At 38.6% G+C, this 288,358-nt stretch overlaps 3 protein-coding genes and 2 long non-coding RNA genes across 8 annotated transcripts; 2 read left to right on the forward strand and 3 right to left on the reverse strand.

Moving 5' to 3' along the window:
- The first annotated feature begins 14,788 nt into the window (after positions 1–14,788).
- Positions 14,789–145,011, forward strand: opn7b (opsin 7, group member b). 2 transcript variants are annotated; one of them, XM_042492694.2, is made up of 6 exons: positions 14,789–15,270; positions 123,643–123,730; positions 123,817–123,979; positions 124,916–125,043; positions 136,728–137,062; positions 137,727–145,011. In XM_042492694.2, the coding sequence occupies exons 2-6, from the start codon at positions 123,643–123,645 to the stop codon at positions 138,225–138,227; spliced, it is 1,215 nt and encodes a 404-aa protein (XP_042348628.2). In that variant the 5' UTR covers positions 14,789–15,270; the 3' UTR covers positions 138,228–145,011. The 2 variants fall into 2 exon arrangements, with proteins under 2 accessions (XP_042348628.2, XP_087938210.1); XM_088082084.1 differs by lacking the exon at positions 14,789–15,270 and adding an exon at positions 65,083–65,375.
- A 2,388-nt stretch (positions 145,012–147,399) lies between these two features.
- On the reverse strand, positions 147,400–212,421 carry LOC121946570 (uncharacterized). Its single transcript, XR_015777482.1, has 8 exons — positions 211,840–212,421; positions 206,962–207,020; positions 206,696–206,838; positions 205,524–205,573; positions 204,108–204,163; positions 186,896–186,952; positions 184,883–185,298; positions 147,400–147,917 (listed from the first exon to the last, which is right to left on the reverse strand). It is a non-coding gene; the product is annotated as an uncharacterized LOC121946570 (long non-coding RNA).
- Positions 212,422–226,654: 14,233 nt separating this feature from the next.
- Positions 226,655–231,827, reverse strand: spata2 (spermatogenesis associated 2). Of its 2 annotated transcripts, none has more exons than XM_042492499.2 (3): positions 231,714–231,827; positions 229,792–230,635; positions 226,655–228,887 (listed from the first exon to the last, which is right to left on the reverse strand). In XM_042492499.2, the coding sequence occupies exons 2-3, from the start codon at positions 230,140–230,142 to the stop codon at positions 227,535–227,537; spliced, it is 1,704 nt and encodes a 567-aa protein (XP_042348433.2). In that variant the 5' UTR covers positions 230,143–230,635; positions 231,714–231,827; the 3' UTR covers positions 226,655–227,534. The 2 variants fall into 2 exon arrangements, with proteins under 2 accessions (XP_042348433.2, XP_087938211.1); XM_088082085.1 differs by lacking the exon at positions 231,714–231,827 and adding an exon at positions 231,621–231,684.
- Positions 231,828–233,598: 1,771 nt separating this feature from the next.
- On the forward strand, positions 233,599–240,482 carry rnf114 (ring finger protein 114). The gene is made up of 6 exons (XM_042492495.2): positions 233,599–233,790; positions 234,363–234,513; positions 235,074–235,180; positions 237,881–237,995; positions 238,116–238,223; positions 238,633–240,482. Exons 1-6 carry the CDS (start codon positions 233,654–233,656, stop codon positions 238,696–238,698), a joined length of 684 nt encoding a protein of 227 aa, XP_042348429.1. The 5' UTR covers positions 233,599–233,653; the 3' UTR covers positions 238,699–240,482.
- Positions 240,483–248,741: 8,259 nt separating this feature from the next.
- Positions 248,742–277,651, reverse strand: LOC148188713 (uncharacterized). Of its 2 annotated transcripts, none has more exons than XR_015777338.1 (7): positions 277,514–277,651; positions 276,286–276,368; positions 269,817–269,897; positions 262,736–262,798; positions 256,272–256,422; positions 253,509–253,552; positions 248,742–248,779 (listed from the first exon to the last, which is right to left on the reverse strand). It is a non-coding gene; the product is annotated as an uncharacterized LOC148188713 (long non-coding RNA). The 2 variants fall into 2 exon arrangements; XR_015777337.1 differs by lacking the exon at positions 248,742–248,779 and adding an exon at positions 252,506–252,962.
- Between the last annotated feature and the right edge of the window lie 10,707 nt (positions 277,652–288,358).

Consider the following 288,358-nt stretch of genomic DNA (forward strand, 5'->3'; position numbering starts at 1 on the left):
AATAGGAACTGAAATCACCTGAATAAGTCTCTCTTCATAAGTCTAAATATGTCAAAGTCTGTCAAACAAAAATTGGATGTGATCCATAAAAGCACTTAAAGTATTGAGAGAGAAAAAGAAATATCAAAACATTAAAAGTCTATTATATAATAAGTAACTATGAGTTGAGAGAAAAAAAAAACCTCAATGCTGCCTTCATACAATTCCACCACCTCGTGAACGTTTTATATTCATGACTTTCTTGACAGAAGGTATTTAGAGCACTTCAATATTTCGATGTGAGCTTCAGTCATTATGCCACTGGGGTTCCTACTCATTTCATGAGCAGCATGTGCTAATTAGTCCATAGATTGTGGAGTGGCAGATTATAATGTCCAGGAAGCTAGACCAGTCCTCAGAGCAATTAGAATACATAAAAAGGTTAATGTGTGGTCATGCTGGGGACAGTATCCTGTAACCTACAGGCAAGGCTTGTGTGTCCAACCCTAAGGGACATCGGACAGACGTATCCTTGAAACGTCTCATGGGATCTCATTAGTCATATTGATAAGGAGGCAACAGAGCTGAACTCAAGAAGGAAATCATATCATGCTGTCCAAGTCAGTGGAGTAATTATTGTTGGCAGTGGCTCCATACTGTATCTCACCATGAGTGGACTGTAATGAATGCTTTGCCTCTTTGGAAGGCATGAAAGATTTTTTTTTTAAATTGCACTTCGGATAATTTTTTAAAAAAAAAAAACAGTTAGTGAGATTGCTAACACTGTTTTCAAGGTTATCTAGAGTTAAATAAAGAACATGTCATTGCCTGAATGGTAACCAATCTGCAAGTAGTGTACAGCTGACTTTAAATGCATGCAGAGGCCAGTTCTTTAAGTATTATTTTTGTTTTTCTTAAGCATGCGGTGCAAAATGCTAAATATGTGCAACGAATTGTCCAGAATTGGTGGGTTGATTTTTGTAATAAGAATGTATGACCAGTAGGGGGAGTCTCAATCCACAGTATTATTCCATGAAAATTAATAATCCCACATGGCAGTGGATGACAAGGCTACAGTATTTACTTTTTATTTCCCAGTTGTATTCAATGTAACTCCTCCACTGTGCATTATCATATGAAATTCCACTGGTTGAAATGCATGTAATAATGGAAAAAGGGAACTTTAATTATTTATACCCATTTTAGGTCCTGTTGAGATCAACATCTCTCTTTTACAAGAGACCTGGCAAAGAAAGCATCATAAAATAAATAAGTGAATAAATAAAAGAAATAATTATACATTTTAGTGCTTTTCACAACACTCAAAGACCCTTAACAGAAACAAAACAATGTCATTTAAATACTGTAAAGAAAAAATAAAAGTAAATAAATAAAATACCACTACTAATAACCACCACTAAACCACACATCGAACACATTTGTACCACATTTTGAACGCACTGGCTTAAAAGAGCTCCAAGAGAGGGGAGAGTGGTGTTGGTTTGGACAGGGGGACGGTTGAGACAATCCCTTTTTATCAAGTTAGAAAGCAACTATGTCTGTACATTTCAACGTGCCCATACTCAGCAACTAACTGTTCACTTTCAACCTCAAAGTGGAACCCTTCTGACTTTGTTTTTTTCATTTGTTGTTGTTTTCTTAACAAACTCAATAGCCTACATAGCACTATAAAAGTGTAGCTATAGTAACCACATCGGGCTGATAGGTGAAGCTGAAATGAAGAAATTCCATATCTCAGTAATTTTTAGAAAGGAAAAAAAAGTTATACTTCTCACAAAGAATTGTGTTAACAAGTGGCACTGTAAATATAAAGTGTTCAAATTTAGGAGGCTTTTTTTTAATCTAAATGATATTTTTTTACTTCACCTATGATTTGTGTACTATACCATATCACTTTTTACAAACTGTATGTCCACACTCTCATACTAAGTATTTCATTTCCTCTCATTTGTCATTTGTTGTTTCTGTTTAAACACAGACCAATCAGTGCCAAGAGCCCTCAGCAGTATAGATCTGTTATCATGTTTTGGGAATACATGCTGTTTTTCTAACTTTTCCAGTCCCCGAGATCTAAATTATGATGTATCCACTTTCCTTCAGTTGAGCCAAGTCTTCTAAATGTGGATGCAAGAGTGTCACAAATGTAGATTTCATAGCCTGTGTAAAAACATAAAGTGTTTTTTTAGAGATTAGATGGAAGATTAAAAAGCACGCAGTGAGCGAATCCAGCCAGATCCCCTGCCAAACCGCAATGTGTTGGTTGCATAAACGAGAAAATGTAAATACTGCCCTGGTTTGCACAGGTGGTAAATTAATATTTCATGCTGAGAGCTTCAGATTATATACATGTACTTGTATATGCATGCAAATTTCCATGTGTGATGGATTTTACAGTTAAAATCAGGTGTGTGTACTCCAGCAGGAGATTATACTGATTGAGATTCCTTGTATTATAGATAGAAGTAACTCCTCTGTGAAATCAGAAGCAATTGATCACATGAAAGAAACATTTTCAGACTCTCTGTCCTCTGTGGCCCATTGGCACAGTCATTCCACTTATTCCTTGTTGTCTTACATGAATTCACTGCAGTAGTACTGCACTTAACCCTGATAAATATTTGTATTGATGTAGACTGAGGAAAGAAAAACACTGTCCATGTCCCAGCTTTCTGTTCACTGCGGGTGTCGAGCAGAAGGGCTGTGAGGGTCAGCAGAGAACTACAACACATTAATGTACTCTACAGCTACAAAAGCACATGTACAGACTCACAGTGTGGCAGCATGACCTGCAAACATCCAGTCAAAAAATTAAGTTTAAAGTGTTTTTTTTTTTAGTTTTTTTTATGGTCTTCGAAAAAGTAAACAGATAAAAAGGCAGACATCTATATGGCCGATATCTCCAACACTCACAAACTTAAACCAAAATAATCTAGACTTACAAATTGCTCTACAAGTTAGAAGAAACAAGAACTTGCGGTTAGGCATCAAGGTAGAAACATCTTGGTCATACTGAATTGACATTTGCTTCACTTCATTCAGTCTCCATGAATCTCTGACAAATCAGAGATTTGGGCACCGATTAATAGGTCTGAACATCACACTTTAACTGAATGATATTGGTATACATCTATACTTTGTAGGCATTAAACCATCCTATTAGTATTCAAATGACGGTGAGGAACATAGAGGCTACTTAAGTAAATGCATATCTGAGTGGTCGGTCTATATCCGAACAAGCCCTGAGCTGAACTCACCACGTCCACAGACAGATGCAGGGTGTTGTTTGCTTCGTCTAATTTAAGTCCAATAGGTTGCCATGGGAACTGACTTCAGGTCAGTGATACATTTTTTGCGTGGGATACTGTCGACAGCCACTTCCTCTTGAGGCAGCGGCAAGATTTCAGCACAATGTCTTGTTTGGAGAGTTGTTTGAAACTCTTTTGCTGATGGTAACCTGAAGCTGTCTTAAATAAAAAGAAAGTTGGTGCCAGTGAATTTCATTTAAAAAAAAAAAAAGATAATTCTAATAGAGAAGCTATCCGCCTGGTGCCCTTTGTGTTTAAATTGTTGTCACAATGGTGGTAATTCAATTTGTCTGAAGCCTATGTCTGCCTAGAGTATTTTAAATGTATTTATATAGTCTCCCATACTGATACCTGTTGATGGATCAGTCACCACAAACTCATATTGTGCAGCCAAACTTTGTTTGAATCCACAGGGCTCTACTGAAAATCCCGGCAAAGATCCCAAAGTTTCATAATATACCAAATATATTGAACAAAATTATAAACAATACATTGTTGTTTTTTCTCCCATTTTCATTAGATGAAATTAAAGATATAAGACTTTCTACATATATGCAAAAGGTTTAGTTCTCTAAAATGTTGTTCTTAGATTTGTTTAAATTTTCAAGAGGTGTTGCAAGATATCAAGATGCTTATTAAACAGCACACTCATTATAAAGGTGTGCCTTGGACTGGTCACAATAAAAGGACACTCTAAAATGTGCAGTTTGATCGCACAATACAATGCTCCAGTTGTTGGAGTTTTAAGGGAGTGTGCCATTGGCATGCTGATGCAAGAAGGTCCATCAGTGCTGTTTGTCTGTGAACTGAATCGTGATTTCACTATCATAAGCTGTCTCCAATATTGTTCCAGAAACGACAGTTTAAATTTTTGAGGTTTTTTTTTTCAGTACTTGAGTTTGGCCTTGGTCTCAAAACCACTGTTTCAAGGGCTCGGTCTCCTCTCGAACTCAAATGCATTTTTTACTTGGTTCAGTCTTAGACAGAGTGGACTCTAGATTTTATTCCAAGACTATTTCCAGATCACAACTGCGAGGATATCACTAAAATGCACATGCAAGAAAAGAGTGTTGAGTCGAGATGGTCATTTCAGCTCATTAGTGTTTGTTTTCTTTGTGTGTTTTTATGGGAATGTGAATCTTTTATATCAGTCTGAGGAATGCCTATGGTTTTTGCATTATTCTAGTCTTGACTTAGTCTCGATACATTCTGATCTTGGTCATGACTTGGTGTGGCTTTAGGTGGTCTTGACTACAACACTGATTTTTGTTCAGTGTGACAGGAAACGTGGGTAAAATTATGTACTGGACATCTTGAACATCTTCACTTGATGAAATAGTACAGCCATATAAATCTCAGACTCTTGGATTTGAATGTTTCTCGAGATAAAGGTAATAAAGAATATATCCTGCCATGCAGCGTAGTGCTACTTAAAACAGAAAGCTGGATATGAAAGTGTTCATGATGTCATTTTGTATTCAGATATCTGAAGCAGTTTTATTAAATGATTAAATTAGACATGGCTGGTACTGAATAAACTGGAGGAGTGTTTATATAAAGACATGACAAAAAACTAGCAAAAGACTAGCAGCTATTTAGAGTCATAAACTGCTTTACAGTAAAACCTCTCACTTTTAGAGCCAAAATGTCAAATCGTGCTTCTGTGATTCACAAAAGTTATAAAGCACTAATGCAAGGGATTTCAAATAACAACTTAGTCATCAACATTAAAATATAATAAAATAAAAGTTTTTTCTTTCTCTTAGTATGCAGAATAATAGAACTGCAGCCTCAAAGAGCAGACAAATAGCAGACCGGTCAAGTTCAGACTCTGTCTCATAGGAAAGGACAGAATTATGCATATTTTTGGGTTGGGTGCTTGGCAGAAGGGATTTAGTCAGTGGAAGATGAAGTATCCCAAAATCCATACTTGAGTAAAAGTACCGATATTATACCAGAAAATGACTTGGGTAAAAGTTAAAGTAACATTTAGAATATTACTTGAGTAAAAGTCTTAACATATCTGATATTTACTGTACTCAAGTATCAAATGTAATTTCATGACATCAAATGAACTTAAAAAGAAACTATTTTGTAATTATTCAACTTGTCTTCTGAGATTAAGTCAACTTTAAAATTTAAGATAGCCCTGTAATTTTTACACTAATGTAAATGCTGGAAATAGAAAAGCAAGCAGTCAAAATTTTTAAATTTAAGAAGTTTATTTTTACTGTACTCAAGTATCAGATGTAATTTCATGACATCAAATGAACTTAAAAAGAAACTATTTTCTAATTATTTAACTTGTCTTCTCTGCTGGAAATAGGAAAGCAAGCAGTCAAAATTTTTAGATTTAAGAAGTTTATTTTTGCAAAATGCATACCACCTTAATAATGGCACCTACACTACACGTGAACAAAAACAAGGTCTTTTTTAAGGGATTTAAGGAACAAAATCCTATTTTTCCTAATACGTAGTAAGTAACTTAAACACTTCTTGGGGAAATGTAGTGAATTAAGGTGACAGTTGACAGAAATATAAAAACTCAAGTACAGATACTCCCAAACTGTAACAAGTATTGTAACAAAGTATTATTACTCTTTTACATTACATCACTGGATTTAATGGTACTGCAACGTAGGCTTTGTGGGGCTAAGACACACTTTTGCCACAGTTTATTTCCAGATGAATGTGTTGGTTACAAGTGTAAGTACCTAGTATATAATCACAGCTATAGATGCTGAGATTTATTTTGTAGCAGAGGATTGCTGAGTGAAAGCCCCGAGAGGATCTGCAGGGGGGCTTGCTGCACAGCCAGGAAGCTGGGATGACCAAAGCAAAACCCCTGTGTTGCTTGATTGCCAGTGGAGCCCTGGAGATTTGGAGCCAGAGATGTGGATTTAAACACAGACAGAGTCTTACAGTAGCCTAAGGGTACAGATTGTATAGCATAAAAGAGCCCCATTACAACACTAAATTGAAAAAACTAGACATGTGCTGGCTAACAGCAGTTTGATGCTTTAGCTACATTTACTGCTTAGGGGACACTGACTGTCACTGCTCATGGATTTTAATTGAAAACATCAAATAATGTAGCATTTTTCCACATAAATTAACATTGTATTATGTATACATGAAATGCTTTTTGAAACTACATATTCAACCTTCAGGGTACATGATCATGAGGTCTGACAAATTAAACGCAGAGGGTCTCTCTCACTGCCTGTATTTTGCAGAAAGATTCATGCTTGGTAAACCTACATAATTTCTCCAGCTGATTAAATCTTCCATTAATCTATTAGTTAACACTTCAGAAAACATTTAAGATACTGCATATGAACAGAAATCTATCTGTTGGCTTCACACTAGAAAAAACACTCTTCAGTGCTGTTTCATTTTGGCATGAATGTAGTGTGAAAAACAGAGATCTGTTTTATGCCCCTTGTTGATGTTGAAATTTGGTCTGTCTTGAGTTTTAATGACACCCAAACCATCCTTCGTGCTTTTATTTCTTCCAGATTGGATTGCCACAATGGTCTTTTAACAGGTATAAATCAGAGGTCAGTTTAATTACTCCAAAGGGTGCAAAATGCAGCAGCAAGACTTTTAACTGGAATCCACAAAAAGGGAACATATTACTCCAATTTTAATGAATGTACACTGGCTGTCCATCTCTTTTAGGATTGATTTTAAGATTTTACTTATTACTTTTAAAGCCCTTCATGGCCTATTCCCTGAATTTATATCTGAACTGCTGTCCCCATACCATCCAGCCTGCAACCTGAGATCCTCAGGCAGAAACCTGTTGACTGTTCCTACCTCTCGCTTAAAGACTAAAGGCGACTGAGCGTTTGCAGTTAGGGCTCCTCAGCTGTGGAATGATCTGCCTGAGGATCTCTGTCTTGCAACATCACTTTCTTCTTTTAAATCACTTTTTAAAATGCATTTTTTTTTAAAATGCATTTTTTTTTAAAAGGCGTTCCTTTAGTCTCTTTTAAACAGATTGTTTTATTAATTATATTGTATTGTATTATACGATACCTGAAATTGCACTTAAGTCTTGCATTGCACTGTTTTGATTTTATTTTCAACCACTGATTTTAAAACATTTTTCTTCTGTTTGTTGTGCTTATGTTTTTTTCTCTTTTGTGTGATTTAAAAATGTTCCTGTGTGTGTTTTGTGATTTTAAGTGTACATAACTTTGTACATTGATTTTGATAAGTGCTCTTTATATAAACTTTGTTATTATTATTTATTATCATATCACACAACACTAAGGTTGCTGGCCTACCACTGCCTCGATCGGTTAATTTGTTTGTGTTTCTGTGTGACTATGATGTTTTAGAGGTTTGTTCGGAGATCCAAAGTCACGCAATAACATGAACAAACCAACCGATCGAGGCAGCAGTAGACCAGCGACTCTAATGTTCTGCAGAGTAAAATTGCTGTTTTTTTGAATGGAGTCTGGTGGCTTTGAAAACAATATAGATGAATATGCAGGCATCAAATTCCTGTCTGTAAGGGCTGTCTACTGTAAGGTAAAGTGGTGAAAATATTCTAAATATAGTGTACATTATATTGATTTTTTTTTTGCTTTTAAGTTGCTACAGTTTTGCTGCTCCCCTCCGTTTAGCAGCAGTACATAGCTTAGCTTCCGAGGCAATACTCCCTCCAGCTTCTCCAAACTGGCAGTGTGCAAACTGACATTTTAGTGTATGTAATATACTGACTACCCCATGCAACAGCTTCAAAAAATCTGAACTATTCCTTTAAAAAGTGGCTAAAATTACCTTTCAAAGTTACAAGATCATTTAGTACCAGAAGCATGTTTAGCATCAACAAGAGGGAAAGTAAAATAATGAAAATGAAAAGAGAGCTTGCTAAAATGAATTAATGACTGACTGGCAGTCTGTCCCACAACTCATTAGCTGTCCCCCAATTGGCTTTGGGAGATTTCTCCAACTCTCACTTCTCATTTGTTTTCTATTGTTCATGCTACGCGGCTATTCGTGCTGAGCCAACCTGACTAACATCATTTAGCTAACAGACAACCCTCAACACACTGCCAAAGTTCTTTTGGCTGGAACTTGTATTTATGAATTTATGTTCAATTAGACTGTGTGCAAATAAAGAAACAATTTATTTGGTCCACATGGCTCACTTAACATAAAAAAGTTCTGCACTGAACCAAATGTTTAGTTGTGTATGAGACAAAAAGGTTACATTTACTGCTGCACACATGTACCATGTTATTGTGAGAGAGGGCTCTCACACACGCTGTGAGGAGACTGCTGAGTGAGACAATAATTTCCCTGGGCTTGAAGGTGACACGATCGTGACATGTGAATGTGTCTTGTCACTTTTCCAATACATCTTACAGGCTGTAATGTGTGTAACTGTGAGTGTGTTTGCACATGTGTTCATGTGTGTGGGCATGTGTGTCCACTAGATAAACTGATGTACACTGGAGAGAAAGAACATGGAGTGGATGTGAGTGGGTTAAATTGACTACTCAGCAGAAAGAGCCATAAAGTCAATAGTGGCAATGCGAGCAATCAATACCACACAGTACAGACCGATGATTAACGTTTTGGTGGTAATTAGACGATAGGATTAAGAGGCTTACGGCTGCTTACCACACTGACATGTCATTGAACGTCCGTCTATATGGAACATCAATAGGAGAACTGGGCGTATTGTGTAGGCCTACTGGATTGAAACACATATACCTCACCTCGAATCGCTTATGCTATCCATAACGACTGTCATATAGAAAGGGAACCGCTATGCTTGAGTAAAGCTAAAATATCCTGGATATAGGTGCTGCCATCTTGCCCAGATGAAGTCATTCAGAGCAGGAGTCTGCGCAGTAGCAATACCCGTGGTTGGGTCTTAAAACAGCCATCCAACCAATCACGAACAGCTCCAGCACATAGATTGGTTGTCACAGCTGTCAATCATCCCCTTTTTATAAAACTGAATAACTCATTAAAACCGAATTAAGACCTTATTGCTAAAACGATCACTTGAACAAACATCAGGGTAATGACAACTAATTTCAGTGACAGAAACCATCTTTAGGAATAATTTATTTGACATGTACATTGAGTTTTTTAGTTTGGCCTATGTCCCATTCACTAAGGGGCAGGCTTTATGACCTATACTGGAGCAAGACACCAGGGGGCGATCAAGATTGAAATGTTACACTTCAGAGACACTGTCTTGTTGTCCATCTTAACAGACAGTCTATAGGTGGGACAAATGCACATGTTCTAAATATTGGGTGGGGGTCCCCTCTGGACCAAAGTGGTGGACTTACACCAACATTGCCATTCCTGCAAACCCTATCCTATCTTCCAGCCAGCTTAAGAATCAACATTTAGAGCCATGTTAACAAAAAAGTTTTAGAGGTCGAGTGTGGAGAATTTGATGGCTTTTATTGGGGAAGTGACCAAGAGGCCTCCCTGGCTGCTGTCCAAGGTGCTGATCTGACTTTGAGTCCAAGGCCACATTCAGCAGCACCTTTTACTGTCACCTTACTATCTGTTAGTTAATCATAGACTGCACCTGTTTTCTATGAACAATTTCTGTGAAATTAATCAGGGTGTTGCAGAGTAATTTGTCTCTCTTTGTACTAGAGTTTGTAGACTTTCTTTGTTCATTACTGCATGCTTTTCTGGTCTCTGCACTTAAGTCTGATTTCTGCAATGTGATTAAAAAAATACAGAATAGCTAGAGGCAAGAAAAAAACTTTCTTTGTGCCTTAAGATATTGTTACTGTTGCACTTTGTGCTCCTTTATGAAAAAACACAAATCTATTTTTTTTTTTTTTTTTGGCCACAGCTTATATATACCCATAAGTTATATTTACATCTATATAGATATATTTGAAAATTGATATTTTCCTCTATGTTTTGGCCTCATGCCAAAACACAAGAAGAGTTTTACTTCACTAAATGAAGATTTTTCCAAATGCCTTCTAAGGTTCAGACTTTTCAAAACTGCATGTGTATCCTTGTGGACATGCAAAACAGAGCATTTGGGAAACAACATCATCTCCTCAGTTCACATATGCCCATTGTTGCTTTATGTGATAAGCGTGTGTCAGGAACAATATTAACTGTGGTAGATGACTGGTTTGGTTAAGTTTTGTTTGCACTGCTACATCTAATGACTACTTCACATCTCAAAAGCCCAGTGAGTAGGATTTATTGGCATCTGTTGGTGAGGTTGCAAAACAGAAATCTCTCCTGTGTGCCAAGCATGTAGAAGAATTACACTGGCCGACATGAAACGTGAATGGCCAAATCTGTTGTTTGTTCTGGGCTACTTTAGATACAAGACTGCGTGGAAGAGGATTGGCTCTGTACGTAGATATAAAAATCTTATTATAAAGAACAAAACAACAAGGTTTTTTTATTTTCTGGTGATCATAAACTAATGAAAACCCAGTAATGATTAATATATTCCTGTCTTTATATCACTTTAAAGCCTACACACTGGACTTGTTAAGACACATTAGCTTTCTAAAACTAGCCATGGTTCATTTTATCTGGTCAGTCGCTGTTTATTCGTTTCTCCACAGGAAAAGAGCAGCGGCACCATTAACCTATTATGCAATGCTCACTTTGAATGGCAGAATGTTATAGAAACAGACCTTATTGTGCCTCTTATATGCCAAGGAGTGAGGTCTGCTTAATTAATTACGCATCAGAAATGCTCAAACGACATCTTTGTTTGATGTTGTGTTGTGTTGTGTGTGTTGTTAAACCACAGAGTACTTAAAGCAATTTTGCTTTTCTTTTCTTTGCCTTTTACTTGTAGGAAAAAAAAAATAAAATTGAGAGGAAAATGGGGTGACGTGCTGAATCTTGTGGCTTAACAAACAGCTCTTTCTAACATCCATCACCAAGTCGGGTTTTTAAATTTTCCATTTGTATCATTTGTATAATCTGGCACTTCATTCGATTTTAAAGTACAAAAACAGATACCTGGGAGAAATCAATTTCTTTTTATTTTGTGGATTAGAAAATGGTCGGTGGGCCACCTGGCACCCTACTGAGGACCAGATTTGGCCCAGGGGCAGTAAGTTGAGTATGCCTGCTTTAGACTCCAATAAACACACCTCATTAATTAATGTGACTGACTGATTCAGCTACAAGTATTGTGCAAAGTAACAACTGTTGAGTGAGTAATTTCATCCAAGCAGCCTTATTTTAAACTCTCACACTGATATATTTTAAGTCAGTTTAATCAATTACTGGTATGGCATGCTGTGCTTTAGAGTTTGCTTCTTGTATAAGGAACCATTTGCTGTTTTTTTTTTCCCATGTCCATTATTTCTAGTATGTAGTTATAGGCTCAGTGGTGAGACACATAGAGACAGATAACAAAGAGACTGAGTCATTAAATATCTGCTTTAATCAAATATCACTCACTCAAATAGAAATTAATAACAATATTGATCATTAATTGAGATAGAGATGCAATATTTATTGAAAAGAATATGGTGTTTTCATGAAATTTATATGAAAGTTAGACACATTCTCCACCCGCAGCATCATAGTGGTTAGAAACAATAGAGCCTAAATGACAGAATGAATGACAGCCTTTATCTTTAAAGACCAGCATCCACCAACTGATTGGTTGAAAGAAGATGATACTTGACTGATCAAATTAAATGGCAGAGATGATGGAAATATACAAATAAAGATAGAAAACAACAGAAGTGGGAAGGAAAGGGTAGGAATAAAACAACAAAGAAATTGAAAAATTGAAAATTGCTCATAAAGCACAAATGTGCTCATAGGATTTGTGCTGCTCCACACCTCACAACATACAGTATTCATGAGTCCAGGTCACAGACCTCAGGAACACCCATGCATGCCGATCATGGATGAATCATCTCATCACGCCTGGATTACTGCACAGCTTCTTTATTTACCTAAACCAGAAATCTATTGATAGACTCCTGTAAGTACCCTTGGAAAACCTACTTTTGTTGTGGAGCCCTTCCTGAGCTGTCTTTTATTTCCTTCAAAAAGTGTTTTGTTGTTTGTTGGTTTTTAATTACTATCCCTACCTTTTCTCACACTGTTAAGGTTTTTAGTACACCAAATTATTTTTTAAAACCTGAGGATTTTCTGACTCGGCTATTACATTTTGTTGCCTTGTTAGGTACTTCATAACATGGATTTTGAAATGTGCTTTCTATATATAGATTATTATTATTATTATTATTATTATTATTATTATTATTATTATTATTATTATTATTATTATTATTATTATCTAATCATGAGCCTATGTATGGTTATAGGAGACAAGAGTGGAACTGAGGTGGAAGGTGGATGGCTGTTTTTCTGTCGTATTTGCAACAATATGAGTATTTACACAAAAACAATCACCTACCTAATACTAACATATCTCTGTTCGAAATTCCTGTCATGGCACAAGGTGACTCATCCATGGCTTGCTGACCCTTTGGCATACAGTCTGCTGATTTTTATGTATGAAAATAAAAGCATAGCATGAAATATGTCATTTCCAGAGTGTTGACTTTGTTTTGAACAGACATTACTGCTATTGTCAACCAGAACATGTGCAACAAACCATGACAGTATGATCAACAGTTTGGGATCAAGGGAGGGCATGTCCAATAACAGTAAATGTCTTACAACAGATACATTAGCATAGTAATGGTAAAGAAACATAACCAGAACATATAAGGCATATGAATAATGTAAGCAGGAAGAAAACATTCATCAGTTCTCTTTTTTGAAATCCAGCTACAACCTAATCTCCAATTTACAGTGGTATTCCTTAGATCATGACACGTAAGACATTGATTAGGCAGCAGTTTTATCCATGATTGGCATGCATAGCCCTTCTTAAGGTCAGGGCCCTCTATCTGTGTCTATTAGCTGCAGCACATAAATAAAGCAGCCCAATTTCAGCACCTTCCTGTGCATGGCCAATACTTGTAATCACGCATACAAACACATTTACAGCAAATGTTAAACTTTCATGACCCCTGACACAGTGTTTCACAATACAAGGGATTGTACATCGACCTTCTCTCCCAGAACATGAAGTGGGACGTGTGTGTAAATACAGTATGTAGCATTACTGGAATATAAATAAATTAAGAGAGATGTGCATTCTTGCCTTTTCCCCCGAACATTGTCCCAGCTGAATATTTTAAATGTGCTCTGAAGCATCTAGAGAGGTAAAATAACCTTGGAAATTGCATCATCAACAGACTGGCCTTACCTAATGCAATAACAAAGTGCTATGGTGTGCATCGCAGCAGAATTGTTTGAGTCAGTAGAAGGCAGAGGTGGTGAAGAGAAGAATATGAAGAGTGACAGAATGAGGAATAAAGACAAACAAAATGAGACTGAAAGACAGCAACAGAGCAAGAGAGAAGCTCTGAGGGCCACAGCGTCGCATGCCGTCATGGTCATAATTATAGCTGACGTGATTGAGAAAAAGCTTTTCTTTCTCCGAACAACAAATCAGGGATCCACTTCTGCAGCTATTGTATTATTTTACTGTAATGTAACGTACACAGAAGTGCACATCATTAGTAACCTCATTATCCTGTCACTAAAAACAGCCATTTTAGACTGGATTAAGCTCATGGCCCTCTGTTTTTTATACTGTTTGTTACCATATTACAATAACACATGAAACACCCCCTGCTGGACAAAAAATGTTTTACTTTAGAAAGTATTACACTGCTTTTTGGTCTAGAAAGCACTCATTTAATCTTTAAAAATGCATTACATATTATAAATTCACCATGTTTTTCAATGTAAAGCCTTGCTCTGAAAAGCAAATAGTAACTACACCTGTCAAATAAATAAAAGGTGGCACTGTGAAAAAGTGCAATATTTCTTTCTGAAATATAATAGAGTAAAAATAGCCTATTAAAGGCCATTACAAGGTATGGCTATGTGTAACATGACTGTACTTCAGCAAAGTCAAGGTGCATCAACCTTTAGTATTTAAGTTTTTCACTGCTGAAAAGCTGGCCTTTTCATAAAACTAGACACTAGAGAGATTTAGACCTATCAAATATTCTTGTACCTTCTGTGAAATAGAGGAAAAAAACAATTTGCTATTTCTTTTTTTATCACTGTTTGTAAACAAGAATATTTTGGGCAGATGTCTGACTTTATATAAGAAAAAAAAAACGGACAAGAAATTCCCTTGCACGGAAAATACATTTTCAAACTTCTGTTTTTATATTAGACTTGTACTTTCCTGTCTTTACTTTATTTTTTTTATCAGTCTACATGGAAGCGCTGGCACGATCAGTTCTTTGTGTGTATAACGTTATTGAATGTGCATGTTTGTTAAATAAAGTCTATGGTATCACGTGACCGACCTGAACGGTGTCGTTCCAGTTTCGGCCACTGTGTAAATTTTTCATAAACACCTGGCGCACTTCCTGTGGGCGTAAACCCGCCGGATTTGAATTCAGAAATGAGCGGGGAGATCCGGGAAAAAATCTGTGTGAGATGAGGCGCGTTTTGCAACACTTTATTTACACTATTTAGGTGAAGGTAAAAAATAACCACACTTTATTTATACATACAATCCGCAATATTATGAAACAACGCTGGTTGGAAATCTACATAGCATCCCGGAAAGGCACCGACCGACGAGAACGCGGAGTTGGGGATTTTATGCTAAAGCTGTGACTTCTCTGTTTACTGAGGAATTTCTACCTTCGGTGATGTGTGTGGAAACATCCAGCGTCATTCGTACTGAAACATTTTGAAACGTTAAGGCGCGCAGTGGGACAGAGAGGCCCGTGGACTGGTTATAGGCCTACCGGAACAGAGGCGGAGTGGACTGGGATATTACGCTTTGAGAGTGAACGAGTGAGAAGTTGAGCCTGGAGGAGAGTGTGGAGGACCTCAAAATGCAGAAGACTCTTTTTTGACTTTCAGACAGGTGAGTACAACGACACACTTCTTCACTGGTGTATGTAAGAATGCCAACAACCGCCGCCGTGTGTGTTTGTGGCTGCAGCTGTTTGATGTGTGTGGCTTCGTGATGCCTGCTGCACCCGCCGTGGTGCGTCGCTAGACTTTTTATTTATGTTGGGACATTTTAGTACAGTTGTCTGAATTGTGTCCTCCTGTCTGGTTTATTTGAACAAGGTTACACCAAGGAAGGTGGTTGTATAGTTATATTTCATTATAAGTTGTATGCACAGGTTGCAAAGTGCTATATTGCTGGTTTGGGTATGTTGTTGATGTTCCACTAGTTTACTGGCATCTAATGCAATTTAAGTGACATAATCCTTTGAATCCTGGAATGACAACAGTTTTCTTGTGCAGTGTTCAGACACCTTTCATATGCAGCTTTTACATGCATTGATCCTTTGAAACCTGAGAAATTTGGTTTGGTTTCCTTTGAAAACATGGCTGAAAAGGCACTGAGCAAAATCGTCCACAAATTACAAGACATTAGGAAAAGATAAAAAGAAAATGAAACTTCATAGACTTAGGGACTGTTCCTTATTTATGAGACAGATGGGGGGGTGTCTCATACTCTCAGATCCCTAATCCTGAAAGTGGGTTTGAAATGCATGTTTCTTTACATATCTCCAAATTGTATCATTTATCATAGCCATATGTTGTGAAATATGGTTGTTTATGGTGGAGGGAGGGTCCTATTTTCCCCCAGTCACTCTGAGAGGCTTAAGGAAGAAAATTTGTAGCTCCAGGGAGAGTCATGATATTTTAAAAAAAAAAAAGGGCACACCCCAGCCAACCCCCCACTCTGACAAATACAGTCAAACAGACCCTGTCTGGCTTTGAATAAGTTGGGCTTCTGCCAATTTTGCATTCACTGATTGTTTAATAACTTGTTGATGTGATTTGAGAATGATCCTGTGCTGCCAGGTGCTTCTGAGAAATTCAGTTCCTTCATCTTAGTTTTTGTTTTGTTTTAAAGCTGTATTGTAAAATGAGTAATTGGCTTTAATGGCCTTTAAAATAAATAAATAAATAAATAAAATAAAGATATGACTGTTTAAGTCATGTTTTTTGTGCATACATTAATATTTTTAGTGTTCAACATTACCTGTATCAGAGTATAAGCTTTGTAGTGCAGCTGTATACATTTTTGTATGCTAAGAGTAGACATAAGAAACATTTGTAATTTATATATCTATTTGTAAACCCCTCAGACTGATGCATGGTATTTGGACATATCTGCTCTCCACAGAAGATACACACATTGCATATATATTTTCTAAGTATAAACCCGTGTTATTTGTATAGTGTTAAGTGAAAGGAGACTGCTATTTGATTTGAACATAAATCTGTTGTCAAATTTGTTGATACATCTAGTAATTAATAGTGGTCTGTTTTATTACGCCATGGTAGAAAAGTACAGCAAGCCTGTTCAAACTTTACATTGTCCTTAAATTTTGAGATGACCTGTCTGACTTGTCTTCTAAAATACTCCGCTGTTAAAATGAGTACTTGGTGTCAGAGTGAGTTTAAGTGGTCCCACAACTGCAGCTGGCCTTAATCTCGTTTACAGAAACAGTGTATAAATGGGATGTTTTTTGTTTGTATTTTATATGTATGTTTTGGAAATATATAATCAAAATGAAGCAGATAAAATAAAAAAAATAAACATAATTAAAAGCATTTGATGCATTTATTGACATAGGTCTCTGGTACTAAGCAAGCACGTGCAAAGTAGAGTGCCCTGGTGACTAATTCACATTTATTTGGATGCTGTAAATGTTGTCATATTTGACAAGAAAATCACCCTGTGCCACTGGATTGCCAGTGACACTCCTAGCTATGCCTTTCCCCGTACTTTGTTGCGCAGATGTGGCTGCAAACCTTTGCTGGCTGCGGTGTTCATGTTACTAAAACCTTGCCAAGAGGCCTCACTGGCTGCTGTCCATGGTGCTGATCTGACTTTGAGTCAAAGGCCACATTCAGCTGCACCTTCTACTATTTTAACCCACAGCTGGGGATTGAGAAGAATGTGACTTTACTTGTCTTGCAGAGTTCTTTTGGTAATTTTGGCCCTCCGGCACTAGTATTTGTAGATTTTCTCTGCCCATTATAAAAACTAATGAAAGAGCATCTTATTCTTATCTGACCTTTGCACTTAGGTTCTGCAATGTGATTAAAAGATACAGAGTGGGTACAGGCAAAGAAAAACCTTACCTTATGCCTCGAGAAATTCACCACTTTGCACCTTTTGAATCTCCATAAAAATAGGGCTCAAAATCTTTTGGTGGTGGTCACGCAAAAATGTTTGTGTTTGATGAGTGTGTTCTCTGCAGAAGAGGACCTGCTCTGTATGTAGATATAAATGGTGTATTCTGAGGTAATACACAACATTTCTTATCTTCTGGTGATTTTGAACTAATGAAAAGATGGTAAGAAATATTATATACTGTTTCTGCCAGTTGATGTCCCTAAATCCCACACACTGAACCCATCCTTGCGCTCTTTATTGGCCTAGCTCTACAGAGCTAAATGAGAGATGATATAGAATGGAACAGAATATGTCTTTATCGCCTCCATGGTCGAAATTTGTCTTTGGCACAGGACACAGGAGACAGCATGATGAAAAGCAGATGAGCAGTTTGCAAAACAAACACATAAAAGAGGTCATTAGAAACACTTTGTAGTTAATAGTGGTGTCTGTCTGTGCTTTTAGACTTATAAGTCACTTTGTTGATTTAATAATATTAATGCAAACTGGGATGAGGGATTTTTTAAATACATTTTTTAGTTGCCAGAGGGACTCTGTAGTCCCTCCTGGAGCTCAAGAGCTCAAACTGGCTGAAGAGAATATGGAAGCTATCTGTGAAGATACTGCTCCCTTTCTTCCCCATCTCTTCTGTAAAGAGTTGGGTGAAGGGCTTTTGTGGCTTGCAAACTATTTTGCTGGCCATTGACATAGTCGTAGAGAGTTTAGCTTCAGTTTTGATTATCCGCATGAATCCAATTGGGGCCCCTGGGGTCAGGCCGGGCTGGGCTGTAATTTCTCACTATTCCCGGGGTTTGTATCTGGTTGGGTTCTTGCCAAATTAATGTTTATATATTTAATTTATATATATATATATATATATATATATAGAGAGAGAGAGAGAGAGATAGATTTTTTTTTGAATGGCATTTTGGCAGGACATTTGGAGAACTGAGAGAGAGAGTGAGAGAGAAGGAAAATGAGAGAAAGAGAAGGGGGGGGTTACTAGTCAAATCGGTTGTAGGTAGATGTGCATAACATGCAGCAGAGAGTGGAAAAAATCTGCACGCTGCATCACCATCGCCATGAGTCCTAGACGCACTGAGGGACACAGCCTGTCATGCAAGAGATGACAGACTAACAGAAGGAAGAGAAGAAGTGGTTCAAGGAAACACGCCAGCTCTTGGCTTGTAATACACGCTAAATAAATAAAATAAATTAAAATAAAATATTAAAATGTTTTTATGGTATAATATTTGAAATATGATATACTATAGGCCTATTTTTACAGCACAAATTTGTGTTTTTAATCAGGCTTCGGCCTAAAAGTGCTACCATGGGTCGAGCTCAGGTTGGGCTTAAACAGAAACTGTGTATTTTGTATAGGGTTGGGCCTGATTTTTTTGGGGGGCCCGATTAGAGCTCTACTCTGGAGTGCAATTGAGAGCAAAATGTATTTTAGCTTCTCAAAATGGCCTACTTTTGACCTAAGTCAATATCAGTCTAAGCAGATGTCTAGATGCTATATTTTGAGTGTTTTCACTGCTTCACCTTGCTGTCAGACAACCCGTTTTTTTTGTGCTACATTTTCTCAGCCATATAACTTCTATATTCCTTCGCAAAGGTAAAACTGTGCTGTGCACAGCACTATGCCGCCAGTCAGCTGTTTAGATCAAACTCTAAAAACAAAGTAAAGGGCTGTCTGACGGCAAGGTGAGGTGGTGATATTATTATATTGGAAATATAGTGTCCATTTAGACTTATAGAATTTTTTTTTGCAGTAGGCATTTTTTTAAGTGGCTAAAATGTATTTTACTGTCAACCTCAAATCTACAGCAGTGTAATGCTGAGCTCATGGGATGCTTGTCCCATCTGTTTCTGCAAACAGGGAGTGCATCGACCACCGTTCACTGTATGTAGAAGACTGACTACACAGCAACACTTCAAAAAACCTGAACTCTCCCTTTAAGAAGACAAGAGTCGCTGTGAACGTCTCTTGAAAATATAGTCTGTATTTCTCAGAGAAGCTCACAGTTGCAACATGTTGGCCATTAAGTGAAACTGGCTCTGTTTATAGATCTTGTTTTGTACAAATAATTTATTCTTTAGTGTTGACCCCATTATAGTAATTTAATGATGTGTGATTTGACTGCGGCAAAGAACATATATTGACACCTACAGAACGACACCTTCACACAAGGCTTGATGTTTTCTGCTCTGTTTCTTTTTTCTCATGTTGTCCTTACTGGAGGCATTTTCTGAGTCTGTGTCACAAGATCACCGCTGTAAACATGCATTAGTTTCTCCACAGACAATCAATTATACACATGATGTTATGTATCAAAATGTACAGATTTCAGCAATGGTAAACATGTTTATGTGACATGAATTCGCTTGGGAAGGGGCTGTGGGTCACGCAAAGGGCTTTTCAACCGTTAAATAATGAAGCCTCGCTCTGGCTTTGTTTGACGAGAGCCTTTATTGGAAAAAACTGTAGCAGTTTTCTGTAGCGTAATGAGCTGTACAATTGTGTCAGAAATATTGCAGCATCCATTATCACGGTCCAAGTGTTCTTCAGGCAGACAGTAGGAAGACATCTTTGCAAGTTCATTGCAATTACTTCATATATGTGGATCTGGGAAGTAATATTTCACTACTTTTCCAAAGGTGCAAGGAAGGGGTTCAGTCAGGACAGATGATTGGGCGGACCATTAAAAGCTGAAATTGAACTGTGTAAAATGGTCATGAAGTCATTTCTTTTGCTTGAATGGACTGAACAGTGGATCGATTCTATCGAAGCTTGTTAATGCTCGCTCAAACTAGCCCAGTCTTTTCTGGACAGCTGGGATCAATATGTATCTGCATCTGGATGACATCATCTTTTTCTTTCTCACGCTCATGAACGGGTAGCTGGATATAAAATTGTAATGCAAGCACTTACATCATTTTATTAAATGGAACTGAGAATGTACTGCGCACAGCATGGATATTACTGCTCCTACAGTCACAGTCCTCACTCCTCCACTTCTAGGATTGCTTTTCTTTATCTTGCACTCACACAAATAAATAAAAGGAGCTTTTAGAAAGTGTGAGCACTGGCCTGTCTGGAGTGGAGAGCAAGATTTATGACTTGGTTGAAGTTTTTAAATTGGTAATACACTCAATTTAAAACAAAGTGTCCTAAAGGAAGGGTTTTAGATAGGATGTAGAATTTATAACTAACTGAGACTCTTACTTTCAGTAATTTAGCAGAATTTGATGTAGTGTGTTGCTGCAGGAAGGGACACATGGCTTGCAGTGTCACATAACTAAATCCATCCTGTCAAACACAGCCCCCTTTCTGCTCAAGGTCATCTTGATTTGTATAATATGTACTTCACCGTTGAAGGGTTATGGTCTCACTTCAAGGCAAGAATTATGAGAAAGCGCGTGCTCCGGTAGCTAACCAGGTAGAGCTCATACCAATAATGCTGTGTTCACATAGAATCAGACAGATGATAAATGGCAAATCATATAAATCTAACAGTACATGACCAGTCAAAGTTAATTTTTTCAACTTTTAGCTGTCTTCTGTGGTGAAATTTACAACTGGATGTAGTTCCTTTCAAAAAATGGTTGATCTAGACAATTACTGGACGTTACTTAAATAATTACATAAAATAATAAAAACAAAAGAATTGTATTTAATATATTTTATTCTGTTCTTTGTGAACAATCCACTGTCACCATTGCATCATCATATCACCATGTCATCATGCATGATTCACTTTTTGCCATCCTGTCAGACTTTTATTTTTCTGGTCTTGACCAGGAGGTTTTTCCTTTTATCTACTGACTGTCTGATTCCATGTGAATTCATAACTGGACTTGTAAGCTTGCTGCATTTTTCATATTCATATTCCCTTCCTTTATCAGATTTCCTTTTTTTTATGTAGATGTGTGGAAAGCAAATTCAAACATGAGAGCGACATCATCCCATTCTTTTTTTAGTACATGACAGATGTGCCCTGAGATAAACAGAGATCAACTTTTGGAACACAGTAGCGCGTTCTGCATGTCACGGTACTCACAGTAAGACAACCAATTAAGCTGCAGCGACATGCAACCAGCAGGGTAGGGTGGACACGACTTTAGGTGAATTGATTGTCTATAGTGGATGTGCACTGTTAAACACAACCTGCCACACGCTCTTGCAGGTTAGCGAACAGTAGGCACAGAGAAGTGCCCGACCTTACGTCTCCAGGCTGTTAAAGATGTGTCACATTTCTTGCCCCTAAGGCTGAGTCCTTGCTGCTGTGACTCAGATTCGAGACAAGGCCCAGATGTTTGCTGCATCTTGTCCCTTCTATTTCCTCTAGCTTTCCAAGTCTCTCTTTCTCTCAGACTGTCAAATAAAGCAAAAACTACCAAAAATTATCTTAAAAAATAATTATAAAAGACTTTTGTCCCAAATGAGGAAGCATAGCTAGAATTATAGTTATCATTGCAGCACAGCAGCTTTGTTGGAGACCAAAACTGCACAAAAACATACCAACTATAATACAAATGATGCATGAAGACAGCTTGAATGCATTCTTGCATATCTAAGAGTGCTGTAAATCACCAGCAGATTCATCCCATTATGGCGGATATGAGAGTGTACCACAGCATTTATCACAGTGGAGTCGAAGTGCTTTGCCTTTGCCATCTCTTTCTTAAATTAGCTATAATGAGTCTGTTAGACTCTCTTCCATTGTGAAATTTCTTGTCAACAGATGCTGTGTCTAAACTGTTTCACACAAAGGTCTACAATGACCAAGCACAGCAGTTTGAAGCTAAACTGTTTTCCACAGCAAGGCCTCTTTGAATGAAATGAAAAGGATCACTTATAAAGGCTGTTATAGCTTTAGACCCAAATGTGATGTCAGATTATCCTCCGCAGGATTTATTTTATCTGAAAGTTGTCACACCCATAGAGAAATCAGTTGGGCTGTTTACTATCCCCATTCTGGATCGATGAGGAGGGGCAAGGAGAGCATGGGTGGGGGGTATTGTGTCATTTACTCTACAGGGACTTGCCCTTGAACATAAACACCCCTTGCATTTCTACAGAACAGCAGCCCATAAAGCAGCAGTGGAATCATAATTGACTATGAGTGCAGGGTGCTGGCTGGCTTAAGTACCGTGAAGCATGACATGACTTACAATGAGCTTCAAGTCAGGTGCACAGAAAGTCAGGTGGTTACATCCCCCACACTCTACGTGAGATATCACGTTTTGCGCAGTCTTGCAAAGAAATTTGTGAACGGCACCAATGTAAATACACCACCTGGGAAAAACTCATGTGAAATAAGTTGTTGCTGTTGCATCCCAGTCTCAGCGAGAGAGACCATATAGGATTTAAAGTAATTTAAACAATATGTTATCAAAAACTAAGACAAAAGCAACATAATTGGTGAATATGTAGCCTGCAAGTTGGTGGTGATTACAGTCTTGAATGTATGTTTGGTGTTGTGAAGTTAAAAAAAAGGAAAATTAAATCAGAAAGGTAGATGAGGATGGTGAGACAGAGAGACCCAGAGATAGAGTGAAGAGCCCTAAATAACTAAGAATAACAGCCAAAATACCTTGGACATGGTGCGGCGTGACACGTCAGCTGCAGCATGCCCGCAGCAGAGCACGACCATTGTGATCAACCAAAGATGCTTCACTAAACATAGAAATTGCGCTTGCACGGGTCCTAATCCTCAACTCTGTTTTTACACAGCTGGTCTATTTTTCCCCCTCTGCTCACAGCTCTGTGGGCTTCCAACAGGTAAAAAATACATAAAAGTGATTAAAAAACATTTTTGCATCCTGTTTTTAAAATGATCCAGTTTCTTACTTCAGGACGAGATGGGAGAGTTTATAAGCTTTAATCCCCCCCTTAACCAGCTCTCTTACGTAGTCTGTGTTGCAGGTAAAAAACCTTGCTTCGCTCTGTCTGTGATGTCTGGCATCCGTGCCCCATGTATTTCGACTGTCAGCCTGCTCATGTACAAAAAATCAAGTCAGGGGTTAATGAGGATATTTACTGATATTGTCTCATATTGATTACAGGCTCCTGAATTGAACTGAATTGAAATCAGATCCTGGCGTGCTTTTTTAAGTCAGCAAATATCATTATTGTCCAAGAATCCATTGAGTATCTTATGGTGATGAAACTTGTTAGACCCATTACACACTGTCACATGTGCACACATGTCTAGGCTTCTCAGGATTTTCTGTACATCCAATCAGTGGGGACAAGCCTATATCTTTAGTTTGGCTTAGACATCCAGCTGATGTGAGTGTGTGTGGGTCATAGGTCGCACATGTGTGTGAATAACGTAACCTTATACAGTGGCTGGTGTTGTTACAAAAATGTGCATATAATAATTTGTATGATAGCTAACAAATTATCACCCCACGAACAACAATATGTACCTTTTGTGACCCATCCACCTTCCCCAACCTGACTCACGTGATTGCAGCCTTTCCAATTCTGTGGGTTGTATACCAATTAACTTCCCATGATTATGTAAGTTTTTTTATTTTTCATACAGCCTGGTATGAAAGTTGATCAGAGCCGTCTGGGTAGCCTAACAATAAGTTTAACCAACTCATATTTCTATTGTCGACTGACGACAATAGCCGCATTAAATCGTATAGTCCACCAATCTCTACTTTTGTGAGTTGTGAGATAGTCACCCAGTCTAATGAATATGTATGCAAAAGGCTTTGTGTGCATTAATGCATCACCTCATACATATTTGAACTGGCTGCTGAGATTCATGGCTGCAACGGGTTTGGACTCACTAAATGTTTTAATCAGTCGGCTTAAAGTGGTTTGACTGTACCTGATGGATGTCTCAGACGTATGGTGTGTTCACAGTGGGTGTGGACAGTTGCCCTCCTTCACATGTTCTGCATGAGGTGCATGTTAGAGGGTGTGAGGAAAAATCGATTGTCGTTTGAAAATTCCTGTGGCCAGTGGCCAGCCCCTCCACCTGGGCTTCCCTTGGACAGCCCCCTCTGCAGTCTGGACAGATGAGTGGGCAGGACACAACATGACAGCAGGAAGGCAGAACAAACAGAAAGATGGATACTTGCAGCTGCTTTCAACTCAAAGAATGTTTGACTAATATGCAGGGCTTTGAATGAAAAAACTCTCATGCTGGAAGCAGACAAAGTAGAGGAAAGACCCTTAAATAAAAAGAAAGACAGTGTGTACCAAGAGTTCTGAGAAGTCAATTCCTGGAAAATTTTCAGTAACATTTATTGTGTTCTCTTCTAATGTTAGCACTTTGTCTGGCTTCAGAACTAGTAACTCACACACTGAGCAATGGGTTCATTGTTCATTGCGCCTCATTACACATTTAAATACTTCATAAATATGTTCACATTAAATTCTTGAATGCTGATACTTGGAACTGGTAGGACACACAAACACTTGCAGCTATGACAAAGAGAGTTGCCCAACAAGTGGTGAGCCAACTTGATTCAGCTTCAGTAAAGAATCATGACATATGTGGCAGGTATAAAAATTTGAACCAATGTGTATAAAATGGAAAAAGATGGATAATCCACAGAAAAAAAATCAAAAAGCAGAAGGAAGCAAGACGGGATATGTGATCTGACCATTTTTAATGAGGTAAGCTGAAGTTGCAGTATGTGGCAGTATGCTCTCAGTATTAATTAGTGTCAGTGATGAACAGCTTCCTCTGCTGTGGCCCCCTGCAGCATCCAGCCTGTCTGAGTTAGCGCTGGGACAGGGCGAGTTGGTGTGTGGCCTCATGCTACCCCTGGGACACCATGTAACATCTGCTCCCCCCAGCTGTTGCACTCGCACTAACACATGTACAGTGCAAAATCTGGCAGTGTTGGATTTGCAGCTGTGTAAATGTGTCTGTGTGCAGAGTTAAGCTAATTTGCAAAGCAAATTGGACTTTCTTTACAGAAAATATCAGACATTGACTTCTCTGTGCCACTATCTGACTGAAATGTTCTCAGAGGTGGGCCACAAGGTCAGAATAAAACCTGGTGTATGCAAGATTAAAAATTGTTCATAGGCCGCAGCTGCAGGACAAGAAAAAGCAAACAGCTGAACAGAAGAGTGTGATCAATGAGTCTGAAGCAGTGTTTAAAAGGAGCGAGCACCTTTGGCAAAATATCACTCGTATGATTTCTTCAGAGTATCACATTATTGTGTAATTCCACTGTTTGACCATCACAAACACAGGCTTTAAAGCCTGTTGCCCCTTGTAGGGGTTTGTTTTTGTGATTTACCAGCATGCTGCTTTTGTCCTCCGTTCTGTGTGGTGGTGTTTCTCTGAGGGTGGGACTCTGCACTGCACATCAGGTATAAAAAGTTTTGTTGGGGCAATAGATACAATCAGCCAGCTCATAGATCTGCTCTACTCACTAAGACTTTGCTCTGTTCTGCCCGTGTTTTTGTCTTCATCTTTAATGTTGGCTGGTTTGATCCACTGACCACGGAGATGGGAATGACAGCGAATGTTAGCTGTAATTTTACACACAGCAGCTGAACGATTTTGGCTTTATGTGCCGGTGGGCAACTTTCGTAGGAGTGAACAAGGTCTTGTCTCCAGTGTCTCTTTATACATGCATAGGTCAAACCATCTGTCAAGGCATTGAAACAACCCAGGATACGCATATGACTATGTCTGTTTTTCAAAATAAGGTATTAAAACAGTATAGATACACGTTAAAAATAAGATCCTGCTAAATTGTGAGTTAAATGACTCTTCTTTGATGTTGGATTGATGTTGAACATTGGTTGATCCTGAAGTAACCCAAAAAACTGAAGAAGTTGATACTGACTGGTAAAGCAAAAGAAAAATTAAAATGGAAAACATGGAATCTAGAAAAAATGAAAAGTGATTTTCATGGCACGCTACATTTAAGGGAAATTTTAAGGTATTTATACTACAATCGACTTCACTTCCCACTTATAATAGTCTATAATCACGCCTTTGCCACCTACCAAAAAAAACTCTAGCATTACAACAATAACAAATACCCCACGTCTTTTACTTAACACCTTGTCGTCACCTCTTACATGCCCACATGGCAGGCTGCCAAAACCAAAACCATGCTGACGTTTATCTGCACTTCAGCCACTTATAGTCCCCATAGTGCCATGTACTGTACGTGTCATATGGATAAAGCACATGATGGCCACACGTGAGAAGTGTCCCCTCATTTATGTTACTGAAGGGCTTTCTGCATCATGTGCAAGACGGAAATAGTCCCTCTTTAAATGAACCATGAACAGTGCCTGGCTTACTGGAGGTCTGCAGATAGAGAGGCGTCCTAATGATGCACTGCACATATGCATGTCTGCGCGGATTGTAAAGAGCTCACATCAAGGTCATTATCTTTCTTACTTAATTGTCTGTTGGAATTTAAAAGGGACTGTGAGCTTGTGTCAAAGACCATAACAGTAATGGATCAGTGCTGAAAGGGTAAGACGTCAAATAAATCACCCAGAACAGTTTTGTCACCGCACACTTACATAGTGCACACTCTCCTCTAGCTGGGACCTGAGTGGGAAACATCCCGTGTGTGTGTGTGTGTTGCAAAGCCTGATAAGAGTTGCTTCGACGTGTCCTCTGGATGTCACAATACCCTGAGGGAGAAGGTGTCACAGAGGAGGATATCAGGCAGAACAAGGACTGCTCTGCTTTGTGATTCCTCTCTCCTCTCTGTGGCTTCAGCTCCTCACCGCTCTATTTTATTTCTGTGCTCTACTACCAGCATTATACAGTCATTCCATTAACTTGGAGTATTTTTCATCCCAGTCATGTTTTGGGCTGACTGATGCATGCCACTGGTGATAAAATACCTCCAGCTGAACTTAACTTTTTGCCCTTACCTTGAGAACCAACATGTTTAAAATGTTGAGCCGTGCTGGTGGTTGATCTACCTGTTTGGCGTGCTATTTGCTTCTAGGTGTGAATGTGTAGGTGAACACTGTCTAGATCTACAAGGGTCTACCCCACATCTTACCTAATGTCAGCTGGGCTTGGCTTCAGTGCCCACGGTACTGTGAAGATAAGCTTTTATAGATGATGGATAGATGAATGTGTGTATGTAATATCTAGGCTATTTGATGGATTGCCATGAAGTTTGGTAAAGACATTAATGGTAGAAGGATGAATGCTACTGATTTTGTGTGTGACTTTCCTCTCTGTGCCCCTCTTCATGGTTACTTCCAGGATAATGTCGACATTAGGGGCCGGCCGAAATTGTTTTTTTTTTAGTGTCGATACTGATGCAGATTATTAATAGTTAAAGAGGCAGATAACCGATATTTGGAAATGATATGAATTTACAATAAAAATGAAAATCTCTCTGTCAATTTGTTTTAATGCCTTTAGCAAATGCTTAATCAAAACTGAAATGTATAACACCATCAACCACATCATATAAATCCAATCACTGGTCCACATACATCAATTGTGCACCAAAATAAGCCTAAATACAGTACCTTCAACTGGTTTAGGACTTTAAAAAAACTCCTTCAACTCCATCAGCTGTTGCTGCACAGCTAGCACAGTATTCATCATTATCCACTTACAGCAGCAGTGGTAAGCACACCCAGACTTTGTGGGAAGTCTCGTCAGTTAAAAATAGTAATCCAGTAATGAAAGCCAAGTTGAAATAGTCAGGATAAGAGCTGGTTAGCTAAAAGAAAAAGGTTCCATAAGGTTTCATGTTTGTCGAGAAACTTGAATAATAGATAGAGATAGAAAGATAGATAAATAAATACTTTATTAATCCCAACAGCGAAGTGATTGTGTCCAGCAGCTCATTTGCATAAAAACCACATAAAACATGCACACAGTCACATAAAAAAAAATTAAAAATAAACAAAAAATAGTACAGTTGTTTGGGTGATAAATTTGTGTCCCAGCAATATAAAATGGATGGTAGAGATGGATTTACAACCTGTTTAATGTCCCATCCATTATGAGCTGTAATCATCTTATAATACATCTTATATAATTAAAATCACTAATGCCACGATTTTTCAAAGTGAATATGTAAATTAAAATACAATAATCAATTTCCTACTCACTAAAAACATGACTGAAATTAACAGTAAAACCAGTTCTTTTAAAATGTATTGTTGCGTCCTCTTTCCACCAAATGACAGAAAAGAATCGATAGTTGTAAGGACTTGGAGGGTGAAGAAGTTTCGATAATGGTATCAATATCTATAAATATTAATGATCCCCATCCCTACTGAGGAGTTCATTTTTACAGAGGGGCCACAGAACTCCTCCCTCCATCAGCTACCGCCACACAATGCTCTGAGAAACACTGAAACACATTGCCTATTTCTTGCCCCAAGAGATTTTAGAAACATATTTTAGTGTGCTGTGTAACTGTAAAATGAGAATGTTGGTCTGTCTGCTGGGCGGTGCTTGGTACTCACATTAAACTGTATTCAACATGTCGGCCTAGTCACAAACTTTCTCATTTTACAGCTAAAGAATAAGCTAAATTGAGAACTAACTGATCAAAAAACAAATCAACATTTCAGACACATTTCAGATGACACCGTAAAATTAATAATATTTGATAGCTAGCCCTATTCATACTACTGCTTACACACACATACTGTAAACACACAGTTTTATCTTTTGCCTCCAACAAATCTGAATGTCTCACATCAGAATGCTGATGTTCTCTTTCTCTCCCTATTGGGCCTCAATCCACAGTGGGATGCTGTTGACTCTCTAATGTGGATGACAACACAGGGGGCTATTTTTAGTTACTCGCAGCCTTGTCAGGGGCCTGGGCCAGAAGGAGAACGAGCCTCATCTCATAATGACTTCTGTTATGTTTTTTTTCCTCATTGTATTTCTCTCTGTTGGGGTTTTGATTATGTAACTCTGTTCACAGGGAGATGTGACTTATAGTGACGGTCACATGCAGGAATACTAACAAGAATGTACACACTGTATACACACACACACACACACACACACACACACACACACACACACACACACACACACACACACAAAATGTGCTGAGAATTTGAGGTGGCTGTCTTGTTTGCTGTGGTCAGATTTAGATGTCCTCTGAGTGAGTCCCTCAGCATTGCCATATTTAAACAAGTATACTATCTATTATATCTTATACTACTATCTATCTATTACTATACCAATGTGTCCTTGGGTTACATATTTTACTTGACATGAAGATTTTATTTTTTGTTCTGTTCCTGTAAGCTTATAATTATGTTGCCCTACTATCTCCTGTAGCACATAATAATCTTATGAACATTACACTATTAATGCAAATAACATAATTACATTTATATGTTTGAAAGTATGAAATTATAAATTATAATTATAAGGTCAGTTTTAAACCAAATTACTGTGCTATCTAATGTGCTATGGTGCAGATTGATCCCTGCTAGTAAGTCTGGGATCAGAGTCAAATTATTAAAGATGAAATCATTTTAAAAATGAGACGATGATGTGAATGGTGTGGTCATGAAAAAGGTGAGTTTGGGGGAAAGTGAGGCAAGGAAAGATAGACAATAAGGATAAATTGAGAGGTGCATGCTCTAATAAGCAAGCCTAACATGCAAACCTACACATAGTCATGGCTTATTTTCCAAAGAGGTCACCTTCCCAAGCAGGACACGCTCAACACAACTCCGACATCACTGTTCTCTTCTTAACTTTGCACGTAATATTTACTCTACATAGTACAGTGACTTTCATGTCTAATAGCACTCTGATCTCATATTCGATTTGTAGCTATATATTTCAAACACTACATAATTCCTGTTCAAGTGCAAATTTATCTTTTTACCAAAAAAAACCCCAAACAAAACACAAAAAAACATTTGCAAAGTATGATAAGACACATTTGTTTTATGAAACTCCATTCATCTGTCAGTGTTCATCAGCCTCTACAGTCATTACTTTAATAAATTCAACAACCTGGATAGTGAAGGCACTTTGTATGTAGTCAGGCATCATTAGTAGGAGGTGAATTGATTTTTTTTTGTGCAGGTCAAAGCACTGGAAAAAAAATCTAAAAAAAAAAACGGTTTGTTTCAAGGGGTAGCAACTTAGGATGTTTTTTTCAGTCTTGATCCTGGTCCCTGACAATATGTATTTGCTCATAGAGTCTGATCCAATACTTACTTTATATCTGTCTAAAGCAAATATTATATTATCTAAAGCTGCTTTTCCACCAAGCAAGTTGGTTCAGTTAAGTTCAGTTCGGTACAAGTGTGGATTGTGAAATGTGGTGGATGGTACCTTTGGAAACGTTCCTTATCAACCCCATTTTTCATCACCACTCTGCTAAGCATTTTTAAACATGATCATTCTGACCCCTCCATCTGTTTTTATTGTCTCTCTTGGATAGCATACACTTTTAGTAATGACTTATTCTTCAAGTGTTTAAAAAGTGTATATTAATTGCAAGCTAATTGTGTAAACTTCATATGCATAGAGATAGCTATACATGGAGAGAAACTCTTACTCCAGCCAGCTCTGTTTTATTCTGAAAATGTTGCCATGCAGCCCCGTGCTGTGAACGAGAAACAGGTTGCAGACATCGCTCTGTATCACTGGTGAACAAGGAAATACAGCAGGTGCTGCTGGACAGAGCAGCGATTGACAGCCTCACCCATGTAAGAGTGCTGTCTGCAGTAGAAACGCTAAACAGATCTAGGGTCCAGATATTTGTTCATAGCTGTTGGTATTTGTTTAAAATGTACCATATCGAGCGCTTTTGATGGAAATGTGTGTGAACAACTGCCGAGCTCACACAACAACCTTAAAATGAGGCACACAGTATACGTCACCGGTGTGTAACAGCAGCCTCACTGAACGCGTTTCATGCTTGTGGTGTTCACACATGCAGCATTGTTGTAATGTTGCTGCCGCTGTGTCGCCGCAGCTGTGTCATCGCCGCTGTGTCGCTGCTGCATGCTGTTATGAGTCCTTTATTTCCACATTTGTAAGCACAAAGCTCCTGCATTGCTGACAACACGGTCCTGTAAATGTTTTAATAAAATGTCTTGTATCAGTAACTAATGGGATTCTGTCCATAGAGACGTTGTCAGAGGGCTTTTATTGTGAAATGAAAGCAAGGCACTTGGTGTAAAACATACATCTTTGTATTTCCTCATTTCTGTGATAGAGACTTCTAAATTGCAGTAAAAGGAGGTGTAGAGTCAATTTAATCATCAAAACACCATTTTCACTTTCTATTTCTGCTGAGGAATGCGCATGGGATGCGAAAAAAAATCGTGGACATACAGCTGAGACGCACTTGACAAGCGCTGCTCAGGTGGCCAGTTTGAATGCTAAGTTGTTAACCTGGGTGCTGCAAAAAAACCCAACAAAACAACAGTGCTGACGCGTGCTGTGTGAAATTGGCCTGAGACCTGAAATCATTGCAGAAGAACATGACACAATGAGATAGGGTAATTAAAGAGTGCATCCTTTTAGAGCTATTTCAACTTCGACTAGCAGGCTGTAAACAACCAATGTAAAGTGTAAAGTTTTTGGCACTTTTGGCTTAATTTTTCAGACCTGGAGTCTGTTGCTTCATTCAGTCTTTCAGCTTTTTTCCTAATTTTTCTTTCACCATATTTTCTTAACCGCTCTAGGCAATACAAATCTTTTTATTTCAGTCAAAGTGAGCATATGAATCTTCGATAATAAAAAAGTAAAAGAAAAATAGAATAAATGTAAAGGGCAGCATGATAACATGGCCACATAGAATCTTTGTCCTTAAACAGATCGATAAATTACTCAAATGGCTTTCTGCCTCTTTTTTCTTCTGTGTATTTGTTCATAATCTTGTGCTTCTTTGGAGCTGTATCATGGAACAAGAACATGCACGAATATTAATTCGTGGCCCTAGGGTCCTCAAAGGAAAAATAATGAATCAAACTGTTAGTTTTATGTTTCTCAGGCATCACAAGGAATTCTTTCATTTTACATCTTGTTCAAAAGGAAATCATGCTGGCTTTTTCAGCCATTCATTTGCGCCCTCATCATTCAAAGTAGCAAAAGGGAATAATAAATGCCATGCTAAAATTCTCTGCAATTTACACGTAGACTTGTAGTAAATGAATCATCAGTGGTTGCTATTGATGGTGCTGATCAGAAGAGAACACAAACCCTTTGTAAACTCTTTATATAAATCTCTGTTATCTCTCCAGGGTGAAAGAGCCATAATGGCCCCTTTTTTATGTTTCACTCTAATAACAGTTAAAATTTCGAGCCATGCACATGTACCACAGAGTACAGAACATTCACACACTAACACACACATACTTTATAATAAGCATGAACATACAAGCACACATGGAAAAATACACACGCACATCTAAACGCACATTCCCCTCCGGTTGCCAGTGATGAAAGAAGTCCTGAGATTTCTGACCAGGACTAAGAGTGAAACTTGTACGCTTTCATGTTTAGTCTCACGGTGAGGGCTGAAGGAAAGGCAATGCAATGTGTTTTGGAAGCACTGAGCATATGACTGGATAAATGAGACCTGGATTATACTGCATGAGTTGTGTGATAGACTGCTAATCTGTGATGTAATTTTGATATAGTTGATATAATTTTGTGGTTAATAAATGTGGTCCCTTTTTACGTCAAGTAATCATCAATATTTGCTGTTTTTTGATTCTTTGTAGTGTAAGAAAGCATGAATAACTGAAATATAAATGGTCGTTTTGCGGGTAAGCTACTTCTTTAAGTAGAACTATTTCATTTTTTTCATTTTAACTGTAGTTGTAGTATTTAAGTAGTACTGGTACAAAATATAAATACTGCACTGTGCTGTAAAAGTCCTGCATTCAAAATTTTACTGGAATTAAGTTTTGTGAGTAAAATTCATCAAAAATTAAATTACAAAACAAAGAAAATGTCTTCTGTCAGAGCCTTATGTTATTGGATTATTATTGGATTAAATTATCATTATTATTATTTTTAAGCATAATTTTGATGTTGTGGCTCACTTAAGCAATGCTTATTTAAGCTATTTTATATGCTGTTTCTTATAAGTCTTTGTGATATATCAGTGTAGTAAATTATACACTATTTCCACTAAAATGTAGTAAGTATTATAAAGTGGCATAAAAATACCTCAAAATTGATCTTATGTACAGTGCATGTACATTACATTAGGAAATGTTCTTAATTTTTATTTATCCACAACTGGTCTTGGCCATTAAATCTTGATACAAATCCATTCAAAACCACAGAAAGATATTTATATATTTGTAATTGCAGTGTTATTAAAATCCATCCTTGGAACATAACTCTACCCAACAGTATGTCATATGATTCACTCCATTTGGATTAAACAAACACCCTGTCCCATCGCAAAACCCACCAAGCACACTAGTAGATCTTCAACTAATGATTCCTTTTGTTATTGATTAATCTACAGATTACTTACTCAATAAATCATTTAATATATAGCCAGAAACTGTCAAAAAATCCCTCCACAATCTCCCAGAGTGCTAAATTTGACTTCACATTGCATCCTCTTTTTCAAAATACTTGTTTAATCTGAACAAACACAAAAAATCTCTTTACCTAAACAACATATCAAAAGCCTAGAATGAATTTCCAAGGGATTCTGTTGATAGACTAATTGATTTATTGACCAATTACATCTGTACACCATTTGTCTCTCTGAACTTGTTGTGCTTCCATAGTGTACGTCTATTCACATCTCTTCAGAAAATAAGAGATATTTGAAAGTCACTTGTAATGGGATATAATTAAGTCCAAAGGTCAACAGATTGATTTGACAGATAATTGAGTTGCCATTTGTGTGCTTTGTCCTGAAGTGCAGTAGATCATTACATTGTAATCACCTTCTTTGTTTAAAATCCCACGGATCCGACTTTGACAGACTTGTTAGGACACATTTACAGAACTTAATTTCCTTGGATGTCTGCTTCATTTAATGTAACCAGTGGAAGCAAATGCAGACTGGGTGACTGCCCATGCATTCGACAGCCTCGTGTCAATATACTGAATGCATGTTTCTGTTAATTCTATACTAAGCATCATCACCATTTATCATTCTGTATAACCCCGCCCCTGCCACACTGGCATACAATAGCACATGGCTGTCTTCGATAGACAGATAGGTCAGCGTGTATTTTAGATGTGACAGTTTGTCAATACGGATTTTGCCAAGTTGGTTTTCAATTCAAGTTATCCGTCAGGGGCCGGGTCACATATCCTGCCTCCAGGATACATATTTAGCAAAATGGGGAGATGTTGAGATAGCCAGATATTTCTGCACCTCATCTGTCTCCAAACCCACAGAGGGGAAAATGCTGCCTGAGTTATAAAACTTTGCAGAATGAGGAAAGTTTGAGAAGACAGAACATGATGAAATGCTCAGCACACAGTTTTACAGGCACACAAATACAAACCCAGCATAATACAGCCATAAGTAAGCAGTGATGAGAGTTTATGTCATCAGCATTATCAAACACGAGATTAACTTTACTCATCAGTAGTGCATTGAAGTCATTAGGCCAAATGCACATCACTGCCATTCATGAATAAAGCAGTCATCATGTGTTCCCTATGTTTGAGGAATTAGACTATTAGCTGCCTGATGTGCCATCTGGCATATTTTTGTACATCAATTCTCATACAGTGTATCATGTTATTAGCCTAATGCCGTCATTTTTTAACTACATCAGTCAGACAGTAGACTGTAGTATAATGAATTAGAAAAAAAAACTGTATTCTTACATAAAGTTGGTTTTAAAGGGTACTTAAAGTAAAAAAAAAGATCAAAATTGATCAAAAATGCGGATGGTGTTTTTTCTTAATTCCATTTGGTCTTCAATTGTCAGAACTTGTCAATCTATTTGTTACATGGAATTATACAAGGTACCACTCCAGTGTAATGTGATCCCATTACCTTTAATTTGTACTCTGTAATTTTGTCCTTTTTTGCTTCTTCTTACATTGTTGGCTGTTGCTTCATAATTGTCCATGTTTCCTGATGGTCATAGTAATCCATGGTTTCTTGTTGTGAAATGATGGGTCAGTACCGACCCAACTGCAGTGTGCTTAGCGCCAGTGCAGGAAAAGTGATTGAGAGAGGGAGGAGAAGGTGGTGAATGTAGAACTGGGGGTGGGGGGATGGGTATGTAGACATGGGTGGACAGGACATGGTAAAACTGCTCGTCTCGAGGAGCTGCAGCATTCATGAGCACAAAAACTGTAAACTCTCCTTTACGTCACTTGGTATTTTCACTGTTGAACTCAAACTCTCTTCTGATCTGCCTCTTGTCCGCTCTCACGGCTTTTGCATTTATGTTCTCTTTCACTCTACAACACACTTCATACGCAAACACACACTACGCACTGGCTCTCCACCTACATTGTCCCATGATGACAAAGGTGAGTTGAATTTCCGAAAAGATGCTGACCACTACAGTTCCTGGTAACATTGTCCTGTTGCGATAAATACAGCTTTGAAAATCGTCTTGTATGAAAAAGAGCTGCTTATTACACCAGGTTTCTCTAAATAAGTAAGCAAAGGGATAAAATGTAGTCATTGCATTGCAAAAAAATACCATATTTTCTAAACGAAAAAAACTGTAAAAGAGATGGATGTGGTCATTCCTATTAAAAAAAAACCTAACTCATATTCCAGGTCCACTTTTGCTTATCAAATACAACAAAAGCTTAAAAGAAAATATATCTAAATCTTGCATTAAACCTATCAAACTTCATGGAGTCAGTTCATGTATTTATTGTAGTTTGATCATGCCTGTTTTTGAATGTGATTACATCTGCATTTTTATTGGCCACAGAGAGTTTTGACAGTGAGGAATAGATTTCAATCTCCTGTGTAATAGGACTCCATTTGAATCCTGCAGTGTGCATGCGTCATTGTCGAACTGCCAGCATGAATCTGATACCCCTGCCCATTTACCTTGTATTGGGTGTCAGCCATCTTTTTTCAACCGCTAAATAAAATGTCTATTTTAATGGCTGCAACCAAAGCACATCTCTATCTCACACACTCACAGATGCACTCATTTCCACACACACTCTGAAGAGGATGCAGAACCAATTTACAAGCTGACAAAACATTCTTTGAATACATTACTCATTCAATGCAGCCATCAAGCCTATTTATATCATATTTATCACAGTAACAGCCACAAAACCTGACCCAATCAACACATTGCACTGTATAATGCATTTTAAATCCATCACTGAGTGAAGCAAAAAAAAAAGTGAAAGTAAACACTTGTGCACACACATGCAAAAACACTTGACCTGTATCCTTTAAGCTATTTGACTATTTGGCAGTGCAGCACCAGCTTGGTGTAACAGGAGGTAAGTGATTGAGGCAGTTGAGATGGAGCTTATTGCAACTTATTCTCCAGAGCACTTTAAAGCTCCTACATGTTGATTTAAGTCCCACAATCCATCTGTGTGCTATAGCATGCCTGCTGTATTGGCATTAAAGGTCATCACATCCTCGGGGTGTCCTTGTTACAGAGCTCTCACTACGTCTGTGACATCAATCAGCCATAATCATAAGTCCAGTACATATAGAATAATATACTGTAGTGCTCGTGTGCACACATTTTCATGTACACAGTCACAGAGTTGGTGTGGTGGTATAGGTGCCTTTTCTATAATGTAGCTGGTTGGATCATAATGGAAAATGTGCCATAATTAGATAGAGTCCTCTGTGAAAGGTTCTGTGAGCTGCAAGAGGATTGGGGCACAATTCAAGCATGCCTTTTCTGTATGTCGCTTTCAGCAGCCTCACAGCAATTAGCCACCGAGCAGCGTCTGCCTGGCAGAATTCATCTAGAGATGCATGCAGATGCATGCGATACGCATGCAAACTGTGGAGTGTGGAGTTATGGGGATTGGGGAAGGAAAAAGCTGATGAAATATGTCCTTGTCACACATGTGTTTCCCAGCTGATGTGGTATATGGTTTCATGATTGATTCAGTTTCTTCTCTCAGTAAAGGCCTCTCAAAGACTGCTAAAAATGCATCACACCTTTTGGGCCACCACCACTGCATGATTACAGATGTTGTTCTGCCTTCACTTCTGAAATTAAATCTGCAACTCATTAAACATGAGGAACGCAGAGTGGAAGTAAATAACGTTAAAAATAATACTGTTTCATTATCTTCATCAAGTGACTGTATTTCATTAAACTGGACAGGGCTACATCATACACACACTTTAATTACCACTTTACTTTTCTCAACAATTCTTAGCTGACATTCAGTTAACGCTTTACCCTTCCTCCATCAGCTTTATCCACTTCTGTACCTTGCTTTGACTCTCCAGTAAACCATGTAAACACTGTTTTTTTGATTAAATACTATATACTAAAGATATATATATATATATATATATATATATATATATATATATATATATACTATATACTAAATACTATAATAAATAAGAAAAAGAGTATAAGAATATTAAGTAAATTGTGATGATACAGATGCAAAAGCTCTTTTATATGCACAAATGTAAAAGTATATTTATATATATATATATATATATATATATATTTTTTTTTTTTTTTTCTCACTATTTTATTTGGGAGCATCCTGTAGCTCACCAGGTAGAGCAGGTGCCAATGTACAAAGACAATGTTCTTGCCGAGGCGGCCGAGGGTTCATTTCATGGCCCTTTGCTGAATGTCAACCCCCTATCCTTCCCTTTTATGTGATTCCAAATAAAGGCCAAAAAGCCCCAAAAAATAAGCTTAAAAAAAAAAGTAGCAAAGATGTTTTGAATTTGTCATCAGAAAAGTCTATCAGCCAACAGTAGGAAAAAAAACAAAAAACAAAACAAGCATAGAAACCAAGCCTGCGCACAGTTTAATTCTTACATGTATTTTGTGAAAACCTGAGTATGAGTATCACTTCAAAGAATTGTCCGTATGAGTGCAAAAAATGAATGCAACAGAACCAAATAAAAATTCTCATTTAGCCTATTCCATGCATACATCTTCACATTACCCACACTGCACCTCAACTGTTGACAGTTTGGCCGAAGATTTGGGTGTGTGATGCTAATAGTGGCTAATATAGCCTCAAGCTGCTCGCTCCAACCAAAGGTGACTCAAAGAAGAAGAAAAATTCTTTACTGTCACATGTACATTTGTACAGCGAAATTGTCCTTATCGTATTTCAGAATTTAATGTGCAAATTCCCATATAAATGAAATGATTTGCATTGCATTAAGATAAAAATACTACATATGTACTGTATATAAAATGATTTATGATTTTCAATAAGACAATTATATACTGTTACAACTTTGTGGTCAAGGGTATGAAAATTCTCTTAATCAACATGGCTGTTGTACAATAAAGAATATTCTCTGTTTAATTGTGAGGACTGATGCACTGTTAAAGAATCCCTGAAGATTAATCTATTTATTACTTGATTCATGCCACGAGGCAGACGGTGAAGTTAAATAATGAAAGTTACATCACAAATTATTAAACGTCCAATAGTGAAAGCACAAGAGGATGGATCACTGCATTTGTTATGTTGATTGTGTGATAATGACACCTTTAATCTTAGCATTACTTTTATACAAGTGACTGTATTAGTATTATATGATATTGTATATTTTAAGGTCAGTGATTAAGTAACAACAGGCCATCTGCAGTTTAGAACCTGTTGGGTCGGATCACATGATCACATCTCATTTATCTGCCACTGCCACAAAGATCACCACAGCTAATGATGGCATTAAATACAAAATGACAAGCAGTATGAGGCAAGACTCTGTGGTATTGCTTGGTCTTTTCCAGTTTTCATGTGATTGACAAATAACATAATCAAAATGACAGTAATGAATAAGCAGTAATAATGTCTGCTGATTCTTCTTCACACTGACAGCTGTTAGAATACTCTGTCATGCACAGATGAGTAGAGATGCTGCAGACCCATTTTGCACAATTGAGTTACAAGCTGGACAGTGCATAAGAAAAAAAACTACAATAAGTGAAGGTTACCGTTTTAATCATCTAGTATGTTTAATGTAAAAAAAAACCCAACTGTGTCTGAGATTATGCGACATGTCTAAGGGGACGTCTTCAAAATGCAACAGTCAAATAATCAGAGATATTCAATGACAATGATAAAAAAAAAGTAGTAAAATCCATATTGGGGAATGAACAAATGTTTCACATCTTGTTTCGTGAATTACTTGAATATTTCATTGATTGTCAAAAGTGTTGGCAATTAATTTCCTAAACAGACTGATTGTTTTGGCATTGACATGTTTGCACTTAGCAAATATATGGTGATAAGCCTGATGCTCCTGACAGCACTGTCAGCTTAGGTGGCAATCAAATTGGTGAGTGGTAGCCAGAGCAGTAATGGAGAAATGCATTTTAAGTGCTGTCAGATATTGCCTTGAAAGAAGCGAGAGGTCTTTCTCCACACAGATGGCACACTCTGAATGTCCTTATGCTGTTTACAGATGAATATTTAGATACATTTCTTATCAAGTTGGAGTTGTTTACTCTTCTGTACCTTTAGCTCAGTAGTTAATAAATCTAAACTGCCTTTGCCAGATGACAGGTGATTTTCTTTGAGCCGTTGTTCATTTTATTGGACAAATCATGCACGAAGAACAATGTGGAATTCTAAGTGCTTCAATAATTGAGTATTGCACTCAGTGTGAGTGGGCAACATCGTGGTGAGGGCCAGGAACTCTCCAGGGGAGGTCAGACTGGTCTGTGACCTTTTCATTGAGTGGGAAGGCTGGAGAGTTTGGGGAGCACATTTATCAAATGCCTTACCCTGACCCACCGTCAGCTGGCTCACCAAACACACACACACACACACACACACACACACACACACACACACACACACACACACACACACACTTGCACTCCCAACAACATAATGATCAAGCACATCTGAAATAAATAAAGATCCATCAGTGAGCTCATTCAGAAAAGGAGGGAGAGCCAGCCCTTTGCAAAATCTTGTTCTGCGTAGTACTTTATAGTCTTTTAGGGGTCATGATAATTCATCTTGAGTCAATAAAATAAAGGAAAAGCCAATACATCATGCTGACCAATCAAATACATTCAAGCCCACATTTCTGTCGTCGAGTTGTTTACCTCGCAATTGTGGTGAAAAAAGATACAGTTAAAGAATATATTTTTGAGACAACTCTTCTGCAAACTATTGTGCAGTGTTTTGGCTTTGAATAAGCCTTCAAAAACATGGATATATTACTCCAACTGGTCTTCCACATGACCATATTTCTCAGTGCAGTGCTATTTCTGGACTGGACACCGGGCACCGGAACAGAATGCATTCAGTGTGATACTGCGATAAAAATGTTTATCTCTCTTTCTGCTATGCAACCAATCATGTAACAAGAAAAGTGACTGATATTAAGATGTAAACAGTGATAATGTAGCTCTCACCAAACATTAGGTGATCCCATTACATGTGTAGAGAAAACATTTGGTAAGTGGGAAAGGATTTGTTTTGTTTCATCCCTCTGATAAAGCAAACTCCAAAACAACCATAGCCTGACTCCCCACTTTATCTTGAAGTGAAAAGTGTAATATTCAAACACTTTCCCCAAACCAGTTAACAAATTACTAACAAGTGTCTTTAAGTTTCTAATCTTAAATTGTGATAAGTGGCTTAAAATGACGCTGATGCATGTTGGATTTGTTGAATAAATTGCCCTGTCTCTTCTTTAAATTCTTGTAAGAACTTTATGTGTAAGGTGTAAGGCTACAGCTTCCATTGTCTGAACAGTGACTGTTGTTCTGTGGGAGCTTTTGTCTGTTGTAACATGCTGCTGTAGTCAGAGTGTTGTGCTGTTCCAAGGGCAGTGATACAACTAAAACTTATTTGAGCTTTCCTTTTGTAGACCTCGGGTGTTTTTTTTTGTTTGTTTTTTTTTAATTTTTTTTTTAGCATTTTCTAAAACATTTAAGGATTCAAGTGAATCTTAAAAATGACCTAGCAAAGGACTCTTAAAAATATTTTTTCAAATTGGTAGTTTTGTGTTGTTTAACTCTTTCTCTTATGTGAAAGCTGTCATTGAACTCTGGTATGTGCAAAAAAAAGAGTAAAAAAAAAACAAAACAGATGGCTTTTTAAAATGAACTCTGGTGCAGGTTGAGTTCTTTGTGACAACAGAGAACAGAAATATACACATAAGAGGCATTAAAGTGAATTACCTGCTGCTTATCACTGGAATTTGATTCTACCATTTGATTTTCCCATGAAGAGCCCGATGATACAATCAGCAAAACTGTCCAAACTATGAGTTACCAGTTAGTATGTATGACTTAATGTTTACTCATGTTGGTGCATTTGTATAAAGCCAGTGAAATTATGAACCAGACCATATCTACATGGCAACAATGACTAGGTTTACATGCACAAAATAGTTAAATATATATAATAGTTTTATGCCCTAAAAAAAAAGATATTTTGACTTAGCAGTTTACATAGCTAATGAAAATGACTATTCCACTGGTATCTGTGTTTACTTGCAGTCATACATACTCTGATTTACTTGTACTTACATGTAGTTTATTATGTCAAAATATAGGAAAGTGGAATGGCTGGAGCCGCTTATTGTTTTGCTTTTTTGCTTCGAAATAGGAAGTTTTTCACACTTGCCTATCGGTGGCAGACTTGTTGGACAATGCAAACTCAGCGTCCCTGTTTCATTCCTTCAACCACCATCTTGAAAAGGTTGGTGTTCCAGTATTTGTGAATATCCTAAAACCTGTTGATATCCTAGTCCTTCATAATTTTTAAAAGCAGGTGTGTTTCTTCTTCCGACCAGAAATGTAGGCTGTTTGTGCAACTTACCCGCAGAACCAACCATAAACAGAAAAGCACAGGCCTGCAGTAAAAACTCCAATTAAGATGCATGTTCTGAATTGGCTAAACACATAATACTGGCATGTCCCACATGTCTTAATCGGGAAATGCTAGGTTCGGAAAAAAGCCTAATTCTGAACATTTAAAGACAATATGCTGTTTACATGACCTGCATCAAATTCAAAATATTGTCATATTCCGAATAATGATATTGATGCATTTAACTGTACCCAGTGTGTCTTTCTTTCTGTTTACTGGACCAAATAAATCAAACAGCAGGTGTGAAAGTACCCAAAAATAGTCCCACTTATGTGTTCCTGAAATGGAAATTACCACCATTACACTGCATCGAGTGCACACGGATTCATTGAACCAACCTCTAACTCCACTTAGACGTAGGGGAGAGAAAGAGGTAGAATTGATTAACCTTTCCTCAAATCAGTTGGATTGCTAAACTGTGGTGCTGCGTGTCATTTAACAAGGAGGATGGCGCCACAGCCCACTGATCCATTGACATCTGGCCTGAAGCCAAGATCAGGAAGTGTTCCTGGGAGAGCAACTTTGCCTCCAGTGAGATAGAGGTCACAGATGGCATGCAGTGTCCATAGCACTCTCACCCTTCTGATAGCTATGGCTGAGAGGAGGTGAGCTACGAGGGGGAACAGTTCTCGAGTCAAAAGGTTACAGAAAAATCATCTCTTATGGGATGTCTGACACAACCTTTCTTTTTAAAATTGGTGTCTCATTTCACAACAAAGTCTTCACACTAAATGCTCCAAATCAATAAACTGTCTACTCTTTTATAAAACAAGAGAATACCACCCTAACTGTGACACAGTCAGAGAAAGCATGCTTCATGCTTTTGTTCGGTAAGATTGGTAAGATTTTTCACACCAAACTCGATTTAAGATTTCAGTCAATTTTTTTCCCTCTTAAAAACAAACAACAAATCACAAAGAAATTACTCAAAACAAGTTTTGCTTTGATTTTAGCAATAAAAATTAACAAAGGCAAAATGAACAATGTAGAGGGCTTCAAGGCAGTATTGCATATTGCACAGTTTTGCGGTTAAGAATGGTCAATTCTGAATTCATACAATCATTGTTCAACATCAGTTCCATGTTAAAAATGAATGGTATTTGTAGTGTTTAAATTAGTGGACCATAGTGGAGTAAAACAACATTCTTTTCAGCTCTCTAACGATCTTTTTACATGTACATTTGTATGAATGAGGTAGGGCAACTCCAGCAAAAATACTTGTGGCTTGGTAGCACATACCTGGCGTCGTAAGTGTTCAGTATGTAGATAAACCCAGGCCTTCCCACTCTGTATCTGGGCACCGTGCATCTCAGAGTGAGACACATTTCTCCCACTTGGCTGCACGCCCCTGTTGTAGAGGGTGAAATAAATCTGTTGTGCTGCTGCCTTTAGTTGCAGCAGCCTTTAAACAAACTTTGCAGCGGACTGTGGTTTGTTTGTGATCTAACGCTGTAAAACCGAGCCAGTTCCGAATGATTGACGAGACTGTGCCTTTTTTAGAATGTGCTCCTCATTCTCATTAATGCTTACTATCATGGTGTCATGTTTGTGTATCTCTCATGTAATATTGTAAAATCTGGATACAGCTGTGGAGGTGGGGTTTTGTTAATTTCTCTGAGAGTTGATCAGTGGCACATGAAGCAAAGAAAGCTCTTTTTCCGGGTTTAGAAATGTTTAAAATACCTGGATCTACTGGCCCATAGAGCATGCATAGTAGTGATTAACGACAGCCGCACGCCGCAGAGTGGGTCGAGCACGGCTGAGCGGTTAACTCCCACCGGTGGAGTGACCGACTTCTGGATTAGCGCCTCTGCTAGTTTGAATGGCGGTCTAAAGAATGTAAAATTTTGCAGCTCTTTTAGGTTTTCCAAATGTTATCAAACTGGATGGTTTACATCTAGATAGGGATAGAAGATGTTTCGTGAGGGTTTTGATGCTCACAAAAAAATTATTTATTGATTTACAGATCTTTATTTCCCCATGCTAGTCAAAGGGGAAAAGTCTGTCTGGGCCAGTGTCATCACATGACCGACTCAAACGGTGTAATTCCACTTTCAGCCATTATGTAAATTTTGCATCAATGCATGCCACACTTCCTGGGGGCTTGGTATCTCTAGGAGGGAAGTATGGGGGGAAGACAAGAAAATCTAGATTTGCATTTTTAAAAATAATCCTAAACCACAAATTTGAAATAATAGATAAAATCAATTTATTGACTAGCCCTAATTAGTAGTAAGGTTGGGTGCCATTCACAGTTGAACTGGTGCTAATAATTAAGGGTAGCTTTTTTTTGGTAGTCTACCCTTTCTGTAATAAAAAAAAAGTGTCATTTTTGAACAAGATGTAGGGGTGATACAGGCTCGCTCTCTCCCGCTCTCTACTTCAGTCAACAAGTGATTCTGCTCCTCTGCTCTTTTCTAGTCACACCTAGAGCTAATCTTTCTCTGTCTATCTGGTTTTGTGTGTGTGTGTGTGTGTGTGTGTGTGTGTGTGTGTGTGTGTGTGTGTGTGTGTGTGTGTGTATGTATGTTTTGGCTAATGGCTGGCCTCCCTGCTTTAGGGTGCACTTCTGCGCTTCCATCTGCTGTCTGAACCTGTCGTTCTTACCCAAATATGCTCTTATGTAAAATAATTTGTAATTTGGCACCAGTTAATTCAATGTAAATCAGTATTCAGTAGTACCAAACTAATTCAGTGTGTACACTTAAAAGTAACGGGTTTGGTATCCAACCATAGTAAGCTGGACTGGAGGAATATCTAGTGTTTTTGAATATGTGTTTCAGGAACAGTATGGATGACCTTGAAATCATGGCACCCTGGAACTGAGAGCAGTATATGGTCCTTCATAATTTGCATCATGTAGAAAATACTGATTTAGTTGCAGCTATTTGCCTTAAAAGAAGGAACAGATCATTCTCCACACAGACGGCACATTTGGAATTTTCTTATGCTGTTCATAGATGAATATTTAGATAGCTTTATTATAAAGTTGGGGTTGTTTACTCTTCTATACCTTTAGTTTAGCACTTAATGAATTTTAACCGCTTTTGCCAAATGACAGTTGATTTTCTTCAAGCCATTGCTCATATTGGACAAACCATGCACGAAGAACAATGTGGAATTCTAAGTGCATCAATAAATGATTATTGCACTCAGTGTGAGTGAGCAATATAGTCCTCATTATAGTGGTATATGGCCAGAGATTCTCCAGGGGAGGTCAGGCTGATCTGTGACCTTTTCTCTGACACCTCACCATGTGCACACTGGGCATGGATAGAACGATAACAGAGAAACACTTCTTTTTTAAAGTATAACAGCAGGAATTTTGTTTTCTGGGGAGGAAAGTATTTTATTTTTCATATAATGTTAGTTCATCGAATAGATGTGTTTCTTAGCCAGACTCATTGATGGTTAATCTGCCCTACACTCCAGCCCATGAGGCTAATAGAGGGAAAAAGCCACTCATAAATTGTCTTGGCTTTCTCTGATCCAACTCCTCCAAATTAAATGACAAAATACAACTTTAGTCTATGTTTCTTGAAATGATGGACACTGATCTGACACTATTATCGACCGCAAGTAATCACCACATATATGGTTAAGGTTTGGTTAGGTTCAGGCACTAAAAGAACTTGACTAGGGTTAGGAGAAGATCATGGTTTTGGTTAAAATAATGACTTGGTTAGGGTGGGGAAACCTTGTTATTTCATTAAAATTTCTGTTCAGTTAAGGTTAGGGGACATTTTTTTGTTTTGGAACAGCATTTACCTTTTGTTTACAGTTATTAAATATCTGTGGTCATGCTTAACATAAAAATACCTCACTTGTTTGGAAACAGTAACGGAACTGCGGTCTCCCATTTTGTGGTCCAAGTTTTTGTTGACCCACTGATCCACCACAGCCTCCTTGCTCTGCCAACTTTGTCGAATTCCTTTTCTCTACCACTAGACAAGAGTCATAAATACTATAATTGCCACAGGGCTGTGTCACTTAAATGTAAATATATATGTTTCTTTTTTTTTTAGAAATTTGCCAAAACGACTGTTGCTCTCGGTTCTCTTGGGAGCACAGGCCATACATGCTGTAGGGATCAGAAACCTGATTTTTTTCGTCAGTGAGAGAACAAAAATGGTCTAAATATTTTTTAAAGTTATTAATAGTCAATCTTATACTATTGTCCCAATATCAATATTGAGATTTTTGGTCAAAAATATTGTAATAATTGGTTTTATTCATATCATTTAGCCGTAGTTTGAATATACTCTGTTCATTGTTATTATTATTAGAGTCGTAATCATTATCTGATTAATCAGTCAATTGAAAGAAAATCAGCAACTTTTTAAATATTGATTAATTATCAGTCACTTTCAGGCAAAAATGCCAGACATTTTATTCACAAATGAGAGAATTCACTGCTTTTCTCTATCTATCTACTGTTTTCTGATGTTTTGTAGGCCAAACACTTGCTGTAGGTTTAGTTTGTGAGTATACACCTAATATAGGCTGTTGCTAACAACAGTGGTCAAAACGACATTTTAAAAATGAATGTAATGTTAAATAATACACCAAACATCTGCCACTGTTTCTACCTCCCGTTGCAACTTAAAGGCAAGACAACTATGTCCCCTATTCTGTGATTGTACCTCATACACTGAACATTTCTACATGCCCACTGTTAGTTTGATCCTTGGTCTTTAATTTAGAAGCTGGCAGGGCTCCTGGCTGGTTGGGCTTCTGTAGTATTGGACAGTGAGGGTATTACTGGGATATAAAGATAGATTAAAATGAGGATGACTTTGAGTAATGCCAGCTCAGTAACTGATGATCATTGCAGCTTTTACTTTCTTCTTTTTGGCTTTTTTCTCCGCTTCACTTACTCTGTTTTGAACTTTACCAGTGTTATTCATCCCTCATTTACTGCAGGGCAAAACAATATTTATCTCTGTTCTTGTTCATTTTCTCTCAATATTTCGGTTCAGAGTGAGAAAGATGGTGGTGCAGAAATAGAAAGTTGGGGTGGGAGCTTGGAGGCTAGGTCACACACAACCAAAGGGATTTTCTGGAAACTAACAAAATCTTGCAAGTGAAACATTATATTAATAAAAATATGTGGACTGGCAAAATAGTGTGTGTGGACAGCTTCTCCCTTTGCAATAAACTTAGCCTTAAGATTTGCTGGATTCAGGTACAAGAGTCTGGGTACAGACCCTTGAATCTGCCCACTCCACAGCTGATTGATTCTGGTCTGACATTGTGGCATCAAACACCACATTCTAATGATTAACCAATCAGATGCTATTGTGGCTGTTATAAATCCACAAGTCTTCTCAATATCACCCCAACATCGTAGTTTGTTAACTTAGCTCTGCTCCACCCTTAAAAGCCCTGCAAAACAAGTAATGTCTGTAATGTAATAAAACTGCCCATCAGTGTGGAATTAAAATGACGCTAAATAGTCTGCTCACTTTTAGTGCACTGGTACTTTGCCTAACATGCAAGAGCGAAGGCCCAGGAAGCTGTTTAACTTAAGTGTAATCTATCAGTTAGTGACAGCATCCACTTAACTGCCAGCTGACAAAATTAACAGCAATGTCGGCCTACACAGCAAAAACCATGGTGGCTTTCAACTGATAAATAACTACCTGCATTGACAGTGATGTCATTTTATTTAATCCTGAATAGCATTTATTGGTCCTCTCTGTGATCAGTCTCACTTGACTTGTTAATGTTTGTATGGGCCATCTTGTCGGTCCTGTATATGCCGCTCTTGCTGCTGAAATTAAGTGGAGGAACCCGGCATATTTACTGGTTATGACAACTGTCAAATTGCGTGCAGACTCAGCCTAAAAGGCGCACCACAGATGTGAGCCAGTGTGCTAATGATGCAGACCCATTTGGGCTGATTTTTTGGTTTCTAGTGATTAGTTTGGTAAATTTGTATTTCCTCTCCCCCACAAAAATCATAGATAGGGTTGATGCAATGTCAGACTGAAGATTTAAACAGAGTGAAAGAAGATGACTATTCTGTCTGATAGGCAATAAAAATTCTTAAGAAGAAAAAAAAACTGCTGCATAGTTAGGGTAGTTAGGGTCTCTGAGTTTGCTGCCTTGCGCAAGGGCACCTTAGCAGTGACAAGGAGGTGAACTGGTACCTCCTCAGCTACCACATTGCTGAGTCCATCAGTCAGTAAACAAATGTGTAAAGTAGACTTACTGACTGTGAATGACAATTGGTGTAGGCTTGCTTATATTGTCAACTGATTGTTAGAATCATAAATCCCATTCAAAGTAGGGACTTAATATTGTCATAAAGGATATGAGACATGACCATCAACCCCACCCCCAATTGGTTTCTTGTTCTATTTTCATGTTATCATACTTTGTGATGGCATCTCCTGCCTTGTGCATTTTGCAAAGACACGTGTCTGTTGGGTTCTGCTCTGTATAGCACGATTCTGTGCTGCGGCATAGATTCATTGGGGAGTGCAGACTGGAGCAGAGCCTGTTCTGTCAATGTGTGTAACCAACTCTGTACCAGATGGTTCTATTACATCATATGATTAACTGTAAGTTTTCAAGATCGATGTGAAGAGGACGTACAGTACATGTAGGGAAAGTAAGTATGTGATATTTAATTGTTGGGAAACTGATTAAATTTTAAAGGTTCAGATAGTGATATTAAGAACATGGGATTGATAGAAAAGCAGTGACAGCCATAAAAACAGCAGCGTTGTATTGAAAAGGAGCCCCCATACCCTTTGGAAATGATGAATTGGCCCGTTCTGGGGCTAATTCATGTCACAGAGACCACAGACAAGGAAGTAATGGAAACGATAAAGAGTGGAAAGAGATTCTGCGCCTACATGAGCTTTGAAAGTGTGGATAATAAAGCTGGAATGTGTGGAATCCTTAACTGTTTATTTTATCTGAGATGACTCAATCAGGAATTAGCACTCATGATTATCAGTTATATGTAAAATTCCCCAGCATAGTTTCTCTTCAAAGTAATTGCTGAAAGATCAGCAAATTTTAGCCTAATCAAGTCTAAAATTATTTTATTACAGAGAACCACAATGGCAGAAACAACTTCGTCTTGAGTAAAGTTTGCTAACATGTTGATCATGTCTCTCACACTTCATTATGCGTAACTTTAAGCCTCAATTTTTGTGAGTTCTAAAAAATCTCCCCTGTCAAGTTGACAGAAATTTTAAATTGGCTATAGAGACAAAAAACATTTTTTTTTGTATTAGGCTGTCAACATGTTTTTTTTCTGCTGTGAATAAGTAATGTAATAGAGAATCTCAGTAATGAGTCATAACACCCAGAAATTCATTAGCATTTTAGCACCTCGGGCTCCCTTGTCTGAATGTCATGTTTTTTTTTGTTTTGTTTTTTTATTGGCTTTTTGTTTAGAAGCCTGAAATAAGGTCTGGGATTAACACCAGCTTAAAGAGACTTTCATGTTTTGTTCTACAACACAAAATATGTCAGTAAATACCCCACTTGCAACCTCTGAAGCTTTTATGTGTCTTATAAAAAATGCAGTTGCTAACAAGTGACTAAATGAGGCTACATATTAGCCTAGCAATAGCTTTTTTCTTCTTGTGATTGTGTTTAGGCTTCAAAAATCATGAAATTAGTGTTCATTTGTGAAGATTATCTTGCTGAGCAAAATGTGTAAGTATTATAAACATTTGTTTGCCACAGATCTTATTTCTTGATAATGTTTCAAAACCTAATGGAAAAATCCCACAGGCTTTCTGACGAGGGAACCAGAGTGACATTAGCTTCTGGGTTGGCCTACAGAAAACAGTCATCCCTGGGGCACTCTATCTGGGTGTCTATAGTCTTGCCTCTGGAACCAGCCTCAAGTGGCCATTAGAGGAACTGCAGCGATTTGCACTCGCGCATTGGCTTCATTTTCAGCCCTACAGGTTGCCGCTTGCTTTTAAAAGTTACGTCATGCAGGACACACAAAGGCTACTTATAGCCCCATCCCTATCCCAAATAATAAGGACTAGAACTGGCAGAACAGGACAAACTGAAGGATACAGATTTGTTAAAACCAGGCTTGGCTGCAGCTATCAAGGCAGGACCAAAGATTTTCACCATATGGTCTGTTTTATACTTACAGTCAAGTCCTCTAGAGAGGATGATGGATGACAAATATTTATGTAGAGGACTATGTAAGTAGTGAACTAAGATATTATGGCATTGAAAGCACGGACTGTAGAAAGCAAGCTGAGGAACGACAAAGGGAGATTGTGGTTTGGGGTCTGAAGCCAGGAAGCTGATAAAAGTGCAGTCCTGCATTTATCTAACATTGGACCACAGACGAATAGAGATGCACAGCATCAGGATCAGGTTCGGCTAGGTAATTGGTAAAATTGGCCAAACCATTCGAAAGCTGGATTCTTTGAAACCTGAGGGAAAGCTAACAAGTTGACAGTCAGTAAAAGAGCTAATTCACTGGGAGAGGAGAAAGAAAGCTTTCCAGCTCATTTAAAGGAGAGGAACTATCTGAGATTCTGGACAAAAGTAGTGGAGGTGAGCTGTGTAGGACACAGAGACTAAGGATGAGCTAGGGGATGGAGGAGGTGTTGGAAGGATCCATCAAAGCTGACAGGGAAGCTTTGGAAGAGTTGGCTGATTGAGAAATAGCAGCATGAGACCAGAGAGACAAAGGGACTAGCTTGGGAGACAAATTCTGTGAGGCAGAGGAAAAGAGATAGAGAGTGACTGAGAGCAGAAAAGCTACATAATGAGAAAACAGAGTGATTAAATGTCTGGTGGAGTGTAAAAATCTGAGAAGAAGAGGCTCTGAGATTGGTGACAGTCACAGTAATTCATACACCTTTGCAGGTTATCGTGACACACATTCTGACACCATAGACATGATATCAGCATCATAGGTTTGAGATAAACTTGATTCTTCTCTCCCGCTTTGTTCACATTGTTCTGAGATAGATTCTTTACGCTCGGCTGAGGTGGGGAAGTTGCTGCATCAATAAAAAACAAATCTAACTAACTGCCATGGAAACAGACTTGAATAAATGCGAATAAACCTTGACATTCATGATGTATGTGACTTAGACAATACTTGTCACTGAAAAAAGGAAAAAGGCAGCACAAAAAAAAAGTTCTGATAAATCATCATTAAGACATGATGTAAACATCAATGCACTGTTTCTATCATGATTACATCATCTTGTTGCGCCCTCTACTTCTGCAATGATTTAATGGTCCCTAACTACAGAATTAGCCCCACCAACTGTTTATCTTAAACCCTACAACATGAACTCATCCCTACGTGTCACATTTTACCACTTGGGCAGAAGCCCCTGTTTTTACTAAAATGATGCCTGTGGCAGCTATTAGAGTTGCATCTTTATGGGGAAGATGTAGGCAGTTAGATTTAGCATTAAGAGGGGGTTTCTGGTTAAGTTTAGGCAACAAAAGTACTTGGTTATGGTAAGGAAAAGATTTTGGATGTGGCCAAACCACCTGCTTTTGAGTGCCACAAACACATCCGGAAAGGCAACAGTGTGTATCTTAAAAAGTGCTGGCTTTTGCTCCTAATATCACAAACTTGATGACATGTCCCCCTTGAGTCCCCACTCGACTAACTTGATGCCACACAAGCAAGGAAAGTAGCAATTACCTCAGCAGCAAGCAGCATTTCATTGTTGTCTAAAAATATGCTTACAGTCCATTGTTTGTCAGTTGCAGCCAAATCTATACATTGACGAGTATACATATTGACCTCCATCACAACATGCTTCTCTATAAGCCAGGACAAGCAGCATCACACTATAAAAAGCTCAATAGGAATGTTGCTGTTGTGCTGTACCTGCAGTTGTATTTGCTGCCAAAGTTTCACTTCAAGTGGAACCTGATAACCTGCAGTACTAACAGAACTTTTAAGCTGCTAAATTGGGGAAAAAAATACAATTACTCGAATGAGTCAAATCATTCTGCAAGATGAGCCAGATTAAATTTATAAACATCATCTGTAAATACACCCTCTGAGAATTGCTCTGGAGGCTCATTGATAAAGTATGGATGGAAGATCTTTTAAGATGACATATGGATTGAGTTACCGTGATGATGAGAACAGTCAAACATTCCCTAAAACTTTAAATTATTTTTGGCACTTAAATACACTTAGGGACAGCAGAAGATAAAGAAGTATAGTATGGTAATTTTGAATGAAGGAGTAAACATGGTAAGTGGAAGGTCCAGGTTTAATTAACAAGTGACATGAGACATGAGACATGAGACGCTGCCACAAGGGTAGAGGGGGGAGGAATAATAAGTAGAGCAAGCAAGCAGCAGAGGACATAATGCAGTTTTCTCTGCCTGAGGGGAAAGACGAGCCAGGAAAAAAATTACATGTGCAGCAGGCGTGAAAAATGAAACATAGTCAATACAACATGGGAGAGGGTCAAATGAAAAGAAATAAAGATAATAAGAAATGATTAAAGTCGTCCAGCTGCAAAACTGTGATTTATCACCTACCTGGCTGCCTCCTGACACACAGGCTGCTATACAGCTACAGAGAATGTTCTGTACAAATAAAATACAAAATAATGCGAATATCTTTGTTACTCCGTGGCCGAACTTTGTATTATGTTCTTTCTCCTCAGTTTCATCCTGTGGTTTTTCTTGTACTATTACAGACTCAGGGCCTTTTCACACCTACCTTATTTGATCTAAATGTCTGGACTTTACAGTTTGATCTGTTTGATTCTTGGGTGAAAATAATATTTTGGGCAATCTGAACTTTCAGACCACTTACATGAGGTTTTGGCAGGTTATTTTCAGATTATAATAGTAATGTAGCATCTCAATGTGTGGCAATTTCCAGGCCTGGAAAGGTTTGGGTAAATTAAATATACTTAGAAAGTCTTGGGAGGTCATGGAATTTTGTGTCACAATTACCTGTATAATAGAGTTTATGTGGTTCAGTTAAGATTGACTATGAAAAATCTATATTGGTAAAACAACACTTTTTATGTTTGGGAAGATCAGTCACATCACTTGACATAACGTTGTTCTCCGTAGGAATAACGTCTGACTGTGGCCTGAGTTGCCCCTTGGTCTTAAGTTTGCGCAATGACAGGAAATGTCGACTCAATAATGTTTGGCTTTACTTGGACTTGTATAAGGCATGACTTGAGAAAGACTATATTTAAAATATTCAGCTCTTTGCAAGAAACATCTCCTGGATGCACTGGGACGCATCCTCAGTGATTTATCCTGGGGTCATCTGGTGTTTCGGGTCTCACAACATCATCAAATGCAAAGCTTGTTTCAGATCTCAGTTTGGACTTTCAGATGTGAAAAGGCCCCATATTAAAAGCTTGAGGCTTAAGGCTCACACCTCCCCAGTCTTTGGGTCACCCCTTGGGATTTTTTGGAGGAAGGTGTAAAGATGATTTACATTATCTAAACTTGAGCCAACAGCAATTTGAATGAAGTTTTAAAGGTCAAAAGTGTGGATATAGTTAACAAGGGTTGGGCATGGTCTACTAAATTGGCATATGATGATTTCCATTATTAAACACCGTGATGGACGATGATATAGTTGTTGGGGGTGGGAGGTTGATTAAAGGCATCGTTAATCAACTACTGAAACCCAATTTACAAACTTTATGCATTACAGAAGCACAGTTGTCAGGACTGAAATAATGGGCATTTCCAGAACCGGACCCTACCTAGTCCCACTCCATTTGTTGTCTCCTTCACAGCCAGATGAAGCACCCTTCATCAAGGTCTCTGCGGTGGAAAAAGGAACTGTTGTTCTTCAAATATATTTGTATCACTTTTATTTGATCTGTAGGCTGTGTGCCGCTTCTGACCTGGATTTTGGTAAACTATATCTTCCTTTTGCCATTAAAATAAATCATGAATCAATGAATAAATAAATAAGTTAAAATATAAACAAACAAATAAATAAATAATACATAAATAGGAATATAACTTATTCCTGAGATTAATTGGTGACATTTCCTTTCCTTCTCTTTTTTAAATATCTTCTAATTTTTCACTCTGATGTTTACAAGTTGCTCAGTTTTTGTGACAGACATTAATATACTGATTTTTATAGAGAAGGTTGTGTTTTATCCTAAATGCAGTGTAGTATTTAAGATGCCATTGTCAGTATGACAGTGTTCAATGTTTATCTTAGTTTGAGCAGTTTACATTTCTTAGGGTAGTTGTCCGGAACTTCATTGGTACGGGGCATCTTCATGACAAACACAATATGGCATTGCACGTGGCCAATAAGTCAACACTGATGCAGGCTCGCTGTTGGGAGTTTATTAACCCACTTGCATTCCATGTTAGTTGGTTTGGGATGGCACTTGATGTGGCGGACCATCCACATGAACATGGAAATGTTGTGGAAGTGCATAGGGAGAGGTTGTAGGGGGATGGTTTTGGAAAGGCCTAAGGACAGAGTGCGGAAGCGTGTGCCTGTATGTGTGTTTTAGAGAAGTGTCAGAGAGAGGGAAAGGTGGAAGGTGGACTATAGCACACAAGTTATTAATAACTTGCACTGAGCGCTGCTTTGTAAAATTTATATATCAGTAAATTAAAAAAAAAAACAGGCAGTCAGGCAAGTAAATGTGAGGAAATATTCATCAGTGATGATGGCAGCAGCAAACTTTGTTACTAAAAAAGAGAACACTACCACTTCGCTCATTTGTCAGCTTACAGTTCACCAAGTCGATGAATCACACTTCTGGCTTTTTAAGTGTGCAATTAATACCATTAGAGCCACTGCTAACCCATACCTGGTGTTGATGCAGACAGCGGAGGCTTTCAAATCATGATGCTAGACTCAGGGGTGACTGAAAGCCTTTGGTGATGGACAATGGCATCATCCTTCGGCCAAACCCTTGACCTATCCACTGTTTCAATGTTACAATACATTAAACATTCTTCATAACTCTATATGGCCCTGGGGCTTGCATGGATGATGGGATTTATGTGTAAAGAGACAGCACGCACTTTATGGATTTGTCTGTCATAGCACATATAAGATAGTGCCCTGCCAAGCAAGTATGTGTGCATGCATGAAGACAATATTTATATAGGCCTATATGTGAGGGAAAATGATAAAACACAAATAGCTAATCAGAGAGACCTCCCTTGTAGTATTTGTGATGCAGGCTCATGGATGTACATGAATTAATTGTTAGTAAGTGTTTTTATGTGTTTATGCCAGAGGCAAAGGCATTTTTTCTTGACTGTACTGCTTGTTTACCACAGCCCAAGGTCACTGTTATCACTTTGTTGCCTTGTAAAACTCAATTAGTCATTAATCACTTCATTTCAGTTGACTGAGCAGATAAGTGTTTCTGTGGGATTTGATGCAAACTGGAACTCAACACTGCCATGACTAAGGAGTGTGGCATGTGGAAGGAATCAAGTGTTGATTTCTAGTTGATGCTATGACATTTGTTTTTACATATGTTCATGTTCTCAATCAGTCCTACTGACTTTGGCAATCCCCTCAGTTTTCCTGCAGTGCCATCAGCAGGTCAAATTGATCTTACCAAGAAAAATAGCTCAACATCTCCATGATGGATTGGCATAAAATGTTGTATATACATTCATGATGCCCAGATGATCTTTCATGGTTTGGTAATTGTTGCAGACAGTGTGCACACACCCGTACGGGAATCTGCAGCTGGGGCAGCACACAGAGCATGCTGGAGCTGATTGTCATGTTCACCATTGCACTGAGTAAACTGCCTGTTAAAGCTGCTTTAAAGCCCAGTCTCTTCTTGATTTTGCCATCACCTTGTTCTCCTGATAAAATCAAGTTTTCTGCACTAGTATGCCCATTAGCCTATTTTGCCATTGTGACTTGGAGTTTTATAGGTTTCTGCTTTCCTGCTATTGGCTTGTTCTCTCAATATGTTTACTTGTTGTTGGCCTGTGTAAAACCCGCTGCCTACCTGTTATTCCCTGCCTCAGGCCTTTGCATTAGTTTGACTGCCTGTTACCAGCTGTTCCTATTTTTAAGACCATTGTCACAAGTAAACTGCATAAGCCTCCATGCAGAAGCTGCTGTCTGTCAGATGAAAGTAAGGAATGTAAGAGTGAATAAAAACATCAACAGCGACTCCAACTGTGCTGTGTAACTGCTGAAAGGTAAACATGGTGAACCAGTTGATTGTGTATCTTACGCACTGTACTGTCTATGTTAGACAGCAAACACAACTTGAGAATGAAGTAGGAGCACTTTATAATGACAGATTTGCAGAGCTATATTCCACTATATTTCATAACTTGTTTTTTTGGAGCCAGAAGTGACCATATAGGGACGAGATGATGGCGTTGTGAAGGAACGAGGGGTGGATCTGACTCACAGAGTGTAGAAAGGCCTCACAGACAGCCTGTCAGTCAAGCGTCCCTGCTCTAAAATTTGCGTAACTTTAATCCTTGATAAAATGTAAATGGATGAATTATAAAAAATCCAACTCCAGTACAGTTTTCATGAAAATTGAAAGTAGCTATAGAGACCAAAATTGTTTTGTTTTTTTTTTATATCGGGCTGTAAACATGTTCATTTCTGCTGCGAAGTTAGGCATTTTAATATGGGGCTGTTTAGGAGCCAGCCTCAATTTTTTCGCACGTAAGTATTGGCTTCACTTTTTAGCCTCGGAGGTTGCCAGTGGTTGGGGACATCGGCTGATGTGATATGAGCACACATGTAGCTTTGCAGTAAAGTATCCAGGCTTCTTTCCTTCCTTTTTTAAAATTCTGTTAACCATTATACCAAGTTTTACTGAACAGAGCTTGAATGCATTGTTATGTAACTCAATGCAACCTGCGTTAGCTGTTAGTTGCTGCCACCGGCTGCTCACATTAACTAGCTCTGCTCCTGCTGAATTAAATTTGAATTGGTTGTTCACAATGTGGCATGATGAGAGAAACAATAGGGTGCGCCCCTTGATGTGTTGATAGTGAGTTTACAGCATCTTTTCTTCTCGAAGATGTCCCAGGGAAGATCTCACGATGGGATGCTGGCTGCTACGAGCAATTTCATTATAGAACAGTAAGCTCAGAGAGCCAGTTTGCCTAAAAGTCATTGTATTGTTCCTCTACCTGCTTATTAGTTTAAGTTTGTGGCCTTAATGATAGAGTCCTGCTTTTTAGCCTGCGCTAAAATTGATATAACACTTCAGAAAAATGTTGGCCACTGCCATCAGTGAATGCCCTCTTATTGCCCATAGGCCGGTGACAGTCAACAAGGCAAATATGTGCTGATACCCATGTTCAGCTGATAAATCGGTGCGCTCTAAATAAATATGTTTAGGTCTTTTGACTGGTGAACTGAAGGTGTATGAAAAACCAGTAGCATCAAGTGTTACATTTTCTAGTGTTACTTTGCAGCTAGTTACATGATAGATTGATTAATGTTTAGTCAATGAGTGCACTAAATGAATAAATATTGAATATAGATTTTTATACCACTCTAAAAAGTCTGCACATAGTTATTTTAATCATACTGTTTGTACACACATGGCCAAATTATCAATGTTAAATGATAATTTAAAAGAGCTTTGATCAGTGGGTGTGCATAAATGCATTAATTGTTTATGTTCTCACAAGTATCACTGTGACAACCATTTGAAGTCACATGGGCTATTAGTAACCTCCTCATGACAACATCATATGAAGTGCACCTGCAGGTGTCCCACTCAATACCTGCTGTAGCAGCTACAAGAGAGAAACGAGGATGATTGATTAGTCGCAGTCCAACGTGTACCAACATGTGACGCTCCCTCTCTCTGTTCCTAACAAAACAGTTCTCACTCCCTCTATTCCTGTGAGTCCTTTCTGTTTTTGCTTTTATAGAATACAACACACAGAGTCCTGACCCATCTGTCAAGAAAGCTTGCTTTCAAAAGCAGACAATGTGCAGGGCTGAGGGAAACAATGAAAAAGACTGGGAACAAGGAATGTGATACATGTGCAATTGGTGGATGAATGCATTTGCTTTTAACTGTTGTATTTTACTGTGTATGTATTGGGTTTTTTATACTGCAGACACTGAAGTCCAAGTCAAATTTCCCACTGGGACAATAAAGTCTATCTAAATTAACATCCACGATCGAGGTGATGGTTGTTGTGTTTATTTAAAGATCTATGAATGCAGACAGAGCCCTGTGTGGTGCCCTTATAGATGTTTGAGTTGACTGTTCCCCTGCTGAGACAACCATAAAGGTCCTGTACAAAGGTATACAGACATAAATAGCTAGTGATATCATACAGACATAAATACAGTAGCTAGTAATATGATACAGCCTAAAATAGCTAACAGTGTTTTTTAAAACCTTGCAATGTAAAGCCACTCAGCTGTCATGATGTTACTTACACCACAGCTACACCCAGTGTAAAAAAAATAGGCTTCTATGGAACTAAACTAAGTCAACAAAAATGAGTGGATAGAAAGTGCAGAGATGTGGTGGTTAGCTTCATAGTTTTCTGTCCCAACTCCACTCTGTTTGCTCTTTAATAACCTTGCACATAGGGTTGGGAGATACAACTGTAAAATCTTATCATGATACTTTAAGGCTAGGCATCGCAAAGACTGGGAACAGGCAAGGAAAACAAGAGGTAATGGCCAGTGGAGTGAAAGTGAGTAATGCTCCTGATGCCATTGGACTGAATTGACAACTGCCAAAACGTGTTGCTTATCGGTACACAGTACCTTGTGGGAAGACTTGCTTATTGTCTAAAATTGTTTTTGTATTCAAAGTTTACCTTCCATTCTGAATTTCTACTATTATAGCCTATAAAACATATGAATTTGTAAAGTATATTAACTCCTTCAAAGCATATATCTATTTAACCTAAAATACAAATTCAGTTAACGAAAGGATTTTTTTTTAGTTAGATTTCTTGTGAACTTGTTTCATATTCACCTGCAGTACCCATCACCTTGTTAGACAAGTGTAAGTTGGCTGGCCCAGGGTCAAAGTTTATGGTTGTCATGTTTCTGGGTCATAATTCTTTCCACACAAACCCACACCTGTTGTCCCTCTTCTTGCCAGTGGCGGCACAACAGGTTTCATGACATCCAGGAATGATGGAGATGTGAATTCATTGAAGCACTGATTGAAGTATTAATGTTAGTACCACTGATGGTTTCAGTGTAGTGAGTCCCCCCGGACCCACAGGTAGTCATTTCAGTGGGTCCCAGAGAAAGTGAGTGGGTCCCAAATAAAATTGAAGAGATGAGATGGATTGCAGTAGAAACTCACATGGACACATATACACACAAATCTTTCCACTGAGTGCTAACATTTAGAAGTAAGTCACTGCCTAATGGAAAGCTTGAAGTCTCTGTGGAGAAAAGGCTGAGTCATTCACCACTAAAATTAGTTTAGTGTTTAAAGATTCATGTTTATTTCCAGACTTCTTGACTCCTCATCTAGTCTTTCACACATTTTACCAAATCAGAACATCAATAAATACTTTAAATAGAACCTTATTTAAATTAGATTCAACATTTTGTAACATAAATAATTACGTTATTTTTCAGAATCTAACTTTTAAAGGTTTGATTAAATTCATTAAAAAATAATAAGCAACTGTATATATTAAAAAGTTGAACATTTTGAGAAACATGCTTACTTTGTTTTTTTCTGAGAGGAGTTTTTATATTTTCCTTTAACTCAGTGAGGCTAAAATAGGATCTTGTCTTGCCTAAGCTATTTGTGTTGATGGTAAGAAAATGGCGACTGCTCTTGATAATATTTTTTAACTTGAACGGCATCATAGGGCAACATGGAAATGAGTAAATGTATAGGTTTGTAGAGTGTTGCTTGGATTGTTTAAATGAAAGCTGTATTGCAAGTATTGGTCTCATTGCAATAAGAGCATTCTGTTGATTGTGTCTTTTTTTTGTTTTTTTTTACATGTTTTTCATTTTAATTATCATTCGTCTCACCTTAGAAGCAAATCTGGGAACAAATGCGGTTATGGGGGGGGCTGTGCAATGTCCAATCACACCTGAAGCACTTTTTGCACTTACTAAGGGTTCTTTTCCTTAAGTCTAAATTCTTGCTTGTGTTGTACGTCGCTTTGGATAAAAGCGTCTGCTAAATGAAATTGTAGAATTGTAGAATGATTGAGCTGACTGGGGTGAGCATCTCTCTGAAAGGGAGGGGGAAGACACCATGCTCATTAGATTGTGGGAACCACAAACGTTATCGTGTGTAACGTTACATTACGCCTGGCTCACTAAATGCCTGCTCTGTTTACCTGCCTTGTCTGCTTTTCTTTTCCTTTTAAAATACTTTAGTGAGCTCATTGCTTATTGTCTTTCCTAACGGATGAATGAAGTCAGTGCACTGCGCAGGGGCGGGGCGAGCTAAAGCAAAGTGAAACTCCCTGACAATATTCCTTCTTTCAATTTTTTTTTTCTCCTTATTGTAGGCATGGCGGTAGAGATTGATATAAACGGAAACACAGGGATGACATGTTTTGCGTCATCTGGTAGAGTTCGTCAATAGTGGGGGATATAGGCAATGGTTAGATATAGGGGAGTTTAACACAGTTCATTTACACATACTACCCACATTGTTATGATTCAAAGCTGGTTGAAAATCAGTGAAGTGTCTCTCAATAAAGCATAATGAACTTGCTGTGCTGCAGTGAACTCATGATTTAAAACTCTTGCTTGAGGCATGTTGGCCTGATGGTTGATCTCAAAAACTTTGGATCACTTCACTAGCAGCTTTGGCAACAACCATGTGTGTCCTTTTCACCTGAAGAATTGCCTGTAGGAGCACTCTATTTGTCAAAGCGCGAGTGCATCATTTGTCTGCATGTGTTGTTATTTGTGCATTTGGTCTGTGCGCTCACATGAAGACCAGATGATCACTTCAGACTGACCTCTGTAAAAATCCTTTTTAAATGGTCACTCTGGGCCACAAGACACAGTGGAAAAGGCCAGAGGGGGGATGAAAAGAGGGTGGTTTTTCTAAGCTGGATTCCTCTTCACTGTGTTAAAAGGCACACAACAATGTCAGAACCCCTAAGTCACAAAAGTAGCTCTTCCTCTGGGAAGATTTTCAGTAAAAATCAGACGGTTTCTGTTTAAAGAACCACATTAAAATGAACTGATGAATAAGTTGCATGACTCCTCCTCTGTGTTTTTAATCCGAGGAAATGCTGTTGGCCACATTGCCGTCATTTGGAAAGGAGCTCAGTGGAATGAACTTTGTGCGCTGGAGAAGAGTCTGATCTTAGTTTGTTTAGATGGCCTCTGTGTGAGATTTAAAAATGACTAAATCAATAAATTAAACAATTCGATGTCCCAAGCTGCATTAGGGCTGGTCCAGGGATATTTTAATGAATGAGCATCAGTTGAAATAAGGTAGGTCTAAATCTGATCCTTTCTCTGTTGTGCTCTCAGCAAGCTGGTGTTTATTACTCTCAAACAATTTTTTTGTGTGTCCAGTGTATCCGACAGACCCAGAATCTAGTATGTGTAGCGGTAGCTGACAATGGGGTGGGTGGGAACGCAGTGCAGGGGAAACTCAGTAATTGGTCATTCATATCTCTCGGCAGCAGTTTGAGTTGCAGCGCGGGTAATTAATCAGCTGTCGCAGTCAGTGCTGATCGTTGGATGTGAGGAGAAGCAAAGTGCAGGGTGAGTGAATGCAAACTTTTAGACCAAGTAGAATGAATGTTTCACTTTCACTGCACATGAGGTTCTACAGTGACAGCAACACGCTCTGCACACTGAGTGTGTTGTGCAGTGAATAACCACACAATATTTCAATAGTGTCAGAAAATGTATCTTGTGGTGGCAGATGTTTTTAATTGTGGCAGCCTGCAACTAATTAATGCATGTGAGGGAATTCCTGTCAAGTGAAAATCTCATCAGAGATAAGAAATACGTGAGATTGCTCACTCTTTAGCTGCTTTGATTTTTAGGAAAATAACAACATGTTTTATTCATTTTCTACACTTACCAGATGGGCATGAAAAGTTACTGTATTTACAAGCCCAATGTGGCATTTTATTTGCCCTTAGCAATCAGGCAATCCTTACTATTGAGTCCTGTTCATTGATCAGCCACATCTGTGTCATGACATTTTGTGTTAAAATATCAGATGTGTTTCAATTCACATTGTCAACAACATTGGAACAATGCTAACACATCATCCTCATTTTCTTTACAACTGTGTCTTTTGCTGTTATAGCTGACCGGGACCCTGCAACTAAGTCTTGTGTGACTGGCTCCCACTGTAGTCTGTTGTGCTAACCTCAGCACCTGTTGCTAATGGTGTACAGCTAAAATTTTCCAAGAGAACTTGTACTTTTGACACGTGGTTCTGTATAACCTGCATCAATTGACATATATAATCCACGTATTTAGAGTGCACTGAACCATGACACCCGCCCTTGACATTTCAGCATAAATACGCAAACTAATACAGCCCTACCAAGAACAGAGGGGTAACGAAACCCAGTACTAAACGAGCGACAGCACTACATTATCAAAGGCTGCAGTTTTTCTAATCTCTGACATTATCGGTCCTTTAATCAGCACTTTTTAATGTTTTGATTTAATTTGGTATCATCCTGCAGCCTCTCCAATGCAGGAGGTTGATCTCCACACACCCACTTGTCACATTGTGAAGTCAACCAACAGCAGAGCAAAGTGGCCGCCGGAGAGGACATGAAGACAGATTTACCAGCATTGTCGGAAACTATACACTCAACTCTGCTCTAGAAACCACATTTAGTTATATTAAAATATTTAATAAGAATTGTGTTTTGATTTAAAAAATATATTTATATGTATATAATTTAGAAATCAATTATTTAGTGATGAAAAAGAAATCATAAGAGTATCGATTAAATACTGAACCAAAACCAAGAGTAGTATTCATAAAATCTGAACATGGGAAATATATCCAAAATATTCCAGATATCTTCTCATTAATCTCTAAACATGACTTTTCCATCTTCATGTCAGGTAAGCATTTTAAGAGAGGAGATAAAAAAAATTATCTTCTTTTGTCCTTGAGTTGTCTAGTACAGACTCTTGTATGAGTTGCTGGATCCAAGTCCAGGGAGGCTGTATGTCCGTTAACCAGGTGTGCTTCTGTTACTGCAGTCCAGGTTTAGTGCTGATTCAGGTAGGCATCAAGGTTTCCTGCTCAAGAATGAGCAGATGGTACTGTGGAACAGAAAGACAGGACACAGCAGCCTTGCAGACAGACAGATAAAGAATGGATGAAATGCATTGTGAGCATCACAGAAATCCTTCATAAACACATTCTCCTTTGTGCATCACATTGGACAAAGTGCAATTTAATCACAGTTTTACAATATGATAATGCCAACTTTACTGGTGAGTAATACTACTAAAATTTGTGAAAATATATAAAACTACCCATGCAGTAGTATCTGTATGAATATAGTTTTTCACAATACCGATATTATGTGAGTGCTTCTGATTGGCTGCGCCTTTTTTTTTCTATCTCCCTCTCATTTATTCCACTTGCGCAGCTCTGCACTAAATGGAGGCATATTTCTGTATTCAGATATATACATGAATAGATGCAATACTATTACAGTTGTCATTATACAGCATATATGAATTGAATTTTATAAGGCTGGCACATGAATTAATTTCCTGAGTGTGCAACCAAGGAATAAAGACTGATGTGAAGTCTTTTGTTTCTGTATTCTTTATGAATAACACTCCCAGTGGATTTTCCAGTGTGTTGTGAAATTGCATTCGAACGGACTTGGGAGCAGTAGATGCACACACACACACACACACACACACACACACACACACGCACACACACATGCACTCATGCACGCACCAGTCTGCCTTTGCTGGTGGCGAAAAAAAACTGTGCTTACTTGCAAAGATTAACCATGACATTTTGCTTTCATTTGCACTTCAAAGCCAAACCCGTGCCCCATCTCAATGCCATCCTGCAGAACTCCTTACATCCAGATATCCATTTTGTATCATGTCATATTCCCTTTGCCTCTTCACTGTTATCTTGCTGTCTTGGGCTTTCCCTCTTCAGTGCCTCAATCTTGCTCCTGTACACTGTACATAGTGTTTGAAATTAAAATTAGGAGTCCGCTCAGGATTGTGCAGCAAGGAGGAATAATGTAAAGAGGGCACATCACTGCATGTCAGGTGAAACGAATAAAAGGACAATTCGAAAAATAAGTGTAATATAAAATAAATACTGTCTGAGAGATTAAAATGTTTTTAAAGACATCCTACACGCAAGGAATTACAATTAAAGCCTGCTGTGTGAGGAAAACATCTGAAACATAAAAAGGCTGAGACTGACAGAGTTGTGTTGTGCATGTGTGTGTGTGTGAGAGAGAGAGAGAGAGAGAGAGAGAGAGAGAGAGAGAGAGAGAGAGAAGGGGGATTGCAGAGTGGAGAATGCATGTGTGTACAAGAGATTTAAGCAGAGAGGCAGAGCAGAGCAGCAGAGACTGGGGGAGAGAGTGGGAGCTGCAGGCTGATAGAGGAAGGGGGAGAGAGAAGGAGAGACCAGCAGCACAAGACAGCAGCACGTCTGTCTCTATCTGTCGCCTCTTGGATCTCCCTTAGCACAGCTGTCTGGCTGCTGCTGATTGTGAGTTGAATCCTCTCTCTGAGGCGCTGTGGGTGAGGGAGTGCCTGAGTGCATAGTAGTTTCCCAGTGGCTACCTGTGTTCAACTGCTCTGGTTGAAGGTGTTGCCACACATGGGTGAAGGTTTAACCAGTTTTGCTCCGGACTTGACTCAACACCCATGATCCCCAGCCATCTCTGGCATACCCTCTCATTAAGGTAAGCAGAAAAAGTGTTTATTCTACTGTTTTCGGTGTTGAAGTGGGACTTTCATTGTTTACTTTTGTTCTCAAAAGATGATTCATTCCTAACCCCAGTGAGTTTTATTATATAAGCAGGCTGTTAATTTAGAAAAATAGGCTTGAAAGTGAACAGCCCACTGGATCACATTGCATTTGTCCCAGGCTCTAGTTTCACTGTTTGTTGTGTCAGGTCTGACCTGCTTTGTATGTGTGCAAACGTCCAAATGGACTTATCAAGTGATGACCCCTATGCTATCTCTTCCCTGCCTCTTGTGTCCAAGTGATTAATGTAATAACATTATAACTCATGCTGTCCTTGCCTCAAAGTGTGGCAGCAGTTGAAGGCAGTTGGCTGATTGTTTTCATGTGGCTTAATCAGATTATGGGTACGAGTATTATCAGTCTGTGAGCTTCAACCCTTGTTTAAGCACATATGTGCAGAAGGTTAACTGAATATGTTGTACAGTACAGTAGTTAATTGAGTGAAAGTTACTTGGAATTAGCCATGTGGATTGTGTTAGCGATGACACAGCAGCCCTCTCCCGTCTCCATATATACACTAAACAAACTACACTTGGCTGGCATACATGGTACAGTAAATGTATGTTCAGTACTTCATATAGATATATAAGTGTGAGTCATCACATAAAGTGGATTTTAAACTGTTTGAAATCTTAACTAAACGGAAACAAAGTGGTTCCTTGTCCCACATGTGGCTTGCACGTGCCTGTTACTCCTCAGCTAAGAGGATGGCGGAAGTTGCAATGAAAGTGTGTGTAACTGAGACTAAAAGACAAACTGTAAAAATCAAATGTCTCTCAGCAGCTTTCTCAATATGTTTCCCTTTGAAATGTGAACTGTCTTAAAGCACTTTCTGCATCACTACACTGTGTGTGTCCTCTGGCTGGATCTGCTCTTACATGTTTGTTACTATGAAGTAAACGTTACCATGGACACTCAACATTAGTACTACTCTACGGGCATTAGCATACCTTTCAAAATGGTATAATTTACATCAAACTGTTAAGTATCTCAGCAGCTTTTCTACTTGTATTTTAGGGATTTCATTCATTCTAAGGATAATTATTTCATTTCAGAAACTCACTTTAATTGATTACTTCGCTGAACTACTGCCTGAACTGAATAGATGTTAATTTTTTGAATCTAATTGATTCTGCTTAGTGTTTATGGTGTTCACTTAAACTGATGTGCAACATAAAAGCATGGCTCTTGGTGCATAAGACACTCATTCAAATGTGATTGCCTTGAGGACTTTTGTTCGCTAATTAAATCAGAGCAGATCTTTATATGAGGTATTTAGTTTTCAAGCTTATGTAAAAACAAAGATTTCAGTTGGAGAAATCAAACCACTTGTGTGATTGCAATTTTAATAGTTACAAGATGAATGGCAGGACAAGAGTTGCCTGCATTACACAAAGTCATGTGATTATTTGGAGAGGATGTGTGTTCCCCTATTAGGGTTGAGGATCAGACATCCAAACATCCTATGCTGCTGATACTCTACACTGGCCCTCCTGGCCATAATAATAATAATCTTAAAGCCAAAATCCAATATCCAGCATGAGAGACGAAGCTTTGTCAAGCTCTGCAATAAGCATTGCTGGAGGAAATCTGTAATGCCTGCTGCTCTCTTCTAAATGTATTCTTGATTCACATGACGTTCAGGACCACAAAAAGAAGCCTGTTGTGTAGTGTAAGTTGTGTGTGTAACATTTCTTAGATGCTGCATTTATTATATGAGAAAACAACAACAATCGTGGGAAAATAGATTGAGAGTGACATGTACAAAGGTCCAAGCAGAGCTGACATGTAGGAGTACATGAGACAGACATCTGCTAGAATCCTCCGTGACTAAGGAAAAACAACCAAACGCAGCCGAGGAGTCTCTAATGCACCTGTCAATCATGTCAATCATCAGGGTTTCCCACACACTCATTGCTTTGTGGCAGTCCACCATGATTACAACATCTGCTGCAACAAATACTTTTTCTATTTTTGGACCTGGGCAAGTCATTAGGAGCTGCTGTTGAAATGTATGATCTGATCAGCTTTGAATCAATTGCCAGTTAAATTATCCACTTCATCAGTCACAAACTGCTGCTGAGGAAAAAAAGAACTTCCGCCTGTGCTTCATTCACGGATCTGCTCCCCCTCACCACCCTCTCTATCATCAACTACCGCCACACATACACTGTTGTTCTGTGGGAATTACTGATCACTGCTTGTGAACTGTGGTCAAAATAGGCAGCTTTGATCAAATATGAATCAAGCTTCTGTTACTGCATCACCTTAAGACGCTTCAAATGTTTTCAGAAACATATTTTAGTGTACTGTTTAGCTCTAAAATGAAAGAGTTGGTCTAGCTGATGGGCAGTGCTTGGTACTCTGTTTCAGGGCCGGCTCTACCCAGTTTGGTGCCCTAGGCGCCCTAACCCTAACCCGCACCTCCACACCCAAGAATGACACATAACGTGCTCACACATAATTTAGGAACATGTCACTGTTTATTTATTTGTAATGTTAATATATATATATATTTTCTAGACAGAAAACACTAAGTGAGGGCGCCAGTGGGCATAGAAAATTATTATTTTATTATTATTTTCCCTCGAGGCCAAGGCGGACTGGCGGTGTGGTGGCACCCCTCCAGCAGATGGTGTCCTAGGCGACCACCTATATTGCCTATGCCAAGAGCCGGCCCTGGTCTGTTTAACTGTATCCAACTCAGGGGCCAGGTCACAAACATTCTTATTACACAGCAAAACAGTGCACTAAAATATGTTTCTAGAAACATTTGAGGCGAGAAAAAGGCCATGCAGTAACATAATCTTGATTAATATTTGACTGTTATTTGACCGCAGTTCAATGGCAGTGATTGACATGATTACCAGCTGCTTTAGGGACTCCTCAGCTCTGATTGGTTGCTTTTGGTCAAATGCAGTGCATTCTTTGAAATGCCCTAGGTAGCACTAGGGGGAGGCAGAGAAACATGATTTTTTGACTACACAGACCCATTGTTCATGAGTTATGTCTTTTGAAATTCAGTGATTTGGTTTATTTTAAAATAATGCAAATAGAGACAGAGCTAAATACAGAGCTAAAACAAAGTCACTGCTGGATCTGGTACAAAGATTCTTTTTAGTACAGGAGTGTAGATATGGTTTAAGAGATGTTTGTAAATGTACTGTTCCAAAAGTTAAAAAAAGGGATTAAAAGGAGATGCATTTCTGTTGTTGGGGTTAGAGTTTGGAATAATACAGACTTAAATTTGAGAATGTGTAACTCACTATAGATTTTTAAACGAATAAGGCCATGTTTGAGAGTTACAAATTGAAATAGGTAGTTTTTTCCGCTCTTTTGTATTATCATTTTCTGGTGGGTACCTTAATTTAATGCAGGATTTTATGTAGGATAAGCATATATAAGCATTGTGCTTCTGCCTATACCTTTTCAGTCATTACTACCACACGTTATTTACTTTATGCTGTTATCTAAAAATGATATACTTATTGTACATTACAGTGTATATTATAAGTACTTATTTCTCCTTGTTGTGTTGTGTGTGATGGCTGAATAAAAAATACTACTACTATTACTCCTACTATATGTCTTTTTTTTTACTGTTGTGTGACAGTTTCATTTTATTTTTAAAAATGTTACCAGCAGCTTCAAGTCATTTACAAGCAGGATTGCCCAATATTTGATGATTACAGCATCTCAAAAGTGTGAATTTGGTGATTGTCTGTAATTGTAAATTGAGTATATTTGGGTTATAGACTGCTGATTAACTCTGGAAAACTGTAATAAGATTTTTTTCTCTGCTTTCTGCCACACAATGGACCAAATTAATAGTGATTAAATTGAGAAAATAATCATAAGATCAGCTGACAATGAAAGTAATCATTAGCTGCAGCTCAAATCGGAAGACATTCCTTTGGGCTCTGGTGAAATGTGATTGCAGTTTTTCTCTATGTTCTGACATTTCATTGACTTGTAATCAACAATGGAAATAATTGACTGTTGCCTTACATAGAGTATTATGCAAGTACGCATCCATGTGTGTTGTATGTTTGGGGCAGCTGTATGAATGCATGCCTATGTCCACTTTATGTGTCATTTGGCGCTTCACTGTGGAGGTGATATAACCCAGTTAGTCCCACTGTGTGACAGTATGGAGGTGTTATTGTAAGCAGCAGTTTCCACATTAGTGTGGGAGGGAAAGCGTTTTGCAGTGACGTGCCAGTGGGAGTGAATCCACTATTAATCAAGTTTATGGAACAGATGAAGGAGAACTCCTGTGTAGCTTTGAGTTAGTAAGTTGATGTTTTATATGACCTCTGTCCACTGGCTGTGTGTGTGGTGGAAACGTTATGTGTGAACCTGTTCCTGATAATACCTGTGTCCTTTTCTTGCTCTGGGCTCATGTTTGTTGTCATGTGTAGTTGAAACGGGGGGGATCAAAATAATTCAATCTATACATGGACTTGTGAAATATTTTAACATTCCAGAAAAATAGTCAAGCACACATTGTTGATCATGGTTAATGAGTGCGTCCATTCAAGAGCATTTACATGTGTATATGTGCATACATGATTACACACTCAGAAAACGCCTCCTTATCCTCATCTTTGCACCCAGACATGAATGGAAGGGGTCACTGACAGTGTGTAGGAGTACATAATGAATGAACATTCATTATAGTTTTGTGTGGGCAGATATTCGCAGATACACTTGTTATCTCAACACACTTTTGTAACACCACGCAGGGGGTGGTCCATCAGTACACTTATGAAACAAACCCCAGAGTGTGGACCTAGTTCAATTTCTGATTCATTCACTTTAACTGACACTGTGTCCATCATCTGAACTTCATCTTGTCACACTTTCTGTGGGATATTTGAGATTTTTTTAGAGTGAGAATGAATCTTTTTGAAAATTTAATGTTTAGAGAAACCAAAAAGCTGGTGTTTTTTTTTTTTTTTTTTAAATTTTTATTGAGATACTCGCTGTTAGCTACTGATCTTACCAAATGAATGAATTTTTCAGTTTGATGCACTTGGGATTTTGTAACTTAAGACTCTAACCCAGAAACTTTAGCACCATGTCCACAATCTCAGATTACAAAACAACTCATGTTACAGTGAAATGCTTACAGTGTTACCCTGTAGAGTCAAGTTTTTAAGTCAATGGCAGAGCAAACATGTGGGACAATGTTAGAAACTCCAACAATGTGTGTGTGTGTATGTGTCTTTCTGTATATATTGTAACTTAAACTGCAAAGTTCCAGATTGTGTTGTGCAGGTTACTGAGCTGTTTTGAGTTCAGCTTTAGATGTGGTAAGACATATACTTTAATGAGAAAAACACTGTTGTTAGCAAGTGAGAGAGAAAGTGCAATTCATGAGAAAACAAGTGATAATTCTTGTTTGAGAACCGGGGTACTGGAGCTTGTTTTCCCTTTTCTGCCAAGTTGGATCCAAATACTTCTGTTATGAAAGTATCAATGTGCAAAACAGGAAATGGTATCTAGTGTATAACTGTTGAAATGTTTGGTTTCTTAGCCGTTATCTTCAAGGAGATTATGCTCTATCAATTAGTTGCACAGCTGGATGTATCTTATAGTTTGGCTTGTAAATGGATACACTGACATGTTTTTGCTTTCATTTTGTGGTTTGTGCTGCAAATAATTGCCTGCTCATTAAGCAACATCACTCTCTGAGTCCATGTTGCTGCCTCTGTTAGTTTAATGATTATTTATCTCATTCTGTAAATATTTGGTTAAAGCACCAAAAGACAACCCTATAATATCAGCACAATATCAATATTAAGGTAGTTGGTCAAAAATATCATATTTGATTTTCTCTTCATCGCCCAGCCCTATCACAAATACTACATGTATGTCTGTGGTAAAGTAACCAAGATAGTACATTGCAATCCAACATCTTCACCTGAAAGCAGCAGATAAAAGGAAGCCAAATCATGCAGTCTAATACAACAGTTCTGACAAAAACACAAAGGTCATAATCTATGATTATTCTGAAGGCTGCAGTTTGTGGTGGTGTTAAACTGTACTGTGTTACACAGATATATTATCTTGTCCACTCTTTCATAACAGTAAGGGTAAGCTAAATAACAGAAACATTTCTCTGTAATAAAACTGACAAATAATATGTCCCACTCCAAATAATTAACAGGCAATTGGCCAACATCGAACACCAGCTGATCTTGTTCACCAAGGTCCTCCAGGCTGCAAAAGCTGGCCCATGTGTCCACTCTGCCTGCCATCCAACAACTCATGTCTGCCCTGCATCACTTCCTTTTGGAATTGGCCACTTACATTGCATATTTTCCTGATTTCCACTCTCCATTTTCCATATTTGTTTACCTTAGTTTCAATAAATGGCATTAGTTTTAAGTGACATCTATAGTGTTGACTCCCATCGTGTGTGACACACATAGTAAATATATCCTATGGCCAGAGGGTTCTGAATAATGCGGTGGTGATTCAGTTTTGTTGAACAAAGGAAGTTTTGGATGCCTGTGAAAAGTAAAAGGTTAGAGAGAAAAGAAGGGTTTATTGTGCAGGTGCAAGGGGTCAAGAGAATCAGTCATTTCCCCACTGTCACTGAGGGTCATCGCTGTGATGGGAACGGCTGGATGCAGCAAGTATTCCTGTTAATGTACAACATTCTTCTACCACAAGGGTGTTTGGTCCTCTGAAGATCTGGTATTACTGGCTCACTGCGTACTCATCATTAGTTTGTTTTCGCTGGTTTTTGAAGTCATAAACTGGGATTGAGGAAGCTGGACATGTGTTGTAAGGGGATGCATATTGTAAAACCAGAAACCAGCTTTTCCTACAAATAAGTTTTTTTTAGTTGGATTTCAATTAAGGAAATTATAAAGAGCTCAAGAACTTTGCCAATGAAGGAGACAATAAGTTCTCTCACATTTAAAGTAGGCCTGAACGGTGTGGGAAAATAATCATTTGGCATTCATTTTTTAAGACCAATATTGCAATTGCAATGATGTATGTGATTTTTTTTAAAATTCCAATAAATAAAGCCAATAATCCAATAAATCAATAGTGCAAGAGATACAACATTGTCTGTTAAATGGTTAACATGGTCATTTAGAAAACATTATTTTAAAGCTGCACAATTCCATCTTTGGTTCCTTCTTTGTAAAGCTACTATTCAAGAGTTAAAAATGCTTTCAACAAAGAGCCTTTGAGAACCCAGACATACAGCACAGAATCTGTGTTTTACAAAGGTGCCTTTAAATTTGAAAACCAATTTGTCCCCTATGTATGGGTGAAAAATGTAGCATTTAAAGCCCTTGTTCCCAATCCACAGCTTTGCATTGTGCATACCACTATACAAACTCTACCTCTTTATGTTTTCTTTTTGTGAAGGAGTAGTTGAAGGACATGAGAACAAACACACAAAGAAACCACAGGGATTTGTTTTCTTGCTCAACCATCAATCTTGTCGTTTTCCCAACACACTACTGTGTGTTTTGTACTGTAGCATCTTCATCATTCTGTGACTTCAGGGACTTGTACAATATGTTTGTGATTTTAGTCTTCTCCTGTCCATTTTGGTTTGTTCATGTAGTGTTGTCCAGTCTGCCTATACAGCTAGCACAAGCCATTTTTCTAATATAATTGGTATTTTCTGCAGATAACTTTGGTAATTTCAACTGTGTAATGCAATGCCATTCATTCGAGATACTACTTGAAAATAATCTTTTCTGTCATTTCTTTGTTTGCATACAGCTAAGAAATAGGTTCTGAATAAATTCAAATTGTGTATATTTTTGTTTGAATAATGTAGTAGTCTCAGAGATCACGCCGTAGATTTTATACGTTGTTTTTTAATGTGTGATAAAGAGGTGACAAATGTAGTGTGTTGCTGCTGCCTCTGGATGTAGTGTTAAAAATAGCTAATGGAGTGACGTCTGGTTCTGGGGCGTCTCCAGGACTTAGTTATGTAGTGGCAAAGTCAGTTTGTGGCTATTTTTGCTGTATATACAAGCACAACTATTAATAAAGGTAAGACCATAACCAAATGCTACACTCTGTGTGGCAAATCACATTGCTTTTTAATGGACTGTGCATTGTTACTGTAACCCTTTCTTGTGCTCAATGAGTGTAACAAACTGTGGGGGTGGGTTGGAAAATTTTATGGCCTCATACTCCATGTCATAGTGGTTTATGCTCCATTTTATATTTATTCACATAAAGAATAACAGGTTACAAGATGTTCTAATTACACTGCCCCAAAGAGATGCTGTCAGACACAACTTTTATAACAACCAATTCATATTTTACAAGTCCAAATTTGTGAGAATGGCATAATTTGCTGACATTTTATGTAATTATCTCATACTGAAGTCTGTCTAAAATCACAACAGCAGTGAGTTGCTCACATTTCCCATCATGTTGTGGCTGCTGAGGGTTAATTTCCAGCGAGCTGACAGATAACTGAGATCACGTTGTCAACAGCTGTGACCAGAACCTTCGCCAGAACTAAATGCTCTATAGAAGAGAACAAGTAATAACATTATATTAATTACACAGTCTGCTTGTTTTGCAACTGCAACTACTGATGGAATGAAGCATTTAGAGCATCCGTCCTGTTTCAGTGATTACATTCATTTCAGCATAGGAACTCATATCTGCACGTTTCTTCAATTTCTCACATGCCAAACGGGGATTGTGCGGATGCCACAGGTGTAGACTTCACTCTGTACATGTACTCCAATTCGAACTTTTGACTCGTAGCCAAATGCTCACTGGATCCAAATTTCTCTTAATGTTTCCCTGGATTTCATTTAATTTGTCTATTTTTTCTCACAGGAAAAAATGCATTGCACAAGCTCTGAACACTTCTGATCCCCCCAACCCCAACTTTCCCCTGCATTGACATTTAGAGGCTTCATATTGTCATACACATATTGAAGTCAAATTGATGTAATATTGGCACCCAGCAGTGGCGGGATATTAAAGTGTTCTGCTAAATGTTGCAGTTATAATTAGATAGAGTACTTAAATCTGCATCAATGTATGACATTAATATGACATGCTTTAATTTGTCTCAGGTTCATTAAATGCTGGCTTTGATCCGAGCTGAAGTGTGCAAGATTTAGGCTGATGTGGTGGCATCTGGCAGTGAACTGCAGATTGCAACCAGCTAAAACGTCATTGGCTGGAACTCCTTAAGTGTTCAGTGTTCAAGGAGTTTTAACTTAGAGCCGATTTATCCACAGATGCATGCAGCTTGTACAACACATGCTATTGTGTCATCACCTTTTTTATCTGATTAATGAAAGTCCAGATGTTCAGGAGGTTTTCACAGGAACCTGAGCCAGTGCTTGGCTTGTCTGTTCTGGGCTACCTCCTCCGACTAATTCTAATGACTAATTCTAAGGTAATGAGAACACAACAATTCTTATTTTCAGGTGATTATACAATAAAACATACTTATTATATTATATTCCATGTCTACTAATATTTCCCTCTAAATCCTAACCCCTTTTCCTTAAATTCAGACTGGGTCAAGTTAAAACAGAATCAATATCTCTGCAGTTTTTACCCCCCAAAATAACGCAAATGCAGTTACACAATCATGAAGAAGGTATGGATGAATGTATATGAAGACATAAAATAATCTACAAAAGATTGAAAAATGTAACACGAGGATGTTTGACTTGTCACAACAACCCTTTAAATGCGTTGTTGTGACAAGTTTACATCATTCTCCCAATCTGGTCTCTCTTCAATGAAGAGCCAGTTTAAAAATAAAAGTGTGATTCCAACAGTAAGCCCCAGCTGAGCAGCTGCTTTCTCCATGACTCTGAGGGACTGTTATGTGTGTGTCTAAACTATGTTGTTTGTGCGTAAGTAGACTACATCAATTTGTACAATGGGTTGCCTGTGTGCGCAAAAGGTGTGTGCTGACTTTAATAATAGGAAATTCAAAGCAGTTTTGGACGCTGTCTCAGTGTAGGCCCAAACCTCAATGGCTGGTCCCACACCAAAAGCATTGCAGTCAAACTGCTTTGACGCCTCTACTCTGAAATTGTTTCAATCCTGGAGCTTCAAATGGCAACCCAGTGACCAAAGCTGTTTTTTAACAGCCACAGATCCTGTTTGTAGAGAAATAAAATGAATAATATTTTTAAAAGAAATAAATCAATAAAAAAACAATTTATAATTACAACAAAAAAACAAGTTATAATATCCATATTAAGCAGGTTTCCAACATTATTGATATAGTAATGTATGGAAAGTTATGGAGGGTATCTGTAATCTACCAAAATTCTCCCTAAATTTCAACCTTTTCCCTAAATAATGCTGGCTCTGTGGGGTTGGCATTTCAAATCTGATGCCTGCAGTGCACTGAAGGAGTCTCATTTGATGTGCATCAATTAGCGCTTTCAGTGAGGGCCTCAAGAAATATGTTTTAAAGATGTCCTTGATTAAACATGACATATTTGACTGTAAATTAACATCTTAACAGCAAGTCATGAAACTATTCACCTCTGTGAACCCATACAGTATGTATACAGTGAATTGTGTAATATGTTAGAGAATGCGAAGCTGAATAATTGTTAAATGATGTTACACAGATGGGGTGATTTGTCTCAAAGCTGAATAGAGCCTTTGACTCTGATAGGGACATCTGCCATTTACAGTACCCCGAAGACAAATACGCTTTAACTTCTGTAGTGTGTGTGTGTGTGTGTGTGTGTGTGTGTGTGTGTAAAAATACCCATGTGTGATTATCTGTGAGCATGGTCATTCCCCCAGGGTAGATATTCTGAATGACAAGCAACCAAATGTCAGCTATCCTTATCCTCATGTACTGCTTGCATTATGTATGAGGCTGTCACTCCCAGCTTAAACTCTAAGAACAACATGAACAAGCTCTTACACACAACGACGCCACCACATTAATAAATGCATTAAAAAACACACAGAGACAGTTTTATACTGTAAATTCCATTGGCAAGGGTTTGGGCACCAATTTAAAAGGCTGTGTTCACAAAAATGTCTTTCTTAAGTCCTTTTTCAATTATAGCTTCTCTACCTCAGTATAGAACTTGCCATTTTAAGGTCTAACAAACTCCTGAAATGAAAATATTATTGAAAAAAAGCTTTAGCTGTAAATACATTGCTACAATGCATATACAATACACAACACATTGCTTTTTTAGTTGCAACAGTAATAGGAGTGCAGCGCACACAAATTAAGCATCTAAGTGGGTGATAAAGGACTGATAACTTTGCAAATAGATGACATTTTGATCAGGATCTGTCTCCTGCTGTGGGGTTATGACAGGGAGTACAGCAGCATGTAGGCTAAATCAACTCTTTCCTTTATGTCTCATGCACACCCACATATAATGACATGGATGAATTTTTATACTCCGTATTCTACCAGGATGACTAACACTAATCAAAAAGTTTTTTTTACTTAAAATGCATATTTAAAAAACACCACAAGGAGAAGTACTAATAGAGGTATAGACCAATTTAAAGTGGACACCATGGTTATGTCACATCAATTGTGCATAATTGTGCGCAAACCAGAGGCGAACGGTTGAGAAAGCCTACCTGGAATAAAAATGTCTTTTGTGACATTGAATGTCAGAACAGGAATACGGAAAAAGTAACCATTTGTATAGAAAACCATTGTCGAGGACACCATGTGAAGCTAATTGAAGACGTTTATGGTTGCTAGAATTTGATGTAAACGAATTGTAGACCATAGATATACGTACATACATTCTGATCTACATATAGTATAAAAATTAAAGTTTTGTCTTCAGTTAATTATGATCTTGATAGTTCGGCTATGATCACTGCTGGACACTTAGTGTGTATTAAGCTGACATGAGATGAAACTTTTTTTCTTATTGCAAGCAGATAATTAACCCATTAATATAAAAACTAGTCACTGCAATCAGTTGATAAATATAAACGTTATAGAGTTTTTAATCCAGAAAAGCTCTAGCTACAGTCCTTTTCTGCCACCAGTTCGGATCTGCCCACAAAATACGTCATCACTGCTTAAAAACACAAAAAGGGATTTACACTGTTCTTTACTTAAAGGAGCCTAATGCAACATTTAAAACACTAATATAGCAGTAAATCAATATTTGTTCCATAAAGACATAGTGGAAGAATAGCATCCTGAGCAGAAAATGAGCTAAATGAATGTAGTGCAGGTGAAGCTGTCCATGAGTTATTTTTTCCTCAGCAGTAGTTTGTAAATTGAGGGTACATAATTGATTTGTCAATCTGTGATCTGATTAGATCAGAATCAGATCAGAGCGATGGATGAGAAGAGGGGCTGCTGTGAGTGAATGCAAACTTTAAGACCCACTAGAGGGAGGGTGCCTGACTTTCTACCGCTCCGTCTGTGCCCCAAGTGCGCTCTGACAGTGTAGTGTGATAATGACCAAACAGTATATTTATTCCAATAGTGCTCCTTATGAGTAGTCCAGCTCCTAAAATCTAATTGTTGAGGTAGATGTTTTAATTGTGATGGTCTTCCACCAATAAATTAATGTGTGGGATCCCCTTCTAAGATGTAGCTTGTTATGATTCCCTCAGCTTGACTGAGCATTTTAGTTTCTTTCAGCTTGTTGCTTTGGTTTTGGCTCCATCTTACCTGTCTCATTAACCTTGTATCGAGCTGCAGCGGGCAGTAAGCTCTGATGAATTCTCTTTAAACTTACTACACAGCACCAGGCTTTTAGTTGCTATAAAGCCAGATAATCAAAGCAGAGCTAAAAGGAAAGTGAATTTTGGACTTTGTCAGATGGCCAGAAACATGACTCCAAATGAAAGCTAATGTTGCTCTGTGTCCAGGCCATTTGAGGATGGGATCTCTCATTGGATAGCCATTTTTTCTTTACTTGTCCTTTTTTAAGGTAAAGGAGGTAAAGGAGGAATATAAGAGTACCAGTCCTATTAAAAAGGAAACAGTCTCTTTGTTTTGGGACAACCCACATGACATTTTGTGCTTTGTAATTATATTGACTACATAGTGTATGCAAAACAGAGCATGGCCTGGATGAGTCTATAACACTAGATTTAGAAAGGATTGTTAGAGACTCCATCTCTGTCACTGCAAGGTTAAGGCCTAAGAGCTTGTTTGAATGTGGCCTGTGTTTGTAACAGAGGTAAAGGTTTTCATTGTGGTGCTGTAGTGGGAATGAGTAGGGCCCAATTGGAGTATTTTGTCCCTCTGTCCATGATTTCTTATGGCTGGCCTGTCCATGCTGAATGTGTAAATGTACAACATTTAGAATGTTTGCCACATTAATTATAAGGTGATAATATGTCAGAGTGTTTACAGCTTGTTCTGCAGCTCACAAATGGCCAAAGAGCATGAATAAGTATAATTTTAAATGCATTTTTGGGTTGTTCACAATGATTTTTGCATTTGTTTGGGTTTGGGTTTTTTCACTTTTTCCTGCTCGCCTTATTTGTTTGTGATTGCTGCAATCCACTGCCTGTTATGATTGTGTAACTGCCATCCCATAAGCATTACACCAGAGGCTTTGCCACTATCAAAGCACACTAACGGTAATGCAAATCAATTTGCTATCATGAAAGATGACACATTTGCCCTCAAGATGCACCCATGGCAACAAAGTCAGATAGTGTATTCAACTTCTTACCCCCCACCCCAATTTATTCAAACATCACAGAAGACTTCATTTTGTGCAAACACATGTGCAAGATCAGATATGTACAATCCAAAAAACCTTCACTCATTCATTAATTCACTCATTCATTGTCTGTAACCGCTTGTCCTCGTAAGGGTAGCGGGGGGGCTGGAGCCAATCCCAGCTGTCATTGGGCAAGAGGCAGGGTACACCCTGGACAGGTTGCCAGACCCTTCACAAATTCATACACATTTCATTAAACACTGCATACTGCAAACTCCCACATGCATTATGAGCACATACACTCCGATCCCATTAACTTTGAAGTGACTCATTTAAAGCATCTCTGTGGATTTTGGTTTGAAGTTAGCAGAAAATGCCACATCTCTTGCTGTCTCTTCTCCTCATCTCTTACATGACTTCGTTGAAAACATTACATCACGGCCTTCCTCTCGGTGTTACTCTCCCTCTGCCTCTCATGTCTGACACAGATAAGCTACAGTAACTTAAACACCTACGATTATGCCACTCAGTGTTAACCGTAAAAAAAATATTCACGCACGGTGGTACACACCAAAAAAACCTTGAGCACACACAATGTCTGGGATGACATTGATGTGGCTGGTTTTATTCTGATGGCACAAGGGATCAGCAGTTTATTTGTGTTCAAATTTTTGTTCATTCTGTATAATAAAAACTTAAAGTCAACACAACAAGGAGAGGTTGTATGAAAAAGCTTTACAAAATTGTAGTACATCATCAGCAAAGTGTGTATAATTCACCGCTGCGCTTAATCTTTCTTTGCTTTAAGAAAAATTTCAGACCCCGGCATAATTCTCCTTTCCCATCTTTATTTTTCCTCCCTTGCTCAGTTGAGAAAAAAGTTAATATACTGGGTTACAAGTTTTACTGCTACGCGATAACCTGTTTCTCTGCTCTGCTCGTATACTGCCATGCATTCACTGACTCCTATCACCCGATTGCACGCTTTTGCTCGACCACTGATATCATACGGTTACACATGCACACACTGCCCAATTTCTAAAGGAGCCACACCACTCTTATAACACAATCTAACCAATGAAGGCACAGAGTACTAGCCAATCAGAGGCAGAGTGGGGCGGGCCATGACCTCTACCTCCTAAGGGGCAAAAATACAGTGTACCTCGCTGTCCTACGCAAACCTCGCAAACGTTTAGGCCAGGCGAGGGGTCTGGTCTGCCTGGCAGTGCACCAGGCCTTTAATATTGTAGGGGAAATACTGCCACTGAGTTGTATCAGAGGATGACAGAATCTAACAAGGGGCAAGGCATTTAGGAAGTGCAGTAAAAAAAAGGTGCTGTACACTTCCGGCACATCAAATGATCTTTGAATAGGAAAGGAAAATGTATGGGTAAGAGGATGAGAAGATGAGTATGAAGGTTAGTGCAGAGGAGCATGCCCGGCAAGAAATACAAAGGCAGAGGAAGAAGTGCAGAGTCTCATGCTTAATGAGAGAATAGCAGTTAAGAGCCTGCATGGCATACTGTAGGTATGTTAAGACTCCAGGGTGCTTCTGGTGCCTGCAGCTTTATGAAGTCATCCATCATCAGCCGCGTTTTATGGTGAACTTTAGACAGGGCAGCCAAAATGAATTATAATTCTCAGGAAAATGACATTAGTATCATTACTGTAGAAGCTTACAGGAACCCATAAATGGCACAAGTTCATGGAAACCAGCACTAAAACCTGTGCAGAGACATGAAAAGTCTGATTTTAGTTCACTGTTCCTAATTTTAAAAGGAAAGAAATGGAGGCAGAATGAGTTGGAAAGCTATGTTAAAATAAACAGAATATTATAGGGGGCAGAGTGGTTGTTTTTGCAATCTCTTTACCTTTGGCCCCACTTGTGAATATTTGTGTAAAACTCTGTGAATGGATGGTTCACTCAGTACAACTGTGCTGCTTAGAAACCTCTTTGTTTATGAAACCCCAAAATATCAGATAGCCCAGCCTCTTTCATTTCCGTTCTTAAACATCAGGAACAGAGTAATTGGATATTGATTTCTCTATGGATGGCAATGTCAGTCTGTTGTTCCACCACTTTAGTTCAGACTGAAACATCTCAATGTGTATTGGATGAATTTACACGTAATTTTGCACAGGTATTGATGGTTCCCAGAGGATGAATCTAACAGATTTCAGTGAACCCCCAACTTTCCTTTCACACCACCAACCACGATGTTGACATCTGTGATTTTGAGTGAATGTCTTTAACAGCCATTGGAGGGACATCTATGAAGTTTGGTATAAACACACATGTTCCCCTCTGGATGAATTAGAATTACGTTGAAGACACCCTGGACCTTTTATCTAGCACCATCAAAATTTAATTTGGTCCAATACTAACATAAAACCACAAACTAACATTACTGAAAATGCCAATTCATGTATATGTATTTATTGGTGTTTGTATCAAATCATTTTTCCATTTTGTTATATTGGTATTTTTGTGTTTGTGTTGCAATGTACACCTAAATACAGATAGAGCAGTGGAGGTAATTCTGTAGGACACATAAAATAATTAAATATAATGGGAAAGAACAATGTGGTTACATCTGATAAAAATATAAAAAGCACAGCGGGGAGTTTCGCATAAAGGATTTTATTCTGCAAAAATAAGTGACTTTTCGAGCCAAAACGCTCTTCCTCAGACTTAAAGTTTTCTAGTGAGTTGCCATCTTAAATACATGTCAACAATCACATGACCCAAAAACACCTGAGGTCATTCAATCATGGGTGAGGTAATCAATATACAAATCACACAGAACATAGTGAGAATAAATAGTATATTGAGTGTGAAAAGAAAAAGCATCTTTAATAAAGCATATTCTCATCTCTGTATAACACAAGTCTGTGTGTAGATAAATAACAGTCTGTCAATACATCAGAACATACACAGAAATATGCAAGAAATATATTTGATAATCGATGTGAAGACTCAGTAATTGTAATCATCTTTTCATATTTTGGTTTATCTTGGATCCAGCACCTACAACAAGATGTGTGTGTGTTATTTTTTAATCTCTTAACATCTGATAAAAAGACAATAAAAGGTGGAGGTGAAGGTTGTGGGCAGGTGTAGGAGGCATCTCTTGGTTAGATCCTGAGGATGAATGAAGCATGGAGGAGGTGTACAGGAGCTTGAGAGTACAATAAGCAAAGAAGAGTAGGAGACTTCAGAGTGCCCTTCAGAAAATTGCCTAGTGAGTGAAGTGCCACAGCGTCACTGGATGACAAAGACACAGACAGTTCTAATTATGAAACAAAATTGCGTAAGCAACAGATTGAAGAAGGTCTTACTCAATAGGCTGTAGGGCTTTTATGTGGAGTGAGCTGTGAGTGTTTAGCTACTGAATTAAATAATTGGTTGGCTTTCTGTGAATGGATAGTTAGTTACATGATGAAGAGGAGGAGAAATTGTGTCATAGATAAGAGGGGAGGGAGAAAGACTAAAAGATAAAGAATTAAATTATCATACCCCATATCAGTTAAACTACCACACCAGTTATTATATGAAAAGCTTGAAATATCTTCAGCCTAAACATAAAGCTTATAATGCTTGTCCATGTATTAAAAAAAACTTGGCACCCTTTGGCATTGGACAGAAAACAAAATCTTTGGGCACCTCAAAATCCTAATTCACCCCACCATTACCTCCATCTTTGGTGGCAGTCTGGCCTCACTCCCATGGCATCAAAATACCCCGCTTGTCCCTGGCGTCATTGTCCCTGGTGTTATGTATTGATGCCAAGGACACCCTTTAGCATCTGAATGAGATGCACTGGGCCTTCAGCCATCTCTAATGTAAACCCATCAGTGTCATTATAAGACACTCAGAGCCATGGGCAAAGAATAAAGAGTGTGAAAATTTGCTTACAGTGGGTGGGTCCAGCAAGCACAGGACTCTGACAAATGAGACGGTGTTTGTGTCCCATAAAAAACCAAGATATCATTGAGTTATGGTGTGGTGTGGTTATGGTGTGTTGGAGTATAATAAACATATGATGCATTATTATTTATTAAACTATCCAGCATTATATAAAGAATAAAATCTCAGTTTTAAACAAACTTAAGGTGAATTAATGCAATGTTTCAATAATAGGCCCACCTCCTGACTGCAGGACTCTGAACTGAACTCCTGCTCTGTGCTATTAATCATTTTTCTTGGGGGAAAAAAAAAGGTTTGAGTAGGCATATAACTTCTATAGCTGCCAAAAGCCTGCCACTATTTCCAGTTAGAGAAAGGTTGAAAACAAGGCAATGTGCCTGTGGCCCCCCAAATCACTACATCTGCCCCTGTAATAATAATGAGAGCTCAGCTTGAGCAGCTGGATGAAACACAGAGCGATGCATCCTGGTGTTTCAAAATAATTCCATCCAAAGTCTGACTAAACCTGAAACTAAAGTAAAGCAGTCTGTAGAAGTCTAAAGAAGTCACTTTGCACCGCTGAAAAAATGTCTGTTCGTTCATGTAGATACTTTGGTGCTGTGAGGAGAAGCTCCGCTGTGTTTGTCTGTCTCTCTCACTGCACTGCTGTTGGACCATCAGCTGTTTGATCCGTGATGATGAAACTCCGTGGAAGCACATATGACTCGGTTGTCAAATACTCAGCTGTATTCTGGTGTCAAAGTCGTTCACTGTATAACATGATTGTTAAACACGTCTGCTGCTTTCACAATTTTTTTGTGGCGTGAGATTTTCCTCAGTGTTGTGAGGGCCTGACACAGAGCTTAAAAGCAAGTGACATGCCAGATGTGTGAGAGCTGGCAGCCCTGGTGGTGACAGGACAGACAGAATTTTTAAATAACCGCAATAACTGTCATGGGCAAGATTACGTCGGTTAGAGGTTCTGAATGTCTGTTTTGATTGATTTTTGATTAAAACCCCCTCTTAGTCACGTGAGACAACTTATGTGACTTTCTGCCACCCCGTCGAGCACAAGATACAACTCAAAAAGCTGCCCAGAGGCTTCTACTTGAGCGTCAGAATGTGACGATACATAAAAATAAGATCATGTTGTTGGAGGACAAATTTCTCTGAGACTGGAGAGCACATACTGCATTGTGTCAGTACCAATCCTTAAAAAAGTAGACAAAATGTCATGATTGCTTTCCTCCTGTGACAACCTCAAAGTAAGTGTCTGGACTATCACATCAGTTTTCAGACATTCTGCTGTGAGAACTCTTGATAACAGTCGCTTCTGACAGAGGCCACTGCACACTGACCTCTGTGCCTGGTCGGCCTGTTTGGTTATCCATCCATGCATTTGGTTTCTAAAATTTTCTCAAATACCTGCAGGACATACAAAAACAAAAATTTATTGGCATGTGAAAAAAGTGCTCTATCTCTGCATGATGATACAATATTTTAAGCATTCTCTGTTGGCTAAATATTTTATAACAGATTGAAACTGTTCTAATTTATAAATAGTCAAGTTATACATTTGTAACATAGGCTCATACACTTATCTCATGCTGTGGCTCCATACCAGCAGTGTGGTTTTATTGCTCCCTTGGTCCACCGCTTTGGTCCAAACTGAATATCTCAACAACTACAGGATGGATTGCCGTTAACTTTTGTTAAGACATTTATGGTCCCTAAAGGAGTAATCCTACTGGCATTTGCCTTTTTAGCTCAAAGCACCACTGTTCCTACAGCCTCACAGAGCCGCAAGCGTGGCTGTAGCCTCTCACTCTGGTTAAATGACCTGTGATGCTAATAGCCATAATTGCACTTCTGCTATTATGCATCTTGAATGCTGTCCAGTCACTGGGTATTCAGACCAGAGCTGCTGGAGTGTGAGGGAAGCACTTAGTGGGAGGTGTTGCTTTCATGATGGTAGACAGAAAAATCTCTTGCCTCAGTCCTCTGAAGTGGAAATGCTTTGAAACTCTTCCTCAATAGGAAATAACTTAATTTAAGACCCTGATAGCACGCACATGAAATCGAGTGTTGTTTGAGTCCAACACAGTCTTGGTGAATCAAATCTGTTCACCTTGATTGAGTGACTACAGGCTTGTTGATGAGCTGCATGAAACAATTTTAGGCTGAATGGATAGATTGTGTCAATGTGATTATTTATCAGAGACTAGACCAACATTGCACAATCTTGCTGCGTGGAGGCAGAGTTTTGCATGTCAGGTTGCACATGTAGGAAGGATTTTCTGAAGATGTGGCTTCATTCAGCTTGATTGATCTAAAAATGACAAATTCATCCGAACCTGAATTTGCACACCACACAACAACCTGAGCCCAACTTGAAACAGAATACTTTGTATTAACACTGGGCTGCAGGCAGCAGGACTGTATCATAGTTTAACTCCTGTCAGGTACTGAAGGATTTTAAGCGTACACTAGTAGCAGGGTTTCTCCCACATTCATTTCTTTGTGGCAGCCCACCATGATTAAAACGTCTGCTGCCACATTTTGCTTTCATATCTGTGGAACTGGATTGCTCATTACGAGCACTCAGGAATATTCTGTTTGGTTATTCATATGCACTACGTTCTCCAGGAGCGGAGCGTACACTGTGAACAGAAGGAGCAGTAGAATGTGCAGTGAAAACAAAATGTAAGGGTTCATTGCAACAGGTCTAGAAGTTTGCTTTCACTTGCCACTGCAGCAGCTGCTCCTCTCTGCAAGTGATCTAATTGGCTCTGACTGGATTGACATATCAATTTACCAGACCAAGACTCAAACTCCTTACACTGCCTCTGAAGCAAGAAAGAAAGAACTCTTGACAATTGCCGGCTGCTCTGCATTCATGGACCTTCAAAAACGTCTAAATTGGGCCGCCCAGTGGCTCAGTGGATAGAGCAGGCGCCCCATGTACAGAGGCTGTGTCCTGTGGTCAGAGGTGCAATTTTGGCCATGGCACATTGCTGTATGTAGCACCCTCTCTCTCTCCCCCTTTCATGCTTAGTCTGTCCTATCAATTAAAGACAGAATAAAAGCCCCCAAAATCATTATAATTATTTAAAAAAAACCATCCAAATTTAGAGAGGGGACACAGAATGATAAAAAGGGACACATAAGATTAAAATAACACATATGATTAAAATAATGGAAAGTCCAGCACTGTCCCATCACCAGTTACTGCCACACATAGATAGACCTAGTAATTCTGTGGAAAACACTGCTAGTAGCAATATTTTATTGCTTTGCATGAATACTTTGCAGTAAATAATGATACAAGCTGCAATTCAATTCAGTTATATTTACAAAGCTCAATATCACAAATCACAATTTGCCTTTAGAGCATACTACATCACTCTGTCCTTGGACCCGCTCAGTTGATAAGGAAAAACTCTCCCAAAAACCCTTTTACAGGGGAAAAAACCCAACATTCTCTACATCATATTGCAGTGGTGTCATAGCAATAAATGCTTTTTTTTGCTCCAGTGCCATTGTATGAATGGGCATTAGCATTCTGTTTGCTGCACCAGTTTGTGTAACTCTATGCAACAAATAATTGCAGTATACTCTCTCTTCTAATCTCCTACTTCCACCTTTAACAATTACTTCAATTCCTGTTGTCAGTGTCTTACAGGAATTGATTCCACATCCACCAGTCTGTCAGTCCCATTCTCAGCCAAGACAAGCACAGAAAAGCAATTTTCCTTTGATGTGGAAATACTTAAGATGATATCTTCAATGTAGCCAGACTTGAGGAGTGATTGACGCCTTGTTGAGAAAAAGCCTTCTCTCCTCATCTGTGCTGACCTGCTGCTACAGACAGAATGCTAGAAAACAGAAGATCAGCAGTGGCTTGAAATTAGCAGTGAAACATGCTATTGTTAGAGTTGCTTGAGCTTTATTCTGGCTGGATGTACATTAAATTAGTGGGCAAGCTTTGTGAGTGAAAAGCATTTGCATCTTGCCAGCACTTTGTGGAATCTCCCCCAGAGGCTTTTAGCATGCACATGTTTTTCTGCTCACAATCCATCACCCTGACCCATTCGACAGGCATTGCAAATAAATGAGGTGTAGCCCCTTGTGGAAATGAAAAAAAGCAATCAGGAACACAGTGTAATCTTACTGTATGTCTTTCATCTCTCTCACTGTACACATCTGATTAACCAATATTAGATTTGATTCTTCAGAGTAAGCTTTCCCCAGAGAACATGGGGTTGCTGGATAACATCACAAACAATTGTTTCACTCTGCAGCACAAAGATGATGTTGCTGTCCCATTTCATATTACTCCAGACTCACCCACGCTGGAATTTCACTGGCAGAACAATGACTTGCAATGCTGTAAAAATACAACCCACTTGACAAACACAGAGTAGATATAGGATGATCCTCCAATCCCTGGGATTAAATTCAGTGACTACATGTTAAGAATGTGTCTCAGTTGATTTTAACTGGTAAGGGTGAAGGATAGGTTGTAGCCATGGCAAACAAACAATGGCTAAGATGAAGCTAAGGCAAGGGATGCACCAGTCTAATTTTTTTCTATATTCTTTTCTACCTCACCCAATAGCAATAATCTTCTCCCCAAATCCAAAATTTACAGCTATCAATAACCAAGCAGAGACAGAATTTTACATTTTATATTGACGGACTGCATAAATGCATGTCCGTCAATGTATAAATCATTGTGTCCCCCCTCTAAATTTAGAGGTTTTGTGAGTCTGTGAATGCAGTGCTGCAAAGCTCTCCATGAGTTCTTTTTTTTTTCCTCAGAGGCAGTATGTAACTTGTAGGGTGGATAACTGATCTGTCGATTATTTCACAGCTGATTAGATCTATCAATGAGAGGAGCAGCTGATGCAAATGAATGCAAACTTTTAGTCCCAGTAGAATGAACGGTGAAGTTTCACTTTCATCGGACCTGACTTCCTGCTGCTCCATCTACACCCAGATATGCTCTGTGCTCCGAGAGTGTGGTGCTTTAAATAACAGAATAGTGGATATATTTCAACAGCGCTACAAAAATAGAAATATATTTGTGGCGGCAGATGTTTTGGTTGTGTGGTTTATTTGCAGTCTGCTAAAAAGAGAAATTAGCAAGGAGGGGCTTAACGAATGTGCTTGGTGCAACTCTACAATTAAATAAGATGCAAGATCAATGTATGGGAAACACTGGGCTACTGTATGAAACATATATATGCCCGTGGTCATGTGGTAGAAGGGGCTTTGGACAGAGAGGGGGGAGGTATAGGTGGAAGGTGTATTATCAAATTCAGCATTTTTTTTTTTTTTTTGCCTAGCATACTTTTGATTCATTTAATTTAGGATGGATACCCAGTCCACTTAAAAATGTCAGTGTTGGGACTGACACTAATCAGAGAGATTAGATTGGTGAATACAGTATCTAGATAAAGATGTGACCTGAGCTCAGGCCTACGCTGTCCAAGGCAAAGATGTTACCCCCCACCATCACACCTGTACTTTTCACAACATCATTTTAAGTTAACACACAATCACTCTTACAAAACATGTATGGACCTTAAATGGAATTGGAATTGGATCACATACAGTATAGGTTTAACCCTCTGTTAATTTTGAGGGGAAACAAAGCTATATATTCTTAGCCTGAGTTCAATCAATCAGTGCTAACATTCTCGCTCCTCTTTTTTTGGGGATTAGTAGTTGTGCTAGCTGCATGACTCCAGGGATGGCACTGTTGGTCGGTCGGTCTGCCACTTTGATCCAGACTTAAATATCGTAGCAGCTTTTACCTGTATTGCTATGCCATCTTGTGCAGACATCCTTTGTCCCCAGAGAATAATTGTAATGACTTTGATTCATTTACTTTTCATTAAGTACCCTAATCGGTTTAAAATGTCACTTGTCCTTTCATTTTAACCTTCAGTAAGAGATGAGTTGAAATTTTGCATACTATAGTGCTGTGCAGGAAAACATGGTTTCAGTACTCTTACCACATCTTCTCATTAGGGATTAAGAATTAAGGGGGCTTTTTGTTAAAGGTTTAAAGTTCAGATGCTTTCACACCTTGTGACACTATACAGTTGGACAAGCTCATTACTACAGACCTGAAATTAGCTCTGTTATGAAAAGTCACAGGGCAGCTCTGAGTAATTTACAGTTCCGCACCAACAGTTCCTGCCCACATGCTCACGACTACAGCTGTGACGTTCATTCAAAGAGTCAGCCAACACGAATGTCATTCAGTTCTTTTTTCTTTCAATGAATAAGAATTAGGTTGTTTTTGATCTAGAACAGGCATGTCAAACTGGTCCACAGGGGGGCCGGTGTGGCTGCAGGTTTTTGTGCCAACCAAACAAGAGCACACAGTTTGACCAATCAACTGTCTGAAGACGGAGATCAGTTGATTAAATGAGTCAAGTCTGGTGTGCTGCTACTTGGTTGGAAACAAAACCTGCAGCCACACCGGCCCCCCTGTGGACCGGTTTGACATGCCTGATCTAGAAGATTAAGTATAGAGCTCATTAGTTCACATAAGACAAATGCAACATCTAATGTGAATGGAAAAAAAGGCATGCTCATGAAGTTCAGTGACTCATTTTCTCTCTATTAAAGAGCTCAGTGCTTTCATTGACATGACAAGCATCAAGATCAAAAACCATAAGAGTGCTATCTTAAAAAACAAACAAAAACATGAATATAAAAAATACGCTTATGACACTGCTATTGAATTACAAGTGAGTTATGCAAAACAAATTCTGATTTTTTCTAGTAACAAGCCTTGTTTAACTGCAATGCTCTTTACCATTTAAGTCCCCAAAGCTAATTTTCATTCTTCACAGATTACAGTGACTGTAAGGTTAATCATCCCTGATGGGACATAAGGCTTCTGCCTCCATCAAGACCAAGATATCTGTGCTGCATGCTATGCCTTACCCATTGTTAGGTCTAACTCCTTTAACTCAGCTATCACAGTTTGTTGGTAAAATGTTTTGGGCAAACCTGCTTGCTTTTTCCTGATGGAGTCCATCATACCACAACCTTTGGCATTCAGTCCTGGGACATTCAGAAGACGTGCCCTAGCCATTTGGTGGCGTTTTATCTCCAGTACAACTGTTGCACTTAGTCATCTTGTAAAGCTGTTCATGACACTGCTCATCTTAAATAAATCAAATTTACAATGGATTACAGTACAGGGTGAGAAAAAGTTCATATCCATAGAAGCCTCCGGCACCATCAGCAGCATAGGCACCTATCTTTAGTCCCAACAGTTTCTCATCTCAACTCATCTGTTATCATTGCTTGGTCAGTGAATTTTCATGCCTTCATATGACATACAAGGTGTCTTTCCGCTTCTGTTGTTGATGTTCCGGGACGCCATGTGAATTTATGCCTGTTACCTACATTGCGTCTTTTCAAAATGCACTTCCTTTTTACAGCCAATGTGCAGTTTTTGCTTTTTAGATGCATTTTTTTTTTAAAATCATCACAGTTTGGCTCAAAATTCATACTGGAAGCAAACAGCAGGCTCCTGGGTGAATGTTTTTGGACCTATCCAACAGGCTCCTTATATTATGTTACAAGTGGCATTTGCAACTGACGCCATCTGACGCTATCACACAGGAAAGGTGCTTGTGTGTCAGTGTCTGCCGCCGAAATCACTGACCAAGTGGCAGTATTTGACAAGTTGTGATTGGGAATGCAACTAACTATTCAGCCCACCATCGTAATTGTAACTCGGCCATCAAAGATTAACATTTTATGACCAGATGCCTACATTAACGGCACTCCCATTAGCTTTAACTGCACTTTGTACTTTTACTTCTTTTCACATACACTAAACTAAGATAGTGACGTTATACCTGTCACCACCAGCATATGTACATTGTTATTGTAAGCATGTCAGATGCTGAAGGTATTTAGATCAAAGCCCCTTAGTGCCAAAGTACAGCCTCATAGAGCCATATGCATGGCTTTAGACTCTTTGTCTTGTTAATTGACATGTTTTAATCTAAATTGGTACTTTCAACCAAAAGTAGTACCACTTATCATGAGTTGTGATTGTAGCACCTATCTGCTAACCAAATATCCATTTAGCACAACTGCAGTATTGGACTGAGTTCAGCAAGAATAAATTAAATGAAATTATGAAGCATGTGGGAGTTAAACAAAAGTCCAGCTACATAATGCTACATGTGCAACCTTTCTAGTGTGGCTCCACAGAGAGACAAGCCCCACGTATTCTGGTGGGTTTCTCATCTCTCTGTCTTTAATGCTTGTTTCAATGCCTAGTTTAAATTTTTGTACTCCCATTGTCTCTTTTTTTTCACCCAGCTTCTGATATTTATAGCCTAAATATTGTAGAAATATGAGATAAATTCAGAATCATATTTAAACTAAAATGACCATGTTGTGTTTGTATACGTCCACTAACCTAAATTTATGTCTGTCCAGACGCATATGATCTTCACATACAATGCTTCAAAAATGGATGTTACTGCAAAGAAGCTACAAATTCTAAAACATTGATTCTTCACACGTCTTAAATCCTGCAACACAAAAGATCTAGACAATCAGCAGTTTTAAGGTGTGCACCCTCAGATAAACCAAAAACTTAATGCCTCTGTCAATGACCCAGACGTAAAAAACATTGTATGTTTACATGTGCAGAATCAAGGATTAAGAAGGCTTTTCAGTGCATGTGCAACCTTAATTTTTTAAATTTTAGAAATCATCTTTAATAGGCAACAATACGCCATTGTAACACTCTGAGGCCTTATGTCACACTATGTGTCCTCCTCAAAACTAAAATTAAAAAGGTGCAAGGAAGTAGAAAGAGACATCTTAAATCCAGTAATGCTGAGATTGGTAACAGTAAAATAATAACTATTGCAGTAATACAGACTTAAAGATATGTTCAGTGAAAATGTGTTCATTAAAAACATGTTTTTATGCAATCGCGTGGACGACAGCCGTGGCTGCGTAATGTTCTCAGGTTTTCTGTCCATCCGATTCGAGAACACCATATCTCAACAACACCTTGACGAAATTTCCTCAAATATGGCACAAACGCCCACAGGAACTCAATGATGAACTGATTTTTTGGTGGTCAAAAGTCAAATGCCACTGTGACCTGGCATCCGTTCAATTCTGAACACAGTATCTTTAGAAAGCCTAAGTGAATTTCCTCATATTTGGCACAAACATTTACTTGAACTAATAATACTTGGTGCCTTAAGGTCAAGGTCACCATGACTTCACACAACACATTTCTGGCCATAACTCTGTCTCTCTGGGTCTGTATCTGATGTCTAATAGGATAAAATAATGAAATGATGACATTTTATATCCAAAATTTCAATGGTCAACTTTACTGTGACATTTTGTAAATTACCTCTTTGGCCTTTATTAACATCATAAGGCAGGAAAAAAAGGGGAAACATTTGGTCAGATACTGAATTGGTGACACTAACCTTTGGTGTCCACCTTGAAACTGTGCTGATTATATAGATCTTCTGTGCTTCCGGGTTGAAGGTGTGTGTGAAACATCCATTTTGTAGAATATGTAGCTTCTTTGCACTCTAGTCTACAACTAACTAGATCGAATAGATGCTCTCATATTACGCCTATACTATAATCTCTTTACTGACTCTCTGTTGAGTTATACTCCAGTTCAAAATTCTTATTCTTACTTACAGAGCACTGCAGCATCACGTTCCCGCTTATGTGGCTGAGCTACATCACCCATATTCTTTAGCTTGCTCTTTTTGAGCAACTATGCAAAATTTGTTGCCTGTTCCTCCCACAAGGCTAAAGACCTGAGGTGATCGAGCTTTGAAGGCTATAGCACCTAAATTTTTGCTAAAAACACACCTGTTTAGGCAATAGTTTGGCTAACTTGTATGCACTTGCTCTGTATTTTGTTGGAGCTTTTTGTGTTCTTGTTGTTGTTTTGTGTTTTTTTTAATTAACTGATCAAAAACAGTTTTAACTATGTGGCTTTGGTAGTCAACTAATCCTCTGTACCTTATTTCTTGTGTGTTGTGTATTGCCCTTATGAATTACTTTGTGATCTATGTCTGTGAAAAGTGCAATATAAGTAATTTTTTTTTTACTTACTTAAATATGACGAGAAATATGATGAGAAATACAACTTTGAGGCATTCATTCTTTTTAATAAATAAATGACAGTGTGTAATGTTTTATACCATTCCAGACCTTTCAAAGCTTTATTGATTATTTTAATGAAACATTTCATTGACTTCATTACAGTCAGGCAGAAGTCTCTTACAAGACTGTTTGACTTGTATGAAAGCAGTTTTGTAATCAGTTCGTTTTTCTCATAGCATCAGTCAGTTCAGCATGTCAAAGTAAAAAGAGAAACAAAACCTCCACTGTATGTATTGTTTTTAATTTCCCGCAATGACAACCACGTGCAGAGAGGCAGACCAAATACAATACAATATTTTGTGCTCTCTGAAATTGCATTTATCTGAACAGTTCTTTATCATATTGCCGGATGAAGACCCCTGGCTGCCCTGGGGTAGAAATAACTCAGTCATATTCACATTGAGGAAATAATGTTTAAGGCTTCACATGTTTCAATGTAATATGAATAAACAGTGTATTCATAACAGTATTCATAGACAATAGGGCTTAGTGTAGAGAGTCAAAGGTTTACCAAAGGTTCTGTAGCCCCACAGGTTCATTTTTGATATGGTCTGATGAGTAACATGGTGAAAAGTGCAGAGCTTTCTTCTTGTCTTTGACAAAGATTTACATGAGAGTACAAAGAGTTTGAGTACATCATGTTTGATTCTGATCCTGTTTTCATCTCTTTAGTTTCACATAAATTTAAAATGAAAAATGAAGAGTTTTCTCTAATCCTCAAGATGACGGTGCGAGATGGTTGAATATCTTGACTTATGTTCATTTACAAAGGGATCTCATGGCAAAGACAGCACATGTTGAAACATCCCGAAGTCTCCTTATTTTATTAGTTTCTTTTCATTTAACTAATCTTTGTACGCTCTGTATTATTAGGATTTTTTTTTTTTTTTACCTTGACATTTGGAAAGCAGAAAGGGAGACAGAAAATATGATAACCAGGAGCTCTGGAATAACTGGTGACCTTGACCAGTGGTGGCATATGTGTCCCCAGAGACAACAACCTTGAGAGCTTGGTGTGATTGAATGGGTGAGAGTGGCATCAGCAAAGAGTGAGTAATAGTCCTCTCTGTGTGCCTCCTGGGGCTTGTATCCTTTGTAACATCAAGAACGGTAACTGGGTGACTGACAGCTCGATCTAATGTGAAGGTTAGCTCAGAATTTGTCATTTTGTGGTCACATCCCCTGACAGTGTTGGAAAGGCGCTGAATATTGCTTCTTTTTAGGGGGGTCTAAGCAAATGGTACCTGAAAGCTTTCTTTATCTGAACTACACTGCTTGTTGATACAAAGTGCTTTTTGTTCAGCAGTAATAAGTGTCAAAAGTGTGATGTTAAGTCAAGAATTGGTGCACTTGGTCTTGTCATTGATGGGACTTATGGGTGCTACAGCATACAGGCATGCTCCTCTCACACAGATGTGTTGAAATGGATTTTCCTCTGGCAGTCTCATAAGTAGCCCCAGAGGCAGTGACCTTAATAGCCTGAAGGTCTCAGGTAACCATGTGTGCCTTTTTATGTAGTTTCTGATGGTCTACTGTCTATGTACCATTATTATGGGCAAGAAAGGAGTCACTAGGGGTGGGTCAAATCCACTTTGGAACCCACTTGAATCCATTTTCTTTTGAAATCCCTTTGGGGTTGACCTTTCTTTTCCTTTCTTTAAAAATTACAATTAATCGCTAAAATTCGATAGGTAATTACAATTAATCAGTTTCAAAATCCATATGGACAAGCTGAGGCAATTTCTACCGGATTGTCTTGATTGGGAAGCAAATAACAGCATTTGCACTTTTCAGGACTTCCAGTTTTGCTGCTTTCTCTGATTCATACAGCTCCTGTATGTGTGTAACTGTTGTTTCTCACTACGGCAGCCATATGACTGGTCACATACAACACCAGGATGTCACTTAGTTTCCCAGGATTTTGACTGGTCTGCAGTAGGGGTGTAAAGATTCCATTGATCTTAATCGATTAACTTTGACAGTTAAAACTGAGCCAAATGTTATACTTTTGAGAAACGTTCTTGTTATTGATCCATGTTTTATGGCTGTTGGGAGATGTCTTTATGACAGATGCTGTAAGATCTAATGTTACTATAATCATCAAACATGCAGCTAAAATCACTGGCACCACACAAATCCATCTGTCAGAACTTTACAGCCGTGAAGCAGAGAGGAAGGCAGTCTGCATCACTGAGGACCGTTCACACCCCCTTCACTGTTAATTTCAGCTGCTCCCCTCAGGCAGCCACTTCAGAGTACCTTTGGCCATAAAAGAACTTACAAGAACTAAATTTTTCCTACTGCAACAGGCATCGTAACAAGACTAGATAAATACTACTTTTTAACCTGCTTTTAATAACGTTTTGATTTTATGTCACTATATGATAGACAATAATGTTTTCTTGAATCTTGAATCTTTAATCCTTAATCTTGAATCTCAAGCTTCTCAGATTTTAGAGGAAAAATCATGGTTTGGATTGAAATGAACGTTTTTTCCAGAAAGGGCTTTCTGACTGAAAGCCCTGAAGATTAATTTATCTCATGTGCTGTTTGACGTGTGCTAGTGGAGTCAGTTAAAGTAAACTTCACTGCACTTAACCAGATACAATTATTTATAATTATTTATGTAAGATTTTTATATTTTATGGCCAAAAGCAACACAAGAAAGAGGTAGCAGCCTGAATCGAATCTAATCGAAATCATATCAAGGCAGACTTTGTGATAGTGACAAATATCGTATCATTCTCCAAAGAATCTATATAATATCATATCATGATCAAACTTGCGATTCATATCCCTAGTCTGCAGACAATTGCCACCCATTTAGCAAGCTCTGTAGTTAAACTCTTCGCAGTAGCTTCTTCCACAGGTCGGTCCTGATTTGCACTTTCCAAAATAGTGCTTTGCCGGCAATGCGGTTACCTGCTGACATCAGTCTGATTAGCTGTACCTGTGTGCTCATCTCATAAGTGGAAGCAATTTCAAGACTGTTCTGGGACCCCAATTTGCAGAAATATCGAAATACAATAGTAAAAATAAAATGCGAGAAACTGCATGATTTTTGTCCAGAGCTACATGGGACTATCATAAAGTGGTCATGTATGTGAATGGGAGACTTATGGGTACCCGTAGAACCCATATTCATTCAGTTATCTTGAGGTGAACGGATCCCTGTGAAAAGGCCATGCTGTTTTTCCTTGCCAGAATTTACCCTACCTTTGGAGCATAACTCTGGGTTTACACTGGATTGGCCACAGTCCCGAACTCCGCCCCAGGCTCACAATCTGCAACAATAGTTTCAGCATCTGATCTGATCTGTTCCGCAAGCAAATCGGGCAGAAAAAAAAACAACATATTAAATACTCTCTTATAAAGGATTTAAAGGCTATATTAGATATGATATAAATGATCTGACCATGATAGATGAAAACAAAATGCATCCAATGCTTCTACAATGCTTGTCAGTTGTGTCTACAGAGAGGGAGCAAGACGAGCTGACACACAGAGACAAACAGGCACACAGAGACAAACAGGCACACAGCGATGCTCACACAGGCAGAGACACACAAACAAGCAGGGACAGAGCTCTCCATGTGATTAGAACGGAGCATAGAGGGAGAGTCACTGCTGACCAGCGCAGAAAAATGTGCTCCTGGTGTAAACAGCCAGGCAAGTGCTGAAGGGCAGCTGTGCAACAGTGAACATACCGGGACACTTCTGCATCCAGTGTGAACCCAATGTTATTTACCCCTTTGAAAAGCTAGCTGTGCATGTGTCATATGTGTCATAATTTGCTTGTGTTGTGCAAATTTGCAAAATCAAAGGTTCGATAACAAATTACTTAGTGTCTGATCTTAACAAATCTGGGTATTTTGCTAACTGTGGACTGCATCCACAATAAAAACTGCCATCAAAACCCATCCTCAAAGCACTATCCACTTTTGATCCACTCAACAGCAAATTGTGTCAAAAAACTCTGGGATGGCGACCAGGGGAGAATCTGACATGATCTGTTCTGTGTGCTGGCAGCAGGTGACAGACACAAACACATACACAGCCCAGGAAACCTGACTATCACGCATGGTTAGAATCACACCTTGGACCCCTCTGTCATCCCCATTTATTTATTTAATTTTGTGTGTGTGTGTGTGTGTGTGTGTGTGTGTGTGTGTGTGTGTGTGTGTGTGTGTGTGTGTGTGTGTGTGTGTTGCCGTGCTCCCCTTGACACATTCCATTCTGCTGCTCTGAGTATAGCATCACCTGAGACTCGCTCTTCTGTCTGCTCCAACTACCATTGCTTGTTGTTTCCCCTCTGTGCAACAGCTTCATGGCAGAGATCTACAACCCAACAAAACAAAGCACTGCAGCATTGACACATGCAACGCGAAAGGCACATAGATAAAACTGATCATGAGTGATTATAATAATCATCAAAAGCACTGTAACCTTGTACACTGAAATTGCACTTAAGTCTCGCCCTGCACTGTTTTTATTTTAAATTCAACCACCGATTTTAAATTTTTCTTGTGTTGTATTCCCATTTGTTGTTCTTATATTTTCTTGTGTTTTGGTTTTGAAATTTTTCCTGTGTGTCCTTTGTAATGTAATGTGTAAAGCACTTTGTAATGTTGGTTTTGATAAGTGATATATAGATAAACTTTATGATATTATTATTATTATTATGATAAAAGAGCTTTCATTCACTTAGAAAGCTTTCAAATGTGGTATAATCAGGGTTCTCGCAGATCCTTAAAAAGTCATAAAAGGCATTAATTTGTTAATCTAAAAAGAGGGTCTTTATCGGCATAAAAGCGTCTTAAATCAATCTTTGAAAATTCTTTAAAATTTCAAGGCACCAGAAGAAGGATGTCATAGCCATTTTCTGACATCCCATTGTAAAATCTCAAAATAATTGGTAGTAATTATTTTTAAAATAATTTACGGAATGCCTCTCACATTAACGTCATGCAGATCAAGACAGAAGATGAAAGGGTTTTTTTCTCAACATTTGAAGTAGATCGTCTGATCTTTTAACTTTTAACTGCAAATTTGTGTTATTGTAAAACTGGTCTTAAACATAATTCTAATTGGCATTATTAAAAAACCAGAGCCCAACTGACACTGGATATTTGGGGCTAATGCGTATATTGACAATGGGGAGTGAAAAAATATTGTTCTTTCATATATGGGCTGGAATTGTATATATATAAAATTATACAATGCAGATATGATTATCAAATACTTATAATAAAGATATGTAATGGAGGCAGGATATTATACAGTTTAACAAAAATCTTTATTTTCAGAAATGCCATCTGTAAACTTGGGATTCTAATTTATTCTTAGTATCTTTTTCTGCATTATGTTTTGTCAAAAAGAGAAATTTCATATCATGAATATTGGACATCATATAATCCGATACTGATATGTCTGTGATGAGCTAATGTCTGATGAAATCAGCTGATATAACAGTAGGGCTCTATTAAAGGCCTCTTAAAAAGTCTGAAATCTAACTTTCCTTAAGCTGTGGGAACCCTGTATAATTCTCCTACAAGTACTGAGCTCAAGTATCATTTTCAGTTCAGAGGGTGCCTCAGACATCTTTTATTATTTATACTTAATGACATTTTTCTTCAATTCTCTACTTTTAAGTCAAAGGCATCAGAACACATGGCTTGGCAGATAGTCAATAATCTAGACCATTTTACATATTAATATTAATTACCAATTCTTACCTTTTTCCAATTGGTTGTTCATTTATATATTCCTGAAAAGCATGTTATGATACACACTGAACTTTCCTTGAGGTCTGTATAAAAAAAACTAAGAAAAGCAGAAGGGAAAAGCTAGTTGAATTAAGTGCAGAAACATTTGTTCAGTAGAGTAAACGGTGAATATTCAACGCTGCACTCTAAAGTGCTGATGCTTGCACTCAACAGATGACCTTTAAGGTATTCAAGTGGTCGAAAGTGCAGCAAAAGCAAAAGCTTTTTATTCATGCTGCCTGATTTACCTTGAACCATCTTCATGAGCCTCACATCACTCAAACACCAACTCCCATTTGACTTCTGTCTTTGCAGATGTCATATATTTCGTGTTTTGCTGTTCAAAAGAGTAGCACACTTGTAGTGGTATGACTGAATTGAATGAGGCTACAAACATAAAGACACAGCTATAATAGTACAACCATGTTGCGTCTTTGTGGAAATTATGCAACCAACATTACAGAATGGACATTTTGAGCTTATGCATCGTCAAATTTTAAATGCAGTGTGTAAGGAAGGAGGAAAGCAAGGACAGAGGAGTGAGTGTGCACAGTAATAGACCTACAGTAGATTTGAGTGACCAGCTTTCCTTGCAAACAGTGTTTTAAAATGCAAGGTCTCAGTTTTGGTAGTTTTTATCCCTCAGACGCAAGCTTAAAGTGAGAGAGCAAAGATGGATGCTTTGGATTAAACCTGGAATTGAAGTGTCATCCTGTTAATCTCTGTCCTCTAAGTAAAGTCAGATTAGCCCCCACTTTGGCTTTTTCATTGAAGTTGATTATCTTAAATTGATCTAAAAAAGTGAGTCTGACAGACAGATATGGATGCTTTCATTCCTCTAAGTGCCCTCTTTTCACAGAATCTTCCAAAGTCCAAACTCCCTTTAGTTTACATTCAATTTTTAGAATATATACAGTTCATGAATATATGCTATATAAATGAAAATATGCAATGAGAATCAATTTAGAGCAACAGAAAGAAGTCAGTGCATTTCAGAGTACAGTTGGTTCAGATGTGAAAGCATCACATCCAATTCAGCTGCTTGGGGTGCAATAGCTTGAGCCAACATTTCATGACTATTCAAAGACAATCTTTATTACATTAGTTGATGCAGCTTTAGGCTGTAGATTGTAGTGTAGCTACTTGTAATCCTGATAGTAATAGAAAAAATTGTCAGAGCTCTAACATTATGAAGCAGTGTATGTGCAGTAGCTTTAAACACTTGTAGCTTTTGCCAGTGGCAACCGATTTAGGGGGCACCATCACCACTGGGAAGACAGTGATGTCTCTGTAAAAACAACCGCTTTTTACTGCACTGTCTCTGCAAGAAAACAGCACTACTATGTACTGTACATCAGAGAGCAAAACACAAACACACACAATCTAGCATCTTTGTGTGCCACAAATCCTCACTGGACCTAAGATGAGAATTTCAGAGAATGAGAATAGCAAGGCAGAGTACACTAGGAGGGATGAAGACGAGTAAAGATAGGAAAAGAGAAATGGTATGTAAATGGAGAATGACATATATATTATGTACTGTACAGCGATGTAAATAACCATCCATTAATTAATTAAAGCTGACAGGCTTAGTGCAGTGCTGAAGCTGGGGGCTCCCCTGTGGCATAGCATCATGTCAGTGACCCAGCAAACTGAGATCCATGCTTGGAGTGCGAGGGTGGCAGGGAATGCAATCTACAGTATTGTCTTCATTTGGCAATATTTGTGATATTGACAATTAAATAACTCTACTTGATGTGAAAAGGGGGATTCAATGTGTCAAACTTTAAGCTCTTTCAGCAGATTGTTTTTGGTTTTACAACTTCTATAACATTTTATAACAATTCATCTAATAGTCGTTGAGATATTTAATTCAGGCGCTGGATCATCCAACAGACTGACATTACCATCCCTACAGCCACGGTGTTGACATGGCTAAATGTCTGTGTTCCATTTTACATGCATGGAAACATCGAAGCATATTTTCCAGGGATGAAAGGTTTCAATTGTTATCAAGAATGATTACAAGCTTTAATTAATTCATTGATTTACCTCTGTGAAAACACTTAAACTTTGTGCAATGTGGTAAATAGGCTGTAAAAGAAAGCATACAAAGCCTTTCCAAGCGAAAAAGAAAACTTTTTGTGCATTGTAAGACATGCATAGGCTCTCTCGGGGTTGGCATCGGCAATGGCACATAACAAAAGACGTCCACACTGAAATTCATTGCAGCAGAATAATTCAGTTTCTGTTGGCATCAGAGGGAAATTTCAGCCAAAACACTGTAAAATGCATCCTCATCCAGCATCCCCTGCACTCATATTTAAGGATGCCATTTTTGCAGTTGGAAATGTAGCTATTTTGCAATACAAGTGAGGAGAGCAAGGAAGCTCCATTTTTGAGCAACATCAAGAACACGCCCCCCGGCTACCCAGAGGCGAAATCCAGCCTGTAGTTCTTCCTTTACAGGCTACCTTACTGTCACATTAAATGACGGTGCTAGATGCAGAAGGAACAACAGATTTTTCAGCTGCCAACCTAGCTTTCTTCCATGTAAAAAATGTTGAATTTTGCCATGAAAAAATTGTGTGAGAGATAGAAGTATTAATCTAAGTAAGTTTCACACAAAGGTATGAAACACTCCTGTGTAAAAATGTCAGCATAGTGCGTGATCTTTTTTTTTTGTCTTGTCTGTAAAGGTCAGCCAAGTGCTTTAGAGCAACTATCTGGACAAATAGCTCTCCAACAAAAGAGACGTGTGTTTTGAATGAAATGACATTTAAGTCTCTTTTTCCAAGTCAGAATCACTCCGCTGTTTTTCAAACAGTTTATTACCGTTTCAGTGCCTGAGTTAAACATTGTTTTTCTTGTGTGTCTCACAGTGTGTTTGTGTGTGTGTGTGTGTAAAATTAAAAGTCACCATTTGAATGATATAGTGACAGAGTCAGTTTCACAGTATGTCAGACCAACACACAGTTACTATGTTGCATACTTCTCACCTCAGATGTTTTCAGAAACATGTTTTAACTTAATGTCTAACTTTAATACAAGATCCAGCCCGCTGCCATTGCTTCACACAGGCCAGTCCACGTTAGTTCACACACCAGCAGAAGTGTTTAAAAGTGTGGTCTGGCGTGCTGCTTTCTGGTAGTTTGTAGTTTTTCTGCCTGTTGAGCAAAAGTGTCCTTTTTTCTCTGTTTTCAGAGAAAAACAGAAAAAAATCCTGAAGGGATTGGATGGATCATTCAGTGTGTTCGGACACTGCAGTCATGAACAAAAACTAAAGATCGCCACGACCATCAGGCTCATATATTAGTGTGTGTGTGTGTGTTTGTTTTTGTGTGTTTGTTTGTGTGTGTGTGTTTGTGTGTGTGTGTGTGTGTTTGTGTGTGTGTGTGTGTGTGTGTGTGTGTGTGTGTGAGCATTTAGAGGTAGGGCACAACAGTGGCTTGACATTTTACTCTTTGTATTAAATTGATCAATATGCTTCTGCCGTTCTCTGTATGAATTTTTGATGAAGATCAAAAGACCCCTCACCACTTTCAGTTTACACCTGGTACCAATCAGCTTCACAATAGCTTTGTGGGAAACAGTATGCCCCACAGTCATTTATGAAAAGGTCTCAGCTGTAGTGACCCAGGGATTTGTTATTGTCTTTTTAGTGAGTGATTGAAATGATTTGAAACAAGCTATTAATTCCACTCAGACGAGAATGTTGCTTTTTCCTGGTCCCACGAGGATTGGGATAATCATCTTCAGAAGATTTATGACTTACATATGAGACATTTAATATGCTTCCAATATGTGTAATGAAAGTGTCCCATCCATGACAATGTGTATGACATTAAATCTAATAATATTTGTGCAGTTTACCTTTGCTAATTTACCCACGGCATTTGAAGGGGTTCAAATAAACCTGAAGCTTAGCTGAAAGAAAGAAAGCATAGCAAATAAAACTTGCAAGTGCATTGTAAGCCATCTTTGTGTAGTCAAAAATGTGTATGCAACACGTTCAACATGTGAATCTATTTAATCACACTTGCAGAGACTATAATTAATATGGTCACTTTTGCAAGACTGTTTACAGTACAGGACATCAGCTGTTCCACTAAACTATCACTTGCTGCCGGCTCTCTCTTTTTTCTCCTACATTGTCAACAGCAGCACATTAGCTTCACTTCTTCTTATCTAACCCGTTTCAATAAAAGCCCTAGACGTGCACTGCATCACTGCTTACCAGAGGGAACTTATTCACATGCTGAGGCTATGGAGATGACTTGTTCAATGTTTTTAAATAATTTTGCATTAGCCTTTAAGATTGTATTCAACATAATACATTACTATCACATTTAAATTTTGTATATGTAAAACAAAAAAGCAATTTATGATGTTGGCCAGTTTAAAAAAAAAGAGGAAGCTTGGTGGGTGGATTTTTTTCGTCTACCAGTCACCTTGGCTGGTGAGTCAAAAAGTTAATTTTGGACACTGCACACTTGCATAATATGAGATGTTTTAGGTTTAGTAAGGCATCTTACTAATGGCAGCATATGAGCAAACAAAAGCAAACATCATTCAAGGACTAAAAGTTAAAAATAAATTCACATTCAGCAGCAAAATGTGGAAATATCTTGCTGTCACGCAAGAAGAAGAGTCACACATCATAGCAATAAAGTGTAGAGTTATGACAACATGTTTTCAGTGTTATAACAAGATATTTTCATGGTAATATGACATCCAGACTTATTAGATTATAGCAATAAACTTTTGTTGTTTTAACAATGTAATATTTATCTTAATATAATGTGATAAGTTATTGTTATGATGGAAAAAAAATCACAAAATAACATTCATAACTTTACATATTGTTATAACATGAAGCTTATGCTGGAATGATGAAAAGTGCATAGAACATAAATGCAGGAATGTAGCTCATTTAGCTTTGATTGAATTTGGACAGACAGACAGACAGACAGACAGTCGTTATTGAGCCCAAATTGGGGAATTTTTTGTTACCTCAGCAGATTATTGAGCATTGCACAGGAACAGTAAAAACACAGTGATACATATATCATCTAGAAGAGAAAAAATATCTCAATAGAAAAAATAAACCTGAGCATAAGAAGAATAAGTTATGTATCTATATTGATTATACAATTTAAAGAATATACTATGATACACTTTTAATATACTACAAGAAACATACTAAAAAGCTGAAAACATAAAGACAATATATACATATATATAAAGATATACTGTATACATGAAATTCTATGAAGATAAAACAAGTGTGCAGTTTTGTTGAGGTTTTAGGTCTGAGATTGAATGCTTGGGTTTAGACATGCTGAGATTTTGCTGTTACTGATAGGAATGTGTAGAAAATGAGTGATTTTGAAATGCTTGGCGCTGTACAGAAAGAAAAATGGAATCGGCAGCAGGGTCATTTCTCCACATCAGTACAAGAGGCATGAACAGCTACATAGATAGAGGACATATCATGGGGAGTCCATCCAGGCCAGGTGCCAGGATGAAGTGACTAAGAGGACTGTTGGTGTGGCTGGGGGAAAAGACCTTGAACCAAGTAGTTAAAAGCCCCGCAAAATCCAGAGTGAGGTGTTTAATGACAGGAGTAGAAGCAACATGCTCACATATCTGATTAGTAATGAGACATGCTTTTGATTACTTACAACTCATTCTTTTGAAGAACTCCATGTTCTGAAAAGAAGATGATTGGTACATTGATTATACACAGCCTAAGGAGCTGAGGACTGGTGACACCGTTACAATATTGCAAGCACACTTCTGCTGTTTGACAATGCGTCTGTCTTCTCTGTCTGTCTGCCCTACCAGGTCTTGCACCTGTCTCTTAACTTGGCTCGCTGTCATCTAACAGTTGAACTTGCCAAGCTAATCTTTCCCTGGCAGGCTGCTACGTCAGTGCTGTTTACATACTGTCAGTCGTGGGACCCAGTTTCAGAAAGCTTTTTTTTCTTTGAGGTCCCAGCATGCCAGCTAAGAGCTCCTGCTGGGCTGCCCTTAACCACATGCCAGAAACAAGAGCACGGACAAACTGTCCCAAACTTGTGTTTTTTTCCCTTTTCTCATTGTCTCTTTATCTCCCTCCTTTCCTCTCTGTTTGAGGCTGCCAAGAAGATCACTAATAACAATCTCAGGTATAGTTTTCACATGAACTGCAGAAATGGCACATTTAAAATCTCCATGACCACCATTTGAGATTATCGCTGCTTGAACAGCTGCTCTTTTCCGGCTTTATGGATGCACATACATGTGTTTTTATGTTGTAGCGATTTGCTTATGTAATTCGATTTTGACAAGTGAGGGATTAGTGTGTGTAAATCATTTAAACCCAAACAAGTGCTCAGGTTTGGCTTCATGCCACCACAGTCTAGTGACTGGCACAATAACAGCGCCAGTTATGTAGCTGTACCGTGTACAAGAGATTTTGCAACCATGTTTCTCCTGGAGGAATGCTAAAATTGGTCTCAGGCCATATATATTGGAAACAACATGCACTTCTAACAGCAAACCAAAACAAGACAGTGAAGGATACTTTATTTCAGAATCAGTTTGATGAATTCTTTTCTCCTTTTCCACCTTAAGTTCTGTTAGTCTCCTCAAAACTTGACATTTGACAAGAGGATGAGCAGTAGGAAAATTTTGTGTTGTGCAAAAAGCTTTCAAGTACATTCTGATAAATGATAGCCCTTCTGGCTGGGTTAGAGGTGGCCATGAGATGAGAATAGGGGGCAAGAGGGATTTGAAGTTGAAGTCAGTGGAAAAGACAGATGGAATAGTGAGCAGTATTACCTTTACATTATTATAGGTGTGGGCGAAAAAAATAACAACATAGAATTGATGCCTCATGGTTATTTGCATCTGTGAACCAGTTAAGTTGCAGTTACAGTTTACATCCATGTCAATAAAGACCTCGATGCTGTGCACATATCCTCCCCCCAGCAGTGAAGATGATCTATACAATCAGCACAGTTTAAAGATAAGTGTCACTGATTAAGTATCTGACTAAAAATATACCCTTCTGTAAGAGAGTTAAGGTGTTAAGTAATGGCCAAAAAACTGTTTTTGCAGAACATAGTGATGTCACTGTGAACCTTTTAGATATAAAAAATGTCATCATTTCATTTGATCCTATTATACATCTTTGTAAAATAGTGTCATAACTAGGGTATGAATTCTTGAGTTTATGGCAAAAGTCAAAGGGGACATTTGTACCAAATTTAAGGATATTCTTTCAAGGCGTTCTTAAGATATGTTTATTTTTTTGAACTCACATTATCATCAAAGAAGTACACCTCTTAAATTCAGAGTTCCCCTTCATCAGATAAATGTGAAGAGTAGTGTCTTCTATCACATTCTGCAAAGTCAAAAATGAACATCCAGGTGAAATTACAATAAGCAAAACACATTTTGGAGTGGAAGTGGATTTTTAACATTCACATTCCAACACCAATAACTTTAAATTGCTTCTGAAACATGATGCTGTTATTATGCATTAAATCATACTGATGCAGGATATGCACATGCAGTGTATTAGAGCTTATTTTGTGCCTGTCGGTATCCTGCAGTCTGCAGAAGGCAGGCCCATGGAGATGGTAAAGGCCTGGGTTTGCCACTGGATCTCTTGCTATCCAGATCAAACCCTCTGTCAGCCTCTGGGGAGGCACAGCAGCAGCAGGGCATGAAGGAGCCTGATGGACCTCCATGGAGCTCATTTACCATTATTCACCTACAAGTGCACAAAAGGAGACAGCTGCACAGCACACTGATAGGCAAGAAATAAAAAAAAATGGCTGCTCGACTTGACGCAATCTCAGTCAACTGAAGGTCTCTGACTGATCATTCAAATATGCAAAAAATGTCCAATTTTCTGGGGCAGCCCTAATATATACAGTATATATGAGAAAAAAAATTGAAAGAGCATAAAAGGTCCCTTTTAGATATCAAAAAAGTCCAAAGTAAGACACCGCAGGATCAGTTTTGTTTTTAAACAGTTATCTAATACCATTATTTTTTTGCCTTACCTTCGTTAAAGAGCTTTTGTTGCCCAGAACTGCACACACTGGACTTATTGGGATGCTGATACCCAAGTCTTCAGTTTCAACATCCTGCGCCTTATACCACTGACTGACTCCCTACACCTTGTATGCAGCTAAAACAAGTAAATCTTCTTTCAGATAGAAAAACATTGTCACTGAACTTAATCCAGACAGCATTCACATTTCCCCTAAATCATATATCATATTTGGCAAAACAAATTAGTATTAGTCATTTCTAGAAGACAGAGTTGCAGGGGTCCTCATCGGAAGATCAACGTAGTTCTTAATCAGCAGCCTTTTACACTGTGTTTTCTGATTCGTTTTTCATAGGAAAATAAGTTTGCTGTTGATTTTGATGCTTATCTTCAGTACATAATCAGCTAAACCAAAGACACTGATTATGGTTTGTGACTGCGGCTTTGCAGAGCTGACAGCCACATGCACAAAAAGCTGAACAGTGAAGATTTCAGACAAGATTTGAGGATTAGTAAAAAACATGACAACTTCTGCACTTTAATTAGGGACTGGGATCGAAAAAGATACAAACAAAAACTGCAACTTTGCTTTGAAGAGACAGCAATTACTCCAGGCCCCAACAGTTTAAATGATGTGCAGTACAATGAGCCCAGTGCATGACCCACAATGCGTGTATAAAATGTGGTTCTCACCAAACAGGTTTTAGATTTTTATTATGAGTCATTTTACTTTGATGTTTTTTGTGATAACAGCAACAGCAGATTTGACTTGACATTTTGGAACTGTCGTCATACTTTTTTGATACGTAAACACCAGCAAATTTCTCTTGTTGACTGAAACTTCTGTAAATCTGTCACAGATTTATTTTGTTTCTCATCAGTCTTCCTTGGTACGCTCTTCTCTCTGCATGAAATGAGATTCTGTTTTGACGGGTTTTTTTTTAATTAAACACCTGCTTGTTGTTTGTGATACATGCTGCTGCAGAGGCTGGTTGGAAAATTGCCCATTTAAGTGAAATGTTTTCACACCATCATCATAATTCAGATAACCACCACCTCCACCTCCAGTGAAAATCAAGTTTTCAACATTGTTAACATCATGAGAGAAATTAGCAGTCAGTGCCATAGCTGAGCATTTCTGCCTTGGAAATGCAGTGTAAAAATGACAGTCTCAAGATTTTTTACGTCACATTCTTTTAAGGAAGCAATCCTGTACTTATGGGGTGGGGCTTCCCTTTACCCTACAGCAAAATGAGGAAACCCCTGCCCAGCCTTCAACTCCCCACCTGAACTAAAAATGCTAAATACATTTTCTTAAAGATGGTTTTTGTTATCTAAGGTAGTTCATATTAGATTCAGTGGCAGTTTCAGCAAATATGACAAAAAAAACCCCAAAAAACTGTTTTTCCCAATAGCTTTAAGTTTAACTTCAGTGTCTAAGAACTGGAGTTGGTAATACGTTTTATTTAATGTAATTAATGTATTTAATGTTTAACGCTGTTTAAATAATGTGGTAAAAGGCTTACCAAGCTAAGGGTTGAGTTTTTTGATGAGCAGAATCCAAATTTAGCAGGTATCCTCAAATTGCAAATGTGAAAAGTTACATCTAAATCAGTTTGGAGGCATGAGGGGATGTTTTTAATGGGGAAAAACTTATGACATTTTGATGAACAGAGATGAATTTTCAGGTTTTTAAGCAATTCCTGGAGAGGAACTTTAAGTGTTGACACAGGAAACTATTTATATGATAACATTCAGGGCACCTCTTAAAGCTCCCATAAAGAGAGAGGATGGAAAAGAATAGAGAGTTTGAAAAAGTGATAAAGAATGATAAAGTAGAAGATTTATGGGAGAGGAGGATTATTTGTTGTCCTTTGGCATCAAACTCTTTAGCACACATGACAGAACATATAAGTTGTGAATGATGAAGCTTATATACCATGATATCTTTTCAAAGTAAAATATTTCTGCAGATTCCTTTGAGTAATGAAGCCCAAGTGCAACCTTTTTGTTTCTAAACGCTTGTATCCACATGTCATCAGTCTGTTTGTCACAAAGAAAATTCCCCGCTCTGAGATACAGGAATGTCTGCGCTCTTGTGTTTGCAGCCGGCAGCGGCTCGACTTGAGGTGAACAGATGGAAGAGGGAGGGATGACTGATCTCAGTGCCTCTTAATATTAAAGGCAAACACAGAGAATATGTCAATGTTTGAGCCTTGTGCTGTTTGAGAGGCGTTTGTAAGAGAGGAGGAGTTGAACAGATGGATGTGTAAATGATGAAAGGACAGGGCACCTGGGGAGTATAAGAGACAACTGCAGCACATGTAATTTGCATGAACTTGGGTAAATGTTTGAATTAGCGGGAGAGATGTTGGCTGAATGGATGGATGACTAGAAGATGGAGAGGAGTGTTTGGAGGAGGGATACATAAGGGGAAGATATTCAATATAAGAGGAGAAAACACAACCTTCTGTCTGGCTGGAAGGAATTTGAAGTTGTCTACAATCAGATACACTGTCATGCCCAAGTGATATGTGTGGCATGCAATGCACAAAATTCACCCTTGGCACTGTCATTTTGCATGCCATGGGATGCTCCTTGTGACACATACTAACAGAGACAGGAATTGTATTTTGAGAAATTATAATAGATATGATGTAATAGCATATTAATTTGAGACTTCAAATTAAAGTCACATCAAGAGACAGACTTTACAGCATTTCTTGGCCTGAAGTCATTTACATAGCTTACAGCATGTTATATAACCACTATCATCTCCATCTTCATTTATGTCAACGGAGAGGGAACCGCAGATACACCCTGAACTTCAATAATTTAATCCCATTTTATGCTGTCATTTTCTACCTGTTCAACCTCAGAGGTAAGGCTTGTTTATGCAATACTGGCATTCATGAGATTGACAGGCGGAGCATCGCAGCTCGTTTCTTGATGTAAGTTATAGAGGGCATGTCAGCAATTGTTAAACTTCCAAGGGGGAAGGTGATTGTTAGGTTATCTTCCAGGATTCTGCTGGGCTTTTAAAAGATTCCAGAGAAATGTTCAGTTTGAAAAAATCTGCCAGCGCATGCATTAAGTCCAGGTGTATATGTTCTAAAGAAGATCTCTAACATTCACATCACACTACTGACTGTAAAATGATGCTTTGCTCAGAAATATTGACCGTTTCTATTTCTTTATTATAGTAAGTATTTGTACAAGTTGGATACTGTATGAAGGATCTATAAAATGAAATGCTATTTGTACAATTAAACAGGACAACAGATTTAAAAGTAAGTTTTGGAGAGATGAACACAGATTACACACATTGATTTTGGAAAGTCTGGACAGAAAAAAAAAATATGTTTACAAATCGGTTCCAGACCACAGTTGGGTTTGATGTGCAACTCCAATCAATCCCTACGGATGAGTCTCAGTCCCGTCACACTGGCTGCTCAAATAAGGCAAAGCTGGAGAAGGCAAACAACTCAATTTCTCATGCTTCCACATTGGAACGATCACCAGGGCATTGTAGTAAATGAGGCCTTGTGTTACCACAGCGACCCATGCAGAAAGGTTGGTGATGTCTGGACAGTGTGAACAGTCAGTTTTCAAGATCTGGTTTTCCTGCAGTCTGAACAATGCCTTTGTTGGCATTTGAGTATTTTAATTTAAATCATTAAATACGGAGGCTTTGAATGGCTGGAGCAATTTAACATTATTTTATGACTTTTGGATGAAGTTATTGTGTCTAAAACAAAAAGAAAAATAAATGTTAATTTAGTAAAGCGTATGAATGAAAAAATCAAAGGACCTTTTTATTTTACTGAATATGACAAGGTATTTCTCTTTACTTGACTTAGAATTTAGTTTGATTTTAGTAACTTATATATTAGAGGTGTTTCAATAAGTTTCTTTGGCCCTAAGTCCTGTGGGATTTGGTATCTGCTGAGCTCACTTAAACACACCTCATCTTAAGACTTACATGCCCATGGGTGCACAAATGGATACAAGTGCTACTTACACACCATGACCACTGGCTGTGAAAATGACATCTGCATTGGTCAGAAAGTAGCAGTGACAGTTGGTATGCACTGTGTGTCTCAGCACTGGGTGTAAAATAGGTGTAGTGGAGTGGAGCTGCATTGTGCTGCTTTGTAGAGCCTGTCTGATGTAAAGGACAGCACCACAGTAACACTACCAGGCTGAGGTGGAAACTAGAAAAACTGCCACGCGGTGTATGCCTCCACACATCAGTCACGTTGCGTTTATAGTTTACGTCCATGTCTGTGAAAACATGGATGCTTTGCTCACATCTTCCTCCTGGCAGCACAGAAGATCTATATGATTGGCACAGATCGGCGTCACCAATTAGTATCTGACCAAATATCTCCCATTCTGTTCCTTACTGTTTTTGCAGAACATGATGATGTTACCATCATCCTTTGACCTCTTGGATATAAAATGTCACTTTACCATTATATCCTATTAGACATTTGTGTGACATTTGAGCATATGAAATCTTAAGTTATGGCTAAAAACATTTTTTGTGGGGCCTCCACTCTTGGCTATTAGCAGCACGGCGGCATCAACCACAGTAGAATTCAGTAAAGAAGGAATCAAATTCAATCGGCTAATATGTTCCTTTAAAATATGCCTGGATCGGCCCCATACGGCTCAGGACATCTTAAATAAACAGTATATGTATATAAATCACACTGCCCATGCAGTCAAGGTTGTACATGTGGGTGGAAATGTGATTATCACATCCAATTAAAGCACATTTTAACACATGGCTCCAAATCGTTGATGATTTTGAGTGTCCTTTAAACAGATTATCATACAGACACACGTGTTTAATAAGCATTGCACCCCAAACAGGTGTTTGGTTTTTTTCCATCTCTGTGTGAGGATCACACTTGGCTTCTTTCAAGAGATGGCAGATAGATAGCAACTCTCTGTAACAGGCAAAACTGTGTACTGTGCTTTCAAAGCAACACAAATAAAACCAGGGAGATAAAAACAGAGGAAACCTTTTAGAAGAAACAAGATTAAATTGAGGAGAGGTTAGAGGAATGAATACCCCTTAGGGGGAACATGAGGATGAAATATGAGGCCATGAAACAGCGGAAGGTAAGAAGAGAGATGAGGTGGATTTAAAAGCATTTTCACTTTTGCTCCTTACATCTCCTCACTTGCCAAGTAAATCAGAGTTGATGAATGAAAGGAGCAAGCCATAATGGAGGCCATTTGGAGCTGTTTATATTCCACTCCATCATCAAAAATTGACACTTTTTATTGATGAAGAGAAGCTGTCAGAAGTGATGTAGAACATACATTAAAGATTACTCACAGGCAGCACACGTTATACAACTGTTGACGCTACCTGGCAAGTTAGAACCGAGCACTTGCGACTTATGACATTTGTTTTACTCCTATTTTTTGAGTTTCAGCTGCTGTGTTTTTCATATTCTTCCAGCGATGTGCAGTCCACAGTGAGCCTGAGTCACTTCTCAAAACTGTGATGTGAAGGGTACTACCTGTGTGTCCTGAACAGTGACTCATGTTTTTGCAGCCAAAACAGCCAAAACATGCATCAGCATTTAATTCTGCAGTAAAGGATGAGTTATGAGTTTTGATCATCAAGACTAAGAGACACAAGATGAAAAATTGAATGAGAAAGAGGCATTCTCAGACTCCCTATCTCTCTCATCAGTAATATCTGGGGAAAACAAGCTAATCACTCATGTCCTGTTTACATAATCATGCTTATTTATTATAATTGGCTCTCACTATCATCTCCTCTCTTCAAGATGCATCCTTCTCTGGTTGCTTTTATTCTCTTTTTTTGCTCTTTCTAGCACTGTGGGAAAAACTAATTTGCCTAATTCTATTCTGTCACCGTGTACAGCATGCTCACAACACAGAGAGAAAATCAGGCTCAGTTGCACCTTTAAATAAGCCGTGGACGGGGTGATTTTGAGGGTAATGTGTGTTCACCCCCTCTAGAGGGCTAGATCCTATTTCATGCACAGTTTAGGTCAGGGCAGCACAATTTTGACTCATTATTCACGAGTCTAACTAGGCTCGTAATGGCTCAGTTACTAGAGAGTATAGAGTGACTTGTCGTCGCACACATTGGAGCATGTGTGCTTGTGTTCACAGTCCACACTTAGCAGTCAATCAAAATGTTGCAACCATGTCTCCTGAAGTCGAAATTCAGCCAAAATTTCTTTCTTTTGTTGACCTTGACTTGAGGTCTTTTATTTCATGACAGCTGGCATAATACCTGCACTCAGCAGTCAGAAAAACATTTCCAGTACAGTATGCAGCCGCTGGCTTTATCAAAATCCTAGAGTCATGATGAGATTACAACTACCCTCGTCTGTGACGCTTAGAATTGATTTTATGATTACAAAGCATTACGGGTCATGTTACACTTTGGATTTGTAGTTCTTAATGAGCCATTGAGCCTCTGGTCGAGCCCAACTGATAGTTCCTAAGACTCACATTATTAGCAGGGATTAACGAGTCTTTGCCGTCTGGGCCTTGCAGTGCTAGTATCTCTTGATTTAAGGCTCAAAATATGATTTACATTTATTACACAAGTAATTTCTTAAAATCCCATACATGCAAAGACATTTTCCCAGTTTTCTCTGAAAGATTTTCATTTTTTAAATTATCTCTACTTTCACTTTTTTTTTTACCTTACATACGTAATAGATGCTCAAGCCCATTTCAGACCAAAGATTTGCGACAAGAGAAAAATGAGAATGTTGCAAAGAAACGTTGCAGCAGTGTAAACTGGCCTATCTCGGTGCAACTCAAGCCGATGGTGTCTCTGGCAACTCAGCTTATCAAATAATCAGCAGCAGCTTTTAGACCGCAAGGCACGTCACCTGTTTTAGCAGTCAATCAGCTTGTAGCAAATTCAGCTGGCCAAATAAAAACAATCACAGATGGCGTGTTTGCTTTCTGCAGCAACAATGGCCAACAAACATTCATCTCAGCTGAGCCCCCCCTCTGCATTCTCACGTCAGTGTCGGCCGGTCGGTCACTGCTGCTGCACGCTGGATGTGCAAACACATAGCCTACTTATCAAGTGAATAATCAGCATTAGTTATTTAAATAGCTTTGACATCTTTATCATGAAAACTGTCTGTCTGAAGCTGTTTTGTTTATGTTTTCACCGTTTCATTACCAGCCCTCTAGAGATGCAGCTGTAGCAAGTCTCACTGTCACTATCCTCTTTCTTATTTTAAGAGGCTAAAAATTATATTTAGCTTGAAAATAGGCCTAGAAAGCTGTAAATCAGAACGAAAGTACAGAGTTGTTGCTATAGAGGAGATACATTGTCTCATGTAATCACATGCTATCAGGTTTTCATTACGTTGCAGACCGGCATATTGCAAGTAGTTTCAAGTTTCAAATTGTCTTGTTGCGAATCTTTGGTCTGAACTGGTATCTATCTTCTAGGTGTCTTCCTTGTTACTTAATATTTATAGATTCTTATAATTCCTAGAATACTTATATTATTCTCTGCCATTTTCTGTCATAGGCCAAAAGTGTTGATATGAAAGACTTTTTTTTTCTTTCTTTCTAATGTTGAAGACGCAAGTGGCAGTGAAGTGTAGCCTATGCAAGCTGTCATGCTATATCAATGCACACAGCAGCTGCTCTGAGCTGCAGGTGTGTGATTGTCTGGCAAAGTGCAGCCACGCTAAAAGTTGGGGATAGTCAAACTCTTTGTGGCAAATTGCTGCCAGAGAATACCAGTCAATCAGGGAAGAGAGTCCTGTGTCTCCTGTCAAATGTTGATCTATGTCCCTTCCTGCCTGAAAGACATGAACACATCTCCCACTTGCAGAAACATGTAATTATTGCAGTGAGCCACACTTGGAGCTGCTGCTTTGAGTGTTTTCAACGTCAGCAACTTGTGTGCACTTGAAATGACACTCTACAGATTTATCACAGTGTGAAGATATGGGCAAATGCTGTTCCACAGTTGGGTGGATAAACAGAGATTAAAGAGGTTTACTCGAGCATTTGTTGTTCCTCCTGACTGCACTTTGTCACTGTCATTTGTTATTCATTATTTATCTGCTAACTTTATGTTTACTAATGCTTGCCTGCTGCATATTAGAGACAGTGCTTCTGAGGACTAACAGTTACTCACTGAAGGAGAAAGAATGATCAGTTATTTGTTATGATTGAGAAAGATCTCTATCAGCTGGTTTAGTGTTGAGTGCAGAAATTAATGGGGTGATCAGTGTTACAACTTTTAATCACACACAGTGTCTTGGCTTAATGTAGCAGAGAAATGATGTGAGCGAAATCATTAATGAGATTCTCGGTCAGATGCTTGCCAGTTTATGAAACTCGCGTTGTCTGGTGAGATGGGTTTTAAACCCAAAGGTGGTGTTTCACATGCTTGATCTGTGTGTGTGTGTGTGTGTGTGTGTGTGTGTGTGTGTGTGTGTGTGTGTGTGTGTGTGTGTGTTTGTGTTTGTGTGTTTGTGTGCGCCTTTGTGTTGGCTTGTTTAAATGAACTTTTGTGTTCTATTCCATTACTGTCTTTTATCACAAATTAATTAAGACCAAATTTAACAGTGTGGATGACCCAGAGAGATGATGTTCTTTACTAAGCTCAGCTTTGTAGTTGGTTATGGAGGAAGAGAGCATAATTTTTGATTTCTTAAGTGAGATGCACACAGTAGTTATAGATGGTGACATCTAATTTGATAAAAACTGACACCATTGGTTGTGTAATGATTGTGTCTGGAAAAACTCAGGGTACTTGGTGGATGAAAGAGAAATATAGAGGTCTTGGTAAATGTTTAAAAGAGTCAACTCAGACTTTCTGAATGAGAAGGTTATTTTGTATAAATAACAATTTGTCATACTTGCTTAGCTGTCATTATATCCTTACAGTAGTACATGAGAAAGACAGTCTCTTAGTCTACAGCTTCAGTTTATTAATCCTTTCAGGTGGCTCTCTCCATCTTGGTAAAGTCACCCTGCTGTTTACTCTTGTTCTATCTCAGGCTTGGTTTAACTCTCTTTTTTATCTTGCTTATCAGTTTTCTTCCATTGACTTGTGTCTGTCATGTACATTTATGTTAGCAGTGCAGCATGTACATGAGCAGTGATTAACAGCCCTGTGAGGTAAATAGTGATTTGTGATATTGGACTAATTGAATTGAATTGAATTAACAGTCAGCCGTGCCATAGTCTGGTGACCTGTCCAGGGTGTACCCCGCCTCTCGCCCGCTGGGATAGGCTCCAAGGACAAGTGGTTACAGACAATCAATGAATAAATAAATAAATTAGTTAATTAACAACAACAGTGGAGAACTGTCCTGGCTGTAATTGGTTATTTTGTTCAGCTGTGGCTGCAAAAGCCATCTGGAGCACAAACGGATCAAGATGATTTTTCTCATGTACTTCTGTCAGGATTTAGTGATAGTTTCAGAAAATATGAATCAACTTTTTAAAATCTTTTATTTTTTTTAATAATAATTACCTACTGTAGCTTTAAAGCACAGGTTATACCGAGCTTCCTCTTTGTGTGTGTGTGTGGTTTTTTTTTTGGTTTTTTTTTACTATTTAACCATATTATAGTAACCCAAACCCATCTACACAAGATGGAATAAGGACATGAACCCTTGTCAGCACCATCAAACCCCTGTGTGTTGTACTTTGTACTTAGATTGACAGCCAACTGGCAAACACAGAAATACAATCTATAATAAATTTCAAATGATGCATGAGTGCAACTGAATTAATTAAAGAAGCCAATTTAGAAACAATTAGTGCATGTAAGTTAGGTCCTTGATTTTTTTAGACAAATTTGGTGTTTTCCCTTTGTGTTGTTCAGGGAGCACTCATCTCACATAAATATGATTTCTTAAGTGTGGATCCTGATGCTGAGCAAAACTTCAGTGATCTGATATGTTTTGTTTTGATGTGAAACTAGGTTTATGATACGTATCAACAACTGCTGTTTCAACACTGCAACTGCCAACCTTGAGTCCTGTACATTAAGATGTGGGTGTTTTCCACTTTTATTGCATTGCTGCTCTCTCTTTCAAAATATGCTCCGTGAACACTGAGGAGGAGGATGGGAAAATAAGGAGGCAGCTGCTTTTGTTGTGAGTGAAGATTAGTCTGACATTAAGGGCGGCGTCTAGTTGGAATCTTCGAGAGAAACACGTGTACTGTAATATTCGACATTCTGGGGATCAGCAAATGTGTTAACATCACTGCATCTGTTTCTCAAATATGTTCAGCAGAAAACACTCACACTGGTATCCTGTTCTCTCACTTTACATTTCTCAAGGGTATTCAATGATAGGTGTGTGCAGAATGGATGTTTTCATTATCGCTGGATTTTGACATTGTCCCTTTGTCCCATTCGTCTCACAAGTAATCTCCATCATTCTGCCTTCAATTCCATCATTTTGACAGTTTTAGTTAAAGGATTTCCCTCATCCTTCACTTGTCCTCACCTGTACGTTCCATCTTCCCAGTCTTTTACAACCGTCTCCATCTCAGTCGCTCACCTGATAATTTTACCCCCTTTGTGTTTCTACTGTATGTGTGTCTCTATATTTCTCTGTGTGTGTGTGGACTGTAAGTTGCATTTGTATGACAACCACGCTTAAATATTCACAGACGTGATTAGCCCCGATTCCACCATTCAGCTACAAGCTGAAAGTCACTTTATGACTTATGACTTCCCCTCACTGTGTTGCCCCCCCCCCTCCCCCGCCTCTTCTGCCTCTCTCTCTTTTTCAGCCTGGCCATTAATGTAAATAATTACATAGGCAAGCAGACACAAGTATTATCTGAAGATGCAGTTTGAATCTGAATTTTTTTTCAGATACTTATTTAAGACTGCAAGAAATCTCAGAGTTTCCCAAATGTAAATATTCTCATGGAATTTAAGTTGAACTCAACTGATTTTACACATCAGGTGTTAGAGAGTATACTACATATGTGGGGTTTATACCACACAAAGGGCATTTTAGAAAAATGTCTCTGGTAAAGCTGTTCAGGAGATTCCCGGGATGAACAGCCCATTGGGGAGCTACCCTAAGAACTGCATAACTTCAAGTGTTTTGTTTTTTTTTTGTTCATGTTTTCTTCCTTTTCTCATTACAAGCTGGTGTTTGTGTTTTTTGTTGTCTGTCTTTCACACAGCTAAAGATTTTTTTAAATGGCGGTTACCAATGCTGCACTGACTGTGTTCGACCAATCAACACACACTTATGACATCTGGATCAATCACCATACACTTGCGTCACTCATAGTTTGGCTCCAGTGTGTTAACCATGGACCTAAATCCTTAGTTTTAAACCACAAAAATGATCTCATATCTTTTGCCATGAGAACAACAATGGACCTCTTTGGTTGTTGCACTTTTTTGGGCAAGCAGGGATGCCAATAAGCTTGTTAGTGTAGTTTGGCCATGTTGTAGTCGTTTAGGAGTAACGTGTGTAGACGGGGCTGATAGGAGATGCTCACTATGATGCCGGCTCACGTGCTGCATCATGTTGGTTGTGCTATTTGTGTAGTTCAACACCCTCATTGAATGGTTGTCCCCTCACCATTATTATTTTCTGCCTTAAGGAAGCAACACAATTGACTTGTTTAATAGCTAAAAAAAAACACCAAATACTGAGTACAATTAATGCATGAAGACCAATAAAAATAATGGCAGTGTTACTATACTGCTACTGTAAATCCACTTCCTTGTCCACTGTCAATTCAGACATCCATAACAATGATGCTGCAGTGCAATGGAACCATGACAGCTGTAAAATAAATAAATAAAATACAACAGTGGAAACATATTGATAGGAGATGCACTAAGAACCTGGAGTCTTAATTTGATGCAAAGCTTTGTCAATTAGTAGGAATGTAGCACAACATGGAAGTGAAAGCAGTGTGCTGTTTATTTAAATTTGAAAATACAATGAAAATATTTTGTCCCAAACAACAAAGTATTGTGATCTAAGTATTGATTTTGCCATAATCGTGCAGTCCAAGTACCTACTCTGAAGTAGGAGCTTAAAAGTCCCTTACAACAGTGTTCCAAGAACTACAATCTTCCCTAGTTATTTCAGTGCAAACACAACAAAAAGGGGTTACTTACAACAATAGAAAGTTCCACTGGTCCGAAAACACCTCAAATCTGAAAGATTGCCTCAAGTAATGTAACTTGAGTCAACATCTGTTGAGTAAATTGGTGGAGTTCTCTTTTGTAAAGGAACAGTCTTGTTTTCACAATTTACCACCATGTAATTTTCAATCAAGGCAATGAATTTAAAACAGGTTTAGAAGCCCAGTAGTTCATGTGTTTGGAAAGTCAAAGAGTGTAAAATATGCTGGATTAAGGTCATGTTTCAAGTTAAGAACTGCGACAAGAAAGGAAACAGATGTAATAACATGACGGTCACGTCAAGTGTAGTCCAAGTATGGAATACAATCCCCATCAGTAATCACAAATGTATGGAAAGACATAAACATGCTATTGTTGGTCCTGGAAACTTACAAAAATATCTGCATGATGATATATTTCCACATATTTTTGACCAAAGACAAATTAGATTGGAATTAGTTGTTGCCTGTTCAAGGTTGAAAAATTGCACTGATATGCCACCTCACCATTCTGTATGAAACGTAGAACGGCCAAATTGGGAAACAGAGTTGTCTCGCCTTTTTTTAAAAAAACTGGAAGAAAATCATATCGTGAACCCAGAATCATGAATCGTATTGAATCGTGGGTTGTATGAATCATTACATCCCTACCAGAGTAGTATGATGCTACTGTTTGGTTTTGTGTAAAAATACAAAGGTAACATTAAAAAGGGACTGCAGTGTGCCCCTACAGCTTATTCTCTGTGTGAAAAGAGCTAATACTGTCATCAGAGTATTTGATGTAGATTATTTCTGCGTCTGAGCTTCTACAGTTATCTGTATACAGAATCAACAGCACAGGTGAGATTACAGAGCAGAGCACTGTCCAGCAGTGTTACGACAGCATTATCAACATGTTGTTTATATGCAAACTGAAGTGTGCACGCCTACTTAGTTGTACAACTGGGAAAGAACAAACCTCTCAAAGCTCTTCTGAACCAGAGATGCTAAAGTTACAGCACGGTAGTTGTTATCACAGTTGGGATTGCTTTTTTTGGGTGCCTGACAGATAATAGCTGATTCCTATGCTGTAGGGATTGAATGTTCTGCCAGGGAGCATTTGTGGAGCTCACTGAGGAAGATTTCCTTAGGCGCAGGTGCTCTGTTTGGGTTTATCCTCTGTTGTAGGTGAGTGATTTTGGCATTTGTAAATGTTTAGAAAAGACTTGCTGAAAGTCTGACTGTGATGTGGTCTGAATAAAAATGGTTAGTCATTAAGTTGTAAGAAAAACCCTGAGGGAGATTCAGCCAGGATCTATACTACACTCCACTCTGCTCGAACTGCATACAAAGTGAAGTCTAAAAGTGCAAGAAGTAATTTCCTGCATCATATATCAAAAGCTTCTACACATTTAATCTTTTTTTTTATCTTTGGGAATTTTAATTTTCCGAACAGATTGGAAAAAAGTGAATAATGTTTTATTTGAAATACATATGAGATATCCCCTTGGAGCCGCTTAGAAAATGAGAGGGCGACAAACTTGGAATTAGTGGAGAAGAAGCAGCAGAAGACTTGAGCATCCTGCAGTTTATCAGGGCAAATGAGAGGCTGCAGGCCAATAAGTTGGATGAACTTGCAGCCTACACAAGACATCAGGAGTATTGAAAGTGCAGCATATATGATGACATTGCTTAACAGGAATATACCAGACTACTGTATGGAAAAAGGGGCTTTTTTTGTAGTGAGGATAGCAGTAAGAAAGCAAAGACAGGAAGCGTTCACACTGGTGGAAAGCGGCTAGCTCTAAGTATAAGGCTGTAGTTTGTGCATTGTTTATTCTTGAAATATGTATATTACTTATCTTGGCTTGACATTTATGGGGAGATCTATGTAATTCTGTTTAAATTTGTTTATGTTTAGAGTGATTGTTGTGTTACAAACACCATCAAGAGGAGTTGTTTGCTAATGGAAATCCTTTAAAAACACTGTACCTCAATTATTTTTGTGTGACATTTTCATGGTTGTTGACTTGATGTCATCTTCAGTCCCACAACTAGTGGAAAGTAACTAAATTGTAACTAAAAACTAAACTGACTGTAATTAATTAAAATACATTGTACATTACTAGAGTATTTCCATATTATGCTATATTATTCGTCGATTGTATATTGTATGACATGCAGAGGTTTTATATATATATATATATATATATATATATATATATATATATATATATATACATAGCCTCTGCTCTATCTTTTTTTGCTACTACTACTTTTATTTATGTCACAAAGATAGTCTCTAGTTACTTTGCAGATTAATATGTTACACATAAACCAAATGATTAGTTTATAATGTAATGTAGTTTTATAAATAAAACTATCAAAAATTATGTGAGGCAGCTAGCTCCACCTAAACTATTATATTGTAGTACTGCTTACATATTAATGCATCAATGCATGCATGACAGAGGCATGTCATAATCTAGTATATTTTGCTGAAAATTCTTTTAGATTAGTAAAATCTTTAACTCAGGACCTTTACTTGTAATGCAGTATTTTGAAAGTGTGGTATACTTCTACTTCAGCTAATTATTGGATTTATGGGACTGGAGCCACCAGGGAACAGTGCAATTTATTCCCAATAGCCTCACCATAGCCACAGAGGAATTCATTACGCTGTAGTAAGTAATTTTTATTAAAAAAATAACTTTTGCTGAAAATGTAACTGTATTCACACAAAATTGTATAAGACAGATGATCTGAGAAAAAAAAGCGTACTCCTCTGCCCTCTGCGTGGATGAAAACAACCAATCAGAGCCAAGGAGTCTTAAACACAGCTATCAGTCATGTTAATAACTGCTCATTAACTGCTGTCAAACTAAGCAGCGCTGATCAAATATGAATCAAGATATTTGATCAATCAGCTGTTACTGCATTGCCTATTTTCTCGCCTCTTATGTTTTCAAGAACATGGTTTAGTATACTGCTTAGCTGTAAAATGACAAAGTTTGCTCTGGCTAGTTGGTGGTGCTTGATGCTTCTGTCGACTGTCTCAAACATGGCGACCCGGTCACAAACTTTCTCATTATATAGTTAAACAGATCACTAATAAACAAAACCCTTTTTAATGTGTCATTCTCACCAAAAATGAATGAAATTAATTTTACTAACAATAAGACATGCAGGATTAGGGAGTACTTTATAAACTACACACATACAATAACATGCATCATATTGACACGTTCATCACAACTCATTTAAGCAGTCTTTATATGTAACACATGTATTCTTCCTCTATTCGTAGAACTTATCTGTGTACTCATTTGTTGGTGTGACATCTTAAGATCCCCTGGGGGCTTCACAAAGCATCATGGACAACCCCACTGACATCTGTGGGAGCATTTAGAAGGGAACACATATTGTAACATAAAACACTCCTGCTTAACAGATGCATGTAGTAAATATGAAAACCTCCAGCCCTCCCCCAACTCATTAACATGCGCTTGCTTACACAAGTGCTTACTGTACACAGATATGCAAATACAGGCAAGTACTTTCATTTGCAACAAACCAGTGTAGGATTGTTTCTGCTTACAAGCTGCATTACATGCACGAGGCCACTTTTGATTCTAATAGAAAGTCTGCTTAGAAAAACATTAATGAATTCCCTCACCTTTGGTTCTCTTTGAAGATTATCTCCTGAGTTTATGGTAATAGGGATTTATCCACAAGCAGCTCCACTCTTAACCCCAGGTTATTTAATGGATCTCTAGCCTTTGTTGGCTCCCTTTAATATGTAAGTAGAGGTGAAGCCACTGAGTAAATAGAAAGGTTATGAATACATTTTCTTGTTATCTCCATATGTAAAGTCCTTTAAAATAAATTGACTCAGCGACTTGCCTTGGCCACAATGAATACTGTACATGCAGCAGGTCATGCTGTGTATGCAAAGACCACATGGTTTCCAAATGAGACAGATGGTAAAGTAAAGGATGGTATTAAATTCATACATGTGAGCAGCCTCGTCTCTTTCCTATTCTTTGATGAGACCATGCAGCGCCCAAATATTAAAAACAGAATGAGGTGGAGACATCTTAAGTATTCTTCATGGATAATTATGTCCACAGAAACTAACAAGTGACAGGGGAGTGTTGTGTTGCAGTTATTATGTATTTCAAGTGATAGTAAGAAGATATATACATCATTCTGTGAATAAACCTTAGAAGACAGTGATGATATGATTAGAAACCATTCTTATTCAAACGATACTAATTTACTTAAACTGTGTTTGCTATTACAACATAGTTTAAGTAACAATCTGATCTACAAATCAGTTTGTGTTTTGTCCCGTCTAAGATATCATTGTGTAAATAAAGGAAGTTGTTTTGGTTGTTTTTTGAATTGCCTGAAGGCAAAAATAAAGTTTAATTTTCTCTCCTTCCCCCGGATTGTTTGTCTGTTCTTTTCAATGTTTGCACTAGATGGGAAATGCCTCTGAAACATTTCTGCTCACGTCCAGAATCTCTAAAGACAATGACTTTCTCATGGGAACTCTCTACACCATTTTTGGTAAGCAATGTGATTTATTTTCCATGGTTTACTGCCTTTTATGTGTGTGTTCAACGAGCACTAATAAACCATGCCACTCTGTCAAGGTGTGCTGTCGATGTTGGGGAATGGGATTCTGCTGTTTGTGGCGTATAGAAAGAAGTCCTCCCTGAAGCCAGCAGAGTTCTTTGTGGTCAACCTGGCCATCAGTGACCTGGGCATGACCACAACCCTGTTCCCACTGGCTATCCCCTCAGCATTCACTCACATGTAAGTGACCATTCAGGTTTCTCCCTCTCTTTCTTCTTTTACTTATCATTTAACAACCTAAGCAGAAATGTAATTATACCATATACAATTACAAATGGCAGGTTTTTGACCAGGGTCATTTAATAACTGGAAAAGTCATGGAAATTCACAATCACAGTCATGATATCAGTACAAATCATTGAAAGTTTTGGAAAAATCATTGAATTTGGTTGTGTTTAATGAAATTATTCCAGTAATCTCCTGTGGATTAACCTTCCATCGATAGCATCAATGTGTAACAACATTTTGTTTACCATCACATACATTTCTCCATTATTTCCTTGCATTCCCTCTTGCCCTCCCAGTATGCCAGCAAGCTGAAATTGTGTTTGAATAGAGTTTGAATTTGATATGTTTGAAATTGCGGAGCAAGTGGGGCAAGAATTTTTATTTATTTATTTTTTTTAATGGGTCAGGAAAAGTCATGGAGGAGTTTTGAAATGTTTTTTTTATCATAATTAGATAGCTGATTTATTTAAATGTAGATGAGAGGAAATTAAAATCTGAAAATTTAATAAAAGAAATCCGGTTAATCCTAAAATTCCTTAGAAGGGTCAGTCCAGAAGAGGAGCGTTATGTCTTATCACATACAAAAAATGCAGTGCAAAAAAGCATTCACAGTAGTTGAATCAAATGTTGAAATACATGGCACTCTCTCAAATGTCTCCTGCCTCATCCCATGTCCTCCCCTGCTTTTTCTGATTCTCCAAGCATGTGCAGCTGATAGCTGCCATATGTGTCATGATTGGGTGAAAACGCATCACTGCTCACTGCAGTCATATGACCCAGGGGAAGGCCAGAAAATGTATTACCACTGTCACCTGCTCAGTGTAATTCACTAGAAGGTTTTTCCAGAGAAATCAGTCAGTAACAAATGTTCTCTCTTTCTACATACAGGTGGCTGTTTAATAAGACGATCTGTACAGCATATGCCTTCTGTGGAGTTTTGTTTGGCCTGTGCAGTCTCACCAACCTCACAGTGCTCTCCTGCGTCTGCTGGCTCAAGGTCTGCTGCCCAAATTATGGTAAGACAGCCACTCTACTTCAATATTCAATGTAAAAACACCATAGTCACAACAAAATAACATTATTTTCTACAATTCTACAATTTCATTTAGCAGACGCTTTTATCCAAAGCGACGTACAACACAAGCAAGAATTTAGACTTAAGGAAAAAAACCCATAGTAAGTGCAAAAAGTGTTCAGGTGTAATTGGTCACAGGTATTGCCGTCTAGTGGCAGAAGAAGTGCTGCACAGCCCCCCCTTTTTTTTTTTTTTTTGAAACCAAAGTAATAACCAGTAGTGATCTCAGCATCTGAGATTCAACAATCTCAGTATCACTACTTACAATGACAGTCAACATACAACATCACACAACTTTGTCAGTGCTAGATAATCATTAGGTGCTGGGTTTTGGACCATCTGACTTAATCTACCCCAAAGGGCGAAGAGGAGAATTTTAAAGCAAAGGAAAAAATATTTTTGATATTTTTTGTTGATAGTGAGAAGATTAATTTACCCATCAGCACTGCCATGTCATTTTGCTGGTAATTAAAATATTTTGAGTGTAGCCCCAAATACAATTCTAAAAGTCTGATAGTTTTTTGAAAACAGTTTGTCAAAATGTGTGGGGGATTTAGGGTCTGATAGTCAGTGGAGGATAAAAGGCCTCAATTTTTGGTTATTTTTTTAAAAGCAGAGATAGGGTAAGATGTTGGCATAGTACAACCCAAATTCGGAAAAAGTAAAAACAGAAAACAGTAAATAAAAACAGAATGCAATGATTTACAAAATTATTTTGATATATATTCAGTTGAATACAGTACAGAGACAAAATATTTCATGTTTAAACGAATAAACTTTTTTTTTTTTTTAAATAAAAACTCATTCTGAATTCCATGGCTGCAACATATTCCAAAAAAGTTGGGACAGGAGCATTTTTAACACAGCATGACATCAAATTTTTTTGTAACAACACTCAGTTGGTGTTTGGGAATTTAAGAAAATAATTGTTGAAGTTTTGTTAGGGAAATTTGTCCTTTTCTTGAGTGATATAAGACCTCAGTTGCTCAGCAGTCCACAGTTTAATATTCCAGTGAAGCAATGTTGGCATACAGACATGAAAGTGATGCTACAGTGTAGAAATACTGTGTAAGTGTTGCATTCAAAAATCAGTCAACAAAGTATTATCCTCCATCAAATTATAGAAATTTCAGAATAATATGTGATATTTTGTTGGAAGAATAATAATTAATGCATTAATGTGTTTATCACTTTAGTTTGCACTGCAGTTTAGTTTCAGCTGTTGAAGGTGGAGCTATTTTAGGTACACTTTTAGATTTACACTGAGCTTAATTATCAAAAGCCTCCTACAGACATCCAGGCTATTGATTAACTTGAAAGAGATTCGATTCTTAGTGTCCCCTGAAGCCAGAAACCTTGACTCTGAAGAGAGAGATTTTAATGTAGTGAGGCCTGTAACTCAAGGACTTGCAACAAAAAAGGAGCTACACTGCAATAATATTAATGTTCAAGACCATGCTTTAACCTCTTTGAACTGCAGGAAGTGTAAATAAGGAGATGTTTACAAGGCCTTTTGATGTACTCCCTTCCCATTTTAATATATTCCCCTGCAGGGTCTTAAGTTAAAAAACACTCACAAACCATCCAGTTTCTGAAAGGCATTTTCCCTGGCTGCTTGTCCATGCTGCTCATCACATGAAACAAAGTCATTTTCTTTAGTTAATCTCTAGCTAGCCACAAAAAGACTGTGATGCTGCATTTACACTATGAGTGACATAACAACAGGCCACAGTTAATTTTCAATGGAAGCTGAAGCCACTGCTCAAGCCCGACAATTGTTGCTGCTGATTGGAGTGACGCACTACAAATAAAAGCTGGCCTCAACTTTTTTCAGCCCTCTAATGATACAATGAACCTAGTGTGTTTTTGCTTCTAACTGTGCTACTGTGTTTTTAGCAGTGGGCCCCAGACACTGATTATTTTTATGACCAAATACACATTTTTGAGGATGTTCAGTTGTGGTGCTTTGTGGCAAGTAGCAGACACACACAAGCCCATGATGGTGCTACTACATTAACAAGCTCTTGAGCAACACTCAATAGAGACTCTGTTGCGGTGTCACTATTGTAAATGCAGCGTTAGAGTGTAACTTCAGCAACTTCTGAAAGTGATTTAGGTCACATTGGTCAGGTTGTAACAGTGTATGGTAATGAGAGAAAATATATATGCATTATGCTGACGACACACAGATGTACCTGTCCATTAGAGCCACAGACCCTGATATGATGTGTTTACTTAATGATTGTCTTTCTGAGGTCAAAAGCTGGATGCAAAAAATGTTCTTCAGCTGAATTCAGGCAAAACAGAGATTGCTGTCATAGGGCCCCAGCACGTGAAAAAAAAATTCTGCTGTTGGCTGGTTCACTGTTGGATAATTGCAAAACAATTGCAAGAAATTTTGCCGTTTGGTTTCAACTCCTAAAGACGCAGAGAGAATTTTTCACGCCTTCATATCATCATGCCTGGATTACTGCAACAGCCTCTTTTCTTGCCTGAATCAAAAATCTATTAATCGACTCCAGGCGGTACAGAATGTAGCTGCCAAGCTTTTAGCCTCTTTATGCGGGCTCCCAGTATGTTTTCAAACAGATTTTAAGGGTTAACTTATTACTTTAGAAACCAACTCCATGTGGGGTTCTCATGTCCTCTTGTTTGGGTGGGATTGCTCTCAGTTTCACCCACATTCCAAAGATCTGCATGTTAGATAGTTTTGATAAAATTCCCATAGAGGGGATAGAAAATTATTTAATAAACCAATAAAATCTTGTTTTGTAACACTTTAAAACAAAGCTTGGTAATTATAGGTGAAAAGTTAAGTAGTTGTATAAAGAGGCCTGGCAAACAGTGCTGTTACATTGTCAAAGCAACATGGGATATCAAACACAGCTCCAAAGGGGCCAAATCAAATGTGCCCAAAACACAAATGCACTAGTTCAAAAAACTGAAGCATTCTTAGAAATTATAACTGATATCAAACACAGTCAAACAGCACCAGCAAAGAGGAACAGTGGTCACAAGATGAAACTAACAAGGATATGTTAGACATCTACTGTGCAATAAAAGTTGACTTTTTTTAGTAAAGTGTTTATATTCTCTAGATATTTAGTTATGCTATCTACAAACATCCATACCCACCCTGTAGATATTAATGTTTTTGTAGACTTCATGGTTATTAGCAGCCACATCAGGAAAACATTTAAATGTTAGTTTTCATATGAGTTCTGGAGTTATTAAAGGGCATCTACAGTCCACCAATGCTTGACAGTAAGGTTTGCTTTTTATTTTACATTAAAGTTATGAAATGCTCTCTTTCATGCTGAGATTTAGCTCTCTCTATTTCCGCAAGTCTGACTCCCACATATTTCCAAACTGATGGCACTCTTGCCTCTTGAAACCATACTAAGTTATTTTTTGTTGGGCCACACAAGGAGCTATGACATATCCATCCTAAGATCAGAGTGGTTTTTGTTCAGAAATAAAACATTTTTTTATTTCAAACAACTTTTTTTTTTTGTGCGTCAAAACCCCCACGAATGACTCGTGTTAGAATCAGAATTTGATCCATTTGGTTCAATAACATATGAAAAGTCTAGAAGAGCCACACAACTAAATCATCTCATCCACATCAAGATGCAGGAGTGCTAAACTGGAAGTAGCCAGCTCAGCAAGCAGAAGTCTGTTGTGCTCTTGCTTTATGGGCCCAATCATGCAGAAACAACAGTGATCAACCTGGTTACAACTGAATGTTTTTGGCTTCATACACCATTGAGCAACTTCAATAGGATTGAAAGAATTGTATCCACTTCTCTGTATACATCTGTGGTGGTAGCATGCATATGAAAATGTGGGAGTACATTATGTAGTTCAAGCTACAGTCCTAGAGCCAGCGAAATTTGAGCCAAGAGATCTGGGTGCTGGTTAGATGGAGGGAAGTTTGCCAGAGTTCATTTACACACACTACCCACATTGTGATGAAACAGAGCTGGTTGAAAATAGGCAAAGTGTCCCCTTAAATGAAAGATTCTGAGAAAGGGTAAAGTAAATTTTGTGACATTTACATGTGACTCACTGACAATTGTGATTTATAATATTGATTAAGCAGGCAGAGGATTAGCGTTTAGCTTGTGCTGCACTTGCTTGTGGCCACGTTGTAACTGTAGTCGACATCTGAGACACTTCAGTTATCAGGCAGTTTCACTAAGCATTAACTCTCCACTCTTTCAATACTTGTGCATGTGAACTCCTTTCACTGTTCAAGCAGCACATTGCTAATGAGAATAATTAATCTTTTTTCCACTGAAGCCAGTGAGGATTTATTCAAATGACTGCCTGTGTCTAAAACTCTTTCAGCAGCATAGACACTGGATTTAAGGTTCATATCTTTTTTTGCACATTTAGCCATCCTTACATTTCTTTTTCTTTCTATGAAAAGATGATCATTTGTCACAGCACCTCTTAGCCTTACCTCATTTAGAAATTTAGAATTTCTAAATGAGAAACATCAGCCATCAAATATGCAATACATACGAACTGGTATCAGTTTTACAAACTGTGTATCAATTACTTTTAATCAGAAACCGTCATCACATACATTCTGTGAATGGATGCTCAGTTGCAGAACAAATTCCCAAGTCCAGGGACCAGATGAATACCGATGAGTACACACAAAAAGCATGCATACACCGTTTCACATAACATAAAATGGTTTTTGTTTGGTATATTTGCATAGCTCACACATTCTTCAGTCAAAGTGTAGACATGTTTTGGCAGAGATAACTGTGGGTGAAATGATAGAGACAAGAATACATATAAATTAAGAGATGGATACCATTGTTTTTAGGTTGTCACAGATAATGTTATTATTTTTGCAGGTTGCAAAGAGTTCTGTAAAATATCAAGGGCGCATCTCTACATTAATTTTGAATTATTTATGAGTGATACATTTTGAAATGACTGTTTTTACAATGATCCTAATTAGTAATCATTTCATATTATTCTGTAAAGCACTTTGCAAAGTCAGATTTTACTGCAATGATGGTTTGCAGAAATGTCATGAGTTAGCGGTACGGATGCAATGAATTGCCACAGCCGTTGGTAATGATAGCTGCTATGGCGCCATTACGTCACTGATGCTACACAGTTGGCGATTTTTTAAAAATTTTTTTTTTTTTACCAGGTCTAACAAGTTTAATAAATGATGGAGGCACAAATGCTGATATGCAAACACATGTTTAAGGGTATTTCTACATCCATATATTGCACAGTGTGGATGTGTAAATAAGGCTTGTGCATGTGTTCAGCATTGTAATAATCAAGATTAATAAAACAGAATCAGTACGCACAACTTTATAAATCCGACAAAAACAGTGCATATGCACATTTCTGCATTTGCGCTTACATGCGGTTTTAGTCATAAATGACCACAGAGTTTAATGAATCTTGGAATCTGCATCCTGGGGTGCAGAGTCCGAGGACGTTGCCATTGATATGCTCAACACACTCACACTCGTCCATACGAACTACAGGGATACGCAGAAAGGAGCCAGTCTGACACATAATGTATCATTGGGATTTAGAATGTTTGATATGCAGTTAAAGATACCTCAGCAAAGCAAAATTACTGTAATAGAAAGAGCGAACAGAAGACAGCAGATGTGGTCAAGGAAGAAATCAGCACAACTTGTAACAGAAGCTTGTAGCAGAAGTCAGAGGAAATGTTATGTTGATTGAGTTATTAAACACAGCTGGAGATAGAACAGATGCTTCCATGTACAAGCCACAGTTTACACAATTCAGGCCTTAGTTATTTTTTCAACTTCACAGGACTTGGAAAACATTAGTGCACCGGCCAGCAGCCTCCTAATAGGATTAGCGATCTATTCCAGACTACAGTGGATTCAAAGATTTCTGCTATTAAGCACAGTGTAATTAAAGTCAAGGCTGTGTTTTAAATGAGCTACTCTTGTCTGTTTTTCAGAGAAACAGTCTATAACACAGGGCATAAAACCCCAAAGACTACAAGCTTCACAAATAAAAGTGTTTGAAATGTAAATGAGCATACATAATTACGCCTTCATGAGACTTTCCTGCAAGAAACCTTGCACAAATGAACGCAGCTTGCAAACACACTGATAAAACATGCTGTTGTCTTGTTTCTAATGTAGCTCATACATTCTAGTGGATAGCTCCCCTGGTTAGACACACATTCTCACAAATACACGATCAACAGGGACAGACGGTATCATTGGTACAAAGAATCGGACAACATTTGCAAACCTGCAGCGCCAGCAGTTTCAGACCAACGTATTGTCCAACATCTATTGACAAGAGAAGACATGATGTAGATATGCTGATGTATACCTCTGCCGTCTTTACATTTTCTAATACTTGCAGGCAATGAGGCACAGTCTTTTTTTCTTTTCTTTTTTTAGCTGCTGTGCAAGTTCAATGTAATGCGTTTTAAAAGGAAAGAGTAAAAGTAACAGTAAAAGGAAAATAGCAGTTTATAGTCAAATGACTATTCTCTCTTTTGTGGTGAACATGTGAGCTATAAACATGTTTGTTATTGAGATCATTTACATATCTGCTGGTTAAATTGTTAGCTCCAGGCAAGTTCTGTAACTATTTCCCAATTCACACTTGTTTACTTGTATGATGGGGCCTTAAAAAGATAAATGATTTGCCTGGTTTCTAGATGGTTACAAAGGGAAACAAACGGAATCAGAAATATGGAGAAATTAACATTTGATGTTTTAGAGCAAAAGCTGAATATTTTGTTAAAGCTAGGGTAGGCAGAAATCTTGAAAAGGCAAAAAAAAAAAAAAATAATAGAATTTGAAAGCACACCCTCCTCCTGCAGCTCTCCCATCTCAATCCTAAACCTCTCCGACCAGATGACTACAGGCATAAACATGTACCTCATACAGTAACCCAGTGTTCCCCTTGCATTTATTTATTTGATCTTACTTCACTGTACAGCTGCACACAGCTCAATCACTCGGCACCATTTTTCGCCTCTCTCTTATCAGGCCACAAATGACACAATCCACCTCATGGTCTCTCCGACTCACACCATGCCTCTGTGGACTCCTTTCCCACAAGGAAAGAAGGCAGCAGCTTAAGAGATGGGCATTTGGTCGGCAGCTGTAGCAGCAGTGAACACACTGATTTTTACACACTGAATTCACTAAACATTAGCTACAAAAATATGAACGTGAAGCCGCAGCAGAAGGTCTCTGACGTCTATGAAATCCTTTTCCAATATTGACACATTTTATTTAGCTTATTGTCATACTCTCTTTTAGACTCACTTTTTGGTAAGTCCAACTATCTTTTTTGGGTAGCTCTGCAATGTAGGCAGTTGTTGCCGATGCTGCAGGACTAGTTGCCATTGGATCAAGCTTTCCACCCTCTCTCTGAAATGACCTGTGATTGGCCAAAGTCTACAATCATGGTCTAGAATTTCTAAAGCCTGATAATACAGCCAAGGGGATGTGCAGAAGTCTAGTTTTTTTTTTCTCAAACCACTTGAATTGCAGTAAGTTGAAAGTTTATATAGGATTTTTGCCCAGTGAAGCCAAAATTAATCTGCCTTCCCCAGCTTTAAATGTAAAATCCTAAACAAACACACAAAATAAGCACAAAGAAAATAGTACAAAAAACAATCCTGTATTACCTACTGTAAAAGGGGACAACAAAGTGTCTATACCAAAAGGCCAAATTGCTTTGTATAAGTGGAACTTATTTTGATGTGAATGAGAGATCTGAGATCTGAGAGATCTCTCGTGAAGAATCTGCCAAACATTAATGAGTGGGTTTATGAAGAAGTTACTTGCCAGTAATGGAGTGCTTTTCATGAGAAAAGAAACAAGTAGTGTTGGAACTGTGTTTATGGAGTATCAGCAACAATGTCAGAGGATTGGCTTACTGGAGGGAAGGAGAATAAAAACCATGATAACATTAGTGGGCTGCTGACACGGGGTGTAGTTTTCAAGTGAGGAATTATTATGGAGAGGTTATGAGCAGCTGTATCAGCTGTCACACGATAATAAACTCTGGTTTAATTGGTTTAAAGATATGTGTGAATGTTGTGACTCACTGAAATCAGAATTAGAAACGCTCACTTTTGTATGATAAAGCTTTTACACTGCTGTGAAAAGAGGGAAAATATCAAATAAACGTACGTATGTAATAAGATATTTACTGGTATATTATTATTTAGAGCATAGAGTCCACACATATTTCTTTATAAAACTGATGAGACAGCCAACTGTTTCTTTAAGATTTCTCTTCCAAGTTAATGAACTGCATTGCATTTTAAACCGTTCTCCCAGGATTTGCCCATGTGGTTGAGCCTGAATATTAGAACTGCAAAATGAGAAGAGAAAAACAAAATCTAAAATCTAAATCTATAAATCTACCTACCAGACAGACTTTCTTGCCAATGGGCAATCTTGAGTTTAGTGCATAGGTCAGAGACAGATGTGTCTGTACACTTAAAATGCTTCTCTGCACACATACTGATACTAAACAAGTGCATGCTTAAAAAACATTCCTACGAGCCCTTGGGAAAAACTATTCTAAACTGTTTTTATAGAGGATGTCAGAACCTCATTGTTAACGCTCACATGTAATGAAAACTTCAAATTCTTACTGAAATGAGCAAAGCACTAAAGAATGTTGTCCAAGGTGCAGCTGATTAAATGGAGACTTACATGGGTAGATAGCAGAAGAGATCAAGCATTAGGGAAATGGGTGACGGTGAGGTGCTGGTGAGTGCTTTTTCCTTTCTGACTTTTATTAGTTTTTTGTCACAGCTGGAGTATCTCATGTGGGTGTTGCTATTCTTAATAAACCCCTGATGGACAGATTAGTCCCCATTTGGTGATTTTACAGCACTACATGGATTTGGTGCTTCCTTTTAAGTTTAATCTTCAGCCACCAATGATTGCTGATGAACTTGTGAGCACTAGATGGAAGACCATCAACCAAAAGGCTGATGGTGCATGACTCAGATGCTTTCTTGTTTACGGTCTAATGTCATAGTTTTTTTAGAGTCGAAGTTTTTTTTTGGTAAACTTTAAAAAAAATTAAAGGGCAGGCCGGAACATAATCAAAGGCTAATTTAAGAAATTGATTGATAAAAAAAACATGTCCTAAAATGTGTCACCCCAAGTGGCATTAAAAAAAGTCTTAAAAAGCCTAAAAACTGACTTGTCTTAAACTGTAGGAATTCTGACAAAGCTTCTCTCTTCTAACTTGGGGTAGACAGTGCGGCCACCAATGCATGTCAGTGTATGTGAGTCCCTGTGTGTGTATCCCACTAGCTAGATTAACGTTGCTCTGCAGTGCACTTACATGACAATTATCGCTGACAATGGCAATGGCATTGTCGCAAAAGGTTTCCCCTTGGTTGATTTGACAACATCCACAAGAACATTTTCAGCAAATTTAATTAAATGCTACTGTACAACCTATATATCTTATGAAAATGCAAAAACGCTGCTTTGTATGATAGCGCCCCGAAAAGGGCACCATTGCATTTCAAACAAATAAAAATATTTCGACTACCTATTAGATTCATTAAGTCACAGTGAGCTTTTGTTTTTTTGTGACACAGCAGTCTTTGGCCTATCAGTTGTCTGCTGTTTATTATCACAAAACCCTGAATTGAGGCATTAGAATCAAGAAAAAAATGTTTTGTACACTCCTATTCCACATGTTAGAGCACATGTTTGGGGGCTTTTGTTAGAAATTGAGCTTAGCTATCCGTGAAAAAGAGTTCAGGTTCAATCCCTCATGTGCCACTCGGATAGCTGGAGACCTTGATCAGTGAAGGGATGCTTCACATCAGATAAAAGCCATCTGTAATGGCTAACCAGCCCCCTTCTTTTGCAACACACTGTTCAGAGAGTCCCACGGGGCTTAATCACCACCCATCACCCTCAGCTGGAAGGGTAAGATGGGCTGACATTCGACTGGAGAGGCTATGCGGTGTCATAGATAAGGCTCCCTGTGTTCTCCTCGCTGATTCCACACTGAGGAAGCCCTCGTCCAAATCAATTACATTAGATGGTTGAGTGTTTCACATGGATTTTTCACATTCTGGCACGAGTATAATAGCAAGTTAGTGCTCCACCACTAATTATGCTAGAAACATAAATGCAGTATACTCACTCATACTCATTTAGTAAGTTCATTTAAGTTTTGATACAAATAAAATACAGGAATTAAGGCCTTTACAAACCCAATCCATAGTTTTTAGTTTTTGCATTTGTCAATCCGTTATCCAATAAAAATTGTTACGCACAGAAGTTTTATTGTTCTATTTGTTGAAAAAAAAATTCACAAAAAAGGACAAAAGACAAATTTGCTCCCTTGCTCCTCTCCACTGAATGTACTTCCCGGGCTGTCACCATTCTCTGCCTATGTCTTGTATTTGGCACCTCAGCTACCTGAAGGGGCTGAGCTGCCCTCACTCTTTGTCTACTACACATTGTCACTCTGTCCATTTGTGGTCCTCATCCTCTACAACACCTCTTCCTAACATGACATGATATGAGTAAGTGAACATCAGATTGTTTCATTTTTTTTCTCATGAACATGTCGTAACCTGCTCTGAGCTTCAGTGAATAGGCAAAGCAATGTATGTGTCACTTCTTTGAAAAACCCGCTCCCTGGCCGTATTTTGGTAAAGCTATGCACACCTCCCACCTGTTGTCAGAGCAACAGCATGCCATTGCTGCTAGTGTTGTTGCCGCTGATAGTATATCTGGACACTTTCATACTCATCTGCCAGAGTTCGCTCACTCGCTGTATGTTAGGAACAGGTGTTGCATCCTCCCTATCGTCATCATCATTCCCCTGAGTAGCCTATCACTATTTGACCTGTTGAAAGCAAGCTATCTTAGTAATGAAATGATACTGTGTGCCCCATTCCTCTCTCTTGTTGTGCATATATGTGTCCGGAAATTAAGGTCATTATTAAGGTTATTATGTCTGATTTCATCTTTTCTATGAAGGTTTCAGATGTGTGATTTTATAATAATTGACAAATAGTCTCTGTTCAGATCCCTGGGGGAAAAAAAGGCCAATGCTCACAAATAGTGGTGATTGTGATTCCTTATATAAGGTTTTGTGTGCACAGGGGAAGGACTGTGTAGCTTCTTAAATATCTTTTCGTTGGCCTCTAAGTAAATATGCAGAGTAGCTACTCTCCATATACAGAATAACATTTATGTTTTGGTCCCCGGCATTGCTCACTTTACACTTCATGTTGACTGTGTGATCTCTTATCTGAACATGCCTGGGGTCAGATCAAAACATGCATTGTAAAAAATGAATATATCTTTATTTTTATCTATAAAAATATACCTTTACAGAAATTTCCCATTAAGTTGCTCATCACTTATTGTACTTATCATCCCACTTCCTCCCCCTTCTGTCCTCCTCTTTCTCCTCCTCACTCATTGCCTGTTATCAGCATCAGGTAACCAGACTTAATATGCTTCGGTAGCATATTGTTGCTATGCTGTTGTTTCCTTCCTCTGTGTCCTCATTTGTCAGTAATCACTACCCCCAACTCTCCCTCTTCTGCCTCTGTCTCTACCCTATGTTCTTCAACAGGTAACAAGTTCTCCTACTGCCATGCCTGCCTGCTGGTTGCTGGAGTATGGTGCTATGCTGCAGTTTTTGCTGTAGGTCCCCTCTCAGGCTGGGGGGAGTATGGAGCGGAGCCTTACGGTACAGCGTGCTGCATCAACTGGCATGCTCCCAGCCAAAACTCTGCAGCTATGAGCTACATCGTCTGCCTGTTTTTCTTCTGCTACATTGTGCCCTGCACTGTCATTTTTCTGTCCTATACGTTCATCCTGCTGACTGTGCGGGGCTCTCGCCAGGCTGTGCAACAGCACATGTCCCCGCAGAACAAGATCACCAATGCACATGCACTTATCATTAAGGTAAATGTTTACTTTACAGCATATTACATAGACCAAAGTATACTGAACACAAACTTAAATGACACACTTTTGTTTTTGCTCCCATTTTTCACAGGTTTGAGTTAAAAATCAAACCTTTTCATGCACTTAGTAGAAATATTTCTCTCAAATTTTGGTCACAATTTTAATAAAGATAATCCATCCACCTGGCAGGTGTGAAATATCAAGTGCCAAATTAAAGTAAAGGACACTGGATACGGCTTATGGTGGTGAAATAAACATTCAGTTCGCAGGTAACAGCTCTGGTGAACATTCCTGCAGCCAGCATATCAATGACATGTTCCCTCAAAGTTTGCAACATCTGTGGCACTGTGTTGTGAGATAAAACTGAATATTTCAAAGTGGCCTTTTATTGTGACCAGTCCAAGGAATATCTGTATAGTAATCTTGCTGTTTGATCAGCATTTTGTTTTGCCACACCTGTAATTTAGATGGATTATCTTGAAAAAGGAGAAATGCTCACTAACAGTGACCAAAACTTGAGTGTGAGAGAGTGACGATATTAGGTCTTCAATTTAAAAATGTGGAAATGGAAGCAAAAATAAATGTGGTGTGTTTAAATTTTTGTTCAGTATAAATACGTGCTTCAATGAAGAATTTATTTTGTATGCTGTCTTTTTTTCAGCTTTCAGTGGCAGTTTGCATCGGTTTCCTGACAGCGTGGAGTCCATATGCCATCGTCTCCATGTGGGCAGCATTTGGTAACCCAACAACTGTACCACCCATGGCTTTTGCTCTGGCAGCTATTTTTGCTAAGTCCTCCACCCTTTACAACCCTGTTGTCTATCTGGTGTTTAAGCCAAACTTCCGCAAGTCTCTTTGTCGGGATGTGGCCCAGTGCAGAAGGACACTCTGCGGATGTTTGTGTCAGAACAGCTCCGTACAGAAGGGAACTTGCAGGCAATCCCATCACAAAGAAGAGTGCAACTCTACCAGGTTGTCAAATGGGCTACCAGAGAACCATGGGACCTGCAGACACTGTCCTTGCCCTGAAACAGTCACTGGCACCAGAGAAAACTGTACTGAATACAGCCCCCAGCAGACTGCTAGGATACTTAAAGGATCAACAAACAGTGAGGTGGCTGTCAGTCAGCTCTCCAATGAGTTGCAGAGTGACTTCCTTTAGAGAAACAAACACAGTCAGACAGTGAGAAGGTGGAAAAAAAGACAATTTATGGAGAAAAAGATGGCAAGAACAGTGGTTTAGATAAACTAAATGTAAATCAGGGAAAAAGGCTATATGGAATAAAACAGATAAAAGATAAAGATTGATTGAAGGAAAAGAAGGTCAAAGTTTAAGCCTAAGAACTTGTCTCCTGCCTCAAATATGTGATACTGCCAAAAATAAATGACTGAGAATTTAGAAGCTACCACAGGAGGATAAGCGAGATGAATAGCCAGCATGCAACCACCGATTTGTACATTAATATTTCATCCGGTCAATAGTTGTCTGATCACTTTGCCTGATCAAAATTAAGCAAACAAGACGAAGAATCTATGTACTCACAATGCAAATCAATTCAAGCTGGATTTAGTGGGGTGATATAGAAACTTTCTGCTCCCTAAATTTCCTTTTATGCATTTATTACAAGTGCTGTTTGAAAACTATTTATCAATCCATGCCTCAAATCGAAGGACCACAGGGTTGCAGGTGTAATCTAATAAGAAAAGAGTGTTATCACCTCATTGCACTCCTCATATATTATGATCTCAAAGGCCCACTTTTTCATGTGTAAAAATTAACATCCTATTATTTGTGTTTTATTGATTTGTTTGCAAAGAGGTGCTGCCAGTGTCATTTTTGTCTAATCAGCTGTGTCTGGGACAGAAGGCAAGAGTGAAATTAGGAGAGGCAGAAGGACTGGGGGCAGGACTTAGGATAACTATACTATCCACTATAACCCAAGCTGCTTTCTCCCAATTTAGTCTATGTGGCAACCTCTCGACTAAAATATATAAAACTTATTATCAGGATCCATTCTAGAATGATCCACAAAGAACAGCCTCTTTGGACTATAATTTGAAAAAATAAGTAAGTGCAAAATATGCTGGATAATACTTATATATTAGCGTTTTTGTACAAATAATGTGCGTTGCTTTTCAGACAAGAAATACAGCCAAAAATACACAATGAATACACTGGTCAGGATAGTATCTGATTTCAGTGAAAGTATCTGTTAATTTTTGTCTAACAGAAATATATTTAATTAGAACAACAAGGTTATATGATGCTGTCTTTGGCCATACTTCATCTATGAGTGTTTATTAAAAATAAGAGAGCTGGATCTTATAGACATGTTGGACACGGATGATGAGGATAGGGAACTATGCTCACATATTGGCATCTTTAACTATCAGGAGGCTTATCTGGTGCAATCTCAGATTAAAGGAATCCTTCACTCCCCAAACAACCATTTGCATGTCATTAACATACCCCATGTTGTGTTGAATTGGTGAAGAAAACCTTTTTTTTCTTGCCTGCCTCCAGTGAATAAAGAATCCAAAAATGAAGAAAATTCCTAAAAAGCTGAAGTACACAGGGATCATGTTTAATAAAAGCAAAACTACATCAAAAAAACAATTTCCAAACTCTCCTTTTCACAGGAATATGAACTTAAAGTAAAACCTATCTATGCCCTCTTTAAAGCCAGACTCCAGTATCAAGGTGTAATAGCAAAAATGTGTGTGTTTGGAAAACTCTGAGCATTGATTAATGAGACTTGGATTTTACTGCACGGGTTGTGTCAGAGTTTTTAAACAGATATTTTGATAGAGTTTTGTTGTTATTAAAGATTGGCCCAAATCAATCAATAACTTAACATGTTCACTGTTTTCTGCAGAGGCATGCAAGAACAAACATGCCTCCGTGGAAAAGGTTTTCTTAACCAATGCAAGGTAACGCGGCTTGACAACTTGATATACAAATGCTTATTTTCTGGTTGAACTATTCCTTCAACTATAAGTTCCGAGCAGCGGACAGTTAAACATTAATTCTGTTTATTTACAGTTTTGGGTTTATTTCTACGGTTTTAGTTGTAAAATATATTGGTTATGACAGCACAATGCTCACCAAGGTAATTTCAGACATCTGGAAACACTGTAGCAGAATACTACAACAAAGTCAGATGGGCAAGAAAGAAATAATCAGATGATCCAACAGGTTGTTTATCAAGCCAGCTTTAGCCAGATTCTGCAAACAATTTCTTCTAACTAATGATGTACCTTTAAGCTAATAATAATCCTTAATTGCAGAAAAACTGTGTGCACGCACAATCACAGCAAATACTGTAGGTCAAAGTTGCCAAGAAGTCTAGATGGATGTTTATTACTATTATTATTATTATTTTCCATTTATTTCTCTTCCAAATGAGCTCAGAAAACCAGGGGCTTTGCTCAACACTCTTATGAGGTGAAACTTCAATCATCAACATCGTTTATCAGACTTTCTTCAGTAATGTCACATTTCCAGATTTCATTAATTAACTTGGTCAGTATGTTATTAGTACCGGCAGGATTTCATAGGTTTGATAATCCAAACCTATGAAATTAAGACAAAAAACTGTAATGAACTGTAATGCTCCTTTGAAGTGGTCAGATAGCCTTGTGAATGTGTCTGTGTGTGGAAACGAGAGAAAGAAAGATCTTTAAGATATTTATACTGTGTGTGTGTGTGTGTGTGCGTGCGTGTGTGTGTGTGCGTGCGTGTGCGTGTGGACGTGTGCTGACGTGTGTGTGTGTATTTTTATAATGTGCCTCTGTTAGCATGTGCTTTCAGGGGTAGAAGTACTAGTGTGCAGCTCCTGAGAGAAGCTAACAACGTATCAGCAAATTCTTTCAGGTCTGACGCACAAACATCAACAGAATATGAAGACTGAAATGGGCATATTAAACATGATCCATGAGCCATTATAACAAAAGAGGAGACATTGTCTTTATGTCTATGCATGGATAGAGGCCACTTTCCCTTAGTGCTCTTTTTGCTTCTTGGAAAAGAGAGCGGCTGTTGTTCAATAAAAGGATTTGTAACATGAGAGACATAAGGCTTTGCTTCAGCACCTGCCAAAATTCTGCCTATAAAAAATGCTCTGCGAGCATAGCTGAGCTTAACTGCGGTGTTTGTCCAACAAGCATTTTTTTCCCCCTGATAGCACAGGTCATCAAATGAAAGTACAAAAGGACCTGCCATGGAGAAAATTAATTAGATCTGCTTTAGTGCATGTTGTGGTTGACTGGCATGACTTTCATGCTATGTCATGATTCCTTTCTTTACTTTGGTGAGAGGGAAAACTGCAGTTTTCATAGAATAACTGAATATAGAAGTGGTTCCTATTTTGTCCTCTCACTGTAGCTTTGTCATTAAATAATTTGTTTTAAGTAATGCAAAACAACTGCGTCAGCACATGTAATGTATTCTGCTGCTGGCTGCACTCCTAATACTGTTTCACTGACATTGATACTGACTGATTCTTGAAGAAATTGATACTAAACCACAATCGCCAACTGAACTCATAAATAACTTCTCTTTTTTACACAGCACTAAACCATGGAGTAAGATCTTGTTAGTACAGCTTACTCTTTCAGCTGTGGGCTTAGGCTATGTCCAGATCAACATTAGCAGTGTGAAATAAAAGGCAGCTCCCCCTATTCATTTCAATTCAGCCAATGTTTTCCCAGAGCTGTGATGTTTGAGTGTGAATTCTTAAATGAATACTTCACCTGCAAAATGACCATTTTGTATATCAAATGACTATTTGTATATAAATTACTCACCGTGTGTTACCTTGATTTGTGAAGAAAACTTTGCTTTTCTCACATGCCTCCACTGTGAACAAATAATCCAAAACAGGTGAATATTCTTCAGGATTTGAAGTAAGCATTGACCAGGTTTAACAACAGCAAAACTCATGCAGTCAAATCTAAGTCTCATTCATCAAGTCATGCTCAATACTTCTTGAAGATATGCATTCAAGGCAACACAGAGTGAGTAATTGATCTACATATGGTCATTCTGCAGGTGAAGTATTCCTTTAACCTGAGGCTAACTGTGAGGTGCAGTTGAGAAAGCCCCAGGCTTGAGTGCTTGAGTTCATTCCAACCTTTGCCTGACACATGAGAGTGAGTAAGCCACTCTTTCCACTGATGTATAAAGTCAATGATTCTTCTCAGTGTTGGAGAAACTTGCTAATCTCTGTAACAATTATTGTATCCAGCTGTATGGATATACAGGGTAGCAGCCCATTTCTATTTTTTTTCTTTATATCCCTCTGGGTTAATACGTAATTGTGCATGGTACAATTGTTTCCCAGGAAAACTATCAATTGTACTATGCAACTCAAATCTGTGAAATATGCTGCTGGATTCATGATGGCTATACAAGACATAGGGAGAAAAAAGGTGTGCAAGCTGAGGGATCACTGAAATGCAAGTGTTGTGCTGGAACCAAAGGTTGCATTCACCTTTACATTCACTGTCAAAGCCAAAATGTTGCTTTGGTCACTGGTAATTTTCTACCAATATGCAGGTTCTCATTAAAAGAACATACATATCAAAGACTTGGCTTCTAGTCCTGTGCTGGACAGCTGTGTTTGGCCCACTCTTGGGCAAAGATGAACGTACAAACCAGGTAAAATAACTGTGAAAATTTGATTCTGATGTCTCTTTTTTCTAGTCTGGTCTACCCCAGGAACAAATACTGCAAGTTCTTGGGTGTATTTTTTGAGTCGCTTGCCATTCCAGCCTGGGTTCATCCTCACCGGCTTTACTCATTCAGAACAATTTGTATAATATATCAGATGTCAGGGATTTCATGTAGACTTTGGTTTGCATGTATGTAGATAATATGTGTATGTACAGATGCCAAATTTATATATTACCATAAATATAGGCCTCAACCTGTAAATAGGGGATTGAGAAACCCCTTGAAGTGTCTTGAAATGGGGGTCCTTTCATCAGCTGCTTATCCTTTAGTGGGTCGCCAGGGGCTGGGCTATGATTTGTTATTTAAGCTTCTGACTGGTAGCTTTGAAAGTGTTTCCATAAATGTTTCTTATTATACAGTTTTAGTGTGAAACAGCTTCCAGGTTTATGGGTTCCTTCACTGCAGCTGGAATCCATTTTCCTTTAGCTCTTTTAATAGGTAGATGAGAAAAGGATGAGTTTAGCTGAACTTATATCCTGATAGAAAAATCCCTGATATTACACAGCCATAATATAATGGCCATTACAGTTGACCGTTATCAGGAAAGATCTATTTTCCACCATGGTGTTGTTGGAAAAATAATATTTCAAATGGGAAATTTAGTCTATTATGATGTTATTGTATATGCAGCTTCTATGAAGGTGACAGTTTCTACCTCCCAATTAATTATGGAATGTATTTGTGGTTCTTGTTGTCTGAATCTGAATGCAGCATTTAATGTTAGGATTTCCAAGTAGCAGAAGTGTTTGATGTGATTACAGCTGCTTGGATGAGCAGTTTACTGTGAGCCATTTAGTTACAGAAAAAAATGAAATTGCTGATATGTTGGAATTGAATATGAAACGGCTTGAGCTGGATGCAATCATTATTTGCCCTAGCATCAAGACTTTGGTTGTCACCAGTGCAGTGTAAGCCATCAACACTTTTGTTAGACATGCTAATCTGAACTATCTCTGCTTTCTGAATTTTACCTGTCAAGAAGCAGCCTGGAAAAATGACAGAGACTTGTTAATCCTGTTTGAGACACGAGATTAAATCACCAGAATAATTTCATATGCAGTATTTATTATGGTTTATAATGCACTTACTGAATTCTACACAAGCCCACACGAGGTCTGAATGATGTGATCAATCTTATACATACTCTATATGTCTGTGCTAATCTGCTGTAAATAGTTTAATGTGATCTGGAGGATGCAACTAGAGTCTGAATGACTGCAGCAGGAGAGCAGTCTGTATGAATTCCTACGTTCCTTCTTCTTCTGACAACTCTGTCCTCAGGAGATTTGCAATTTTAGACTGCACTGTATTATGTTGGCATATATAAAGGCAAATATGTACACATCAGAGGTTTTGCAGCCCCGAGTTTCTCAGACACAAACAAGGCTGAATGTGATGTGTTGTACATAGTATATGTATGTTGACATATAGAAAAAAGTCTATCAATATAGGTTTTGAAATATTATCATTATATTGTAATTGTTGTTATTGTTGTCAGTGAAGTTTCAGATGCGTTGTGAAAAATGTTTACATCTTTTGGTATTTTCTTTTTGTTTAAAAAATGTTGAGGATTGAATGAAAAGTGTAATTTATCCAAGTGCAAATCATTTGTTCGGGGGTAAAGTGGAATGATGAATAAATAAAATTCAGTATTCCATGGATGAATATCACAGCTTTCATTATCCCTTTCTTTAATTGTAAACAATACAGCATGACAAAACACGATGGGCTCATTCTTGAAAATTGGTGTGGTGAGCAAAAGATTTGCAGTGGAAATGACCTAGTGCATTACTGAAGGGGAAGATAACTCATGTCTTGATGTGCCAACATGTTATTTTTTTCTGCCACCATAGGCCTGAAATGAAGTTAAATTTTTGAGGAGACATAGACATAGTTTCAGAGCCTATGTACAGAGCCACAGTAACTACACCACACCATAACACAACACTATTAATATATAAATTTGTGTAAATATCTGTTAATGCATTTTCTGTGTTGTGTTAATCTATATTAAGGGTTCCATTAAAGGATAGGTTCACAATATTATAACTCTGTCTTAAAGATATACTAAGCAGTATTGTAAGATACTCGTAAATCTGCATGCACGCAAAAGTAAAATGCATCCACAGATTCATCCTCATTTGGCATTTGACCCACTATATTTGTGTTATTTACAATGTCTGTGTCAATTGCATGCTCACCTTCTAGCACCTTGTTGCTTCCTTTTTATAAAATTCGGACTTTACCAAAGCATTGTGAGGGTACATGCCCATAAAAGTCCCAAACAAAGTCTAGGCAGAGAACTACACTGCCACACACTGGCAGTGGGCCATGAGCTATAATTGAGAGTGAATACTTCTGTATGAGACCATGCATTGATTTTTGGGAAAATCTTGAATAGTATGTCTTAAAGTCTATAATCAGGTGCTGACTGCTTAAACCAGTTTTGCTGTAGTATTTTGTTATCTTCATACTTAAGCAATATCACATGCAAGGGAGTGATGTTGTACTGTATATCATCACGGTTGTGATTTGGCCTAAAATAATCACAGACATGATGATATACAGCACAACAACTCGACCTCAAGTGTGATCTTGCTTTTATACAACAGTTCTACAAGCGTCTTATTTTATTTATTAGTAAGGCGCAACAACAGATTATGATTTGTTTGTTTAATTAATGATTTTTTTTTTTGTTTGGTCTGCAAACACAAAGTTCTGAAACTGCAACTGCTGGAAGTGTCTTAACAGCTGTTTACAAAACCCGTCTGTCACAGCTGCTTCCCTTCTGGGCTGCAGGTTGAGGGCTTTTGCTTCAAGAAGGATTTGGGGTTTTTTTTTTTGTTTTTTTTTTTTGAGGGATGGTGGCAGTCAGACAGGATTTCCTTGCCCTCCGAAGTCTATGGTATCCTTACATAACTACCTAAATTACACCGCGCCCGTTAGCGGCACGGCCTCCGGAGCAGATCGCGGACGTTTTAGTCAATGCTTGTTATTCCACCGAGCGTGTCTCAGCAGCGGTTTGCCGCTCTGCCCCGCGTGAATTACGCAGCGAGTCTATTTTTGCCGGACACGGCGAGCAACCGCGTCAAGCTGCATACAGCAGATCGTACCAGGCAGGAGGTCAAGCAGCATTGCATCCGGTGAATTTTGAAATTAAAACGCGTTGCACAGACTCGGGATCATGTTAAACTAGACCAAAGTGTTACATCGGCCGCATCGGCGGCTCGTCTAGCAGCCCTCGAAACTCTGTACAGCAGGAGAATTAATGCTCCTGATAACAGACACTGTACATGAAACAGACAAATGTAGATAATAATTAACAAAAGCACTGTATTGTTAACAGAAACACAATTAAAATCGTATCTGCCTCATATCTATTTCGTTTATGACAAAATTATTAGTTATCCAAATGTATAATTAATAAGATCAATATATTTTTAACTAAATCACAGCCAAAAATCCTCTGTCTTTTTCACGTGCAGCTGGATTTATTTTTCCTGATCTGTATAGCCATCAAGATGAGGGTTTTTTTGGGGTTTTTTTTCTGAAAAATGGCCGAAATTTGCAGTCCAGCCACCTACAAATGGCTTTTACACAAAAGTTGTGAATTCAAAGCTTAGTCGGGATAGTCATTTTTTATCAGCTGTTGTCCTCATGTGAAAGGTAAAAAGAACGTTCCACATAGTTTCTCTATCTGAGGAGTGGCTCAGAGGGAAGATCACTGACTGAGAAGCACTTGGATCCTGGTTCAAGCCTCCTGCTTGCATTGCTATTATGACAATGTCAAGTTAAACGTTGTTATTTAGCTGATAAAGGTAGAATTTGCAGTAACTTTCGTATATAGCACAAGGACACTTGTTCAGACTATCTGATAGATATAGTATTTTATTACATCACAGTTTCCAAATTACCTCAGATTTTACTTTGACATTTCTTTACAGATAACTTCACCTGATTTATGATAGCCAAATTATATACATTAAATTTTATATTATTGTATAATATTAGATTATATTTGGCATAAATAAAATATCAGCTGATATATCTGTCGGCTCTGCTGCTATAAGGGTCATATGCATTGAAACAGAAAATTCAGTATCCTCAGTGATGTCTGTCAAAAACTTGACTGATATATGAGTCAGGCCGATATTCCTTGATTTAGACAGACGCATCTGCTGATACTGGTTTTACCTGTTTTGGGACCACTTCACCTGACTTATTGTCCAAAACGATATATCACTCAACTTTAAGTGCATAATTTGTTCTGCAATATCACAATCAGTGTCTAAACTGCATTAATACACAGCAAAATTATATTTTATGGCATAAATAAAATAAAATATCAGTTGATATAGCTGTGTACTCTGCTGATATAATCACATGTGTTTGGACAGTAAATCCCTCACTCATTGGTCACCTTTGGGACATACATATGGTGGTTTTCTTCTCCCATTAACAATACTGTAGTAATAATAATTATTATAATTACTCCAATTATGACTGTTATTATGGTTATTATTATTATCATTATACAGTTACTGAAGACTACACCTGTCATAATATCAATTGAGAAAAAAAGACACTTTTGCCAGAAACATTGAAAATTGTACATCTTTATTTTAAAAAACAAAAAAAGCAGCATAGAGTTGTTCTTTTTACATGAGATGCTTGAAATGTGTCTTTGCTGCTTCGGGCTGTATGCAGTCGGTTCTGGTCTGTCTGAGGGTGGCCCAATACACAGCCTTTTGTGGTGTGTTGTTACATTTTTGGGAACAGCACATAGTTCAGAGAGCTCCTGGCTTCTAAAGGATGGTGGCCTCATCCGCAGCTTTCCCGTCAGCTCTGCTGTCGCCCTCATCTGATATCATTTCTATTGTGAACCCTCTCCAAAAATCCATTTCTTCTTTGGTCAAGACAGCTCTCCTCACTTCCAGCAGCAGTAGTACAATTATTTGCCTCTTGCCCTGTGGTGTTAACACAACAGAGATATTATGGCTGATACACATTTTGATCCCATTCACCTCAGTGCATTCAGCTATTTTCTTTAAATCTTAGCCTTGCATCGGGTCATAGCGCCTGTCGTTTCCCTCAGTTTTGCAGAAGTCGCACAGTTTCCTATAAAGTACAAAAAAAACACATCAAAGTCACTTTGGTGAACAAATAAAGCTGGACTCCAGCAGTAGGCTGGAGTCAATGTGGCACAATACACATTTATATTCTTGAATTGTAACATTTCAGATAGTCACTCATGTAATAACTCCAAACTGGTCATTGTCCTGCCTGTCCTCCTGCTGCATCAGCTGTGTGTGATAAGGATAAGCCGCAGCATTGCGAGGCCACTCGGTCGAAAAAAATGATTACAGCGCCTCTTCAACTGATTGTCATTTTGCCATTTAGGTCTTGCTTTTTGCTGAGCTCTGTCTTGCTGCTCTATTATTTTTAGGTATGTCTCCGTGTAGACAAATATCCTACACTTATTTCGTCTTGCTTTCCCTCTGTGTGCCTTGCTTTGATTTCACTCATTCTCTAATTGGGGATGATGGTGGGCTGTTGGCAGCTGTAGAGGAAGCTATGTTGTCCTTAACACCCTCAATGTAACTATGACAGACTAGCACTGTGATGAAGAGTTGCAGGAAATTTGCCCCCCGACACACAGTTTTGGTGTATGTACCTATACCTATGTGATGAATTCTGCTCTGTATCAATCACGAAGACTACAGAATTCCTTGTTTCAACCCAACTGGGTTTGTAGTTTTATTTAAACTTCGGCACACAGGTTACATTGCATCTCTATGCTGCACGTTCACTCTCACGTGTCAACATAAAAACAGGTCCATGTTGCAACAGCAACAAGAAGTAGGTAGCTCCACTACAACATATACTCAAATAATAGTACCTACTGTTACATCCTTTCTCCTTTGAGTTTTCTTCCACTTTTGAGATATAAGTTATAACAACTCAAAATTCAACCTGTGCCTCATTTAGCGCCATAAAACTAAACAAACTTTTTCAGTTACTAATATCAAAAAATGTTATAGCTTCTGTCAAGTAGTATGTATCCATACAGCTCAAATATTACAAACAGCAACTGAGTAAACATTCTTGAAAATTGCACTTAATCATTTTAAGCATTGTTATAAACATAAAGTAAAACATAACCACTTTAGTATTTGTAAGACAAGTGCATTCATTGACTTTTCTGAAAACTTTTCTCAGCATTTCTTTAACTTTTTTTTTTTCTTGTTTCAGCTTGTCTAGGTCTCTGGCTGATCATAGTAGGTGCACTGATGTTGTCATTTATTTTTCGGATCCTGATGTGCCCGTACGGCTTCTGACTGAAGAGGGAAGTACATGGGAAGTAGTGTTCTGGTACGACGGCTCACTGGCTCTTTCACCAATGATGGCACTGTGCAGTCTTTGTCCACCACGTGGAACTCCAGCAGGTACAGTTTCTGGTTTCTTTGGTTCCTTAGTTTTGCCTTCCATTTCCCCAGTAGCCTCAGTTTGCTTTTGTTGTGCTTTAACAGTACCGTCTTTGTGGCTTCAAGCTTTGTGTTGGGATTAAGCAGATGAACTTGAATGATATTGCAGCAAGCACTATAGTCAGTTTGGAATTTCACAACATCTTTTCACAGTAGCATGCTAGCAAAAAGCTCTTTATCATCCCCTTTGTCAGTGTCACTGTCCTCGCACCCATCACTGTCACACTCTGCTACACTGTGCACAGGTCTCTTCTTTCTTTGTTCTGCGCATGCTTACATTTAGCTGCAAAGTGATTCTTTCTGCCACATTTTTTGCACTTCTTACCGTATGCTGGACATTTCTGTTTACTGTTTTCGTGCACTTCCCCGCAGAACCTGCATTCCACTGTGTTGCTGGTTTGTCTCTGGTGCGATGCTCCTTGCACTGCATGCACCTCCTCCACCTGCGGACCGGAGATGGCTTTACTGTTCACAGGGGACAGCTCTGCAGCCCCGCAAAGCTGTATGCACGAGTCCCGCGTCATGTTCCTCTCACACAGCGGTCTCTCCCTCATCCCTGCGTCCTTAAGTCCACACATGATCCTGTCACTGGTAAGTAAGTCCCAAAAATTGCACACTTTGGTCAGCAATTTCAGTTCTGTGACTTAACTGTCGATAGTTTCACCTCCGCCTTGGTTTCTCGTGAAGAAACAATAACGTTCAACAGTCTCGTTGATGTTGGGGTTGCAATGATGATCAAATTTCAATGTTATCTACCTTCTATCCACCCGCAGCGAAATCACCCATCAGTGTGTCCAGTAGCTCCCTGTCACTCTGGCAAACAAGATAACTGAAAAGTTTCACTTTCTTCTTTTCATCCTCGTCTGCCATGGCTAAGTCCAAATAAAGCACAAATTCGTCCCTCCACGTCTTCCATGTCCGCGAAAGATTACCGGAGTCCAGTGTCACCATCAAAACAGGTCAGTGTTGCAACTACAACAAGTGGGTAGATCCTTTGCAAGATAAACACAACAAATAGTTCTTATTGTTACACTATGTACCTAATTAGACTAAATTTCCTCTCTCACCTTGACACTTCTAGTTTGTAGCTGTGTTCGCAATCGTCCTCTCATTCACTCACTCGCTATTTACTATGTAGTGTGTATTAAATAGTGCACTATACAGAGAATAACCAAACGAGATTTCGGACACTACAGCTGTGTCCGAGACCGTCAACATCACGGATATAGTGCACTATATGGTGTGTTCGCCAGTTTGTGTTGGTGTCTGAATTCTCTGCTGTTAATTTCATTCACTATATAGTGCACCAAAAAATGCCCACAATGCATAGCAAATTTGAGAGAACATACCATGTACACGATCACAATGCAATCCGGTTGTGTATTTCAGGGGGAAAAAAAATGGAATGTAGTGTCCGAAATATTGTTTGGTTATTCCTTCTATAGTACACAATTTAATAAAGGGTACATACTGAATAGTCAGTGCGTGAATGAGGGTACGGTTTCGAATACAATATTGTAACAACAGCCAAAAGCACCATAATATAGCACAGATAACAAAATATGACATGTTCCAAAAACAGCTGAAAATATCTGAAAACAACGTGTCAAAACACAGCATAGATTAGAATGCTGAAAAATGGCTAGAAAGACCATATTACAGAACGTCGGAAAAATTACAGAAAAATCCATGACCATTTCAAAAAAAGAACTTAAAAATGCGTGAAATTGTGTACCGAGCTACGCAATTACATAGAATGTTGCAAAAATGGCAAAAAACTTTGTAAACTGGCACGTTGCAAAAAATGACCAAGAAGGCAAGGCTATAGTATGGCAAAAATGTCAAAATATGACATGTCCCAAAAACAGCTGAAAACACATCAAAACAGCATAAAATAGCGTGCCAAGACACGCCATAGCATAGAATGTTGCAAAAATGGCCAAAAACACAATGGTAATGCATGTTGAAAATGTACAAAAATGACCAAAAAGGCAAGGCTATAGTATGGCAAAAATGTCAAAATATAACATGTCCCCAAAACAGCTGAAAACACCTCAAAACAGCATAAAATTACGTGCCAAGACACACCATAGCTTAGAATGTTGCAAAAACAACAAAAAACACCCTAATAATGCATGTTCAAAATGACCAAAAATGACCAGAAAGGCAAGGCTATAGTATGGCAAAAATGTCAAAATATGACATGTCCGCAAAACCGCTGAAAACACCTCAAAACAGCGTAAAATAGCGTGCCAAGGCATGTCATAGCATATAACTGTGCAAAAACATCCAAAAACATAACAATAATGCATGCTGAAAAACTGACCGAAAAGGCAAGGCTATAGTATGGCAAAAATGTCAAAATATGACATGTCCCAAAAACAGCTGAAAACACCTCAAAACAGCATAAAATAGTGTGCCGAGGCACGCCACAACATAGAACTGAGCAAAAACAGTCAAAAACACAACAATAATAATGCATGTTGAGAAAATGACCGGAAAGGCAAGGCTATAGTATGGCAAAAATGTCAAAATAGGACATGTCCCAAAACCAGCTGAAAACACCTCAAAACAGCATAAAATAGCGTGCCAAGACACGCCATAGCATAGAATGTTGCAAAAACGGCCAAAAAAAACAATGATAATGCAAGTTGAAAATGTCCAAAAATGACCAAAAAGGCAAGGCTATAATATGGCAAAAATGTCAAAATATAACATGTCCGCAAAACCGCTGAAAACACCTCAAAACAGCGTAAAATAGCATGCCAAGGCACGTCATAGCATATAATTGTGCAAAAACATCCAAAAAATAACAATAATGCATGCTGAAAAACTGACTGAAAAGGCAAGGCTATAGTATGGCAAAAATGTCAAAATATGACATGTCACAAAAACAGCTGAAAACACCTCAAAACAGCATAAAATAACGTGCCAAGACACACCATAGCATAGAATGTTACAAAAACAATGAAAAACACAATAATAATGCATGTTGAAAAAATGACCAAGAAGGCAAGGCTATAGTATGGCAAAAATGTCAAAATATGACATGTCCCAAAAAAAGCTGAAAACACCTCAAAACAGCATGAAATAACGTGCCAAGACACACCATAGCATAGAATGTTGCAAAAACAATGAAAAACATCATAATAATGCATATTGAAAAAATGACAGAAAAGGCAAAGCTATAGTATGGCAAAAATGTCAAAATATGACATGTCCCCAAAACAGCTGAAAACACCTCAAAACAGCATAAAAATAACATGCCAAGACACACCATAGCTTATAATGTTGCAAAAACGGCCAAAAACACCCTAATAATGCATGTTCAAAATGACCAAAAATGACCAAAAAGGCAAGGCTATAGTATGGCAAAAATGTCAAAATATGACATGTCCGCAAAACAGCTGAACACGCCTCAAAATAGCATAAAATAGCGTGCCAAGGCACGTCATAGCATATAATTGTGCAAAAACATCCAAAAACATAACAATAATGCATGCTGAAAAACTGACCGAAAAGGCAAGGCTATAGTATGGCAAAAATGTCAAAATATGATATGTCCCAAAAACAGGTCAAAACACCTCAAAACAGCATAAAATAGCGTGCCAAGACACGCCATAGCATAGAATGTTGCAAAAACGGCCAAGAACACAACAATAATAATGCATGTTGAAAAAATGACCGGAAAGGCAAGGCTATAGTATGGCAAAAATGTCAAAATATGACATGTCCAAAAAACAGGTCAAAAAACCTCAAAACAGCATAAAATAATGTACCAAGACACGCCATAGCATAGAATTGAGCAAAAACAGTCAAAAACACAACAATAATAATGCATGTTGAAAAAATGACCGAAAAGCCAAGGCTATAGTATGGCACAAAATGTCAAAATATCACATATCCCAAAAACAGGTCAAAACACCTCAAAACAGCATAAAATAGCGTGCCAAGGCACGTCATAGCATATCATTGTGCAAAAACATCCAAAAACATAACAATAATGCATGTTGAAAAAATGACCCAAAAGGCAAGGCTATAGTATGGCAAAAATGTCAAAATATGACATGTCCCAAAAACAGCTGAAAACACCTCAAAACAGCATAAAATAGTGTGCCAAAACACGCCATAGCATAGAATATTGCAAAAACGGCCAAAAACACAATAATAATGCATGTTGAAAAAATGACCAAAGAGGCAAGGCTATAGTATGGCAAAAATGTCAAAATATGACATGTCCCAAAAACAGCTGAAAACACCTCAAAACAGCATAAAATAACGTGCCAAGACACACCATAGCATAGAATGTTGCAAAAACGGTCAAAAACACAATAATAATGCATGTTGAAAAAATGACCCAAAAGGCAAGGCTATAGTATGGCAAAAATGTCAAAATATGACATAACCCAAAAACAGGTCAAAACACCTCTAAACAGTATAAAATAGCATGCCAAGACACGCCATAGCAGAGAATGTTGCAAAAACGGCCAAAATCACAATAATAATGCATGTTGAAAAAATGACCCAAAAGGCAAGGCTAAAGTATGGCAAAAATGTCAAAATATGACATGTCCCAAAAACAGCTGAAAACACCTCAAAACAGTATAAAATAGCATGCCAAGACACGCTATAGCAGAGAATGTTGCAAAACGGCCAAATACACAATAATAATGCATGTTGAAAAAATGACCAAAAAGGCAAGGCTATAGTATGGCAAAAATGTCAAAATATGACATGTCCCAAAAACAGCTGAAAACACCTCAAAACAGCATAAAATACCGTTCTAAGACACGCCATAGCATAGAATATTGCGAAAACGGCCAAAAACACAATAATAATGCATGTTGAAAAAATGACCGAAAAGGCAAGGCTATAGTATGGCAAAAATGTCAAAATATGACATGTCCCAAAAACAGCTGAAAACACCTCAAAACAGCATAAAATAGTGTGCCAAAACACGCCATAGCATAGAATATTGCAAAAACGGCCAAAAACACAATAATAATGCATGTTGAAAAAATGACCAAAGAGGCAAGGCTATAGTATGGCAAAAATGTCAAAATATGACATGTCCCAAAAACAGCTGAAAACACCTCAAAACAGCATAAAATAACGTGCCAAGACACACCATAGCATAGAATGTTGCAAAAACGGTCAAAAACACAATAATAATGCATGTTGAAAAAATGACCCAAAAGGCAAGGCTATAGTATGGCAAAAATGTCAAAATATGACATAACCCAAAAACAGGTCAAAACACCTCTAAACAGTATAAAATAGCATGCCAAGACACGCCATAGCAGAGAATGTTGCAAAAACGGCCAAAATCACAATAATAATGCATGTTGAAAAAATGACCCAAAAGGCAAGGCTAAAGTATGGCAAAAATGTCAAAATATGACATGTCCCAAAAACAGCTGAAAACACCTCAAAACAGTATAAAATAGCATGCCAAGACACGCTATAGCAGAGAATGTTGCAAAACGGCCAAATACACAATAATAATGCATGTTGAAAAAATGACCAAAAAGGCAAGGCTATAGTATGGCAAAAATGTCAAAATATGACATGTCCCAAAAACAGCTGAAAACACCTCAAAACAGCATAAAATACCGTTCTAAGACACGCCATAGCATAGAATATTGCGAAAACGGCCAAAAACACAATAATAATGCATGTTGAAAAAATGACCGAAAAGGCAAGGCTATAGTATGGCAAAAATGTCAAAATATGACATAACCCAAAAACAGGTCAAAACACCTCTAAACAGTATAAAATAGCATGCCAAGACACGCCATAGCAGAGAATGTTGCAAAAACGGCCAAAATCACAATAATAATGCATGTTGAAAAAATGACCCAAAAGGCAAGGCTATAGTATGGCAAAAATGTCAAAATATGACATGTCCCAAAAACAGCTGAAAACACCTCAAAACAGTATAAAATAGCATGCCAAGACACGCTATAGCAGAGAATGTTGCAAAACGGCCAAATACACAATAATAATGCATGTTGAAAAAATGACCAAAAAGGCAAGGCTATAGTATGGCAAAAATGTCAAAATATGACATGTCCCAAAAACAGCTGAAAACACCTCAAAACAGCATAAAATACCGTTCCAAGACACGCCATAGCATAGAATATTGCAAAAACGGCCAAAAACACAATAATAATGCATGTTGAAAAAATGACCCAAAAGGCAAGGCTATAGTATGGCAAAAATGTCAAAATATGACATAACCCAAAAACAGGTCAAAACACCTCTAAACAGTATAAAATAGCATGCCAAGACACGCCATAGCAGAGAATGTTGCAAAAACGGCCAAAATCACAATAATAATGCATGTTGAAAAAATGACCCAAAAGGCAAGGCTATAGTATGTCAAAAATGTTAAAATATGACATGTCCCAAAAACAGCTGAAAACACCTCAAAACAGTATAAAATAGCATGCCAAGACACGCTATAGCAGAGAATGTTGCAAAACGGCCAAATACACAATAATAATGCATGTTGAAAAAATGACAGAAAAGGCAAGGCTATAGTATGGCAAAAATGTCAAAATGTGACATGTCCTAAAAACAGCTGAAAACACCTCAAAACAGCATAAAATAGCGTGCCAAAACACGCCATAGCATAGAATGTTTCAAAAACGGCCAAAAACACATTAATAATGCATGTTGAAAAAATGACCAAAAAGGCAAGGCTATAGTATGGCAAAAATGTCAAAATATGACATGTCCCAAAAACATCTGAAAACACCTCAAAACAGCATAAAATAGCGTGCCAAGACACACCATAGCATAGAATGTTGCAAAAACGGCCAAAAACACAATAATAATGCATGTTGAAAAAATGACCCAAAAGGCAAGGCTATAGTATGGCAAAAATGTTAAAATATGACATGTCCCAAAAACAGCTGAAAACACCTCAAAACAGTATAAAATAGCATGCCAAGACACGCTATAGCAGAGAATGTTGCAAAACGGCCAAATACACAATAATAATGCATGTTGAAAAAATGACCGAAAAGGCAAGGCTATAGTATGGCAAAAATGTCAAAATATGACATGTCCCAAAAACAGCTGAAAACATCACAAAACAGCATGAAATAATGTGCCAAGACACGCCATGTGATAGAATATTGCAAAAACGGCCAAAAACACAATAATAATGCATGTTGAAAAAATGACCCAAAAGGCAAGGCTATAGTATGGCAAAAATGTCAAAATATGACATAACCCAAAAACAGGTCAAAACACCTCTAAACAGTATAAAATAGCATGCCAAGACACGCAATAGCTTAGAATGTTGCAAAAACAATGAAAAACACCACATTAATGCATGTTGAAAAAATGACCGAAAAGGCAAGGCTATAGTATGGCAAAAATGTCAAAATATGACATGTCCCAAAAACAGCTGAAAACACCTCAAAACAGCATAAAATAACGTGCCAAGACACACCATAGCATAGAATGTTGCAAAAACGGTCAAAAACACAATAATAATGCATGTTGAAAAAATGACCCAAAAGGCAAGGCTATAGTATGGCAAAAATGTCAAAATATGACATGTCCCAAAAACAGATGAAAACACCTCTAAACAGTATAAAATAGCATGCCAAGACACGCCATAGCAGAGAATGTTGCAAAACAAAAAACATCATAATAATGCATGTTGAAAAAATGACCGAAAAGGCAAGGCTATAGTATGGCAAAAATGTCAAAATATGACATGTCCCAAAAACAGCTGAAAACACCTCAAAACAGCATAAAATAACGTGCCAAGACACACCATAGCATAGAATGTTGCAAAAACGGCCAAAAACACAATAATAATGCATGTTGAAAAAATGACCAAAAAGGCAAGGCTATAGTATGGCAAAAATGTCAAAATATGACATGTCCCAAAAACATCTGAAAACACCTCAAAACAGCATAAAATAGCGTGCCAAGACACACCATAGCATAGAATGTTGCAAAAACGGCCAAAAACACAATAATAATGCATGTTGAAAAAATGACCAAAAAGGCAAGGCTATAGTATGGCAAAAATGTCAAAATATGACATGTCCCAAAAACAGCTGAAAACACCTCAAAACAGCATAAAATAGCGTGCCAAGACACGCTATTGCATAGAATGTTGCAGAAACGGCCAAAAACACAATAATAACGCATGTTGAAAAAATGACCCAAAAGGCAAGGCTATAGTATGGCAAAAATGTCAAAATATGACATGTCCCAAAAACAGCTGAAAACACCTCAAAACAGCATAAAATAGTGTGCCAAAACACGCCATAGCATAGAATATTGCAAAAACGGCCAAAAACACAATAATAATGCATGTTGAAAAAATGACCAAAAAGGCAAGGCTATAGTATGGCAAAAATGTCAAAATATGACATGTCCCAAAAACAGCTGAAAACACCTCAAAACAGCATAAAATAACGTGCCAAGACACACCATAGCATAGAATGTTGCAAAAACGGTCAAAAACACAATAATAATGCATGTTGAAAAAATGACCCAAAAGGCAAGGCTATAGTATGGCAAAAATGTCAAAATATGACATGTCCCAAAAACAGATGAAAACACCTCTAAACAGTATAAAATAGCATGCCAAGACACGCCATAGCAGAGAATGTTGCAAAAACAATGAAAAACATCATAATAATGCATGTTGAAAAAATGACCGAAAAGGCAAGGCTATAGTATGGCAAAAATGTCAAAATGTGACATGTTCCAAAAACAGCTGAAAACATCTCAAAACAGCATAAAATAGCATGCCAAAACACGCCATAGCATAGAATTTTGCAAAACGGCCAAAACACATTCATAATGCATGTTGAAAAAATGACCAAAAAGGCAAGGCTATAGTATGGCAAAAATGTCAAAATATGACATGTCCCAAAAACATCTGAAAACACCTCAAAACAGCATAAAATAGCGTGCCAAGACACACCATAGCATAGAATGTTGCAAAAACGGCCAAAAACACAATAATAATGCATGTTGAAAAAATGACCCAAAAGGCAAGGCTATAGTATGGCAAAAATGTCAAAATATGACATGTCCCAAAAATAGGTCAAAACACCTCAAAACAGCATAAAATAACGTGCCAAGACACACCATAACATAGAATGTTGCAAAACAGTCAAAAACACAATAATAATGCATGTTGAAAAAATGACCAAAAAGGCAAGGCTATAGTATGGCAAAAATGTCAAAATATGACATGTCCCAAAAACAGCTGAAAACACCTCAAAACAGCATAAAATAGCGTGCCAAGACACGCCATAGCATAGAATTTTGCAAAAACATCCAAAAACACAAATATATGGCATGCTGAAAAAATAACCGAAAAGGCAAGGCTATAGTATGGCAAAAATGTCACAATATGACATTTCCCAAAAACAGTTGAAAACATCTCAAAACAGTATAAAATAGCACGCCAAGACACACCATAGCATAGAATGTTGCAAAAACAATGAAAAACATCATAATAATGCACGTTGAAAAAATGACCGAAAAGGCAAGGCTATAGTATGGCAAAAATGTCAAAATATGGCATATCCCAAAAACAGGTCAAAACACCTCAAAACAGCATAAAATAACGTGCCAAGACACACCATAGCATAGAATGTTGCAAAAACGGTCAAAAACACAATAATAATGCATGTTGAAAAAATGACCCAAAAGGCAAGGCTATAGTATGGCAAAAATGTCAAAATATGACATGTCCCAAAAACAGCTGAAAACACCTCAAAACAGCATAAAATAACGTGCCAAGACACGCCATAGCAGAGAATGTTGCAAAAACGGCCAAAAACACAATAATAATGCATGTTGAAAAAATGACCAAAAAGGCAAGGCTATAGTATGGCAAAAATGTCAAAATATGACATGTCCCAAAAACAGCTGAAAACACCTCTAAATAGTATAAAATAGCATGCCAAGACACGCCATAGCAGAGAATGTTGCAAAAACGGCCAAAAACACAATAATAATGCATGTTGAAAAAATGACCAAAAAGGCAAGGCTATAGTATGGCAAAAATGTCAAAATATGACATGTCCCAAAAACAGCTGAAAACACCTCAAAACAGCATAAAATAATGTGCCAAGACACACCATAGCATAGAATGTTGCAAAAACAATGAAAAACATCATAATAATGCACGTTGAAAAAATGACTGGAAAGGCAAGGCTATAGTATGGCAAAAATGTCAAAATATGACATGTCCCAAAAACAGCTGAAAACACCTCTAAACAGTATAAAATAGCATGCCAAGACACGCCATAGCAGAGAATGTTGCAAAAACAATGAAAAACATCATAATAATGCATGTTGAAAAAATGACCGAAAAGGCAAGGCTATAGTATGGCAAAAATGTCAAAATATGACATGTCCCAAAAACAGCTGAAAACACCTCAAAACAGCATAAAATAGCGTGCCAAAACACGCCATAGCATAGAATGTTGCAAAAACGGCCAAAAACACAATAATAATGCATGTTGAAAAAATGACCGGAAAGGCAAGGCTATAGTATGGCAAAAATGTCAAAATATGACATGTCCCAAAAACAGCTGAAAACACCTCAAAACAGCATAAAATAACGTGCCAAGACACACCATAGCATAGAATATTGCAAAAACGGCCAAAAACACAATAATAATGCATGTTGGAAAACTGACCCAAAAGGCAAGGCTATAGTATGGCAAAAATGTCAAAATATGGCATATCCCAAAAACAGGTCAAAACACCTCAAAACAGTATACAATAGCGTGCCAAGACATGCCATAGCATAGAATGTTGCAAAACTGCTAAAAACACCATAAAAATGCATGTTGAAAAATGTCAAGAAAGGCAAGGCTATAGTTTGGCAAAAATTGCAAAATATGACATGTCCCCAAAACAGCTGAAAACACCTCAAAACAGCATAAAATAGCGTGCCAAGACACGCCATAGCATAGAATGTTGCAAAAACGGCCAAAAACACAATAATAATGCATGTTGAAAAAATGACCCAAAAGGCAAGGCTATAGTATGGCAAAAATGTCAAAATATGACATGTCCCAAAAACAGCTGAAAACACCTCAAAACAGCATAAAATAGCATGCCAAGACACGCCATAGCATAGAATGTTGCAAAAACGGCCAAAAACACAATAATAATGCATGTTGAAAAAATGACCAAAAAGGCAAGGCTATAGTATGGCAAAAATGTCAAAATATGACATGTCCCAAAAACAGCTGAAAACACCTCAAAACAGCATAAAATAACGTGCCAAGACACACCATAGCATAGAATGTTGCAAAAACAATGGAAAACATCATAATAATGCAAGTTGAAAAAATGACCGAAAGGGCAAGGCTATAGTATGGATAAAAATGTCAAAATATGACATGTCCCAAAAAAAGCTGAAAACACCTCAAAACAGCATAAAATAGCATGCCAAGACACGCCATGGCAAAAAATGTTGCAAAAACAATGAAAAACATCATAATAATGCACGTTGAAAAAATGACCGAAAAGGCAAGGCTATAGTATGGCAAAAATGTCAAAATATGGCATGTCCCAAAAACAGCTGAAAACACCTCAAAACAGCATAAAATAACGTGCCAAGACACGCCATAGCAGAGAATGTTGCAAAAACGGCCAAAAACACAATAATAATGCATGTTGAAAAAATGACCAAAAAGGCAAGGCTATAGTATGGCAAAAATGTCAAAATATGACATGTCCCAAAAACAGCTGAAAACACCTCAAAACAGCATAAAATAACGTGCCAAGACACACCATAGCATAGAATATTGCAAAAATGGCCAAAAACACCATAATAATGCATGTTCAAAAAATGACCCAAAAGGCAAGGCTATAGTATGGCAAAATGTCAAAATATGACATGTCCCAAAAACAGCTGAAAACACCTCAAAACAGCATTAAATAGCGTGCCAAGACACGCCACATAGAATCTTGCAAAAACGGCCAAAAACAGCATTAAAATGCATGTTGAAAAATGAACGGAAAGGCAAGGCTATAGTATGGCAAAAATGTCAAAATATAACATGTCCCAAAAACAGCTGAATACACCTCAAAACAGCATTAAATAGGGTGCCAATACACGCCATAGCATAGAATGTTGCAAAAACAATGAAAAACACAATAATAATGCATGTTGAAAAAATGACCGGAAAGGCAAGGCTATAGTATGGCAAAAATGTCAAAATATGGCATGTCCCAAAAACAGCTGAAAACACCTCAAAACAGCATAAAATAACGTGCCAAGACACGCCATAGCAGAGAATGTTGCAAAAACGGCCAAAAACACAATAATAATGCATGTTGAAAAAATGACCGGAAAGGCAAGGCTATAGTATGGCAAAAATGTCAAAATATGGCATGTCCCAAAAACAGCTGAAAACATCACAAAACAGCATGAAATAACGTGCCAAGACACGCCATGTGATAGAATGGAGCAAAAACGGCCAAAAACACCATAATAATGCATGTTGAAAAAATGACCGAAAAGGCAAGGCTATAGTAAGGCAAAAATGTCACAATATGATATGTCCCAAAAACAGCTCAAAACACCTCGAAACAGCATAAATTAGCGTGCCAATTCACACCATAGCATAGAATTTTGCAAAACGGCCAAATACACAATAATAACGCATGTTGAAAAAATGACCAAAAAGGCAAGGCTATAGTATGGCAAAAATGTCAAAATATGACATGTCCCAAAAACAGCTGAAAACACCTCAAAACAGCATAAAATACCGTTCCAAGACACGCCATAGCATAGAATATTGCAAAAACGGCCAAAAACACAATAATAATGCATGTTGAAAAAATGACCCAAAAGGCAAGGCTATAGTATGGCAAAAATGTCAAAATATGACATGTCCCAAAAACAGCTGAAAACACCTCAAAACAGCATAAAATAGCATGCCAAGACACGCCATAGCATAGAATGTTGCAAAAACAATGAAAAACACCATAATAATGCATGTTGAAAAAATGACCGAAAAGGCAAGGCTATAGTATGGCAAAAATGTCAAAATATGACATGTCCCAAAAACAGCTGAAAACACCTCAAAACAGCATAAAATAACGTGCCAAGACACACCATAGCATAGAATGTTGCAAAAACAGTCAAAAACACAATAATAATGCATGTTGAAAAAATGACCCAAAAGGCAAGGCTATAGTATGGCAAAAATGTCAAAATATGACATGTCCCAAAAACAGATGAAAACACCTCTAAACAGTATAAAATAGCATGCCAAGACACGCCATAGCAGAGAATGTTGCAAAAACAATGAAAAACATCATAATAATGCATGTTGAAAAAATGACAGAAAAGGCAAGGCTATAGTATGGCAAAAATGTCAAAATGTGACATGTCCTAAAAACAGCTGAAAACACCTCAAAACAGCATAAAATAGCGTGCCAAAACACGCCATAGCATAGAATGTTTCAAAAACGGCCAAAAACACATTCATAATGCATGTTGAAAAAATGACCAAAAAGGCAAGGCTATAGTATGGCAAAAATGTCAAAATATGACATGTCCCAAAAACATCTGAAAACACCTCAAAACAGCATAAAATAGCGTGCCAAGACACACCATAGCATAGAATGTTGCAAAAACAATGAAAAACACAATAATAATGCATGTTGAAAAAATGACCCAAAAGGCAAGGCTATAGTATGGCAAAAATGTCAAAATATGGCATATCCCAAAAACAGGTCAAATCACCTCAAAACTTTATAAAATAGTGTGCCAAGACACGCCATAGCATAGAATGTTGCAAAACGGCCAAATACACAATAATAACGCATGTTGAAAAAATGACCAAAAAGGCAAGGCTATAGTATGGCAAAAATGTCAAAATATGACATGTCCCAAAAACAGCTGAAAACACCTCAAAACAGCATAAAATACCGTTCCAAGACACGCCATAGCATAGAATATTGCAAAAACGGCCAAAAACACAATAATAATGCATGTTGAAAAAATGACCCAAAAGGCAAGGCTATAGTATGGCAAAAATGTCAAAATATGACATGTCCCAAAAACAGCTGAAAACACCTCAAAACAGCATAAAATAGTGTGCCAAAACACGCCATAGCATAGAATATTGCAAAAACGGCCAAAAACACAATAATAATGCATGTTGAAAAAATGACCAAAGAGGCAAGGCTATAGTATGGCAAAAATGTCAAAATATGACATGTCCCAAAAACAGCTGAAAACACCTCAAAACAGCATAAAATAACGTGCCAAGAAACACCATAGCATAGAATGTTGCAAAAACAGTCAAAAACACAATAATAATGCATGTTGAAAAAATGACCCAAAAGGCAAGGCTATAGTATGGCAAAAATGTCAAAATATGACATGTCCCAAAAACAGCTGAAAACACCTCAAAACAGCATAAAATAACGTGCCAAGAAACACCATAGCATAGAATGTTGCAAAAACAGACAAAAACACAATAATAATGCATGATGAAAAAATGACCCAAACGGCAAGGCCATAGTATGGCAAAATGTCAAAATATGACATGTCCTAAAACAGCTGAAAATACCTCAAAACAGCATAAAATAGCGTGCCAAAACACGCCATAGCATAGAATGTTTCAAAAACGGCCAAAACACATTAATAATGCATGTTGAAAAAATTACCAAAAAGGCAAGGCTATAGTATGGCAAAAATGTCAAAATATGACATGTCCCAAAAACAGCTGAAAACACCTCAAAACAGCATAAAATAGCGTGCCAAGACACACCATAGCATAGAATGTTGCAAAAACGGCCAAAAACACAATAATAATGCATGTTGAAAAAATGACCCAAAAGGCAAGGCTATAGTATGGCAAAAATGTCAAAATATGACATGTCCCAAAAACAGCTGAAAACACCTCTAAACAGTATAAAATAGCATGCCAAGACACGCCATAGCAGAGAATTGAGCAAAAACAGTCAAAAACATAACAATAATGCATGTTGAAAAAATGACCGGAAAGGCAAGGCTATAGTATGGCAAAAATGTCAAAATATGGCATATCCCAAAAACAGCTGAAAACACCTCAAAACAGCATAAAATAGTGTGTCAAGACATGCCATGGCATAGAATGTTGCGAAAACGGCCAAAAAACACTTAATAATGCATGTTGAAAAAATGACCAAAAAGGCAAGGCTATAGTATGGCAAAAATGTCAAAATATGACATGTCCCAAAAACAGCTGAAAACACCTCAAAACAGCATAAAATAACGTGCCAAGACACACCATAGCATAGAATGTTGCAAAAACGGCCAAAAACACAATAATAATGCATGTTGAAAAAATGACCCAAAAGGCAAGGCTATAGTATGGCAAAAATGTCAAAATATGGCATATCCCAAAAACAGGTCAAAACACCTCAAAACATTATAAAATAGTGTGCCAAGACACGCCATAGCATAGAATGTTGCAAAAACGGCCAAAAACACAATAATAATGCATGTTGAAAAAATGACCGAAAAGGCAAGGCTATAGTATGGCACAAAATGTCAAAATATCACATATCCCAAAAACAGGTCAAAACACCTCAAAACAGCATAAAATAGCGTGCCAAGACACGCCATAGCATAGAATGTTGCAAAAACGGCCAAAAACACAATAATAATGCATGTTGAAAAAATGACCCAAAAGGCAAGGCTATAGTATGGCAAAAATGTCAAAATATGACATGTCCCAAAAACAGCTGAAAACACCTCTAAATAGTATAAAATAGCATGCCAAGACACGCCATAGCAGAGAATGTTGCAAAAACGGCCAAAAACACAATAATAATGCATGTTGAAAAAATGACAGAAAAGGCAAGGCTATAGTATGGCAAAAATGTCAAAATATGACATGTCCCAAAAACAGCTGAAAACACCTCAAAACAGCATAAAATAACGTGCCAAGACACGCCATAGCATAGAATGTTGCAAAAACGGCCAAAAACACAATAATAATGCATGTTGAAAAAATGACCGGAAAGGCAAGGCTATAGTATGGCAAAAATTGCAAAATATGACATGTCCCCAAAACAGCTGAAAACACCTCAAACCAGCATAAAATAGCATGCCAAGACACGCCATAACATAAATTTTTGCAAAACAATCAAAAACACAACAATAATAATGCATGTTGAAAAAATGACCAAAAAGGCAAGGCTATAGTATGGCAAAAATGTCAAAATATGACATGTCCCAAAAACAGCTGAAAACACCTCAAAACAGCATAAAATAACGTGCCAAGACACACCATAGCAGAGAATGTTGCAAAAACGGTCAAAAACACAATAATAATGCATGTTGAAAAAATGACCGGAAAGGCAAGGCTATAGTATGGCAAAAATGTCAAAATATGACATGTCCCAAAAATAGCTCAAAACACCTCAAAACAGCATAAAATAACGTGCCAAGACACACCATAGCATAGAATGTTGCAAAAACAATGAAAAACATCATAATAATGCACGTTGAAAAAATGACCGAAAAGGCAAGGCTATAGTATGGCAAAAATGTCAAAATATGACATGTCCCAAAAACAGCTGAAAACACCTCAAAACAGCATAAAATAACGTGCCAAGACACACCATAGCATAGAATGTTGCAAAACGGCCAAAAACACAATAATAATGCATGTTGAAAAATGACCAAAAGGCAAGGCTATAGTATGGCAAAAATGTCAAAATATGACATGTCCCAAAAACAGCTGAAAACACCTCAAAACAGCATAAAATAACGTGCCAAGACACACCATAGCATAGAATGTTGCAAAAACAATGAAAAACATCATAATAATGCACGTTGAAAAAATGACCGAAAAGGCAAGGCTATAGTATGGCAAAAATGTCAAAATATGGCATATCCCAAAAACAGGTCAAAACACCTCAAAACAGCATAAAATAGCGTGCCAAAACACGCCATAGCATAGAATGTTGCAAAAACGGCCAAAAACACAATAATAATGCATGTTGAAAAAATGACCAAAAAGGCAAGGCTATAGTATGGCAAAAATGTCAAAATATGGCATGTCCCAAAAACAGCTGAAAACACCTCAAAACAGCATAAAATAACGTGCCAAGACACACCATAGCAGAGAATGTTGCAAAAACGGCCAAAAACACAATAATAATGCATGTTGAAAAAATGACAGAAAAGGCAAGGCTATAGTATGGCAAAAATGTCAAAATATGACATGTCCCAAAACAGCTGAAAACACATCAAAACAGCATAAAATAGCGTGCCAAGACACACCATAGCATAGAATGTTGCAAAACGGCCAAAAACACAATAATAATGCATGTTGAAAAATGACCCAAAAGGCAAGGCTATAGTATGGCAAAATGTCAAAATATTACATGTCCCAAAAACAGCTGAAAACACCTCAAAACAGCATAAAATAACGTGCCAAGACACACCATAGCATAGAATGTTGCAAAAACAATGAAAAACACAATAATAATGCATGTTGAAAAAATGACCGGAAAGGCAAGGCTATAGTATGGCAAAAATGTCAAAATATGACATGTCCCAAAAACAGCTGAAAACACCTCAAAACAGCATAAAATAACGTGCCAAGAAACACCATAGCATAGAATGTTGCAAAAACAGTCAAAAACACAATAATAATGCATGTTGAAAAAATGACCCAAAAGGCAAGGCTATAGTATGGCAAAAATGTCAAAATATGACATGTCCCAAAAACAGCTGAAAACACCTCAAAACAGCATAAAATAACGTGCCAAGACACACCATAGCATAGAATATTGCAAAAACGGCCAAAAACACAATAATAATGCATGTTGGAAAACTGACCGAAAAGGCAAGGCTATAGTATGGCAAAAATGTCAAAATATGACATGTCCCAAAAACAGCTGAAAACACCTCAAAACAGCATAAAATAACGTGCCAAGACACACCATAGCATAGAATGTTGCAAAACGGCCAAAAACACAATAATAATGCATGTTGAAAAAATGACCCAAGAGGCAAGGCTATAGTATGGCAAAAATGTCAAAATATGACATGTCCCAAAACAGCTGAAAACACCTCTAAACAGTTTAAAATAGCATGCCAAGACACGCCATAGCATAGAATGTTGCAAAAACGGCCAAAAACACAATAATAATGCATGTTGAAAAAATGACCGGAAAGGCAAGGCTATAGTATGGCAAAAATGTCAAAATATGACATGTCCCAAAAACAGCTCAAAACACTTCAAAATAGCATAAAATAGCGTGCCAAGACACACAATAGCATAGAATTTTGCAAAAACGGCCAAAAACACCATAATAATGCATGTTGAAAAAATGACCAAAAAGGCAAGGCTATAGTATGGCAAAAATGTCAAAATATGACATGTCCCAAAAACAGCTGAAAACACCTCAAAACAGCATAAAATAACGTGCCAAGACACACCATAGCATAGAATGTTGCAAAAACGGCCAAAAACACAATAATAATGCATGTTGAAAAAATGACCCAAAAGGCAAGGCTATAGTATGGCAAAAATGTCAAAATATGACATGTCCCAAAAACAGCTGAAAACACCTCAAAACAGCATAAAATAACGTGCCAAGACACACCATAGCATAGAATGTTGCAAAACAATCAAAAACACAATAATAATGCATGTTGAAAAAATGACCGAAAAGGCAAGGCTATAGTATGGCAAAATGTCAAAATATGACATGTCCCAAAAACAGCTGAAAACACCTCAAAACAGCATAAAATAACGTGCCAAGACACACCATAGCATAGAATGTTGCAAAAACGGTCAAAAACACAATAATAATGCATGTTGAAAAAATGACCCAAAAGGCAAGGCTATAGTATGGCAAAAATGTCAAAATATGACATGTCCCAAAAACAGCTGAAAACACCTCAAAACAGCATAAAATAGCATGCCAAGACACACCATAGCATAGAATGTTGCAAAAACAATGAAAAACATCATAATAATGCACGTTGAAAAAATGACTGGAAAGGCAAGGCTATAGTATGGCAAAAATGTCAAAATATGACATGTCCCAAAAATAGCTCAAAACACCTCAAAACAGCATAAAATAACGTGCCAAGACACACCATAGCATAGAATGTTGCAAAAACGGTCAAAAACACAATAATAATGCATGTTGAAAAAATGACAGAAAAGGCAAGGCTATAGTATGGCAAAAAATGTCAAAATATGACATGTCCCAAAAACAGCTGAAAACACCTCAAAACAGCATAAAATAACGTGCCAAGACACACCATAGCATAGAATGTTGCAAAACAATGAAAAACACAATAATAATGCATGTTGAAAAATGACCAAAAAGGCAAGGCTATAGTATGGCAAAAATGTCAAAATATGACATGTCCCAAAAACAGCTGAAAACACCTCAAAACAGCATAAAATAACGTGCCAAGACACACCATAGCATAGAATGTTGCAAAAACGGTCAAAAACACAATAATAATGCATGTTGAAAAAATGACCCAAAAGGCAAGGCTATAGTATGGCAAAAATGTCAAAATATGACATGTCCCAAAAACAGCTGAAAACACCTCAAAACAGCATAAAATAACATGCCAAGACACACCATAGCATAGAATGTTGCAAAAACGGTCAAAAACACAATAATAATGCATGTTGAAAAAATGACCGAAAAGGCAAGGCTATAGTATGGCAAAAATGTCAAAATATGACATGTCCCAAAAATAGGTCAAAACACCTCAAAACAGCATAAAATAACGTGCCAAGACACACCATAACATAGAATGTTGCAAAAACAATGAAAAACACCATAATAATGCATGTTGAAAAAATGACAGAAAAGGCAAGGCTATAGTATGGCAAAAATGTCAAAATATGACATGTCCCAAAAACAGCTGAAAACACCTCAAAACAGCATAAAATAACGTGCCAAGACACACCATAGCATAGAATGTTGCAAAAACGGTCAAAAACACAATAATAATGCATGTTGAAAAAATGACCGAAAAGGCAAGGCTATAGTATGGCAAAAATGTCAAAATATGACATGTCCCAAAAATAGCTCAAAACACCTCTAAACAGCATAAAATAGCGTGCCAAGACACACCATAGCATAGAATATTGCAAAAACGGCCAAAAACACAATAATAATGCATGTTGAAAAAATTACCCAAAAGGCAAGGCTATAGTATGGCAAAAATGTCAAAATATGACATGTCCCAAAAACAGCTGAAAACACCTCAAAACAGCAAAAAATAACGTGCCAAGACACACCATAGCATAGAATGTTGCAAAAACGGTCAAAAACACAATAATAATGCATGTTGAAAAAATGACCGAAAAGGCAAGGCTATAGTATGGCAAAAATGTCAAAATATGACATGTCCCAAAAACAGCTGAAAACACCTCAAAACAGCATAAAATAACGTGCCAAGACACACCATAGCATAGAATGTTGCAAAAACGGTCAAAAACACAATAATAATGCATGTTGAAAAAATGACCAAAAAGGCAAGGCTATAGTATGGCAAAAATGTCAAAATATGACATGTCCCAAAAACAGCTGAAAACACCTCAAAACAGCATAAAATAACGTGCCAAGACACACCATAGCATAGAATGTTGCAAAAACAACGAAAAACACCATAATAATGCATGTTGAAAAAACAACCCAAAAGGCAAGGCTATAGTATGGCAAAAATGTCAAAATATGACATGTCCCAAAAACAGCTGAAAACACCTCAAAACAGCATAAAATAACGTGCCAAGACACACCATAGCATAGAATGTTGCAAAAACGGTCAAAAACACAATAATAATGCATGTTGAAAAATGACCAAAAGGCAAGGCTATAGTATGGCAAAAATGTCAAAATATGACATGTCCCAAAAACAGCTGAAAACACCTCAAAACAGCATAAAATAACGTGCCAAGACACACCATAGCATAGAATGTTGCAAACACAATCAAAAACACAATAAAAATGCATGTTGGAAAAATGACCGAAAAGGCAAGGCTATAGTATGGCAAAAATGTCAAAATATGACATGTCCCAAAAACAGCTGAAAACACCTCAAAACAGCATAAAATAACGTGCCAAGACACACCATAGCATAGAATGTTGCAAAAACGGTCAAAAACACAATAATAATGCATGTTGAAAAAATGACCCAAAAGGCAAGGCTATAGTATGGCAAAAATGTCAAAATATGACATGTCCCAAAAACAGCTGAAAACACCTCAAAACAGCATAAAATAACGTGCCAAGACACACCATAACATAGAATGTTGCAAAAACGGTCAAAAACACAATAATAATGCATGTTGAAAAAATGACCCAAAAGGCAAGGCTATAGTATGGCAAAAATGTCAAAATATGACATGTCCCAAAAACAGCTGAAAACACCTCAAAACAGCATAAAATAACGTGCCAAGACACACCATAGCATAGAATGTTGCAAAACGGTCAAAAACACAATAATAATGCATGTTGAAAAAATGACCAAAAGGCAAGGCTATAGTATGGCAAAATGTCAAAATATGACATGTCCCAAAAACAGCTGAAAACACCTCAAAACAGCATAAAATAACGTGCCAAGACACACCATAGCATAGAATGTTGCAAAAACAATGAAAAACATCATAATAATGCACGTTGAAAAAATGACCGAAAAGGCAAGGCTATAGTATGGCAAAAATGTCAAAATATGACATGTCCCAAAAACAGCTGAAAACACCTCAAAACAGCATGAAATAACGTGCCAAGACACACCATATCACAGAATGTTGAAAAAACGGTCAAAAACACCATAACAATGCATGTTGAAAAAATGACCGAAAAGGCAAGGCTATAGTATGGCAAAAATCTCAAAATATGACATGTCCCAAAAGCAGGTCAAAACACCTCAAAACAGCATAAAATAACGTGCCAAGACACACCGTAGCATAGAATGTTGCAAAAACAATGTAAAACACCATAATAATGCATGTTGAAAAAATGACCGGAAAGGCAAGGCTATAGTATGGCAAAAATGTCAAAATATGACATGTCCCAAAAACAGCTGAAAACACCTCAAAACAGCATAAAATAACGTGCCAAGACACACCATAGCATAGAATGTTGCAAAAACAATGAAAAACACAATAATAATGCATGTTGAAAAAATGACCGAAAAGGCAAGGCTATAGTATGGCAAAAATGTCAAAATATGACATGTCCCAAAAACAGCTGAAAACACCTCAAAACAGCATAAAATAACGTGCCAAGACACACCATAGCATAGAATGTTGCAAAAACAATGAAAAACACAATAATAATGCATGTTGAAAAATCACCCGAAAGGCAAGGCTATAGTATGGCAAAAATGTCAAAATATGACATGTCCCAAAAATAGCTGAAAACACCTCAAAACAGCATAAAATAACGTGCCAAGACACACCATAGCATAGAATGTTGCAAAAACAATGAAAAACACAATAATAATGCATGTTGAAAAAATGACCAGAAAGGCAAGGCTATAGTATGGCAAAAATGTCAAAATATGACATGTCCCAAAAACAGCTGAAAACACCTCAAAACAGCATAAAATAACGTGCCAAGACACACCATAGCATAGAATGTTGCAAAAACAATGAAAAACACAATAATAATGCATGTTGAAAAAATGACCGAAAAGGCAAGGCTATAGTATGGCAAAAATGTCAAAATATGACATGTCCCAAAAACAGCTGAAAACACCTCAAAACAGCATAAAATAACGTGCCAAGACACACCATAGCATAGAATGTTGCAAAAACGGTCAAAAACACAATAATAATGCATGTTGAAAAAATGACCCAAAAGGCAAGGCTATAGTATGGCAAAAATGTCAAAATATGACATGTCCCAAAAACAGCTGAAAACACCTCAAAACAGCATAAAATAACGTGCCAAGACACACCATAACATAGAATGTTGCAAAAACAATGAAAAACACCATAATAATGCATGTTGAAAAAACAACCCAAAAGGCAAGGCTATAGTATGGCAAAAATGTCAAAATATGACATGTCCCAAAAACAGCTGAAAACACCTCAAAACAGCATAAAATAACGTGCCAAGACACACCATAGCATAGAATGTTGCAAAAACGGTCAAAAACACAATAATAATGCATGTTGAAAAAATGACCCAAAAGGCAAGGCTATAGTATGGCAAAAATGTCAAAATATGACATGTCCCAAAAACAGCTGAAAACACCTCAAAACAGCATAAAATAACGTGCCAAGACACACCATAGCATAGAATGTTGCAAAAACAGTCAAAAACACCATAATAATGCATGTTGAAAAAATGACCAAAAAGGCAAGGCTATAGTATGGCAAAAATGTCAAAATATGACATGTCCCAAAAACAGCTGAAAACACCTCAAAACAGCATAAAATAACGTGCCAAGACACACCATAGCATAGAATGTTGCAAAAACGGTCAAAAACACAATAATAATGCATGTTGAAAAAATGACCGGAAAGGCAAGGCTATAGTATGGCAAAAATGTCAAAATATGACATGTCCCAAAAACAGCTGAAAACACCTCAATACAGCATAAATTACCGTGCCAAGACACAGCATAGCATAGAATATTGCATAACGGCAGAAAACATCATAAAAATGCATGTTGAAAAAATGACCATTAGGCAAGGCTATAGTATGGCAAAAATGTCAAAATATGACATGTCCCAAAAACGGCTAAAAACACCTCAAAACAGCATAAAATAACGTGCCAAGACACACCATAGCATAGAATGTTGCAAAAACGGTCAAAAACACAATAATAATGCATGTTGAAAAAATGACCAAAAAGGCAAGGCTATAGTATGGCAAAAATGTCAAAATATGACATGTCCCAAAAACAGCTGAAAATACCTCAAAATAGTATAACATAACGTGCCAAGACACACCATAGCATAGAATGTTGCAAAAGCAGGCCAAAAACACAATAATAATGCATGTTGAAAAAATGACCCAAAAGGCAAGGCTATAGTATGGCAAAAATGTCAAAATATGACATGTCCCAAAAACAGCTGAAAACACCTCAAAACAGCATAAAATAACGTGCCAAGACACACCATAGCATAGAATGTTGCAAAAACAGTCAAAAACACAATAATAATGCATGTTGAAAAAATGACCAAAAAGGCAAGGCTATAGTATGGCAAAATGTCAAAATATGACATGTCCCAAAAACAGCTGAAAACACCTCAAAACAGCATGAAATAACGTGCCAAGACACGCCATAGCATAGAATGTTGCAAAAACGGTCAAAAACACAATAATAATGCATGTTGGAAAACTGACCGAAAAGGCAAGGCTATAGTATGGCAAAAATGTCAAAATATGACATGTCCCAAAAACAGCTGAAAACACCTCAAAACAGCATAAAATAACGTGCCAAGACACACCATAGCATAGAATGTTGCAAAAACTTTCAAAAACACAATAATAATGCATGTTGAAAAATGACCAGAAAGGCAAGGCTATAGTATGGCAAAAATGTCAAAATATGACATGTCCCAAAAACAGCTGAAAACACCTCAAAACAGCATAAAATATCTTGCCAAGGCACACCATAGCATAGAATTGAGCAAAAACAATCAAAAACACAACAATAATAATGCATGTTGAAAAAATGACCGAAAAGGCAAGGCTATAGTATGGCAAAAATGTCAAAATATGACATGTGCCAAAAACAGTTAAAAACACCTCAAAACAGCATGAAATAACGTGCCAAGACACACCATAGCATAGAATGTTGCAAAACAATCAAAAACACAATAATAATGCATGTTGAAAAAATGACCAAAAAGGCAAGGCTATAGTATGGCAAAAATGTCAAAATATGACATGTCCCAAAAACAGCTGAAAACACCTCAAAACAGCATAAAATAACGTGCCAAGACACACCATAGCATAGAATGTTGCAAAAACGGTCAAAAACACAATAATAATGCATGTTGAAAAAATGACCAAAAAGGCAAGGCTATAGTATGGCAAAAATGTCAAAATATGACATGTCCCAAAAACAGCTGAAAACACCTCAAAACAGCATAAAATAACGTGCCAAGACACACCATAGCATAGAATGTTGCAAAAACGGTCAAAAACACAATAATAATGCATGTTGAAAAATGACCAAAAAGGCAAGGCTATAGTATGGCAAAAATGTCAAAATATGACATGTCCCAAAACAGCTGAAAACACCTCAAAACAGCATAAAATAACGTGCCAAGACACACCATAGCATAGAATGTTGCAAAACTTTCAAAAACACAATAATAATGCATGTTGAAAAAATGACCCAAAAGGCAAGGCTATAGTATGGCAAAAATGTCAAAATATGACATGTCCCAAAAACAGCTGAAAACACCTCAAAACAGCATAAAATAACGTGCCAAGACACACCATAGCATAGAATGTTGCAAAAACAATGAAAAACACAATAATAATGCATGTTGAAAAAATGACAGAAAAGGCAAGGCTATAGTATGGCAAAAATGTCAAAATATGACATGTCCCAAAAACAGCTGAAAACACCTCAAAACAGCATAAAATAACGTGCCAAGACACACCATAGCATAGAATGTTGCAAAAACGGTCAAAAACACAATAATAATGCATGTTGAAAAAATGACCGAAAAGGCAAGGCTATAGTATGGCAAAAATGTCAAAATATGACATGTCCCAAAAACAGCTGAAAACACCTCAAAACAGCATAAAATAACGTGCCAAGACACACCATAGCATAGAATGTTGCAAAAACAGTCAAAAACACAATAATAATGCATGTTGAAAAAATGACCAAAAAGGCAAGGCTATAGTATGGCAAAAATGTCAAAATATGACATGTCCCAAAAACAGCTGAAAACACCTCAAAACAGCATAAAATAACGTGCCAAGACACACCATAGCATAGAATGTTGCAAAAACAATGAAAAACACAATAATAATGCATGTTGAAAAAATGACCGAAAAGGCAAGGCTATAGTATGGCAAAAATGTCAAAATATGACATGTCCCAAAAACAGCTGAAAACACCTCAAAACAGCATAAAATAACGTGCCAAGACACACCATAGCATAGAATGTTGCAAAAACAATGAAAAACACAATAATAATGCATGTTGAAAAAATGACAGAAAAGGCAAGGCTATAGTATGGCAAAAATGTCAAAATATGACATGTCCCAAAAACAGCTGAAAACACCTCAAAACAGCATAAAATAACGTGCCAAGACACACCATAGCATAGAATGTTGCAAAAACAATGGAAAACATCATAATAATGCAAGTTGAAAAAATGACAGAAAAGGCAAGGCTATAGTATGGCAAAAATGTCAAAATATGACATGTCCCAAAAACAGCTGAAAACACCTCAAAACAGCATAAAATAACGTGCCAAGACACACCATAGCATAGAATGTTGCAAAAACGGTCAAAAACACAATAATAATGCATGTTGAAAAATGACCCAAAAGGCAAGGCTATAGTATGGCAAAAATGTCAAAATATGACATGTCCCAAAAACAGCTGAAAACACCTCAAAACAGCATAAAATAACGTGCCAAGACACACCATAGCATAGAATGTTGCAAAAACGGTCAAAAACACAATAATAATGCATGTTGAAAAAATGACCAAAAAGGCAAGGCTATATGGCAAAAATGTCAAAATATGACATGTCCCAAGAACAGCTGAAAACACCTCAAAACAGCATAAAATAACGTGCCAAGACACACCATAGCATAGAATGTTGCAAAAACGGTCAAAAACACAATAATAATGCATGTTGAAAAAATGACCGAAAAGGCAAGGCTATAGTATGGCAAAAATGTCAAAATATGACATGTCCCAAAAACAGCTGAAAACACCTCAAAACAGCATAAAATAACGTGCCAAGACACACCATAGCATAGAATGTTGCAAAAACGGTCAAAAACACAATAATAATGCATGTTGAAAAAATGACCCAAAAGGCAAGGCTATAGTATGGCAAAAATGTCAAAATATGACATGTCCCAAAAACAGCTGAAAACACCTTAAAACAGCATTAATTAACGTGCCTAGACACACCATAGCATAGAATGTTGCAAAAACGGTCAAAAACACAATAATAATGCATGTTGAAAAAATGACCAAAAAGGCAAGGCTATAGTATGGCAAAAATGTCAAAATATGACATGTCCCAAAAACAGATGAAAACACCTCAAAACAGCATAAAATAGCGTGCCAAGACACACCATAGCATAGAATGTTGCAAAAACTTTCAAAAACACAATAATAATGCATGTTGAAAAAATGACCCAAAAGGCAAGGCTATAGTATGGCAAAAATGTCAAAATATGACATGTCCCAAAAACAGCTGAAAACACCTTAAAACAGCATTAATTAACGTGCCTAGACACACCATAGCATAGAATGTTGCAAAAACGGTCAAAAACACAATAATAATGCATGTTGAAAAAATGACCCAAAAGGCAAGGCTATAGTATGGCAAAAATGTCAAAATATGACATGTCCCAAAAACAGCTGAAAACACCTCAAAACAGCATAAAATAATGTGCCAAGACACGCAATAGCTTAGAATGTTGCAAAAACAATGAAAAACACCACATTAATGCATGTTGAAAAAATGACCAAAAAGGCAAGGCTATAGTATGGCAAAAATGTCAAAATATGACATGTCCCAAAAACAGCTGAAAACACCTTAAAACAGCATAAAATAGCGTGCCAAGACACACCATAGCATAGAATGTTGCAAAAACGGTCAAAAACACAATAATAATGCATGTTGAAAAAATGACCAAAAAGGCAAGGCTATAGTATGGCAAAAATGTCAAAATATGACATGTCCCAAAAACAGCTGAAAACACCTCAAAACAGCATAAAATAGCGTGCCAAGACACACCATAGCATAGAATGTTGCAAAAACAATGAAAAACACAATAATAATGCATGTTGAAAAAATGACAGAAAAGGCAAGGCTATAGTATGGCAAAAATGTCAAAATATGACATGTCCCAAAAACAGCTGAAAACACCTCAAAACAGCATAAAATAACGTGCCAAGACACACCAGAGCATAGAATGTTGCAAAAACGGTCAAAAACACAATAATAATGCATGTTGAAAAAATGACCCAAAAGGCAAGGCTATAGTATGGCAAAAATGTCAAAATATGACATGTCCCAAAAACAGCTGAAAACACCTCAAAACAGCATAAAATAACGTGCCAAGACACACCATAGCATAGAATGTTGCAAAAACGGTCAAAAACACAATAATAATGCATGTTGAAAAAATGACCAAAAAGGCAAGGCTATAGTATGGCAAAAATGTCAAAATATGACATGTCCCAAGAACAGCTGAAAACACCTCAAAACAGCATAAAATAATGTGCCAAGACACGCAACAGCGTAGAATGTTGCAAAAACGGTCAAAAACACAATAATAATGCATGTTGAAAAAATGACCCAAAAGGCAAGGCTATAGTATGGCAAAAATGTCAAAATATGACATGTCCCAAAAACAGCTGAAACACCTCAAAAAAGCATAAAATAACGTGCCAAGACACACCATAGCATAGAATGTTGCAAAAACGGTCAAAAACACAATAATAATGCATGTTGAAAAAATGACCCAAAAGGCAAGGCTATAGTATGGCAAAAATGTCAAAATATGACATGTCCCAAAAACAGCTGAAAACACCTTAAAACAGCATTAATTAACGTGCCTAGACACACCATAGCATAGAATGTTGCAAAAACGGTCAAAAACACAATAATAATGCATGTTGAAAAAATGACCAAAAAGGCAAGGCTATAGTATGGCAAAAATGTCAAAATATGACATGTCCCAAAAACAGATGAAAACACCTCAAAACAGCATAAAATAGCGTGCCAAGACACACCATAGCATAGAATGTTGCAAAAACAATGAAAAACACAATAATAATGCATGTTGAAAAAATGACAGAAAAGGCAAGGCTATAGTATGGCAAAAATGTCAAAATATGACATGTCCCAAAAATGGCTGAAAACACCTCAAAACAGCATAAAATAACGTGCCAAGACACACCATAGCACAGAATGTTGCAAAAACGGTCAAAAACACAATAATAATGCATGTTGAAAAAATGACCCAAAAGGCAAGGCTATAGTATGGCAAAAATGTCAAAATATGACATGTCCCAAAAACAGCTGAAAACACCTCAAAACAGCATAAAATAACGTGCCAAGACACACCATAGCATAGAATGTTGCAAAAACGGTCAAAAACACAATAATAATGCATGTTGAAAAAATGACCCAAAAGGCAAGGCTATAGTATGGCAAAAATGTCAAAATATGACATGTCCCAAAAACAGATGAAAACACCTCAAAACAGCATAAAAAAACGTGCCAAGACACACCAGAGCATAGAATGTTGCAAAAACTTTCAAAAACACAATAATAATGCATGTTGAAAAAATGACCCAAAAGGCAAGGCTATAGTATGGCAAAAATGTCAAAATATGACATGTCCCAAAAACAGCTGAAAACACCTTAAAACAGCATTAATTAACGTGCCTAGACACACCATAGCATAGAATGTTGCAAAAACGGTCAAAAACACAATAATAATGCATGTTGAAAAAATGACCCAAAAGGCAAGGCTATAGTATGGCAAAAATGTCAAAATATGACATGTCCCAAAAACAGCTGAAAACACCTCAAAACAGCATAAAATAACGTGCCAAGACACGCCATAGCATAGAATGTTGCAAAAACAATGAAAAACACCACATTAATGCATGTTGAAAAAATGACCGAAAAGGCAAGGCTATAGTATGGCAAAAATGTCAAAATATGACATGTCCCAAAAACAGCTGAAAACACCTCAAAACAGCATAAAATAACGTGCCAAGACACGCCATAGCATAGAATGTTGCAAAAACAATGAAAAACACCACATTAATGCATGTTGAAAAAATGACCAAAAAGGCAAGGCTATAGTATGGCAAAAATGTCAAAATATGACATGTCCCAAAAACAGCTGAAAACACCTCAAAACAGCATAAAATAACGTGCCAAGACACACCAGAGCATAGAATGTTGCAAAAACGGTCAAAAACACAATAATAATGCATGTTGAAAAAATGACCAAAAAGGCAAGGCTATAGTATGGCAAAAATGTCAAAATATGACATGTCCCAAAAACAGCTGAAAACACCTCAAAACAGCATAAAACAACATGCCAAGACACACCATAGCATAGAATGTTGCAAAAACTTTCAAAAACACAATAATAATGCATGTTGAAAAAATGACCCAAAAGGCAAGGCTATAGTATGGCAAAAATGTCAAAATATGACATGTCCCAAAAACAGCTGAAAACACCTTAAAACAGCATTAATTAACGTGCCTAGACACACCATAGCATAGAATGTTGCAAAAACGGTCAAAAACACAATAATAATGCATGTTGAAAAAATGACCAAAAAGGCAAGGCTATAGTATGGCAAAAATGTCAAAATATGACATGTCCCAAAAATAGCTCAAAACACCTCAAAACAGCATAAAATAACGTGCCAAGACACACCATAGCATAGAATGTTGCAAAAACAATGAAAAACACAATAATAATGCATGTTGAAAAAATGACCCAAAAGGCAAGGCTATAGTATGGCAAAAATGTCAAAATATGACATGTCCCAAGAACGGCTGAAAACACTTCAAAACAGCATAAAATAGTGTGCCAAGACACACCGTAGCATAGAATGTTGCAAAAACAATGAAAAACACAATAATAATGCATGTTGAAAAAATGACCCAAAAGGCAAGGCTATAGTCTGGCAAAAATGTCAAAATATGACATGTCCCAAAAACAGCTGAAAACACCTTAAAACAGAATAAAATAACGTCCCTAGATACACCATAGCACAGAATGTTGCAAAAACGGTCAAAAACACAATAATAATGCATGTTGAAAAAATGACCAAAAAGGCAAGGCTATAGTATGGCAAAAATGTCAAAATATGACATGTCCCAAAAACAGCTGAAAACACCTCAAAACAGCATAAAATAACGTGCCAAGACACACCATAGCATAGAATGTTGCAAAAACAATGAAAAACACAATAATAATGCATGTTGAAAAAATGACCCAAAAGGCAAGGCTATAGTATGGCAAAAATGTCAAAATATGACATGTCCCAAAAACAGCTGAAAACACCTCAAAACAGCATAAAATAACGTGCCTAGACACACCATAGCATAGAATGTTGCAAAAACGGTCAAAAACACAATAATAATGCATGTTGAAAAAATGACCCAAAAGGCAAGGCTATAGTATGGCAAAAATGTCAAAATATGACATGTCCCAAGAACGGCTGAAAACACTTCAAAACAGCATAAAATAGTGTGCCAAGACACACCGTAGCATAGAATGTTGCAAAAACAATGAAAAACACAATAATAATGCATGTTGAAAAAATGACCCAAAAGGCAAGGCTATAGTCTGGCAAAAATGTCAAAATATGACATGTCCCAAAAACAGCTGAAAACACCTTAAAACAGAATAAAATAACGTCCCTAGATACACCATAGCACAGAATGTTGCAAAAACGGTCAAAAACACAAAATAAAAAAAACACAATAATAATGCATGTTGAAAAAATGACCCAAAAGGCAAGGCTATAGTATGGCAAAAATGTCAAAATATGACATGTCCCGAAAACAGCTGAAAACACCTTAAAACAGTATAAAATAGCGTGCCAAGACACACCATAGCATAGAATGTTGCAAAAATGGCCAAAACCACTTAGTATAGCATGTAGAGTCATGTTATAGTGTACAATGTTGAAAAAAACACAATAATAATGCATGTTGAAAAAATGACCCAAAAGGCAAGGCTATAGTATGGCAAAAATGTCAAAATATGACATGTCCCGAAAACAGCTGAAAACACCTTAAAACAGTATAAAATAGCGTGCCAAGACACACCATAGCATAGAATGTTGCAAAAATGGCCAAAAACACAATAATAATGCATGTTGAAGAAATGACCGAAAAGACAAGACTATAGTATGCCTAAAATGTCAAAATATGACATGTCCCAAAAACAGATGAAAACAGCATAAAATAACGTGCCAAGACACGCCATAGCATAGAATGTTGCAAAAACAATGAAAAACACCACATTAATGCATGTTGAAAAAATGAACAAAAAGGCAAGGCTATAGTATGGCAAAAATGTCAAAATATGACATGTCCCAGAAACAGCTGAAAAGACCTCAAAACAGCATCAAATACTGTGCCAAGACACGCCATAGATTAGAATGTTGCAAAAACGGCCAAAAACACAATAATAATGCATGTTGAAGAAATGACCGAAAAGACAAGGCTATAGTATGGCAAAAACGTCAAAACACAGCTGAAAACTACTTAGTATAGCATGTAGAGTTATGATATCGTTCACAATGTTGAAAGAACATCCAAAATTGACCAAAAAAGTCATTAATCAGCATGTTGAAAAAATGACCAAAGAAGCAATGCAATAATATGGCAAAAATGCCAAAATATATGCCCAAAAAACAGCTGAAAACCACTTAGTATAGCATGTAGAGTCATGTTATAGTGTACAATGTTGAAAAAAACATCTAAAAACGGCCAGAAACCCCATAAAATAGCATGTCGAAAAAATGTCCAAAGAAGCAAAGCTATAGTATGGTAAAAAAAATGGTCAAAACATGACATGTCCAAAAAGCAGCTGAAAACAACTTAGTATAGCATGAAAATCATGTTAAATATACAATGTTGAAAGTACATCCAAAAATGGCCATAGAACTTATTAAATAGCATATCGAAAAAATGATCAAAGAAGCAATGCTATAATATGGCAAAAAATGAAAATATGACGTCCAAAAAACAGCTGAAAAACACTTAGTATAACATGTAGAATCATTGTATAGTATATAATGTTGAAAAAAAAAACATCAAAAAATGTCCAGAAACCCCATAAAAAATCATTTTGAAAAAGATAGCAAAGACACAAGGTTGTAGTATGGCAAAAAATGTCAAAATATGACTGTGAGAGATTGTTAGGCAAGTTTGAACTGTGTGATAGGAGCAGCTGTACACCCTGAAGGGGTGGTGTTTTTCCTATCAATTCAGTGTATTCAGTGTTTTTTTGTTCATTTCATGGGTCCAGTGGGAAAAGTGGCCACACCTCCACACACACAGAGAGTAGGGGACAAGGGGGAGGGGAAAACACAGCATGCAGCGACAAACACAGGCAAACAACTAAGAACCACAAAGCGTCACGGCCAGGGCCGTGACAAATGCAACATACTGTAGTATGTTGAAAAAAATGGCTTAGAACGAAATATTAGAGCTTGTAGATGTGGTGGAAATAACAGTATTTCCATTCAGAGAAGTGAACAAATTAATGATAAAACAAAAGCAGCTGACTTTTGTATATTTTAATGAAGTGAAGACAATAAAAAAAGAAAAGGGTTTAACAGAGTCAATCTATTTCAGCTGAAATGACTATTTACACTCAAGCATCAAGGTCTTCATCAGTTTTTTTATAAAAATGATCAAGTGGGAGCCATTTAGGAGGAAACAAATCTGAAATGTCTGTTACAAAAAAAAGGCTGTTAAATAAAAAAAGCCATTTGGTGTGTAGCTGACCTTTCAGTAGCTCTGACAATAAGATCTCTGACTAGGGCTGCAACTCATGACTATTTTTTTATTGATTATTTTTTCGATTAATCTATTGATTATTTTTTTAATTGATCTAACTATTATTTTTGTATTACTTGATTAATATAACAACGAATTTACCGCAAATAACATTTTAAAACTTGTCATACACTGCAGGGCATTATTCCCCAACAAAAAATAGCCCAGTATTAACTAGTAATCTGTATTTTACAGTCTGATGTAATATATATAATGTAGTGCAATCTATATCTACCACTTGCAATCCAACAGCAAAATAAATAAAACAATGTAAAATTCAAGTTACTTTTAGGAGAAGTCACAAAACAGTTACTCTGTTACAGTAACAAACCTCAAAATCTAGCAGACCAACAAAACATCTTACAGTAAAATTAGTGCAATTTGAATAACACAATAACTTTTCTCTAACAGAAATGATCATAACTAGTCCATTCTTTCTGCATCAAAATAGTTCAGCTATAACTGGGCCTTAAGGCATATCGCTGCCTGCTGATATGAGTGCTGTATTTTCATATTTATAAGCACATATTCCACTTATTTATGAAGTTGTACAGCTGCACAGCTGCCACCGAGCCACCGTTTTCTCTAGATGTGCTGCAGCTGACATGCAACTCTGACGCAGCACGCTGTTCGGGTGAGCAATGTGCACACTCTAACTTGATACACGAGCGCCGAAACAAAAAACAACACACCCAGCGCTGCTCACGCTCTCATTACGCAGGTTGTGTGAAACAGTGCGACGCGGCGACGCACATCATGTGAATCGACGTATTCACGTAATTGATTACGTCGATTACGTCGACGCATTAGCCCAGCCCTCCCTCTGACACAAGGAATAAGGACCCATCCTAACAGGGAAACACTATCATAGAGACATTAAGTATAGATACAACAGTCAGAATAAATGATTTCTATTATTGAACATAAAGTCAAACCAGTCCATCATCCATGTTGTGTCTGCTACAACATTCCTTTTCAGCTCCTTGGTGAGCTTTTCTAGTTTGGTCAGTGTCTTTGTGAATGAAGCGTTTGGTCAGTCATGTTTTAAGGATGAATGTACAGCAGTTTCTGTTGCATTGTGTTGTTTCGTTGGTGTCCTTAAACAGTATGCCATTACTGTCATCCTAGATCTCTTCTTGGAGTGTGCTTTGGTCACCTTAGGAGCAACGATCCGCCCACACCCCTGACGAATCCTCAACGCGTTGCGGTGACTTTAATCTGCTCTGGGCATTAGCTAATGTATTTGGCAGGTGAATGGAGCGCCCTGTGTCGTCATATGATTCTGGGACAAGCTTAGAATGGCTGGCGTGGACCCAAGCAGCCTTTCCTGCGACCTTTACAGCTGTTTCAGTGGGGAGCACCTGGATATGGACGGTGATATTGTCTCTGCTTCCATTGACGCCTCCTGTGGTCTTTCATGAGCACCCAATCGCCTGACTTCAGGTTCTGAAGCACCACTGTGGCTGCTGAGGGCACTTTTCACCAATGCTAACAGAATGCGGTGCTAACAGAGTAGCAAACAGGTTGGCACAATCTTTGTGCACGGAAATACTGAACAACGTGTTTGCCAAACCAGTGATGGAATATTGTGTGGCTTCGGGTGGAACCACTAACCAAATTGTGTGTGGATTTGAAATTAATAACGCAGGTGAAAGGATAGGGGCATTAACTGCCTGCAAATGCTGGAAAAAAAAGGCCACTGCGTTGGCTGTCCAGTATCATGAATTTTCTTTACTAAAATAATAGATGATCGCACAGGAAAGTCATGACAGAGAAGAAATGACACCAGCCTGTAATAATGGATCAAAAATAGATCAAATACCTTTGAGTGCTTAGCGATGAAACGTCCTCTTCTTGGCCTTTCCCCTGGTCGCCTCCATATGAACCGGACATCATATTAATCATGTTTGAGCATTTTGCTCAATAAACGTCTCAGTTCAGTACTTGACACATGGGCCGTGGCATCATCAGCATTTCCACGACTGGGTCACGGGGAGGAGGGGACCAAAAGTTGTACGCTGCAAAGCTCTGTTTCAAGCTTTCTTCTATTTTCGTGTAGAGGCTCTGTCTTTGGCAGCTGCTTGGGACAGGTGGCGGTGGAGCGGGTGAGCTTCAATCAGCAGCCGGGTCTCCTGCCTGCGCTGCTTCTCCTTCAGGATCAGGGTGGACTGGAGCATATGGGGGAGGAGCGGAGTCCAGATAAGGGTCCAGCCAGAATGGGTCTTGTGATTTGTGTACCTCAGTCAAAGAAATTAAAGAAAAATGTTAGTTTGTTCTTGTGTGTTATTCTGTTTATCAGTTTGTTTGTTTTATTTTCATCTATCTTGTCACTCTGCTTTAACTCTTTCCCATTCTTTCAGCTTTGGAAAGCATAGGCCTAGTGTGTACTGTAGAGAGAGTAGGCAGTCTTCCGTTAGCAGCTTATTTATCTTTTGCTGTTGTCTGGACATGGCCACAGGTTCCTCTACATCTCTCTGCTCCCACATCTCCAAACATGTCTTAAGCTGATCCAGTTAATATAGGCTAAAGCTTCCAATCACTGGGAAGCCCATGTCAACCCACTTATCAGATTGAGCCACAGCTGTATTATCCTTTTGGATCATAAAAGTAACAATTGGTGGAGGGAGTTTAGGAACAGTGACACCATCAGATTTCACTGTGCTCTGACTTTTACCTAATCTCGTTATTCATCTCTTGTGTTTCCAAATGATAGTCCACTTGTTAGGCAGATACACCTAAACCGAATGGGACGCTACGAAATAACCAAGACATGTCTGTCTAAACTACCGTTCTTGTGTGAGATTTTGTGTGTGTTTCCCCAGGCAGTGTCTTTTTATTCAGCTGTTGGGAAAGTAATGGTAGAACAGAGGGATTTTTGGACTAAACCGACTTAAACCTTGCAAGATACCCATTTTATTTCTCTAATTTAGACATCTGAAGCCACTTTAGTTCAGATAAATGTTGAAATGTGTTTTTTTCACAGAATGAGGCTTGGTGAATATTTGTATTCCATTACTTCACACTGAAACCTTATAAGGAAGGGATCTTTTATTAGCCAGTATGAACATAGAAATGATCACAGCTAGAGAAAACCTTATAGATGTTCTCATAAATCTATCCTTTAAGGAGATTTTAGGGCAAAAAGACAAGTATATATTAAGGTGGGAATCAGGTACTAACAGTCAGTTGTGGTTGCTGCATGCTTTTCCCAAGTCAGCAACCCCACGTGTTTTCCCCTGTGCCTATCCATGTTTTTTTCTATATTATGCATTGGATGTGCGTGCACACACAATTATACAAGATACACACACCCACACCCACTCACACACACACACCCACTCACACACAATGTGTCTTCCTAGGATCTCTTAGCAGGCAGGCATGGATTTTTAGCTCTAATTGGATTTGTCACAGTGTTCTGCGTCTCCAAAAACAAGACTATTGATTGAGATTCATGAGTGTTTCCTGTTGCTGGAGAAACCCAACTAGCCAAGCTTCATTCACCACAGCTGCATTTACCACCTTACGTTTTTGTTTATGTGTGTCTACTAATTGGAAACAGCTGACGAAGTACAAAACATAAATGAAAAAGTAATATGATTCCCTTCATTTTTCATTATGTGACCAGGTGGCTGAATAAATATCTTTTATGAGAACCTAAACCAATATCATAAGGCTTTGGTGCAAAATGACCTTTACTGATACATTTTAACTCACTAAGGAGAGAAAACCTGTTCATCCAATTCATGCAATGAACATTAACCCTGCAGATTCAGGTGAAGCCAAGGGCACTCACACTGTATTCAAACAGATGGACATGATCTGGCTGCCTTACCTTAACAAGATGTCCCTGCTGAACTCCATCTGCCAAAATATCTACGCTCTGCCAGATCTGCAAAAGAGCAGAATTTCAGGATGGACAGGGCTGGTGGCAATTTAAGCTGCACTGAAGCAGCTAAGCATACGTTCATGTCAGCCATGAATTAGTGTGATTGACATTGCACACATAGGCCTCATTTATCAACTGTGTAATGGCAGCTTTTGTAGGCAAAAAAATGCATAAAATAATGTGTACACTCACATGTCCCAGCATCAAATATGACTTATTAGTATGTGATCAACAGGAAATTTAGAGATGTAGAAGACTCAGAATTATGCCAGTCAAATCGGATTTGGCTGTTCAGTACAAATACCTAACAATTTATTTTGTTTTCCCTAAAAAGTTTTAAAGTTGGAACAGGATCTGCGGGACATTTAGTGTAACACTGGCATTTATGTAATACAGTGAACAAGCTAACAGCGCTAACAACAGGTCGTAAATGTGCAACATTTTTTGCTATCACTAGATATCAAATAAAACCCAGAGAGAGTTGTATTAAGTTGCTGTGAGCTTTAAATTCAACATTTCTCTGCTTTCTCCTCCTCTGTGCTGCTGCTTGCATGTTCGCAGCTCCCTGCACCAAACAGTAGCATGAAAGTCGAGAGCACTCACTACACAGCAAAATCTGAAGACCAAAATGTCCCCAGAAGTACACTACACAAAAAAACCTGCTCAAACTAACAACTGCTTGAGGTAATCTCATTTGACTGACGAGTCTCTGATGATTCCAATCTCTGACTTTCAAGGGGCTGCCCTAAAGAAATTACTGCAATTCTATAATGTATTGACGTTATCCGTTTAAGTAACAAGGAACTGCTACAACTCTCGTTATTTTGTATCTTAACTTTGTGTCTATTTTTACTAGGTTTTTCACTGATCTGAATTGACTCAGTACATTGGAGCCCAGTGAGTAGCAATAAACCATAGCAAAGCCAACAGAACATAACATAAAAGGCAATACATTTACAACACAGGACATACAAATTCACTTAGCACTTCAAAATGCAGCACCAAAGTTCACTGAGTGCTGGAAAAAAATATGAAAGCACCTCTTCAGCGGCAGCAAATTGCTTCATTTAGGTCCTTTGGCATACAAGGAGCATCTGATTTAGAGCCAAAATAATTCCAAACAGATGACATTATTTTGTTTTTCACTGCAAGCTCTACCATGATTGCATTTGCTAAAAATTGCTCGTGGGGAATCACACACAGTTGGTTGGAAAATTTGAACAACCCTTGTTCACAGGCAGTTAAAATCCTAATAAAATGTTTTCAAGTGGCCAGTTATGAAGGGTATTTTGCCTTCCCGAGAATAAAATAATTACGTTAATAAGGTCTTGGGTGTACATTTTTGACCATTACAGTAAAAATGTTACTGCTGACACACATTTAAGACTGGTTTGGAAACCTACCATAAGGACTGTTTTGATCAAAATATTGTCTCATCAGATAGATTGGGGACAGTGTAGGAAAGGCCTATGGGCAAAATAATTTCACATACTAATTCTCTGGAAAAAAAGTCACCAACACAAGAGCTTGAATTTCATGGAAAATGACTTATCACAAGACAAGACAACTGATTGGAAAAAAAATGTGAATTGTGAAATATCAGCTAAACTAAGCGCAGTATCGAAATAATAAGGCAGAATATACCCTCTTTAGGTTAAAAACAGCTTTTGTGCAAGTGTAGAGAGATCTGGCAAGCAGCGTGAGAGACAACTGAAACAAATAGAAGTCAGTTTCTTGATTCTATCATCATCATCATCATCATCATCATCATCATCATCATCTTTGAAAAACTGCATAAGAATTTTGAAGTTTTTTTTTTTAAATAGATCTTCAAATGATATCCCAAGCCCAGGTGTTGATGCTGGATAACAATTAAGTCTGGTAAATCATAGGTCCTAGAAAGCCCTCCAGCCAAACATTATAGGAAGAACACTGACATAGTAGCATCTACTCTGACTGAGGTTTATACAGAAGTGTTGGCAGAGGGACAGCTGCCACCAGCATTTAGTGACACAGTAATCTCTATACTGCTGACAAAAGACCGGAACCCTTATGAGCGAAATATTGAACAAGGTACTATGAAACGCAAATGGGAAAGTTGTACCACAGGTTATTAATGATGATCAGGTTGGTTTTATTAAAGGTAGATCATTAGCTGATGACCTAAGATGACTACTCCATCTCATGTGATTAAAAAGAGGATTCAGTTGCTGCTTTCTCAATCAAGAAAGTGTTTGATAGGGTGAAATCGGGATGTGTGATATAGACTTCAGGCTTTTGGCTTTGGGGCAGGATTTATAAAAGGGGCAAGGGTACTATATTCAGTACTGCGGGCAGCAACTCTACATCTTCTGTGTTTTATAAATGGCAGCAAATGCCGTGTATGGTAAGAGTAGGGGTCTGAGGATGATGTGGAAAAGAGATCTGGACATCAAGCTCTACCACGAAGTCTAGGAGAATATTTTCCCCAACATGAGTAGGCCAGTAAAAGATATGATACGACCTATCATGGTGTGCTGTTGTAGATAAGATTTACTTTAATGTCCCCTTAGGGAAATATGTTCTGGACTCCCTCCTGCAGTTCCACAGAATATAAAATCGTAAATTGCTACATAGTAAAACATCTCAACAACCCAATCTTCATGTAACAGTTTATGCATACACAAACACACCTTTCAAAAATGGTGACCTACGGCACAGCTCCCGTGACCAACATCCTGTATTACCTGTTTGTGTTATGGGGAACTCTAAATCTTCTGATGATTAGAGCTGAAACTCTGAGTTGAGACACTATTTTCTGTGCTTGTATGATAGTAGAGTGCTCAAAGATTTTTTGGACAGATGATTATTTTTAAGCCCCCATAATTTTCATAGCAGTCTACCAGACAAGCAATCTGCGATTTCAACTGTACCGGCAGCTGGATCTACATCTCATAATAGGAACAGGTGCTGCTCTCCCAGTCTGCATGCAAATCAAATTGTACAATGCCATTATAAATAATTTTATCTTTGAACATTAGGATCCTACCTCCCATACATGAGTTCACCATCAAGTGGATAGGATAGCTTGTTAGGAAGGAGGCTAAATCAGGATCAAAAGATGTGCTAAATTTTGGCAAAGGAACAACTGGCATGGGTGTTTTTAAAGGGGTCCCTCAAACTCTCACTTCAAGATGTCTGAATAAAAATGATTTCTATGGGTGACCACAAGTCTCCCTCAAAAGTACTTTTCCTGTTCTCTGTAAATGTTTTGGTCATCACAATCAATGTAATCTTTTATACTCAAGCTTGTCTTTTTTAAGAAAAAGTAGAAACTTTCTGAATTAACTAACTAATCAACAATGAATCAACACATACACATAAGTATGTAACATATTTAAACTGGATGGTTGTGGATATCAAACTGTAGGGTATTAGTCTATGCACAGCAGATAATTAGTCATATAAACTGTAAAATAAGAAACCAAGGTATGTCAGTATGAGATTGCTTTACTTAATAATGACATAGTTTTGGTTTAGCCTTTGCACCTCAAGAACATAAGCAAATTCATGAAATTCACTTATAGCTATTGGTATGCCACCCCAAGATTTACAGAGGCCCCATCCAGCCACCCCTATGAAAAATATCTGCCACTGGTGCTACCCAGTAACTGAGATGAGATTAGATAACACAACATAAAAAAAAAATCTTTAAGGTCACCAGTTCAGCCTATAGCATTCATCACAAAGACATGACATAATATAAGCAACACCTAAAGCACCACCTAGGAAGATGCACCTGTCCCTAGTCATGCACACATGTACATCCCACATGCAAACATTTCACAATATTTCAGAGTTGAGCCTTGTTTGAGGACCCTGTGCACATGCACCATGTGTGGGGGGTATGTGTGTTGTGTGGGTGGTTGCACATTCCATGTGTGTTTTTAGGGATAACACAGGATATTAGTCTACTGTGAGTCTCTGTCTGAAAGGGTTGTGGCTTTGATTAGCAAAAATCCAGCATACAACCACATAACAATAAATCAATGAATATACTTTTTTTTGGGGTGCCACCAAAACATGACCAAATCCAAAATTGTTAAATAGGACATCGGCTTTTGAGATTGAGAAGAGAACAGATACTGTAATACTGTGAAATCCTTTGAAGGATTTACTCCTTTAACCAAACCAAATATAATTTTATTTCATTTCATTTTCTTCATTCCATCCACTGAATATCATCCAAGACAGGCAAATCTCCTCTTATCACACCTCTCATAAGGTGGCCCAGAATAATTGACTCCTGTTTTAAAATCACAGGCAGCACTGCCACCGATATCAAACCAAACAAAGAGCATTTGCACCATGTATTTACACCGCATTTATTTACATCCATTAAGACCGAATTCTTTCTAAGATCTTTAAACTCTTGATTATTTCATTTTCATACGCTGCCATTTTTAAAGAAAACAGTGGGCAAAACCTGTTAACGTTTGTTGCCAATTGTAGACCATTTGTTGAGTATTTACTAACATTTACGCAGGTTCCTGTGAATGTTCCAATGAACTGTTAAAGCCGTGTAGATATTAACTGTCATTCAAATTGCACTGAGCTCATTTTAACCTTTGCCTCAGAGGTGTTTTATATGTTTTTCTTTTGCCTGAGACACAGTAAGAAACAGTGTGCTTTGAAGTGAACCAGACTTCAATCCGCATCTTCACTTGCTTTAAAACAAGATGTAATGATGACTAATGGTTACAATATAAGCTACCACAGTCCAAACATTTTAATGTGGAAAGCTTTGAAAAATGGCCAGCAGTAATGTAAACTGTGTGGGGGGCTTATACTAAATGGGCTAAATATGCAAAACCACCAGCATGAATGTGATAGTGTATTACAGATAAGTGAACCAATCTAAAGCTACAGCTGTGATAACAACCCAGTGCTTAAGGCAGTGAAGTAAAATTGTACAGTGAACTGTGTCAAAGGCTGAATGGCTGTCTAAAAGAGCTGTAGTCCCATGTTTTAACATTTGGAAGATCATTACTGGTTTAAAAAACAGTAAATAATGCTAGGCCTTATAATCACAAAACACTGACTTCCACATCTAAGAGCAGGTTGAACCAAAGCTTCACTAATAACTAAACAAAAAAGTTACCAAGATTTACAGTTGTGCATATGTGGTACCTGTAACATTCTCGTAGAGGCCAAAATAACTCAGAGCTTCTTGTGTTTTTTTGTTTGAGCAATTAAAAAGATCAAAAGTGGGGGGAAAAAAAACAGCCTTTTCTGAGACTTTCCTGTGCAATCATCTTAATTATCCTGGTCAGCGAACCTTTCAGCATCCATGAAATGATTGAAACACTCAACTTCAGTCTGAGAAAGGCAGTTAAAGCAAAATTCAGGGGCAGTGTGTAGGATTTTTCAGCATCTAACAGTGAGGACTACAGATTATAACCAACTGAAATTTCTCCCATGTGCCAAATGTGAACAACCAGTTAGGATTCCCTCAGTGTTGCTACTGTAAATCTTCAGCAATTACTGTCCTCAGTTCCATAACACTTAAAAAAATGATGACATAAAAAATTGGTAAACAGGCTTTTGTCCCAACTTTCTGGTAGTGTGTTGCAAGCATCAAATTCAAAATGAATGTACATTTACAAAATAAAACTTTATCTTGTCTTCATACTTTATTCTATTAACTATAGATCAAATCACAGGGTGAAAACCTTTGCACACCTGTAGGTTGACAGGTGTGTAGGAGAAGACAGAGAACAAAAACCCAATGAAGATCTCTGTACCGAAACGTTATTAAAGCTCACTCTTGATCACCAAGTGAGGCGAACAGTGTGCGGGAGTTTTTGTTCTGCATTGAATATAGGTCAAAAAGGATTTGCAAATCATGCAGTCTGTTATTATTTTAGTTTTACACAGCTTCCCAAATTTTCTGGAATTGGGGTTGTAAAATGTTAGCCATTTTTGAGAGGCAAATGTCATACAATTCCTGATATTTATCTAAAAAGCAATAGCGGCAGAGAAGTATGCACAAGAACCATTATCTATGATTCAAATTGTAAAGTAGATCTGCATCGATTAAAACAACATAATGTAATATTCAGTTCCTATGATGTGAAAGGTAATTAATAACATAATATGCCTGTTTGTTCCTTTGTGTGTGATAACTGCAAAATTTTGCCTCAGAGCAGTTCTTTTTCACACCGTTTTCAGGCACTCTTTTTCCCTGCTCTGATGTTCCTCCATTTTCACTGTGACAAGCAAACCAAAACTTTCCATATGACAACAAAAACAGGACCTGCTCCAAACCATTCTTTGTGAGATATTTTTGTGATTAATTTGCGTTATTTTCTGGCAGCGTCAGTGGCATTGCAAATAAATCTGCGTTATGTAGCCTCAATGGGCGTCCTTTCCCTCTTAATTGATCCATTGTCATGCCTACACAAAAAACTGAATCAACAAGTAGCTGACGTATCGATCTCCTGACCAAGAGTCTGTCTCATCCCAGCTGCAATCGTAATGAACACGACAATGTTGTATCATATGATTTGAATGATTCAGGAGGGGATAAAGGTTAGCAAATTGATAAGTCTGACTAAAGTCTGATTAAATTTTTTTAAATAAAGCCTCTTCTTTGTTCTCATTTTCATAGTCATCATTGGATCAAATTCAATTTAGTCCATGAAAAGACTGTCTTTGAGTACTCTTCATGATATCAGAGCAAAAACAATGTTGTCCTTCAGGCTGGAGAAGTGCAGTTAATTACATTACAATGGGGTAGATTGTAAATAATTTATAATCTATTTGATGGTTGTGCGCAGAACACATGATTATCTGGTAATCTGAGTTTGAGGAACAAAGGTTTGCCTCTTTAATTCCATAGCAACATTATTTTAGATGGTTAGTTAAATAAGATGTTTAATTGTTAGCCGATGATTACCGTAGAACAAATACTAACCCAGGTGTTATTACATGAAGAATCAATGTAATACAAACAGTATTTGCTTGATCCTATGTGAAACTCAGGTTTGATTCATTGTTCTGCATATTTTCTGGATTTTTACAAAACTTTTCAAATTGGGCATACATCTATACTCAAAGCCAAAGAACATTATAAAGTTTTGTAAATGTAAATTATCTAAAACAAAAAGTTACATCAACAATGGTTTGATAGTAACTTGACCTCACCTGAATGAATGTCAGGGGCTGTTCTTTTGCACAGTGGTGCTCTAAGCTTAATGCTAACTAATGTTCATTAGAATTAAGCCGAATACCTGGATGCAATAAGTATCTTAAGTACAAATAATGTAATTTTTACGAGTACAATAGCCTATAATGTGAGTCAATTGGGTCAATTTTGGTAGTCTGGATAAATGAAAATCCTCATTTGGGTGTTCAGTTTCTTACCCTTGTGATCAAGAACAATCTGAAGCTCAATCCTGACATTCCTCTGTTGATAGTTTTCTAAAAAATAATAAATATGGCAACTTCTGATCAGCCCATGTCATGTTGAGGCTTAAAATAACACATTCTGGTTTGAGCCCCACACTAGGGCTGGGTATTGTTAAGAACCTCACAATTCAATTCAATTTCGATTCTTTGGGCCACGATTCGATTCAATTTGATATTGATCCAGTTGCTTTGACATCAATGCAGTTATGTGTGTCGATGTCAGAAATACCCAGATAATTCAATACCTTCTGATATATGTTCAATAAAGCATGCATTATCTGTATTGATTTAGAACAAATTGACACCAAAACTTTTTTTTTATCATTATATTATTCTTTATTAAATAAAAATTAAAACTAAAATAAATTTAAAGTATAGAAAAGTGCACATTTTTGCCTGAGCCTAACTGAACAAAAGTAAAAAACATTTATGCAGGATTTGTCAACCTGCATTTGTGTGATCCACAGCTTCAGCATTAGCAACAGGTTGCAAAACATCTGCATGGTGTTGGCTTAAATGGTTATGTAGGTTCGTCATATTGTTGCAGTGTTTTAACACTGACTCACGAGGCTCACACACCACGCAACTATTATTGACTTTGTGTATCCAAACATCGGCTTATAATGTTGTCAGCGCTGATTTTAACACACTGCTACCTCGCACCACTGTCGCCATGTTAATGAATAAACAACAGACGTTGTTTGGGGGTAAAGCGGGGCCTCTGAACAATGTCAATCACACTCTGGGAGCGAGGTGTCATTACAATGGAATTAATCGATTTCAGGATTTTACGAATCGATACTGAATTGGCAAAAAACATATTGCAATGCACTGATTAATCGATTTTTGCACCCAGCTCTACCCCACACACTGGTTTGAACTCAATCAATCAATCAATCAATCAATCAATCAAAACTCTGCTCATTCCACGTACAGATACAGATAATGGTGTATTTTCTCATCTCTTATATCATCTTAGATTAGCATGTTAGCAGGCTAAGATTTATGAATTATCACTAAACGCAAAGGATAGCTGAGGCTGAAGGAAGTGTTAGTTTTGCTGGTATGAGGTCATAAACACGGTGGTACCTTGTGAAAATAAATGGAGGCTAATACTACTGTCATTAGGATGCTGTTGCATGCTCATTTTTTAATATAGCGTAAAGCTAATGGTATCCTGTGAAACTAAACAGCATATGACATCCATTGCTACTAACCATCAGCATTTTCAGTGACGCCATCTGATTGATTGAACAAATTCAAATTTGGCCAGCTGGTGATACCACACGATCAGTTGAGACATTACAACTTTCATTAAGACTTTCTAAAAGTTATCATATTCAGGGAACAACTGATATTTTATATTTTATATTTCATGGCAAACTTTTACAAAGTTTTTCAGAATGCTTTCCCCAGACAAGCCAAAAAAAGTCTTTAGTTTAATGAGAAAAGAGTCAGCTTTTAAAATAAGAGTGGCCTCTGGCTCAGGGTGATTTGAGCCTGGTGTTTCCTGTCTCTTATGTTCTATTAATGCCTGTGCAGCTACTGACTCACACTTATTCAAACAGAAGTAAAGTCAATTTGGTCAAAGTGTGGATTTAATTCCTTGGGACTCAGCACACAACTAATTACATTTCTGGGTGCAGCTATGATGTCTCCATAATACTGGGTTCATATTTTTTGAGATGTGCTGTTGTTCTTTTTTTTCTCTTTTATGTGCAGCTGTACAAAACGTCCCTATCTTGTACTATTAATGTAATCCTGACATATCATGTAGATTTTGTGTGATCACACTAGTAATTGAATTACTGCGTATTTCATCCTCACATACTGTATATTATATCAGTTTACTATTAAGGTTTCTCACACCTTTACCTGGGGAGTACTATTTATTATTGAAATGTTTTCATGTTCACAAAGAATAACAGAAGAGCTGGAAATATGACGGCAGTGTACTGGTATTTTTTCCATCTTTTGTGAAATGCATTGCCCGGTGCCTGCAAAGAATATATAGATGCTCCAGATGCGCCTGTGCCTCCCAATGATAGCCTGCAATATTTCCATAAATACATTCCTGGTTCTGGGAAATGGCACCAGAAAAATGTCACAACAATCAATGTGTTATTCATGACAAATAAGACAATGTTTGTAATGGAATAGTATGATTATTAATGGCATATGTGATTATCCAAACAGCATATTGAGACAAAGGGGGCATTGTCAGTCATGCTAGTGGTGTGAATCCAGAGGGAGGGATGGCCCTGAATGTTTGGGCTGAACAATTGATCTCATTCAAACTAACACCATGATGTAACTGAAGACAATTTATCAAGTTGCAAAAGCTGTTGTTACAAAAACAAACAAATATACCCTCAGTCAGAAATATAAAATAATTGAATATTTGTATTGAACAGCCAAATCTGATTTGACTGACACAATTCTGAGTATGGTACAGTCCAAAGGTACACATCTCTCTGTGCATTACCTTGTAACATAAATGTTGTATAGTATTTTTACTGTTTAACTTACAATGTTCATGATAAAAGATAAAATAGTTACCACTTTGATGACTTTACAAGTTGTAAATCCTCTCTTTCAGTATTCTCTCTAGTTGGATGTGGGGTTAGCAGCACTTTCTCACCCATTGTATTTCTTACATGTGTACTGTCCATTACAGCCTTGAAGCTACATGTGTAACCCGAGATAGGACAGCTTTGCTTTTTTTAGTTCAAAGGAACAGTAATACCAATTGGATATAGAAGGCAGTTTTTTACTTAATTTTCTTAAAGCAGAAGTAAAAGAAAAAACGTGTGACTCTGCCGTTGAAAAATCACATTACATTTTGCTGACCTTGTACACTCAGCTGGCATTCCTCATGGTGGATTTAATAATCTTAAAAGTTCAAATGTAACTGAATTAAACTTTTAAGCCTCAGAAGCATCTTAAATAGTAGTAACTCTATTAGACACTAAGAGATGTATAGCATGTGTGCGTGTGTGTGTGTGTGTGTGTGTGTGCTTGCTTGCTTGCGGGTGTGTGGGTGGACGGGTGAGTGAAGAGTCTTAAGAGGTAAGACTCTGATTTAAGAAAGTGTTATAAATATTTAGAAAACATTAAAAAAAACAGTTCATGTCAGAATTAACTGTCTTAGGCTTACAGTATGCATCAGTAAAGATTCAGATTCAGGCCTCTTTCTTAACCTGTTGATAAACCAGGTGTGCTTCCCTGCAACATGCACTATTTTCTTTACTGAGATTCACCAGTTTTTAGGGCTGTCTCAAATGCTGTTGCTGTGATACATAAAAATCATTAATCAAATGCTCTGTGTTATATATTAACATACATATTCATTACCCCAAACATCCCAAATAAGCCAGAAATTAAGAAATAGTTGACCAACATTATTCATCAGAGTTTCCCACACACTCATGCATTTGTGGCGGCCTGCCACGATTTCATATGTCACCACGTCTAGATTTTCTATTTTTGGAGCTGGACTGTTCATTAAGAGCGCTGTTGCAGTATATGTAGTGTTTAGTTATTCATTGCACTAACTACAAGCACACTCTGGGCACAGACAGTGCCGCAGAAGCCCAGATGCAGTGAAACTGAACTTTTTTGCACTGGTTCTAAAAGTTTGCATTTACTCTCCTCTAAAGCATCTGTCACCCGTCAGTCTGATTAGCTGTGATCATATCGAATTATCAGTTATCTATTCCACAGGTCAAACAAACCCCTACAGAGGTAAAAATAACTCATCAAGAGTTTTGCCTGTGCTGCGTTCAGGGCATCTAGAAAACGTCCAAATTTAAAGAGCGGATACAGAATGATACAAAGGGGGGGCGGGGGGGGGTTGGTTATTCTCAAACAGGGCCATTTAAACTAAATGATAGTTTTGTAACTCCAACTTGATCTCATCTACTGTCAGTCACCTGCAGTCCAACACTACTAAAACTGGAACAGTTTGACCACATGACAGGCATAAAGATATACTAGCAACATGCAAAAAAATGAAGTGTCTGGAATGGTTTTAAAATTTGCGAAGATGAAAATTTTTTAGCTATGTTTTAACAAATTAACACTGTTACTGCGACATGCACGCCAACAAAGTCGCTAATTGTCAAAACATTTTAGATGAATCGACCAATGGGATCATCTCTCATTTACCCTCAAACCACCCCATCGAAGCTTCAGTCTGCAAGCACTGATATTTATCAATGAGGATTTGATGATGATACATAGTTTCATTATATTAAAACATCTGCGCCGATGCAGTTTCACCAAACAGTATTTACTGAAGTCAAGCAAACCCTGGTCAACAACTTGCAGGCATCTACATCCTTTTCAATAAACCTGTATCCTTCAGTTCTCTGCTAGGTGGATGGTGAATGGACACTCACTTGTATAGTGCTTTTCTAGTTGTTAAACCACTCAAAGCCCTTTCGCAATATGAGACACATTCACCCATTTACACATACTGTACAATTATTTAATGGTGGCCGAGGCCACCGTTCAAGATGCCGCCTACTACTGAGAAACCACACACATACACACACCAATGGAAAAGCCATCAGGATCAATTTGGGGTTCAGTATTTTGCTCAAGGATACTGCTGCACCACCTGAGCCATAGCCACCCAGTTCTATTTGTTGCCATTGTAAACTGCTGCACTCCACATCCCAGCACTCACATGTCATTTCTCCTCACTCCAAACTATACTTCTAATCTTCTCTTGTTTTTGTCATCCAAACTTGACGGATGTTTTCCCACAATAGTATTTAGTTGTTTGTTAAAATTTGATTGCCTGATCTAGTTATAATTCACTGTTTCTGTTTCTGCCAAATGTTTTTGACTCTCCTTTTTTTGTCTATTCAATTTATCTGCAGGCACTTAAAACTTTTAATTAACATTAAATTATTAAAGATTGAATTCTTCCTAATTTACACTGTATTTTTTGAACAGTGTACCAGTAAATTATGTACCAATACATAACACAAAGCTCACAGCAATACACTTTGACAGTATTTCATAGCGAATAAATAAATCTATTAAATTTCACATGTTCACATTAAACTCTTAACGACCAATTAATCAATTATTGATTATTTGTTATCATCCATAGTTACTGACTATTTTCTTTTGTTTTGGCTTTTGATTTACACTGTGGTACATTACTATCTACAGACATGTCGTCAAGGTCTCTCTTAGTCAGTGTATTTCTTATTCTCTTTTTTGCTGAAAGCTGTGTACATTTATTCAAAATTTCCCTGTTGTGTCCCTCTAGGATATCTCAGTATTACTCTGTATCTTGTCTTCATTGGCAGCAGAGTTTCCCAAAATGTCATCTCACATCCCCTCAAGAATGAGCCTGGATTTGCTACATCCTGTACATGGAGGAGGAAGAGGAGACTAATAGGGTTTACAAAAACAGTCACAACAGTCACAGCAAGGGAGCATGTTTTTCTAGTCAAAACCAAACACAGCCTCTAACTTAAAATATTACATCTTTCGGCTCTTCCACAGTGGATTTCTCTATGAATGAAATTCCATACCGCCCATCCGCATATCATACTGCCATTACAAGTACAACTCAGCTAACCAACAGCATATTATAACACCGCAAAAGGTTCCATCCAGCCTGCATGGGCTGGGGTTTGATAAAGATCATGATTTGGATTAAAGTAACTACTTGGTTTGGGAACCTTTGTCCTTTTTATGGTTACAAAAATAACCATGTGGTCATCACTAAAAGAAACTTTACTGTCAGTAGAAAACAGGAAATTAACAGTGATCTCCCGTGTTAAAAATAAACATTTTGTGGTCCCTACAAGGAAAAACTTCCTGCTTTTGTCCTGACTTAAATGAGTCATCACAATTGTTGCTCTCATTTTCTTGGAAGGACATTTTCATGAAGCGCAGCAGGACTTTAGTAGATGAGCAGTTTGCAATGTTTTAGCCCCATGTAGCACATGCCTGACTGTGTTGGAAAGTGCAATGACATTTAATTTTGAGCAGCTCTTCCGTGCTCATAGTGCTATCTAGGCTTGCGTAGAGCCAGTAAAGGAAAGTAAGTGTCTTTCAGGTCTTACAGCTCTCTGGCCACAGGTAGGTTATGGGCTGTGAGTCTTTCTTATTGTGTGTACATTCTTCTTCAATCTGGGATTAAGGTGTTCACACAGGAAGGTTTCAGGGGGAGGTCTGACAGTGATCTGATCTCTGTAATAATGCCAAATGTATCATAAAATGGCATACATGTCTAGCTGCTGTCTTTCCTGTCATGCCTGAAGTGAAGTAGTAGTGCCGGCTATGATCCCTCCTGCTGTGGCATGACACCGACACACTTGCACAGCAAGTTTCCTACCAGGAGTGTCAGCTGATCCAAGGACTTCCTCACTTTTTCCTTCTGAGTGTGAAAAGCAGCGTCAGGAGTTCTGGTGACATAGCAGACCTTAAATGTAGTCATTGATCACAAGTTTGTGATGAAGGAGTTTTTTGTCCACCAAATGTTTTAGACAATGATTCCTCTGTCTTCACCGGTTTAAAGTTCAAAATGTCATGCCTGTGGAGTGACTGAATTAAAAACTCTCCACATTTAAAAGGACAGCTCACATTTTTTGATATGATGTTGCATGACTTACACCCCTAGTGCATGGACATTAGCTGAGATTAAAGATCCCCTGGTCAAAGATGTCCCAGACACTCTAACTGCGGCAAACTGGAGCTGGAATTGTGACATCCTTGGGGCATTTTGGACATGGTTCAAAACACTCCAAAGAGACCTTAAGACAATAGAAAACTGTCTCTCCTCTACATTCCTGTTTTCAGCCTCAGTACTTTTGCAAGACCCAGGCTTGTAAACAATCTGATCTGACAGGTCATGAGACTTGTTTTGGGTCAATATTGAGTCTCAGGAAAGTATAGACAAGAGGTTTTAAAGGTTTCACACTGTGGGCCCCCTCTTAGACAAATTCAAGACAACTGCACCCTTACAGCTGTTCTGTTCTGGTGTTATAAGAAGCATGGATGGATCTCTAAATGGGCTAACAGGGCACTGGCCCAGGGGCCTTATGTATCAGGGGGCCCCCATGGCTTTCACTTGCAAAATGTCACTTATATTAAGAAGCACTGACCAGGGAGAGACTAAAAATGAAAACAAAGAGATGCTATGGAACTGCAAAGAGACACAAAATAACTACAAGAAGATGCAAAATACTACAAAGCAACGCAAGAAAGATCACATCACCTCAAACAGACAAAATATTATCTGAATGACACAATTTCATCAAAGAGAGCAAAACAACAAAAAACGGCTACAGATATACAAAACAACACCAAAAACGTGACCATAAGAAGACACACAATTACCTTGGAGAAACTCAAAAGACTATGAAAAGACACAATACAACCAAAGGGAGACACAGATTTACAACAAAGTAATAATAACACAATCACTTTAAAGAGACCCAAACACTACAAAAAGACACAAAACAACCACAAGACACAAAGTGACTATGAGGAGACACAAAAAGACAAACAAAACTCAGAATTATATCAAGACACCCAAAACACCATAAAAAGACACACAATTACCTCATAGAAACCAAAAATATTCCAAGACAACACAAAACAACTAAAAGGAGACACAAAGTTGTTTTTTTTTTTTTTGCAAACTTCACTTTCTCCACTACATTTCCTAAATAAAATGTGTATGTTTTTTCCATTACACTCCTCCTATAAAAGCAAGCAGGATTGGTGAATCAGTGCTCCTAGCTTGCAAGTTATATTAATCAGAATTAACATGCCATTCCAGTTGGTGGCCTCTTTTTAAAGGTGCATGTATAAAAACAACCGCGGCACAGAGGCTATAAAAATTCTCATCAAATTTTGATGAGAATTATTATAGCTTAAATAATGTCCGACTGGGGACGAAAAACACTAACTACAGACAGCTTCTAGTTACATCACCTCCTCTGTTGTATCTTGCATTGATTCTGACATTTCCTGACATTCCTCACATACCGCAAATACTGCAAATACCACCCATGGAGCACCCCAAAAATCCCCAGGTCTACCAAAAGTGCATAGTGGCGACAAAAACGTTCACCTCATCACCCATCCACACACACAAAATCAATGACTGTTAACAGAGGAGCAAGTCATTCTCTTAGCGTTGTTTTATCTTTGAAATTGACACATGAAAGTTACAATATTTTCAGGTATGCAGCTTGGAAAAAATACCAAGGTCCTGACCTAGATGACGTTAATGGTTGGTATGGCCATGCACAAGACACAAAATGACTAAAAAGACAAAGCTACGTATGTCAATAAGACACCACATTACCTCAGAGACCCAAACTACAAGAAGACAAAAAATGACTACAAAGAGACAAAAACTTACTAAAAAGACAAAATAACCTCAAAGAGACTTAAAACCATAAAAAGATGCATATAGACTACAAAGAGACACAAACCACCACAATGTCTGTGTGTCTTGCACCTGTAGGGGTGGTGGGTCCGTTTGCATATTTTTGCCCAGGGGCAGGTTGTCTCATAATCCGCCCATGATGAGGAACATCTATTTTATGTCATGTCTAAGTGCATTTATGAAACTTTAATCATGATGTATATCGGAGAAAATGTCATCCCAGGGAAGCATAGGTCACAGTGAATCTTAAAGAATGTGAATCATGTCTGTGTGTGTGTGTCTTATGACTCAGAGAGAAGTACAATTCTTGCAACAAATCAGTGGGCACAACTGCAATGACTATCTACCTTTTGTTCTCAGAAAACCAGCATGCACATGCCCCTTTCAACTCACGCAGTATCTCCACCTCAAATCTCTCCTTCCTCCGCCTCACAGTTTGAATCCTCTGGTCTAAATCAAAAGTCTTAGCACAGGCATGGAAGTGTGTGAAACGTCTTTATATTAACTTGAAACATGTTTTAGTATTTCTAACCTTCTTTTCAGGGATTATAGACTGGATAAGCCGCACAGTATTCAATGTACCAGTATTTATGTGTCTTTATCACATTGATAAGAAGTTTTGTTGGTATCTGAACCCTGGGAGTGCAGATGAGATGATATTTTTGCATGACAGAACAGGCAAATCAAACTACAAGACAACACTGTATTGTACTGTATGAAACATGATTGTGTGTGTTTGCCATTGCTGACCATGCACCTTTCCTAACATCCGCATGTTACAACACTTCCATGTCCCTTCTGTTACTGTCACAGCACCATATGTCTCACTCTCTCTCCCTCGCTTTTACTCCCCATCTAATGTCACCCTAAGTTCCCAACAGCCAAGTTGACTCATACACCTCAGTGCCACTGAATTTCTAAATTACCTACTTTCACTGTCAACGTTTGCATTCAGTCTTGTATCCTGGTTATGAATCACTTCCTGTTTTTGATCATAATTGAGATATGGCATTTGCAGCACATGGAATAAAGAGTAAACTAGGGATTTATCATGTTCCTGTATATATGATTACTACATATCCAGGTCTGGAATCAATGACATTTTAAGCCTGGTGGAGGTATAGAATGGATTTAAGATGCTGACAAGGCCTACCTATAAGAAAAAAATGTATCAGCTTAAGTGCTTGCTATATTGAAAATATTTTCACCACTTAAACATGTCATCAGATATCTCTTTTCTTTGGCCGTACATTTTCTCAAGTCATAGAGCTTCTGTATACTTACACATAAGTGCAGCACTGTAGAACACCGCAGATCAGCTGTTTGGGTCAAACAGTCAGCTGTTTATGGATGAGACAAAAAACACAAGAAGAAAATAAATGAGTGATTATGGCAGCGGCAAAGAAATGAAGTTCAATGTAAAGACAAGGTGATGCCTTTATGAATCAGATTATATGGAAAAACTTTTGCAGAGAGAGGCTAAACAGGCTGAAAGATAGAGATGGGTAAGAGTAAGGAAGTTCTATGGATTAGAAAATGTAGTGCAGAAGAAGACAGCTGTCTGTCAGCAAGATAAAGCAATGAAAGTATTCTCAATCTAGCATCCACTTACAGAAGCACTGTATAGTATTTAGTGGCATCTAGTGGTGAGAATTGCAAATTGCAACCCCCTGAAACTTCTCCTGTGTGCCAAGCATGAACTTCTGGTTAGAATTCCATCAGTGTTCAGTGTTTTTAAGGTTCGTACTAATGAGGTTATGGTGGTTTTTTATATTGTTTCTCAAACCCAGCATACATAGTTATCCAGGCCTCTGAAACTAATATATGGCACTTATACGTGCAAATATATAAACAAGATACTCCGCTGCAATACATTCTCAACTCATCAAATATCACCATTTGGTCAGCTGGGGTGCCTGCAAAAGGTGCCTTTTTGCATCACTGTCTGACAATGCAATCACTGACGAATGACTGACCTGACCATAAGTAGTGTGCATATACTGTTTTAGCCACAGAGATGTCCACATTTGCTTCAATAAGAGGAAATCAAAGTATTCACTGAAAGCAGGAACAATAGATTCTCTTCACTGGTGTTCATTGAAATGTCACAAAATAAGAACTATACTGCAACATCTCAAAGACAGAACTGTAATACTCTGTAAAATCACAGAAAAAGTATTGCTGCATTTTAGTCATTATGCACCATCATTTTTGAGGCATGTATTCAATCCATCAAATGCAAAGAAAATTTTAATGAAAACAGTAAAGTAATCCAGAGGAAAGCAGCCCAATTGGCTATTCAGGTCTTTATGTTCTTGGATATCCTCATCATATTCACCACCACATCCTTCATTTATCCTCATTCTTATGTCCTGACGTAAAGTACAATACATCAAACACTTCTCCCTACACCAAATTAGGTACAGTGGTATGACGCAAAGACACAGTTGTTAGTGATGACGGCAGAACACATGGATGCCATCTGCCTGCATCCAACAGTCTGGAGAAACTATCCTCTCATTATTATGTGATAGTGAACTGATAAGGCTTCCAGCTGTTGTACGGTCTGCGGGTTATCTCCCCAGAGGGATATAGTTTCCACCCCCGGCTGCTCTACCTTCAGCCATGAGGTAGAGCAATCCCTGGTCCTAATCTCTTTAATCACTCATCAAGGTAGAGCTTATATTACCCTTTCCTTACTTTTCACTGGACACATCCATCGTCACGTTCATCTTAGTTCCTCAACCACACTGGAAACATGGGTAGATTACATGTGAAAGAGAAAAAGGAGCATAGATGAGAAAATCCTGTGGCACAAGAACTTAGTAGATAAAGGATTATAACGGTACAGTTAACATTTTTTCAAACTTGTTGATGGCTAATGAATTAAAATTTATTTTACAGTACACTAATAAGATGTAGTAAGCCATGCTTTGTATCAAATTAGAACAAAACTAGAATTAATATGGTCTAGTTAATGAACACAGTTATGTCTTAATTAGACACTATACATCTAAATGATGCTGGAATTAGAAACTTATATTAGAAGACAAATTATGTAATATATTTTGACACTATTATACCAAATTATACTCTCATTAGAAACCAAATACACAAACAGACACCATTTTACAAGACCATAGATACACCAATATGATATGATAACATAATGTTTAATATGAAATGTGGGCAGCAGGCATCCAAGAGACATGGCACAAAAAAAGCAAATATAGCAAAATGAAACACCAAACAAAAGTGACTGTAGGGTTGGATTTTACTTTGACTTTTGTTGGCGAGTGTGTTTACAGACAGTAACTAACAATCCTGCGAAGTACATCTTTAAAAAAAGGCCAAATAAACGTATTGTCCTTTGGGCTCTCAGTGTTTTTCTGACTTTAATGAAGGTGATGACCGATATAATATGGTATTACAGCCCCTGTTGGCTAATTAAGCTATGACAGGTCTGTGATGGTAGCATTACATGTGGTGTCTAATTACAGCATGATTTGATATTTAGGATAGAAGCATTTCACTGTTGCATATTTTGGATCTAATATGGCATTGCATTTGATTTCTTATTAGATTTAGGTCTTGTCAAGTGGTGTCTAATAGTGTATTAAAATCTATTTGCTTTCTAATTAGAGTATAATGTAGTATAATAGTGTCTCATATATTTTAGGAATAACACAGCATTAGGGCTAGATGTGGTTTTTAATTACAGCATAATTTAAGTATGTGGTGTTTAGATGGGCTAAACTATTCTTTTACTAGCTAATGAAGAACATATTATTATTTCTAGTTTTATATAGGTATAGGTATATTAGCCCTTTTTAATGCCCTGTAAAATAGTGCGGACAGTCTTTCAAACTTACCAGTGAAGGAATGCAATTCTGTTCCACGGATCACTTAAACCTCACGGCTGCTCATTGACAGACACAAGGCATCAGTGCCACTGTAATCAATGAAAGCTGCTCCTCTGAGACTGCTCCACTTCATTCTTTCAGTCTGCTGAACCCTGTGCAAGGAGAGGACCAGAACAGCTGAGGCAGATCAAAAGATATTAATAAAAAGATCTTTTTACAAATAAATGAGTTAAAAATACTGAGACTTTCATTGGGTAATAGAAGATTTCACTTACCATATTTGCTTTGCAGTTACGGCAGCTGTTGGGCCTCTCATAAAATGTCGACAACGGTTCTGCAAACCACAAATATGTTTTACTTATATAATATCAACATTTCTAAAGTGACGTAGCTCAGATTGCGTGTATATTAGCTGAGTTTCTCATCAGACGGAGGAGGGGATGGTGGATAGTGTGACAACTAGCCGAACCTGCAGCCAGTCAACGGATAGCAGCAGACTACTGTTTGAGACCAACAGAGAGATTATTTTTAACAAGAAATTGTGACATTTTCATTTGTGGCAATCAAACTGGGTATTTTAAGCCAAAACATGGTGTTTTAAATGTCTTAACCAAGCGGTTATTGTGCTTTAACCTAACCACATTTAAAAGGTACATTATGCAGAATTGTTGTGAAGTGAAGGTAAAAGCTAACCTCAGATTCACTCTCGTTTGGTGTTGCCCTGTTATATTTGTGTTTTTTCAGCACTGCGTCTCTTGGATGCCTGCTGCTCTTGGTCTGGCACCTGATCACTACCTTTATATAAAGCTGCGATGTCACCTGAGCGTTCTGGGGGTACACGTCCGTAAGCGTACCGGACACAGAAACTAAGAATAAAATGCAGGCAATGGGCACAGTCTCTGTAGAACACCACCGCACAATTCTAGAGGTTCATACGTGATTACAGAGAATGATTCATTTTACTTTTTTTTTTTTTTTTTAATATTATTTTGGAGTTGCAAATCCTGCTTAGTTTAACTACAGCGTTGTTACAAGATAACATTAAAAACTGAAACATATAAATGTAACATTGTGATTGCAGGAACGTGAAATGCCAAGATTCACTCGGAGGAATGGGTTGTAAAATGAGTTAAACTTGAATCAAAAGACATACTTTAGATAGACCAGATCATTTATATACAGTCATAACAACAATAAAAAACTGTAATTATGATTAAAAATCACTTATTGCTCATAAAATACATTTCACACTGCATTTTGTTTTCAAATTGTACTTTCCTGCCTGTGTTTGATTTATACATGATATGATACTGCTGTCAGTATTTCAAAAGCAACAGTACACAGTGTATGGATCTGGGTTCATGCTTTTGAATGCAGTTTCATGTTCACACGAGACTGTACATTCTCTGCACAGAGCAGGTTGTTGAATAAAACACAGAGTTGGTACTTATGAAAAAATAAAAACTGTCACAACTGACAAGGTAGCAGTAATGTAAAGAGTTAAAAAGTAAACAAAGCAGGATGCAAGCCCATCTGCTGTCTCACATTTTAGAAAAGTTCAACAGCTGCAAACTACAACAAACACATTTAAAACTCCCTGATTGTTTACCCAATTCCATCTGCACTGATGAATGTTTTATCAAAGTTTAGATGAGATGTGAACGATTCATCTGCTGTATCACAGAAAGTTTGTTATTTTAAGAGTTTCGTATTATTACTGTCTAATCATAGAAGCATTAAATTATGAAGGTATAACAGATGACTGACAAATGAAAGGATAAAAAATATGTGTCTTGGTATATATTCAGCCACTGCAAGCTGGTCTATTGAGATAGAGTCTTTTTTTTTTTTTTTTTTTTTTTACAGGAACAAAATAAATACTTTTGATTTTTTTTATATAACAGCCAAACAGTTGGCGTTGACTCTCCAAAAGCCTGAGCCGAAGTACAACTAATGGAAAGATTTAACAGGTCAAATGAAAAGGAGCCTATTTAGTAATTTAATTACAGGAATGAAAGAAGAACTTACCCAAATAAAAATAAAAGAGGGGTGGGATTCAAGTTTGCTCCTAAAAAAAGTCACACCTAAGTCACAAGTTACAAAAACAGATATAAATATGTTCAAATTTAACCAACTGTTCCATGCACAAAATCTCATTTTCATAAAATACCGTACATCCTGAATCCAGCAAATTCTATCAGTTCAGCCTTGTCAAATACTTGTAATATAATTCTACACAATTTAAGTCACTACTTATCTGTACCTTGGTAAGTTTTGCTCTATAATCGCAGTGGTTGAGTTAATAAAAGACATTTATTCTGTGTAAAATTTCGTCAGCACAGATTTGAAATACTTACAAATACAACCACTGGCTACGAATAACATTATATTGTAATTAATTATAAAACACTAATAACTTGTCTTTTTCAACCTACATCACATTTTCCCATGTTTTGGGGATGAATGGGAACAACAATTTTGAAACTGGGTCAGTATTGTGAAAGAGGGCTGCAGCCGGCAGCTGTGAAATAGGCTGAAATATAAACATTTTGGGCATTTGCACACTAGAAGTGTACTAAATGTGAACTAAAAACTAAGTGCTTGTTTGCGCCACTTAGAGTCTCAATGCATGACTCAATTAATTATTTTTAGTGTCTGACATTATAGCAAGGATCACTGATAAACCTTTTTTGTTAAAGAGCAACATCCTTTTTTAACCAAAAGCAGCTCAAAATCACTATACGCAACCCCAACATAATCCATTTTAATAAACAGTCATTTTAGTGTGCATAGAGCCAGCATTTACTTCAACCAAACCAAAGTTGGTGACTGACAAACCAAGATGGCTTTTGTGAGTTCTCTTGGTTTCTGAGTTTTTTGTATGAAGTGTCATTTCCTATGATAAAATTTAGAAATTATAAGTTTTATTTAAAAGACTACCCTGAGACTATATCAGATTTGTTTTTAATTATTTTAAATTATGGGGAGCACAGTGAAGCAGAAGAAGCTTAGGACAAAGGAGAAATTCCTAGTATCATGGGGTGCGGAGAGATCCAGGCCATCATTTATCAGTTTTTATGCTTCATGACTCAGCCACAAGTCCAACAGCAGTCACATCCACAAGGTCTGTCTCCCCTCCTCCCTCCCCCTGTTTTTCTCACCCGTCTAGGCCATTTCCTGCTTACCCTCAATCTCTCACTCACTCTCCCTATCTCCTTCTCTCCCTGTCTCAGCCTCTTCCACTGTCACTCCTCGTCTCACTCTGTCAACACATCTGTCTATCGCTCACTCCATTTCTGCGAATCACTCAGCCCTTTTAACTCTTCTGCTGACTGCTTCCATTGATCTTCATCTCCTCCCTGTTCCCTCTCTAATTTTCCACCATATTCCTCAAATTCCATCTCCCCGCTGCCGCATCACTGCACTTTATCCGTCTCATCATTTCTCATCACTTCATTTTTATCAGCAACTGTCTCCCTGCACGCTCGTCATCCATATAGAAACTCAAAACCCAACTTGCTCTCTCTCCCCAGAGTTCACAAACATGTACACACACACACACACACACACACACACATAGACCAACACTCGCTCTTGTGTTTACACATGCCAACCCTTTAACACTTCGGGGCTTTCCACTCTAGTGTGTCCTCGGAGGGGAGTACTAACATATAGCATGTATGCGTTCCCTTAACACTTACATAACATACATGTTATATAACCAATTACAAAAACTCTTCTCTTTTGCCCCTATTTCAATCTGTTATCATAATCATGACCAAAACCGCTTTTCCTGCCTGTGTCACAGCGTGAAACTGAGAGCAAGACTCATTTAATGGGCTTGTATGTGTGAATGCTGCAGTGATCTATATGCTCTTCTTTGTAGCAGCTTGCATGGCATGGCATGGTAGTTATGCTCCATGACTTCTCCATCAGTATATGGGTGCAACATTCCTTTAACTAAGCTCAGGAGAACAGTGAAGAGAACAAGACCTATAGAGATATAAATACTTCCTATCATCCACCGCTATAACATATGCAGTTTATTCTGGGCAGAAGTTTACCTGCCTTTTTCTTGGAAAAACTAATCTACAGATCACTACAGTTTACAGTAAGGAAGTCTTACAATAGAAAGTGAAGGCATGTGGAAAGTGCAAATGAGCTGCTGATTATGTCACCGTAAGTAAGTAAGTTTTTTTTAAATAGTTAAACTAGAGAGTCTTTGTGATGCTATAGTTCTGCAAATTCACTTGATTTTTATGTTAAAATGATTGATAAATGAATTCTTGTTAATCAGATGCTGAAAGCCATACCTTTTTTATGTTGAGTGGAAGATGTCATACAAAAACTATTAAGAGATGTACAGAATCATCTGCCTGTTTAAACATATCAAGTCCTGTTGACATTGTCAGATGTAAAACTGATGGAATAAGTGTTGCAACTGTAAAACAATGTCATTAAGTCCCGGTTGGTTTTGGTATGTTTTGCTGCCTGTCTACTTAACTAAATGAAATAATCTTATTATATATTAATTTTTACTTATGTGATATAGCAGTTCTGCCCATGCTTCACTAACACAGTCAAACTGAAGTTGCAGGTTGTTAATGCCACTCCAGTCAGTGAAGTCTGAGCATGCAAAATGTTAGCCAAAGGCCAGCTGCTGTGTTTTGGAATTAAAGTGCCTACAAATACTAATTCCACCATAATAATGCTGTTTGGTTTAAATGTTCATTGTATTTGCTTGTGCCTTGGCCACTCCTTTTTATAGAGCTTTGAAACTTAAAAAAAAGTCAACGCTCCAATGGTTGCAAATCGATTTTTAATCCCGTTTTAAATCCTATTCTAACGACACATCTCTCTGATCGAGTGTTTTAAATACGTGTTTTACTGGATAAAAGATTTTAACCATGGTATGGCTGGATTTTAAACTATCGAGGAGTCGGCTGGACTACAGTCTGAAAGCCTGAAATAACTCCAGCGCAAACCTACCGGCGCCTCATCTGTATCGGTAGTTTCCGACACCCAAAACCTGTCATCTGTAATCGGACTCTCATACTCGGTCTTTGATCAATACACAACATTTCTGTCAGTTTTGTTACCTTATCTCTGACACTTATATTTTACTACAAAAAGCAAATAAAAAGATCGCTGACCTGAGAGGCGACACAAGGCGGCTGTCCGAGAAGGTCTCCCTCTTATCGAGCTTCACGGAGGCACCACAATCCGCCACAATCCGGGACGCAGTTTTGTGGGATGCCTCCCATCTGCTTTACCACCGGCCACCAGCGGTCTTGGTCGGAGGTGGTGGTCTGGGGCTCCACACATGAGCCCCTCAAACTACTACACGCCCCTCGCTGTTGCTCCGGGCCATCCGGCTGAAGCCGCTACGGCTGCGGCCATTGCTGCTCTTCACCTGGACCTGTCCCAGTCCCACGCTGTCCCGAGGAGCTTGTAGCTTCAGTTGAATCCTGGCCCTGAATACGTGGTTGCTGTCTGCATGTAGAGCTCACAATGTGGGTTTTAATCATCGTTTTAATTTCTTCTGGAACCGCTCCTCCCTTTTTAACACCGACGGAGTTCACCCAGACAAGCTGCGTAACCGGATGCTAACCGCTCACCTGTGACTGTTTACATGACCTCCCTACATCCACGGTCAGTGTCAACATGATCCGCATGCGCAAGCAGTCCGCCATCTTGGACAGGTCCCTACGGCAGCCTCACTTTGACAAACAGGTGCGTCAGTGATCCGTGCCTCCAAAACGCGAATATTTAAGTGGAGAGAAATTATGCTTGAAAACCTGGGGTCCGTGCTAAAAGAGGTTGTCTCAGGAAAAAAAATGAAGAGTAAGAAAAGCAAAATGTGCATAGACTATAACTGATTATTGATAGAGGAAAACGACTAGTGATTAATGTTTGCAAGTGAGGAGTTTCACAACACAACATTTTTTTAATTATAAGAATTGATTATAATTATAATTCTATATATATATATATATATATATATATATATATATATATATATATAATTAATTAATGTTTTAAACCAGAAGTCTGCATATTCTAACTGTTAAGACATTTTAGAGAGCCCAATGAATTGCCTGCATAAGATAGGTAGCTTACTAGCCTATGTATTATGTATTTGAAACTTAATTTTAACTGAAATAACTTCAGTTCAGTTATAAATTGTACTATATTTCTAAACACATGAATAGAACATAATCTCTATTTCAGTCTTCTTCTTCCTCTGTCTCTGTGTCTCTGCAACTGACAAGTTTTTTTCTTCAAAACTTTACACTAAAGCAGCATAACAATAATAATTTATGTAAAATATACAAAAGGGTAGTACAACATTTGAGCAAGTCAGGGGTCTGTGGTCTGATGTCCATTGTCCTTCCTTTGTCTCCGCCATGGTCTCGGCAGAAGCAACTAGTTTAACCACGCATGTGTAGATTGGATCTGGCAGGGTAGAAAACGTGATAAAACACATGTTTGTCAAAGTGAAGCTGCCGTAGGAAGCTGACCAAGATGGCGGACTGCTTGCGCATGCAGGGAACGGATTGGGCAGGTGGATCGGATATGACACTGCCCCAGAAGACCTCAGGGGGGAGGCAACTGGAGCCAACTCCTGCAACGTCACTTTAGAAGGGAAACAGCTCAGCTGCCCTCAAATCGGTCTAATACAATCAAACAAATTGGCCTACTTAATGCAAGGTCCCTGTGCAACTAAACTTTTTAAATTAATGACCTAATTGCTGGAAATAGCTTAGACTTTCTTATGGTAACTTGGTTGTACCCGGCCAGCTCTTCGGTTTTAGTGGAAGCTTAACCACCTGATTTTTGTCATTTCCATCTTCCTCAACCATTTAAAAAAGGCTTTTTTTTGTTGTTGTTGTTGTTGTTGTTGTTTTTACAAAAAATGTTTTAAGTGCTCTCTTATTTCTTTTAGCAATTGTATCTCATTTGAAGTCCTGGGCTTTCTTATCCTATCCATTGCCTGTAATAATCTTGTCTCCCTCTCTCACTTTCAATCCACTAACCTCTCAGCTCTCAGTAAATTAGTTTCTCAAATGAATCCTTCCACTTGCCCTTTAGACACTATCCCCACAAAGTTTTTAAAGCAGGTTTCCCCAACTGTTGGTCCTTAAATTTTGTCAATTATTAACAAATCACTGATTTCTAGCATCTTTCCAAATGGTTTTAGACACGCTATAATTCAGCCACTACTGAAAAAAACCCAATCTGGATCTCATTTTACTCAGTAATTACTGCCCAATATCTAAACTTTCATTTTTATCTAAGGTGCCAGAGAAGGTAATTTCAACTCAAATAATCTATTTTATGAACAACGATAATATTATTTGCAGTTTTCAGTCTGGTTTTAGAGCTCGGCATAGCACTGAGACAGCACCTTATAAAAGTTTGCGATGACTTACTTTTAACAGCCGACAGCATTCTCCAAATTACAATAAAGAATTATCGACTCCCTACGTACCCAGACACGTACATTAAGCATTATGTAGGTACTGGGTACATGTGGGATACAGATGTATTACTGGGTGTAAAGTATTATTGTACATAAATTATTATAAAGACTTTTTTTACAGAAACTTCACTCCATCCATTTTCATTCCAGCCTTGGGAGTGGTGGAGGAAGCAGAAAGGGAGGCTAAATTAGAAATTAGGCCAACCAGGATTGAAGTCCCAGGAGGATTATTTTCTCATTTTGCCTGAGTTCATGGGTTAGTGCGCATTTGAAATGTAGTCAAACTGTTAGTCTGACAGAGTATTAGACTTAGTCCAAATACTAATCGAAGTGGTTAATAGCAGTATGACACTGACATGCTGTAATTTCATCAGTATCTTGCCTTCAACCTGAGTGAAACCAAGTACGAGGGGACGCAGAGTAGACGATTTATGAGCAACAATAATGCAGTAAAGTTCAATTGTGCTGTCAAGGAGTAGAAGACTGTAAGATACAGTTTAATCTTTGACCTTCTGTTACCAAGTGATGCGCACATCAACAGCTATTATTCTTTTTAAAAGCACCCTCAAATACATTCATACTGGTCCCCAATGTAAAACTCATATTTTGATATTGTGTTTGCTGAAGTACTGTGTACTCTTTGGGATGAAGAATATCAAACAGAGGGTTTTTGTCTGTAAAAATTTTAAGATTTTTTTAAAACGTCTTTATTAGAAAAAAAAAGAACCATTTTCTTTTATGGCCAATTGTTTGTAACTTCAAAATTAATGACACCAAAACAAAAGAAAATAGTGAAATACACTATACAAATTTGCAGAGAAAGAGTGATTAAACTAATTATTATACATTAATTTAATTTAAAGTTCAGATGAAGTGAAACCATTCCTACAGCATGCAACAAGATGGTCATCTAACTTGTGGGGAGCAGAGAGAAAGAGAAAGAGAGAGAGAGAGAGAGAGAGAGAGAGAGTGTAAAATCAATGTCGTGTGAAGTGATGAATCAGTTACCCTTGGTAAACCAGTGACAGGTGCAAAACATGCAGCCACTTACACTTGCAGAGTTTTGAATTCAGTCCAAGTTGCCACAGACAGCCAATGAGCAAGTCCCATGGGAAAAGAGGATAATGGGGACATGGGAAAATAGATAAATTGAGCATAATGTGTATCGCCACATTAAATCATCAAGCATGCAGTCACAGCAATTGAAGGAAGGGTGCAGGATCCCAGCCGATAGAGAGATAAACTAGCAATGTCTAAACTGTGAACAGAAGGAGCTCCTTTAAAAGAAAGAGTTCATCAGAGAAGTGTTACTGTGAAGTGAAAAGTTGGAGGATTGGGTTGAGGATGTAGTTTATCCTCTTTTACACACTGCAGCGTGGGAACTTTGCATCCAACACTTGATATCACAAAGAAATAGTTTTTCAGGAGCCACAAAGACACTACAGAAAGAGACTGATAATTTGTGTCAGGGTCACAGATGAGGTCTTCAATTCACATTATACATAGTGACACAGTGTATAGATGCATCAGAACATCTGATCTCTTTCCATTGCCTTTTCTTTCCACTGATGTGTGTCATAGTCAATGACAAACACTGAGACACTGGTGGTCTTCTTTCTACATTCTCTTTTCTGTCTATGAAACAATGGACAATGGGTACATATTAGCAACGGTAAGCATTAGGTGAATAGGTAGATGGCTGATGGCAACGCCTAAGGGATGTTTTGAGCCCGTCAGTGGAGAAGGGGTGGGACAAATACCACCAAGACCAACCATCACAGAGGACAAATACAGGTGCTGAACAACAACTGCCTTTTACAGCTGGGAAAATAAATGCTAAGGTCGAAATAGGTCTTTATTAGAGCAACACCAGTGATTGTCCGACCAATGAGCAACAGTATATTGACTAATCAATCCACCATCCAGCCAAAAGGTGACGGCTCTAAAAATGTCAGCCTGCAGCACTATATTGCAGAGTGTTTAGGCAAGGAGTGTATTGCATTAATTTCAGATGTGTTGTTAACATTTCTGTGTTTGTTTCTCATTTTTTGTGTGCCACTCTAACAACCAAGGTCCTTGACAAGAAAAAAATATCAATCACTCAAAAATCAATTGAAGAAATGTAATGTTCCTTTGCTCTTGTCCACTGTGCACCAAGTATGTTGTTTAGAGTTTTATTGTTGTTGCAGAAATTACATTCTTGTAGCTGCAGTTCTTTCCCATAAGCATGTGGTGATTGCCAATTGCACTCCCCCAATTTTACACAATATGATAGTTTCTTGCTTTTCGAAGCCACTCTTAATTGAAAAAAACTGCAATTTATGTGTCACTGGTACCGTAGGACCTTGCTTGAACATCGAGTTGTTTTTTCTATACTGTATTAATGTGTCTATGCTTATAATTGAGTACAGGTTGTGTGTATAGTGAAATGTATCAGTAAACAGGGTTTTCTTGCTCTTTGTTCAATGCTCTTTAACACAACTCATGGCCATTGAGCATGTCACTGACTGTTGCACATGTCACTCACTGCATCTCGGTTGGAAAATTGTTTCTGCTCTATAGGAGGACTGATGTGCCAGATCTTTTTTTGCAATTACAAAGGCCTGATTCCGTATGCAGTTTTAAAGAAAGAAGAATTTGGAGTGTAAAATTGCAGATAAAGAGGATGTCAAGGCTCAGAGGCTGACACAGTCAGACCAATTTTCTCAGGACTTCAGAGAACAGGAGTGTACTTGGAAGAATAAGCAGAGTTGGGAAAGAAAATACAGAGAAGATTCATATGCAAACTAGTTAAAGTTATAGTTTTTCTTGTTGCAATGTGATTTCCTTGGCAACCACTTTAATTCAACAGAGGGACTGACATCAAGAAAGACTTTCGTCAGAACATGCCCTTACTTTACTGTATCTGGCAACCTCTATCACACGCACAGATTGAAAAACAAATAATGTTAACATTACAACTTTCGATAAATCTTTTGTGCCCATTACAGGGAAATTCTAACATCAATACAGCATAATACAATTTCTGCACGGCACAGAAAGTAAGGTAACTGAGGTCATAACACAATGTCACAGAGGACAGATACCATAGCTTCCTGCTGCAAAAAGAATGATTGCTCTAGCTGCTATGGTTCTTATTTTGGATTTATTTAAACAGAACCACATGAACATCAACCTCCCATGGCTGTTTTAAGGGGTTAAAGATAGTGTTGCTGCTAATAGGTCCCACTTGAGTTTACATGCATATTTACAAATTATGTGTGCTTAAACTAAACCCCCCCCCCCCAAAAAAAAATGGTTCAATGCCAACACTGCTACACATCACAATGAGGAGAGCCCCAAACCAAGTCCAGCTTAGTGTATAGTGATTGGCTGGCAGTTTACCTATTAATCACCACACCCTATAGGCCTCTATAGGCCTATTCACCTTCACCCACGCCGTTTGAACTTTGCTGCTGCAAACAACTAACAGTCCCTGCTGCACTTGTTGCCGTGTATTACATATTCCCTCAACACTGTTTGTAGTATTTGCATTAACCTTTTTTCAAAGCATGGCCCAGCCTCCTTTGTGAAGGTGAACATTAGAAATTAAGCTTCATTTGACATTTTACCCTTCAAAAATAAATGAAGTGTGGAATCTGATTGTCATTCCTGATGCTGACTTCAATTTTCCACTGACTTTTATTAAAATTAGACTTGAAGACACATGCATATGCTTTCATAACCTGCAGATCCACGATGGCCTACTGCTGGCTGAGCTCCAATTGATTTAGTTTTTACAGTGACTAAGAAAAGAAAGCCCATTCCAACCATCTTCAAGTTACTGCTTTCAGTATGAACTACATTTCACTTCTCTTGCTTGTCTATATAAAGCACTGAATAGCTTTGCTTCACAATCTATGAGTGACCAAGACCTCAGGTCATCTGCCTTTAGTATTCTAATGAGAGTCAATTCAAAGTGTGACAAGCCTGCCTTTACTCTGTACATTCCTGGTTGCGCTCGGACTCAATACTTTCAATAGCAAACTTTTCTTTTTCATAAAACCTATTAATAATGCACCTTAGCAACTGAGTAGATTGTGTTTTGTGACCAAGCAACTGTGTCTTCTTTACTTGTTTAACCTGATTTTTTTTCCTTTATTAAGTTTTATGTGAAGTCCACTTCGGTTTTCCCTTATTCGGTGTTTCAGATGTGTGATCCCTATATTCAGGTGTTGGAATTGTTATGTTCGCTCTGATTCAGACCTTTTTCAAATCAAGACAATGATCTATTCTAAAGCAAACATAAAGAAATGAGCTGCTTCCAGCATGACTGTCAAGGCTGTGTGTGGGTGGCATGAAGACATGACGCACAATGGCAAACTAGAGCATCTTATTGTTACAAATAAAAACTAGCAGGATGTAAAGTGTAAAGTCATCTCCCTTGACTTGCAATACAGCTGCATTCAGTCCTATCACAAACTGCAATACCCTACATGCACTAAACTTATCACAAGTTCATGAAATATTTCACTGCTGGGAAGATAGTATTTTCATAAAACTGGGCTGTCTATGCAGTAGAGAGATGCAAATACTTTTGAAGTTGGTGCTGTACGACCAGAGAAAACAAAGGAAAAGAGCTGTGGCATTTGCTTTTGCTAAAGAGGTACAACTACCGGAATACTACACTGAACCAATTAACATTTCCAATAGAGTACCCTAGGAATGAATCCTATATGCTAAAATCTGTTACCATTTCAACACCTCCAGTTCCCTCATCTCAAAGTCAGTAGGTTTTTTGAATGGGTCTTGGGTAAGCTGCCTGATATAAGGTCTGTGTTAAGCTTAAGAGACTTACACCAGTAAATACCTCACTATTAACTTTAAAGCTTTTATGTCTTAAAAGAAGGCGATTGCTAACAAGTCGCTAAATGAGAATACAGAACGTCATCACATCCACAGTCTGACAATTGCATTTAGGCTACAAAAATCTTGATGTACAAAACATGTAGGTATCATACACGTTTGTTTGCCACAGAGCTTATTTTCTGCAACGTTTCAAAATCCATTAGAAAAATCTTATAGGCTTTTTGACAAGGGAACCATGGTAAATTTCTGCATTGACCTACAGAAAACCTTCATCCCTGTGGCACTCTTTGGTGGGTGATGTGCTTGGCTGTTTTTATATCTTGGCCATCCGGTTTAAAAAAAACTATCACAAATTACAATGAAACAGAGCACTTAAATATGTCTCTGACAACATTTTAGACAAAAAGTAGGCAACTGAGTTGCTGAGAAATAAGCAGGGAAATCATCTATCAAGATGGAGGGAAGTTTTCTACATTTCATTTACACATAATACCCATATTAGATAATACAAAGCTGGTTGAAAATTAGCTGAGTATGCCTTTAAGGATTTTTCAGTGTTATTTGCTTCACAAAGTATTTGAAAACAAAAAAGTCCACTTACCGATAATGAAATGAGGCTTTGTCATGGCAAGGTCATCAGCAGGATGATGTTTCAAACTTGAAGGGAAGGGGGAGGTGATGACACCTTTAATTATAAATCACAAAACACACATTAGCAGCAGGCAATTACGTAGTGTGGTAGTAGAACACTTATAAGACTGGGCAAGGACCCCTAATACAATATTTGCCTTGAGAAGACAAGAGCCAGAGTAAGCAAAGATAATAAGTGGCTAAGTGCTTGCCTCTGCATTTATACAGCATGTTTGTGTACAGTCATATATTTGTTGACTCCCGCTTATTTAACACGCTCCATCTCTAACAGAGGACACAAGTTAAAAAAAGAAAATCTTTTTTTCTCCATTACGGAGTGGCATTTAACATAATTAATTATTAAGAGTGAAATGTTGAGTATGCATTTAATGAATGTATGTGTTAATCAACTGCCAAGATAACAAATCATGTGCAGAGCAGGGGGAGGGGAATTGGACAGAGAGAGAAGCCCTTCAAGTGACACATAAGGAGAGACAGCACCACCACTCTCCTCTGACATGTAATTAACCAGCATCAAAAGCCTTATACAAGACGAAAGCTCATCTCTGACACACACAAGCCTTTGACTTTCTTCTATAACAACTGGTCCTCCAGGTACCACCCACCTCATTCACACAAATCTTGTCACAAATGCACTTATGTGTCTATGTGAAGGTTTGACTTATATTGCATGTAGGTGCAGTGTTAGGTAATGTTCATGGTATGTAGGTGGAAGTAGGCTGCATAACATAAAGTGCAGTGCAGTATCTGTTACTGCCCCAATTAGGAGTGACGTGCTTAAATGTAGTCAATTAAAATCAACACTCACCTCCCTCGGCTAATGACCAACTGCTGTGAGATGTGGGAATTTCTGCACCTGCAACCGCAAGATGCATATTTCCCGGCGTCGGTCCATTTTCTCCAGCAGCTGTGGGCGAGCTTCACTGTGAAAATGGTTGAAGAAATTGGAATAGATGTTAATAAATTGGAAGGAGATGTGGTGGAAACTTAAACAGATGTATTAGAGGAATACAACACATTTAAAATACATTTCTCAATGTAGTTTGTGCTACTTACATAATGCTACTGCTGGTGGTGGATTTATTCAGAGGCTAAGCAGTGTGCCATTAGTCATTATCTGAACAGCTATGTGTGTTACTTAGTGTGTCTTGGGCTCCCTAAAGGCTGGTAAAGGCTGTTAGTCAGCACAGTTGTGACATGTCCCAGAGGAGTGGATGGGGCAGGGTGCAGGGTGCAGGGAGTTGCACTCACTAAGCATTTCGGTCACTGCAGACTTCCTGCTGATGTCCATCTCTAGCTGTTCCCCTTTTGTGGATAAATTGTGGATTAGTTTATTGGAGGCAAGCGCAGGTCCAGACACTGATCCAATTATTATACCCAATATGGAAGCTTATTTTGACTAGTGACGCGTGCCAGGCTCCAGATCTCATTTGCTTAAGCACCATGAGCCAAAACAAGCATACGAATGTTTATCCTAAGCAGGTGTCCATTCCAAAAAATGATCCTCATGTGATTGATGAAGCATACCAACCATGTGGATCTGTATCTAACAGCTAAATGAGTTTTTCTGCCGTGTTGGGCTCTTCATATAAAAAGCAATTCCATCTTAGCCTTTATTCGTGCATATGGGGAATATGAGAGCTTTAAAGTCTAACAGTTAAATCAAAATATCACGAGTCACAACCAAAGACTGTACATCTTTCAGGGTTCCCACACATTTTCATGGACAAAACTTCAAAACTTTTCTATGTCTTTTCAAGGACGAAAAATAAGATTTTTTTTTTTTTTTTGTTCACTTTCCCAGCATTTTTCATATTAAGGCTACATTATGTTGACAGCTTCAGAAAATAAATTGGCTGTTATGTTACTTTACAACTTTTCCAAAACGTTCAATGACTATTACAAATTCTATGACTTTTTCTAGCCTCGAAAATATGACTGTGACATTCCATGAACTTTCAAGGATTTCCATGACTGTGGGAACCCTGATCTTTATACTATCTAAGGTTGTAAGCAGTATTTAGTGCTTGCAGGATGGTAATTTTAAGCCGTGCTCATGTGGAAACAGAACCATTATCCTATATTAAGCCCTTCAGAAATTTGCTCACAATTATTGTTTTATGTCACTCAGGCTCTAGGTGTCTGATTACCTTTCTCTCATTTGGTGTTCTCTGTCTATGCTTGCTTTTGTTGTTTAGTTAGTTAGTTTGTATAACAGAGATAATCATTTAATAACGTAGCACACGAACAGTCTTTTTCCTCTCTCTAACTACACTCTGTATTATTGCAGCAAAATTTCATTACGTTGTCCTCAGAAGAAATTGCGAATACAATGCACACAATGACTGACTTGGCCAATTCTAACTTGTGCCCTGCTACTCACAAATACAGCATTTGCATTTTGTCTTGTCCTTGCCTTATTGACCCTTGACCAGTAGGGTATGCTATGTCATGCAACAGCCAGCGTCAAAAAAATAGTGGCATGGTATACCAAGGAAAGGGACTGCTTTTAGTTTCTTTTTATTCTGTGGTTGCCTTTGTCTAGATGTACATGTCAGTATATGGCAAAAAAGCATTAATTTAATAATAATTTTAAAGCAAACTGCTATTTGCTCATACAAATAACTCAAATTGATACAATACTAGGGTAAACCCAACTTAAGACTTGAATCCAGTTGAGCCCTACATTGAGACATATATATTTTAAATTAAAAGAAGTTTTTTCAGAAGGATTGGTGCGTTTCGTGCAGCCTCAGTCTCTCCATGTGTGGGTATTTATCACCATCTACTGGCCACATAGTGAAAGACCAACCCATGCAGCCCTAGGCAGTCTGCATAGCTCTAAATATGAAAGTACAGAGCATCAATTATATGTGAAACTTATGTTGAAAACAAGCACATAGAACATATAAAGGTGGCTGCCTAGAAGAAGTTGTAATAAGTAAAATACAAAAGTGACAGTGGTAGTTACAAGAAACAGAAGCTGTGTGAACCCTCAGTGAATATATAGATGGAGAACAGTTACAAAATATTACTAGTGTTGTCAAAAATATTGATTTATTGATACATCCAGTTCTGAATGTTTAAAACAATTCTAATTCTTATTTTCTGCAGTGTCAAAACACTGTTACCAGCTGCACTTTCTTGCTCTCTTATTGTTAATATTTACAACTGTTGTTTTGTCGTTGTCAAACTCACTGTGTTGTAGCCTCCCCATATATTTATCCTTTACAAAGAACTTAAAATTGTATGCCTAAATGTCACTTATCCCCAAAATTGTATGAAAAATCTCTTTTTTTTAAAAAAATTTTTGAAACTCCACTATCATGACATTAATTATCATAGTGCTGGGAAACATGCATGTGTGAGCCTCTAGACTGTAAAGAAAAAAAAATCCCATCTTACACCTTGTGTCCAATAATGCCACACATCAAAATTCAATCACCCAAAGACTCAAGGCAGAATTTTTTTCAGAATTTTATTCTTTAAATTATTTTATAAAATCTCATTTATGTATGTGTGTATATATATATATATATATATGTATGTACACACACAGACACATATATATGTGTGTGTATATGCATATATGTGTGTGTCTGTGTACACACACACACACACACACACACACACACACACACACACACATATATATATATATATATATATATATATATATATATATATATATATATATATATATATATATATATATATATATATATATATATATATATTTCACCGATTAACAATTTTGGCTATTTTCCCTTTCCACCCCCATGTATGCCCACATATAGATCGTAAGGTCCAGACCCCTTCATATAGACATTGTGCAATGATCCTTCAGTGCCAAGGGGGAAGGGGGGAGAAGGGAGAAGGGACACAGTGTGTGAGGGTGCATGTGGGGTTGAGGGAGAAAAGATATGGGTTTGGGCCTTGTACAGAGCATGCCAAGAAAGGGTTAGGGGAAAAAGGGAATGGTAAAGGGGCTGCCTAACTACACCACCACTGTTAACATCAGTAAGATAACCACACAAAGAGGTAAAGGGAGTACTGACTTTCACAATGACTTGAGTGTGTCTGGTGTGGGTTAAACCAATCATGTTCAAATGGCTCAATGTATTCCATGACACAAAATAAAAATAGCTCTTTTGTTTTTTTCCAACATCAGAAATTCACATCCACTGATTAATGTAAAGTAAGCTCCATGTCAGATACTCACCTATGACAAGTCAGTTATTCTCTAAAAGATTAAAACAGTGCCCACATACTTAGCAGCAGCCCTGAAGACTGTTTAGCCCTTTGTAGTGACCTACACAAATTATCAGTCCACTGATCCGAGTCAAATCCACGTCCCATGGTGTGCAAGTAGGTATCTATGTTGATGATTCTCTTCCTAGGCTTCTTAAAAAGGCCAACATCTACAGACACAAGGCTAAACTTTAGCAGAATCACAGATTTATGTTACATTAACTGTACATCTGGGCAAACAACAGGATTTCATTTTCTACTCCAATAAGATATTTGTTCTTCATTTGGCAATATGATCCCTCTTGCAACATGGCTCAATACTTTACTGTACTTCAACTTTGTTGCTGGTATGATTTGCAATGAACAGACTCGCGCAACTGAAATATATCTATGATAAAAATTATCAAACTAACTTTAAACTATTTAAAAGGCTTCATTAGATGAAAACAAAAGAATTGCACACCTCCCCTAAGGTCACTCAAGACTTCTATGATTAGCCAGCTTTGACCCAAGAACATCTCTCAAAGAACCCTAAAGCTACATGCAGCAGTATCAAAAGATCCCTTCTTTATGTTTAACATGACAAAGACACGAAACGCATTTTTAAAGGGAATGACTGAACAGAAGTATGGGATCTGACATCACTCCCTGTAACCAAACATGTGTTCAGGTGATATCTGTAAGCAAAACAAAATTCCTTCCAGGCAAAACATGGTCATTATGACAGACATTAACCCCTGTACGCACGTAATATATATATTGGTCTGCCATGTTTGAATTGCTGCATAATTCTGGTTCGATATGCTTCGCCTTAGACACCCTGTGTAGAATCCATAGTTGTCAATATCTTTCAATTACTCTGCATTCTTTCTTTACCTGTCACAGCTCAGGCGATGTATTTAGTTCATCTAGCCTCGCAAAACCACGTTAATGTTTAACATACAGGCCGGTGAAACAGGAAACAATGTCAATGACAACACTCAAAATACTTGATAAGACAGCTGAATGAGCTTAAGGCATTTAGAGGTTATTCCTGACAGAACATGAGGGCTATGGAGGCCTTATCGGTCTGTCAAAATAACACACTTTTTTTTTTTCATAAAATGTGATTTAAAATTAGCCCTTGGTGACTATAAACTGCAATTTACAGCATAAATCATCCTCTTACATTGTGAGTCAAAGCCTAATCACTAACTTCTACATTTCAACACTTACATGTTAGCAGAGTTTATTTACCAATGACGACCCCAACCCTTTGAAGTATATATATAAATGAGTTTTATGAAATGTCCACAGCAAATAGCAGTGGCTCGCTTAAGGTATCTCCCACTGACCTCATGCACCAAATTACAGGCCTAAGAGAGGGCTTTAAGGGTCTCAAAAGAACACTACACGTCGTCAATCACTGTTTTGTATAAGCGGGTAAACTCAACAACATGAATTCTTGTAATAATACAGTGCAATAGCCCTGTGATAAATAGGCTACTACCTTGGTTAAATTTGAACTATATTATACCTATCAATTACAGACATACAGTATCTGAATAAGTGAAAGGTGCATATAGATTTTGTACTCTTATCTTTATCTAACTTGTATTTTTTTTCTTCATATTTTTAAATTTCGCTGATTCATCCCAGACATTCCCAAGATAACTAGCATGCTAAATATCCAGACTTTGTCAGCAAGTTAGAGTCTATAAGAGCGCAAGACACTTGTAGAGGACAGAATCAAGCGGTGCTGCAATACTTTCCAAGATGTGTGTGTGTGTGTGTGTCTGTTTGTGAGGGCAAGAGTGAAAATGACATTGAGAGGTGAAGGGAGGGTGGACTATTGCACGCAATGTTTATCATACATGGGTTGTGGGGTTGACCTGCGCATCACATGACATACTCATCGGGGATTTCTCCTGATACAGACATTGTGTGACCCCTTGTTGCCGGTTAGTCATGTAGTTTCCGGATTAAAAATTATGTTGTGTATTGTGAATTATACAACGATCTAATAACTTTAGAAGCTGTGTAGTGTGAATTTAGCTTTACTTGGCAATACAATCCCACACACTACCACAAAATTCAGGCTCAATAATTCTCTTGGCTGTAAAACAACACCTTTCTGACCAACCTTTACAGCTTGAGCTTTACAATGGTGTTATTTGTTGCAGGGCTATTGTATTGAATTGCACTACAATTTACAGGTGTTCATGTTTTTGTGTCCACTCTCTGTATGTAGAAAAAAATTTTATTAGCTACAAGAAAGAAAACCTTGTGCTCTGTCATTCAGATGACAAAACACAGATTATCTCACAAAATAAATAATCTCTGCTAAACTCTGAAAGTGACAAAATCAGATGATCATAAGAGGAGATGTTTTCTATTCAGCTAAAACACCAGTCGGGCTAGTTTGAAACCACAATGTCAAACTGGGTGTATAAGCTGAAGCCATTTGAGGTAGACAGAAACCGTGTCAGAGTATACACTTTCACACTGTCTAAAACCAATCAATAGGCTCACACACTGTCAAAGAACCATAATCACTTGATTTGTGGCTCTGTGTGAGACTTCCTGTGACGCCACCTGAGACTGACGGGGAATGACTGATCCGGTAAGGGTGCACTACAAAATTATGTACTATAGTGGCTTACCAAGTGTAATGAAAAGGAATGGGAGAGGGCTTAGAACTGACACAACTCAACAGGCTCTTTACCAGAAAGTCAACGCCACACATCTTCAATGTCTCAAGTCAACAGCAGCATTTAAACCTCGGTCACATAACCAGAAACAATTGAGGGTTAATTTACAAGGCATAATCTTTTCAATACAATATATGGCATCTGACCATTGTCTCAATGTCTCTTTGAGATATCTCCCACCCCACACCCTCAGACATAACTTTATACCCCAAAAATCCCAATGCCAGACCTCATGCCCATTTAACAGTCTCACATTGTTCTAGAGAATAGAGATTAAAAATATATACTATTGACTTATTGACTTCCAGTGTATGTTTTCTCTGTTTTTCCCTATTATTTTTCAAGTTTAAAAAGATCTCTGGTGTCACAATGCAAGCTCAGAGGTCTTTTCTACACACGCACACACGCGCACACTCTCTCACACACATATATACTGTATGTATATATATATATATATATATATTAGAGGAATTTTGAGCTGAGAAGTTAGGTAAAGTATATATGTTCATTTGGACAGAATTCATTCAAAGTAAGAAGGAATTAAACTCCCTTTTCTCCAGTTTCCCTTTTGAGGAGGACAAAATTTGAGGAATTGGGGAAGCGCTACAACATCACATGACTACTCAAGAGCAGGTAGCAAGGTAAAAGGAAGAAGAAATAGATAAAGGCCTGAACTTGTACAAGGCAGAGAGATGGGCAGACGATATGGCTCTCTGTGGCATGTGCATTCCAGGGCCCTACTGACAGTAAGAGAAAATGTACAAAGTTCAAGAGCAGGTTAGAGAGCAAAAAGACCATCAGATAAAGGGGGAAGATAGTGAATGAGCTGTTTAAACGGCAACAGAGCTAAAGCAATAGTGCAAGACTATGCAGTTGGTTGAGGGAGAAGACTAGAAGGGAAAAACAAATATTCTGTCTGCCTGATTCATCGGTACACCAGGTGAGATATGGTGCCAGATTTGAAGTTGAGCTGATGGTTGGGCACAAAGCTGTGCTGTGGATTCTTTCGCGTGCAAATATCCTTTGCATACAAGCCCATGCACGAGTCACATGACACCTTAGAGCAGTTCACACAGGTGTGTGATGCCCCTGGCTTGTTGCAAAACCCGCATCGCGATCCCCCCATGCTTAGTCGCTCACTGCTGCCTCCCTTTGGTGTTGTCAAGGCAACAGACTTGCTTGCAAACAGCTTAGTGGACATGAGGGGTTTCTCCACCATCTGGGGGTGAGGGTGGGGGTGAGAGTGTGAGTGAGTCAGTGTGAGGGGGTGCGGATGGAGATGGGAGTGGGAGTGAGTGTTTGAGTAGACGGAGAGCTTTTCCTTGACAGGAATGTATCCATCGAGGGGTCGTGGGGATTTGGGGTGGTAGTCCTGGAGGCCACAGCAAGGAGAGGGGTCCACATCATGACAAGCAGAACAGAGGATCATGTCACACCTCTGGCAGGAGGCCATAGTGGAGCAGCCCAGCCCGCAGCCCTGACACTTCACACTGCCATGAGCTTTTAGCAGCCACGCATCCCTCACATCCCGAGGCTCTCTGGATGGAGGTCGAGAGGGGGTCTGCCTTCCTCCCGTCCCAACACCCCTCTCTGTGTACAAGTCAATCTCATCCAAAGAGGACAGGTGGTAGGATGTGTAAGCATCAGCAGGGGGAGGAGACTGAATTGGGAAGAAATCCGCAACAGGGCTATAGGAAGGTGGAGCTGCCACAGAGAAGAGAGATGCTGAGGTGCTTGGCCTGATGATCTCATCCTTCATATCCTCCTCTGCATCCACAAACAGAGGCTCCTTCCTCAGACTTAATGAGGCCTTCAAGACAGGCTTGGTAACCGCTGCATGCCAGTGACCAGCCCCATCTGTAACATCCACAGACTTAGACGGTCGGCTACCTCGCCTCAGGTGGTGGGCATGAGGCCTCTCTATATCCAACGGCCGCACAGACAGCCGAGCCATATCTGCCCCAAGGCTGTCGCGTCTACGAAGTGCCTCAGCACAGCCAGCCGCATCATCCCTGCAACCTCTGCGGAGTTCCAAGGCCTCGAGCTCCGAGGCTGAACCACGGGCCAGAGCCACTACCTCTCCCAGAAGACGACACTCTGCCTGGGCCAGGAAGAGCTCAAACGCCAACTGCCGGAGATGATTTGTGCCTCCTGGGTGCTCCTGCAAATGGAACTGCGAATCGTGGTCGCAGGCGTAGCCGATGGTGCGCATTAGAGTTCGGAGTTCAGCATCAGAAATGGCAGACTGCAGATGGTAGACATATGGGCCAGTGAAGGTCTAAAAGAGAAGTGGGTTAATTAGCATTAGTGACATTCACTTGAAATAGTTTGACATCACTCAGCTAAAATCTTCAAGCTATTCCTCTGATCACATGAAGTTCAAAGTAAATGTTTGTTTTGATACAGTGCTCACCAAATTTACATTAAAAAAACTTTAAACAGCATATAATGTGAGGTAAATACTACCTCACATGCAGATGTTGTCTAAAAATTCATTGTTATAAAACAGCACCTTAGGAAGGATACGTGTTTCGATCCAGTGTTTCAAATTTCAGTTTACATATAAATATTGTAGGGTGTTTCAATTACAAAATAAATACACTCACAAACTAATTACTGAAGTACACAAGTCAATTGCGAATATTAGGGTAGCCTTATGTTACTATATACTTTAGTGCAGTAGACACAAAATCAACTATGGAGACAAGGCGCTGACGTTATACGTAAACAAAATAGCCTCAGAATATGTCACTGTTAAGTGACACAGAGGCATTGCTATTACAGTGCTACCGAGTGAGGATATTTACACTGCGGCTATGAAAGATACAAATATATCTGTCTGTACAAACTAACATGGAAAACATTTGGTGGATTCTGTGGTGGACATCTGAAGTACTAATTCACAGTGGGATAACCTGTCTTTCAAACTGCGCATACGCCACTTGTTTTACTCAAATGTAAAATTTGCAAGTGGTTGGTATTCACTTGAATAGTAATTTTGAAACTGTTTATAAAGAAACTGGGAAATATATGGTGGATAGACACTCCAGGAAAGTGGTATTGGAAGCTGATAGCTAATGCTGTCATGACAAACATTTTTAATAACTTAATATTTGGTTTCAGCTACAAATGCAACTTTAGTTAACAGTAATATGACAATACTAAGAAAAATCTTAACTCACCTTTATACATCTGAACTCCTTCTTCCAGGGGAAGAGCAAGAGGTTGGTGCAGATGGTTTCTAATGTGTGAAAGGCTTTCTCCAGGCTTTTGATGCTGCCCCCTCTCTGGCAGCGGAGAGAATTCTCAACCACTTCATAGAAACGCACCATCCGGAAACGTTGTCCCGGATCTGGCTGATAGGCCCCTAGCAGAGCAGTTGCTGTGGAGAGCAGGGCCTCACTGTCCTTGTGTCTCCCTCTGTCCCCCTCTGGTGCAGTTCCAATCCCTGTGTGCTCCCCTCCATCCTCCAAACGCCTCTCCAGTGCCGTCACATACCTTCGAAACAGGTCCTCTTTTAACTTGGCATCCATTATCTGCAGCAGACTATCAGTCGGCCGTTATACTTTTCTGAGAGAGCCTCACCCCTTTTAGCATACTCTGCACCAGGATGCCACATTCAAGCACCATTTTGGGTCACCATAATTCACTGTACACACTGGCACACACTCAACGTAAATAACGTTTTGGAGAGGAGGAAGAGGAATGAGATTTTGCATCCAATCAGCAGCACATCCTTTTAAACAAGAGATGCGGTTGTCTGGTGCTTTCAGTTGGCGTAGCTAGGCTGCAGCCTGTAGGGATGCCTTTTTACGGGCATGTCTGGTATTGGCTCAAAGCCTGACTTGTTTCCAGACAAACAGGCCTATGTCGTGCAAGATGAGGTCAGGAGGAGCTTTTGCTTCACGCTCTGTTAATGCAGAGATGTATCGTTTCCATTCCTTGCTTTCAGCCTTTGCAGAGTTCAAGGTCACTCATCATGAAGACACATTCATGATCATGGGATTCTTCTGAGCCGTCTCCAAGCTGTAATGACACAAGGGAACTTTATGAAAATGGACATCTTTCATTCTCAGACACACAATTAAGGACTCATGGGTCACATATTTTCATACTGACTTGGTCGGTGTTAATTCAGTCCAAAAGAAAATGTATTTGTAATGATCATTACAGTATTTGTGATCATTATAGATCAGTATTTTTAAAAACTAATGGTTCAGACAAGGGGGAGGGTGTACATAGGCATCACTATTTTGAAAAACAGAGTCTGTGATCTGATGGATGCATCCTGTGAGCTATTTTATGTCGGGCGTATAGCTGATACGTTGTACTGATAGATTACTATCATGACGTACATAAACAAGAAAAAGATTAAAGGACTAACAGGATCTGAACTCCCTGTTGAAAGAGATATTCCTTTTGTCTTGCGCGCCTGTTTGCGCCAGTGAATATGTGAGCCAGCGGTACAACATGCATGTACACCATGGTAGCCTGCATTTAGCTTTAGGTAACTTACATTAAGAACGCAATATTAGACATGCGGATGTGCCAATAATAATATTTGTAACTCTAAAATCTGCCATGAAGCTTTAACCATAGCAGTTGAGCGTTTCTGTTACTCGTTCCCGGACAAGCTGGACGGGTATTCCTGTTACCTCACACATCAACCTTAGCGAGCATCCGTGTAGCGAACTAGCAAGCAGCATGCCTTAACTAACAACATCACCATGCATTACTATGGCGTATCTACTGCAACAGAATTGCTCCGTCACGACCAATGTTGATAATAACACAGACGCCCCGAGGACTGCGTGTACGTTATTTCTTCACGAATCCCAAACCCACAAAACCCGATGCTGTCACTGGCATGGGCCCCCAACTGGGTACAAGCTAAGCAGTGAACGCCCATTTCAGCGCAGCTGGCTAGCTAACAGTTGCTTTAGCTAGCAGGGCGGTCCATCGCCAGATAGAAATCTTTGGCGATTTTCGAGTCAGTTATCCAAACATATACCGTCATTGTGACATGACTGGCGCCACCAAGTCTAATTCTGCTTCAGCCGAGAGACCACACGGTTTTACTAACACCACAACCAGCACATCTTACCTTTACCAAGTGCTAACCGTGGCTAGCTACGCCTCCTCAGCTGTTGGAAATTCCCATCATCACAACGCGCATGCGCTAGGTTCTGACAGTTCATCAGCATCGGGGGCCCACGTGCTGTTTGAGAGGAGGAGGAGGAGGAGACGAAGAAGAAGAAGAAGAAGTAGAAGAAGATGTGGAGCTATAAAATAACAATAATAATAGTAGTAGTAGTAGAAGTTGTAAACACAGAAATAGTAGTACTAATAGGCCTAATATATTTCTGGAAGTCTATAAAAATGGGTTTTAAGAAGTGGTTTTCAAGAAGTCACAGATTCTGCCAGTCTTACCTCCTCAGCCAGGTCGTTCCAATGCCAAGGGGCCCTGATGGCCAAGGCACAGTCACCTTCAGATTTAAGCCTCGACTTTGGCCAGGCCAGAGGGGCCCCACCAGAGGATTTAAGGCTGCGAACTGGCTCATAAGGGGTCAACATTTCTGTTATGTAGCTTGGGGCCAGACCCAGACAAGCCTTAAAAGTGAAAAGTAAAATATTAAAATCATCCAGAAGCCAGTGGAGAGAAGCTAGGATTGGAAAGATGTGATGTCATCTGTTAAAACTTGTGTAAAAGTGTGAATAATGGAAACACCAGTGGTGGACGAAGTATTCAGATCTTTTACTTTAGTAGGCTAAATATAGTAATTCTATAGTGTAAAATTGCTTTGTTACAAGTAAAACTCCTGCATTCAAAATCTTACATGAGTATAGGTAGGCTACAAAAGTTAGCAAAAATTAGCATAAAAATATACTTATAGTGCCAAAATTTAAAGTACTCCTAAATGTTACTTTTCAGAATCATGTAACTGTAGGTTAAATAAACGAACTAATGACTAAAGCTCTGAAATAAATTTAGTGGAATAAAAAGTAGAATATTTACCTCTGAAGATGTAGGTTAGTGTAAGTGGAAAGCAGCATGAAATGGAAATACTCGACTACAGTACAAATAACTCCAAATTGTACTTAAGTAGCCTACAGTTGTATGTATAGTCCACCACTGGAAAATACAGTTTTATTTGGGGGGGTATGCTGACATGTGCAGTTTGTAAGTGGATGTGTATAGAAAATAACTGTCTTTGGCCACAGGTTAACCCCCAAATAACAGGTTTAGGAAACTATTTCTTGTAATAATTACAAGACTCACGCATTCTATCAAAAAAAAGTAAAATTCTGTAAAACTGGAAAAGTTTTTTAAAGGTTAAAGGTATTTATGAATGTCTGTGTAGTATAATTCCTAAATGACCACTCGTATTTTTTTTTGTCTTTCACTAGTTTACTTCTGTCTTGCAGTTCACTTAGTTATGTTAATGCTGTAATCTGTATTAATGTCATGTGAAATAAAAATTAAAAAAGTAAATAAAGGGTTTGCATTATCCACCTTTTTGATTCCTTTAAACTGATTTATAGTCCAAGTTCATATGATATTTTCAGTAGCCTAAAGAATAGTTTAATATACCGGTAAATAGCACCATTCTGAATAAAGTTTAGGTAATTCAAGCAATAATGTCAAACAATCTCCAGTTCCGGTTTTTACAGTGTGTGATTTGTTGCTTTTCTGTGTTGTTTACCATTCTGAATACCTTTAGGTTTTGGACCGTCAGGCAAAACGCGATATTTCCAGATATCATTTTGTGCATTTTCACCCTTGAAATTACAAAGAACATCCTGCTGATTTCTAGAGACATTCAAAATCTGTCAAATGCTGACTGAATTAATTTTTCCACTTATGACGATGGCTGTATATTTACATGGTTGTCCACAGTTTTTATAGCCAACAATAACTTGACAATATAATCATGTGTTGTGCTGTCAGCGATAACTCCGCCCTCGCGCTTAAAAAAAGAAGCAGAACCTGATGACGACGTCACGGAGACGGTTGGTGGGGGACTGACTCAGTGAAGAAAAGAAATGGCGATGCTCGGAGAGTTTAGTGCAGCACAGCACAAAAAAAACGTCTCTGGCGGGAGCGGCGACGTGTCAGAATTCGTCTGTCCAGTTTGTCTCGAAATTTTCGACACTCCAGTAACGACACAATGCGGCCATACGTGAGTATTTTGCCCCTTTTTCGATCGCTCTACCCCCAACCCACGTATACCACCAGCGATGCAATGGTTCGAGGTAGAAATAATGAGGGGAAAGGCTTGTTTTTAAACATGTCGTGCCACCAGAGTCGCAAAACAGCGAGCATCTCTGTGCCTGCTTTTGTTTTGACCCTGTTATTCTTCTTTGCTTACTTGGATATTTGGCAAAACCAACGCCAGCTTGCTAAATCAGTTTCAGTTTTGTTTACATCAAAGAGGCGGCCTCACCTGGGAGTTGTAGTTTGGATTTGTATTGCATGGATTCGTCAAACCACTTTAAAGAACTACAAGTCCCTGCGCCCTCCTGAGGTGGGGACTTTCCATTTGATTTTCAGGAAGCTCCAGTGAGGAGCATTTACAGGGAGCTTCCAACATATGATAGCATCTGTTTATCATATTGTATTTTAAAGGCAGCCTATAAATAGAAGAAATACCAGTGAACGCTTTTTTCCTCCTGAGGCCAAATAAGAATTGTTTCAGTGTCTTGTTTCCATTATAGTGTTAACCATAACATTTCTTCAACTATCTCTTGTCAGGTTCTGCCAGAGTTGTTTGCAGGAGTGTTTGCGTCCACAGAAACCTGTTTGTGCTGTATGCCGGGCCGGGCTGGGCCACTGGACTAAAGCTGCTGAGCTCGAGGCAGTCATCCAATCATCTGTGGCTGCTTGCAAGGGATGTGGAGCGCAGGTATGTTTTATGACTGGAGTTGCAATGGGATGAGATTTTAACAGTACGATAACTTTCTCAGAAAACATCAGTCAGGAATGAAAATGGCAGGGTTATTTTTTGTTGAACAAACCTTTTGTTTCTAGGATTGAAACTTCAAACCACTTTTTTTAAATGGAAGAATATGTAAAAAGTCTCCCTTTTAGAAATAACTAAATAAAAATTGAGATTTGAATTTTAGATAAGATAATGATCTAGATAAGCAAATGTGCACAATATGATAACCGCCAATTTGTATGTCCTGACTGGCATACTGCTGCAACTCTATTTATGACAGTGTAAAAGCTAACATAAGGCATCTGAATGACTGGTTTGTTGTGCTTGGAATTGTGAAACACAAGGGTATAGAGAAATCATTACAGTATCATAACAAAACTACATATATACAAACTTAGTCTGAGTCTAATCCTAAGCCGTTATATTGAAAAAGTAGCCGAGTTGGAGTTGAAAACATTTGAGAACAAATATATAATTTTGGTTGTGCAATAGCAGTTACTGATGTCTGTTTTCTCAATATTTAGGTTGGCCTGTCTCAGATGAGAAGCCACACAGCAGCCTGCTCAAAATACCAGGAGTACATTGAGGAGGGAGTGAGGACCACTGCCCAGAGCCAACCTACCATCATCAGGTGAAGTACAGAGCGATAGGAAAGTTAGGGAGTGTCTGAAATCACTCACTCATTCACCTTTACATGCGAGTGATATGTGGGTCTGTTTCGTTTCCTTTTGCTTTGTTTTGTTTTTTAACTAGCACCAACCAGGTTTCTTATGAAAGCCAATCCTCCCTGCCCAACCTGCAAACATATGTGTTAATCAATTACTCGAACCTGACCCACAAAGCGGAGCTGACAGTTTCTGATAAATAACCTTTACTAATAACATCCCACTTGCTGTTTGCCTTATTATATGCCATTCCAATGAATATCACAATATTCTGTTTTAGAAAGTACAAACGTAGAAAAATAGCAAGTACTAATCAATCTTTTAAGTGGTTAAGTATTAAGTATGATCTCAAGTGCACAGTTGATAGGGACAGTGGTTTGTGTATAGGATGTTACAGAAGTGCATATTTAATCGGATTCAGTGTGGACAGAGAGACGCTCACCGAGAGGACACAGTGTTAGGTCTACATTTTCCCAGAGGGAAATGTTTGCATAGTTTACACCTGGCGTTGACATGTATTTTGGGTAATCTGATCACAAGTGGACTGCACAAAATAAAAGTACAAAGATGCATTGTGATCCAATCATTCAGACCACTTGCTGAGGTGGTCTGGGGCCCATTTGACCAAATGCCTATAGTGTCTGTAGTAGTAGTAGTGTAAACACTAATGCGTCCTGATGCGTCCCGGACAAAGACGATGTCATCAGTGCAGGAATGTGTTGGTTGCTTGGGTGACAGCACGCTAGTGCTCTATGACTTTGTGACTGTCCATCGTTTTGCCCTGTGGAAGGAGACGTGTTGAATTCTGCTGACAGCGATCTCCAGCTATACTGACACAACCAATAATGTGACTAGCAAGCATGCTACTGAGCAGCTAGCAAAAGTATGGAGAATGGAAGGGGTAGAAACGAAATCTGAACACAAGTGGTCAGATGGAGTCGCAAAATAGGCACAGGTGTGAACAGCGATGTGTTTTGGCTGTCCACTTGTTTTCGGATCATTGAAACGCTTGTTAATAATAGGGTCTAAAAAGGCTCTATGACCCGAGAGACTGAAAAATGTAGGAATTCAACATATTTTCCTGGTCAAAAACCACAGTGGAAAACCTGAGCGCTGCAGCGCTTGATGTTAAAGCTGCTATTTGAGAGACAGAGAGAGGGAAAGAGAAGATGGACTATTGCACACAGTTTCTGTACGTTACTTATAATGTACTCAAAATGCTGCTTTGTCACTTAATGACCCAGAGAGAATGTTCACATCAGCACTCCACTGGAAATACCCTACAATCTTACTGGTTCAACAACAACTTTGTATGCTCCACTGAAAGCATCTGCACGACTTGTGCTTAGGTTTGACCTGCTAGTTGTCTTAGCACGTACAGTGATGGGGATTGATTCCTGTTACAACTGCCTTTAGTTAAATTGCCCAAAGCTACAACAATGATACCCAGGTTTTAAAGAGTGAAATTGCTTTTTATATTGTGACAATTCAGGCTATACCCAACTCAGAATTATGTCAGCCAAATGGGATTTGAGTGTTCAATACCAATACTGGACTATTAAAGACTTTGAACAGGGTTCGGCGAGACATTTAGCATGACAGCAACATCCATGCCATATTAGTAAACAAAACAAGTTAGCCCTCCTAGCTGAAGTGTGCTAAATATAGACCAGAAGTGTGCATCATTCGACATCATTTTTTGCTGACACTTGATATCAAACAAAAGCCAGAGACTGTATCATAGTAAGTTACAGCAAGCGGTAAATATACAGCTTTCATGCAGCAGGCAGATGATAACATTATCTCGGAGCCTGACCAGGAAAAGCCTCTCTTGCTCCGGACAGCTGCCTCTGTCTCACTCAGACTCACCCTTTGTCTGGGTCTACAGCTGCCTGAGTTGCGTGAAAGCGTGGAACAATTGCTCTGCAGCTACATCTGAGGACTGAAACATCTGGACTAAAGGCCCAGACACACCAAGCCAACATCAAAGAACCAGTGATGTTGAAAGCCAACTGTTGCATTGCCTCACATCACCTGTTTCTCGGCCAAAAAGTGTCACATGAACACATTGCAAAGACTACAACAGAAGGCCAACCAGTACATACATTATGCATCTGTGTGGGAGGAAATAACTCCATACCGGCAGACCGCAGTAGTCTATTCATTGTTTAAACACTGAAACTGGAAGATTGACAGGTTAGCACAAATATGATCCCACTTTCTCTTGACTTTATTAGCCCTTTGTTTACTTTCCTCACTTCTGTTTCTCTTTTCATGCACTGAGCTGAACTGCCAATTCAACATGCTGAATCAGCTGAATAAAAGCCAACACAACTGAACACACACACTGCAAAAACTAGGGCAACAGATGCTTACCGACGGCCCAACATTAACCAATGACCTCCTGTCAGCTTGGTGTGTCAGGGCCACGTGTTCAGCTATTGATTTAAGTCATCAGAGGGGAAGCACTAGTAATGTTTTATGATGACCAATTTGTGCTTTCTGGGGATAATTACAAACAAGAAAGTTTGAGAAACAGTCGTGTGATGTGGATAACTCTCATACAATATCAACATTGGGAGCAAAGTAGGGCAAATCTCTTTGTTGAAATACAAAATTAGAATTGTAGTGTAACATATTTTTATGTTTCTGTTTTTTCCCCACAGTCCAGTACCAAATCGCTTCACCTTCACCTGCCCATACTGTCACTGCCAGAACCTCGATCAGGACGGCCTGATTGAACATTGCACTTCTCAGCATGCTCGTGATGCACGACAAGTGGTAGGAAATCCACACTACACTGTGACTCCAAGAGCCACTCGTTAAAAGATATGGATCAACACATTGTTTGGATTTAATTGTTCATAGATGCTTTATTTCTTTCACTTTGTATCTGTCCAGGTATGCCCTATCTGTGCCTCAATGCCGTGGGGGGACCCTAATTATATGAGCGCTGACTTTTTCCAGCACTTGAAGATCAGACACACATTCTCCTATGACACCTTTGTTGTAAGTTGAGGCCCTAAACACTATCTGGAATTTCTTTTTTTGTGATGTTAATGATCAGCCAACCCTTTGAAACAAAAGCAAAAATATCCTTATATTAGAATTAGTGGGGAAAATGAAAAAGGAAGTTTTAAAAAGAAAAAACAAGGGAATACCTGGAAAAAAAGGCTTAAAATTATAACAACTTTGTAACATAATTTTAACTATGTAATTATGATATTTAGAAATATCATTTTCTCTAGCGTTTTAAAAATAATTTTTCAAATCTTATAATTTCTTGCAATTTCTTGAACGTTTCTCACCAAGTTGCTAATTGCCTTTTTCAGCATGTTTTTGAAAGAAATCACACCAACTTCCTCTGGGCTCAAAGGGTTAACTTTTTTGTTCTGTTTTCTCCTTTTCTTGCCTGCAGGATTACTCCACAGATGAGCACACAATGATGCAGGAGGCTCTACAGCGCTCCCTTTTGGACAACTAAAGTGTGAAGAACAATCCACCAGAGGAAGAATCAATGGAAGAGAAGGGGAGATGGTGATGTGAAGTCTTTAGAAGACAGAACACACTGTAACATCATTCATCTATCATGAGGATGGTGGTACAATATTACTGTGGGTAATCCGTTTCACAGGGAAACTGGTATTGTTACTGTGGATTTATAGGTTAATTACTCCCAAAATAAATCACGCAATATGGTTAAAAAAGCATATGGTATTGTCTCATTTAGAAGTGATAACATGTTTCTGGTGTGACAAACTCTTTATCTTCCCCCCAGTTGAGTCTGTAGACTTGATAGTTTGTTGAATATTTACTATGTATATTCAAGCTGTGTGTTCATTGATGACATGGTGTCATATAGCCAAAAACTTCCAAAGTTGTAATTAAATTTCCCTGTCGTCAATACTTGATGTTATAAGAGGGTTCGACCACTAGGTGGCTAACTATTGCCAGGAGATGACAGACTTCACTCAGTTGGGTGGTCAAGTAATGTTAACAATAATATATAATAATCTACTCAAGAGTGACTCTGCATGTTTACTCTCAAAGTGGGAGGGGGTGTTGTGGTTGAGTTCATTAGCAGAAGGAAGCTCTGTCTTTTTTATGCTGTTTCTGGGTGTTTGTGTGAGAGAGCGTGTGTTCATCCTGTTTTCAGAGATCTACTGGAAAGAATAAATAATGTGAGGGTTAAACAAAGCCAGAGGTTGGCGGTTTGCTTTATTGTAACGTTTCTCCCTTATGTCTTTGTGCCTGCTGGTAGATCTTGTTTCTGACTTCCAAAACTCTTAGGGCTAATCAAAAGATGCAAGTAGGAGACGCATCAGTGTTTCATAATTGGTCAGTTCTATGATTTTTTTTCATTCCTGTTGAGATTTTTATTTGCATGTTTATGGCCATGAGGGGGCAGTAGAGTTCCACCGCTCTGGCCAGCCGTGACAAGTCGCTGGCCCTCACCAGCCTTGTGGCTCTGTTGCAAGACATAATTCAACACAGATTTCATTCCATAAATGTGCTTTACTCAATGTGTTGTTCTCCAGCTTAGTTTTTTATATGCAGCATAAAAAATGTCACTGATCTTTAGAGGTTTTAGTGGGGTTATTTGTTAGAGTTTAAATTGAGTAACCATAACTTTGGGTTTTGACAGTTCGTGACATTACTTAAGATTTTAAATGTAACTTACTGTAGTGTGTTTTTCATGCCCAGTGTCTTGGATGCTTCATCACATAAAAGATCCCAGTGTGTTTTGCTGGCTTGCATACTTCTTAATATCACTGCCAACGGTTCTGGGGGATAAAAAAAAATCCACAGTTATTACTTGTATGCCTCTGAAACTGACAGCATGTGAAGTGACAAGAAAATTCAGTTTGATTTTGCTTGATGTTCTGCATTTTAAACATGTGGATTGTCTTTTAGTTTACATCAGTGTTTCCAATGAATTGTAATTGTCACAACCACATACAGTAGTGCAGATCTTCACACAGTTGCATTGCATATGTCTTCTACCGACAGGTGAATAAAACTTAATGCACCCAGATCAAGTAGCTCTAGAGCAGAACCTTAATGCCTTTTCTCACATAGTCTTTGGTGCCACTTAGCCCTAGATGTTCGTTTCTCTCTTCAGTGAAATGTGTAATTTTGTATGTGTTTCTCATGTACAATGACCTTTTTTTTCCTTTCTCAATATATCTCTCATTCTCTTTTGTCAGCCCTACTGTTAAGGGGTGCTAAATCCTGATAAATTAAAGCTCTTTAATTATTTAAACCCTGGCCCCAGAAATCAGCCGCTGTGATTTATACCTGTGTGTATGAGACGTGTGGGGGAAGAAACAACACTCGGTGCTTTGATGGATGACTACCGTGTGTGTGTGTATGTATGTGTGTGAGAGAGATCAGTTAAAAGGGAGGTAATGTGCAGGGTGCATCAATCGAAACTGGATTTGCTCAGTTGTCATATTAAGGCACCAAGGTGTGTCAGTGAAAACTAATTGTGGAATACATGAAATAAGAACCTTTCTACAAACCTTTGTTCATGTATTAGAGATCAGGGCAGTGCTACATCACTCCAATAATGTGTTTTTGCATGTACTTGTATCTGTGTATGATGAAACTTAGGCCCTTCGGTGTACATTGTCCACAGGGAGAGAAAACCCTCTCATCTCTTTTCTTTCCTTTGTGTGTGCCTTGTACGTGTAATTACTGTAGCTAAATGATATTACAGTTTCTCACCTAGCTCTATGGAGAATCTCACCCTCCAAACTTCTTGATATAGTCCCCCCTTTCTTCTCTTTTCTTCCCTTTATTTCCCCCCGATCAGGTTTTTTGCTCCTGGCAGATCGAGGAGAGACGTTAGCTGTGAGAGAACTAACGAGATACTGGAGTGCTTCTGGGCAGGAAGGAAGTCGAGCCGAAAAACATGGCAGGGAGAAGTCTTTCTTGTCTGTTTGGTGGCGGAGCTAAAAAGGGAGAGGGGGGCCAAGGTGGGGAATTGGAAAAGGAAGAAAGAGAGGAAAAAGGGAAGAGAAGTGAACACATTGAATAAAAATTTCATAAAGTTCAGCGTGTGGTTTCTTTGATGCGAGCAATAGATATCGTGTGCAGTCTGCAGGCTCTGTGGAGGCAGCAATTAATGCTACATGTGCCCACAGGCACACTGTGAGATGCGCAGGGACGGTGGCTTGTTTTAGAAGTGTGTCGCACCATCACTCTACCGTAGACACCCTTCAACCAGCCTTTTGTTTTCTTTCAATGCATTGTAAAGCTCTTTTTCCACCTACTGTAAGTCTCTTAGAATTCAGTATTCCTAAACTTGTAGGTTTATGCCTTTCGGAGGGTAGCTGTCTAAACTGGTTATCAAAAACAGTCACAAGTGAATGCACCATAAGTCCAGTCAATATTTCAGCAATATTGTTGGAATTTCACATTTTTGAGTCATAAGGTAAGACTCTGCTCTGTCTGTCCGCTTGATTTTTGGCAGCAGTCTGAAAAGATTTTGTTTTGGACTCGTTTCAAAAAGATGGCTTTCGATCTGGTTTCGGCTCTTTCATAATCATCACACATTGCCACTGGAGGAATGTAACTACGTACATTAACTCACATCCTGTTCTTGAGTATAAATTTGTACTTTACTTGAGTATTTTCTTTTCCTGTCACTTTATATTTTTACTCCACTACATGTAAGAGAGAAATGTTGCACTTTTCACTTCACAGACTTTCATCACATACAGATGAATATTTTTGCATAAAAACATAATACTTTGTAAAATATGTTTTTTTTAAGTTAAAATACCAAATTAGTACAGCTGCAATAATTAGTTGATTGATCATTCAGTAAAGAAATTGCCAAATATTTTTTATAATCATTAAATACTTTTTACTTTTTTATTTTTTAAATAATTGAATTTTATGGGTGTTTTGTTTTGAAAAATAAAAAATAATAATTTTTATTATTGTGATTTTTAAAAATATTTCTGAGTTATGTGAGTCTGTTCTTTTAGTTTTGTGGTATTATTGTACATTTTTTATAATTTTGAGTTTTTTTCTCCTTTTTATTAGATCATTTTGAGTGTTTGGCATGTCATTTCGTCTTTTGATTGTTAATAAATAATAGATTTTACTACATTGGGTAATAACTTTGAAAATACTTTTTCCTGAATAGAATTACTTAATTTAACTTAAGTAAAATTTCCAATGCAGGACCTGCATGACAGGATCTGAATACCTCTACAACTGCATTCTGCCTACATGTTTGGTCCAAGAGAAAGAAGTGGTGTATATTAAAGTGAATCTGGTAGGAATCAGGAGGACAGACTCACCAGTTAGTGAAAGAATATCTACCGTAAAAAGAGTGAAAGCTGTGATATTTAAAATAGTATGATACACAGAAAGGGTGACGAGAGAAAGGAACTCCTCAAATGCCTGGAAAGTTCTCTCTCTTGGTCTCTCTCTCTCTCTCTCTAGTTTTGCTGAGGCAGGTATCTGTGATGAGGTGTGGGGCGTGTGAGAGGAGCACTGGGAGTTTGTTCACCGTAAAATTCCTCAAAGTAAGGAGAAACAGGAAGAGCGGGAATCCTGCCACCCGGGCGCTGCGGCTCGGGCAGGTCGGTCCTCTCAAATGTTTGAACAGAAAGTGCCAGTGGGCTTCCCCGACATCAATACTGGTTCTACACCAACTCCTCTTCCGCTTTTAAACTCTTAACAACCGACCCCCTACCCCAACCAGACACACACACACTTATGTTGCTAGCCTGAGAGCAATGCGACTTAACTTTGATTTAATAATGCCTGCAACCAGCTTGGCCCTGCATCAGCTGAAGTGAAACTTGCACATTTTGTGTGTGTACATCTATTTTTGTGCCCTCTAAAACCTGCCAACATTATGCCAGAGGTACTCAGAACTGTAAGGATAACAGTTTATCTCTACTGTCTCTAAAAGCATAATGTGTACCATGATAGCGTAAATCAAACATAATATATTGGAGGAGAAGAACCACTATTTGATCTGTTTTGTGTCAGACCAGTTTTAGAAGTCCCTCTAAAAGCTTGGAAAGTTCTCAAAATCACTGTTTCTGCAGAAATATTCTCCTGGAAGTGAAAATGAATATGAAACACATTGGTGTAACTATCAGGAGAATTGCTAATCATTGCTTCCTCATTTATTTATTTATTTGAAATCCGCACAGCCACTGTACTAATATTTGAAAGTTAAGCCCTCTAAGGTGTAAATGGAGGAGGGGGGGGTGACGTCCCTGGTGTATGTGTGTGTGCGCTCATGCACTGTCACAATGAACAGCAGTGCAAGAGAGGCGTATGGATCTAAATTTGACTCCCCCTCTGTGTATGCCCCTGTGGACCAACTAAGATGTGTGTGTGGAAGAGAGCGAGGCCCAAGGCTATTATTCTCCCATTAATTTTTCCATTTGAAATCAAACCTCAGCAGGCGTGCATGAGGGAATCAGAGGAGGGGAAGAGGACGAGAGAAGGGATAACCTTATCAGGGTGGGGGGGACAAATGTTGGTTGTAGAAGCGTTAATGTCCAATAGGGGAGGCAATTTCACTTTCAAAAGAATCCTCATTATTTGTCAGACTGTGTCTTGTCTCCTTCCTGGTCCAGCATGGCCCAGGGGAAAACTGCCTGCCATTAAGAGAGTTTGATTTTTGTTTTATAGCTACACAGTTATGAGAACAGATGTGAGAAGTCATACATGATCTGCTTTGATGGGTTGCAGAGGTTTTATCTGCCCATCTAACTCTCACTGACACAGTACACTCGTCCTTTAAATGTTCTCATTTTACCCGTCTGTTCCACTTTCCACTGCAAGAACTTTCAGCACATCCGGAACCATCTCACATCTTTATATTCCTCAGCACTCATACAATACAGAAGACCTGTTAACCACCACCCTACCTACCCACACAAACACACACCTCCTCTATCTCAAACTTCCTCTCTAAGTCTCCTTCAATTCCAATCACTGCTCTCCACCCTGTTTTCCCCCAGTCTTTCTTTGAAAAAGCGCCAGGCTTGCTAATCTGTCAATCAGATGTTGTCCTGTTGTGGCGATGATGGGGGTCTGTGACGGTGGGCCGTACACCTCCAGCAGCTCGGAGCAGCTCGATGATTAACCAGGCAGGTATAGTGAGTTAAACTGCTGACAGCACAAGCACACTGACAGCTGATTTGGAAGACAATGGTCCCGCTCCCTCTACTTAACTTGTCACCGCAGTCAAAGCACCTTCTACATTAACTTCTGACATATCAGGAAAGATGGAGGGAAGCAGTTACTGCATTGCAATCAAAGATGTTTGGACAAGTTCACATAAGCACAAATACTTATAAACATCCAAACAGATCTATTTGGGAAGATTCCCAAACAAAAGTTATCATGTAATAATTAAGTCAATAATTGTATATAGGGCTGGGAAATTTGGCGTGGCCAATATGTTTAGGCTACATCGCAATACATGATATATAACTTGATATTTGGAAATCTCAGCTAAACTACTGTGGACTACTTAAATACTAAATAACTCAATAAACTTCTATTACAAAAATGTTAAATTATGTAGCCACTGTTATACAATAAGGTTAAATAGTTTAAATAAAGTTCAATAAAATAGCTGACTGTTACGACAAGCTTAAATAAAGTACTGCTATATTAAAGTTAAATAAAGTAGCTGCCTGTTATAATAAAGTTAAATAAAGTACTGTTATAATTAAGTTAAACAGAGCAGTCAGCTGTCATAATACAGGTTAATAAAGTACTATTAAAAAGACATTTTAAAAAAGTAGAAAACTGTTATGATAAATTTAAATAATGTACTGTTTCAGTAAAGGTTAAAAAGTAATATTATAGTAAGGTAAATAAAGTATTGTTATAATACAGTTTTAAAAACATAGTGTTATAATACAGTAAATTAGTTTTATAATAAAGCTGAATATAGCAGCGTACTGTCATAATACAGGTTAATAGACAAATATAAAATACAAATATAAAAATCATTAAATAAAGTAGCAGATTGTTAAAATAAAGTTAAAATAATACAGTACTGTTATAGTAAAGGTAAGTAAAGTAGCAAACTGTTATAATACAGTTAAAAAGTGCTATTGTAATATAGCTGAATAAACTAGCTACTGTTATATAATAAGGTTAAATGAGGTACTGTTGGAGTAAAGTTAAAAAAGTACTGTTATAATTAAGTTAAATAAAGTAGTCAACTGTAATGTAAAGTTGAATAAAGTACTGTTACAATACAGTTAAAAATGTACTGTTATAATGAAGTTAAATCAATTTTTTGACTGTTATATAATTAAGTTAAATAAAGTAGCCAACTGCTATGATAAAGTTTAAAAAGTACTGTTAAAATAAAGTGAAATGCAGCAGCAACTTTTATATAATTAAGTAAAATAAAGTACTGTTGAAATAAAGTTAAATAAAGTATTTTTTACATTAAATAAATTAAAGTGGAACCAATACAAAAGAAGCCCCTGGCTCATCTTGGGTTTATTGTTTTGGTAAGGTTTTTTCTTTTCTTTTTCTGTATGTGAGAGAGAGAGCGCGCCATAGGAAAGAGAGAACAACGTCGGCCCAAGTGTCATAAAAAAGGCTTAAAAAATAATGTGAATTTATAATCGTTATTTGTGATATAGAGCCACAAGGAACAAGCACTTAAATATAAAGTGCATGACAAAAAATAAAGCACATAATGTAAAAATGGAATTGATTTGAGAAAGTTTGTTTGGAGAAGTTCTGATTTATGGTGTCAGCGTTTCATTAGAGGTCCATCAGAGCTTGAGAGTGTAATGGTATTATCAAAGTACTGCAGGTCGTTATTGTGGTTGTGATATTACTGGCTTATGGGAAACATCATGAGATCCTTTTACTGTGAAACCAGAAATAAAGGCTGTACAGCTTGGTGTCAGAGCTACAGTGGTGCACAACGACGACACCCATCGCCTTGTCTCTCAGATTAATAGTCCAACACTTCCCAATTATTAACCGCCCCTGCAGTGTACCATTCACATTCACAGCCATTTACCTCCCTCTACTTCCTGTGCTTTGTGTCTTCCGTCTTTACAGAAGGGAAAGGACGACGCAGGCAGATCTGTCAATCAAACAGCAGCCCCCAACCACAAGTGGCGGTCCATAGACACCCGTCCATACACCTCCGTCGGCTCCGGTCCCTCCTCAGCTCAATGAGTAACTAACCTGCAGGTAGTGAATCAAACTGCTGACAAGCACGTGGAGGGGAATGGAGGGGAGGGGAGATGGGGGCTGTGTAGGTGGATGGATGGAGAGATAGAAAGGAAAGGGGAGGATGGAAATGACAATAGCATCATTTTATAGCCCACCTTGGTGACGTAACCTTTAACTTTGCAAAGAAAGATGGGTTTCTCTCCTGTCCGTCCAGCCTTTCCTTTTTTCCCCTCCCTTATTTCTCCTTCTCACTCTCTAAGTGGCATCCTTTGATGGGCTGTCCCTCTCTCTCATCTTGTCTTCTTAGACAGATGAGTCCTGTCAGCGCTGCCATCACTGCCCAGCTAAACATTAATGACTCTCTTGCCTGACAAGTGTTGGCAGGGCAGAGGAGAGGTGAAAGGGGGACGCCTCTGGACAAAACCAGGGATGAAAAGGAGAAGTGATGGCTTTATCTGCTTGACAGATTCTCTTTTGTCTCTCTGAACTTGCGTATATGTATGTGTGCCATCAGCAGATTCTTGGCTTGACGTGACGGTTTTATTGCCCTGTTTTTCCTCCCCTCTGAGGAGATGGACCTCTTTGTATTCATGTTGCCCCTCATCCTTCCTGCTGGCATTTCTGACATTCCTTCAAGTATCTGTGCGAGTGTGCATATGTACACAGGCTTTTGTATTGCTACTTATTTGCAGGTGTGTTTTCTTTAAATCCTCACGTGCGTTTCTTGGAGAGAGCTTCCTGGACTTTGATGTTGGCGGCAATGATGGTGGTGACGGCAGGTCACAGGGAAGAGTCATCCCAAAGGGACGGGTAGTGAGAGGAGAAAAGGATGGAGATGAAGGGGGGCTGAATGGAGGGAAAGGTCTCTGCTGGTTGAAGGGTCTATGGGTCAGTTTAGATGTTAAGAATACACGCCTTCACGTCATGTTAAGTGTTCTCCAAAGTGATAAATTTGCCCTCTGGAATATTTCTTTCTTCTTTTTTTTCTCCATGGCTCTTTTCCATTCTTCCCTGGTCTTTTTTTCCGGGCTTATACTGGTCTCCCTCGCTCTCCACGTTGTCACTCAGGCCTATGGCCTCTTTCCCCATCTCTCTTTTGAATTATTAACTCCCCAGCTCAGGGGAGTGAATGGGTACTGCTGAGTAGACACAGCACAGATCCGGCTTCACATTGCCCACATTTCGGAAGTCCGGCCATTTAAGGGGATTACGTTGCTGGTCCCATCAACCCCCACCCTATGCATACTCACTCACACACATCTAAGCATCTTAACTTGTGCTGAACCGCTTGTTATTATGAACAGCTGATAGTGGGACAGTGAGATAAACAGACAAGTGGTTCTGTCGTCCTGCCGGCATTCCTTTACTGTGGAGCTGCAGGCCTCCCGTGGTGTAGCTGCCCACTCTCCTGGCTTACTTCTCCCCAGGCGGCCTCTATCTCCTTTGGGTTCCCGAAGCAATGATTAACCCCGGTTCTGATCAATGCTTCTGCTGACTCTGATACATCACTGGAGCCTTGCAGCTGCCATGTAAAGGAAGCGTCAACTCTGCGCCGCTTGTGACAGAGCATAAACACTCCATCACTTTGACCAGGGCATGCACACAAATACAAGGGTGGTTGAAATGTACTGCCGTAAAGCTTTTGTCAGTTTTTGTTGAGACTTTCACAGAGGTGTTTATTCGTTACACATGTGGACTTTCTTATGAAGTGTTCCATCCTCTTCATAACTTATCCTTATTATCCATGTATTTCAAAATCTAGGATTTTAAATTTAAATTTGGCTCAGTTGATTGAATAAGTATCGGATATTTTACTAAATGTTTGTGTGTGTCAGCCGTTTGTCTAGAGGGACATACAGAGAGGTAAAGAGAATGAGATAAACATAGAAACTGAAGAACAAAATAAAAGGGGAAACATAGAGAGAGACTGGCATCGCTCATCACCCGGCGGTGCTTTACCTCGACAGCAGGGGGAAGCCCTGATTTCCTGAAGATGACAGGAAGCACAATAGCAGAGTGTTCTGTCAGCACATCCTTCTCACAGAGCCAGGTTAATGATTCTGTAGCCACAGCTGAGCTGGAGAGAGGGATGAGCTGTGGGAGGAACAGCGAGAGAAAACAGGTGGAGGGGGGCGGGCATTCAGCTACACTTAGGCCGTCATTACAGCTGCATTAGGAGTGATGGTGTGTTTTTGTCATTTTAATTACCTTTAATCTGATCTCTTCATACACGGGCCGTTCGTTAATGAGGCAGAACAAAAACTACATGTCAGACATGTTTAGCATGCATCCGCACTATCAGTCATACAGCTAACATGGCACGGTACTTACTGTGAGGGAAAGCCTCGTCTTCAGTGAGAGGCCTGGATCTGTGAAAACATATGAAAGATAAAATAACTTGGTGGGAAAATTATAAACTTTTTATAGCTTAATAAAGTTTTAAAGGCAGTGTTCTACAGTGTTGCGAGTCTGTGGAGGCCAAAATTACAGCAGAGCAAGTACATTTAATATTGGAGTGTTATTGTTAGAGCAAAATTGCTGCCAAATATTCATCCCTAATTTCCGATTATGTGTTACTGCATGTGATGAAAGTAACTGTATTTATATTTGTATATTCCATGACACAGAAGTGTAAAACTGCCAGGCCAGGAAAAAAAACTAAATAAATAACTAAAAATAAAGTAAAAATGAAATACATTTTCTGTAATAATAAGATATTTTTCACATTTTTACAAGATATTTTCATGTTAAAACAAGAAACTCTACATCTTATTACCTAATACTGATCAGGCTTTTCTTTACTGCCTGGCAGTTCTATGCCTCTGTACCATGAATACATTTCTGTGTCTTAATTGATATTTACATATTTCTGTTTATTCTTTCTTTTATTTATTGGCTATTAAATTAAATGGCTAAATTTCAGGCCAAACTATCTGAGAAGAGAGAGGGGTGGGGTTCGGGGTTGGGGGGGTTCCCTCCTTCACTCGTCTCCATACCAGGACTCGGTTAAAGTATTAACCAACTGCTGCTTTACAATATTGCTGACTGGTGTGTGGAAACAGGAGGGATCAAAGTTATCATGTAGAGGGAAAAGGCGCCTTTCACTGGGCCCATACAGCCTGTCCACTCCATCTTACCAGCCCATTCAGAGCAGCTACCCAGAGCACCACTCGAGACACTCCCATCCTCCCACTCCTCACCTCTCTCATTCTACTCTCATTTTTCATTCCTCATCCTTTAGTTCAACACTTCCTCTTTTCCACACTCATCATTCCTTCAAGTACACAATATTAAATAATTATTTATTTCCACTAAAGCTGCATATGAATTTCTCCCTCCCTGCATTCTGTCCCGTCCTTCACTTCTGTCCATCCATCTCTTCATCTGTCACCTGGCGGAGTAATCACATCCACATTTGATAAGGCTGGTTAGGTGGGTCATAAAAAGTTTATGCTTGTGATGCCAGGGTCTCATTTATTATCCCTGCTAATGTAGCAGTAGGAGTGGAAGGAGGAGGAGGAGGAGGAGGTGGTGGGGAGTAGGGGGGTGGGGGCAGAAAGAGTGTGAGAGGTTGAGAGAGAGAGAGGCCACCACATTAAGGGATCATTACTCCTCTATAGGCTCTGTCCCCAGCTTTCAACGCTAGATAAGTCCTCTTTATGCTTTATGGCCTTGATGAAGCCAGTACTCTCTGTATTTAAGTGTTCCACGGCCACTAAGAGTTCAAGATGCTTATGGCACAGGAGGTAGTTACTGTTCTCTAACCACAAAACTATTGGCTTTAGCCCTAATGCGTGGATCTATTTCCTCCGCAGTTACTTCACCAGTAAATGTGAAAATGTTCTGGCTTCTAATTGACACTGTCTCGTCCTGTATGCTAACAAAATTTTCTACTAATCTCAACTCAGAACACTACAATAAACATTTGGCGCGAGTGGTTACTCACTGATTCTCAACAATGGACAGCAGCGTTGTGTGCTGACTGGCCTTCATGGCAAACATTCTGCTCCTTTCTAAAGAGAGATAAAGTTGTTTCTGCTTAGAAGCTACAACATTTTCTTGCCAAGTTTTCACACAATGCTCTGACATTTCAAGGCTACATGTGAAAACAGCTCTATTTCCAACATAACATTGATTATCAAAGGAGAAGTCTGATATTCAGTATTTTTCTTATTGGAAACAAATCCCACGGAAATGTCAAAACCAACAATATATTCATCCAAACAAGGATTGCCTGTGTCGTAAAATTCCCTTTGTGCCATAGACCATCACTATTGTCCAGAAAACTATCAAAAACAATTTAAATCACATAAAACAAGAACATTAAAGAGCCATACATGAAACCTGCTTTTTTTTTTTTAGGTGATCCAACATAAACCCTCCTGGTGCTGTAAATCAACCAACACATTCTTATCCCAAGTTGTCAGATCTTGAAGCTTCATAGTGGACTTCCATGTGTAAATATTACATTTTAGGTATCCTTCTGCGTCTGCTCTTTATGTTCCCGGATGGCGCTTCGGCGATGTCAACAAATGCTTGTGGTGGGATAACACTCCATGTGGTTATGTTTAGGCAGCAACAGCACATGACAGCTAATGTTGGGGCAACAACAAATGCAAATGCTGGCATGGATGGTTAGGATTAGGCGACAAAGTCATAGATGGTTAGGTTTAGGGGAAGGAGATACATGGTAAGGTGTGGAAAAAAACATCATATTAAATTGGGAAGTGAACACAGGACTCCCATAGCAAAGTCTAGGGTTTATTAGATACATCCAATTTCCAAAGTTCGGAATGAGAACGGACTTATTCAACCCACTTGACAGAATAAATGTTGGCATTGTACATCTCTGCTAATGGATATGTTACATTTGTACATTTCATATATAGCAGAGGCCATTAAATAAATAACAACACGTGAATGGAGAATTTTTCTCTCTATATTATCGATTTGTTTGGTTCCCCCTTTTTTAAAATGTCTTCATCATCTCCTACGATCATATCTCACTTGATCTATGCTACAATGCCCCCCAAATCTCTGGTGGTATAGGCATGAAATGAAAGCAGATACGGACAGGAGGCTCTGTCCGTGTCTGTATGTGTATCTGAAATATCATGAGCATAAATGAGCCTTTAGTCGTTTCATAGGATTTGTTGACCACAACAAAAATATATCTCCAGACCTTTAAATATAAACTTTCTCTAATGTGAAGATACTGCTTTGCTTATGGCAGATTGCTTCTACATGTTGCAACATTCAAACAATAGACACAGAAACGTATGGTTTTTGAAAAAAAAAAAAAAAAAAGCGAACATGATGGGAATGTGCAGATGGGACAGCGAGGGAGTATGGGCATGTATGAGTGTGTTAGTGTTGGGGGGAGGCTACCCAGAGGCACAGATAGTGATAGATTGGCCTGGGAGAACTGTGATGCAGATCCACTCATCAAGATTGATGTTCTGCCATTCTGCTTTAAGTGCAATTAAATTGGCCCCTGTGTTAAAAAGCCGAGCCGATAACGTGGCTGAGGCTGAGATTATGCTACATTTCCCTTGCGCTTTCCTCCACCTGCATCCCTGCCACAGCCACTCAGAGATTTACTTTACATTCACGGCCTCTATTGGACAGGAACTTTCCCGGCATCCTGATCCATTCATCGGCCCCTGATTTACAACTTTATGTACGGCTTGTGTTTTTGTTTTTTTTTTCCACATAGCCCGCAAAGTAGTTTTTAAATCAATGCTCCCTAAAAGTTTTTAATCACTTTCTGGTGGTTGTCTTACCACAGAATTGATGACTTGTACATTAGTGCATGTTTAATGTGTAATAATGCACGGTGATTACTGGGGAGAGGAAGGAAGTTTAATGTCTTCATGAACAATTCCAACATAACTCATCTCTGGCAGCCAGGTTGACAAGCTTGTCTATTTAGGCCTAAGGCAATACTCTGAAGTAAAGACAAGGTCATGAGGAGATACATTGCTGCTTGTTTTCACTTCTGCTGCACTGAAAAGTCACAGAAATGGATACAGTTTGTGTGTAAACTGTTTTGATCAACGCATTTTCGTGTACAACACTCTGAAAAATCACTCTCACTTGTCCACGCTTCATAATGTACTCAATTTTCTGCTAAATGGAAATATTTGCAATAATTCAAATTGAACGTCGATCACAGTCCAATCCATCTCTCTCTCTGTCTCAGCCTCCATTCTGCCGCGGGCCTCGCCCACCGCTGTCAGTGTCAAGTTGTTAACCCCGTGTCAACAGTGGCGCAGGGCGTATTTGGACCCAGTTGATGGATGGGTCTTGGTGGACTTGTCCCACGCAAACATATTCTCAGAGTCAGCTGAGAGAGGTGCAGCGCGTGTGTGTCAACCCCTCCACCCACACACACATGCACACACACACACACACACACAAACACACACACATATGCACACATGTCCATCCCTGATCAAGTCCCCAGACTCAGGCAGTAAGGAGCCCCTCTCCGTCACCTACTGACACCCAGTGTCTCTAGTTTGGACCTAGATGGGTGGAGCTCTGACCCCACTGTCATAGGACGAAGGGAAACAGATTCAAGATTTTTTTCCCCTGCAAATGGCAAACTTGACCCATGTCCTTCGCATCATTACATTTCCTTGTGAGGGCTTGACATCCTGTTCCCTTAACAAACCGGTAAAATCAACGCTGCCAGCTCTCCCCGCGGGAAATGTGTAATAATCAAGGGGAGGACCATTACAAATTAACATGATTTTCTTTCTTTTGTCACTGTCTGAGCAGCTGTTGACATTTCACTTTTCAGATATTAAAGCCATTATCTGTTTTTCATTTACTTGTCTTAAAAAAGGGGGTAGGATTTGACAAGTATTCACTTCCTACTACACCTTTTTGAACATGAAACACTTATGTTGTTTACTGAATATTTCTGATGGGTATTCTGATGTTATTTCTTACTTGCATTTTTATTTTTTGATTTTACTTTCCATGTTTGAAACAAAGATCTAAAACTGAAAGAGGAATTTTGTGCTATTGTTCAAATGCTGAATGTTTGCTGCTTTTGTTAATGACAAAATAAATTAATTTAAAAATACTTACCAATAATGAATATCTCTTCTGCTTGGAAAGCTTCATCAGACCTGCTGAATTGGAAAAAGAGAAATAATCAATATGAGTTACAGCTGCAAAAAATGATTATTTTCTTGATTAATTGATTTGTTTTGGGGTCTTTAAACTGTCAGAAAATAGTAAAAAATCAGTGTTTCCCAAAGTATCAGATGATATCTTCGAATGTCTTGTTTTGTCAACAACCCAAAGACATTCAGTTTACTGTCACAGAGAGGTAAAAAAAACAAAAAACAAAGATTAACTTTGAATTTTGACTTTTTTCCTAAAAATATTGCTCAAATTGATTGTCAAATTAGTTGGCAATTAATTGAAAAGTTTACAACTAATCAATTGCAGCTAAACTAGGCTGTTTTGTTTGCTCTCTAAGCCTTTGTAACTTAGCAAATGTTTATTTTTTACATGACACCAGCTTGATGTATTTGTTTTCTTACAATCAACTGAGGAAAAAAAAACAGCGGCAACATTACAATACTCTCTGCAAGTGAACACATGGTTTTAGGCAGAGATGGCATCAGTACATGACTGATCACTCGTCAATATCACGGGTTCATCTAGCACCATTACTCATCCGTACTGCGTCCTGTCACTCCACACAGCTGCTCGCCGTCTCTGTCCTCCACCTCTCATTTTTCTCTTTCTGCCCAACTTTCTCTGTTCTTTTTATACTCCTCACCAAACGAGCCCCAGCTTCTGAGGCATTCCTGTCATGGTTTATGGGGGCTGGGGGTGAAAATAGGCTGAATGAAAAGGAAAAGAGGAGAGTGCCTCGGCTCGTATGTAGGCGGGCGAGTTCAGTTACATGCCATGTGTTCTCTTTTTGCTTTTTGGAAGGGGGTTGTCATAATGTGTTGCGTTGTCCACTCTGTCTTAGAGGGTCAGATTAACAAGGAGTCCGGGTCCCTCTTTGCAGTGGTCCCCTCACAGTGCACAATGACAGGGCGATCCATCACTTCTGTCCCTAACAGGGTGGGGGTCAGTGGGGGTGGAGGCCGTGGGGCCGGGCCCTGCTCTGGCTGGCTGATGGAGGGCTGCGGAGAACAGGATGGGGCTGGTTAAACTTTAACCAGCTCTCTTCCTACACACTGAAGACCACATTCAGCAGCCATTCTCTGCTGTAGGAGAGTCTGATGTTTCGTCAACCCCAAGATCCATGACCCGCCGCCCACTGGGACCCCCTCTCGCCCACTCATGGCCCCGCGCCCACCTGCTTCCATATGGATCGCTACAGCAGAGCGCCAAACTTTTGGTCATAGCGTGGGAAGAAAATGACTCTGAGGTCTCTTCCCCATCTGTGCATAGAGCAAGTGGCTATATTAACCCAGCCCTCTACACGTGCCATGCAGCCCTCTGATATACTAACCATGACTTCATATTCAAAACTGTCTCGCCTCTGTTCGTCACAGCACTGTCACACACGATGTTGCAACATTTTCACAGCAGATCAATGGCAATCGCCTTCTTTGTGATTGCAGAAGGGTTAGTCCAGGGGCACACCATGGTTACAGCATGAAAAATGATGGCTGCTCTTTTGATAGTCATTTAATACACAGTTGCACACTTTGATAGAATTTGGCAAAAGCCTCTCCCTGGTGAGTTAACAATGCGTACGGAAAATCATATTTCCATTGTGGCCCATTCAATCTTATCCGCCTGTTCCAGGAAAAAACTGCAGTGACAAATGGGATGTGAGCACACTCTGGGTGGCTGTGGGTCACATCAGGTGCAGAGCAGGTTGGAGGTGTTAACCCAATGTGTTCCTGTTCACTGGTCCAATCATCTTCATTGATTGAGCCGATGATTGAGAGGCTCCTACCTTTCTTTATGATGCCAGCAGAAGGAGGTGAGGGCTGAAGGAAGGGGATAAACAATGAATGGCAAAAAGGAAAAAATAGTCTTTAATTTGCACTGTTTAAGTGCATGTTTACACATTACTTACTTACTCCTTAATTACTCCTTAAACTGACTAAATAAGAAGGCAGAAACAGGTTTGTCTACTTTATAGCCCCCTTTTCACTGCCTGTTTAAGGTGGGAAAATCACTCAGGAGATTTAAAAAGGAGCTAGCATCAGTTAACAGCTAACTCAATGAAGAAGAACAGCTGCTGTAAATGTCTGCAAATTAGGAAAACAATAAGATTCGGGAGCTCCTTAACCTCTGAGCAGAGGACAGGAACAGGGACAGTAAAGGATTGTTATTGCATGTTATGCCATTGTTATTGTTTATAAACAGCTGCTGATGCATATGTTATACATCATGCTAGAGGCAAACACTGTTAAACTTCATGGCTGTAAGAGCTCTTTTGCTTCCACAATGCCAGCATGTCATCTAAAATCACACACTGGAGCAGCATGATGCCACCGTTGTTTCGTTCTGAGTAAAAATGCAAAGAGACTTTGGCGACCTTATATCGTGATCTCTGTGGAAGAAGGGCTAAAGACTCCATATTTGTGCATCACGTCTCTGAGAGTGGAGTCATGCGACAGCCTGATTAAATTAGATCTGATGAGACCCGACCCTCCACACACACTTAATAATGCAGTAATTTCTGCCCATTGGACATGAGGGGAGTGAGGGAGTGACACTCTTAGTCGAAAGGGTGAGGGCAAGACATTTCCGACTGGTTGAGCTGGGGATGGGGAGGGGAAGCAAGGTGCTTCTGGGTGGTGGAGGAGAAGAGGTGAGAGGTTTGAAGTGAGAAGGAGGGGACTTGGGGAGCTGTCCATTTGTACAAACCTAAGAATCTGTCATGTGTCGGGTCGCGTTTTCTTCGCTGCAGTGTTGAGGTGATTTTGACAGCTAGGACTTTCTCTCCTTCATCCATGCTGCAAATGACATTACGGAAATTGTGTTTGTGGCGTTGCCTTGGCCAGGCACTCCTGGGAAACTGAGGGGATCACAAAGGTCGGGAAGAGAGAGGGAAAGAGTGAGGGGGAGAAAGAATAAACAACAGACTCAATTTAAAGCCTCAGAAAACTTAATTGGAACATAACAAAGAGAAATAATGCTAATTATTTAGATGTGTGACTATGTTTAAATTATTCCAAGATATAGATTTGCCATTATGCCTGTTTTCATTTATTTTAACCCTTTGAAATTCAAGATTGATATCAGTTTTCATGGGTTGCATTCAGACGATTTTCACAAGCCATTTAATCCTTTGAAACCTGAGAAAATTGGTATGATTTCTTTTAAAAACATGGGAGAAAAGGCAATGAACAACTTTCACTTTCAACTTTTCACTGAAAATTAGACTTAAAAATGGAGGAAATAAAAAAATGGAAAAATGTCCAGAAAACTGTATTTATAATTATAATAATTATATTTTTAAATTATGTCACTGTGAATTGTTTTTTTTTTAATTTTCAGGACCTTTTTGGGGTTATTTTCTTGCTTGTTTTTTTTTTTTGTTTTTTTTTACTTTTCTTTTTTTAAATTTTCAGGGTCTTTTTCTTAACTCTTTCATAACTTTTTATTAATTTCTTGCTAAGTTTTGACCCCATGTCTTGTTAAGTTGCTCATTGCATTCTCCCCATCTTTTTGAAAGAAATGAAGTCAATCTGCTAAGGTTTCAAGGGCTTTACACCAGCAAGGCTCACTTGGGCTGCGACGTGCAGGGATTACTCCTCCCAGCACATATACAGGGATGTGTCTAAGATTTGCTACTTCTAGTCTCTCAGGGCATCCTCAGACTCCTAAATATTTCAGCACTAGAAATGAACTGCTCTCTCAGGGGGGCAATCCTGTGCCTGATTGCCCTGGCCTGGTGTTTATAGCCTGTGTAGGTCCAGGTCAACCTGGGCCGGGCCATGGTCCCCACCATGCAGGTCTATACATCGCTAACCTTCACTAACAAGGACCAGGGGAGCAGCAGGACCAAAGCTCCTCCATAAAGCACAATTACAAGCTAAAGGGAGGAATTTGTGCTCTTATATGTGTGTGATTTCCCCCTTTACAGCTCACAATCAATCTTTAATGAGCCATTGAATATTAACTGGATTTGTAGGAGCTGAGTGTCAACTCCCATGAGTGTAAGCTGGAGGCCCAAGGTTTAGCAGACGGTGAAGATGGAGGAAAGAGGGGGAACAAGAGGCATTTGTGAGGTGGGGGGATGAGTGTTTTATACGGGGTTTTTATGCAAAAAGTGGTTATAGTCAATTATAATTACAATCATTCACCACGGGAAGGACAACCAGGGTAATTGTGGTCTCAGTACCCCCCTTGAAGCCATTACAGTGACTGCATTACAATGAAGCCAACACTGGTGCAAGAGGGATGAGGACAACGGGATCACAGATTTTGGGGTTCTGGCAAATCTGTAAAATGACAACTGAATGATAACATTGTTGATTAATAACTCTGACCACAACGGAGCCTTTTGTCTGCTTCGTCATGCAGACCTCCGCCGGCCTGGAGCACAGCCTGGGCCCTGCAGCAGGACCGGGGTAACTCCCAGGTTTCTACCCCCTGCCAGGCAATCTCTTTGTCACCGCGCTGCCTGCTAACTGATTAATGGACGTAGTCTTGTGATCAGAGGGCTCGGACATGGCTGAGGGTCCTGATCTCTCTGTGTCTCAGAGCTACAGATGGATCTAGTGGACTGAGACTGATTAGGCCTTGATGCTGACCCCCATGGAGAGACCTCTGGGGTGGAGGAGCAGGCCAGGGGGCCCAGGGATAATGGGACTCCTCTCACACCTTTTAAAAGAGAACATGTTTATGGCTACTTAGAGGAAATTGATTTGATTGTGCCAGAAACGCATGTGTGAACACCCCTGGCACTTTTATTGGCTATTTGTCTTTTAAGTCACAGCTGGAAAAATTTATGCCCGCGTTGGGGTTCAGGAGAGTGGGTGCATGGCTGTGTGTGTTTGTGTGTTTAAGAGAGTAAATATTAATATGTGTGTGTGCGCATACAGGCATGTGTGTGTGTGGTGCACGAGAGCAGGTCATGATAAGCGATGCACTGAAGGTGCACTTTAACTGGGTGTCAATCATTAAGTATCAGCCCTAATGACTAAAAGCGCATAATGGAGGCCCTGGCGGAAATAAAACAACAAGATTTGTTGGGACACATTAATTCTCTGAATTGATGTCAACAGACAGCTACTTTCCCCCGCTTGTGTTTTCTCGCTCATGCATCTTGACTTGATTAAATGACAAATGTTTGAACATGAATTTCAGCTCATGATTTCATTGGGCCATTGAAAGGAAACATTTCCTTTCCGCCTTCAGAGATTTTACAGAATCTTTAGTTTATGGTGTAAAAATGTGAAAGATTATGAGTCTATTAAGTGCTGATTGATAACACAATCCAGCTCTACAATAACAAACAGTTACTGCTCATTATAGACCATAAAAGTTTCAGTGAAGTGTGTAGCTGTTTTCAAACCACATAGATCTGCTTCATTTTAACCCCTTACTCTATATATACTTAATACTTCCTACGTTGTTTTTCCTACATTTACCAAAGACTGATATTTCCCTCTTGGATGGAGGCAAGTAAAGCAGACACCAACAATCCCCACAGATTTATCTTACATCCATTTGGGACTTCCCAGCCCCTAAGTTAGAAGACACTGCTCTACAGTCATGGGAATACTCTATTTGTTAATAATCCTGATAATCTAGTAGTTTAAAGGGACAATTCATCCCCAAATCAAAAAATACATATTTTTACTCTTACTATTTCTCAAACTAGATTGAGTTGGTGTGAGTTGACAAGTGCTGAAGATATCAGCCATAGAGATGTCTGCCTTCTTTCCAATATAATGGAACTAAATGGCACTCAGCTTTTGATGCTCAATGCACCAACAAAAGACTTTTGAAAAACTCAACAGCAATGTCTCTTTCCAGAAATCATGACCCGGTTACTCAAAATAAGCCACAGACTTTGTTGTGAGCGGTTTCATGTAGGAACTACTTTCTCTCTACTGAGCTACATCCACAAACTGTATCACTGCAAAGCAAGAAGTGTGCATGTACTGCTACCTCACCTAGTACCACAAAAGGCTTGGACATGCTTTCTGCATTTATCATCCATATACAGCTGCAGTTATGCTGAAGTGCATTGGGTACTATTCATAGTGCAGTTGATGGCAAACTGTCCTCCTGCACAAATTAGGTGAAAGTAAAAATAAAGGATACTGCTAGGTCTGGAGTAAATGAATGTAAGAAATCCAACTTAAAACTGACCTAACCACGGTGAGGCGTCTGTGGCTGGTTTGACAGCAGTGTGCATGTCAGACCGGGGTCTATGACAACATTTAGGTCACAAAGACTGAAGCATAACCTTGTGAACAAATAGACATGGATACTATCAATTGGCTTTGAGCAAGCCCTTGTTACAGCTCAGCCGAGAAAGATGCCATTCATGTTTAAAACTATTGCTATTGTGACCCTTTCCTCCATGAGTAGATTTATGCTTCTTTCTGCCCAGTGATATGGTTAGCGCTTGCAGTTTGGTAAAAAGAAAATAGCTCCTCCACAAAACTGTTCACAACAAGGTCTGTGTATTATCATGAATAACCGGGTCATGATTTTTGGAAAGACACATTGCTGTTGAGTTTTTCAAATGTATCTCTTTCGACTGTATTGGAGAAAAGTCAGACATCTCTATGGCTGACATCTCCAACACTCAGCAACTCACACCAAAACAATCTAGATTGATCAAAAAGCACCACAGGTAAGAGGAAAAATATGTATTTTTGATTTTTGGCTGAATTGTCCCTTTAAGTTATTCAACTTTTGCTCCGGCTGTAAATCAGTCAGGAAAATGGCCAGCAAAGGCACATGTAACTCAACTATTGAAATATTCAGTAAGCAGAATAACTTGATTGACTGTTACACATCTCTGTCCCCAGAGCGTGCCATACTTTTTTGTAAGCAATGTCACATCAAAGTCAGGGGAGGCTCGTGTGAAGAAATGGAGAGATGACTGAATGACTGAAGATGAAGGTGAAGAGCATGTTCGCTCTGTCTGACACAGATAAAACAAGAGGGAGGGAGAGAGGCTCACTGCTCAAAACAGTCTGATTTATGCAAATTGAAGAATCTTATCGATTGGTAATTGATTTACTGTGATACATGCATTCACAGCTGTAGTAGTAATGCACTGATGCGGGCCCCGCCACCTCGCAGCTCGCCTGCATTAAGACAAATCAAATTCATCTGTCCATCCTTTCTCTCTCTGCTGCCATCCATCAGCCTCATCACATCACTGCTGACAAACCAGCATGTGTGTGTGTGTGTGTGTGTGTGTGTGTGTGTGTGGCTGGCTGTGTGTTTGTGCGAGTGTGGTTTTAGTGTGTGGAAATCTCGCCTCATCACACCTAACCTCGACCTATCACTGTACAGGGCGCAGATATCTAACAGCAATTAAAACAGACAAATCGAAAGCAAAAGCAGAAACTCTTTGTGATATAATGTCTTTCAGCAACTTTATTATGGATCTATTTAGTTGCCATTTATTTACTTGCAGTATTGATTCTATTATCCTGCTGGTAAAAAAGGGTTCATAGAAGCCCATGTTCATCTTAATGATAGGGTGTGTTTGTGTGTACGTCTGTGCACCGGAGCTCAAATCTATTTAAGACAGAGTGTATGTTAGTGTTTGTGTGTGTGTGTGTGTGAGTGTTTGAGAGAGGGAGAGAGTTATTTGGCCATCCCCAGGGGGACAGGGCTTCTGCTTTTCTCTCTTAGGTAATGGAAGCAATGTGTCCATAATCCCAGTGAATGACTAATAAAAGAGAGTAGCGCCTTGGGCCTGTTCCCTCAGCAATATTATGGCCGGGTATTAAACTGAGTGCCTGTGTAATACTGTCAAGTCACTGTTTTCTCAAACACATACACTTTGTTTATTTATTCTTCTTGCATATCTCTGTATTCACAAATGAAATCGAAAGCGCTCTTTATGAGGGGAGATTGTTCTCATCTGTGTGAGAGCTGTTTATAAAGTCCTGGATGCGTGAATCATCACTGGATCCATTGAGACACCTGAGGCGCTCGTGAACGCCGCCTTAATGGAAACCAAACGCTGCTTGAATACTAATAAGCCATGACACCATAACCCACAGCCCTCCACCCGATACCCCTGTACTCTCTTTAAACGCTCTTTAATGGCCGTGTTAGTGTTATACAAGACTCTCATTAGACACTTTAATTGGTTTGGCCGATGTTGACAGCAGTGTGGATTGGCCGAGCCAGACTACGGAGTTAGCGTGGTGGTTTGTGGGGGTCAGCGGTAGGGTGCTGTTGGTGACTAATGTAGTCATAGTGGACCAAGTGTCCAGGCTGAGGAGCTGATTAGAGTGTGCGGCAGGCGGGGGGTCTCCCTGTGGCAACATGAGGTCATACTGTCCTGCAAGTAAAGTCTATGAAAATCAGGGGCAGGAGGGGCGGGGCAGTGCGCACTAATTAGAGGACGGCTGAGTTTTAAGTTATCGGCCTCCTGTGCTGTATTGATTATGCCAGTTTTGTGGGGATGATGTCAGTTTGCTTGGATCTGTTGTCATGGCTGACTTTGGTGATCGGAGAGGTGTGGTGTTGCTGCTATCTGACATCAGTGCATCTGTTTCCCTTGTGGTTCACAGACCGAAGTTAAAGAGGAACTACACTGATTTTACACAGATCAAAGTCTGTTTACAGGTTTTGGAAATTGTGACTGCACTTGTTAATAGAGTAATAGAGCCAGCTACTCAAAATCAGATAAACTGCCACATGTGATGTCACTTAAGGTGATATATATTGGACCTGAGATGAACTGCCAACTAGGGTGTTCCCCAAAGAACTACAAACCTTCAAGGCATTTTTTTTCAGTTTGTTTTTAGGGCCACGAATAGTAACACTGAAGTAAAAGTCGGCCAGCAGTTTGAATAGCAACTTCATGTTAAAGAATATTATATTGTGTTGATACATCAAAATTACATTGTATTTCCCCTGTTGCATATATACTTGGTAAAGTGTGGAATTCACTATATATACATTGCATTGTCAGAATCACTTTACACTTACATGACTTATGGTTCATCTTGTGCTAGAAAAGCATCTTTACTGAAACTGGAGATAAAAACTCCCTAAAATTGGCATTTTTTGGCTTTTCTTGCTCTTATGGCACAGTAAAAAGGAAGGTTCTTAGAACTATGAAAAAAATCCTGAGATCCAAAAACACTTAATGGCTACTAATCATACATTTTACTCACCCCATCATTCGTAGAGATTTGGGAGACACATGGTCCAATGTTGGAGCAAAGAGCATGGACTTCCTAAAAAAATTCAAGGAAAGAAAAAGAAAATGATAAAAGTTATTAAGTCATGAAATAGCATTTAATGGAGCTGCGCATGAAAATGAGGCTTGTAGGCTGCAGATTTATCAAGTTCTGTATCTGACCTTTGGACATATCACATTTTGAAAAGCACAGGTGTGAATATGATGGCTGGATTCCATTTAGCTGTTCCACTTTAACGTCCTAAAACTGTGCATAGGCTCACAGGGACACTTAAACAGAACAGAGCCATCATTAATGTAATTAGAAACACCTGTGCTTTACCTCCAAAAAGTCAAAATGTCTGCTGTGAAAGGCCCAGCCGAGCACATGTGAGCACAGAATAAATGCTCTTTGCTCCTCAGTGAGCGTCTGATCTCATTTTACTATTCATCTTTGATCAAACTATAAAAGGAGTGAATGGGGTCCAGTCCACCCCTCAGTCCCTTTGCTGCACTGTCCCAGCCTGGCCCTCCTGTAATTATGATTGATTTGGGTCTGGGACATATATTGCTTGGCGGGCCTATTCTGACTATACTTCATCACCAGGCACGGCTAAATGCTTTAAAAGCATTGATCTGCCTGAATTACAACACGGCATCAGACCTCTCACCTGTCTGTGGGAGGCTCAGTGTGTGTGCGCATTAGTGAATGTGTGAGAAAGAGAGAGAGAGAGAGAGAGAGCGAGCGAGAGCGAGACAGAGAGAGAGAGAGAGAGAGAGAGAGTACAGACAGATCTCACCTCCACATATCATAACACCCGACTCTCCTCTTCCTTTATCCCTGTCACCCCCCACCCCCCATCTCCGTCCCATCGATTTGCCCCATAAAAGGTGTTTAATTCAATCAAGAGGAAAGTGAGTGCCTGTTTTTCTGGGTCCCTGTCGATAGCGGTATAATCAATTAGAGTGGGCCTGGACCTCCCTCTCTCTCTCTCACATATGCTCACACTGTTTCTAAAAACTCTTGTACGCCATCTATTTCCGTTCTGCACCAAGTTCCTCACTATCTCTACACACAGGCATGTGCCTCAGATTCGTGTGGGATTGAAAATATTTCCAAACAAAACAAAACAAAAACAAGGCGCCTCTGGATAGTTTTAACCCCCAAATAATCCATGCTGGCAAGTCTGCAAATATGCCAATCTTGTTTCTTTAGTTGAGTACCTTCATTCAACTCAAAAGACCTCAAGTCACATGAGCTCATTACATTAAGTTCTAAAGTGGCCTGACATTAAAACCCACAAAATCTGAAGTTAAATTTACTTGTAATTAATAAAACGTATGTTTATATTAAAGGAGCAGTGTGTAGAATTTAGAGGCATCTAGCAGTGAGATTGCACAACCAATTGAGAAACTTTTCTCATTTCTTTCAACATACCAACTTATCTGCATGGAATATTTGTTTGAAAGCAATACTTTTTTTTGTGATACATAACAAGATAAAGTGATGTGTTTAGTGCCCAGAAGGGCAGTTTTTTTTTTATTCTGCTCGATTCATCTGTTGAATAATCTTCAATTATACAGCAACAATGAATGAAAAAATTATTACATCTGAACTATTTATAATATTTGAACTTGAATCCCTCTCTGCATAATAGAAATAATTGCCCTCTTCCCATTTATACTTGAAGCTGGTGTTTGAGTGTTTTCATATGTGCCTTCCTTAACAGTAATTTCATTCATTTTATTTGGTACTTACGTTTTATACTTTTTCTATTCTTTTGTTTGTGCACTTGCATGTTTACACCATGGGTCAGGGAGAAACAGCATTTCAATTCTGTCTATGTACTGTACATAGGGCAGTATTAGCAATAAAGTTGACATTGACTTAAAAAGGTGAGAAAGATTGCAAAGCAACGCTAACAAAAACATGCAAAAAAATGATAGAAAAGGCTATCACTCAATAATTGAGAGAAAGAAACCCACAGATTGCTGGAATTAATGATAACCTGGAGAAGATGCTTGATGAAAAGATTAAAGCTTGTATTTATCTTTGCACAAAAATTTAAAAAGCAAATTTGACAGTCCCCATTATTTTAAGATAAAAATGCACATAAAAGAATCAAGATACTCTTAACATGAAAAAAGAGAAAAAATCCAAAGAAATGCAAAATGGTCTGGCCATAGTATATCGCATGAAGCAGATGGAACAACATTGACAAAACAGCTACAAAAGACTATAATCCTGAAAGGAACATAATGTTTTTTGGCCTAAAGATGAACAATTGGATAAAATAGTGTACAGGTTAGTGTCAGAGGGGCTGCGTTGGGACCCTGTGCCCAGTCTGGTGGCAACAGAGAGGCTTAAGCCAAGAGGCTGTGGATTGGGCCAAGTCAGGATCCAGTCCAAAATAAAGTTACTCTAGTGAGAAGGAAACAGAAACTGAAAGATGATAAGCGATACAACAATGTATATATTTGTTTGGCAAAATAACATGTGGAAATACCATTGAATATAAATTTCTGAGTCATCCTTAAGAAGATCCCGTCGGGCAAAGACTTGTTTGTAAGAAGGAATGGTTGCATTATGAAGCGTGATCATCCACCCCATGAATGAATTAATAAATATATTGGAAATATGTCTTAAAACTATGAACTAATGACTTATTTTGTAATCACATGATAATATCCTTTCAACACAAGAACATTTCTCGTTATGCCAGGCAACGCAGAACACTTTTTGTCATGGTGGCCGCAACACAGGCCGTAGATTCCACTAAATTCCTGTGTTATGTTTTGCAGTGCACTATATTTGTCATAAGCACAGATACTTTGAGAAAGGCATCTCTTAGAGTGCCTCTACACTAAGCTTCCATGTACCTATTATTTCCACATTTAACACACATTTCTATCAGTGTGGGTGTAACACTGTATGCTGTAGCTCTATTCACATGGGTACCGACAGAGCACTCAACACACTCCAGCGCACAAATGCACGACACCTAACCACCAGACAATAAAGGGAATGAAGAAATAAAAGGTCCGATTCATCAAAATCACACAAGACTCTACCACCCAGTAAATTAAACAATATTTCATAATCACTCTGACAATGAGACAAGAGACAGCAATTTGGGCTGAGAGCTCCTTCTCAGCGGAGGAGCGCACACAAATACACACACACACACACGGACCCATAATTATCAGAGTGGACATGCTCTGGAGACCGCAGACACTCCCCTAGTACCTGCCCAATCAACTGTCCAACAACAGACACCCACCCAGCCTTCATTTATCTTGTCTGTGTGTGTGTGTGTGTGTGTGTGTGTGTGTGTGTGTGTGTGTGTGTGTGTGTGTGTGTGTGTGAGCGCGTGTGTGTATCAAGCTAATTACCACCATGAACCATCCCACACACAGACCTAACCCAGACATCGTGGCGCTGTCCAGGGACATGGGAGGTGGGTAATTAGCCTTCCATTATTACAACACAGACACAAACACACACACCTAAGAGTCAGTGGAGGGGCAGTAGGACGGTTGGGAGGTTGTGTTTTGGGTCTAAGGACACTGTAGGAGGTCAGTGTTAACAATCTGTGTTTAATATCGGTTGCCATTTAACAAACCATGTGATTTGGTCATTTTTCTTTACCATCGTTCAACAGGCGACAGCTGGGTCAGAGGTGGGACGAAGTCAATTTGGGACAGCTTGGTGCTGAGACTTTTTTTTAATAACACCTTTATCTCATCTGAGACTCTCTCTTCAGAGCAATAATAATTTTAAAGGTCCAGTGTGTAGATTTTAGGGGGACAGATTGGCAGAAATTGAATATAATACAATAAGTATGTTTTCTCTTGCATATAATCACGTGAAAAGAGGAACTGTCATGTTTGCATTACATTAAAATTAGCTGTTTATATAAAAATATGGAGAAATATGAAGGCCGCCATGATGCACCGCTATGTTTCTAGAGTAGCCAAACATGGATACTTAGATAGGGCCGATCACGTCTTCATGTTTTGTCAGCCACTATAGTTAGCAGCCCCTTCAGTGAGCCAAACAGCATTGGAAAAATAGTCAAACTGTTTTATTTAGGGTTTTGACCAGTTTTAATCACTTGGGCTGGTTGTTTTGGAGATGAATAGACCACTGCAGGTAATCTGGCATCTAAAAAAACCTCCAGGACGTCTAGATCTTAAGTTAGTTGGAGGAAAAAAAAAAAAGATAAGTAAGCATTAGCAGATGCAGGGCTGGCAGGCTACAGCACGCTGAATAGCAGATGAGAAACATCTTTTATTCTGCGTTTTTATCAATTTAAATCATGTGATCCCTTTGTTTTGGAGAAGAAGAGACCTCTGCAGATAATACAGCTTCTGGTAAACCCTTGCTACTTTGGCTTGGCACATGGGAGAATTTTCAGCTGGATGCAATGTGCAGTCCTCACCGTTAGATGCCACTTAACCCTACACATGACTACTTTAAGTAGTTTTTTTTAAATATTTGTGTTTTTATCTTCTATATTGTACGGTAATTGCCTATAGCTTGATTTTAATTACTGTGCCCACATACTGTGCCTTATTGTGAGATTGAAATAAATAAACATCAATAATAATTTCATTAAGACATTTCTCAGGTTAGATTTTGAAGCTCTGACACTTTGAAGAACTGAAGCTCAGAAAGTCTCCTGAATTAAATCTGCAGGAAAAATTGTGTTTATGCTGTAATTGTGCCCTTTATTTTTTTATTTGTCGTGTGTCTGACTGGAGAACAGATTGAAGAGGATGACGAGGAGGACACATTAGTCATCTGTGATGAAACAGCCAACAGAAAAACAAACACAACTCCTCTGTTCTCCAGGAAATCTCCACTCTGCCAAAGCTAACTCCACCTTGGAGCCATATGTAGCGTGCAGGGAGAAGGTGCAGGTGGGTTGAAGGTGTAAAAAATCTCATAACTCCAAGCTGGCCCAAAAAGTACTCCATCCCACCGCTGGCCCAGCTGTTGTCTGGGGGTGTGTAATTGTGTCAAAACCTTCTATTCCCCTCCAAGAGCACCCCCCTAAAGCAGTTAGACGCCTCCCCCCACATGGTCCTGGGCATCATCATTTTCCAGCAACCATCCATCTTCGGCCCGCGATTAATTCTCTTCATTTCCGAGCACAGGCCATAAATCCTGGCACACTTAATTAATTTCACGGCCAACGCGGGGCTCCCGTAAAGCGGGGATTGTTCTCGCAAAAGCCCATATTAATTATGCTATTTTACAGCCATCTCATTGAAGGCTGTGTTTCATCTTTCATAATTACATTTTCAACAACAACGGGGGCAACAAAAGGAGTCTAATTATGGATTTGGCGGCACGCTCCCTTGTAATAAGTCAATGTTAGCATGGAGCCCAGGACGTGGTGGCATTACGACACACAGCGTAGAGTGGCCCGGCAGAATCAATGCGAGCTTCCATGTTTTATTATTGTTATTGTAACTATGATTTTAGCTGAGAGGACGATCGTAATGCAGAACATATTGGAAGCATTTGGTGGCCTGCTGGCATAAATTGTGTTGATGAAGTTAGAGGAGATTATTGTCACATTGAGGCTCTGGTGATCATTACTCTTGTGACAGAGCTCATTGGGTCTCTGTAGTGGAGATCATCAGCTGCTCTCCTGATGTTCAGGCAGCAGCTTCTTCCTCCTGTCAACACATCATGCAACACAAAAGTGTCTCTCATGTGGCCTGAATGCGCTTATGTGACCACAGAGAGGCACGACAGATTAAAGAGAGCCAAAATACAGCGGTAGTTCCATTTGTTTACAACACAGCATTCGCCTATTCATACTACATGAAAGATCAGCAGCTCCATTTCCATCCCCAGGCCTTGTGTCACGCTCCCCGCTGTTGCACTCTCTCGCTGCACTGTGCCACAGGTCACCACCCAGTCATGATGGGTGATGGAGCCTGTGTTAACAGCCACCTACACACTTCGTCCGGCTTCCAGCCTTCCACCCACACACTCCTGCAACTGAGCAGTAATAACATACCCTCACACACGCTCATACAACGCAGAGCTGCCATAAGTATGCTGTGATGCATGGGCTGTCATGGCTGCCTGGTTGGTGGCGAAGTTAAGGCAGAAGGCCTGCGCTTGTTAAGTCATGATGACGAGGGGACACCTTTGACAGGGATATATTTTTGAGAACTGGGTCTGATGATAGTGCTGCAACGGTTAGTTAATCACTTAATTAGAAAACTGGATTTTAATGATGAATAATCATTTATCAAGAAAAAAAAATGCAAAACACTCACAGGTTTGTCAGATGTGAAGATTCGCTGTATTTCCTCACGCAATTTCGGATTTTTTTTAGTGCTAGACAGGCAAATCAAGGAATCTGAAGAAATCAACTTGAAGGATCGGCTCATGGTTTTTCAAGTCTGTCTTAGAACAATAGTCAGTTGCCCATATGGATTTTCTTACAGGTTTTTCTTGCAGTAATTATTCCTCCTTTTCATACCAGCAATGACACAATCCTCTTTAATGTGGCTGAATTATAAGATACAAGGAAAAATATCTACAATCTTTTGTGAAAAACTGTATTCAAAAGTCTATCTGAAGCTAATATAAGGCCTCAGCTGTCCAAGTAAGATGAATCATCAATCTGCTTCTTGCATCATATGGGTTTTTTTTTAAATCATAAAAATGACACAAACAACTGCTCCATCATTGAGTGAAAAGGTATTCAACAGTTCCCCTTTTGTGCACATCTACAAACTATATGAAAAAAAAAAATGCAAATAGGTCTTGCTTGATTAACCAATATTATGTTAATCATATAGTATATTTTTTTTAAAAAAACAAGCCATGGGCTATTTAAAATTAGTCTGAGGGCAACAATCGGCCTCTGGGCCTGACTTTGGACATGTCTGATCTAGACTAATAAATGGCAGGTAAGAGGGAATGTGTATTTTTGATTATCCCTTTGAGACAGACTTAACATTTTAAACACTAAATAATTGCAATATACAGTGGAGACTGGTAACAAGGAAACATGTACAATGAATGTACATAAAAATGATTAACAAACCTTGAGGAACCCCACGTGCGGTCGGACTGTTGGTATGACACAATCATTCAGTGGAGCTGTGTTCAATCACCTTCTCTGCTTCTGGAAAAGACAGAGGACACGTCAAGCTATAAAAGATCATTGGTTAGATATCAAGAACCAAACCATGTGTTGTGCACGTTATCAGAAGGAAGACAATAACCCTAAAAGTGAATTTGTGATAGGGGACGGTGGTAATAATGGCCGCCTGGCTGACCTCAGAGTGCAGCTATGTCACCTCTGATCAGTGGTGTTACAGTCCAGTGCCGGATAGTCCTTTCACTTCCTATTAGGCTCCTTACACTGAGAGTCTGCGTGCGGTGGCAAGGGCCATAAGTCCTCTGACAGCGACCTTGAACATATGTGTGTGTGTTCATCCATGTGCAACAATGACCAGCATCTCCACCCATGTGTTTGTGTGTGATATCTCTTCCTCTCCCCTCCACTCCTTCCTTGTCAAGGCCATCGGTGATCAGTGGAGGTTAAAAGTTACAAATCACCCCTCCTCCCCCACTCTGCCCTCCAACCCACCTCCCCCTCCTATCTCCACCCCCTCTCCCTTCCCCACCTGTCCTCAAGCCGGCCCAGGCGAGGGCCTCTAGGGGCCCAGGTCTCATTCGTATTTGGGGCCATGGCTCCTGTTGAGGGTCTGCAGGGGATCAGAGGCAGCGGAGGGCAATTACTCCTCTGCTTTAATTGGCATTATCATTTTAGCAGCCTGACAGAGATGGATCACCCGGTAGGACCCGGCTACTGTCGACACAGAAACAAGGAAGGGGGGGGTGGGAGGCAGGGTGAGAGGGAGAAGGTGTTGGCCTGGTGGGCACGGCGAGAGGGAAAATAAGGGGAGAAGTAGGTGCAACAGCGGAGCACAAAATGAAAACAAAATGAAGGGCAGGAGCGAGGAAATAAATCTGATACTAACATCAGCTGAACAACTTGAACAAATAACCCCCATTATGCAGGAAAGGTGTGTGGAGGAATTGTGTGGGCCAGTATCTCTCTGGGTGTGTGTTCATAAATGTGTGTGTATGGCTGATTTTATGTAAGTGTGTGTGCAGGGGGAAAGGGCAGGGGAGGGGGAAGGAGGTGTGTTAGTGTAAACCAGTGTGAAGCCTGGCGAGGGCCTAACGAGCAGCATGGCTGTGGCTTCATAACTCAGGTCCTGTAAAGCTGTCAGTGGAATTAAGAGGCAGCCATTATAGGTGCCCATACGAGTGCCTCAATGCAAAATACCAGTCCTCTCCCTGGGGCCCGCAGCAGCAGATAATTTTAGCTACTTAGTGAATCATCTTCAAAGCCGGAGCTTTTTCAGCTCTGTGGTTACAGCTTCTGCTCTAAGTACACATTCTTATATTCTCTTCAGCAGCTTAATTTGTGCTTTTTGAGTTCAAGTTCTTTCGTCACACACTCCCAGGTTTCCCAGCTAAGAATACCCTGAGATTTCCAGAATCCCCAGAGGCTGAACCAAACAACATGGTAAAAACAGTGATGGATCGATGAAAAATTATTATGAAGCTGTCCAACCTGAATTATTGCACTGTCTGTTGATAATCCCTTATTTGTCTCTTCCTAGCATCCAACAAAATCTGTCAGTCTGACCAAAAAAAGCGAGGGACGGTTGATGGAAGATGATGAAGTGAGTGGAAGGGGGGGTTTGGTTTCCCGCCTCTTTTAAGGAAAGAACATACTTGAAGGGAATGCTGTGCACTCTCTCTCTCTCTCTTTCTCTCTCTCTCCCTGATATGAAAAATGAAAGCTATAAGGGAGACAATAATAAAAATAGCAGAATGAGTGGACAGGCCAGAGCAGTCCATTACTCACAGCTGCTTTGGGCTGCGTGGTAAAAATGTGCTGCTTGCTGCAAAAGCATGCATCACCGCCGGCACAAAACAAATGGGCTGTCTCCAACGTATTTACCTCCAATTGTTCAAGCATTTGTGGGGAGAGCTACGGCCTGTCCAGACAACTCAGACCTGTCCATCTGAGGGACAAGAGAGTGGGCTACTGGGAGACATGATGAGAGAGGTGCTGGATGCCCTGGATGACAACAGCACAGGAAGAGAAGGATTAAGATGAAGAGAAAAGAGGAAGCGAGGAAAGATTGAAGAGTTTGAAAATCTGAAAATGTTTGGTTTTAACTGTAAATGACAGAAGAGCTAGTCCTGGATGAATTGATAGAAAATTAATTGAAAAAATATTTGAATGCTTGTTTGTCATTTATCAAACAAAAATGTCCAGCATTCATTGGTTCCATGTGATAGTTTGCTGCCTTTTACTGATAAATATGATTGCAGATTGACTTTCTTGGATGGTTGGTCTGACAAAATATATTATTTGAGTGCAGACTTGGATGTACTTGATTACAAAAGACAGGAAAAAAACTGATAGAAATGAGAGAAAGACAAGGGGCCGGGAGATTCATAATCTGGGGAGAATTTTAAAAACAATTGTCATTGTTTGTCATTTATCAAGCAAAAAATGCCAAACATTTGGTGTTGACAGCTTCTCAAATGTGTTGCTTTGCTTTTTTAACTGTCAAAATGTCATTACACTGACTATCTTTCATTTTTGGTCAGACAAAACAAGCACTTAGAAGAGTCGAAAGCACAAAGTACTGTATTATAGCAAAGTATTGTGAACAGGCGAAGGCAGAAAGCAAGTTCAGAAAAATTACAAAATGTTGGGCTAAAGTAGGTAATCATAGTTGAGCCTTAAACCGAGCCTTAAGTTTAATATACTGGAATTATAAAAGGAGATAACAGTGAATAAGCTTAAAGTGGATATAGACAAGAATTTTATTTTATTTTAACTTAACTTTTTTAACTTTTAAATGTTGATTGCACAATTTAATGGCTGTAGAATAATGAGACCATCAGCGAGTGTGTTTACATGGATGCGAATAATCAAATTATGATCAGGTTTTTGGAGTATGCCATTTATGAGTTTGAGCATGTAAACACCATTCTGTTTCAGAGAAACCTAAATATGCTAGCCTGAGAACTCCGAAAGAAACCAGGATGTTCTTGGGGTTATTATTCGTAACCCAATTTCTCTGTGTAATCATAATGAGGATAAGCCACATAAACAGGTTATTTATGTCCATGTCATCGTATTCAGTGTTTCAATATAAGTCTCGCTTTCACAACGCAATTCTGTCTGGGACAGGTTACGATCTTCCAGGAAAAATGAAGACTCGATTTATGGCACAAAAGAAATGTGTCAACTATTGAAAACAGGAAGAGGATAGATCTTTTGTTTTCAGTAGCTATCCCCAGTTACCAAAGAGTATCAGCATGAGCTATTTGCAGTTACTATGCCCAGTTGTGAAACTGGTAGATGATGGACAACCAAAGTAACTGTAAAACTCTAGCCGGCAAAAGAAAAGTGCTAGACCCTGAGGAAAATGGAAAGTGATCTGGTTGTGTTTGCGACAGCGGCGCCATCAGTAAAACCAGCAGAAAACACTAGTTGTCTGTTCTATTCTCATGATTGGAGATCTATTTGTTTTCCCTCTGAAGTCAGTGATGATTCTGGAAAGGGAGAGGAGTAGAAAAGGGAGTGTTGTGTATAAACAGTGTAGAGGAGACAGAAGGAGCGAGGGAGTGAGATTCACATAAACTACAAATTCAACTCCCCCCCCTCGTGCTATTGACTAAAGCTTGTGAGCATCCCTTGGAGGCTGTGACTAGGGACCTTCAATAGTGGGTAATAATTTAATTTGGCTGAATGTTTTAGGCACTTATCTCTCTATTCTTCATTTTGGATTCAAAGGGGCGATCAGAACAACACTGAACCGCTGTGGAGCTCCAGGCTTGGGTCTGAGCCTGCTTCACAGCGCAGCTTTACAGCTCAACATCTCCCATATCCTGGTGTGATACAGCTGTGCATAATGACAGAGCCCCACTCTTAAACGGCCCTCCTGATTAAGATGGCTCTCCACATCGCCCCTGTTTATCTACAGTGCGGTCGTTAGCCGGGATGGGCCCGCTAATGATGAGTAGTTTACAATATGGCACTCTGGCATAATCGGTCCTCCTGTCATCATCTCGTGGCAGAGAGGAACCCGCCCAGCTCCAGCCTGTAGCTCTTTACCCGCCGTCCATCTGAAAGACAGCAGATTTAGAGAGCATCATGGTGATAAACAGGAATGAGTAAACACATTTTCTGTTATGATGATCCATCCTTAAGTACGTCAAATGTCGCCTGATGATGAGCACATCAATTAATACACTGGGGGCAAAATCAGTGAGAGGCACCTTTATCGTCTCCATTACATTACAGGAAAAATTTGAGATGTATGTAACATAATTATTACTCCAACAGCATCAACGCTGACTGCTGTAGGTTTGATGTGTGTGTGTGTGTGTGTGTGTGTGTGTGTGTGTGTGTGTGTGAGACAATGACAAATAAAATGTACAAAATGTAATAAAATGAATAAAGCTAAAAGGAGTAATGAAAAGGGAATTTGAGAGCATGGGGGAGCAGATGAGAGAAAAAGTGAGAGCTAGCAAAGAGGGAGAGAGAGAGAGCTGGTTATTTAATTTATGTGGGGAGCGGGAGAGAGTGGCAGTGATACATGGGTTTGTTAGTCAATTGATAAAGGAGAGGAAATTTCTAAAAAACATTCAGCACCAAGAGATATGGCCACCATACATCACCTATTTGCAAACAACGGGGGCTAATATTTATCCCTGGGAAGGGCCAGGATGACCCCCACACACACAAACGCACGACTCACGGCTCACCATGACCTAATTAAGCCAAGAGAATAGACCTTAATTGGAAAACTGAATTCTAAAGAAAACAACTAAATGGCAAACATCCCTCTATTGTTAAAGTGATGCCTTCATGCTGTTGTGTGTGGTTGTTTCTTTTTTCTGAAAAAGATACATATTATCCCACGTATTAGCTTTTTGTGCTTTTTCACTCTTTGACACCCAAGTAAATTGGCTTGACTTCTTTCTAACACATGGGAATTGGCCAATGAGCAACTTCTCAAGACATGACACCCTAAAACAGCAAGAAATTAGTTAAAAAAAAAACTTACAAGAAAATTACCTGAAAATTAGCACACACAAAAAGTGAAAGACAAACAAGGAAATTACTTGCAAAAGGTGATTAAAATAGGAATAACTCTGTAACATAATGATTAATATATAATTTTGACAAATTTTCTATAACTTTTTTCTAGTAATTTTCTAAATCTACTGATTTCATGCAATTTGCAGGACATTTCATGGCTCACTGCTTTTTTCCCCATGTTTTTGAAAGAACTCAAACCAAGTTGCTCAGGGCTTAAAGGGTTAATGTAATAATGGAAGTGTCTAAGAAAAGAGGCCCAGCTAAGGAAAGTGAAGAAGAGTGTGGTGGGCCTACATGGTTAGTTGAGTGTCCTTGCTATTGCCTATGTGTCAGGAAAAGACAGTATAATGTGTATGTGCATGCCAAAAACAGTGCACCCCTACACCAAGACACACAAACACAGACACAGACACAGACACAGACACACACAGACACAGACACACACAGACACAGACACACACAGACACACACACACACTTTCTCGCTGTAATGTATTAGATGTTGAATCGGTCTGATACATTGCTGCAGGCGGAATCTTTCATCTTTCCCTCTTTCCTCATTCAGTTGACTATGTGTGGGGAGACTTTTAAATTGTCAAGGCTGAAATTTAATTATTTAATCCCCCGTGATCGATCATTAGTTAAAACGCCCGATCCACAAACCCCCCCACTCTTCATCGCTTTCCCTTCCAAACCACCCATTAAGACACAGACAGCATTTCAAGGAGAGTTGGTGTTGGTGGAGGAGGAGGGGGTCATGTTTCATTCACAAAAAAAACAATAAATACACTTTCCAATTCCCCACTAGCAGTTTCCATTTAATTCAACAAACAAACAAACAAATAAATAAATGTGTAAATAAATATGGCTGCTGTGTGGGATGGGTGTATGTGTGGATTTGTGTGTGTGTGTGTGGATTTGTGTGTGTGTGTGTGTTGGGGATGTATTGGGGGCGTCTTTGTTGCGACTCATAGTCCAGATGGATGACTTGTACGGGGGAGTGTATTTATTTTGCGGCGAGGCGACATCAGGAGATTTGTTATTCCCTGGCGTTGCCGAGTTTTTCACATTGCTCCACATCCCTGGGACCATATTTCATCCCCGCACCCCCAATCCCCAAACAGATTTATTTACAGGCTCTCTTCCTGTACATATATACCCCCTTCCAACACATGCATACGTACTGCTACAGACACATATACTCATGTATATATGCTATAAACAGCAGACGTGTTCAAGCACTGAGGACCACAAACATGCCTTTTCAGAAATCAAATGCATACACACACACTCACACATTTTATCTCTGTAATGCAGTGCTCTCTATTAGTTTCCAATAACGATATTCAGCAATATTGCCATTTTACCGTCCTGTTTAGGTGCACAGTCTCTTCATGATGGGGATATAATTGCTCTCATATATTCCACAAAGGCAGGACTCCTCCGCAACCTGGAAAGGGACAAAATAAGGAACTAAATAAGGGTGCCACTGGGAAGGATTTGCAATAAATCCCACATGAAATATTATAAATATGCCAAGAAAACTGTGCCAGCTTAAATTTTATTGCTAAATTCTAAATTCATACATTCAGCTACTTTACAAGAGTGTCCCTGAATGTTTCACCTTCTCTAATCTGTCTGATCCCACTAGTGAGCAAAGCAGCATTGATTTTGATGTGGGAGCATGGCAAACTTGCCTGCTATGCTTAGAAGATTAGGTTTTTGGTTTGTTTGCTTGTTTGTCTGTTGGTCAATAGAATTATTGAAAAGTACTGGCCTGATTTGTATTAAATTTATTGAAAGGGTGAAGCATTAGCCAAGGAGGAACCCATTAAATATCGGAGTGAATCTGAATCACAGGGAGGATACAACTGTCATTAACATTGTGAAATTGGGCCTTGGTGGAGATCTGTGCTCTCTGAGTGCCCATCTAGTTATTAATTATGGTTGTCAGTAGGGCCGTGGGAAGACATTTCTAGTTGGGGGTGCTGTGATAAGAGCTGCATTTTGTGTGTGAATACAATCGACAGGATGATCCTGATTGTAACATTCTACTATAACATGCGCTACTGCAATATGGATCAAACATATGTCGCCACACTCCGTTGCACATAGTGAACGAGAACAAACAGATTACTGGTAGTTTTACGGGTTAAGTCAATCAGAGCACTGCACACATATCCAAAACACAGTATCTCAACCACAAAAATACATCACAGTATTTAAACCTTCGGCCGTGCACGCACAAACACACGCAAGCACGCGTCCGCGCACACACACACAGACACATAAACAAACACACATACAAATCATCATCGGTATATTCACTGAAGCCAGACAAAAAGTGTGCCAGTCTTTAAACTATTATGCGCCTGCTTAGTAAATAAAAACATGGGGCCATCAACACATTGCGCAGCAGACCGGAACATATCCAAATACGCAGTTTCAAGCAATCCAAAAGGCCAACCTGCACAGCACAAAACAACACAACACAGCCAAATACATTTTTGCAGTACAATTATCAGCGTGAAAATACCGGCCCAATAATGGTGTAAAACTGCACGGCGGTAGTTCATAATAGAGCAGACGCTGTACCTTGGATGGGTTTGGGCTTCACAAAAGTGGCTAGTCACTCACTAGTGCATTAATGTCCAAACTGTTCGAAGTATCTGTGTGCACATTCATCAGGGACAGGTGAGTGAGTCTACAGCAAGCTGACCCACGGTTGCCTACGTAACGTCCGCTGACTATGATGCTTAGCGTTATTTTAATAACTAGTAATTATTCAGTGTTTCTAATTAATTTTTAAAACTTACTTAAGCCTTCATTTTTTGGTAAATACCACCCCAATTTTTTTTCCTTTACTTATTTATTTTTATTTTGAAGAGAGTGTTGTGATGTTGGCCTTTTCCAGCAGGGGGTGCCCCTACTTCCCACGGCCATGGTTATCAGAGGGCAACTCAAACAATGCAGCCAGACTGAGGTATTTCACTCTACTCAGGGTTTATTGTCCTTTTTGGGAACGCCCTACATGTTCAAGAATAAATTCTGTCATATGCATTAGTGTTGTGAATTTTTGCCGCAACACTAGAGGCTTGTAACTGCTGATAATCAATGATAGAAGTGCATGAACAAACACATAATTGTTGAGTTTCCTTCCAAATATAGCACAAATTGTGAACAAATTTCAAGAAAATCTGAAAAAGCATTAATGTGATTTTCCATCCACTGCTGTTAAGCAAATATTGGGATTTGGTTCATTGAGATAAGCAGTGGGTGACACTAATTCTCCAATCAGGTGTCACTGTAAAAGACAAGAGTGCAACCAGAGGATGTAATTCTTAGAGAGCCAGTCAAACCTCAAATGAAGAAAAACAATTCATGTATAATAACAGACAACAGAAATAGAGAGTTCTGAATATCTAATATTAAAGCTGTGTGCTCTTGGAAGGTTCTGGTAACAGTTCTGTGTACATAAGCATGTTGAAAGTAATCCAGAGACAAAGAAAATCTGCAATGGTTTATGCAACAAGGATATGACTGTATGTGAACATTTATTCTCTGAGTCCCTTTCTAGTGTAATTAGTTTTGATAACACTAAATTTTCTAACTTCCACAAGCATGGATTTTTTTGCAATAAGATCTTTTTGAATCTTGGGCATTTCCATGGACTGTAGAAATAATGGATGTGGGGACTGTAATGTCACCCACTGGTTTATGCACTCCAATTTTGAGGCCTTTGGAAGACCCCTGACTGAGAGGCTAAGCACACTACCAGCAGACTCAACTGTAAACAAATGAGGTATATAAAACTTCAGTTGCTATGTACCAGAGGGAAATAAACTATAGAGACCAAAACCATTTTTTGTATCAGGCTGTAAATCTGGGCATTTCAACATAGGCCTATGGGGACTGACTGGCCTCTGGAGCCAGCCTCCAGAGGTCATTCAAAGAACTGCAGTTTTTGGCACTTCCACGTTGGCTTCATTCTTCAGGTTGCTGCTTTGTTTCCAGTACTACAGTTTTTTATGTGAAAATTGAAAATGAGCATAAAAGCAGGTGGATGGAAACACACCCCCTGTAAGTTAGCAGAGGTATTTTTTCATTCTTACCTTAGGTCTTGTAAAACAAGGAGCTGCCAAGGGGGGCGGACACATTCCCTAGAAAGGCAGATAAAAAGAGAGAGAGAGAGAGAGAGAGGGAGAAGGAGATGGAAACGAAATATTAAGAGAAATGACGAGAGAACAGGCAAAAAGGAAGGGTGCAAACAAAGAGTATGAGGCCCAATTGAAAACCATCCCTCACGCCCCCTCTCCAAGAGGAAACCCAGAGCTTCAGTCTCTTAATAAAGGGGGGTGGATGTGGTGAAATGCCAGGCACTCTGCTTAGAAATGAATAACCTGGGGAAATGTATGTGTGTGTGTGTGTGTGTGTGTGTGTGTGTTTGTGTGTGTGTGCCTGTGTAAAAAGGCAGAGTATGTTAGGGGTTCCTCGGCCCCGGGTCTCTCCCTATCTCTCTGAGTAATGATTCAGACTGCCGGTGTGGTGGTGTCGCCCCATCTATAACCATTTACACACAGGAGCACATACAAACATACACATACATACACACACACACACACACACACACACACACACACACACACACACACACACACACACACATACAAAGAGAAGATTAATCAGACAGGAAACAGGGCAGGTGGATGGACATGGCAGCAGGCCGGGTTCATCCATTCAGTCCTAAAACAGACACGCTGTAAACACACAGGCTGCAGTTTTCGGTGAAAGACGACGCTGACCGACCAGCAGCTTCACTGACAGCTTCACTAACTCAACAAAGGAGGAATATTATGCTTTCACATACACACACAAACAGTACATACCCACACACACAGATTCTTTCACTGCTGCCCCACATGCTTAACCATAGGAGAATGGTGCAGAAATGAATCAGATCCTGTAAACATTATTGACAGAGAAGACTATGAAATATCTACATATTTGAGTTTTAATTCAGATCAAAGGTTGAGGGGGTTTTAAGGCCCACATTAATCTCTAATATGTTCTGATCAGTGGTTCCCAACTGATGGATCGTCGTCTGAAACTGGGCCGTAGGTCTATTCAGAATCGACCGCAAGAGATTTGCGAACTTGTCAAGTTTGTAATAAACACACTTTATTTTGAAATACAGTGATTTTCCAGCACAGAGCTATTATTTTTTAAGTGCTGGTTCTTTTTATGATTGCAATAGGTTTTATTTCTTTGTGTCCTAAGCCAACGTGTTGTTTACATTTTGTGAAATAAAATTGAATATATGGTAATTTATCTAATGTGTGGACCTTGAACTAAGTAGAAATCTGGACCCCATGGCTGGACCGTTCAGGAACCACTGGTTAAATTTACATTATGTTAAGAGGAAGAGCTTAAAGGAATACTTCACCCACAAACTGATCATCTGTATATCAGTTATTCACCTTGTGTTACATGAAGTCATGAAGATAACTTTCTTGCATGCCTCCACGGTGAACAAATAATCCAGAAATGGAGAAAATTCTTGATGAATTGGAGTAAAAGGGATCCACATAGAACAACAGCAAAACTATATCAAAACATTTGTTTACAAACTCTTACACAAATCATGCAGTGTAATCCTTATCCAGTCATATGCTCAGTACTTTCCAGACACAAACATTGTTGATAAAACCTTTCATATACAATTCACAAACAACAGTTTCACACAAGGATGAGCAGCAAGCCTGGGCAATGCGTGTGTTTGAACTCTGCTCAATCTTATGCACGAGCAGAAATCAAATGCATGGTGCTGCCCAGGTGCACTACTCATATGCAAAAGTGTTTTAAACAGGTTTTTGTGAAAATACATGTTTTCACGAAGTTCTAAGCATACGGCTGGATAAATGAAACTTGGATTATACGGCACAAGTTGTGTGAGCGTTTGTAAACAGATGCTTGATATAGTTTTTCTGTTGTTAAACAGAATTCTCTCCATTTTTTGATTCTTCATTCATCCTAGAAGCATGCAAATTTCTCGGTGAATTCAAGGGAACTCAAGGAGAGTAATAGATATACAAATGATTATTTCTGGATGAAGTGTTCCATTATATGACTTCAGCAAATATCATTTGTATACATTCTTTCAAGTTTATCGGAAAACATTAGTCATGTGCCGATGTAAACAGTGTGATAGCTGCTGTAATGATTCCGCCTGTCCATATCGGCAGTTAAGAAATACCTTCTGAATGATTTCCCGATTTAAGTAATAGGGGACATATTCCAAAGCCTAATTTTTTTGACAAAAAATGTACTCCAAAGTTCAGCTGAAGCTAAAATTAGGTTTTAGAGTAATTTGTCAAATCAGATGGGTATATTACAAAGTTACTGTCTTGTCAGTACAGCCCCTCCTGTTTTTTTTTCTTCCCCCAGACAGTGTTTCAGCCTCAGAGGGATAGTAAAACAAAGAGGTAATTTTGAGGTAATATTCTACTAACCTGAGTGGAACCTTGGAAGATGTGCACTTGTTTCATTTAAAGCCTCACATTTTCTTCACTTGTAGTTTTTTTGCACAAAATGAGGAATTTTGTCACCTATCACTGAAAATGTATCAGCAAGGGATCTCTTCATTGCCAGTGTGGAGAAGCAATTACAGTAACCAATAACTCTTTCGCTGTAATTATTGGCATGTGCGTATTGTTTCAAGACAGACTTTCAAGACGAACCTGAACCTAACATTTAATGTTCATATATTTACAAGCACAATAAATGAGAGGAATATGGCAAGAATGGACAGAGAATGTGCAGTTAAATCTTCTTATATGGCAAAATCATTGACTAAACAAAATTAGATGCAAGTTAAACTGTAATGGGTACACATTATTAAACCTTAAAGACCATACAGATTTGAAAGAAAAACTCATCTTAAAATATGTTTTTAGACTTTAAATGAATAAATGTGTCAGTGTGAATCTGTTTCTGAAAAAAATCAGCCCGTAAGTAAAACAGCCATTACATTACGTGATGTCAGTGAACATGAGTCCTTCGTAAACAGTGCTTGTCCTGTGGGTTTAGAGTAGGTTGGGGTGTGGTCCAGTGGTCAGGGAAATGGCCGGATGACCTGAGCTGTGCTGAGTCATGTCCCAGGTGAGGGATAGAGCTGCCTCCACTGGGCTCCGGGACGTGCACTTAACCTGCAGTAATTACTGGAAACAACACTGAGAACATGGCAACATGGAAGTCATGGAAGAGGCTCCAAGATTTCAAATTACTCTGAGCCTCTGGAGGCACGCTGTGGGGAAGCCTGCCAGATTGTAATGTGGATACTCAAGTTTCTTAACATCCTGCGGATTTATCAGGCAGGAGCCCATCACACTGAAACAAACAACTGAAGGAACATAACAAGCAGCTACAATTTATATACAGAGAGACAATTACTGTATAAATACAGGACTGCCATAAGCGGCAATCTCAAATGTATGGAAAGATGACCTTACAAAGTGAACCACCAATGGTTAACATCGAGGGAGGAGCACAGGAGTAAACCAGAGAGCGAAAAGGGAGAAATCAGAAGGTGAAGTAGTAGGAGAAATAGGTTAAAGAAAAAAAGAGGACAGAGTGAGTGGATAAAAGAGGAAAACCAGCAAAGAGAGAGAAAGAGAGAAGGACCCTGCGAATGAGACCCAAATGGCTGCTAAAAATCATTAATCTTGTGGGGATCTGTGTCAGCGAACGGCGGCGACACAAAGAGCTCTCGGAGCAGCAAGGAGAGCAGCTCAGTGACCCGAACCCAATTGGCTGAGAAAGGCCCACCAGGCTTTAATAGACTTTTGCTGATCCGACACTTGTTTGCTAGGAGCCACAAAGAGGCGATTGCAGAGGCTGACAGGGGCCTGCAGGCCCAGGGGCTCCCCTCCTGGCCCATGATAAATGACCCAGGGTGGGCAGGGCCAGGGCCAGGGCCAGAGGAGAGGGGTGAGAGAGCCAAGAGGCAAGGAGGTCACCCAGCGAGGGAGGGTGGACAGAGGAGGAGAAAGGAGGAATAAAAAGGGGGATACGGAAGAGTGGAGAGTAGAGATGTTTGATAAAAGTTCTGTCTTCTGATCTGCGGTGAATGACAACGGGTCCAGAGATTATGACGTGCAGGGATGGTGGTGGGTAGGAGCATCCTGATCATCCTGAGTGGAGGAGAGGGAAAAAAATAAGAATAGGTGAGGCAAGGAGTGAACAACCAAGGAGAGGACTCTGATACTGAGAAAAAGAAGCCGTCTCTTACATAGAAAAATGGCCACTGCATCACACATCCACCTGATCATCAGTTTCACCCACATGCTCATACACTGACATGAAACGGACCTGGGGTCAGCTAGCTAGTCGTGCCCACTGGTGAACATGTCTTGAAAAAACTGTTATTATAAACTTGACTGGAAAGGGAAAAAAATGCCTCAGATATTAGGGACTGTTTGTTCTTTATGAGAGGGGGTGGGGGTGGGGGGAAGCACTTCAGATCATTTTTTAAGCACTGTGGAGAGAGTTATACTTTTGGACTTAGCTTAGGGAAGGGGCTGAACTTAAAATGCTCATATTTTGTATTTATTTTAACCCCCAAACCCACAAATGGGGTCATGGGGATAAAAATCTCCCAAATCCTACCATTTCTCATAGCCAGAAACTGTGAAATATGGGTATTTATGGTCAGAGGACAGTCATGCATTTCCCCCCAGTCACTCAAGAAAAGATATTTGCAGCTCCAGGGAGGGTCATTCGATAAAATAAAAAGAGTCAACCCCAGCCACCCCCTACTCTGATAAATAAAGTACAGTCCTTTACACAGAGCCATTTCAGCCCTATTAAAAACCCTGTCTTTTCTCTTAGCTTAATAACAAAGTGATGTGTATTTTCCGGATTATTATATGAAGTGGAAGTTTAAGATAAGCCAGAAATATAGTCCGACAGCTCCATATGCAAATAGTTAGAGAAGGCCATGAAAAAAGGCCAAAAAAACAGACTAAGACCACTACTCCTTTGCAGAGCAAAATATTACAATAAAGTTAAAAAAAGGCAATAGGAGGCATATGTAAATCATTTTTTTGCAAGAAGCAGGTGCTCCACACAAGCAAAAATGATCATAATTATGTTTTCAGTACATCATATGAATTTAGTCACTTGCATGTTTCTCCAGAGTTACAGTAGCCAGTTATTGGCTTAGAAAATACAGATGTAAATTGTGGTTATGACCAGAGAATATGGGCTTTAATCATGTTATGCCTGTACTCTGATATTTGGCTCCTGTGGTGTCGCCTACATTCTGTGGTCACACAGCCCCAGTTTATGATAAGACCCAATGTTATGCATAAGCCTCAGCAAAGAGCCAACTGGAGAGAAGCCAAACTATTGTACATAGCATTGCAATTTACATTAATGAAATGACCACAGCAAAAGGCAGATTTATTGTTCTTTTTCTTCTGGGATTAAGCCAGTACAGTGCTACTGACATTTATTTGTTGTTATATTTACAACACGTCAATCAGAGACATCTAATCTCAGAAAAGGCCTACAATTATGCCTTGGCCTCACCATCATATTTTTATATCCTCTCTGCCTCTTTGTAGCTTCAAAAAGACTAAAGTTGTGGAGTTGGAGCTGTCTGCATAGGGGTTAGTGCCAAAATAAAAAGACTGCATGTCACTGATGATACACATCAAACTATTAGCAATGAGTAAATGCGCCACCAGAGGCGCCCTGTCACAAGAAATAAGCTCTAATTTTCCCTGCAAACACAACTACCTCCTCACCGGGTAAATTGTGAGAGTGTGACTGCTGTGATAACACCGCTGAAGAATTATGACTGTCAGAAGTCAAAGGCCCATGCACGAGGCAGCAGTCAGCTTGCAGAGTGATTTTTCTTACAAGATAAACAGTGGATGTTCACCGTTAAATCGATACTTTTTCATATTAATGAGATTGCCAGATTTTGCACTTATCTCCCCTCTTGTTGTTTTCCTTGAAAGACTGCGCGTTCAATTATCCCTGATGGGGATGTTAGTTTTCTTCACTGGCCCCTGCCTGTTTACACAGACGACACTTGTTAATAATACATGTTTTCACAGAGATAATCGATCAGTCTCGAGTAAACAAGAATGCCTGAGTAACTGTAAACGGAAAATATTAGATTAGTGACGCAAAAGCTGAAATTCTACAAACACATGTACCGCTATACCTCAAACTTGTCTACAAAGTTATCTCAAACTTGTCTCCTAGGTTATCCCCTGAGTGGCATTATTATTATTTAGTGTTATAATTATTATTTATTGCACACTAAGTCTGGGGAGGGGAAATAGATCATGCAGTTGAAGTGATAAAATGCATTTTTTTTAATGTAGCTCTAATTTTTTAGCATATAATTAAACACGCAACTGCATAAGGACTGTTTTAAACTATGGCAAATTGACAATGGGACGCTTTTTGACAGTTTCATTCTGTAAAACAACATAAATGCAACATAAATCACGTGGCAGCTCGTTGAGAGATGAAAAGTTTAAATTTACATTTGCATTTTTGCATATATATATAACATATTATACGTTTAAAAATAAGGAGTTGCTGCTCAATGAAAGCGGTTACGGGTAAAACTTTTGGATGTTGAAGCCGAGGCTGCACGAGCTCTGCGCGTCTCTTTTCTTCTCTCCTGCGTCAAAGCTCATCAAAGCTGCACTTCCGAAAGCACAGTCTCTCCATCTCCATCCCTCACTCTCCCTGTCACGGGCCTTCCAACTCGGTTACCTTCCGTTTTGCTCTGCAACATTTCCAGGAATAGTCAAGGGGACCATTAGAGTTCATCATTACGCACGACAAACGGCCAAAAGACAGCAAATAAAACCAACTGTTTACCTCAGAGTGAGACACAGCCTGATTCTGACTGTAACAAAAAAAAAGTATTCCTTGTAGTCACTGCATCCTCCCATTCAGATGAAGTTTGAGCCAACACGGATCCAAGCGCTCTTGGCAAAGCACTCCGGCCTCCGGACAGCATGTGCACATGCATGGATAGGTCCTGGAGCAGATATCAGATCCATATTTGTGAGGGGGAATCGTGGTCTTCCTGTAGACAAACATCATGGGCCTCCTGTGTGAAAGCAGCGGGCCTGTTGCAGGTGTGAGATGTGAGCTGTGGGGAAGCTCTGCAGCCACTGCAGCCTCCATGCGTCAACTGTTAAATGTATCATTTTAAAGGTGATTTTATTTCTGTTATTCATTCCTAAAATCCGTAGGATGGGACTCTCATTAGGAGCGAATAAGCAAGCATCAACACTTTTTTTCGCTGTCCATAAGCACACGGATCACTTAATAGATCATTAACCACCGATATGCTGCTGACATGGACGCTTTTTTACATCTCGTCTCTCCATTACAGCCCGTTATTACCGAAGGGGGAGAGCCGCCGGCAGGCCTGCCTGGATCTATTAGACGGTGGACTCGGGCTATATTAGAGAGCATTACGACCTAATGGGGGCTGCCGTCGGGTCGGCCTCGCTGGGAAGGAGTTTTAGAGCAGCTCGGTACGGCACGACTCGCTCAGGGCGCTTTTGAAGTTGGAGCAGAGAATTGAGAAGCTTGCCTGCAGATGAAGGGAATAAAAAAAGAGGATGTAACTTGAACGCTACCTGCACGTTTTTGACTGTGCACTAAAAAAAGGACTAAATTTGTACTTGAGTACATCAGCATGAGCAGATGTCCAGGCGCTCTGAAGATGGATAAGTGTCTAAATAGGATTAAAATGTTAGAAAGGTTCAGGAAAAATCAACTTTCACTCTTGATAAAACCTAAAAATCACATGAAAAGAAAATACACTTCAGAGTTGCCTTAAATAACACTTTGTAATTATTCTATTTGCTGCAATATAATGATGTAGGCGCATAAAATCTAATGATAATAACAATTATAAAAATAAACGATGAGAAATTGGTTAGTGATAATCAATCGTTTCTGTAAGGTTTTGTCATTAATGCTTCATGACAATGTTGTTTTTCTCTTTAAAATGTGTAAATAAAAGTGTTTGATTTTATGTATTTATATTTTTAAAAAACAACAACATTCTAATAGATGTGTATAGCAATTTAGGTCAGACTTTTGTCCAAGCCAAAACAAACCTGAATTATCCAAACTATAACTTGAATTGCGTTTAAAATAAAATCTAAACAATTTCAGGAGTTAGTGGGTTGTAATTTATGACTGGATTCACAGTTCATCACTGCTGCACAACTCAAACTGATTAAGAATTTAAAGCAAACAAATAAGCCCTTCATTATCGGATCTCATCTTTGGCAGCCTCCCGCTTATATCCAGCCTAATCAATACGCTCTGGCCGCGGCTGTACTCAACCGTGGATATGAGGTGGAAACGAAATGATAATCCAATCGATCCCTCAAATTGACTCATTTACAAGCAGTTTCTTTTTGCAGGGAAGCGAGACATTTGCTCAAACTATTACTGCTTTTTTTGGCGGTCAATTAAAATACAGATGAAATCAATGACACGCGCACACATCCTGGATGATGTGATTTTGGCTGAACTACCTGTTAGACGATATCAGCGAGATGATTAAACATGTGACACTGAGTGTTTAGGAGACTCAGATTAATTGTTGTCAGTCATAATTGCAGGATGTGACCTTTAATATGAGCAATTAGCGCGGAGATTAAAAAGGAGAAGAAGAAGAAGAAATCCAAGCGCAAAATTAAAGGGGTTCAGTGTAAGCAGCATCTCTGCAGCTCCATCGGTTCGCGAGTTGCCCACACAGGGGCAGCCTTGAGCCTGTTTTCTAGCGAATCCCCTGTTGTGATGCTGCACGGTGTAAAACAAACTGTCCGAGCCAAGAGGAGCCTGATGTGGGAATCCGGGAGTAATAACTGGCTCTGAAGTCAAAGTCAACTCTACTTTCACCAGAAAAAATACACTTAGCCCATAATGATTACAACACGGGGTTACACATACACACAGGGGTGCTGTGGCCTTATCATAGCTTAAATTATTTTAAAACATATATGTAGTACAATGCAGCAAGGTCACTAATGAGAATCAAATATATATGTTACGCAAGAATTATATACGATTTTGTTGTGGCTCTCCACTGTGAGCCTACAGTCTAAACTTCAGTGTCTGACTGTAAGTGTGTTTGTGTTTGTAACAGTAACAATAATGCCATAAAGTTATGCATCCTTGTTTGCGAGAAAAGGTCAAGAGTCAACGTTTTTAACAATGTTATAAGTTGGTGATCACCTCGACCTTTATCTGCTGGCAAACTCAGAGTTACATGTGATTGGTTACTTTGTTAAATTCCATGTAAACACCATGAAAGCAATGCAATACACTGGGTGCAGGAAGTCATGGAATAAGTCAAATGAGGGCATTAAAATAAAGTTTTATAGC

This window comes from Plectropomus leopardus, chromosome 9, assembly GCF_026936395.1.
Source record: "Plectropomus leopardus strain MGB_pleo_1.0 chromosome 9, ASM2693639v1, whole genome shotgun sequence".
Taxonomy (NCBI): domain Eukaryota; kingdom Metazoa; phylum Chordata; class Actinopteri; order Perciformes; family Serranidae; genus Plectropomus; species Plectropomus leopardus.

Coding starts and splice junctions, on each gene's coding strand:
- opn7b (XM_042492694.2), top strand. CDS start 123,643: ATGGGAAATGCCTCTGAAACATTTCTGCTCACGTCCAGAATCTCTAAA. Junction 123,731..123,816: donor AACTCTCTACACCATTTTTG/GTAAGCAATGTG, acceptor CACTCTGTCAAG/GTGTGCTGTCGATGTTGGGG. Junction 137,063..137,726: donor CACATGCACTTATCATTAAG/GTAAATGTTTAC, acceptor TCTTTTTTTCAG/CTTTCAGTGGCAGTTTGCAT.
- spata2 (XM_042492499.2), bottom strand. CDS start 230,142: ATGGATGCCAAGTTAAAAGAGGACCTGTTTCGAAGGTATGTGACGGCA. Junction 228,888..229,791: donor AGGAGTTCAGATGTATAAAG/GTGAGTTAAGAT, acceptor CTTCTCTTTTAG/ACCTTCACTGGCCCATATGT.
- rnf114 (XM_042492495.2), top strand. CDS start 233,654: ATGGCGATGCTCGGAGAGTTTAGTGCAGCACAGCACAAAAAAAACGTC. Junction 235,181..237,880: donor AGCCAACCTACCATCATCAG/GTGAAGTACAGA, acceptor TTTTCCCCACAG/TCCAGTACCAAATCGCTTCA. Junction 238,224..238,632: donor TCTCCTATGACACCTTTGTT/GTAAGTTGAGGC, acceptor TCTTGCCTGCAG/GATTACTCCACAGATGAGCA.